At 40.0% G+C, this 288358-nt stretch overlaps 6 protein-coding genes across 11 annotated transcripts in view; 1 reads left to right on the top strand and 5 right to left on the bottom strand.

Annotated features, from left to right (window-relative positions):
- Window positions 1-146831: 146831 nt before the first annotated feature.
- On the top strand, window positions 146832-161163 carry LOC108411886 (cartilage intermediate layer protein, nucleotide pyrophosphohydrolase). Its single transcript, XM_017683667.2, has 9 exons — window positions 146832-146877; window positions 148194-148343; window positions 149568-149630; window positions 149871-150140; window positions 155030-155203; window positions 155388-155702; window positions 155912-156020; window positions 156391-156548; window positions 157267-161163. The coding sequence occupies exons 2-9, from the start codon at window positions 148277-148279 to the stop codon at window positions 159624-159626; spliced, it is 3516 nt and encodes a 1171-aa protein (XP_017539156.1). The 5' UTR covers window positions 146832-146877; window positions 148194-148276; the 3' UTR covers window positions 159627-161163.
- Window positions 160272-167126, bottom strand: eif3jb (eukaryotic translation initiation factor 3, subunit Jb). Its single transcript, XM_017683665.2, has 8 exons — window positions 166972-167126; window positions 166788-166879; window positions 164987-165053; window positions 164575-164666; window positions 164132-164246; window positions 163366-163542; window positions 162916-162989; window positions 160272-161503 (listed from the first exon to the last, which is right to left on the bottom strand). The coding sequence occupies exons 1-8, from the start codon at window positions 166991-166993 to the stop codon at window positions 161375-161377; spliced, it is 768 nt and encodes a 255-aa protein (XP_017539154.1). The 5' UTR covers window positions 166994-167126; the 3' UTR covers window positions 160272-161374.
- A 3147-nt stretch (window positions 167127-170273) lies between these two features.
- On the bottom strand, window positions 170274-208950 carry strc1 (stereocilin 1). Its single transcript, XM_017683664.2, has 28 exons — window positions 208822-208950; window positions 207247-208020; window positions 206759-206783; window positions 203176-205951; window positions 202403-202468; window positions 202079-202189; window positions 201348-201502; window positions 200064-200250; window positions 199613-199728; window positions 198146-198275; window positions 196661-196843; window positions 196047-196085; window positions 193560-193733; window positions 189605-189745; window positions 187604-187665; window positions 184468-184603; window positions 184169-184257; window positions 183881-184016; window positions 182020-182216; window positions 180546-180636; window positions 179438-179597; window positions 177413-177588; window positions 176292-176447; window positions 175354-175496; window positions 174076-174224; window positions 173333-173430; window positions 172008-172158; window positions 170274-170830 (listed from the first exon to the last, which is right to left on the bottom strand). The coding sequence occupies exons 1-28, from the start codon at window positions 208868-208870 to the stop codon at window positions 170733-170735; spliced, it is 6768 nt and encodes a 2255-aa protein (XP_017539153.2). The 5' UTR covers window positions 208871-208950; the 3' UTR covers window positions 170274-170732.
- Window positions 208951-218012: 9062 nt separating this feature from the next.
- On the bottom strand, window positions 218013-249240 carry ctdspl2b (CTD (carboxy-terminal domain, RNA polymerase II, polypeptide A) small phosphatase like 2b). Of its 5 annotated transcripts, XM_037534688.1 has the most exons (14): window positions 248238-248395; window positions 247035-247404; window positions 236921-237105; window positions 234566-234692; window positions 234191-234340; window positions 233830-234054; window positions 230110-230203; window positions 227232-227343; window positions 227010-227096; window positions 226592-226654; window positions 226420-226499; window positions 222685-222811; window positions 222079-222174; window positions 218013-218921 (listed from the first exon to the last, which is right to left on the bottom strand). In XM_037534688.1, the coding sequence occupies exons 3-14, from the start codon at window positions 237080-237082 to the stop codon at window positions 218856-218858; spliced, it is 1389 nt and encodes a 462-aa protein (XP_037390585.1). In that variant the 5' UTR covers window positions 237083-237105; window positions 247035-247404; window positions 248238-248395; the 3' UTR covers window positions 218013-218855. The 5 variants fall into 5 exon arrangements, with proteins under 5 accessions (XP_037390585.1, XP_037390582.1, XP_037390586.1 ...); XM_037534685.1 differs by lacking the exons at window positions 247035-247404; window positions 248238-248395 and adding an exon at window positions 249008-249240; XM_037534689.1 differs by lacking the exons at window positions 247035-247404; window positions 248238-248395 and adding an exon at window positions 248422-248475.
- Window positions 249241-250737: 1497 nt separating this feature from the next.
- golm2 (golgi membrane protein 2) lies at window positions 250738-277954 on the bottom strand. Of its 2 annotated transcripts, XM_017702716.2 has the most exons (10): window positions 276518-277954; window positions 265539-265593; window positions 265233-265335; window positions 264860-264950; window positions 264605-264728; window positions 264201-264284; window positions 262372-262683; window positions 261309-261437; window positions 256195-256362; window positions 250738-252185 (listed from the first exon to the last, which is right to left on the bottom strand). In XM_017702716.2, exons 1-10 carry the CDS (start codon window positions 276842-276844, stop codon window positions 252109-252111), a joined length of 1470 nt encoding a protein of 489 aa, XP_017558205.1. In that variant the 5' UTR covers window positions 276845-277954; the 3' UTR covers window positions 250738-252108. The 2 variants fall into 2 exon arrangements, with proteins under 2 accessions (XP_017558205.1, XP_017558206.1); XM_017702717.2 differs by lacking the exon at window positions 256195-256362.
- A 2312-nt stretch (window positions 277955-280266) lies between these two features.
- Window positions 280267-288358, bottom strand: part of fam189a1 (family with sequence similarity 189 member A1) — a 264171-nt gene continuing 256079 nt past the window's right edge. The window contains exons 9-12 of the mRNA XM_017702715.2: window positions 287183-287782; window positions 283869-283940; window positions 282136-282452; window positions 280267-280818 (exon numbers count right to left, since the gene is read on the bottom strand). Of these exons, the coding sequence (XP_017558204.1) occupies window positions 280600-280818; window positions 282136-282452; window positions 283869-283940; window positions 287183-287782 (1208 nt within the window). The 3' untranslated portion in view covers window positions 280267-280599. The remainder of the gene's footprint in view (window positions 280819-282135; window positions 282453-283868; window positions 283941-287182; window positions 287783-288358) is intronic.

Genomic DNA, 288358 nt, shown 5'->3' with positions numbered 1-288358 from the left:
AGAAAGGCCCATTTGTCAGAGGTAGACCCCTGCCCCAGAATTCCCAACGGAGACTCAGGGATGACCCATTACCATGTAGCAGCCTCGGCCAGTGCCTGCACTATGGCAACGCAGACCCATTCCGCTCAGCAGAGACAAAATCAAACTCTGAATCTGTAAAACAAACATTGTTTTTGTGGGGGGACCACATGTCGCCATCTCGGCTCCCTAAGCCCCATTCAGGGTCAGGATTTAACGGAGGGTTGTGCCTGAGGGGTGTCCCATACAAGCCTGGTGCTAAACAGTTTATTGCCCTGTCTCACGCAGGTTTCTCCCCATGAGAATTGCCTCTTAGCATTCATCACAGTCCAGCGGTCACCCACCAGCACCAACAAACAGTATTTGTAGATGCTAATGTCCAACATGCTCTGCAACACCAGGGTGAAAGTTTGTTAACTGTTAACTTGCTAGTGAAACGCTTTCAAGATACAGGCTGTGATCCAATATGCATGCTTGTTCTAACTATGGTGGTCCAGAATGTTCCTATGCAAGTATTCAATTCATGCACTTGGAGAACAGCAGAATTTTAGTTTTATTTTCATGTGTCTAGAAATTAATGGTAATTGTGTTCACTTGACCCTATGAGACATTCAGAATACGGAATTTGGTGTTATTTATTTGAAAATAGCGCCAGCCTATGCTTGTGACCGAAATGGTTCCCTACTCCCTCATTAATATAGATGTGAACTGTTCAGTTGAATAAACACTGGTAAAAACATATGAATCAGTACATTCTCATCATAAAATATATCAGTTTGTACAAGTCGCAGAAACAAACCAATATTTGCTCAGTGTGGAAACTGAGACTTGAGCTTTGAACAATGTCTTTGTCTCCCAGCCTTTCTCCCTGTTCTACTTATGTTTTCAATTTAAATGCATGTGGAAATAATACATTTGAGGCAGAAAACTGCATGTCAGTTGTGATTTTGTATCGTCAGTTCATGCTAGCTATATAACACAAGCTTGCAAAATGAGAATTGCACAATGTCTCTCATTTAAAAACTAAACACAATATTATTGGTGTATAAACTTGAATTCGACTAGATAAATTAAACTTCATTAGCCTTCGTGGTCTAATATATGGTTTGCCAGGCTAAAAAGTAGTTTTGTCTAAACATAAACGTTAGCGTTAGTCAAGGTGCTCCATGCTTGCCTTGTTGTTAAATATAGATATACAAACACTGGTATATGCTGTTAAATACTTGCATGTGTCCATGTCCACCTACCACTAGCTCTGTATTGAGAGAAGTTGCCATACGGCCAGTCTATGGAAACTGAAAGCATTCCAAGGAAAGACGCTGGGACATTGCGGATAGTGTAGTGTCTGTACTGAATTCACAGGGCCATAATATTTGTGTCTTGTAGTTTGGACCAACAATCGAGTTTAAAACATGAAACTTTATAACTTATGTCTTTTTCCTGTGATTAGGGTATTTTGTATTTTGCATTTACCCCTCTCCATTCCTCACCCCTAGACCCAATTTGCTGGGGCATGTGCCCCATTAAAACATTCCTGTGCCCCACCAAATTGTGTCAAGTGGTGAGGACTAGGGGGAAAAATACAAAACTTGACTTCTTGGTCCATAATTGTCAAAGTGACTTGTAGTACAGACATTCACAATGCATTTCGGTATACAGTGTAGCTGATGCAGTGATCTACAGTGTTCAACAGACAATATAAGTGCATATTGGAAAATTCTGGTGCAGTCCAATTCTGGTCCAATCAGTCTGGAATTCAATTTTACAATTAAGTCACTGAAAGAAAAATGGTTGACGCATGTTATAGTGTCCTAAACACAGATAGGGAACCATTTTGGTCACAGCCCTTGTCTCCTGTGTAATGTAAATGACCAACAAGCTTACTGACTTGCTAGTCTTGTGCTTTAATGGAAAAAAAATGAAGACATGAAAGTGCATGTCACTTGTTCAGTTCCAGTTGACTACTAGCAGACTGGTAGACTGGTGGTGCTCTCACCACAATGTGCTAGTAATGTAGCTAGTGTTCTTACTAGACAGATGTGTACCACTATATAGAATTCAAGTATGCTAATTGGAACACAGCCATAATTAAGCGTTCTCTCTCAGTATTATAAATTTTCTCCATGTTTGTTTGTCGACCGCCACTCTCGCAACAGGAGTCACTGCCACAAATCTTGCACCTGAGATCAAGAAATGCAGCGCACAAGTACATTACCACTGTAGATATAGATCATAGACTTTTTAGCTCCACAACAAAGCACTGTGCATTAATATATCCGGGCCCGGTTTTTATCCTTGATGTCTTTTGTCCTTTTCAGGTAATCTGACACTCTAGGCATTAAATATGCAGTTTAATAATTGTACAGTATTCCAGTTAAAATGAGCACATCAGGCTGTCATAACGTGTACTATATCTCATGACTGAATGAAGCATGTGCCACTGAAGAATCATACTAAGAATCTCTGTATTCTCTGTAATATTATGGTACTGTAGTGTCAATCTTCATAGCAGCCTTCAGAGGGTAGCTAAGCTCTACATTTTCCACTTGGATAATTATCTGAGGTTATTGAACTCAGCCACTGATCCAGCTGATCCTTTACTTTGCATTATATTTAAAGGCAAAACGAATATTCCCAATGCCAGATACATAGAACACTCTCCCATCACTTAAGAGATTGATGCTCTGCTTAAGAATTGATTTGCTGTCGGAACAGGTGGTTGTTCATTAAGCGGAATAAAGAAAATGATACATTAATCTTTCAATGAAGGCATAGGATCCTGCATTCTACTTTTTGTGCCCTGAGTGAAGCCATGGCTTCATGGAAATGCACAGGCGCCCACACACTTCAATCAGAAAGTGAGTCAGTGAGTGCTGGCCAGACGGAACTCAGTCCACTCTTAAGTCCTATTTGAGATGGATTTGTTTTTTTACTTAAGGAGGTGATGTAATGCAAGTGATTACATTCTAAAAATAAAGGTTTCTTAATTTATCTTGGACCTGAACAAACTGGTATTTAACCTTTCTGTCATGTGGAGGTTCTTAAACCTCTAAGACCATCCATCCTGGGAACCAAGTGTTTCTTCTGTGGCATTGTGTCACTGTTTTTTGTGTCTGAGAGTGTACTAAGGCGATTTGTACATTTTAATATGGTACACTGTACTACAGTGTCCAATTTATTTGAAGCAAAGTACCAAAAGCTCCATCAATTAAAATAGTCCTGTTCCAGCCCACCTCATGTAATATCAAAGCCTGGTAATAGACACAGCCCTCCGTGTTGTTATTGTTAATGAGTGCCGTGCCTGCTGCCTGTCTTTGACGTACATCTGGGCTATGAAGTTTTAATTCAGTTTTATCTTTGTTAAATTGGGAGAAATTTACTTACTTTGTCCTGGAGAAATTGGCAAGTCCCTTACAAATGGCATAACCTCCTCTTTAAAAACAATCTATCACAAACAGTGCTTTAGTTAACCATTACAAATATCTCACCTCTCTAACTTCGATTCAGTCATGCTAGTCTCCCTGTGATAACGGTCGCCATGGTACCATCATAATGTGAAAGGCTGCACTAACCAAAACCAAATGCCAAATACACCACCTGCACCAGTCTGTGTAGCCTGACTATACTTCACTCTACAATATCTAGAACCATTATATGTACTACTGTAATGTTGGCCTGTGGTGAGATTACCGCAGCAAAGGGTTACAAATACAGATAGCAATGTGGAAATGTCTGTCTTCTCTGCTCTCCCCAGAATGACCCACAGTCTGAATGAGGATTTTCAGATCAAATGAAGTTGATTTGGATGTATTCGTTTGGGAACGTTACCTTTCTGCAGTTTTATCTGTGCTTCTCCATGTTTGATATCTGTAATTAATTCTGACCTCTGTCAGGTCGTGATTATCTCTGCTTATACAGATGTACATATGCATATGCGCTTTATGTGTATATGTATATGCGTATGGAAAACATAATAGACCGTTTTTAGTGGTTTGTATTGTTTTAGGGTTCCTTGTGCAACATTGATTAAAGAAAAAATACATCAATGATGATAATAAACTAGTTCTAGTAATAAAAGCAACAATGTGTGTTTCTTCATTATTGACTGTTTCTGCTTCTGCTTTTTGTCACTATGCCATGAATGTCCTGTGAAGCCATGGAGGGTCTGAAACAGTGTTAATCCTGTCACCAAAATTACTGATCATCAAGAACAAGAATGACATGAAAAATACAGTCATTTACAAAGTTAACAGCATTTTAATTTCAGCTTGTTGATGGACAAAATGAAATGAAAATAGCATTATCACTATGGCGATATATAATGCTTCTCACTGCAAGAGAGCGTTGAATCACTTTTTATTTTATAAATAAAAGTTTATTGAATCACTGACGGTTTAACAAGTACAAAAAAGTCATGTGTGTTTTATTAGTTTTGACTCTGCATCACTGAAAACAACCTGCAGTACTTTCTTGAACTCTTAGATTAGCATGGCTAATGTAATAGAGTAGCTAGATCAAGTACCCTTTAGCAATCCTAATATTTCAGAGTTAAAAAAATATCATGTGGCCTTGTAAGCCTTTATTTCAAATATTTCTTATATTCTAATTTGCCTTATAATGTAACTGCTGAAATGGTGACTACCGCTAAGATAAATGCTAATTTACCTTTAGCATCCTTATGCAGTTTTTGTGCAATTTATATTAGCATCAAGCTAGCAGTAGCACTATGCTTTAAATCTAGCTACATTAGGTCTATATTAAACATGTTTTGCTGTTTTACTGTTTTATAGTGACTCCTTTAGTAAAAAATGAAAGCCTATAAGATCAATTAAAAATTTGAACTTAATTTCTCTGCATATTATTGGAGGAATACTGTCAAAAAAGGTGCTTCTTAAAATGGTTCTTTAGCACAGAAAATAGTGCTATATAGAACCATGAACACCCAAAGAACCCTTTGTCTGATTAAAGTGTCCTTTGTATGGTGAAATGGTTAGGGGCTAGTCATGGGGTAGTCATGGTTCTATAAAGAACCATCTTGTTTACTAAAGAACCCTTGAAGAACAGCTCTTTTTAAGTGGGAATTTGTTAGCCTGTTAGTTGGCTGGCTCAACTTGTCCAAAGGTAAGTGCCAGCCTATAAATCATAGGTATAACTGCTTTATCGTTTTCCTATAAAACTTCAAAAACTTCAGCTGCATTACCTATTATGTCAGCTAGCATATAAACTAGATTTACTATTTCTACTTGTGTTGCCTTTTACCTTTAAACACAATTTACTACACACAGCGCTTCAGTTTTTTCCTTCAATATGAAGGTTTTTCTTTGATGAAAGGCAGCAATTTGAGGCTGTGTTGAACCTGACAGGTTTTCAGTGGTTTATCTTTGTACAATGCAAGGCCTTGGGCAAGTAATGAGACAAGCAACTCATAATCACTGGTCAGGACCCACATGAGGCCAGCATTGAGCAGGTATTATTTGTGTGGTGGATCATTCTCAGCACTGCAGTGACACTGTCATGGAGGTGGCATGGTAGAGTGTGTTGTGCTGGTACGAGTGGATTAGACACAGCAGTGCTGCTGCAGTTTTAAAACTCACCTGTCCACTCACTGTCCACTCTATGAGTCACTTTTACCTTGTGAGTCCACCTTACAGATGCAAAATCAAAAACAGTAGCTCATCTGTTGCTGCAGTTTATGTTAGTCATCCTCTAGTCCTTCATCATAGGTCAGTTTCTGATCACAGGATGCTGCTGGCTGGATATTTTTTGATATTTTTGAGGTGTTTAAAAGCTCCACCATCACTGCTGTGTCTGATCATACAAAAGCAACATACACTGGCACACCAATGCCAATTCAGTGTCACTGCAGTGCTGAGAATTATCCACCACCCAAATAATACTTGCTCTGTGGTGGTTGCTGACCATTGATGAATGGGGCCAAACAAAGTATGCAGAGAAACAAATGGACTACAGTCTGTAATTGTAGAACTACAAAGCACACCTGTATGGTAAGTGGAGCTGATAAATTAAGTATAGATTCATGGTAGATGAGGTCTACTAGTGAGGTCAGTTAGTGTGAAAATAAAAAATGAATAATCAACATAAACCAAACTACAAATAAACAAGTATTTAAAATGCATTTTTGTCAAAAATACTAAAACTGACTAAATTAAAAAGATTTTAAAAATTAACAGTGGTCTGCCAGTGAGCATGTGGGTGTGTTTATGCGTGTGCTGTGGTGGCGTGCTGATCTAAGTGTTATTTCTCTCTTGTCGACAGTGTGCAATCGCAGCTGTCACTCTGTACCCAGTAACTGCAGTGTGCAGTGTATTTCACATGGATTGATTACACTGTATGGGGAAAAAAAAAGCTCATGAATAATTTACTCACGTAGCCTAGCGCCAAGCATTTATCACCTAAAGCTCTTCACAGCACTTCATTTTTCATTTCCATTGTAAAACCTTCCATGTAGAGCGAGTCAACGGTACAGTAGTAGTTTGTCCACAAACCACTGTTTTAAATGCAGTGCCTGCATACATTCTGCTGATGCTAAAGTAAGAAAAATCGCTTTGATTTGAGAAAGCAAAGAGAAGAAAACAGTCTCTTCAGCAGAATGCATCTGTGTGTGTGGCAAAATGCTACAGTTAGCCAAATTTAGCTATTCTGTTGACTTCTGTTGGCCAATTTTGTTGACTTCGCGCTACAGGTCAGCTGAAGTGAGAATTCCAATCAAGAGCCAAAGCCATGCAGCAAGTGAATTATTCAGCCTGGAAATTTCATTGCAAGGCTTGAGCAGTCAATACATGATTCATCAACCTCCACTGTTCAATTTTTTACAGTAAATCTTAGTACTCGCCCCCTCTGCCATGAGCACACACACCTCCTTACAATCCTTTTTTTAGTTCTACTTGTGAATCAGAGTTAAACATCCTAGTCCAGTGACAGACTGGGGGAGGGATGGGGACGCAGAAAGAGTAGAAATCGTGGGTGAATATATTTTCATTTAAATAATTTATTTGGTTCCTTATCATAAACTTTTGTCATTATACTGTGTTTATTAAAAGTTATACAGTGGTGACATCATCGTGCCCTTACCTTGCATATGAGGAATAAACCCCTTCCTCAAGTGTAAAGGTGACCTTAAGCTGGCCATCAAGTGATGTGCCACCAAACGCGCCACACTTTTCTGCCCTTTCTTTTACTCTAGGTGGCTATGTGTCCTAAAAATGTGTCAATCTGTGCTTGCAGACTAGCCCAATTTGGTGTGATTTCTGCTAATCTAGCAACCCTGAGCCAGACAATGAAAGAAATGTGCATACGGAAAATAGTTTTTCTGGTTGCAGTAGCTCCTTGCATGCTGATTCACTACCATTTTTCTCATTTTCTCAACCTAGGCTTGGAGGGATGTTTTCCCCCCTTCTTTTGGTAGGATAAAAGACTTCTTTAATGTTAATGACACAGCATTGTATTTGGGTTTAATGGGATCTGATGGCTCACAGACACAGTTTATCAGTGTGTTCTCTTCTACTCTTTTGAACCCCATTATAGAAATGCTCATTCTTTGTACAGTGCACTGTTTGTTACACAACAAAAGTATTGCAGATGTTTTGAACGGAGATACACTGTCACCTGTAAGGCTTTATAAGTTAAAAATGCATTGATGTCGCTGGTTTATTGAAGGCTTGTTTAAGGGTGGAGACTGACTGACATTTTTCAAATACAAATGTCTAAAGTGAAAAGTGCAAGTAGTTGCAGTTCTTCTTCACAGAAGGAAACTAAAACGATGAAGATCTCTGCAAGCTGTTTCCATAGATCTTTAGCTATATTGTAAAGCGCAAGAGGTAAGAGGAATGCATCGATTACTTTCTCCTCCATCTTTTTCAACATCGGCCTGGCTGACAGTAGCCTTGCCCCAGGTCATCTCCTATTGACTGACTGTGGTTTTGGTGTAGTATAATATGATAAAAGTCTGCCAGACATTGGCGATATTACTGTACATCACCATGTATGGGTGTCTTTTGGGCATCTGTGCAATATTCTATTTACAATTAATATCAAAAGGTTTGCTTTTGCTGGATGCAAATAGTTCAGAGGAGTAGTAAATTTTCAAAAATATAATACCATATAATTTCCCAAAGACACCTATAGCTGAATTCCATATAACTATATGTTATACTTCTATAACAATGGAAAATGCCTCATTTTGTAGACCTGGCTTTGGAACTTACTCATTTACTGTTGTATGTTTAGCAATATAAAGTTGCTCCACTAAGAGAAACTTGTACCCTTGTACCCACACCACCAACCCAAAACCGCACAAATTCACACTCAAAAAATGAAATCGCTCTGTTGTTTTTTTTTCATTGATATTACTTAACAAATGACATAAGTCAGTGAAACTGAAGTAGATGTGTTCAATGACATTAAATGAGTTGTTCGATTTGCAATGCCATCTTTTTGAGTAAAAAGGATTACCCATTGGCTGCTGGCATCATCTATTTGCATATTCTCTACACATATACTTGTTCACTCTATTCGTGCTGTCTTTCCTCCTGCCCTACGTTTTCTTTGGTGTTCATATTGCTTATTTAGGGCTGAACGATGAAACGATAATGATAATTATCGCCATATAACTTTTCCTCGATAGAGTGATAAGAAATGTTTCATACATTTTCGATTTAATACACCATTCTCACACCTCCCACTTTCTAGCGAAAGCCCTGGTGGCATTGTCTACTGCAAGGAAAGCAACACTACTCTGCTGTCGACAAGAGAGGGTGCACTTCTGACATTTTTGACATGATTAGAGAGTGACGGGGCGAAGTAACATGGGTCTTTAGCAATGGCTGAAACGTGGAGTTAAACATTCCCTGTTTGAGTGGAGCGACCAGCAATCTGTTCTCCTGTGACCAAGTGTGAGTGACAAGTGGCGTAACTGCACTGTCCTACAGTGAACTCACCTCTTTCCATCCATCCTAACAAGCTTTAGCAGTGCTAAATCATGTCTGATACTCACAGCTAAAGCGCTATTACAGTGCTCAGTCATATTTAAGTATTAGTGCATTCCCAAGCAACAAAAGTGAAAGAAGGAAGTGGCTTCATGCAAGTTACAGCCCTGATTTAAAAGAAAGTAAACTGAGAAAGCTGCAAGGCGTTGGAGAGCGCAGAGCGCCATCTTCCCAGCCTAGCTGTTTTTAGCAGCTGGCTAACTTGAGCAGCTGGCTAAACTGAAGTCACTGTACATCAAACAAGAAACAAAAGCACCGATTTCAGTTTAAACATGGCTAAAAGGACAACTCTGTCACACTGCAGTTTATGGTTTTACACAGCGAGCGTTAGATATATTGCGGTTCATCCCTCAAATGCTATGACCGAGAAATCCAGTCATCTGCTAGTTGGTGTCTGAATACTGTAATGTGCTTTGATATGGATGTGGTAGAAGTGATAGTAGTAAGGCGGGTGATCCATTACTGACCTACCGAGCCAGCTAATGTTTGCTGTTTGTATGAAGCTATCATTGTTGAGAAAGTATAGCACTGTTGTTAGCTACTTATTTAGCATTTGTAACAGGATAGCCGAGCACTCATCACCAGACAACTTTCTCCCACTCTCCCATGACAGAGTTGTGAAATGTTCCACTCTTTGGTGAGTTTTTGTCATGTTCCAACCATAAAGGATAATTTAAAACAGCAATTAACCACCCAGGAGCAAAAATCAGCCTTCAAACTTGAAAGAAGTAATGATTTGACATTTATCGCAATATGTATCGATATCAAACAATGTGAATTCTGTTTATCGTGATAACATTTTTGGCCATATCGCCCTGCTCTACTTATACTCTACAGTAGTAGTTAAGACCACTAAACTCGAGTCTGCGTAAAGACAGAGATCAGGACGCGTCAAGTCCAAGTCAAGACTTTTAGTAGCCAAATGTAGTTGGGTCAGGATTGAGACCAGGTGTGCCCGAGACAAAGTCTGAGATGAGATTTGTTCATATTTCTTATATATTTTGTAAAATATAACATTAAATAATATATAGTAGGGGTGGGAATCTTTAGGCACCTCACGATTTGATTCGATTATGATTCAGAGAGCCGCGATGGGATTATAAAATGATTATCGATGCATCTTGATGCATCTTTGTTTTTATACAAGATTTCTATTTTGTCACTGTGTGAAGACTTGGTAGTTTTAAGGCGAAGTATTTGCAATGATATATAATGAAATTACTTCCAGTATCTCTTATTCATAAATCAAATGGAAGGGATGTGGTAAGTGAACTGGAAGACTCTCATTCACTGCTTTTGTCTGGAGCACATTAAACGCTGCTGCCACTCATCTGCGATAAAATGCACTGTAACAGTGAAAAAAGATCCAGGGATAATGTCCATGTTACAGCTGTCTTGCCCGTTTTCTTTGGTGATTTTATAACTTCAGTTTTGGTCTCGTTGTAGAGGGGGGGGGTCGCTGTGTCAGTAAAATATTTTCAAGACTGGACGCTGAATCTCCAAAGTGTGCACCTAAGCACTAAAGCCCTGGTTCTCAACAACTGAGAACTACCATGAAGCCTACACATGCAACAAGAGACTGTCTTTCTCTAAAATGTTGCGAAGATGAAGCCGCTCATCTGTCAAATTTTTCCATTCCACCTTAAATGGTGCAGCAGCGCCTCATGTGGAATTTAAGGTGGAATGGGAAAATTCGAACGAGAAGCTGGAGAATGAGAAGCGACTTCAGCCTCGTAAATCAGTCAAACGTTGAGAGACATTTTACAAGAAACTGCTCTAGTTTTGAGAAAAAGCTTCTTGCCGGAGACGGCAGGAAAGCGGTAGAGCAAAGTAAGTCTGCATTTTCATTTATATTTTTTAGCCTATGCTAGGACTTTATCGCACACTGAGACATACTGGACATTAAATGTCACCCAAGGTGATTTTTGTTGAAAGGACAAAATGGCTCTTCTTAACATTTGGGTTGCGACTCCTGACAACCGGGAGCCGGTTGGATTTCTCGCTCATCCAGTAGTGTTTCTGTTATGTGCCGCCACAGACTGTCCGGGCGCTGCACTTACCCCAAAAAAAAAAAATTTGCTCAGAAAAAGAAATTGCTCAATTACAAGACTTGATATGTTGTCTTTTTACTGTTTTCTATTAAATATAGAGTTTAAATGATTTGCATCAGTGGAGTGTTTTTATTCACATTTTGCACAACGTCCCAACTTTACTGGATATGTGGGTTATGCTTAAAACAGTTGCATAAAAGCACTTGACATAATATTTTTAAGTAAAGCCAAGATTTAATTTTTATGAATACATGTGTCATGTCAAATATATTAAATTACTTAGATTATTTTATTATTTAATTTTCATTAAATCATTTAATATCAAACAAGGTTTGAGGGGGATACAATTAGTAATCCCTAAATTCATAAAGAAAATACTGTGCTAATTATTTTTAGATCTCATCCAGGCCTACATACAAAAGCCATGACCTTGTGAATGTGGCCAAAGTCAAATGTTGCATTCATATGTGATCTATAGTATGTTCACCTTCTGTTGTCTCAATAGAAAGACACTTTTTGATTGACAGGCCATGCCAGTAAAAAAGTAAGAGAGATTGCCAGGTGTGACTGGTCTAAATGGATCAGTTTAATAGAATCCTGCCTGTGGGCTTTGTCCATGCTGTGCTGTAATAGATGTAATCTCTGGAAATAGTGGGTTTCTCCCATGAACCGCTTACCTGAAGCATTCTCAATAACATTTACCATTCTCTCTCTCTCTCTCTCTCTCTCTCTCTCAATGCCACTCTCTCCCAAAAAAGGATTAGCTGTGTTGTTTACCAGCATGGAAATGCATTTGAATGCAGCCATAATCAGACAAATCAGTGCAGACACACCTCTGGAGCAGAGTGAAGAGGAATAGGTCAGGAGAACAGTGAGGAGAGCTGTGGAGAGGGAAAATTCCCGGCTCTCTCTGAGGAGATCTGTGCAATCTGTGATAAATTTCGATCTTTTAATCTGTGTTGAACAGCTGTCATATTCTTAATTTGGCTGTTATTCCCCATTCAGGTGACTAAATACAGCAAAGCTGTTTCATTGTTGACTTAATTCATCACTGGCCCATTGTTTGTTTTTCTTGTCTTTTTTGCTAATGGTTAATTACAGTTAGTTTTAATTAGATTTGTGAAAGCTCATTTCTCCTCCCCCCGCTTTTGTTTCAGAGAGAAGCTAACCGTCCCACAGTCCTGCTCTTTTCATTATCTGTGGGTCTGCTGTAAATCATTGCAAACAGTGAGGGAGCTGTTTTCCCCAGCCTACACACACACACACAGGGGAGTGCAAGGCGCAAACTAACGTGGGGTACATTAACCCTTATGGTCAGACTGTAAAAAATTATGCAGCTTTTAAACTTAACTGTGTTAACTTGAAATGTTGTGTTCATTGAACTTCAACTTGAAATTTCAGTTTTGCTATTCATCAGTTTGATCTTTGGCACATCTGTATGATCAAACTGACATCTGGATTGTGTATAAATTTGAGTGTAATAGTTTAATCACCTGGAAAAAAGCTAGATTTTGGTTAACTAACCTGAAACTAGTGTTTTGTGTGTTGTTTGTATAAGTCACAGAATTCTTACCTGTTACTGTGTTCTTTTAATGGAGTTTCAAGTTAAGCACTGAATCATCTCTGGGTTATAAAGGGCACTTAGCCTAGCATAGGACCTTTAAGAACCTAGGACCTAAGTCATGGCTCCAGTTTTTTGGTATTCTGAGCACATGGGGAGTATTGAAATGAATTTATTGTAAACAGTAGATACTATACCCGGGATAAGGATGTAACTAAGCTATCCAAAGCTAAACAAAGGATGTGTTTCTAGTGGAGTGTCCTATGGAACCTTATATGCCCCCAGTGCTGCACAACAAAGAGCTGTAAGAAATAATAAAAACCTCAGATAGAATGGGATTCCTTGAATGCCTTGGTATGTAATTCATTTGTTTGAGGACATTAATATTGAAAATATCTATAAAAGTAAATATATTGGCCTTAGACCATGGCCAGGGTTTAACCCATGTTAATAGATGATTATTATGCCTTATTAGAGAGTTTCTATGGAATTAAAGCTTGAGCTTTTTATTAACCTGCATCCAAGTATCCAGTGAATTACTGTACCTACAGATGATATAGGCATTCAGTGGCATACATAGCTTGCATAATCTCCATAGAAAAGCATTGCCAAGAGAATTGGACGCATTGAAGCAGCCTCACATGAGCCTAAGATCACCATGGCCAATGCCAAGCTAGCTTAGAGGGGTATAAAGCCCCGCAGACACTGGACTGTGAAGCAAGGGAACTGAGGTCTCTGGAGTGATGGTCCATCCAATACCTTTGAGATGGGTTGAGGTGGAGTTTGAGATCCAGAACTAACCATCCAACATCAGTACCTGAACTCACTAATGCTCTTGTGGCTGAATGCTGTCAAATTCGTAAAGCAATGTCCCACCATCTAGTGTAAATCAGAGGAGTAGAGGCTGTTACTGCAGCAAAGGAGGACTCGTAAACCTCGTGATGCCTTAAGAATTGGATGAGCAGGTGTCTACAAACTTGAGGACATATTTGAGTATCTATAGCAGAATAACATTGACCTTAGTCAATGAGAATAATTAAGTGATATTATATAAATGACTTTCATTAAACGTTTCCTAAGCAGTTTAAAGTGATCACTTGTGCTATTTGGAATAATAGTTTTGCTCTTTACGGGAGAACGAGCTAAAACCACCTCCATTTCCTTTTCTATTTAACATCTTTGCCGTCTCCCTAGGGCAGGATGATAGAATTGCAACAATAATCAAAACTGACAGAATCCATAAGTTCTCACTCTATTCTGACTTCATATTATGCAGTATAACACAGACACTTGTAGTTAAAGAGATAGGGAATTTCTCATAGTGGGGAAAAATGATGCTTCTTCTGAATGTTCTCCACAGTCTGCCAGCCAGTGAGAAATCATGGCGACTGTGACCTATAAAAGCGCCCACTATAACGCAAAGGTTACGGCCCATCAGACAAATAGTAATAGATGTAGGCACTGCAACAGCACTCCCTACAGACCCTCTCCTCTTTCATCTGCTGAAATAGTTCATTTCCCACACAAGGACGGCCTTTTTTTCTTTTGGAGTCTGTCATTTAAAAACACTGTTATTTATAGAGAAAAATATTACCTAAAATAGTATTTCCTGTTTCTCAAAGTAAACATACGGGAATTATACTGAATTATCAACAGGTAAGCTGTAACAGGCCTGATCACGCTGACAGTTAACATTGCTATGCTACATTATTTCCCCCATTACTCCATCTCTCTCATTATTCCTCTCCTTTCTTTCTTTCTTTCTTTTTTAATCTTCTCATCAGCTCTTTTCTCTCTCCCTCTTGTCCTCTTTCTTTCTCTTTCCCTTCTTGACTTTCTGTGTTTCTCTCTTTTTCCTTCTCTCTATCCCTCCCCTTCTCTCTCTTGCTTTCATTCTATTAATCTTCTTGCTCACTTTCTCTGTCTCTCTCACACACACACACACACACACACACACACACACACACACACACACATATATGTATATATATATATATATATATATATATATATATATATATATATATATGTGTGTATGTATATATATTATTTTTCTCAATATACCTCTCTTTCACTCACTGTTCCCTCCCTTTTTCTTGTTCTTTTTCTTTTCTTTCTATCTTTCCCTCACTCTTTTTAACTATTCTTGACACTTTTTCTCTTTTATCTCCATCTTGTCCTCTCTCTCTCCCTCTCTCCCTTTCTGACTCTCACTTTCTCACTGTTTCTCTTTTTCTCTTGATGTTCCCTCTATCCCTACTTCTCTCTTTCTCTCCATCTCCCTGTCTCTCTCACTACCCCTTTCTTTCTCTTTCAAACTCCTTTTTTCTCTCTTCTGCTTGTTCTAGTTCTCTCTCTCTGTCTCTCTCTCTCTCACCTACTCATCTCTCTTGTCCCCACCCTCCCTCTCTCTCTGCATGTGAAGAAAGCTCTCTCTCAGGGGTGTGTAATTTGACCTTGACACAAAGCAGTGTGATTAGACTGGAGGAAATCAATAGCAAAAAATGTCACAGTCAATCAAATATAGAATGAATTATTCGGCCATGCTCCCGTTATTGCTCGGGCAATTTTAAATCCGCCGGTCACACTTAGATATGCTCAGATATGCATTTGTTTTTTAAACATGAATCCTTAAACACTCGCAGGCTTGCAGTGCACTGTGTGTTATGTGAGCGGCTGATGTGGGTGTGTAAATGCACAGGTGAGTGTGTAAGATTGAGGTGCGTGAGCGCGTTTTGGTGAGCGTTTCTCTTCTCCACACCACATCCTCCTCTCCTCTTTCTGCTTTGTCCTGCTTCACACATCACTAGTGTTAGCAGCCTGAGGGAACAGCTCAACCCCTCCCTCTCTCTCACCCCCCCCCCAGCAGGCACTGAGGAAGTGTGTGTATGTGTGAGTGTGTAAGATATGTGCGTGTGTAAGATATGTGCATGCATGTTAATGTGTCGTTGTAGCGGGATTTGAGATTTGACCATATGAGGGGAGACTGTGAATTGAATGATATTGTGTGTGTGTGAGTGTGTGTGTGTAATTAATTACCTCTTTGCAGGGATATATATATATATAGATAGATAGATAGATAGATAGATAGATAGAGATATAGATCTATATATCTTCATATGTTAGCACATGAGACGCAGTCTGCCATTGTGATGTTATTTCGCGATAACACACTCCCTCTCATGTTCTATTGATTAAATAACATATACTTTAAATTCGAAATTCGAAAACTGAACTTTGAAGGTGGTGAAAAACATCCCTGCATATTTCTCTGAAAAACTGAAAGTAAGTCTCCTGATAAGTAAGTCTCCACAGAGATAGGTAAATGTATGTATGTGTGACTGCGTGTAAGTGTGCATGTAGTGTGTGCTTGTGACTGGCCAAGTTTTCTGTATCTCCTCATGTGAAACACACTCACTCAATGCCACTGTAAAAGGTCACTGGATTTATTTCAGGCAAATACCTATCAGTGCATCTGTAGAGCAGCTCTGGGCAAATCCCTCCACACAGTCTTCTCACCCTCCACCATGTACACTTACACACACACACACAAAACACACATGTAGACACACGACCCACAAGAAGCTGCAGGAGCTGACAAGGTGGTTTTGATTATTTGTGCATTTTCTTTCCGTCTCTCAGTCACCTGGGAAGAGTGTTACGCCTCAGAAATCTGGAAGCCGTAAAACAGAGAGAGACAGAGAGAGAGAGAGAGAGAGAGAGAGAGAGAGAGAGAGAGAGAAGAAAGGCAGAGAACTTCAGAGGCGGGAGGGCAAGAAAAAAGGCCTCTGACCTGCCCTACTCTTTCATTTTCTCTCTTTGGTCTGCTCTGTTTCAAAACCCCCATCCTTTCAGGGGTCCCTTCCCACCATTAGGCCAAAATTACCCAGAGGTCAATGGGGCTGAGAGAAACCCAACAGAGGTGGGCAGGTTGAGGATTGGATTTCAGCCATTTATATGGGCATCTGAGCTACTCTGTGTATGTGTGTGTGTGTGTGTGTGTGTGTGTGTGTGTGTGTGTGTGTGTGTGTGTATGTGTGTGTGCGCATGTGTGTGTGCGCACGTGTTTTGTACATAAAAGAAATACAAAAGGTAAAAAAATGCCAAATTTGTCAGAAAACCAAAGAAAAACAGCTGACCTACAATGTTGTGTGCTGCTTTTTTTCTTCAACAACTTCTAAGCTTTAAAATTAGCCACTAGCATGGTGGTGTTTATACTGTGTATCTAGGATCTTATTGTCCCCCAGTGCATTAAAAGACACAGAGAAAATGGGACTAATGACAACCGTGCAAGACCTGGTGCACACCAGAATGGTCTCCTTCAGATAAACAGCACTTAAAGCTTTCATCTTTCCACTGAGAGAAGACACTCAGCTCATTTACACAACCTTCATCCAGAGCGAGAGAGCAGAGTGAGGATGAGCGTGATGTCTGATGTGTCAGTTATACACATATATTAGCGTCTGTCACCACATTATGACATGTTCCATTTGATATGAAAAACTGAAAAAGAGTCTGAAAGGATGTGTAGCTGTCAACAAGCTGTTACTGAGGAAAGAAATACAAAAATAAGGAGTAAAATTTGAAAATCAAACAAAGAGGCTGCTGGGGCTCTAATAACTGGACTGACCACCCCAGAGTCCAGACCTCAACATCCGAAGCAGAAAATGCAACCAGCTTCCAAGAATGAACTTTGGATGTGTGGAAAAATATCCCTGAATATTTCTCTGAAAAACTGACCACTGTGAGTGTGTGTGTGTGTGTGTGTGTCTTGCTATCCTTGTGAGAACATGACATTTTTGCTCAAATGACATTTTGCTGGTCATCACTCAAGCATTTGTTATTTTTACCACTATTTATTTATTTATTTTATATTTTTGAAAACTCAAAGTAGCAGAAAAATTGTTTTTCGACACTGAGGTTATGGGTAGGGGTAGGTTTAGGTGCAGTATTACTTGGCTACAGTAATATAAAAACCAACAGAAATGGAAGCCTTCACAAGGAATTCAAGACAAGAATGTGTGTGTGTGTGTGTGTGTGTGTGTGTGTGTGTGTAATAGAGAGAGAGAGAGAGAGAGAGAGAGAGAGAGAGAGAGAGACAGGAGTGAGGGGAAATAAATGACAGTCACCATGTTTTATAGCAAGGGTCTCAGAAAAATAAGCAGTTAAAAGGCATGAGAAAAGTCATTAAGCCTGAAATGACTTTTTTGTACATTTTTGTAATTACATAAACAAACGTTAGCTTGAATAAAGTTATGTATTGGCAACTGGTGGTAATATTTCATTTCAAACCCTCACCAGACGCTCAGTTTAAACAAGCAGGAAATCTATCAGTGCAGATTCTACACTTTCAACTGATATAGCACATTTGCAAGTGGAGGAGGAGATATTCCTGTATGAAATAAATGAAATAAATAAACATGTTACATAACTATGTAATTACAGTATTACAAAGACATTATTACACACACATTACAAACAATAATATTCTAGATAATTGACTATACAGTACTTTTTATGTGCTTATTAGTAAACTATTATCCTAATGTTATTTATATGTTGCTTCCAGCCTGAAGAAAATTAAATGAATGAATAAACATATTAATTAATTCCCCAACTGAAAAGAAAGAGACAAAAAAATGCAAATATAATGTGAAACTAGAGCAAAGAATAAAAGAAAACAATAATAAAGCAGCTTGGCTTTACATCTAATCACATATTACTCAGTTTTACATGTAATCACATAAGGCCATATGGGTGCACAGTGTGCTGCATTAATTAAACCCCAGGGCACCGGCTGCCTGGCTCCTCTCCCTCTCTCACTCTCTCTCTCTCTCGCTTTCTCCCCTTGTCTGTCTCTCTCACACACCCACACAAACACACACACCCACACACGCACAATAGGATGTGGGAGTAGACAGATATATTACATATATTACATATGACTCGTAAATACAGATCTGTAATGAAGACATCACTAATGTATTTGAAACATATACAGTGACACAGGAAGTGGGAGAACTGAGGGTGCTGCATTGCCCCCCAGATTTTAGAATCATTTAACTGTGACTGCTAAAAAACAAAATCTGCACTTTAAAGTGAATGGATGCTCATTTTAGAGTTTGTTTTCTTGTTTTATTCAGTGTACTGTTGAAGTTAACGCTGCACTTACAGTGAGTTAAATCGCTTCCCTCACAAATGGCTGGACTGTGTCAGGGTGCATCATTAAAACACAGGCAGGTTAATAATGTCCTGAGCTTTGAATTCATTTTTCATCAACTATTATTTCTCCCACTCTGTTTGAGTGTTGAGTCTCATGTCTTGTGCCTGTGGGCATGACACAATCTGCACCAAATATCAGCAATATGATTGGCTGACACTCAACTCATTTACATAAAGTTTGTCCAGAATGAGATGAGCTTCAGTGATCTGAAGTGCCAGTTTTATGTGTGCATTGTCAACTCTTGCCACTGTACAGCATGTATTGACACATATATCACGTGACTATATGTATATATATATATATATATATATATATATATATATATATATATATATATATATATATATATATATATATACACACACACACACACACACACACACATTATTTTATGTAATAATATGTGCACACTTCCCATACTTATACACTATATTGCCAAATTCACTCACCCATCCAAATAATTGAATTCAGGTGTTCCAATCACTTCCATGGCATCAGGTGTATAAAACGCACCTAGGCATGCAGACTGTTTCTATAAACATTTGTGAAAGAATTACTTGCTCTCAAGAGCTCAGTGAATTCCAGCGTCAAACACTACAGACCGCCAAACTTCATGTGGCCTTCAGATTAGCTCAAGAGCAGCATAGAGAGCTTCATGGAATGGGTTTCCATGGCCGAGCAGCTGCATCCAAGCTGTACATCACCAAGCACAATGCAAAGCGTCAAAGCGGTGCAGTGGTATAAAGTGCTACCACTGGACCCTAGAGACGTGCTCTCTGGAGTGACGAATCATGCTTCTTCATTTGTCAACCCGATGAACGAGTCTGGGTTTGGTGGTTGGCAGGAGAATGGTACTTATCTGACTGCATTGTGCCAAGTGTAAAGTTTGGTGGAGGGGGGATTATGGTGTGGGGTTGACGGTCCTAATTTTACAGGAAATAACCCTTCAATTTTTATGTTAATTTTCTGGTTTTTTTGTTTTGTTTTTTTTAATCAAATACAAAATTATTTAAAATTACAGACAACATATGTAAATTAACAGCCCAACTGTTATTTTAAAGATTCTGCAAATAATGATAAATTACAAATTTTTTCTTATTTATTTATTTTTTTATTAATCTTTAAAATTTTTTACAGAGAAATTACTGTATTATTTATACAGCATTTTTCTGTTTTTCTACACTACATGCACATTTCTGGAAAAAGACAACAATTAATTGGAATAAAATTTAGGTCTATACTAACAATTTGTTTTTTCTTATCTGCTTAGTTTTTTGTATGATTATATATTCAAACTCTGTAATAGATAATAGATAAATTTGACGTTTCATTACATCATAGTCATACAGTACAAAGCTACACTGCTCTGAAGTTTGCAACTTTCAGGTATGTTGTGGCTCTGGCCACACCCAGCCAGTGATGTCATGGTGAGTTTGAGCACATATATGCCAATTCATCTGAACAAAAGTAAAATTAATGCTAAAGTCAGGAAAAACAAGGCACTGCAGTAGTCCAGGCAGGAAGTAGTAGAAGCAGGAATGATGAGCTCTAAGTCCTTTAGAACATTTACAGTTTACAGCGTTTAGCAGACGCTCTTATCCAGAGCGACTTACAAGAATTGCTTTGTCCAGCTAGAGAAAGTATCTTTGCTAGTTACCAATAGGTTAGAGAAAAAGACAGTCCTGAGCTCAGATACTGCTAGAAACAAGTCACTGTAGATACCCAGAAAAAAGGAACAGAGTTGAGCACAGAACTCTGTGCCGTACAATGCAATACAACACAATACAATACAATACCAGTAAACTACAATACACAGTGCTTTCAACAATACCAGTAAACTACAATACACAGTGCAATACAATAAAATATGAAATATGAACTGCAACATGCTAGAAAGTTTCAACCTCTAGGCATCAGTGAACTTTGACATGTGATTTAGTTTGAACTTGTTATCAGTTCCTGCTTGTTGATGGTAAAACTTGATTACACATTGCTGAAAAAACAATGATCACTGCACAACAAAGGGCTAAGAGAGGGTTAATATTTATAAATTCTAATATATCTTAAAAATAATTTCTATTAATTGTCTTACATTAAAACTAGAAAAAAATGAAAATGATATGATTTCCACACTCCGGAACTTGTGAGTAAAAAATATTATTAATACTTTTGCTCTTTTGCCTTCGTGAAGTCATCAACTTTACTTATGTAGCACTTTAAACACAACAAAGTTGATCCACAGTGCTCTACAGAGGAAATAGTGAACAGAAATGAGAAAAACACACATCTAACTATATTTATATACATATATACACACATACATACACACCTATAGGTATTAACAAAACTTTATCACACATTACTATTTTTTATTCATACACAGCAATAAAAGCCTTATTTCAACAATTAAATATAAACGAAATGCACATTTAATTTCTTTATTTTTTATTCATTTCAAAGTCATATTTTCCTACTGTTGCTATGCTACCATGCTGTAACAATTCCTATTGGCTGTCTCACTGCGTTCCTTTGAGCATGATTGGCTAATCTGACCGTCATCTAGGAAACTGGCCAATCACAGCTGAGTGCGCCCTTTACCGGTCAAATTTGAAAATCCATTAGAGCGGCTGAGTTTCTACAGCTTCCACCACTCGGATATTTTGCTTTAATTTCCGTTTTTTGTTTGGCAGCCGCTGCTACCAGTCATTTGACCATTTTTTTACAATATTTACTGTACACTGTTGTTTTTCAGGAGTTGGGCTCGGCCTCTTAGTTCTGCTGAAAGGAACTCTTAATGCTTCAGCAGACCAAGAGATTTTGGACAACTTCATGCAACTTCGTGGGAACAGTTTGGGGACAGCCCCTTTCTGTTCCAACATGACTGTGCACCACTGCACAAATGAAGATCCATGAAGACATGGGTGAGCGAGTTTGGTGTGGAAGAACTTGACTGAGTCTTGACCTCAACCCGATAGAACACCTTTGGGATGAATTAGAGCGGAGACTGTGAGCCAGGCCTTCTCGTCCAACATCAGTGTCTGACCTCACAAATGCGCTTTTGGAAGAATGGTCAAAAATTCCCATAATAAAACTCCTAAACCTTGTGGAAAGCCTTCACAGAAGAGTTGAAGCTGTGTATCTATATATACTTATAACATTGCAAATATTATACATATCATTACAGAACAATGCAATAAATTGTATATGGTTTAAATGAGCTTAAAGGTTATTATGTAATTTTACAAGTGCTTAATATGAACCTCCTCCATCCGTACGAACAACATTAACACCATAGTCAAATTCATCCCATACTCAATTGAGCATGTTGGGTGTCACTGCACTCACGGCTCTTTCAGTGCGATTTCAGAGATCATCAGAGTTGATGAACCAACGATGAACGCTCTGAGTTGTTGGAGGTTCACTGCCGACAAAAATCACATTGCACAGTTATGACGGATTCACTCTTATTAAGTGGAGAATGCAAAACGCTTTCTGCTCAGGGGTCTCCATCACCTCGCAGACTGAAGGGAGTTATGTTCCAGTGATAGTCAGATATTCTATAACCTCCTCTTTCAGTTAATATGTGATTGGTTCCTAAATCCCTCACGGTTGTAAAAATATTGCACTCTGAAATCGGATGAATCTTTTTGAATCACTATGTGCATATATGAGTGTGTGCGTATTTATATATTTCAGTGACCAGTATGAGAGAGTGAGAGAGCTGTCCTACAAATTTGAACACACCTGCTCCCTATGCACACCTGAGACCTAGTAACACTAACGAGTCACATGACATTTTGGAGGGAAAATGACAAGCAGTGCTCAATTTAGACATTTAGGGGTGTAGTCTCTTAGGGGTGTACTCAATTTTGTTGCCGGTGGTTTAGACATTAATGGCTGTATATTGAGTTATTTTGAGGGAAGAATAAATTTACACTGTTATATAAGCTGCACACAGACTACTTTTCATTGTCAGTGTCATTTTGTCAGTGTTGTCCCATGAAAAGATATACTTAAATATCTGCAGAAATGTGAGGGGTGTACTCACTTTTGTGATACACTGTATGTAAGTACCTGTATATACACCCCATTTCCAAAAAAGTTGGGATGTTGTGGAGAATGTAAATAAAACTAGGATGCAATGATGTGCAAATCATATACATCATATTTTTAAAGGGAAATACAACAAAGACAACATATCAAATGTTTAAACTGACAAATTTTATTGTTTTTTGAAAAATATTTGCCCATTACCACTGTGTTTCATCACTTCTTTTAATAACACTCTGTAAGTGTTCGGGAACTGGGGAGACGCTGCTGTAGTTTTGAAAGTTTAATGTTTTCCTGTTCTTGTTTGATACAGGATTTCAGCTGCTCATCAGTTCAGGAGCTCATTTGTCATATTTTTCATTTCATATTGCACTAAATGTTATCAGTAGTGACCGGTCTGGACTGCAGACAGGTCAGTTTAGCACCCGGACTCTTTTAATACGGAGCAATGCTGCTGTAATACATGCAGAATGTGGTTTGACATCGTCTGAAATAATCAAGGCCTTCCCTGAAAAAGACATTGTCTGGGTGGCAGCATACGTTGATAAAACATGTATATATCGTTTAGCATTAATGATGCATTCACAGATGAGCATGTCACCCATGCCATGTGCACTAATGCCCCCCTAAACCATCATGAATACTGGCTTTTGAACTGTGCACTGATAACAAGCTCTTTAGCCCGGAGGACAAATTGTCCATGATTTCCAAAAAATTTCAAATGTTGATTCGTTGGACCACAGGACACTTTTCCACTTCCCCTTAGTCCATTTTAAATGAGCTCAGGCCCAGAGAAGGCGGCAGCATTTCTGGATCTTGTTTATATTTGGTTTCTTCTTTAGTTTTAGAGTTTTAACTTGCCTTTATGGATGCAGAGATGAACTGTTTTCACAGACAGTGGTTTTCAGAAGTATTTCTGAGCCCATGCAGTGATTTCCACTACAGAATCATGTCTGTTTTTAATGCAGTACTGCCTGAGGGCTCAAAGATCACAGCCAGCAAATACTGGTTTTTGGTCTTGTCCCTTACATACAGAGATTTTTCCAGATTCTCTGAATCTTTTAATGATATTATGTACTGGAGACGATGAAAAGCAGAAGTTCTTTGCTATTTTATGTTGAGAAATGTTTTTCTTGAATTGTTGCCCTATATGATGGTGCAGTCTTTCACAGTGTGAACCCCTCTACATCATCATACTTCTGAAAGACTCCGCCTCTCTGAGATGCTCTTTTATACCCAGTCATGTTACTGACTTACTGCCAGTCAACCACCAGGGTTTTTTTTTAGCAGTACACAATTTTACTAGCCTTTTGTTGCCCCTGTCCCAACTTTTTCAGAGTGTTGTTGGCATCAAATTCAAAATAGACATATATTTTTCAAAAAAAGAATACAATTTCTCCATTTCAACATTTGATGTGTTGCCTTTGTACTGTTTTCAATAAAATAGTGTTTAAATGATTTGCACATCATTGCAATTTGTTTTTATTTACATTCTGCACAGTGTCCCAACTTTTTTGGAAATGGGGTTGTAATATACACACATACATACACACATATATATATATATATATATATATATATATATATATATATATATATATATATACACACATATATACACACACACACACACACACACACATATTATATATATATATATATATATATATATATATATATATATATAATCTACACCTAAACCTCTAAACGTCATCTTAACCCCAGCACATGGAGCATAAAATTCTATTCTCTGACACGTCACTCACTACAAAGTTCCAAACTGCCTCTGGAAGCCTCATCAGCACAAGAACTGTGCATCAGCAACTTGAAATGGGTTTCCATGGTCATTTACACAAGCCTGGCAGTCTGCTGAGGGAATCTGGGTTTGATGGATGCCAGGAGAACACTATTTACAGGAACACATAGTGCCAACTGTAAATTTTGGTGGAGGAGGGATAATGATCTGGGGCTGTTTTCTGTTTTGGGCTCTGCACTTTAGTTCTAGTGAAGAGTAATGTTGATGCTACAATATATAAAGATGTTTTACACAATTACATGCTTCCAACTTTGTGGTAACTGTTTGGGGAAGGGCCTTCCCTGTTCCAGCATGACTGTGCCCCTGTGCGCCATGCTGAGCTTCATGGTTTGATAATTTTGTTGTGGCCTGCACAGAGCTCTGACCTCAACCTCACTGAATTGGAACATTGATGGTTAGCCAGGCCTTCTCATCCTACATCAGTGCCTAACCTCACAAATGCTCTTTTAACTAAATGGAAACGAATTCCCACACTCCAATCTGTATCTGCTAACAATGCAGCTCCGTAGAGTACATGTCTATCTTTTGATGAATCTACTTACATATCTGTTCATCCTTGTGTCAAAACGTCTGAACACATTTAACATATTTGTTATTCATCTTTATCAGCTGAGCCTGTGTTTCTGTAATGAGGCTGAATAAATGATCACTCTCAGAATGATTGCTGTGAACAGAGTGTCAGAAGTGCATGAAACAATTAGAATCCTTAGATATGGCTGTTTATTCTTATACATGCACCATCTGTTCATTACTACAGTGTATTCTGTTCTCACTGCTTATAATTACAGAAAGAAACTAGTTGAAAGAACTTAATCCCCTCAAGGAACTTTGGGTTCTGCATACATTAGGAATACTCAGAAGGTTTTGGCGATTCACCTTTAACATAGTTTAAGACTATGAGTCTGAACAATTGAGTAAACTTTACAAATGGGCTTTTATAGTGTGGGAGGCTTAGAAAGAATACATTTACTTACATGCAGCATCAGGAAAGGAAGGCAGTAAAATGCATGAGACCGTATACAGTTCATTATCTGAGTTACGCCAAGTCATTAGCGCAGTTCTGGAGGGATGCAGCACAGTGGTTAAATGAGTTCCTCTGCTTTAACACCTGATCTCACCAAGCCTTGATAAGTAGCTTATGAGCTGTAGCAGGTTGTTGGAAGGGTATAAATTGTTTCTTGTTAGCTTTGGTAGCAATAAAACACTATAGAATATATTGTCTTTGAAGTTTCAGTTTAGGAAAAGCTTCTTTTTGGGTGCTCATGGTGCAGCATAAATAAATGAATCAACAAACAAATAAATAAAACCTTATCTGTAACAGGGAGCGAGGTGGTGGACGCAAATGGTCAAGACGGTCCAGGTTCAAAAAGCCAACACAGAGAGATTGGGGTTCAGACATGACAAACAGCAGAATGCAACAGAACCAACAACACAGCAGATAACAAACAAAGCAAACAACAGAGACCAATACAATCAAACAAAGACCAGCAAAGACAAGGGGCAAACACAGGGCTTAAATACACATGGAAAATGAGGGACAGGTGGAAAACAGGTGGAGACAATCAGGGGCGGAGTCATGAAAGAGGGGGCTAAACCAAAACAAACGCACATGGACAGGACTGGGAGGGGCCAATCGTGACACTGTCCTCCAAATTTGTTTTCTTTACTTCCGAAACCAATTTTAAAAAAGCAATTCTTCATCTAATTTCAAATTGTCTATTAATTTACACAATAAGCTACATCACAGCAACACAATTACTGCCAAAATGAAACTAAATGTTTATTTACTTGCTCTGTTTATGTGGAAATGATATGTACAATTGAATGAAGCTAATTCAATGCATTTTGTTTGTCAGAGTTCGTGTGCGCTTGTAATCCATGGCTTGATCTCAAGGGGATCTAAAATGGGTTAGAGTGACCTTGTGTGCCGCTGGTCACACATGAATGTGAATAGTGTCAGATGTTGGCTGATGAAGTGGAAAACAGTAATGGTCAAACCTAAACACCAGCAAAGGCTCTTTAATGTACAGGTCAGTGTTGCTAATGAAGCAACAAGACAAGAGGTTTATGTTGCTAATGAAGCTATATTCTCTTGGCTTTCAACGTAACCAAAGAGCTAAAAATTTTGACTTGTCCATGTCAGTTTTACAGCCTATAAGCAAAAAAATTCTATTTAATCTGATGAAAAACTGTTTTTGTCAATATATCCATGTTTTATCAGTTTTAAATATGACATTTTGTATGGTTATGAAATGTCAGGTTAGATTGGGTATGGCTTTTTAGGCAGCATCACACTGCCTTAGAACTGCAGCAAGCATCTGTGACTGAACCATCTCCAAACTTTATACTGTGCGGGACTTCTCAGTTTTTCACTGAGGTCTGAAGATTTCAGCTTCTGCCTCTCTTCACCATTAATGAATAGCTTAGCTTTTTTGGGTATAGCTTGAGGCAGCTTTCTGTTTGAGCTGTGATATACACTAAGCGAAGTGTGATGGGGATATGATTTTGGTGAAGCCATTAAAGCCATGTTACCCAACATGTTCCTCACTGTCTCACAGACAGTTCCTCACTGTGTTGTGAGTTAGTTTGGAGAAAAAATGTGGACAGTCTTGGGGGCTGGGTTGTCACCACAAGCTGTCCAGACTATAGAACTTTATAACTGGCTGGTTGTGCATTGCTGATGATTGGAAGCTCATTTCAGATTCTAATAATCAGCATTCTGGGTCCAGGGCTTTGTCTCACAATGCAAGGTTTAGCGTTTACCCAGATAACTTTAAGATTAGTTCAAGTTAATCCTGGTGGTAGAGTAGACAGTGTTGCATTTGTACTGTTATAAATGCTTTGCTTTCTACATGTTTAAGTAGCATGATTTCTTTTTTCCTTCTTTAGTGTCTCTTCCTCATGTATCATGTGATTGGCTGTTCGTTATAAATGTCAATTTTAAAGGACAGCCTGAGTAACTAAAGCTGAATTAACTGAGAAAGTTGTTAACTGGTGTTTTAAAATGAGTTAAAAGCATCTGTGTCTTTTAGGTCATGTAAAACTGAAAGTCAGAAAGCCTGTCCGGCTTAATGTTAATACAGGACAAAAAAAACATACTTTTCTCTTTTGTCCTTCATTTTTATTTTTGGCTCCAGACATGTACTTTTTTTGAGCTATGATTAAGCCATTGCTCTTTTCCCCTCACTCAAGCACAGTATAATGGTAGAGTTAATATAATAACCCAGAAGTTGTTGGGGGCACCTTGGCAGTCATGGGGCCCTAAGCAACTGCTAATTTCGCTTATTAGGTAGAGCTAGGACTGATGAGGGGGGAGAGAGAGGAATCTTAATCTTGTGTTAATATTCTGTAAATTCTGTTCAACCTCACAAATACAAAGGAATACATTTTGTGACCAGAGCATGGACAGATCACTTAGATGTCAGATTATTTATACACTGGCATACATTTGTTCAACCTGCCTGTCTTATTCTCTCCTTCTCTGTCCCTTGCTCTCTTTCTCTCCCTTTTCCTTGTAATCAACAGAGCCAGGGAGGCTTGAGAGTGAAATTCTCTGTATAATGCATTCACATATGTGCTACACATATATAAGTGCTCCGTGGGGGGTAAATACCACAATCACAATGTCTGTCTACATGTGTAGGCACTAACTATGCAAGCACAAAAGCGCCACTCTACATGCAGAAGCCTGTAACCATGCAGGGCAAGGTCAACAGAGCACTCTAAACGTATACGACCCTCAGCTGAGTGTGTTCCCTCTTATTGTTAACATCATTGCTTTTTACCTGAACATCTGAGCATAATGTGGAACAGGCTGTGAAAGAGTCAGTGCTTCTTGAATAATATAGTGTATAACTGGCATTGGGTCACCTGGACATGGTCATTAATATGGTTTTCACCTTTGCTGCTATAACAGCCCGAAGTCAAGTGAAAATCTATTTCTGTAGCTTTTTTCTTACAACAGGCATTTTCACAAAGCAGCTTTACAGAAAAACCAGTTCCAAGCATCACAGTAGCAAGCCAAGGGCAACAGTGGCAAGAAAACTGCTAAGGAAGAAACATTGAGAGGACCTGACTCAAAAGAGGAACGCTTCCTCCTCTGGTCAACACCAGATAGCAAAACAATCACGACAAAAGCAATATAAAAAGAAAATGGTTTAATTATGTAACAGGTAAAATTAATATATAATAGTGAATATAGAGAAAAATAAATAAAAAACCTGGAGGGAAAGGCTTTTGTAACATAACTGTGGGGAACCACGACAACATTCATGAGATGTTGGCCAATCAAGCCTGGCAGAAGGTCGGCTTGATTTGTGCAAGGGGGCATAGTCTAAAACAGGAAAGGACCTTCCTTAAATTGTTGCTACAAAGTTGTAAGCACACAGTTCTTTCAAATTTAACTGTATGCTGTTGTATTAAGGTTTCCCCTCACTGGAACTAAGGCTCAGACTGATTTATGTCTCAAATCAGATCTTTTGAGATGACTGTCTATACTGTTAATTGCAAGTGATCAGATTGGATTTCTGTGTTCAGACATCACCAGTTTATCTGCATGGGTTGTTGTGTTAACGGCATCATCATCAGTAGCTACATAGCTATGCTGGTGACGTGGATTATACACAGCACAAAAAACACTCAGCTTTTCAGCCCACAGACAAGTTTAGCTCAGCTCAGCTCAGGTCTCCGTCCGTCCCCTTCTCTCTCTGGGCTCTGCTCCCTACTGAGGAAAGAGATGGCTATACGTAGGCTGACAGAAACAAGACACAGGTGAATATCATCAGCTACTTAGCCCGCTGGTTCAGCTTGACCAGCTTGACCAGCTCTCCAAGGGGCAGTCGTGGGCTGGAGGTTAGGGATCTGGCCCTGTGTCCTTGAGCAAGACACCTAACCCCCAATTGCTCCCCGGGCGCCGTGGATAGGGCTGCCCACCGCTCCGGGCAAGTGTGTTCACTGCCCCCTAGTGTGTGTGTGGTGATTCACTTGCATGGATGGGTTAAATGTGGAGATGGAATTTCCCCGGTTGTGGGATCAAAACAGTATCACTTAATCACTTAACTTAATCCTGCATTTGACGCTTGGCCACGCCCCCTTCTCCACACCCTCCAAACTCTTCAAAATGATCTGGCATAAGCGTAAATCTTTGGTGCTTTTCTTGAATCCCAGCACTTGTGTCACTCTGGATTTGATATTGATGTTGTTTGCCGCATTACGAATGACACAAAAGACACTTTGAAATCTGATATGGGCAGCCAGAGCATCCAGACTGAGATCCATCCATCCATCCATTTTCCAAGCCGCTTCTCCGTCAGGGTCGCGGGGGGTGGGGTGCTGGAGCCTATCCCAGCAGTCATCGGGCGGAAGGCAGGATAAACCCTGAACAGGTCGCCAAATCTGCCTGCAAACGCATTTCAAACCACCTCCAAATGTGATTCGAATCTGATTTGCAAAAATCGGATTTCACATGGTGTCTGCTAAATCCAGATGTGTTTGGACTGCCAGATGTTGAAGGAGTCCAAAGGTGGCATGCTTTACACCACTCTGGGCAACTCATTGTGAAGGGTGATCTTAATTTTATGTGCAGCTGCTCAGCCAAGAAAGCTTAATCCATGAAGTTCCAAACAAACAGTCCTTGTGATGAAATTGCTACCAGAAGGTTGAAACTCAGCAGTGAGTGATACAACCAACGACAGACATTGTACATGCTATGGGCTTTAACACATCCTGTTCTGTAATTTGTGGAGCCTACTACTTGGCTAAGTTTCCACCTCACCATAATAATACATACAGTTGACAAGGGCAGCTCGAGCAGGCAGAATGTTGATGAACTGACTTGGTGGCATCCTATGACAGTGCCACATTCAAAGTCACTGAGCTCTTTAGTTCAGCTCATTCCACTGCCACTGTTTGTATAGGGAGATTTCACAGTTGTATGCTTGATTTTATGCCTGCATTAGCAATGGGCATGGCCAAAATTGTAAAACCCACTGATGAGAGATGTTTTCTATAATGAAGGATAACTTTATGATTAGGTATTTAGTTTGTGCAATACTTATTGGGGGGATAAAAACTTCCATTACTTGTTAGTTACATTAGTCTTACTAGAGAGAGGCATGGCAGCCAGTCAGAACAGAGAGTCATTTATATATATCAGGCACAAACTATTTAAATCTACAAGACAATGTTCATATAAAATGAATGACAGTTTTTGGTACATAAAACCACTACATAAGGGACCTCAGGGATAAAAGTAAAATACTACAAAAACGTAGGATATGGACTTTTTCACAGACAAAGGCTTGAATGTTTTCTCTTAGCTGTGGGGCGGTCCCTTTCATGTCTAGGCTGGAGGTCTATCAGTTCTGAGACATCAAACACACACACACACAGCCAAAGGGCACAGTGTGGGAAATCTGCCGTAAGCCGCCTGTAGGGGATGTCTGAGTGTTGGGCATATGTAAGAGTTAGTGTTAGGAAAATCAGTTACTCTATAACACTATGAGGACATGAAGACACAGACAGACAGACAGACAGACAGACAGAGAGAGAGAGAGAGGGAGAGAGATGGTAAACATGTTCAGATGCTAAACCTGACCTTCATGCAGTTCTTAAACTCTGGGTGAAGCAAGATGTTGAGAACAAAAAGCTGTATATCAAGACAGTTAATTTAAAAGATTACAGATTTTAAAAACATGTCTCTATACTCATTAAAGCTGCACTACTACATAAGATTTGGAGACCTCTCTGGTGACAATGTGCAATTGCAACCAACATGCTGAAAAATATATTGTAACGCCGGGTTGTGCTTTGAAGCCTTTCACCAAGCAGATAAATCTGATGATTATGAGCTGCTGAAAAAGCATTCAAAGAGAACTCAAGTCAAAACATGTGAGGAATGTGAGTAAATAGTCTACTATTATCATTGTATCGTCATCAGTATAATGATTATTTTGCATTTGAGACCTAAACATTGAGTGTGTGATGGTAATATCAGGCATCAGAATGAATATGTTATTAAAATAATACAGATGATTTCCAATAACTATATAGCATTTAAACTCCAATCACTTTATCAAAGTTTCACCTGTTTTGAGTATATGTCAGTACATGTGAGTATATACAGTGCCCTCCATAATTATTGGCACCCCTGGTTAAGATGTGTTCTTTAGCTTCTAATAAATTGAGGGTTTCTTTAAATAATATAGGACCACGATGGAAAAAAGAGCAAAATCCAACCTTTATCTCAAGTGCATTTATTCAGTAGGAAAAAAATCCCACATTAAGAAATAATTGTTTAACATCAAATAATGTGTGCCACAATTATTAGCACCCCTGATGTTAATACTTTGTACAACCCCCCTTTGCCAACAAAACAGCACCTAATCTTCTCCTATAATGTTTCACAAGATGGGAGAACACAGAAAGAGGTATCTTCGACCATTCCTCTTTGCACAATCTCTCTAAATCATCCAGCGACCTGGGTCCTCTCCTCTGCACTCTCCTCTTCAGCTCACCCCACAGGTTTTCAATGGGGTTAAGGTCTGGGGACTGAGATGGCCATGGGAGGAGCTTGATTCTGTGTGTGGTCAACCATTTCTGTGTAGATCTTGCCATATGTTTAGGGTCATTATCTTGCTGAAAGACCCAGTGACGACCCATCTTCAGCTTTCGGGCAGAAGCCACCAGATTTTGTTTTAAAATGTCCTGGTATTTCAAAGCATTCATGATGCCATGCACCCTAACAAGGTTCCCTGGGCCTTTGGAAGAAAAGCAGGCCCACAGCATCACTGATCCTCCCCCGTATTTCACAGTGGGCATGAGGTGCTTTTCTGCATACTCAGCTCTTGTGTTACGCCAGACCCACTTACAGCATTTGTTGCCAAAAAGCTCTATCTTTGTTTCATCTGACCAAAGCACACGGTCCCAGTTGAAGTCCCAGTACTGCTTAGCAAACTCCAAACGTTTACGTTTATGATTGTGAGTGAGAAAAGGTTTTTTCCGTGCATGCCTCCCAAACAGCTTGTTGGCGTGTAGATAGCGTCTGATGGTTGTTTTGGAGACTTCGTGACCCCAAGATGCTACCATTTGTTGCAGTTCCGTAACAGTGAGCTTTGGAGAACTTTTTATTTCTCTTATCATCCTCCTCACTGTGCGTGGTGGCAAAATAAACTTGCGTCCTCGTCCAGACTTGTTTACCACTGTTCCAGTTGTTTTAAACTTCTTAATAATTCCTCTGACAGTAGATACGGACAGGTGTAGGTGAGTGGCTATTTTCTTGTAGCCATTGCCTGACCTGTGAAGGTCAACACACATCTGCCTTACTTGAATGCTATGTTCCTTTGTCTTTCCCATGTTGAAGAGAAATGGCCTCTGTGTCACGTCATAATTATACCCCAGGGAAACAGGAAGTTGTGAATTGCTAATTAAATGTTCCTACATACTTTGATTAACTTCGTAAACTACTGTAGAAGTGACAGAAATTCTTTAATTACATTTATTTCCTAAGAATTGTTAGGGGTGCCAATAATTGTGGAACAGGTGATTTTATGAAGAAAAATTATTTCTTAGTCAGGGATTTTATCTTCCCCCTAAAACTCTACTTGAGTTAAAGGTTACATTTTTCTACAATTTTCAGTATGACAGTATGTTTCCACAATAAAAACTGAATTTATTTTAAGGCTTTTGACACATCTTAACCAGGGGTGCCAATAATTATGGAGGGCACTGTATTTGTGTCAAATATTTTGTGATTGATTGGTCAGCTTTCCTGGAGTGCACTGTGGCTATGAATAACACAAGATAATGTGATAACATAAGATAATGTAATAAGTAATTATCCCTTTGCTCACCAGTACAGTGCCAACAATAAATTCATAATTAATTGTAAAAAGTCTTAATTGTCTTTTTGTCTAACATGTAAACAACATAAATAACTTGTCTTCAACACAAGAGAGTAGTGAGACAGTTAATTAGTGTCACCTATCTATCATGCTACACATGGGCATGTAATTAATTTATTAGCTTAGAAAGAGCATGACACTGGACTAGTGAGCTGAAATTATTATTATTATTCTTCTTGTTGGTTTAGCTGTTGAAAGGTTGTTTGATGGTGAGAGAAAGTTGACTTTTTTGAAGGATAATGACACATTGATCTGAACCTATAGTGTAAACCACCACCTATTAATGGCTAAAATCAGGGTTGAAGTCATGTACTGTAACTCGCTTTGGTGTAAGCTGCGCGTGGTAGTAGCTCAGACACTGTAATACACACAATAACACACCACCACCTTGTCTGCATCACTGCAGTGCTGCAAATGACCCAACACCAAAATAATATGACATCTGTGGTCTATAGCTCTTGTTAGCTGTGCTACATATTATATTCTCTCTGCCCTCTCTGGAAAAGGCTAATAGCTCACAAGATGACTACGCTAACAAGATACTAGGCTAACCAGCTCCAACAGTAAAACATAACAGGTTTTAAATTAAATTCTGAACTATAAAATCACAAAACATAAAAACTGTTAAGTGGCTGTTACCAGCTTGAAATGTCTATGTTTAGCTAAATTATCCATCAAACACCCACTGGCTAGCTTGGGGCTAATACAGCAAACCTTATAGAGAAAATAGCCTTGTTGTAGCCAAAGTGTTATTTATGTGACCAATCTGGCTCTCAGAGTAAGCAAAATTATAAAATTATTGTTAAAATAAATGGAACATCCTACACTTTTTACATAAATACAGCTGTTTTGGTCCATAAACACACAAAAGCAAGCTGGGTTTAGCAGGTTGTTATGTTCTGTAATGTGTCATGGCACAATTTATAATGCAAGCTTCTGAACATTGCAGCAAGGGGCACTATAGCACCAGCCAAGCCTGGCCAAGCTGTCTCATTCCTTCAGTGTGTTTTCATCCAGTCAGCTGTCAGGACAGACAGTCATTTAATCTGAATCTCTAATCTTACTCTCTTGAAGAACTTGCTCACTCCTATGATACAACATTGTGTCTTCATATAGAACAAATAACGCAGCACATTTGTGGCTATGGCAATAACAGTAGAGTACTGAGTGTTTTAACTGCCATATAATAACATAAGAACACGTCTGCTCAGAAGGTCTGTGTGTTTGCAAAGCACTGGACAGGCATTGTCATTTGAATTTGCCTTTTGGCACTGGCCTAAGTTTGCTATCAGCATCTTTCAGTAAAGGTTGCAGATTATGTGTTAGTTCACAACATCTGATCTGTTTACAGGAACATAACTGTATAACTGTCTAACAAACTATGCACAATTAATGAGAGGGAATGGGAAAGGTGACAAGAAGTGCTATTACAGAACTGGAGGCAATTCCAATATGTTATTTTTCCCAGACTACTGTTCTGTATGGGATTAGGATTAAGGAAAGCTTGTGTTTTGAGCTCTTTTTATTTCAAAATCACAGTTTGAAACAGTGTAATTTTCAAATCACAAGAGCTGCAATCTTAATTATATCCTAATTGTCTTGACAAGCATTGTTGGTGCATTGTGGATCGGGTGGTGGCCGAAGGCAGGGGCTTTGGCGTTCCGATCCTCGGCTACTGAAACTGGCTCTTGGAACATGGAACGTTACCTCTCTGGCAAGGAAAGAGAACAAGCTAGTGTATGAGGCTGAGAGATACCAACTAGTTATAGTTGGGCTCACCTCAACACATGGCAGGGGCTCTGGAACAGACTCTCTCAAGAGGGGTTGGACTTTATTCCATTCTGGGGTTGTCCAGGGTGAGAGGCATCGGGCAGGAGTGGGCTTACTCATGTCTCCCCGGCTCAGCCCTTTTGTTGATCAACTTCGTAGGGTGTGTTCCAAATATGGGGGGATCACACTTCTCAGGCTACCTGGTAAGGTCTATGCAGGGGAACTGGAGAAGAGAATCCGACCGATAGTTGAATCTCAGATACAAAAGGAACAATGTTGGTCTCGCCCAGGTCGTGGAACACTGGACCAGCTTTTTACCCTCACCAGGGTCCTGAAGGGTGTGTGGGAGTTTGCCCAACCAGTCTACATGTATTTTGTGGATTTGGAGAAGGCATTCGACTGCGTCCCTCGGGGGATCCTGTGGGGAGTGCTCCGGGAGTACAGGGTGAGGGGCTCGTTGTTACGGGCCATTCAGTCCCTGTACAAACAGAGCAGGAGATTGGTTTGTATAGCCAGCAGTAAGTCAGACTGGTTTCCAGTCAGGGTTGGACTCCACCAGGACTGTCCGTTGTCACCGATTCTGTTCACAACTTTTATGGACAGTATTTCTTGGAACAGTCAAGTGGCAGAGGGTGTCCAATATGGTGACCTCAGGATTTCATGTCTGCTTTTTGCAGATGATGTGGTCCTGTTGGCATCATCAGGCCGGGACCTCCAGCTCTCTCTGGACCAGTTTGCAGCCGAGTGTGAAGCGGCTGGGACGAAATCAGCACCTCTAAATCTGAGACCATGGTCGTCACTTGGATAAGGGTGGAATGCTCTGTCCAGGTAGGGAGCGAATTCTTGCCCCTAGTGGAGGAGTTTAAATATCTTGGGATTTTGTTCATGAGTGAAAGAAGAATGGAGTGAGAGGTTGACAGGTGGATTGGCGTGGCGTCTGCAGTAATGTGGACCCTAAACCGGTCCGTCATGGTGAAGAGAGAGCTGAGCCAGAAGGTGAAGCTTTCAATTTACTGATCAATCTACGTTCCGACTCTCACCTATGGTCACGAGCTTTGGGTAGTGGCCGAAATGAACCTTCTCGGGCATCTGGTAAGGATGGCCTCTGGACGCCTCTCTAGGGAGGTGTTCCAGACATGTCCGATTGGGAGGAGACCCCAGGGAAGACCCAGGACACGTTGGAGGGATTATATCTCTCGACTGTCTTGGGAACGCCTCGGTATCCCTCCGGAAGAGCTGGAGGAGGTGGCAGGGGAGAGGGAGGCCTGGGCCTCTTAGCTTAGGCTGCTGCCCCCGCGACCCGGACTCAGATAAGCGGTGGAGGATGGATGGATGGATGTCTTGACAAGCGTTTGTTTGGGAAATTTAACCGAATAATGCAGAGCTTACAAGCAGGCAGTCTAGTACATTACATTCAGTGTTAAAGCCTCAAGACCAAAAAAATTAATGTGTTTGTCTTCTTGGTGAAAAAAGATGTGGAGATTAATTAATAGAAAATAATGGCATTTAAATCATAACAACAACACTGATCAAAATCACAACTAGATATTTTCCCCAAATCATTTAGTTTGCTGGAATGACTATTTCAACGTCAATAATTAAGTTGACTCATGTTTTGCTGAGCCTAGATTCCACTAATATTGTGAGACTTCTATTTTGAAAGATTTTAAAAATCTAAACCTGTGTATCTGATTAACCAATCTAGGGATGGATCAATTACCAGGACTGCCAGGGCCTGGACTGCCAGGGCTCAGACCACAAGGCCCATGGGGGCTCAAATACTACAATCCACTGCAGATGAATGACTAGCTCTTCACTGCAAAAACGATATATTATGGACATTTCTTTAGGTTTTTCATATGATAAATTATTCAAATACCTCGTTCCACTGGCAGATCATTTTGTTTGCTTCAAGCATTATTTATTAAAATAAGCAAAATTATTGGTATTATTTCTTTAAGCAACTGAAATAATCTGGCAATGGAATGAATGAACTCCATGATCTCCCTAAATCAACTCACTTAAAAGATATAATAAAATCTACATTATTGGGTTGAATAATCATGCAATTTTCTCACAACAAACAATAATGAGAAACATTAGATTGAATAGATGTTTTCCCTTGGCCGGATATCATTCTTTGTCATGCTGAATATGTACAAAAGACTAAATGAAAGAGATTTCAGAAAAGCTCAGGGACTTTTATGCTCAATGTTTTCCTCTCTTTATCTTCAGCTCCTCCCTCTCCTCACATTCTCACCTGCTTGAGTTTTACTATTCAAGTCTCTCTTTCGTTTGCCTTTCTGTTCATTCTCATTCTCTTATTCATTCTCTTTCTCTGCCCTTCTCATCACATCTCCTCTGTTTTGCATGACATTTTCTACCCAGAATTATTCACACACCAAATCCCTGACCCTGCTGCAGCGTCTATGTTTGACCCCTCCTGTTTGCTGTAAGTCTTAAGCGTCTGGGATTCATGCAGCTCACCAGCAGACACATTGGGACCAGTGTGGCAGCAACTGGGTCACAGGCAAGAGGGCTGAAAGACGGGTCACTGTTTGTCCAGCTGTGTCACCCACGATGGCTAGAAGAAGAGGTTGTAGAGGGAGAAGTTCCACAACGCTGTTTGAATCAAACAGGACAAAGCCAAAAGATGGGGCCAATTCAATAACTGTGGACGATAGCAGCTGGAAGAAGTGCACAAGATTGTGTGAGATGGGAAAAAAAGAAGAGGTTTAACTTGGCTGGAATGATCAACGGCATTCTGGACTTACAGAAAAAAAAACAAGAAAAAATAAGAACAGAAAAAAAAATCTTCTCCAAAAGTCTTTGGGTTTACTCTGTAGGCCACGGCATCACAGAGAAAATCACATTTCAGCTTTATAAATTTATGAGGTGCATGACTGAATAAAACCACTTAAAATAATTTATTTTAACCATCCTGGGCTGGGTTGAAAACATGAATCTAAGGGTTAGATTTGGACATTTTAGGAAGCAGAGGCTCAAGGAATTTAATGAATTCTCAGCATATAGCAGAGACTCGTCACATTTCAGAGAAAATCAAATGTAGTTAAGATTAAGACTGTCCCAAGACAGCCTGAAATACTAGCTTTACTGCCATTAAACTAGGATTTGAAACTTCATCCCCAGCATACAGTACTGTGCAAAAGTCAGAGAGCACTTTTAATTTATTTCATTTCCAGTGAAAATAGCCATTAAGTATACGTTGTTTTATTTCAGGATATATTTCTGAGGGGATTAAATAAATAAGGACTCCAACAATATATACAGAAAACATGCTGGTGAGAAGTGGAAAATGATGGAACTTTAGAGGTGTTGAAAGCAAGTCTCCTGAAAAGATTTGAAGCTGTGATACATACAGTTTCTGTGAAGTACATGTTTTCATCTTTTTTGCAGACACTCAAAACTGAATAACTTGTACTTGGCTGTTTTGTTTGGAAATGAAATAAATGAATGGTGTTCTGACTTTTGCACAGTAATCTATTGTGTTAATGTTACAAACTATGCTAACTATACAAAAACCAGCAAACAAGAATCAGCAAGAGCTCCACAGAGTTGGCATAAATTCAATATTGAACATTTAATTTAGCAAGTTTGCCAACATTATACTTGTTTCTTCTGTAGATTATTGGTGCAGCACTGTGGTGACTGGTGCAACAGGGTCAGGTCAGAGTTAACAGTGTTAAGTGAACTCCTCATGTTGTCAGTACTGCACCAGCAACCCTTGTAGAACATGAGCTGACCTACTGCATCTATTCACATGGCGAGACTGAGCACTGCCATCCAAAATGGATCTGGAAGATATGCCATATGTAACACACTTATTATACACCTTAACCAAGATGGTCAGGGGGCAGATGGGCAGGGGCTCAAGCCCAGAGACATGTCTAACTAAGATGTCTAACTAAGATCCATCCATCCATTTTCTAAGCCGCTTCGCCGTCAGGGTCGCGGGGTGGAAGGCAGCATACGCCCTGGACATGCAAACTCCACACAGAGAGGACCCTGATCACCCGGCCAGGGAATCGAACCCAGGCCCTCCTTGCTGGGTGGCGACAGCGCTACCCACCACGCCACCGTGCCACCCAGCCCTGATAAACTGAGTTTACTGTCTAAGGCTACATATACACCGCAGGTAAAAGTGGCCCAAATCTGATCTTATGTGCCACAGACAGCAATAAAAACAAGAACCTGACATTTAAGTTCAGATTTGGGACACTTCCATAAGTGGTACTGATTATCTGATACATATCCGGTATGCGGTAACGCGACTCTGAACAGCCAGATCAGAATTCAAACAATTCATCATAAACATTCATCATAATTTACACATGGCCACAGAAAAACATGTCTCAGCGTCAAAGAAAAGTTGAAAGACTAAAAGCAAAAATTAAAACAGAAAGAATGAAAAAGCAAAAGCAGCTGGTCGCCACTGCACGTTCACATGAGCATTAACTTTAGGCTAGTTCAGGGGTCAGCAACATGCAACTCTTATAGTGTCCTGTTGCGGCTTGAACAATAAATGGTCTTACATGCTGTAATTTATAACTGCTAATTTACCCTGAAATTTGGCGAACAGACGGCTGGTCACATAGCAATGCAGACAACAGTCTCACATGGCTAGTAGCTAACAAAAAAAGGCAAAGATAAAGACTTCAGACAAACATGGACAATTTGGAGATAAATTGACTTATTTGCTTTTATTATTTGACTTTAAGTTATTTATTATTTAACACTCCAGCTGTTGACTTGTTTCATCTGCAACGAGAAACTGTCAAACACCGTTTCCATTCCACCTAAATGGTCCAGCAATAACATTCTGGCACCTCAGACACCGTTTAAGGGGGAACAGTAAACTTCGAACAAGAAGTTGGTGAATGAGAAGCTCACTTCTGCCTCATAAAAAGTCAAATATTGAGAGAAACTATTCTGCTTTTGAGGAAAAGCAGAGCAAAGTAAGTCTGCATTTTCGTTTATATTTTTTAGCCTATACTGGTACATTACCATATACTGATACATATTTACAGCCAACATGGCCAAACGGACATATAATGTTATGGTTGCTGAGGGTGGTTTAATTTTTGTTGAAAGGACAAAACGAGTTGCCGACCTCTGAGCTAGTGGCTGTTATTGCTGACTCTATTTTAATTGTTTACCTCTGGATGAGATGGCAAAAGAAACATTGCTCTTTTGTGCATGCAGGTCAGTCCAGGGATGTTCAGAGTAAAGTCAGTTGTAGGTCACATTAAAAAGATTGTAATCAGCCTAACAACAAAAAAGTTTAGATTTGGTGAGAAAATCAGATTTGGGCCAGTTTTACCTGCTGTGTGAACATAGGCTTAAGTTTGCTTAACTAAACTTTGTCAATCTATGCTGTGATCAAATCTGTTAACATGTATGGTGACTTTACTGTAGCTCTGTTCTCAGAATATTTACATTTGTTCACTGGATTATGTGTAAATGAAGCTCTCTAGAAAGCTTGATGGCTTGGTATGTATTTGTTGTACGTGTAACTACATGTGGCTCGATTATTAATTAAAGTCAGTAATAGCTGAAACAGTAATAGCTATGTAAACTGAACAGTTTCAATAGTGTCCAGTATAATGCTTGAAGAGTAGAAGAAGGAAAAGAGTGCGTGAGTGATGTGGTAGACAGGTAAGAGTGTGTGCAGAGGAAAGAGTGGGTGGTTGTAGTTGGCTGAGGAAATCGATTGATTCTGAAGTCAATAATTTCAGAGACACCCCCAACCTTCCCCTCACCTTTTTTTCTTCCCTCTTTCTCTCCTCTTCTTCTCTCCGTCATTCTTTGCCTTCCATGAACTTTGTCTCTCCACTTCTGGAGCCCTCTTCATCCTTAGACACACTAATCCTCTCAGCACCCCTCTCCTGCTAGAGCTCCATCCTTTGCTGTCTATCTTCATCCTACAATCCCTTCTGTGTCTTTATCACCCACATCTCAAGAAAAACCCACCAGAGACTTTGGAGTTAGCTCTGTCATCTTGCTGGACCTTGCAGTGTCTGACCTGGACCTGTGAATTACCCTCCATTTGTTGTGCATTTTGACTGCATGCTAAAATTACATAGAGTGACTTTAAACTTTCCCTTAGCCTAGATGTACTTGATCAGTCAAGCCATGTCTACTTCTTTAGTTTAATACTGTAGCTGCAAGTCTAACACTGTAAACAAACACTAGAAGTCAATTGTCACCCAAATCCTTTCTATATATACACATCCCAAAAATGTCTCTCAACCTGCTCAAACCACATCCAGCTCTTCATAAAGGATTGGTTTGTGGTTTTGGACATAGTTTGACCTTATGTGAACTATAAGCCTGACAAAAACTTCACTTCTATGGTCTGACTGTGTCAAACAGATTGTGTAAAACAGAATTTGGACACCAAACATGTCTTAGATGATTGACTAAATCTGGGTTAAGTAGAAATTGTGCAAATTAGAATTTTTACCAAACTTTTCTCTTAAGTACTTTTCTAATAGGATAGGTTTGCCAGACACACTGTATGTCCTTGATGTAATGCTAACCCAGCATGTCTGTAATATTTATGGCCAATTAGAGGGAAAAGTACAAAGACTGAAGTTCATGCAACAATGAAATAGTTCCATGCACCACAGCTTCTGCTGTTCTAACTTCTCAAACATAGAAAATATTAAACATGACATTCATCATAATTTCTTTTATCCTAACTGTCTGCCTATCTTTAGGGAATGCAATGCATTGTTAACATCTTCATTAGCTAGGGAGCCAACTGTCAAAATCAACATGTAAATAAACAACGGGGCGGGGGGGGCATTATGTATAAGTTACTCATTTTTGGGGGTATTTCTAAAGAGATTAGATATGAGATAACCCACTGACATAAACAAGGGTAAAGTTCAAGGAGTTCAAGGTTTTGTTCCAACAGCAGTGATATATATATATATATATAGAGTTCTACAATTACAGACTGCAGTCCATCTGTTTCTCTGCATACTTAGCCCCCCATGGACCCTCACAGAGCAGGTACTATTTGGTTGGAGGATCATTCTCAGCACTGCAGTAACACTGATGTGGTGGTGGTGTGTTAGTGTGTTGTGCTGGTCTGACTGGATCAGACACAGCAGTGCTTTTAAACACTGTGTCCACTGACTGTCCACTCTATTAGACACTCCTTCCTGGTCAGTCCACCTTTTAGACCTTAAAGTCATAGATGACAGCTCATCTGCTGCTGCAGAGTTTATGTTGGACATCCTGTAGTCCTTCATCGGTGGCCACAGGATGCTGCCCACAGGACGCTGTTGGCTGGATATTTTTGGTTGATAAACTATTCTCAGCCCAGCAGTGACACTGACGTGTTTAAAAACTCCAGCAGCACTGCTGTGTCTGGTATCAACACACACCAACACACCATATATATATATATATATATATATATATATATATATATATATATATATATACACACACACACACACACACATATACACTGCTCAAAAAAATAAAGGGAACACTTAAACAACACAATATAACAAGTAAATCAAACTTCTGTGAAATCAAACTGTCCACTTAGGAAGCAACACTGATTGACAATCAATTTCACAGCTGTTGTGCAAATGGAATAGACAACAAGTGGAAATTATTGGCAATTAGCAAGACACACTCAATAAAGGAGTGGTTCTGCAGGTGGGGACCACAGACCACTTCTCAGTACCTATGCTTTCTGGCTGATGTTTTGGTCACTTTTGAATGTTGGTGGTGCTTTCACACTCGTGGTAGCATGAGACGGACTCTACAACCCACACAAGTGGCTCAGGTAGTGCAGCTCATCCAGGATGGCACATCAATACGAGTTGTGGCAAGAAGGTTTGCTGTGTCTGTCAGCGTAGTGTCCAGAGGCTGGAGGCGCTACCAGGAGACAGGCCAGTACACCAGGAGACGTGGTAGAGGCCGTAGGAGGGCAACAACCCAGCAGCAGGACCGCTACCTCCGCCTTTGTGCAAGGAGGAACAGGAGGAGCACTGCCAGAGCCCTGCAAAATGACCTCCAGCAGGCCACAAATGTGCATGTGTCTGCACAAATGGTTAGAAACCGACTCCATGAGGATGGTATGAGGGCCTGACGTCCACAGATGGGGGTTGTGCTCACAGCCCAACACCGTGCAGGACGCTTGGCATTTGCCAGAGAACACCAGGATTGGCAAATTCGCCACTGGCGCCCTGTGCTCTTCACAGATGAAAGCAGGTTCACACTGAGCATGTGTGACAGACGTGACAGAGTCTGGAGACGCCGTGGAGAGCAATCTGCTGCCTGAAACATCCTTCAGCATGACCAGTTTGGCAGTGGGTCAGTAATGGTGTGGGGTGGCATTTCTTTGGAGGGCCGCACAGCCCTCCATGTGCTCGCCAGAGGTAGCCTGACTGCCATTAGGTACCGAGATGTGGTTGGCCCTGGCTTCCTCCTAATGCAGGACAATGCTAGACCTCATGTGGCTGGAGTGTGTCAGCAGTTCCTGCAAGATGAAGGCATTGAAGCTATGGACTGGCCCGCCCGTTTCCCAGACCTGAATCTGATTGAGCACATCTGGGACATCATGTCTCGCTCCATCCACCAACGCCACGTTGCACCACAGACTGTCCAGGAGTTGGTGGATGCTTAATCCAGATCTGGGAGGAGATCCCTCAGGAGACCATCCGCCACCTCATTAGGAGCATGCCCAGGCATTGTAGGGAGGTCATACAGGCATGTGGAGGCCACACACAATACTGAGCCTCATTTTGACTTGTTTTAAGGACATTACATCAAAGTTGGATCAGCCTGTAGTGTGTTTTTCCACTTTAATTTTGTGTATGACTCCAAATCCAGGACTCCATTGGTTAATAAATTTGATTTCCATTGATGATTTTTGTGTGATTGTTGTCAGCACATTCAACTTTGTACAGAACAAAATATTCAATGAGAATATTTCATTCATTCAGATCTAGGATGTGTTATTTGAGTGTTCCCTTTATTTTTTTGAGCAGTGTATATATATATATATATATTAGTAACTTGTATATACTGCCTGTATTAATTCATTATCATCATCATCGTTGACCGCTAGTCCAGACAGGGTCGCGGTAGCAGTTGGGAGAGCAGAGAATCCCAGATGACCCTGTCCCCTGCAACTTCCTCCAGCTCATTCGCGGGACCCCAAGCCGCTCCCAGACCAACTTGGAGACATAATCCCTCCAGCGGGTCCTAGGACGACCCCAGGGTCTTGTCCTGGTAGGCCAGGCCTGGAACACCCCCACCAGGAGGCGTCCAGGGGGCATCCAGATCTACTCTGAGCTCCTCCTGGATGACCGAGCTCATTTCTGCCGCTTGTATTCGCGATCTTGTTCTTTCGGTCATTGCCCACAGCTCATGACCATAGGTGAGGGTTGGGTAGATCAACCGGTAAAAAGAGAGCTTCGCCTTTTGGCTCAACTCCCTCTTCACCACTACAGTCCTGTACAGTGACCGCATTACTGCTGCCACCTGTCCCAGCCTACGGCCAATCTCACGATCCCTCTTCCCAGTACTCGTAAACAAGAGCCCAAGATACTTAAACTCCTCCACCTGGGGCAGGTCCTTTCCCCTTACCTGGAGTGGGCATGCCATCCTTTTCTGGGACTCAGGGACTCAGACTTGGAGGTGCTGATCCGCATACCAACCGCTTCACACTCAGCTGCAAACCGCTCCAGCGAGCGCTGGAGGCATCCATGTGATTCCGCCAAAAGAACAACATCATCTGCAAATAGAGACGCCACCCTCCGGCCTCCACACATAATGCCCTCCTGACCCCGGCTACGCCCTGACACTCTGTCCATGAATATCACGAACAAGACTGGAGACAGAGCACAACCCTGGCAGAGTCCAACACTAACACTGAATGAGTCTGACCTAATGCCGAGTATACGGACACAGCTCTCACTCCAGGAGTACAGAGATTGGATAGCCCGGAGAAGTAGCCCCGGCACTCCATACTCCCAGAGGACCTCCCACAAAATATCTTGAGGAACACAGTCATAAGCCTTCTCCAAGTCCACAAAACACATGTAGACTGGGTTGGCAAACTCCCTTGCCCCCTCAACAATCTGTAAGAGGGTGAAAAGCTGATCCATTGTTCCACGGCCGGGACGGAATCCACATTGTTCCTCCTCAATCTGAGGTTCAACTATCGGTCGGAGTCTCCTTTCCAGCGCCTTTGCATAGACTTTCCCAGAGAGGCTGAGCAGTGTGATACCCCGATAATTGGCACACACCCTCTGGTCCCCCTTTTTAAAAAATAGGGACCATCACCCCAGTCTGCCATTCCAAGGGTACTGTTCTCAAGGTCCATGCAATATTGCAGAGGCGTGTTAGCCATGACAGCCCCACAATATCCAGAGCCTTAAACATTTCTGGACGAATCTCATCCACCCCCGGTGCCTTGCCACTGAGGAGCTTACCAACTACCTCAGTGACCTCCACCAGGGAAATGGAACTTGACACCCCAGAAGCCTCTGGCCCTGACTCCCATGAGGGAGGCATGTCTCCCAGATTAAGAAGTTCCTCAAAGTGCTCCTTCCACCGACCGACAATATCCTTATTTGAAGTCAGACTTTCTCCACCCTTGCCGAATACAGCTTGGACGCAGCCACCCCAACCCCTCCTGAGTCGCCGGCCAGTTGTCCAGAACCTCTTTGAGGCCAAACGTAAGTCTTTTTCCAAGGCCTCACCAAACTCCTCCCATGCCGTGGATTTTGCTTCTGCCACCGTTGCAGCTGCCACCTTTTTAGCCTGTCGATACCTATCTGCTGAATCGGGAGTCCTTCGGACCAACCAGTCCCTAAAGGCCTCTTTCTTCAGCTTGATGGCCTCCCTCACCACCGATGTCCACCAGGAGGTTCTTGGGTTACCACCCCGACAGGCGACAGACCCTTCCTCGATCGGGGCCTTGTTGTGGCGGAAGGGCTTGTGTGGTCTAGGGATCTTCAGAGCTAAGTCGTTGGGAGCAATATGCTCCTGGTAGGGTCTCCCAGGGCGAACAGGTCTGGAGTGAAGACCCAGACTAACACGATCCAAAGTTCCCCCTCCATATTGTGCACATAAAATCGGGTACCCTGCCTGGGAAAGGGTCACTGGGACCTACCTCTGGAGCCAGGCCTGGGGTAGTGTTCCACGGCGAGCGCCTGGTGGCCGGGCTCACGTAACCCGTCCGAGCTGAGCCCAAAGAGGCAATGTGGGGAGGCCACGTGGGCCCACCACCCACAAGGTCCAGCATGGGGGAGCGGTGCAGTGCCATATTGGCAGTGGGAGATTGCGGGGAGACCCTAGGTGGCCTAGGCCCCTGCAGCAGAAACTGTATTAATTGGAAATTACATATATAACGGGTGGTCTCTGACTTACAGTACATTTGTAACTTGGGGTCATTTCTCTGGTTCATTTTATGGTGATAAAAAAGACTGCAATATATTTACAGATGCAAGAACGCATCTTTTGTAAAGAGCTACTGACATAATAGATTTGGAAGGGAATAAAATAGATATATAGAGATATTCTGTTAATAATTACTTTACCACACCTGAGTCCCAGCCAAATAATACTTTTATATTTAGTCCTTTTCAGCTCCCCTGGGTTGAAGCTATAACCTTCCATCCACACCTAAGGGACAACCTTTGGAAATATCTTCTTTTCATCTATGAAGATAACAGACTGTAGATATTGATTTCATTTCATTGTGCTCTCTCTTTCTGTTTGAGGGAAGGAGGTCAGAAGGGAGGATGATGCAGGGAGAAAAAGGGAGATGGAGAAAGTCAGAGGAAGAAAGACAGGAGGGGGGGGTGTAGCGTTGCAGGCTGCTGGCAGAGCTGAGGTAAGCTGAAAGTAGGCTGGGGTCAGACTCAAATCCCTGGATCAGCTAAGGATGTGTTGCCCAGCGTTGCATCATCTACATTGCAAGCTCTTTGTCTAATGCTGGATATAGCAGCACATTCATTTCAAACTATAGAAGTCCATCCATACGGCTTAAGGGGAATGTTTCGTGGGCCTTTTAAAGCTAAATATCCAGTAATTACACTGTTTACATACTGTCTGTCATCCGGAACACTGTCATGTTATAAATATTGTCACAGTTGAAAATCTCAACTTATTTTTTGCATGTTTTTTTTTCCACCATTGAAATCACCAGCTTACACTGTGTGAACATTTAATGTAAATGAGCTGAGAGAAATGATCAAAAATGGCTTTGAATTCATTTACTTTCATTTAAGTATGTTAAAGGAGAATTCCACTGATTTTTCAAAATTTCTGCATAATTACATCATGATGTGAACAAAGTCTTTCAGAGTGGTTTGACGTGAAATACTCCATTCTCAAAAAACATGCTGAGTCAGAACTGTTTACAGTGGTGGAGATAGGAACCAGACACCTGTGGTATGCCTCTAAAAGCCACCTCACAGAAAGCTATCAAATTAAGTGTTTACAAATACGTCACCTGATGCCTGAGACATTGTTTTATGATGGTTCCAAGATAATATTTTGGCTTTAAATGTATTTTTTAAAGCCTGTTCATGGTGGAAAGGGAACATGCAAAACAACGCAAATAGTACCCAAAGAAAGATTTTCCCAGTGTCAACATGACATATAAAACTCAAAATGGCTAGACTGGTATTTTAGACACTGAGACCCCTAGTTTCTATCACCAACACTGTAAAGAAATCAGACTGTAAGTTTTGCTATAATGAACCATTTCACTTCAAACTATTCTGAATTACTTTGTTTACATCACAACAGTTGATGGAATTCTCCTATCAATTTGGAGATACGAAATTCTGTTTTGACGGTGATTTCTAAAAACAAGATCTGTTGGAGTCACTTCTGCCTTTTAAAACATATTCAGCATTCTTCAACCAAAAAAGACTTAAGAAGTTCAGAAGTTCAAGGTTGCCAAACCCAGTGACCCCAGTGTTCTAAGTGACAGCTCGCTCAATAATCAAATCTCTCCGGAGATCTCGACACATGGTGGAGGATTGGGTTTGGCTGTTAACCATTAGATCAATAGGGAACCTTTAAATACTTACCCTAACTCTCCAGGGATGCACACAGACTCATTGACTCTTGCTCTGATCAATATTGAGGCTGCAATGTATTTCAGACCAGCAGAGTAAGTGAACGGGATGCAAGGAGGGTGTCATTTGCAAAGTCTATGCCTCAGAGGCTAGCACTGGCCTTTATTTGAATGCTAGCCCCTGTCCCTCTAGGTTCTCCAGCCTTGGGGCTTCTCTGGGTTTAACCTTTCAGCCATGTGGAAGCAATGAGTTGTAGAGTGTAGAGCTGGTGTAGAACAGAAAGTCACATCTGACTCGTGCTCAAGCACCAGATATGTCAAAGCAAGCAGTATCCAGAACAAAGAGCAGCTAAGAGGGGTATACTGCCATCTGCTGTTTCTTATGGTAGTGGAAGAGATCTGGGCTACTTGCACTGTATTGAGCATAACTGGTTTATTTACTGGACAGTACATAAGATTACATAAGAGTACATAAGCCAATTACACAACTACATGCAAACAATGAATGTACTGAAGTCAAAAGTTTCAACTTACATATTGTAGTACTGCACCTTAGTTGGTTAAACAATATAGATTTTTTTATACCAGCTGCTAACTGAGACTATCACACAGTGCCACCAGGCTCAGGAAAGAAGAGCTGACACGTTTCCTCCTTTTAGACCCCTCAATTACAGGCAGCTGTGGCATTGCCAGGGTTTGAGCCAGGGTTATCACAATCTTGTGATATTACAGCAACTACGCCACTCAAAAATGTTCAAAAAGGCCCCATATCAAGGAAGAAGTAATGTTTTTTGGAGAGTTTGATGTAGCATGTAAACACTGTTTACAGTTTTAAATTGACCTCTTTACTTTCAGTCCATATAGTCCATATACAGAAACTAAGTTGCAAAAACAGCCCAATTTGAAGTCACGTTTTTTGCGATTGTCATATATCTGCCTATCCAACATACAGTGCCTGAGCTCCACCCATTTACACTGAAGTTATAAGAAGCGTTTCATCCTGGGCTGCTTTTTGAATGAGGCACAATAAAGGGCAGGGCTTAGCAATGGCTGTAGCTTCTAGCTAATTTACACTACATCACAAAGTCATGAGGATTTATATCATTACACAGCAATGTACAATGCAGAATCCATGTAAATCACTTTGTTAGTATCTTTTGTGTGCCTGTTTTGCCACCACTAACAATGCTGATTTCCACAAGCCTGGTAAAGTGATTTCAGTGTTAACTATGTTAGCATCAAGCTAGTCGTGTTTGCATTTCATAGGCTTTAGACACTTGAAAGGCAGACATTTTGAAGCTTATAGATATTCATGTTATTCTTCAGATATTCAGATATTCATTCACAGTTTGGATCTTGACTCGTTCAAAGCCTATCTCCGATAATGGAGCCTGTTAGCTTAGCTAAAGTTATATGCCCAACATCCTCTAGTGAACATGGTCATTTACCCACAGAAACCATTTATATTGCTCTGTATTACAAAGTTTGTAAGCAGCTTATGTATGCCCGTTTTGCCTCCGTGATCATACTGATTTCCATATACCTGGTAAAGGGATTTCAATATTAACTACGTTGCATCAAGCTAGCTGTATTTGCATTTCGTAGACTCTAGACACTTGAAATGCAGACACATGGAATTGAAGCAGTCGAGTTAGATATTCTTTACTTTACTACAGTTTGGATGTCGACTCCTTCAGAAAAGACCATTTGGATGTTGACTCTGTTAGAGCCTGTCTCTGAATATTAATGGAGCCTGTTAGCTTAGCTAAAGTTATATACCATATAGAATATGGTCTAATTTACCTACAAAAACTTGTAGATAGTTTTGCAAATAGCTTTGTGTGCCTATTTTGCCACCACTAAAATAATGTTGATTTCCACTAGCATGGTAAATGGATTTCAATGTTAACTATGTTAGCATTATGCTAGTAATATTTGCATTTCATAGGCTCTAGACAAGCACATCTGAAACCGGAATATTTGAAGCTTGTAACAAACAATCAAGTAAATTCAAGTCATATTCTTTACTTTGGATGTTACAGTTTGGATGTTGAGTCCTTCAGTAAAGACAATTTGGATTTTGACTCCTTCAACGCCTGTCTCTGAATATTAATGGAGCCTGTTAGCTTAGCTTAGCTTGGATCATATTCTTTATGACCATAGTCGCTAGAGGAAGTTGCGCACAGAGGATGCTGAATCAGTCACTAACACCAAAATGTAATACTTTCCATATTTGATATTACATATATTCTATATATGAACAGTGTCACTTGAAATGACCGGTATGCTTCAAAACTTCTTAATACCCATATTACGGACACTTCTTGCAAAAATGTAAAAATGAATTCTTACTGTTTTTCCTACATAAAACCTCACCATTGAGAAGCGTCACGCTATTTTGTCCCAACTCTCAAGTGATGAACTGGTGTGATAGCACTGTGAGAGAGAGATAAAAAGAAAGAAAGAGAGTGACCTTGCACCACTTCACGGTTTCTGAAGAGAGGACAGTATCACACTTACCTTTTCCCACCTTCACAGACTGAATGAAGGTTGTCCAGGACTCGGTGGTTATTCACATAACTCCCTGTTCCTTGTACACACTGTATGGAGATGCTTAGATCAATCAAATGCACTTATTCTACATGGATTTCACAGCATAGTCATGCATGCACACAGCTCTCTTTATCTCATTTTTTGAGTGAAGCTTCAGGCAGCGCTGAGGAACTGTCACCATCATACAGCCCAGCAGTCACTCACCAGCCTGAACTTCAGCTGCCCTCTCTTCTCTTATCTTCTTTCTCTGCAGGTTTATAAAATATTTGAGAATTCCATCTTCTGCATTCCTAATAGATGAATGTGTGCATACGGCTAATGCATGTAGGGGTGCATGTGTTCAGGCCTGGTGTCCTGGCTGTGAGCAGCATATTTATCTCATGAGACAGTAAATGACGTGAATTTGAATGCTTCCTATACAATTGCTGCTCTTCATTCAATTACCATTCCAAGCATGATGTAACCTACACTCAGTCATCACAAATAGCCTTGAATTCCATATACATTCTGAAATCATGACCTTCTAAAAGGACATCAGTCTTGTTGTTTGCTTTTTTTTTTTTGGCAAATCAGGACGGAAAAGCAAGCTGGCAGTGCAAATAGGGATTCCATGTGCATTGATAATGGCTCCCTAGTGCACAATTAGTAGACTAGGGGCAGCTGTTAGCTCAGTGGTAAAGGAGCAGGTCCAGAAACCAGAAGCTTGTCAGTTTGAATCCCAAGACTGACTGAGTATTCTAGTTGGATGTGACCAGTCTGCTGTTGTGCCTTTGGGCAAGGTATTTAACCCATACGCACCCAGGTGGTGCTATTTGTACACTCTCAGCATAAAGGTATTAAGCTGTCACTGGCATGGCACCATAAAGACTACATCTTTAGTACGTACTGACTTTAGCACAAGAATCCTCAGACAAACTATAAAAACCAAGGTGGCACAGGGAAGACAGGAATGAAAAAGCTAACTGCTTAAGTAGGGTGAGGACATAACCAAGCAGGTGGGCAAAGAGAAATACAGATAAAAATTAGGGCAATGCTGTGTGTGTAACAGTATAAATACAGTTTATTGTTGTAGTCTTCTGCTTCATGCATGTCCTGGTCTGAAAACAAGTCCCACTCCTGCCTTGCCATTTCCCACAGGGAAGCAAATTTAGTGTGTATTTAAAACTTATTTAAGCTACATAATTGGCCCTAAAACCATTATTGTACTTTTGAGGGATCATTTACATTGATTAAAAAACAGTACCTGTACAGGAGTGTCAAAGGTAGAAATATATTTTTACATAGGCCTGTGAAAAAGTAGGTAGATACAATTTCCAACATGCTAATGTCCTGCAATGTCATTACTTCATTCAACAGCCTAATCCTGACAGACTTGCAGCCATCACCCTACCTATTCCAACCTTTCCACCCTATGTTTGATACAAAACAATAGCAAGACTCTGTAGATACTAGAAAGAGGGATTCACAAAAACTCAACCAACACTGCAGCAGCCCTCACTGTAAAGCATGTGCCTGCTCATCACAGACACGTTTTCCCAAGGAAGACAACATAATTAAGTTAAAATCAGACTGAAATGTTCAAAGACAAAGGAAAAAAAACAGCTAATTTAAAAACTTCATTGTAGGCAAAAGCTTGCTGCCATAGCATACATAAAAATGTTTCCACTCCATTTATGTCTTACTTGTGAAGACTTGTACCGAAGTAATGTTAGACGAATGCTTTGACATTTTCACAAAGACTGTTTCAGCTTTTGTGATAAAAGAGCACCAAATTCACAGAAAATTGATAACATCAGCGTTTATTTGTTTTTAGCTTTGTATGGGTAGAAAATATATGATATACTGTAGGGATCTCATTCATTATCAACACAGTTACTACTTTTTAACACTGTTAGCAAACTGGCTGGAGGCAATGTCGGATAGAAACAGTTACTAAACAATGACTGGAGGGCTGAGAAAAGAAGGCAGATCTTGGCAGCGAATGTAATGATTTGATGGGCTGTAACAGTACCCACAGAAACAAATCAAATTTGATTATCTAATAAAATGCAGCTTCATAAATTTTCTCTCATTTTGTTGGGTCATCATGGCTACAAAGCATGCCTGCTTTCCAGTACCCTTTTTTTCTGACAATGTGCAGTGGCCTTGATAGGTAGCAGAGGGATAAATACGTGTTGAAATAACATTCAATAAAGTATTATTTAGTACAACTAGCCTTTAATTCTGAGATTTCTCAATTGTCATTTGTCTCCTCATTTGTGTCAATTGTCAAATAGGCTGATATCTTAGAGGCTGAAGTTAAATCTTACTGTTTTTTTAAGTGAAGTTTTATTGTTATTAAGATCAAAAAAATGCTGTCTCCTGTTTTCATGTCATTAACAAAACACAGTTTTAGTCTATGAGCCAAGTCTATTTTAGCCACACCACCAACTTTTTGAACATGTGTCCCAACTCTGGAAATCAGCATGTAACATTAATAAATCTGTCATACTATCAAATGAACTTTGTTTTAATAAAAATATTTTTATTGAATGTATACACAACTGTTCAAAAACCATGAGACGTGTACTGGCTATCACTTTTTGTTAAGATCAAAACTAGCTAAAATTGTCCCTACCAAAACATTCCCATTGAAAATTTGGTAAAGTTTCAATGTTTTATTGGTAGTGACAAAATGAAATGTTCAAACATTTATTTTAACAACAACAACAAAAAAACATCTGCATAATATATGGCTAGCAGTGGTTTGTAGTGATTGGAGGGCTACAAAAATGAGGCGGGTCTTGGGATTAGTCCAATTGACTTAGCCCTTGATGTCAGCAGTGAGTATAGTCATGCCCCTTCCCTGTAGTACAGCACATGGTGCATTGTGGTAATTGTGATATCCTGGATATTATATGAGGAGTAGGGTGCAATATACAGTATATACTGGTGCAGTATAAAGTACACAGTATGCAATTTCAAACAGAACTACAGTATAAGCATGAATATACTTCATAACATCTCATGAAACAATTATTAGTATGACATTAGAAAGCTGTAAAATTCAGGAATGAAGGACAAAGTCATAGAAGATTCTAAAATGACTCAAAGCAGGTACCATGACAAGAATTCATGTTAACAAATATTTACTGTATCTGTGGGTGACACCTGAGTGAAGGCAGAAGGCTTTATTGAACACATTAACTCCGGATCCCACTACATCAAGTTCACATGGGAGGTCAGGCAGCTCTGAAAACGTGTCTTTTCAGATTGTGCAGTATCTACAAAAAGGGAATTAATCTTGGATGCTGATGTCTACAGGAATTCCACTCACACATTAACAACACTGGGCTGGAAGATAAGCCAAACAGCCTACAGTACAGCAGAGCTCAACAGCAAGGAGTCCAAATATAGTATATATATATATATATAATTTCGAGATATATTACATGATAAAAATTGTAATACATCTCGGGAATAAAGTTGCAATATTTCGATACTGAACCTCGGTTGCTGTGGTGGTCACATGAGGAGTTCCACTCTTTCAGGATCAGTCATTTTAATCTGCATTCTCATTGCCCCCTGTGAAACTACATGTCCTCTTCAAATCACTTTAAATTCCTTCAAAAAAAAAAAAAAAAGACAATTTCCTCCAAGTTTGTCTGGTACTTTCAAAATGCCAATGTTTTTGATATTGTGATATTTTTAAAAAATTTAAATAAAAGGCCTATATCTTTGTAGGAACTTAACTTACTTATACTCTGGATGTCACCGTGTAATGTGTCTCATTGAACATAATAGAATAACTGCATTTCAGGTTAAAGCAACATTTCTTTTTTTTTTTGGTCACTCCATTCCATTCCATTTCACTTTACACAGTTGATCTGTAAAAATAAAATACACTCAACTGGTCTTGAGGAAAAATGACAGTCCTGCTTATTGCAAGAGATCGAGTCAAAACAATGCAAAATAATCATTAATTAGCAGCCTCAAGACAAATACCAACCTCGAGAACTACAATCACATTTCCAAAAAGGTTGAGATGCTGTGCAAAATGTAAATAACAAAAGGCAATGATGTGCAAATCATTTAAACCCTATATTTGTTTGAAAATAGTACAAAGACCACACATCAAACGTTGAAACAGAGAAATTTTATATATATATTTTTTTTTAAATATATGCCCATTTTGAATGCCAGCAGCATGTTTCAAAAAAGATGGGACAGGGCAACAAAAGCCTGGTAAAGTTGTGAAATGCTAAAAAAAACACCTGTTGGTTGATTGATAACAGGTCAGTAATATGGGAAAGCATCCCAGAGAGGCTCAGTCTTTCAGAAGTAAAGATGGTGAGGGGATCACCACCCTGTGAAAGACTACACGGTCAAAGAGTGCAGCAATTCAAGAATAACAATGTTTCTCGACATAAAATAGCAAAGAATATTTGCTCATTTAAAATGGACTGAGGGGAAGTGGAAAAGTGTCCTGTGGTCCTATGGGCATGTCCTCTTCAACCTTTGGAGGGGAATTAAATATCCCCTCTATAACTCTCTCTCGTCATGTAAGGTAAACTGAGCAGGTTATATGTGATTAAGACAGCTTGTACAGGCTTTAGCTTTCGTCTGGATTAAAAACCTAGCTTGTTTGTTTGCGGTAGTTTGCTAGCTGGTTAAGTAGGTCTAGTAGATTTACTTTGTTAAACCTTGTGAAAGAAGCTTATGCATATAGAGATGTATTTCTGTGTCTGCATGACACCTACGCACGCCTGACTAGGGTTGCCTTGCGGCTGGTTGTTACTGCTGAATAGCTGCTAAAATGTCCAGTTGAGTCACCCTCTAAAGACATTAGCCTTGCTGATGTACTGTAGATAAAGTCTTGTTCTAGACTTTCATTGTGTCATCCCTCAGCCCTCTGTCTAGCAGCTACACTCATCAGTGTTACAGATATCAGACCTCAGATCTGTGTACGTAAACAGCAACAAAGATAAGAAAGCCTAATATTACAAGTGCTTTGACTGTCAAAGACAGTAAAAAGTGTAAGTATGATGTTTTAAATGGTTTGACCAGAGTTGCAATGAAACCTATGCCACTAGTCCTAGTGCTCGTTATCACATAGAGTCTTATTCATTTGATAATCATCGTCTGTATATGTAGTCTCTCTGTTTTTTTTTTTTTTTGTCTTTGCAAAGTCTTGGTGTGCTAATGACAGTACTCAGCTTTGTGTCCTTGGTCTGTATTTTCTGATTTTCCTTTGTGGAAGTATTAGGAGTTATTCCCTTCATTCCGGGCTTTGATTGAGGATTTCTCTGTGATTACTCCACCAGCATGTGTTTTCAACATTGCTGCATGATCCATTAAAAGTACTCTGCACTCACATCCTACCACCTCTGGCTCCTCACAGATGCCTTTGCCAAACATGATTGAGCTATAAGATCAGGTCAGCATTAAGTTGGAAAAGCAACCATGTGAATTTGCATAACTAAGTGCATCCATAAAGAAAGCATCAGTTAGATAAGATCATAACACCACCTGCAGATGATCCCCTGCTGGACACAAGTAAGACTCACTGTCCTTTCAACATCTTTCGCTCTTGTTCAGAGATAGCAGGAGCAACTCAAAGTGAGAGTAGAAGTGAAAGTAGTCTTGTGAAAACAGCTGAGTAAAAAGTATCATGTCAAAAAATACTCTGGAAGGATGGTATCACATAGGATTCCACAGCCACTGCTCTGGACCCTCAGTTGTCTTCATCGCCTGGGTTCCAACATTGTTCTAGTCTAGAGGCTCTGGGACCCAATTTGAGAACAAAAAATGAACTAATAATCTATGTCTGTAATTGCGAATAAGTTCAGGTTGGGTTCAGGTATCAAGATAGAAGTATCACTTGGATTACCATATTGGGCCTGGTTGCATAGGTTGTCAGAGCTGTCTGTACACGTCGGGTTCGGGCTTCAGTTTCATGCCTGTGAAGATGTTTACCTGGTGCCAACCTGAGAGAGGCCTGACTTGGAGGTTGAGGATCTGGCAGCATTTCCTCCTTTCTTCCCTAATCACACAGTAATAGACTGTAATTCTAGTCTCTTCTCCTGCTGTTATAGTGCTCCACAGATGCTCCACAGTCCTTGCTGCCTCGCCAGTCCTTTCAGGCAATGAACACTCAAACCGCTCTTTTTGTAACTGGTCAGAACCTTCCAACTCTGGTTTCTCTCTCTTTTCTTCTGCTCTTCAATAACTACGTTTCCATCCACTGACTGCACAAATTACAAACGATAACATTGTGTCCAGTGCGAAAATTGTTTCCATCAAACTCTCTTTTTTGTGCATTTGGATCAAACCCAATACTAACCCTGAGATGTTTAGGCAAGAGTTCTGGGTGGCTTTGCTGACACTGAGGATGCCGGTAGTTTGGGGAGATTTGTGGTTTTGGGATGCAAATGTTTTGTCATGAAACTGATCTTAATTAATTTCATAACTCAATTTTGCAATAAAACTTTACATAAGTTGTGTAATGACATGAACTACTGCAAGAAACTGTTGCATCGGTTATATTTGCTAGTAGTATTTGACATCTGTAATTTCATTTATGTCCCAATATGAGTATCTCTCACTTCCCTGATGTCTTTGTAACTTCCTGATATGGACGTTATGGTTTTTTATATATCATTTTATTCTTAGATTATTATTTTTCCATCTTAGCTTTTGTGTGAGAGATTCTCTGTTTCTCTGTTTGAGCACTTGCCCTTTATAAAGGCAGCCGTTCCTGTCTTCTCCTCAACCCAAACCTCTTTTTGTCATACTGGTCCTAGAGGGCTGGAGTCCTGCACTGTTTGGTAATTTTCCTGTTCTAATACACCACCTAAGCTTAATTAACCATTGAGTTGAATCAGGTGTGAGCAGGAATATCATCAAACTGGCATACTTCAGAAAGGACCCCATTCTTTATTATCCATAAGAAATGTTTTAAAGTTCACTTCACTGTGACTGTGAAAGCTAACACAGATTGCCACTGGGAGTTATTTATGGGACCATGGAGCTTCAGAATTATAACATCAATGCCCTCCCAGCGGTGTGCCTAGCACGAAATCTCAAATATCATGTCTCCCCATGGAGGTGCTCTGATGTATTCACAGCCACAAACTATGCAAACTTATAACTCAGAATGAGGTAGTTGTTTAACTGTTCAGAGAAGCCTTTCTCTCTCTTTTCACCCAATAAAGCCCTATATAAACTCAAAGTACTTTCTTTAGTTGTTCTTTAATATTACACTGAAAGACAATTTCAGTGCAACCACACATGTGCAAGTTTCATTGTATTAAAGGTGGCTAATTCTGGTCGTGGGGACTGGACTCCAGCAGAGTTTGGGGATTTTCCTGCTACTCATCAATGTAACTGCAGAGTTCAACCAGGTGTGTTTTAGTAGGACCAGAGCTGGACACTCTGGTTTAGAGCAACACAGGCTGACTGGGATAAACTGCAAGCCAGTTTTATCTGCCAGCAACTTACACATATCATGGCTAGCCAATGCTCTATGGTGCTCTGTTATGTAAGCTTTATTTATTAGCATCAAATACAAGGTCAGCAAGCTAATGTAGGTCAGGTAGGTATAAATGACAAGTTACAGTAAAATTACACCAACCATCACAAATTAGGAGCTGTTGCTGGTTAACTTCATAGCTTCATTAACTCAGATCCAAGCATCTCACCAGAGATACTCTGAGACTTTGGCGATGGCCCCTTTAACTCATTTAAATCTGCCACCAGAGGAGTTGGGCACATGCATGGTCAGAGTAAAACATATATGTGAGTTGATTTAGAGTCTGTGTGCTACCATGGTTTCTATCACTCCATAAAAGATGCATGAGGATTCATTCGGAGTGCAGTTCAGATCAGTAAGCTATTATTATCGGATTGTTTAATCAAGGTAACAATAAGACATGATTGATATGTGGCATATTCCTGGTTTACTTGTTCATAAAGGCATCTTATGACACTAAATTGACTTATGACATCTTATGAAACTAAATTAAAACCTGTGAGTTTCAACTTTGTACTTTATATATATTCTTATTTTTACCCCTACCTCTTGTTTTTCGAGGGTGAAGTTCAGCTCATCACTGCTTAAATACATTAAGGGCATCATATGCCTTCAAAGAGGGGGATGACAATTATTTATTATTGCCACCAAGAACTCTTCGGTGATATGAAGCTGAACTTTATGATCAAATTTTCCCGTTCCACCTTTAATGGTGCAGCAAGAACGTAACTGCTACACCATTTAAAAAAAAACAGAACGTAGCTGCTACACCATTTAAGGTGCTACGGGAAATTTCACCAGGTAGTGAGTGAGACATCAGTGTATTACTAGAGATTTTTATGCGTGTTATGAAGGAAATAAAACACAATTTCAATGGTTCTTACAATATAACGGCTTTTTAACAGAGAAATACTTACATTTATGTGTCTCTTGGCCACTTGTGCAGCCATCTTGCTGAGGATTCGCAGGGCATTCACATAACACTCCATTTGTAGCGCGCCTCTGAAAACTCTCTACCCCTCCATCTCAACAACAATCGGGACAACCCCACCCCTAGACGTGAACGCGCAAAATGGAGGGGTAGGGCTAAGTGTTAGGGGCAAGGGGTGAAATGGGATTGGGCCTAAAAGTCGTCACAGAGTCTGGTGCGTTTATAGGCCCATGTGTTGAAGACAAGGTCTGCGGGCCAGTTCAGGACACTTATCCGGCCCACAAGAGAATTTTAATTTTCTATTAATATTAGCCTGTTTCACAATGCGCTACAGTCCCCAGCATGCATTGCAATGTAATGTTTTTTTTTTTTCCAATCCAGCAACTATATCTCATTCTGAAAGACCCAGTAACAGGGCACAGTAACTGTTCACAAAATCGTGACAGTTGGAACTGGATGAAGCGTCTGAGGCTGAGATTAGTTTTGATATGACAGCAATTATATGATCAGTTGACTCCTTACTTAACTTCTAGGCTCCAGGCCAGTGATTTCAGCCTGTGGGCTGTGGCTCCCTAAGTTAAGTGATACTTTATTAATCCCACAAATGGAGAAATTCCACATCCGTGAAGTGAAATACCACATACACACTAGTGAATAGACGCATACACTAGGGGCAGTGAGCACACTTGCCCGGAGTGGTGGGCAGCCCTATCCACGGCGCCCGGGGAGCAACTGGGGGTTAGGTGTCTTGCTCAAGGACACCTCAGTCGTGCTGTTGGCCCTGGGGTTTGAACCGGCAACCTTCCGGTCACAGTGCCAGTTCCCTGACCTCCAGTCCACGACTGCCCACCAAAAATGAGGAACGCGTCATGATTTTGCGTGGGCTATGTTGGAAATACGGCTAGTCTTTTTTTCTTTTTTTTTTGAAACCACAAAACTTTATTACAATACTTACATACCTTATTATGGCAGTTCTTTATTTTATGGGCATGGATGGATGAAGCAATGCCACATTCAGTGTCATTTGAATCACTGCACTTTCTTACTTGGAAGATTCCTGTTCTTGTCATACTTTGTTTTCCTCAGCTGTACCAACAGCCAAAAAGTGCATGTTGTCTCAGAAATGCCTCAGAGACATGTAGGACGTTTTCACACTTGTCTCAAACCAATTCAGGACTGATTTTGGGCTTGTTTGGGGAGACGCTCATTATCACTGGTTTGCTTTTACACACAAAAATTCCATCTGAACCATGGACGCAATTCCATATTTCACTTTTCTGCATGCAGGTTTGCAAAACTGCAGGCACTACTTGCTTCATCCATTTTCTACTGTTTATTATCTTCCTTGGACACAAACACTCCAGTGAAACAGTTAAGAGTTTCTATGAGTTGTGGCCATTTGCGCTTGAATGCTCTCTTTGCTCCATATATGTATGAGGGAATTCCATCTCCACTGTCCACAACAATCCTTTCTCCACCATCATGAAACTTCAGAAGTGACTTGATAAGTCAAACAGTCACGATACAAAATGAACCAATCTTGCAATTCCACACATGGTGCCAGGAGTGGATAGCGTCCACATGTGCAAGAGACCACACCACAGTTCGCTGAATGTGAACCCCAGACCACTGATTACAGGAGGACCACAGAGTGGTTTTCTAGATCTGCTCCCGGGCTCGAAAAACAGCTTTCACACTTGACTCTACATACTACATAGCAACCAGTCGCAAAGCAAGGGATCTTGAGTTGGGAATAAAACTAGTGTCGCCAAAACAATCATCAACATTTGAGAAATGAATTTTAATATATACAATGGGTTTAAACTTAGGAAGTTGTATAAAACGGATTCATGTTTACATTTTATGTCATTAACATTATACTACATTAAAAATGTATGTTTTATTTTAAAAATACATCTGTCACAGAGATTTTGGTCACTGGTATTATCAGCTCTATTAAACTGCTTCTTTGGGTTGAGGCTCATCAGAGAGGAAGGATCTCAAGGCATGAGAACACAAGTTCATACTTGCACAGTATATTTCATTAATTAATTAATAATTTTGCTTATTAGGCAGCACATAACTTCCATGTGTCCCCGGTGCTTTAATGGCTGGGTAATTAAAATTTTGTCAAATTAATGCTGTGTATCATTTTTATTACTGATTTCAATTGCAAAAGGTCATCTGACCACCAGTGAGTCACAAAATCTTCCGTTTTAACCAGAATATCACTGGTGTTGCACCATATTCATATAACACCAATGACTGTAAAATATGTTTAGAATTAAGCTCTTCTTTTTGAACATATGATTATAGGAGATGGTAATGGACATGTTAAGATTATTTAGTTTTGGGATGAAAGAAAAATGCACCCACCTGAATTCCCACTCCAAATGGAGAACAGCCTGTTTCCAGTGCAATTCGAAGCACAACATTCAACTGCTTTACATTTGCTCACATTTGAAAAGAACTTGCTGTTTAAATCTTTTTGTGTGCCACATAAGTATCAGGTCGGTTGTGTGGGCTGCAAGTCGTAAAAGGTTGAGAACTCCAGCTCCAGGCGCTAATTTCTCCGCTTGGACTATCTGGGAGGATGTAAAAGTTAAACAGGACAGATACGAGTCATCATAACCAAACAGATATCGCTATATTCCAATTCCACAGTACAAATTTCCTTGGGGAACTCAAGACTAAAGCAAGGAGGCTACAATCCACCACAAATTTGCACTCCTAGATCCTGAATTATTCATCGTGCATATCTCGAACATCACTACAGGAGACAGCAAACAGGACAGAATTAGATTTCACTGAATATGTTTGCTGGCCTCTTTTGCCCAAAAATTACTTATCATGATTCTTGCCTTTTTTTTTCCCCCCAGAATCTATTCATGTACTAGGAATGTAACTACACATCCATCAGCCGGGCTCCTGTTGGGCCACTTGGCGTTTTTAATATGACTCTGAAATTGTGGGATATTTTCTTTGCCCCTGGGTGCCAAACATTGCCATTGTAGTTCCACAGTTTGATTGATGGTCATTGCAAAACATGATTGTGTTCACTTCAGGACTGGATCAAATTGCATACTCCTTACTCGCTACTCTCTCTCTCCTTTCATCTCCCTCTCCCTGTAAACAGAGCATGTGTTGCTTGCTTCACACAGCACATGAGACTCCGAGCGGTCCCTTGGGAGGATACACAGGCAACTTGAGCGCCTCAGCATGCCTTCAGCTAAGCATATTTGACAAGACCGCACATACACACGGTTAGCTTTTGCTGGGGCTGCCTGGCGATGAGCTGCTCTTCATTGATTTAAATCACTGCTTTATATCTTTCATCTTCAGCACAGGGAGAGGAGTGCATCATGCAGTTATTAGACGATGCACGCATATACAATGCACATGCGTACGTGCACATGCACACCTAGCTCCTGCTATATGACTGACAAACCGCTGATGCCACCTTTATTACCTTCTCATTTGCATTCCAGCAAGTCCTTTTTCTTGTGTTGTCAGGGGAGAGATAATGCCTGTCAAACGCAGTGCAATAACAGACAACAAAGAATGTCATTCTGCTAGCTTCCCCTCTCTCTCTCTCTCTCTGTGAACACCTTCATTAAAGGAACCTGAACTGGGACTATCAGCCGCTCTGCATTCCGTGTGTGGATGAGTGCATGTGTGTGGGCGTGTCAATGTGTATGAACCAGTATTTGTTGTTGTGTCGGAGCATATATACTTAAAAGCAGGCATACGTTTACTGCCATACTGCTGACATACTATAGGTGCATGTTCTATTTCTGTTATATTTAGTTTCTTTGCTATAAAATATCTTGCGAGATACTACTGCCATGCTTACGCCACATCTGACCGAACTCCTGACATATTATCCATCACCCCTGCTTTGAGTGCAGTGTGCAGGATCTCTTACAGTGTCTACAGTCTCAGAAATAAAGACACTAAGCTGTCACTGGGGTGGTACCCTCAAGGATATATCTTAGTTCCCTTAGTCAGGGAAAATAATTGTACCATAATCCATTGAAATGACATTTTCTAAGTTGTACTCTCAATTTTATTTTATTTTGTGTAAAATCGTGCCTGGGTCATTTTACCTTCACAGTGGCAAACAGGGTAAGAACTGCAACACCACTGACTGTGACGGTAATGACAACTAAAATCCGAGCTTTTCTAAAACTTCAGAAAGATGTTTTTTCAAGAGTTCTTTAGTAAAGGTAATTCTATACATAACCTTTTCCTGCTTAAATGGTTCTGTGCATGGTGAAATGGTTCTACAGACTTATGGAGAATGTGTTATATGTGGTTGAATGTAGAATGTTGGGTTTTTTTTTTCTTTAAATGTTTGTTCTGTTGTTACAAGCTTGACAACACAACAGTAGCAGAACCCTTTTTTGGTGCATCATAGAACCATTTTCAAAGAATTTGTACAAAGAACCAAAAGCAACACATTATTTATCAATTTGAAGAATAATTTCACCATACAAAGAACCTTTTAAGCATAAAATGGCTCTTTATAGAGTCATGGTTCTAAATAGAACCATTGTCTTTTCTAAAGAACCTTTGAAGAACCATCTTTTTCAATTGTGTATAGTCCCACTGCCAATTTTTTTATGTCACATTGTACGTAAAAAATTACAAATGTTTCATTGATTTGAATTTGATTTTTAAATAACTAAATATTTCGGAAGTTACACCACTGACATGCGTCATGGAGCAGTCAGTATTTTAGCCAAACTGATCAGACACACAAAGTTTTTCTTGTTTTGCGTTGTGCACACCACTGATGGAAAAATACTGGGGCAAATTTATATATAAATAAAATGGCACTGTATATGTAGGATAAATTGATCATAAGATAAACCATTTTCATGCATTTTTATCATTTAAATGGTAAAACAGGCATAAATAATAATACTTTAGCTATGAAGTCACTGCTATGACGTTCATTTTCATGCACAACATGATTAAAATCTAAAAATCTAAAAAGAATCTGAGTTTTGTTAATTTAGTAATAGCAGAAAACATACACAGACATCAACTTTAAGCAGTTTATTCTTATTTTTAACATAAAATATGGATGCCATTAGCCATCTTAGGTAAAATGACTTTAAAATGTGTTTTCTTAACATATTTTTGCATTTATTTGATATGTGTTGAACAAATGTAGATTTTCTTTTGTTGGGGTTACAAACATCTTTTTTAAACATGACATGTTTTATCACTATTTAACACACAACTCTGATTAAACAAAACAAAAATATGTTTTTTACCCAAATGACCTGCATCGTAAATGTTCTTGCACACTCACTTGGAATAAAGAGTACATCCACCAATAAAGAAAACCCTGTGCATTTACTATTCAGCGACAAAAACACAGTAGAACATGCACATGCTGTAACTCCTCCATCACCACATTTACGGAATGGATTACTGCCGTGTTGCTCAAGTGGCCAGTGCAGGCAGGCTTCAGTGTAGCATCACAAGAAGCCTTTGAACTATGAGGAAAGTCTTGCTGCTATCATAATGGATACGATGGAAAACTCCTCGGCCAGTGGGCCAACATCAAAACATACACATAAAGAATACAAAGCAAACAAAATGAATGTAAAGCAACAGCCATACTGCACCATTAGATTGCTCTCAAACAAATATATGCCAACCAATGGCAACATTGGCCACAACACAAAAGGCTCCAGCATACTAAACTAAAAATGGTTTGCAGAGCTAAAGTTTGAGAATGAACCTGACCAGACCTGATGTGAGCAGTCAGGGTGTGGATGAGAATTTCAAGCTCTAGTAAGTTTTATATTCTTGCTACTGGGTGTCAGAAGCCAAGAATATGCACTAGATGAGGCAATCAAATGAGAATGACATTTCAGCCACAATCATGCAGACTGGTTTTTGTCTTTGCAGTGTATCTTCCTCAAAGCACTGAACTGGCTGCTGTCTTGCACAGCACTGTGATACTCCTGGTGGCTGATGGAGATGTCTTGTCAGTTTAAAGCATTCAGGCTCTCACAGAACAGTGATTGATATGCAGTCAGTACTGATTTACTCTCCACTCTGTGTCTTTGATCTTATGCTTTAACCCCTCTTTCCATAACCACCAGCCCAGGCTTCTACAGCTGTGTCCACTAAGGAGGTTTATGCGAGTAGGACATAGGGTTAACACATCGCCCCCGATTAAGTCTTGCTCATGAGCCCAGCTAATCAGAATTGATAGCTCCGTGTGTGTGTGTGTGTGTGTGTGTGTGTGTGTGTGTGTGTGTGTGTGTGTGTGTGTGTGTGTGTGTGTGTGTGTGTGTGAGATGTTTGAGAAACACGGAGAAGGAGAAGGAGAGGAGGAAAAATAAAGGGAGTCAGAGGAAATTTCTGAGGCACAAGGAGGCGTGACAAAAACAGAATTTTCTCTCTCAAGGTCAAATACGAGCGGAGAAGGCTTAGCAGAAGATTCCTGTGGTCATTACTGTTTTCTTGTATGTTAGTGATGGATCAGTGTCGTTCAGTACACCAGCATTTCCCATGTGCACACACAATAACACATTGTCTCACCTTCATTCCTGACCCATGAGTCACATGCATAATCTATATGCATCATCAATGTCACATCAAAACCTCATAACTTTTTAAAATAGCAACTGTCCTTTACACATGCGAACATTTCTTTAAAAACGGGCCACAAGAAATTTGCCAAAATTATCTGAAAATTTCTTTGTTACATTGAAAATACCAACTGTAACATTGCGTTAAAATTTCACAATAAATGGACCAACAGAAAAGGTCCACGTATTTGTGTGGTTTTACGTACCATAATTCACTTTATGGTACATCAAATCTGGCTTCAAACCATAATAAAGACAGTGTGAACACACTACATGCTAAAAACGTTGATATTATATTTAGTTTTTGAGGTTTTTCAAAGTCAGGAGATTTCGGTCACTACAATATACAGAAACAAGTACACTCACTCTCTCTCTCTCTCTCTCTCTCTCTCTCCTGTAAGTCTTTCATCAAGAACCTTCTTGACAAACAAGGTATCCTGCCAATCAATTCACCTTCTGCCCTTGCTTTGAATGAACAAAAACACACACACACTCATGCACTGAGGTGCTTTTGAGATATTTTGAAATTTGTTTTCACTCAGCTCTTCATCATAGTATTCTCCTTCCAGCTCAAATCAATACTGCAACATAATGTGAAATTGTTTTCATCTGATAAAAAAGCAGTAGGAAAAATACAGCAGTCTGCTTGAAGTTTAATTCTTGAAAGATTAATTCACTTCTAAAAAACGTCTATTTTGTTTTCAGCAGGCTGCATATTTCTCAATTTTTCCTATCCATCACTAAATCTCCCTTGTGACAAGATTTAGAACACCCTACACTATACCAATAAGAGTCCTTGGGCAAGACTCCTAATACTACCTTCACCTACCTGTGTAAAAAAATCTAATTGTAAGTCGCTCTGCATAATCCTGTAAATGAGTAGTTTATTATGTTGCAAAATCTTTGACCAAACCATTTCTAACATTTCCGTGCCTGTTCAGTGGTTGGTGGCTTTGCACATTGTCTGAGGGTGCAGAGGTCAAACCATTAGTGTTTATAGCATCTATAGAGACAGAGAAAGAGAGAGTGAGAGAGAGAGAGAGAGATAGAGCAGTGAGGAGGGCCTCTGTCTTCATCGGACATTCATCATGATTAATTGATTGTTGCTGCCTGATCCATAATCGTCCAGAGGATATAAGCTCGCCAGTGAATCAATCGGCCTGCGCTCTGGATTGACCTAATTCTGGCGCCTGAACCTGCTGACTTGCGAAAATGGCGCTGAGATCAATTAGAAAAACAGAAAAAAATGAAGGTAATGAAAGCGGCAGGTATTAATAATGTTCTTTAGCGATGAGTGCTAATGACAGGTCAGTCACCGGGGGTCATTAATGAATCACAGGCCACTGCGCTACAGATGCTTCTGAAATAGAACAAGCAGACTTACACTTGAGGGGATCGGAGAGAAAAGAAAAGATAATTTAACCCAAACAATGGCCTAAAAGAGACTGAAAGAATGAATAAACTGGAAAAAGGGTATTTGGGCTGCAGCCCTAATACTAACAGCATTATTATAGAAAGCATTCATTATTCATACATGGATGGCATGTATTACTCATATATGCCAGCTTATATACACTCACCGGCCACTTTATTAGGTACACCTGTTCAATTGCTTGTTAACACAAGGTCTGAGTATTTCAGAAACTGCTGATCTACTGGGATTATCACACACAAACATCTCTAGGATTTACAGAGAATGGTCCGAAAAAGAGAAAGTATCCAGTGAGCGGTCAGTTGTGTGGACGAAAATGCCTTGTTGATGTGAGAGGTCAGAGGAGAATGGGCAGACTGGTTCGACATGACAGAAAGGCAACAGTAACTCAAATAACCAACCAACATCTCTGAGGAATGTTTCCAACACCTTGTTGAAAATATGTCACAAAGAATTAAGGCAGTTCTGAAGGCATCTAGCAATGTGTACCTAATAAAGTGGCCGGGGAGTGTATATATAAAAGGTTTTTTATGCATCTATGTATTAATGAAGTGAACATTTGTATACTAGCTACAAAACTAAACTCTAAATACATGCACACTCTAATCTATAAAGTAAAAGCATTAAAACATGAAATGAATGAAAATGTTATTCCTTGACACAATTAAATAATTAAATATTTTAAAGCAAACAGATAGCATAGTAAAGACGTAAACTGTTATGTATCAGAAATATTTCACTGCTGTCAGATCAAAATCTCCAAAATGGTAACTTGACAGGAACATACTTTACAAAAAACATACTTTACTTTTAGTGTAAGTCAACGGAACCAGACTTCTTTCCAAATCATTTGGACCGTTTCTTTCAGTCTGTTCATCATCACATTTATACACAATGTTTCAAATTATGTCAAAAACCTAAAAATGACAGAAATGGAGAAACGAGGTTTTGTTCCAACAGCAACGATATATATGATCTATGTATGATGCATGCATATTCAATATTTGACACATAACACAACATATATGCCTGATCCTTTATGATATCTGTGCTTATATTTCTACTTATCAGATTTCCATATGGGATCATTTGTGCTCTTAACACTGGTCCATTAGGCTTCATTTGGTGTGTGATGTTTGGATTTTAGCAATCATCATTTACAGTGTGATATAAATCCTCTCTTGGCTCTCAGCATTTTCAGCAGACCACAGAAATCAATGTAACCTATGAAAAAAAGGCATAAAGTTCCCAGGAAAACTTACAGGGAGTTAAGAAAAGCGTTTACTTCCAGATCAGTTTGCTGCTGTAGAACCAAGCGGAATGGGAAACTAGTGTAATCACCTGATTCAAATATCTTTAGGAAAACGCTACTGATCTTAATTGCCAATAAAGACTTTCTAATAACAATGTTGGACCTTAGAACTAAGCCTTCAATTCGGGCTATTAATGCCAAAAATCCACCTCTACCACAATCCTAACTCTGCTCGCATCCCTATGGGCTAACAGCAATTTGCATGAAAACTGTTCTAGATTCTTTCTGACATTTGAAGCTTGTAAACTGCATGCCATGTTTTATATGAAGCTTGTAATAGACATATATATTAGCATGTTTTACCTTGCAGCAGTTTCACAGTGACTCTTTCAGTAGAGAGGCCTGGAGTAGAGCTGCTGCAACGTTCCCATTTCTAACAACTCATTAATTGGCTGCCATTCATTTTCACAGTCAATGACATATCTAGGACTTCCAGTCTAGAGTGACATTTTTTTTCATCAAATTGGTCCTATCTACTGGAAATCAAAACATAATAGGCTGATTCCCTGGTGACTGATTATGCTGATGGTTAATCTAACATGCTAGGACTTTTCTTCAGCTTTAAAGTCGTAACCAATAGTGGAGCTCACTAAATTGTTTTTGTTGCTTGCTTTACCTTGTTTATTTTTTTGTTTGTTCTTGGTAGACGTAGCGAAGTGAACTCTACTACCATGATTTTTTTTTTTGGTCAACAAAAGGTGCTTGTCTAATCTAAGGAGGGAGTTGAAGGTCAAGTCGAACTTTTTCAGCTTATGTATGTCTCCAGTAACTGTCCAGCAAACATTTGATAAGATCAGATCTGATCAAGAATAGTCTGGCAGACACTCTGTGGTGTGAAGGTGTCAAACCATTTATAGCTTTACAAACTAATAGATGTACTTATAGAAGAATCAATTTTAGAATAAACAGGTGGCCTCATAAAAACCTACAGAATATGTTACAGCAAATGCTTTAGTTTATTAAGCCTTTCATAGAAAGAAAGCTTCCGGCGACACACACACACACACACACACACACACACACACACACACACACACACACACACACACACACACACACACACAGCGTAAGGCTCCTGCATGGTGGCAGGAAAGTCCTGCTGTGAGCTGTAATGGTGCTCTTTCATGTGTGACCTCTGATCCATGCTGTGAACGGCTGAGGCACAGAGAGACCCTCCAAATCAGACACACACACACTGTTACATTCTGCCCTGTATACGTAAGTGGGATTGACCTGGAACTGGCAACCTGCTGTACTGTAACAGGGTGCTCATATAAAATAATTCAATCCATCTAGGAGAGAGTACAGTAGAAGGTTAACTCGTATTCGGTCATGTCTATGGAGCAACACAATGTGATGGTGCAATGCAAAACTGTGAAAATGTGTCATGATGGTGCATCAAAATCTGCAATGAGCCCCAATCAACAGCTCAGCTGTTAGTAAGTTGGACAACAAATGATTACAGTCATCATTTTTCTTCATTTGAGTTTTGTTCAAAATATAACTAGAATATGAATCTTGAACACAGTATCAAAAATTGAATTAAATCCACATGTACTGAACTGAATCAATACATCATTACACCCCTAAAGACAGATTTTATCACTTGGGGAGAAAATAAACCACTTTCAAAGCCTTAATAATGAGAACATTTCTCATTATTATAAAATGCTATTTCATTATTACGACACTGTCTCATAACTGAATCTCTCAAAATAACGAGTTAGTAACCTCAGAAATAAGTTAATGTCTTGTAATTTTGACCAAATTGTTCACAATACTGAGAAATTTCCTCATAATAATGATGTATTATTGATGTATTGATGATATATTATTATGATAACTACAACCCCAATTCCAATGAAGTTGGGATGTTGTGTAAAACATAAATAAAAACAGAATACGATGACTTGCAACAATTAGTGTCCTCAGTTCCCGAACGCTTATTGAGTGTTGTTAAAAGGAAAGGTGATGTAACACAGTGGTAAACACACCCCTGTCCCAACTTCTTTGGAACGTGTTGCAGACATCAAATTCAAAATGAGTGAATATTTGCAAAAAACAATAAAGTTTATCCGTTTGAACATTAAATATCTTGTGTTTGTAGTGTATTCAATTGAATATAGGTTGAAAAGGATTTGCAAATCATCGTATTCTGATTTTATTTATGTTTTACACAACATCCCAACCTCAATGGAATTGTACTATAAGAGCTATTATGACTTACTCATAATACATATCTCATAATGACTCACAGCTATGACTCACTATCTGATTTATGACTTTGTATTTCATAGTAAGGAATTGAAAGGCCTACATCATGGACAATCAAATGTTCCTTACTTTTATTAAATGAAGAATCTGAAGAAGTATATACATATTTCAAAACAAAGTTCACTACCCAGCCATATACTCCACACATGGAAATTTATTGTTTCAGTGATGTCATACGAACCGACTCATTTATATCTATTCACTTGTTCAGCGTACAGCAGTTTAGCTCCGCCCATTCATATTGAGGTTCTAAGGAGTGTTTCATCTCTGAGTGGTTTTGATGAGGCACAATACAGGGCAGCCAATCAGATCACAGCTCATTTACACGTATCAGTTTTAAAGGCAAAATAACAAAGACAGCCTGTTTAATTCTAAGGCATGTTAGAAAATGGTCACATAAAAAGGAATCATGACAATTTTTGGTACATAAAGTCACCCAAGTGTTATAAGTGGATCACAGGGGAAAATATAAAACACAAGAAATTATCCCTTATGTCATTATATATATATATATATATATATATATATATATATATATATATATATATATATATATATATATATATACTGCTCAAAAAAATAAAGGGAACACTCAAATAACACATCCTAGATCTGAATGAATGAAATATTCTCATTGAATACTTTGTTCTGTTCAAAGTTGAATGTGCTGACCAAATCACACAAAAATCATCAATGGAAGTCAAATTTATTAACCAATGGAGGCCTGGATTTGGAGTCACACACAAAATTAAAGTGGAAAAACACACTACAGGCTGATCTCTTCCCAGACCTGGACTAAAGCATCCACCAACTCCTGGACAGTCTGTGGTGCAACGTGACGTTGGTGGATGGAGCGAGACATGATGTCCCAGACATGCTCAATCGGATTCAGGTCTGGGGAACGGGCCTGTAATGGAGGCCCTCTGGACACTACGCTGACAGACAGCAAACCTTCTTGCCACAGCTCGCATTGATGTGCCATCCTGGATGAGCTGCACTACCTGAGCCACTTGTGTGGGTTGTAGAGTCCGTCTCATGCTACCACGAGTGTGAAAGCACCATAGCTTCAATGCCTTCATCTTGCAGGAACTGCTGACACACTCCATTACTGCCAACTGCCACCTCACACCATTACTGACCCACTGCTAAACCGGTCATGCTGAAGGATGTTGCAGGCAGCAGATTGCTCTCCACAGCGTCTCCAGACTCTGTCACGTCTGTCACATGTGCTCAGTGTGAACCTGCTTTCATCTGTGAAGAGCACAGGGCGCCGGTGGCGAATTTGCCAATCCTGGTGTTCTCTGGCAAATGCCAAGCGTCCTGCACGGTGTTGGGCTGTGAGCACAACCCCCATCTGTGGACGTCGGGCCCTCATACCATCCTCATGGAGTCGGTTTCTGACCGTTTGTGCAGACACATGCACATTTGTGGCCTGCTGGAGGTCATTTTGCAGGGCTCTGGCAGTGTTCCTCCTGTTTCTCCTTGCACAAAGGCAGAGGTAGCGGTCCTGCTGCTGGGTTGTTGCCCTCCTACGGCCTCCTCCACGTCTCCCAGTGTACTGGCCTGTCTCCTGGTAGTGCCTCCAGCCTCTGGACACTACGCTGACAGACAGCAAACCTTCTTGCCACAGCTTGCATTGATGTGTCATCCTGGATTATCTGCACTACCTGAGCCACTTGTGTGGGTTGTAGAGTCCGTCTCATGCTACCACGAGTGTGAAAGTACCACCAACATTCAAAAGTGACCAAAACATCAGCCAGAAAGCAGAAAGGTACTGAGAAGTGGTCTGTGGTCCCCACCTGCAGAACCACTCCTTTATTGAGTGTGTCTTGCTAATTGCCAATAATTTCCACCTGTTGTCTGTTCCATTTACACAACAGCTGTGAAATTGATTGTCAATCAGTGCTTCCTAAGTGGACAGTTTGATTTCACAGAAGTTTGATTTACTTGGAGTTATATTGTGTTGTTTAAGTGTTCCCTTCATTTTTTTCAGCAGTATATATATATATATATATATATATATATATATATATATAAAATGGGTCCTTAATATGATATTTTAGATCTGCATACAGATATCACACCAATGTAAAAAGTGTAAGCTACATCAGCCTTGTAGTTCCAGTACAAAACACAAGAAATGCAGACATTCAATTTCAAACATCTCTCAGCTGATGGACCACATTTGGTGTAGAGGAACACTGTAAAAATTTCTGCTATAAAGGAGTATATGTGGGAGAGACAGAGACAGAGCAAGGAGTGTATGTGTGCGAGGGCTGAGTCTATGCTGTGTGACAGGTGATAGTGAAGAGGCTGGAGGATGATGCAGTAGCTCTGGGAGTGGGCAGCAGCCGGTCATTGACAGTGCAGAGCCACAGGACAAACTCAATCACCCCTCTGCAGCCGGGTGAGTCCAGCATGCCTGGACCTAGTAAAGGCCTGGCAGGACTAATCTCCCAGATAATAGACTTCTGCTGGCTCTAAGCTGGCAGGGATCAATGCTGGCTCAGAACCAGCCAAATGAAAAAGGAGACATTTTCCTTCTTCAGCCCCCGCAGCCCGGGCACCTCTCCATCCTCAGGGTGGACAGCAGAACCATCCATCACAGCTACTGCTCACAGTACAGCAGAGGAGCTAGTAGTAGAGTCAGTGCAACACCGAGAGACATCCCAGGGCTGCCAGCAGTGCATTATAAAAAATGTAATGGATATGCTGGACACTGAACACACAGTTTGCATAAGAAAGCGGAAATTCAAAAGGAAAATCAGTGACAAAATAGGAATTTCCAAAACTGCACTTATAATAATTATTACAAGTTATAGAGAAAATGGAGCTCCTAACAGCTGTACGAGACCTGACAGACCACCAAAACAGTCAGTATCAAATAAACAGCACCTAAAGCTTTGACAGAGAGTCGGAAATCAATCTGAAAAGATCTGAAAAAATCCACAGGTGATTCTGTCCATGCTTCCACTGTGAGACGACAACCCAGCACTATAAGTCTGAAGGGATGTGTAGCTGTCAAGAAGCTGTTACTGAGAAAAGGAAATAGACAAAAAAGAAGAAACTCAAACAAAGAAGCTGCTGGCGTTCTCAGAACAATGGACTGACCACCCCAGAGTCCAGACTTTAACTTCATTGAATGTGTTTGGTTTACCTGAATCTTGAGAAGCAGAAAACACAAACAACTCCTAAGAGTGAACTTTGGAGGCATGGAAAAGCATCCCTGCAGAGTTCTGCAGAGTTCCAAAAAAGGATGTGTGACAGAATGTGAAAACGTGTATTTTTCTTATTGTTTTGTGTATTTTTCAGTTAAGTAAATGTTCATTTCTGTCTTATACTTCATTGTCATTTTGACTGGGAATGAAACAAATATAGGAAGGTCTCGGACTTTTGCACAGTTTTTCATTTTTCAACCCTGTTAAAATTGGATTTTAAAAAGTCCAAATCCATCAGTCAGTCATAACAATGATTTAAGGCTGACGAACATGACTTGCTCAAATTCTTCATCATTTATTTTAGCCATCCACATCACGCAGGTTGCAGCATTTTTAACACGTTTATTCTGAGAGTGCCATTCACACATATTAAAAATCCATCACATAGTTAATCAAAACAGCCAAAGTGCACATAAAACACACGCTGTAGGTGGGTCTGTGTTTGTTAGCTGAGAGAGTGTGCACAGTGTATTTATTCGAAGGTTATTCACAGGTTAGTCACATGTGGGAGTGAGCGGTGGCAGTGAAGTGCGAATCATAACTGTTTCACACTGAACTCCTGCAGCTGCAGCTGGAACGACAGATGGTGTAACAGTCAGCTGCTTTTTTTGCCTGGCCTGCTTTGGGAATATGAATAATGTGAACGTGTGAATCCTGAACACATTTAAAAACTGCTAGTAATGGAATGGGAGATTATTAAATGCGTTCTGCTTAACGTGCGGCCTTGCTCTTCCAAGCGTTAACCTATGATGAAAATCAGACCAATGTGTTGGTCTATTGGCACTTTTGGCCTGCTAACTATGGTATCAGTAGCTTAGCCAAAACACTACAACTACAAACACCACAGAAGAGGTCACTTGACTTTTGCTCCCTCAGACATTAGTTATCATCTACACTTGTTTCAGGGCAGAACGCCAGGTCTTCGGTTTCACGTGAACGTGTACTGTGGTGTGTGGCACTGCTGGAGTCTGTAGCCTGCTCACTAAAGCCTTTGGTACCCTATGGCTACGTTCACATTACAAGTCTCGTTGCTCAAATTTGATTTTTTGCTCAAACCCGATCTTTCAGACTAAGATGGTTCACACTTGTTTAGGCATGTGATTCAAATCTGTCATTAATGTGAACGAACCAGTGTTCAGAAATGACCCCGCATGCGCACATCCTACTCAACAACGTCACATGAATGAATCACGTGCGTTACATACATCAACAGCAAACAAACTAGGGAGCAGAATAAGCCTTTACTGCAAAGATAAAGTCTGATCAGCTCTCAGCTGTTCATTATTAGACCGAGATGAAGGCGAAAAGGGTCTGATGGGCCTTTGTCCACCGTTTACATGCTGAACGATGGCGCACGCGCAGCGCAAAAAAGGCATGTGAATTCTGTCGCACAGCCATGAATCGGATACTTCTACGATGTACCTCATATGAAACTGGCTCAGGTCCTGAAAACAGATGTGAGTCGCTTTAGGGCAAAAAAAATCAAATTTGTTCCACTTCAACCTGGTAATGTGAATGTAGCCTATACCACTTTTAAAATCTTAACAGATTATAAAAAGACTGAACATCTCACACTATACTATACTGGTGATCACACGCTAAACTTTTAAGCTGTTGCTGAACCAAAAAGAACTCACAGCACTCGCGCTAACTCTCGCGCTCACTCTCGCGCTATCCGGTTGCTAGGAGACCCAAATAAACTAGGTTAGCATGGAGCTGCTCACTGCTGTTTGCGCTGACGCAGTAAACATGTTTAAGTGAGGCTCATGGGTTTAAAAATGGGAGCAGTTTTGTCATTTTTAGAGTTTTAAATGTACATAAATTCAGTTGTTACCAGTTTACACTACTAAATTACGCTCCGAGTTGAGTCGAGAAAATAAAGCGTCAGATGAAGCGCGATCAAGAGGCCGAAAATCTGAGTCAGCCCTCCTCGCACACTACTTGATTCTCTCTACCACTCTGACTAACCAAAAACAGACAAAGCCAGACTGAAAATCAGGGTAAAAGTTGTGTTGTGTAACCAACCACGTCAAGTTAGCCTGTCAGGCCATGGATCCGAACACTACAGAACAGGCTTAATGTGTCCCTCCAGAGGTAGTTGCTCGACTTCATTCTTTCAGAACTTAAGTCAGGGCTTCAGTTAGGCAGAATAAAGCATGTTCTAAAAAGTAGTTTATTTGTAAACCTTCTGTAACCTACTTAATTTTTTTTCTATGTAGAGCTAGAACACTTCCTAAGAAGAGTCTGGAACATGGAACAAAATGTGTCTCCTTGAATCTTTATTTAGGTTTTACTGATCATCACTAACAAAATTTTATTAATAATGACAAATTTTGTATTGAGTTACACTCAAACAAAGATAGAGCTTTAAGGACTTTTGTTAAAGACAGTGGTTCCATATAGAACTATGAGCACTCAAAGAACCATTAGGCAGGTTGTTCTCAACCATTTTCACCCCAAGGCCCACCTCTTTATTACTGTAAAGCACAGCAGCCCACAGACAAACTAAAATCAACTTAAAAAAAAGCTTTCTACACTGACAGTATATATAGCTCTGATGAGCTGCGAGAAGAACAAGACGTCGCCAGGCTCAACTGACAAATTCCTCGTTTTATCATAAAATGGGGGGCAGTCGTGGGCTGGAGGTTAGGGAACCAGCCCTGTGACCAGAAGGTTGCTGGTTCAATCTGAAATGACTAAAATTCCCTTGAGCAAGGCACCTAACCCTCAATTGCTCCCCGGTCACCATAGATAGGGCTGCCCAATGTTCTGGGCAAGTGTGCTCACTGCCCCCTAGTGTGTTCACTAGTGTGTATGTATGTGGGTGTTTCACTGGACGGATGGGTCAAATGCGGAGGTCTAATTCCACAGCGTGCAAAACACAGTTGGCTGATAATTCTGAATTCAACTCGAATTCAATTCAAAATGCATTCCACCAGCCGTTGACTGAACCAGGTTTTGTTGGAAGCAGCACAACAACATTTTTCACCATGCAAGTATGCAAATGGATCTATATAGAACCATTGTTAACCATGAATCTGCCTACTATTTACTACCGGCTATTTTTTTTCTTCAAAGTCTAAAAACCTGCCTTGATTTCCTCTTATTACATGACTGAAATGGAGGAAATACCACTTGAAAACCATTAGAGGACACATAATTACCTATCTGAAGTCTGTGTAGGTATTCAGGCTCCAACATCATGTTCAAAATGCATGAGGCAGACATCAATCGTGGATTGGAGTGAATGATATGCGCTCCCTTGAAATATTTTAATGCAGATTCAGTTGAGGAATGATGCCTCTGCTGATAAAGAGCCTCACTGCCTGGCATCTGTGGTTCACGTTCACACACTGATGAGTTTGGCTCATCATACACAGTTTGAAGGTCGAAGCTCTAAAGACGTGGATACTCTGAAGTGACAAGTAAATCCATTTTATGGCTCTTGTGAAGTCTTGTTCAAAACTACAGGTCGCAGCAGTTCAAGTTCACCAGCTCAAGCAATGATGGGGAAAAATGTGGGGGAAGAGTTTTTCCTGAATTCCAAGTAAAATTTATACCATTTACTTTGTTTATTGTTGCATTAATTGTTCCAGTTGCTGCAATTGAGACAAAAGTAGAAAAAAAAAGATTATTAATATAGCACTTATTACAAAAGGCATTGTTGCAGAATAGCTTTACCTTTTTGTCCGGTCCAAGCCCCAACAAGCAAGGTAATGGTTCTAGGAAAAACTCCCTAAGAGCAAAAGGAAGAAACCTTTAGAGGAACCCATCCTGCTCTGGTTGACACTGGATAGCAAACAATAACACAAGAGTAATATAAACAGAGCTTTTAACATCAGATTAAAAAATTAAAATACAGAACGGGAAAAACAGGTAAAACAATGGCTATTATTCAATTTTAAATCTGTTACTAAAGTTTAAGTCTGTACACCAGCAGCATCAGGAGGGTCAGTTCAGTTAGCTTGTATGGACAGTTTAGACTGGGGAGTGAACTGTACAGTATACATACTACATAAAACTAGTAAAATTTGGCTCTCCATTATATGAGCCCATTTCTAGCAGTCATCATATCTTTGAAGGTACGACATACAAATGCTGGTTCCACCTGTCTGTAGCACCATGTCATAACTAGGTACGCATATGTACCAGTACTGGTACCGCGTATTTACTCGTACTCATAAAAATGCCAACATCTGATACCCACTGATGCCATGTGACAAAAACTTAGTGCACACTACTGTGAAATGACTGAAGCTGGCAGCGAAGGAGGCTCTCTTCAGCTTCACTTCTCGGCTCTTCACACAGTGAAGTGTTGCTGATGCTGTGACAGTTGGCCTTAAATTCACTGGCCACTTTTAAATATCTGGCCTTGGCATTTTACCACAATACACACACTGTGGGATTTGGACTGTTTTTATACATACACAATCTCAACTTGAGGAACCACTTCCTCAATACACGTCCATGCGTGTGCTAGCAAACCGGAGGCAAAAACATTTACAACAGTAAGATCTGCCGACTTTACTCTGAATACAAATTGCCTTTGTAAAATAGGCACGTTGTTCTGAATGAAAACTGTCCAACACAGATCTGTCGTAGAGAATGTGTTTCACGTGAAGTCAGTCAGATTGAGATTTTTGTGGCTTTGGCCGTCCGTGATGTACTATTGATATACAGTACGAGTCACCAAAAAACAAGATTGCTAAATTCACACAGTGCATGTCTGGCTTTAGAGGACATTCAGCTACAGGCCAAACAGCCAAACAAAAACTACAAGACGTAAACTCCACAGATGACTTCTTTAGCTGCATCAGCCTAAACTGTGATTCCTGTTGTCACTGAGCTACACAGACTGTTGTTGAAAGCGACAAATGAGGATCATAAGATCAAAACTATGAAACGTACTTTACTAACAGCTGTACAGAAGCACTTTTCTGATGTGGATCAAAATCTGCTCTTCTCAACTGTACCACTGCTTGATCCAAGGAAATGAATGTAACGTCAATGAGGTTTATTTGAAATGAGCTAGATCAGCTTAAATGAGTTAACTGTTGAGGTTCATTGCTCTAATTTACAGTAACAACTACTTAATTCTAAGTAGGTTACTCATTATAGTATTGGTATCGGCAACTGCAGAAAAACAGTAGTATGACTCCAGACCTAATCTGAGCTGATATTCATTCTATTTTGCTCCTTTTCAGGCAGACCTGTGTGAGCTGTATATATATACACACACACACACACACACACACAACAGCCTTCAGCTCGTTTTGAAGACCATAGCCTGCCTTTTAATAAACTATATGAACTGGTATTGCTTACTTAAGCCAGAGTTAGACAGGTCAGTGTTCAGTCATGCTTGACACACAGTAAGAACTTGATTAAAAAAAGAACCGTAAGTGGTTCATTACTACTTTAGACCACTTAAGCTGTCGAGTATTTCACGAGAAGTCAACATTAGACTTCTTAAAAGGTTCCATACTTTCATGTTCATATCACAAATATAGAATATGAAAAGGAAAACAGTGCAGATTGTGTCAGAGGTTGTAATACTGTTATCTTAAACTCTTCAACTCTTTAAACATTTATGGTAAATGTAGACGTCTCTGTGTGAGCTGTGCACATATGACTAATCCTGCATTAAAAGCTGGTGCTCGCCTTTGTAACGGCGCGGCTAAACATTTCTTATTTAGGCCAGAGACAATACTACACTATAAAAAGAATTTAGCTAGCTGACATGGAACCATAAAAGGCCACTTGATTAATTCCTTTATGTATTGTAATTCTGTACAACAACCACTGGGAATTATTTTTTAGTCTGAGAATTGTTGTAACATTCCTTTGTCAATTATCTAACAGTGCAAGGTAAACTATCTTCTGCTCAGAATGAAATGGAAGCATGTTGGCTTGTCAAGATAACACTGGGAACAGAGACGTATCTAATTTCAGCCACCGTAGTTCGTCTAGTTGCACTACTATTCAGCCATATCTGTGACACATGAAGGCACTTGTGTTAGTAGAATAGCAAAATGATATACAGCAGATGCAACAGATACCAGATACACTCAGCTACCAGTTTATTAGGTACATCTACTTTGTATCTCCACTCATTGGACATTTTATCTGGTACACATTTTATGTTACTGAATGGCTAAAAAAAGCAAGTAGGTACTTGTATACAATGTCAACTTTTACAGTTGTGAGAAGTTGACCCTGTGAGAGTCTCACGTCAGGTTTTGACAGTGTCATATTTTCTTTACATCACCTCTACCTAATAAGTGACATAAACAGCAGCTTGGGGCTTTGCAGCCACCAGGAGGCTCCCTAACAACTTCTGGGTTGTGCTGTCGCTACTTGAGTGAAGAAAAAACCTGGTTGATCACGTCTCTAAAAAGAACATACATGTCTCGAGTCAAGAAACAAAAAACTAAAAGAGAAGATGAGAAGAAACGGCTAAATAAAGGCAAGATAAAGTTATTTTTGTTTTTTTGTGGTGGTAACGTTATGTCATTTGTTTTGGCTGGCCTTTTTCTGAATGGGTAGGATGGGCCTTCTACCCACCTACCCCCCCCACCCCCCATTTCACTTAGCCCAATACTTGTCACTACAAGTGTTTGTTAACTAGCGTAACAGAATGGGCAGTTAGTGTTCTCCTCCAAGCGTGTTGAGCTTTCAGCAATGCTGTGTTGCAAAGATGCAGTGGTGCTTCATGTGTCTTAGAGGAAGTACATGCTAGCCTTCACTCTCTCTACCCTATGTGCAATTAAAGCTGTCATAACAGATTATGTCCAGTAATATGACAGTGTCATTTTACCATCATCAGTAATTGTCATGGCAGATAACAGGAGTGCACAGCAAAAAGTAGCATGTGACATAAGCGGTCGAACATTATGTCATCTGCCATGACATGCAGAGGGAAATAAAAGCAACCTAAAAAATATTTTATTTTACTGCTGTTACACGAACACTTCCACATCACATCAGTGACCTTAGCATGTGTTTATTGGTTGCCTAGTAATATTTCATACAACAATGCAAACTGCTTCCATTTGCTTCCACAGTGTGTGTATTTATCTTGTCTTGTATGAGGCAATAATTGGTTTCTCTCAAAGCCAGCACTGTATCACAGCATCAGAGCAAAACTGGCCTAGAGTCCAGTTTCTCCTGGCAATGTGTGAAACAGACAAATCTGCCATTTTTTTTCACAGCAAGTACCTCAAAAGTACCCTTCAACCTAATGCACTGATCATATAACTGTCCTCTAACTGAGAGAACACACACCCACACTGACAACTCAGACACACACGACTGCCGAACAAAGATTACATTTCATATAAAGCCAAGATGCAGAGCCATACATACACTATACTGTGGCATTGGCATTGAAGAAGATGCTCTTTTATTGAAACCAAGCAGAAAAGGCACATTGTCAACCAGATAGAACAGCGGGAAGGTCATCTCCAACTATACACCTACTTCCACATAACACACAACCATAACTAACCCCACTCGGCACTTATCACACAGTAAAATGCATCGTGTTTTTTAATATGTCAGTTTGAGATACATTAACAATAGCAACAAACAATAGTGAGGATGAAGCAAAGCAACTTTGCATACAACACCACTAAAGTCCATTCTGAAAAGGGGAGCATGTGGTGGATGCCGCAATATGTTCAAAAGTATTTAGACGTTCCACCTAATCAGGGAATACAGCAAGTTCAGGGTGCTGACACTGGAATTCAACTGCTCACTCAGAAAGCAAACATTTTTCTTAGGGTGTAACTAACCTTGAATCACTATATATCCAGAAGTTTACAGACACCTGCTCATTCAGCATTTCTCCTGGAATCAAGGGTTTTAAAAGCGAGTCTGTCGCACATTTGCGGCAGTCTTTACTCTTTGGGAAGGGTTTACACTAGAGGTTGAAACATTGCTGTGAGGATTTGCTTGCATTCAGCTAAAAGAGCATAACTGAGGTCAGTTACTGATGTTGAAGGATTAGTTCTGGATCACAAACTCCTGCATTAGGACATTAGACTCAGGCTGCTTCAGAGTCTCTCCGTGTCAGTAACGGGTTAACCTTAAAGTAGCTGAATTCGATGATTAGAAGAAGTGTCTAGATACTTTATAGCAGTAGCGAACTGCAACCTCTTCCCACATCTAAAAAAACAGCCTAGTTTACTGTGTCCCCTCCTAAAGTACTGCAAAAGTTAAGAAACAAAAATTAAGACGACAGGTCAGCTTTAAAATGCAAGGAGCAAACAGCACAGAGAGGATTATCACCTGAATAAAACAACTCATTTCCTCAACACACAGCCTGACAGCCAGGAGCGTCAGACACACCAGCTTCAGAAGAATGACCGGCGACTCCTCATAACGGCCGTCTTCCCCAATAAACCTTCACATTACACAAACAGTGTCAGCGGCGGACAGAATAAAATCAGCGGGCATATGAACTAAATACCCTACCGTCTGATCCGGGACCCGAGAACGAAGTCCATCCGTCTGTCCGTCTGGGTGCAGTGGTAGATGGAGGGGTCATGCAGGTGATTTGCTTTTAAATTAACCAAGAATTGTTTCTCGGGCGCTGTAATGGTGATGGGCTGACTTGGATTTTGTGATTTAGGAAGTTTATCCCTCTCCGGCCCGAGACCCCCTCCCTCCCGGACCAACAGTACCCAGTCCCAGCAGCAGAGCTTCTGCCCCTCGGCCGATCCCGTCATCCGGGTAACATATCGTGGTGTAATTGAGCTGAAAGGCCTCGCAAAAGACTTTTTTGCACCAAATTAAGTTCTGGTGTAACTTAGCTCGTCATTTGCCGGTTAACTCCAACTTTTCACTGGAAGTTGGAGTTAAAGTCTAGAAAACGGTGCGGATAATAAACTCACAGCGACGTCCTCCTCAACAGCGGTAACGCTACTCTCGCCTTCCGTCATGCACCAGCAAGCTAGCTAGGTTAGCTTTACTCGCTAGCGTCGTCAGAGAGCTGTGGCTCGGGCTTCGCCTTCAGAGTCGACGTGAGGAACCTGTGATGGTCAGCGATAACAAAGCCCACCCTTCAAAGGGAAGATATGATTGGTTCATTTTACTGTTCTTTCAGTTAATTACTGTTGCTTGTCCCTCTGTAAATGTATAGCAGGACCACCGATCACTGACATTATTACTGACAACAGCAGATACGGCAGCATTCTGATAGGGAGACAGAGGGGCTTCAATAATGTCACCCCTCGCATTACTGTACTAACTGAAAAGGCACATTTGGGATTTATTTACTTAGTTTTGTATTGGCTTACATGATAATTGTCAAAATATGATCAGATAAACCTACAACTGCTCAGTTTTAAATTATGATTTTTAGAATATCTTAGGCCCTCTCTGGAGGCGTAGAGGCCATAACAGGTCCCCTCATTTTTGTTGTTTTTACTTTTTTCTCCAGTTACCCTTTGAACTGTGTTAAAGTTTTATGATAAATGGACCCAGAGAAATGGTCAAAATGTGCGTTAACGTCCTTTACAAGTCATAACATTTTTTCCTTTCCTCTGTAAAGGTACCATTTTGGAGATAAAATGTTTTTTATCAATATTATTGACTTAACATCTCTAAATGTGTTTGGGATCACTTGTATTGTGAGAAGCAGAAAATGTGACCAATACCGAATACCTAAATACAGACATTTTTGATATTATATTTTTATATTACTTTTAGGCTTCTGTGTAATTTTCTGTTAAATATTGTTTAACAGAATGTTTTCTGCCTTTCTCCTGACACTGAAAGAAATAATAGCTTGTACTTAATGGCTGTTTTGATTGGAAATTAGTTGAACAAAAGGGTGGTCTCTGACTATTGCACAGAACTATATGTACTTATGTATAATAAAAATGTTCTAAACCTAAACATAACCTTAGTAACCAAAAATAAATGTTTTTGTTCTTTTAGTTAAAAAACCTGAACATGGATGTTGTGTTTTCAGAACTCTTATATACCCCCAACTCACTTGTTGCCTGAGAGAAATCTTGCTGAGAGTGTGTGTCTGTACACATGTGTGTTTGGATAAAGGGGCATGGTGCTGAGCATTCAAAGGTCAAAAGGCTCTGTCTGTCCATGAGGCATAAACAACAAGTGACCGGCCTGATCTTGCATGCTATCACTGTGGACTGAATGAGTCCAAAATAAGCAGCCTTTTTGTGTGGGACCTTCCAGCTTTACTGGTGTGGGCCACTGACAGATGGACAAGTTTTTGGGTCAAGGCCTGGCCAGCTCTCCAGGAAGCGATTACAGGCAAACCTGAGGTGGACGCCTCAGAGAGTAGAGTGTGATCTGACAGACGGAAGAACATCTGGCCATGAGGAGCAGTGCTCATGAAGCAAGCAAGTGTTGACTTTTTAAACACCCAGAAAATTGGGAAAAATGATCATCCTTGTTCCAAGCCTTCTTAAACTGCTACTGTGTTCTGTTCCAGAGCCCCTCATCCCTGCTGACTGTTATATTATCTACACACAGCATCTTGGAGAATCACTGTTTTTATACAGACCTCCTTGGACTTCCAGAAGGCCTAAAGTTTCACTCACGAAATTGGTCCCGGCTATAGTAAATTGAAACATGATTGGGTACCTCCACCAGTTCTTAAATTTGTTTGCAGGGAATATAATGTATAAGGCCTTCAGTGTAGTTCCTGAACCAATGAGAGAGATAGTTTGGCTGTATTTGTCTAGCTACCCATTCATTTAAATTTCCCATTCATTGGTACATGATCTTAAATATTTTGTTTCCAACCAAGCCTTAGTAATAAAATAAGAGTTTAAATACAAGTGTGATGATTCTATTAAATTAAATTATAGACACTTCCAGAAATCATCAGGTCTTCTCTTAAAGCTTAGAATGCCCTAAGGGATTCCCTGCTGAATTTTATGAAGAGCAATTCTGCTAATTTTTTAAAATCTCTGCAGAATTCAGTGATTGAGATATAAACAAATTCATTCAGAGTGGTTTTATGTGAAATGGGAAGAGAAACTTTCCAACATGGATTTCTTTACAGTGGTGGTGATAGGAACCAGGGATCATAATGTCTACAGTCAGGCCTGGGTCATCCAGTGGGTTATGTGGGTGTGCCTGGAGTGCATGAGTCCACATGAGCAACTACAAGCAAACCTAAACAGCTGTTTTTATCTAGCAACCTTATTAGTTGAACAGTGGATAAACTAACAAATAAATCATGTCCTGAAGTCAAACAACAGCAACAAAACCTAAACACTTCCATCATAGTCATAGTCTTTATAGTGAAGCTGTCTACATTAGCTGAGAGCGGCAGAGCTCAGTGCGATGCGCTCTTTTGATGGACATCCTATTTCTGTTCTTGACGCATCGCATCTCTCTGCCATTCCATTGTGAAATGGTCGAGAATAAAGTCTTCCATAAGTGGAAAACAGAGATCTCTCTGAATCTTCTTGTAAGCAGTGTAAAGAGAAACTGACACTGTGCTAGAAGTTAGAGGTAAATACTGTTTGTTTTGTGTTAGCTAGCTACTTATGCTAAGTAGGCTTAGGTAGGGTTAGTTACAAGTTAATATAATCAACTTGCCCACCACAAGGGCAGTATAACTTTTTAAAACTGTGTTATTATGACTGTTGATGTTAAATGTTGTTAAATAAATCTAAAAAAGTTTTCCTTGGGGAATATTTTGCCTTACAATGCTTTACATGCACCTCTAATTGCTTTAAAAATGTGTTTTAGGCCAAAACCTTATCTCAAAACTATCAGGCAGAGTACTTGTAACCAGGGATCAGGCAGTATACTTTTAACCATTTGTTCTAATAATTTTCCATGAGGGAGCTTTAAGAGGCATCTGACTCTTCTGACATTTGGTTCCTGTCACCAATTCTGACTTAAGTTTCTCTGGAACAGGGGTGCACAAGTCTGGCCTTGAAGGGCCAGTGTCCAGCATAGTTTTCCTGCTCCAGCACAGCTGATTCTACACATTTGGTATTTGCCAGGTTTAGTGGGTGTGTTTGAGCAAGAGAACTACCAAATTGGGCTGGATTCTGGCCCTTCAGGATCAGAGTTGTGAACGATTTTAATCCAACATGAATGACATTTAATTGTGCAGAAATAAAAAAAAAAGGCCAGAATATACTTATTCTGCTCCGACATGACCATTTACTGCTAACATGGTGAGAAACTGATGTTGATATTTCATGACTGACATGACATACAAGTTCTCTAAACCTGTCTCTGGTTCTCCAAAGAAAACCCTGCACGTTGCCTTATCTTAATAAACTGCTGTCTTCATTGTGCTCCTTATCTACGGATATAGAGAAAGTGTATCATGAGACGTCAAACTCTAGAGCCGTCTCATCATTGTTTAGTGGTGATTTTTCTTTGTAGTCGCTGTTGTTGTTGAGTAGCATTCATGAAAACAAGTCTTTGGTCTTTGAGGCTAACCAATAAATAAATGAATAAAGCAATGGCATTATAGATTGACTCCTGTAGGTGGGTGGATGTGTAGCCAACTAAGTGATTCAGTACCCATTCATGTAGGTAGCCGTTGCGATCTGACAACCTCGACCCTGAGAATGACCTCTGTTCCATTAGCACATAAAGCAAACCTGCAGGCAGACTCTGAGAGGGTGGACGGACCCATGTGCGGTTACAGAGACAATGAGCCATAATGGAGGTCATTGACCACCAAGCTATTCTCAAGCTTGTTACTCTACATGCCCATGAAAACTCTTTTATTGAGCCACCCTGTGAATCAAGCGAACTGCACTCCATGTCCTTAGCTAATGCCTAGCTCTGGAGCCAATCAGAGGCTGGCTATAGAAATACCAGGCCCAGATGGATGTTTAAGTGATGGAAACAGGGTACATTGAGTTTGAGAGGGCCAACAGGCCAGTAAGTATATGGATGCTCTGCCAGGTGTTTGGGGTCAAGAGCATGTTACACAGCACTGGCATTCACCCCTCAGAGACTGTGTCTTTGACTATGCAGAATGGCTGTGGAGGAGTTAGGGCAAGAAGTGTCTTTGTGCCTGCAACTGTTCCAGTGTTATGGAAATGAATGCAGCAAGAAGGTGGGCTGGCTAGACATGTGTGTGGGATCTTGTTGAGCTTTATCACTACAAATATTTCTGTGCTTGGCAACATTTCAAATCTTAGATCTGGAAATATGAGATAAATTGTTGTTGTTCTTCTTGTTTTAACAGTTATTTACTAGTTTCAAGATTCAGTGACACAAACGCAAGCAATGGCCCAACATGCTTCACCCACCAGGAAATGAAAGGACACTGATTTTCACTGTTCAAACTTAGGTGACCCCAGCTTCTTAGAAATTTTAATTGACTTTATCTTTCTGTTTGAACTGTCTTTCAGTCCTTTTGTTGTCGTGCACCTGTACCTGACTTGGCTACCTAGGACATCTAGTTTTTTTAGTTTCGTCTACTGAGGCTTTTTCATTCCCTGTTATTGTTGTAGTTTTATTTCTTTCAGAAATATTTTTCTCTCTGATGTTTAAACAGTATGACCTTTTTTGTTCTCCAGTGATTTAATGCCATCTCCCTTTGTTGAGGGAAATTATTATATGTTATTTCGGTGACACTTTATTTGGAGGGGTCCTTTTTAGGTGAAACAAACACTTAACAGACTCTCAGTAACATGTCAAAAACACACGAGGGTTAGGTTTAGGTTTTAGGTTGCGGTTAAGGTTAGGGTTAGGATTAGGGCCATGGTTAGGGTCAGGTTTTGGGTTAAGGTTAAGGTTAGTGTTAGGATCAGGGTTAAGGTTAGGGTTAGGCTCTGGTTAAGGTTGGGTAAGGTCAGGTTTTGCGTAACGGAAGTAACATATTAACAATAATTAAATAATAATCTGTTAATCTGTTAAGATTTTATTAATTATCTACAAAGGACCACTCCAAATAAAGAGTTACTGTTATTTCAGTAAAATCTGTGTCCTGTTGTATAAAGTATGCTGTGAGATTAAGGACTAGTTTTAAATTAAAAATGGCTTTACCTGTTTATAGATTAATCAATTTGTTTCAACTAACAGCATAATCATCCTCCACGTCAAGTCATTTCCACTTAAATTAGTGATTTATTTTCTTCTGACTCTGCCTTCATTTTTTTGGTGTGCTTAAACTGAGAATGAAAAAAATTCTAATCTCAAATAAATTGATCTAAAAAACAGCATTTTCTACTTACAGTATTTCAAACCTTCAAACATCTATCAGAGCCTACTTATTTCTACACTGTAACAGACTAATTTTAAGACTTATTGTCAAGTTAAACTATCCTGCTGCATGAACCGATAATTTCACAAGTAATAAGTCATTTTCTTCTCAAACTCAATGTTTATTTCCTGTATTTTATTTTGTATTCCTTCTTTGCAGTGTAGAGATCGGCCTTGGGCTTTCAGATGGGCTCTCCTGGTGTTTCTCTCTGTTCCTCTTCCACAAATTTTCCATCAATATTTGACTCCAACCACAGCGTTACATTTTAACTTTGAACCTGACAGTAGTCCACCAAATTTTTAATCTGGCTGAAGTCACTGAGGTTTACTGATTTCCAACAGGGGTCAATGTGTGTGAGACTGGGTGTGGCCTTCTGTGGAAATCTGGGAACCTAACTGACTTCAGCATATCAGATTAAAAATGACCACCAGGGCCCGGAACCCAACACCACTGAATGTTTGTGATTATAATGTAATAAAAGCAGGTGGGTAGAATAAAGTAAGGGAAACAACAATTGCAGGCCACAACCCATTAAAGACAAGAGACGGGCTGGAGAAACTCCAATGTCCAACAAAGCTCTACTTTTCAAGATGAAAATATGATCAACAATTTGATGTCAACATAATTTACAGCACAAAAGTTAGAGATAACTCCTTATTTAATTTAATAAAGTACAAGATATTAATTTTTTAGATATTCCGTAGATATTTCTGAGGTGATTAGATATAAGATAATCCACTTGCATAAGGAAGGGACCTTTCAATATAGAGACAAAAAGAAAACATGACTGTGCAAGACCTGCTAGACCACCAAAACTACCATCATCAGGTAATCACCACTTAAAGTTTTCGCCTTTGAGAGAGAGGAGAAAGCAAGTTCCACAGGTGTTTCTGTCCATCTTTCTACTATTAGAACTCAATGCTATGAGTGTGAAAAGACGTGCAGCTGTGAAGAAGTCCTTAATGAAAAAAGAAACTAGATAAAAAAAGAAAACAAAGAAGCTGCTGCTGTTCTCAGAACAGTGGACTGACCATCCAGAGTCCAGACTTCACATCACCGAATATGTTTGTGATTACTTGTAATGGAAGAAGCAGAAAATAAAACCAACAAGACTGAATTTTGGAGGTGTGGAAAAATGCCCTTGCAGATTTCCTAGGAAAACCGAAGGACAGTCCCCTTAAAAAACTAGAAAGTGGTAATGAAGTCAACATGTAGCCACAATAAATACAGAAAATCTATTCATTTTGAATTATTGGTTAAATATATTTTTTCTGCTTTTTTCTTGACACTATATTAAATAGAGAGTCTCACACTTGCACATTACTGTATATGATGAATAATCTATGTAAAATTGTAGGCCAACAAACTTTTTTCCTCTGTGAAACCCATAATGCAAAGAGAAGTGTTCAACCAAAGCCGCTGAAGGTGTCCAGTGTCTAGAAGTACTAGATGATAAACAGTGGCAGGTGGCATAAACTATAAACAGATAAATCTAGTAATGTGAACAGTGAACGTGATAATATATTGAATTAATCCATGTCAAGAAAAATTAGTTTTAAAGTGAAAAAAGATGATCCTCTCTTCATCACCATCCTCCAGGACCACCTAAGACAGACAGAGCTTTGTTTCTGGAAAAATACATGAGTATCACTTTACTGACTATCTTATCTAGTTTTACAACTTAAAATACATATTTTCTTATTTTATCATTGCTGTAAACTGGGCAAACACATGATGTTAAGCTTCATAACCTTCACAAGCACAACTGCTACCTTTTCGACTGACATTGCTCTATAAGCTGTTCATTTCTGAAGATGTTAATATCCATTGTTCAAGAAATGTTTTAGCATGTTAGTTTTAGGTTGTTATTCTTCAGCATTTATTCGCAGGGATTATTGAGCTAAGGACTCTTATTGTAGAGGACAGGGATAGGAAACATCCCAGGCTGTGTGTGTGGGTCGACAGAGAGAGAGAGAGCGCCGAGGGAGACGTTTGCTGGGTGGTGAATGAGCTGTTAGAGGAAGAAAACTCTACTTATGTACGGCGTGGCTGTGGTCAACAACAGCTGGTTAATAAAGCACCACAACTTATGTAAGAGCTGTGTCTCTACTAATAGCAGTGAATGCTACATTTGAAAACTCATCTATTTAGAATGGCAAGAGCCAAGAGTGATTACGATTTTCAGAAAAACTCAAAAAATTTGAAAAATAAGTATTTTTTCTTTTGCTGTGTTCAACTTCACTCGGAAGTACATCAATTTTAGTCCCCAAAGACGTGGACGCCTCCATGAAAGCAAATAAGCTACCCACTGATATTAGCAATGAGTGATAACTTTAATGTTTTTAATGTATTTAAATTTTTATAACAGTGAACTTTATAGCCAATAGATTTAACACTACTGCTTCTATGTATTGATTGATTTAAAGCAAATACAACTAAAATCAGTTTTAAACTTGTACATCATTACTGTGACTATGTGAACAGCCAGGCTGATATGACTATATATGCTCAGAGCTAATTCCAGTCTTTAGGAGTAGGGGTTCCTAGATGATGGGATGTTTTTTTTCTAATTCAGAGGTTGGAAATTCAAAGCTTTAGTCAAATATAGCACATGCAACAGAAGATAAGAAACGGTAGCACTACTACTTTCAGTATTACATTTTTCAGGACAATCCCTCACTTTCCCATCACACTTCCTACCAGGAATTCAAAGGCTGTGTGTTCCATTTCAAAAATTACAGTGAGCTCTGTGTGACGGTATCATTCTGGTTTCAGTATTGAATTAAAAGTACCAGTATTAGTGCTGGCGTTGAACATTTCAAATCATATCCAGCTCTGTGTTTGGGTATTACCAGTACATTCTGCCTCTCTCTATCAGCAAACTGTCATTTGTTCCAAGACAGAGCTGTTCTTTCAAACAAACAACAAAAGCCCTCTATCCCTCTCCTCCAATTCTGCTGCAGGCCCTCCACTTCGCTTTTGAATCCGGCGCAGCCTGCAGCTCCAGAAGCAAAACAAAAAAGAAATAAATGAAGCCATGTTCAAAAAAATAGACAGAGAGAAAGATTTCTAAACTCTCTCGAGCAGAGTGGTCCCAGGGGTAAGGGGAAGAGAAAGAGAAGATGAGGAGGAAACACTCACAAGGGGGTAGAAAACCCAATAAAAGAGTACTCGCTGCCCATTGTCAATGCCTATTGTGTCCGAATCAGTTATTTCTCTGTATCTGTCTGAGAGTCGGTGTGGTGGCGTGAGTGCTTGATGGAGAGCGGGAGTGAAAGAGTGAATCCCCTGCGGCAGGCTCCAGGCTGAGCTGCAGATGGTACTCCCCACCCCCCACCCCAACGAACAGTATTCACTGCTCTGCTGGAGCTCTATATGCTATATGAGAGAACCTCAGGGAGCCGCTAGGACCCCCAGCAGTCATCCATATAATTCTTCGCATATCCAACTCCTGTGGGTGCTGCAGCTATACGGCATATACACACACACACACACACACACACACACACACACACACACACACACACAGGATTGTCATGGGGTGGAGTCAAATTCCCACATGCATTTTATAAATCACAAAAGTCATCACTCAATTTATGGCATTTTTGTCATTTTTTATTATAAATCTTATTTTGTTAGTAACAACGTAAAGCTAGGCTAATTTTGTGTAACATCATTAGGCTACTCAGATATGTCCTCATTTGAGATGATGAATTTTGCCATTTTTGAGCAAAAAATGGTACACTATAGTGTTGCTGGACTGCTTTTCTCTTCTTTTGGATCTATGCTGATTGTTAAAACTCATAACTATCAGAACAGGCCTTGTACTATTTTCCTCAGAGATAAAAGACAGTTATTTCATTAAACCTGGAAATAAAGAGCTGAATGTTTTAGAATCTTGAAAATTTTCATTATTGGCCATTTGTAGGCCAGTATTCACGATTCAAACTGCTGTTGCTATTGTGCCTTTAAGGCTGAGTATATGAAAATGATCTCTGTTCTGACTGGTTGTCACGCATTGTGCATTATGGAAAACTGAAACACTGCTGGCATGCTGCAGGGTGAATGGGCAGAGTTAAACGGCTGTAAGCTGAGTAGATGGATATGTATAAATATGAATTAAACCAATGAATTAAAAACAGTCAGTTTTCCCCTTAGTCTCTCTATATAGTCTGTATCATTTATGATGAAAATTTGTATATTAAATTAGAGTAGAATGCAAAATAGAAGCAATATTGCTAGTAGTTTTCAAACTTTTGGACCCCACTGTAAGTACACGGTCTGTCATGCTTGTCTAGTGGTGGGGAACTCTACCAGTGAGTTTGTATGCTCTGTCTCATTGCTCAGATGAAGTGCACAAGTATATGCTAGTTATTTCTCACATACACTTTTATCTCACATATAGTGCCCCCTCAGACACACATGCACACATGTAAACATTCTCCCTACGTGTGTTCGTGTTTACTTCATTAAGATGTACACTCAATTATTTCTAATTCACAGCCTACACACTTCACAGCAGCACAGTAATGGAGTCCCACACTTCAAATCATCAGGGCCAAATCCTCCCTCATCAATCCCAACCACCGCCACAACCTCAAAGTAACTAGCTGCAGTCCAGAATCACACACAGTTCCTTTCATTCAACACATGAAAGGAAACCCAGCACGAAGTGTATCAGTGAGGTGTTGGGCCACTGCGAGCCACCAGAAGCTTTGGTGCACATTTGCACAGATTCTTAAAAAGTCAAAAAGTCTTTGGAGCTGAAATGGAACATCATTCTTTCAAGATGTATACCCCCTATGAGAGTGTTGATGATGAGCGTCCTGTCTAATATATCAGTTCAAAATTTCCCATAGTTGTTCATTTAGGTTGACATCTTGTTGACTGGCCATAGCAGATAACTTACATCATTTTCAAACTCATCAGACCATTCAGTGACCCCTTGTGCCCTGTGGATAAGGATATTGTCATCCTGGAAGAGATTACTTCCATCAGAAACAAAACATTTCATCGTAGGATTAAAGGTAATTGGACAGAATAACTTTGTATTGATTTTCTCTGACCTTTCTCTGCAAAGGAGTAAGTGGACCCTACTGGGTCGGTCAGGCCTGTACTGTTCTCTTAGCATATGCCACACAAGCACTCGACGACAAGAATATAGAGATTATAGTGAATTATGACTCAGCCTCTGACTTTTTTCTCTCATCTGTGTGGACCGGTATCTATGGTTTATACACCACTGAACTCTCAAATGTCCGTTTGTTAACAAGTGTAAATAAGCAGATAGCCATGCAATCTTCGAAGACAAACACTGGCAGTAGAACAGGTCATACTGAAAAGCTCAGTAACATTATACAGGGCGCAGTCATAAGATGCCACCTTTGCCACAAGTCAGTTTGGGAGATCTGGAGAACTGGTCAACTGTAAGTGTTATTAATGTGAAATGGAAGCTTCTAGGAGCATCAAGAGCTCAGCCACAAAGCTGCAACGTACTGAGGAAAGTAGCATATAAAAATCACCTTTTCTTTACTTGAATTCTTCTCATTTTAGAGTTCTGTGCAAGGGGTGCTTCAAAAAATGGATTTCCATGGCCAAGCAGCTGCACATAAGCCTAAAATCGCTATGCGCAATATAAAGTGTTGGCTTCAGTGGTGATCTCCACCACTGGAGCAGTAGAAACATTCTCTGGAGTGATAATCATACTTTACTATCTGACAGTCTGATAGATAAATCTGGGTTTGGCAGATGCCAGGAGAACACTACCTACCAGAAGGCATAATGCCAAAAGTAAAGTTTGGTGGGAGAGGGATAATGGTCTCAGGCTGTTTTTCAGGGTGTGTGTCTCTTAGTGCAAGTAAATCATTTTGATGCTTCAGTATACAAAGACATTTTAGACAGTAATATGCTTCCAGACTGAGGCCCAGTGCCAATGCGAGGGCCATATAGACATCACAAGTTTGGCGTGGAGAAACTCCAGTGGTCTGCACAGAGCCCTGACCTCAACCCTAACCTTTGGGATGAACTGGGATGAATCAATTGCAAGCCTGGCATTCTCGTCCAACATGACCTCTTTTGAATGAATGGTCAAAAATTCCCAGAGACACACTCCAAAATCTTGTGGAAAGCCGCCCCAGAAGAGTGGAGAGTGTTACAGCTGCAAAGGGGGGGTGGGGGGGACTGGACTGGCGACCTGTCCAGGGTGTATCCTGCCTTCCGCCCGAAGACTGCTGGGATAGGCTCCAGCATCCCACCGCGACCCTGATGGAGAAGCGGCTTAGAAAATGGATGGATGGTTGGATGGATGGGTTTTGGAATGGCATGTTCAACAAGCTAATGTAGATGAGATGGTCAGGTGTCCACATAGTGCACAATATGGGGTAAATTTGAGCATTGTGATTACATGGCTACATATTCCAACTGCAATATACTTTATACTATGCAGCCTTACAACACTGTGGACTGACATGAGGTCTTAAACACAGATACTATTCTTTCTTTAATAAGCAAGTAAAGAAAGTTAGTCCTATATGCCCTCTTGGCACTTTTGGCACATTTGTCTCCTGCTTGTGTTCAATACTCTTGGGGACAATATGTTAAAGTTCATAACATTCATGTGGGTTGAATTACAAAGGTCTAGAGTGTTCATTTCCTCATAATGCCACTCAGCATGCTCTCGCAACTGCGCACACACACACACACACACACACACACACTTCTGTTTCTATTATCTGTTCACCTCCCCCACACACCTGTCCATTACACTCTGACACTGTAATTACAATAATACAGTGGAAATCTCACGCTGTTCTAAAACATACGGTACTGTCACATAGAGCGCACTTCAATGTGGATACACTCATAAATCACAGCCTCTTATATGGCTTCTTAAAATCAAAGTAGAACAACTTGAATTACAGCCCACACAGTATGTGCCTGAAAGCAGGATCTGAGATCATTTTTACACAATGCTGCAACACATTCCAGACACAGAAGACAATAAACACTAAGGGTGTGAGGGTGTATATGTGCAAGCCAGTCCGACCTGGTTTGCTGTTTAAGTGTTTATTTTATGATGGTCGTTATCTCTCCTTGCATTAATGTTTTTCCTTACTATAATCATGACCCCATGCGTTAGAATTCAGTGTTATAATCACGCCCATGCACATTTCGGAGGATCACGGAAAAACAGACAACATGAATGCAAATTAAAGGTTAAGATATACAATGGTTAAGTCATTCAAAGTGGTTTGATGTGAAGTGCTTTCTGGCAAATGCTCTTTCTGGTGAAAGTCTGGTTCCTGTCACCATCACAGTGAAAAATTCTGATTCAGTAAGTTGACTGCAAAGGTCTTGTTCACTGTGGTAGTGATAGTCCACATCCTCAGTCCAGGTCTTATAACGTCAAGACCCTCACTGTTCCTGGACATACAGGTTTGTTCTCTACAACATCCGGAGGATTTGATCTTTTCTCTGTTGGGTGCTTGTTCAGTCTCTTGTCATCTCCAGGCTTGACTGCTCTAACTGCTCCTGGCTGATCTTTCTACAGCCATTGCAACTGATCCGGAATGCAGCAAGTTTTCAGTCTTCCTAAATTCAGTCATGTCACTTCTCTGCTGCATTTCCTTCACTGGCTTCTTGTAGCTGGCCACATCAGATTTAAACCCCTGATGCTTGCCTACAAAGTCAAAAATGGACCAGCCCCTCCATACCTTTGAAGCTTCAAGTACAGCTCGGCTTGACCCATCATCCTTCAAGGTGGACAAGCATCAAGACTCTTCTCTGTCCTGGCACCCAGGTGATGGAACGAACTTTCACTAGCAGTCACCAGCAGATCTTCAGATGCAAACTGAAGACCCATCTCTTTGTGAAGCACTTAAGTGAGCACTAATTTAAATGGCTCTTGTTTTTGGCAATGTCTGAGCTACATGGTAGTTTGCACTTATCTATTTGTATTAGCTAGAACAGATTTTCTGAGTGGATAAAAAAAGCACTTTTATAAGTCGCTCTGGATAAGAGTGTCTACTAAATTCTGTAAATGTAACTGTAAACATGATCCACTATGATATGTGATTGCAATATATAACTCCATTTAAGAGCTTCATAGAGCTTGGCATAAATGCTGTTTTTTTTTAGTCTTAGTAGTGTATTTTTGCAGTGTGGATGTAAAGAGGGGTTAAATTGGGAGGAAGCCCACTGAAGCAGACCTTCGTTTCATTTGAATGGCAAACAGAGCTGAGCTCCAGTGCTGTAATTTGATGGGAATGCTAATTGTTCCAATACAGTCTTCATTTTTATGAATTCTATTAACTGTTTAATATGGTAACCTGCACTCACAGTTAGTCTCTGAACAGTAACACATTCTTGCCCCCTTATCAATTCTGCTTGTTGCAAATTTAGATTGGCTTCACGCTGAACACGTCACTTACTGGATTGGGGCCTTGCTGTAGCGGGAAAGACTGGTGTGGTCTGGGGATCTTCAGAGCCAAGTCGTCTGGAGCAGTATGCTCCTGGTAGGGTCTTGCAAGGTGAGCAGGTCTGGAGTGAAGACTTGATCCAAAATCTTCCATGACTAAGGAACACAAGAGGTTGTATTCCCTGCCTGGGAGAGGGATACTGGGACATACCCCTGGGGCCAGGCCTGTGGATAGCATTCCTTGGGGAGTGCATCGTTGCTGGGCAGCCCATGTAACCCGGCCAGTCTCAGTCCGAGGGACTGGTGCAGTGCTGCATAGGTGATGGGAGATGGCAGGGAAGTCCTTGGCAGTGTAGACCCCTGTGGCAGAAACTGGCTCTTGGTACGTGGAATGTAACATCACTGTGGGGAGGAGCCAGAGCTTGTGCAGGAGGTTGAGATGATGATGAACACATCTTTTGCAGGCTGAGTAGACTGAGCAGACTAAGATGCTCTTTTTATACCTAGTCATGTTACTGACCTGTTGTCAATTAACCACCAAGTGTTTTTTAGCATTACACAACTTTAACAGCCTTTTGTATGACCCCGTCCCAACTTTTATGGAATGTGTTGTTGGCATCAAATTCAAAATGGGCATATATTTTTCAAAATAGAATAAAATTTCTCTGTTTCAGCATTTGATATGCTGTCTTTGTACTACTATTAATGAAATATAGGGGTTAAAATATTTGCACATCATTTTTTTAGATTTACATTTTGCACAGCATGCCGATGTTTTTGGTAATGGAGTTGTACACAAAGGTTTAATGATGATTGAGGTTTGATGTGAAAAGCTTGTTGCAGAGAAACTTACAGAGTCAGAATTGTTCAAAGTGGTGATTGGCCCCTCCCAGTCTTGTCCATGTGCGTTTTTGTTTTGGTTTTTCTAGTCCGGCTCCCTCGTTTCGTGACTCCTCCCCTGATTGTTTTCACCTGTCCCTAGTTGTCCCTTTGTTACTTAAGCCCTGTGTTTGCACTTTGTCTTTGCTGGTCTTTGTATCGGTCTTTGTCCTCACTCTGTTTGTTGTTTGATCGTGCTATCTGTTTGAACCATTTATTGTTTGTCTTCATGTCTGTAAATCGTTCTCTCCGTATTGGCTCTGTGACCCTGGAGTGTCTTGACCCTGATTTTGGATTTGCCCTCAATAAAAGCCGCTTACCTCCGCACATGCGTCCACTACCTCGCTCCGCGTTACACTCTAAAAGCTCCCTCACATGGTTATTACATGAAATGGTTATGAATATGTTGCCTGATTCCTGAGACATTGCTTTAAGATAGTTCTGTAATATGTTTTTGGCCTAAAACATATTTTCATAAATCCATGCCAAAGCGGTAAATACAAGCACTGTAAGGCCTCAAGAAAGCGTTTTTTTTTAACCAGTAGAATTTTCTTTTAAATTAACATGTAGCTTCAGAACAGCAGATTGAACCGTGGTGTCACTCAAGTAATACAAAAAAGCCTAGAAATCAACAAGACTGTTACCAGACTGTCACCACTCAATTGTTGGCTGTGATGAAGTGAGTTTTTTATTCTAATTAAATGTTCATCTAAAAACAGCCTGGTGCTCATGTGGGCTTATGTTTTTTCAGTGACAGCACCAAGTGCATATCTGTTAGATTTAGTTGGGGGCAGGGGGGCGAGAGACAAAGGGAAAAAGAGGGAGAGAGACAGAGACAAATCTGCAGAATAAGCTTTAATTGGGTAATTACACAAAGTGGGAATGAGGCTTTTACAGCCCCAAATGGGAAGTGAATTAGCCATTATTCTGTGCGTGTCTTCAGCGAGGCTATTACTTATGCAGTGCTCTGGGACTCCCGCGTCTCCTCGGAGCCATCATAAAGCAGGACTCAGGCCAGCAAATTAGCCTCATCGCGCCAAGGGAGCAAGAGAGGAGCAAACAAGCACGCGATGGAGCGAATCCCTGGAATAACACTCAAAATCAATGACACTGCCACCGCCATCCTTTAGCCATCCATGTCTTGGATGAGCAAGCTTTGCTCGAGGCCATTTTGCTTATGACCTGGCCCTGATATTGAGGGCTGATGTTACAAGCTGTAATGATCTCATGTGTTTAAAGAGGCCACTACTTTTTCTTCCCTGCTATGAAAAGCCATTGCCTTCCTGACCTTTAAATGACAACCAGCTCAACCTTTAAAACCTATTAGGCCTTAACGTGAAGCTGTTCCTGCTGATGGTCCCATTCATTTTAAATGGATGCTGTGTGCGGCTTAGTGTTCTTTCCTCTGTTTCTATGCTTTGTTTCACTGAAAGCGTTGGCATCGGAGCCGAGCTGTGGGGGGAAATGGCTTTTTGTTTGACTGATGGATATCGTCTGACAATTCATTTGTCACACGCCACTGCCAGTGCAGAGAACATGCTTCTGCATGGATGTTGAGCAAGAAGCTCAACATTGACATCTAGTGGTTAACACCATGACCTGGAGCTTCACTACAGATAAAACAAAGGCATGTCAGCGGCCTGTTAAGCAAACACTGTGGACATTTTGAAAGTTCCCTCAAGAATGTAAATAGATAGTTTGCTGTGAAAGTGTGCATTGTAATTAAAATGTAATAAAGACACTTCTCCAAAATATTACACTGGCTTGAGGGGATACAATTTTAATGTTGTAACATATTATATGAGTAAAGCCTTCATGGCCTTTGCTGATCTAGTAACAGCCCCTTACACTGACCTGTTTTTACTTATGTAATACATGAACTCCTGGATTCAAGTCTTTAGCAGAGTCTGAATGGCAGAATTAGGTGGGTATGTGGACAATCACCAGGAGCAAAGCTCATTCTTATTATTTTTTTAAAAAACAATTTCATAATGAATGGCTCAATAGAAATGCTCCAAAACTGCTTGGATTAAAATCAATTTACATTCATTTACATTGGAAGTAAAGACCATTTTGGCTTCTCCTGTAAACTTACCATTTGGAAATAGTACACATATACACATTACACATATATACATATACATTATAAGCAACTCTGATTGACAATCAATTTCACATGCTGTTGTGCAAATGGAATAGACAACAGGTGGAAATCATTGGCAAGTCAGAGCACTGCCAGAGCCCTTCAAAATGACCTCCTGCAGGTCACAAATGTGGATGTGTCTGCACAAACGGTTAGAAACCGACTCCATGAGGATGGTATGAGGGCCCGACGTCCACAGATGGGGGTTGTGCTCACAGCCCAACACCGTGCAGGACGCTTGGCATTTGCCAGAGAACACCAGGATTGGCAAGTTCGCCACTGGCGCCCTGTGCTCTTCACAGATGAAAGCAGGTTCACACTGAGCACATGTGACAGACGTGACAGAGTCTGGAGATGCCGTGGAGAGCGATCTGCTGCCTGCGACATCTTTCAGCATGACCGGTTTGGCAGTGGGTCAGTAATGGTGTGGGGTGGCATTTCCTTGGAGGGCCGCACAGTCCTCCATGTGCTCGCCAGAGGTAGCCTGACTGCCATTAGGTACCGAGATGAGATCCTCAGACCCCTTGTGAGACCATATGCTGGTGCGGTTGGCCCTGGGTTCCTCCTAATGCAGGACAGTGCTAGACCTCATGTGGCTGGAGTGTGTCAGCAGTTCCTGCAAGATGAAGGCATTGAAGCTATGGACTGGCCCGCCCGTTTCCCAGACCTGAATCTGATTGAGCACATCTGGGACATCATGTCTCGCTCCATCCACCAACGTCACGTTGCACCACAGACTGTCCAGGAGTTGGCTGATGCTTTAGTCCAGGTCTGGGAGGAGATCCCTCAGGAGACCATCCGCCACCTCATCAGGAGCATGCCCAGGCATTGTAGGAGGTCATACAGGCACATAGAGGCCACACACAATACAGAGCCTCATTTTGACTTGTTTTAAGGACATTACATCAAAGTTGGATCAGCCTGTAGTGTGTTTTTCCACTTTAATTTTGTGTGTGACTCCAAATCCAGGCCTCCATTGGTTAATAAATTTGATTTCCATTGATGATTTTTGTGTGATTTTGTTGTCAGCACATTCAACTTTGTACAGAACAAAGTATTCAATGAGAATATTTCATTCATTCAGATCTAGGATGTGTTATTTGAGTGTTCTCTTTATTTTTTTGAGCAGTGTATATACACACACACACACACACCGGCATAACATTAAGGCGACCTTGTTGTTTCTAGGCTTATTGTCCATTTTATCAGCTCCTCTTACTATATAGGTGCACTTTGTAGTTCTACAGTTACAGACTGTAGTCCATCTGTTTCTCTGCATACTGTCTTAGCCCCCTTTCACCCTGTTCCTCAGTGGTCAGGACCCCCATGGACCCTCACAGAGCAGGTACTACTTGGGAGATGGATCATTCTCATCACTGCAGTAACAGTGATGTGGTGGTGGTGTGTTAGTGTTTGTTGTGCTGGTATGAGTCAATTAGATGCAACAGTGATGCTGGACTTTTTAAACACTCACTGTCGACTCTATTAGATGCTCCTACTGTGTCAGTCCACCTTGTATATACACTATATTGCCAAGTAATCGCTCGTCTGCCTTCACATGCATATGAAATTGAGTGACATCCCATTCTTAATCCATAGGGTTTAATATGATGTCGGCCCACCCTTTGCAGCTATAACAGCTTCAACTCTTCTGTGAAGGCTTTCCACAAGGATTAGGAGTATGTTTTGGGGAATTTTTGACCATTCTTCCAGAAGTGCATTTGTGAGGTCAGACACTGCTGTATGACGAGAAGGCCTGGCTCACAGTCTTCGTTCTAATTCATCACAAAGGTGTTCTATACGGTTGAGGTCAGGACTCTGTACAGGCCAGTCAAGTTCTTCCACACCAAACTCGCTCATCCATGTCTTTATGGACCACGCTTTAGCACTGGTGCGCAGTCATGTTGGAACAGGAAGGGGTCGTCTGCATTCAGCACACAGGCCTGCTTCAGGATTCGCTGACCCCACTCTGTCATTTTACGTGGCCTACCACTTTGTGGCCGAGTTGCTGCCGTTCCCAATTGCTTCCACTTTGTTATAAAACCACTGACAGTTGACAGTGGAATATTTGGTAGCAAGGAAATTTCATGACTGGACCTGTTGCACACGTGGCATCCTATCATCCTACCACGCTGGAATTCACTGAGCTTTTGAGAGCAAGTTATTCTTTCACAAATGTTTGTAGAAGCAGTCTGCATGCCTAGGTGCTTGGCTTTATAGGCCTGTGGCCATGAAAGTGATTGGAACACCTGAATTCAATGATTTGGATGGGTAAGAATACTTTTGGAAATATAGTGTATATGCACATCCTTCACATTTCTGTAAATATTTTATAATATCTTTTTATGGGACAACACTATAGAAATGAAACTTGGATATAACTTAAAGTAGTCAGTGTACAGCTTGTATAGCAGTCTGTCCTCTGAAAATAACTCAACACACAGCCATTAATGTCTAAATAGCTGGTAACACAAGTGAGTACACCTCACAGTGAACATGTCCAAATTGTGCTCAGTGTCAATATTTTGTGTGACCATCATCATTATCTAGCACTACCTTAACTCTCTTGGTAATGAAATTCACCAGAGCTGCACAGGTTGCTACTGGAATCCTCTTTCACTCCTTCATGATGACATCACAGAGCTGGTGGATGTTGGACACCTTACGCTCCTCCTCCTTCCGCACCACAGGTGCTCAATTGGGTTTAGGTCTGGAGACATACTTGGCCAGTCCATCACCTTTACCTTCACCAAGGCAGTTGTCATCTTGGAGGTGTATTTGGGGTCGTTATCGAGTTGGAAAACTGCATGCACTCATGCAGCTCCAGACCATGACGCTACCACCACCATGCTTAACTGTAGGCAAGACAGTTGTCTTGGTACTGATGCTGGACATCATCTCAGCCAAACAAGTTTATCTTGGATTTAATTTCTTTGGTCGACCCTGGTGAGGCCTGTTCCGGGTGGAACCTGTCCTGGAAAACCACTGTATGACCTTGGTCACCGTGCTATAACTCAGTTTCAGAGTGTTAGCAATCTTCTTATAGCTTAGGCCATCTTTGTGGAGAGCAACAATTCTGTTTCTCACATCCTCAGAGAGTTAGTTCTTTGCCATGAGGTGCCATGTTGAATATCCAGTGGTCAGTATGAGCAAACTGTACTCAGAACACCAAATTTAACAGCCCTACTCCCCATTCAGACCTGGAACCTTGTAATTCTAAAGAGTCCCATGACAACAGGGAGGGACAACGACACAATTGGGCACAATTTGGACATGTTCACTGTGAGGTTTACTCACTTGTGTTGCCAGCTATTTAGACATTAATGGCTGTGTGTTGAGATATTCTCAGAGGACAGTAAATCTATACAGCTATACAAGCTGTACACTGACTACCTTAAGTTATATCCAAGTTTCATTTCTATAGTGTTGTCCCATGAAAAGATATAATAAAAATATTAGCAAAAATGTGAGGGGTGTACTGACTTTTGTGAGATACTGTATATATATATATATATATATATATATATATATATATATATATATATATATATATATATATAAGAAACAGAAACAGAGAAACAGCCAGCCCTCAGCCCTACACACTATGATGCTTCCACCTCTGAACTTCACTGTAAGGGTAACACTTTACATTAAGGGTACATGACCTGCCAGTAATGAAGGCATTTATTTATGAATAGCTAATCAGAAAGTAATGAATCATTAATCAGGGACAAATGAATGTCATATATTAACAACCACAAGACTTAATTACTAAACACATGTACTAATGAATGAAGATGAAGGTAATAAAGGCTTTCTTCAGTGCTAGAATTTATTAGGAATTCATGTGTTAATTAATGTTGATGTCAGATTCCCCTCAGACACAGCGCTCTGGAATATTATGCCTATCAAAGTCAGCTGTGTTTTTCTCTGTAGCTTCATCCTCTCGTCAACCTGTCCTTCTGCTTCACCATGCTGTGTAAGCAGCACTTGTTTTTGCCTGTTTCTACCTGTCAGGCTTGAGTTTATTATTTTTTATTTCTTATGCTACCTCGTCTGTGTCTACCCACCTAGTGACTGTTTAATAAAATTAAAAACACTGACATTGTTTTGCAACTAGGACTCATTTGTGACAGTTGCCATAGTTTTAATTCATCTTTCATGTTAATAATATGACGTTTTAACTCCTGTATTGATATACAGAGCCTCATGAGGGAATGGTTTATCCTACAGTTACCACTGACCTCAGAAATCAGTTAATTATTGAGAGGGAAAGTGTAGAGCCTTTCTCCTGGGGTCATAAGAATCCTTAATTGTATGCACATTTTTGTGCTTTCCCACATCTAGCACCCCTGATTGAACTCAACTGCTAATTTACAAGGTTGTGGCGTGTCAGAGTGAGAAAAATACAACACTGTGCCATGTCAATTCTCAATTCACTATAAAGAAAGCAATGATTACTGAAAACACATGATAAATTCATGATATTTGTGTCCCCTAAAGTAAAGTGATGAACCAGTAACACTTTATTACTCATTAAATACCGATTCTTCATGATGAATTTATAATGTTTGTGCCCCTAAAGTGATGAACCACATGTGCCATTATGAAATTTCATAATGGTACACTTCACTACTGATTAAAGGCTAACAAAATAGCAGGAGTGAATCATTACATACCAAACTGACAGTCATTCTTTTGCCCTCTCAAGAACGGTGATGAAAGATAAGTACAAACATGTACAAACAGTACATGATACGTACAAACATGACACCAACAAAATTCACAAGAATAAAAAAGCACATTTTATTATCATCTTATGATTTCTACACAATACAGCATGTGGATATGTCACTGTAGTAACGTTACAGGGAAAATGAAGAGGAACCAGTACATAACGCTACCGGCTCTGTTGATCCTCACACATCTGTAAAACGGACAGAACTGCTAACAGCTAATTAAAGTCACAAAGATATTCATATTGCAGTGAGCGGTGTTTCCAAATAACTCACACAAGCTGAAGATCGAGTCTGTGACTCAGCTTTACTGAAAAGTTCAGACTTGAGAACAGAAGAAAGGGGAGAATATCGCGCCAGGTTAGCACTCGGCTAAGCGCAGTTAGCGCCCTCTTGCTGTCTCGGCTCAGTCTGTTTACCACCAGGCCCTGTGAAGCTCTGCCAGCGCGCACACACAGCCCTTCAGAATAAGAGTCCCTGTCGAAGGACGAATAAATGAACCAAGCAGCATAAAATCAACATGTGAGTTTAACCAGACAGAACAGATGTACCTGATGCCACATATTACTACTAGAATCACACGACGCTCGAGAGAAACACAAACACCTTACTACTCTTAAAACCAGAAAGGTTTACTGCAAATAAGTGAGCACCAAACCAAATATTGAAACTAATTTACAACTTCTTCTTTTTTCGGCTGCTCCCTTTAGGGGTCACCACAGCGGATCATCTGCCTCCATCTTGCCCTATCCACTGCCTCCTCTACTTTTACACCAACCATCTCCATCTCCACCTTCACTACATCCATAAACCTTCTCTGAGGTCTACCTCTTCTCCTTCTACCCGGCAGCTCCATCTCCAACATTTTGACCAATATATCCACTATTCCTCCTCAACACATGTCCAAACCATCTCAACCTGGCCTCTCTTGCTTTATCTTCAAACTGCTCCACCTTCACTGTCCCTCTGATCTACTCACTTCTAATCTTGTCTAGCCTTGTCACTCCAAACGAAAATCTCAGCATCTTCATCTCCACCACCTCCAGCTCAGCCTCCTGTCTTTTAGACAGAGCCACAGTCTCCAAACCATACATCATAGCAGGATGTACTACTCTCTTGTAAACCTTCCCTTTCACTCTTGCTGCTATTCTTCTGTCACACATCAGCCCTGACATCCGTCTCCACCCACTCCATCCTGCCTGCACCCTCTTCTTCACCTCTTTTCTACACTGTCCATTGCTCTGGATGGTTGACCCAAGATATTTGAAGTCATCCACCTTTACGACCTCTACTCCTTGCATCTTCACCTTTCCACCTGCCTCCCTCTCATTCACACACATGTATTTCGTCTTATCTCTACTGACCTTCATTCCTCTCCTCTCCAGTGCAAACCTCCACCTCTCCAGATTCTCTTCCACCTGCTCTCTACTCTCACCACAGATTACAATGTCATCTGCAAACATCATGGTCCATGGAGCCTCCTGCCTGACCTCATCTGTCAACCTGTCCATCACCATTGCAAACAAGAAGGGGCTCAAAGCTGATCCCTGATGTAACCCTACCTTCACCTTGAAACCATTTGTCACTCCAACTGCACACCTCACCACTGTCTCACTATCCTCATACATGTCCTGCACCACCCTAACATACCTTTCAGCTACACCTGACTTCCTCATACAGTACCACAGTTCCTCTCTTGGCACCCTATCATATGCCTTCTCTAGATCCACAAAGACACAATGTAGCTCCTTCTGACCTTCTCTGTACTTCTCTACCAACACTCTCAATGCAAAAATTGCATCTGTGGTACTCTTTCTGGGCATGAAACCAAACTGCTGCTCACTGATCTGAACCTCTCGCCTTAGCATTGCTTCAACAACTCTTTCCCATACCTTCATGGTGTGGCTCATCAACTTTATACCTCTGTAATTACTGCAGCTCTGCACATCACCCTTGTTCTTAAAAATGGGGACCAGTACACTGCTTCTCCACTCATCAGGCATCCTCTCACTCTCCAGGATTTTGTTAAACAACCTGGTTAAAAAGTCCACTGCCTTCTCTTCTAAACATCTCCATACCTCCACAGGTATGTCATCTGGACCAACTGCCTTTCCATTCTTCATCCTTTTTAAAGCTGCCCTCACTTCCACCTTACTAATTCTCTGCACTTCCTGATCCACCATCTCTCCCCCTGTTGTCCTCCTCTCTCTCTCGTTTTCCTCATTCATTAGTTCTTCAAAGTACTCCTTCCATCTACTCATCACTCTCTGTTCACTCACTAGTACATTTCCCTCTCTATCCTTTATCAGTCTAACCTGCTGTACATCCTTTCCAGCTCTATCTCTCTGTTTAGCCAAATGATACAAGTCCTTTACTCCTTCTTTACTGTCCAGCCTCTCATACAGCTCATCATAGGCTTGAGCCTTTGCCTTTGCCACCATTCTTTTTGCTAGGCAACTAGCCTCACAGTACTCCTGCCTACTTCCTTCATCTCTCTGGTTATCCCACTTTTTCTTAGCTGCCTTCTTCTTTTGAATACTCTCCTGGACTTCCTCATTCCACCACCCTTCTTTCCTCTGACCAGACAAAACACCCAACACATTCTTGCCAGTTTCTCTCACCACATTAGCTGTAGTTTCCCAGTCCACAGGTAGCTCCTCACTGCCCCCAAGGGGCTGTTGCAATTTTTCCCTGAACTGCCTGCAACCGTCCTCCTCCTTCAGCTTCCACCATCTAATCTTTGGCTCTGTCTTCACTCTCTTCCTCTTCTTTGTTTCTAATCTTATTCTACAGACAACCACCATATGATTGCCTTGCTACACTTTCCCCTGGTACCACTTTACAATCTCCAATCTCCTTTAGGTGGCATCTCCTGCTAAGGATATAATCCACCTGTGTGCACCTCCCTACACTCTTGTATGTCACCCCGTTTTCTTCCCTCTTCTGAAAATACGTGTTCACCACAGCCATTTCCATTCTCTTTGCAAAATCTACAACCATCTGACCTTCCGCATTTCTGTCTTTCACACCATACAAACCCAGCACCTCTTCATCCCCACTGTTCCCTTCACCAACATGTCCAGTGAAGTCTGCACCAATCACTAATCTCTCCTCTCTAGGGACACCATCTACCACTTCAACCATCTTAATCCAAAATTCCTCTTTCTCCTCTGACAACCAACCTGTGGTGCATATGAACTGACCACATTCAAAATTACACCAGCAACCTCCAACTTCAGGCTCATGATCCTGTCTGACACTCTCTTTACATCCAGAACACTTTTCCCAAGCTGTTCCTTTAGGATTATCCCTACTTAATTTCTCTTCCTCTCTACACCATGATAGAACAGTTTGAATCCACCTCCAATGTTCCTGGCCTTGCTTCCTTTCCATCTGGTCTCCTGGACACACAGAATATCTACCTTCCTTCTCTCCATCATGTCTGCAAGCTCTCTGCCTTTACCAGTCATTGTCCCTATGTTCAGAGCCCCTACTCTAACCTCCACACTCCTGCCTTTCCTTCTCTCTCGCTGCCTTCTAACCTGCCTTCCTCCTCTCCTCTTTGATGATCTTCCACCTACAGTAGTCCAATTTCCACCGGCACCCTGCTGGTCAACAGCACAGGAGGCGGTTGTTGTTAACCCGGGTTAACTCGACTGGTATGGCAATCATATTTGTGATCCACATGATAGTTTTGGCACAGGTTTTACGCCGGATGCCCTTCCTGACCCAACCCTCATCATTTATCCGGGCTTGGGACCGGCACCAGAAGTACACAAAGTACACCCCTAATGGCTGGCTTATTTAAACTACTTTACAACAAATTTAGAAATAACAGCATCTACAAATCCATTCTGTTTTACCACAGATAACAGCTGCAAGTTTTACACCTCAGTCTAAAAAGAGGTGAGGCATGAAAATACATACTAGCACTCACAACACATTAACTATATCTGCGATGTAAATTACATATATAATACAGTATGCATAACTCACCTTTAAAAGTAAGAAAAATGCGAAATATTGCAAAAAAAATGAAAAGAGAAACAAAGATTTTTTTAAATTATTTAAATTATATGCATTGACTTCTCTTAAACGTTTTATGAGAGATATTCACTCAAGACTCTATGGCTGCTTGGTATATAGCATTTATCACTATTACTGCCATTTACTGGCGAAGAAAAATAGCAGTATTTTCCAGCTGTGAAAACAGTTGAAGTGTTACATTTCAAACTGCTGTCCTAAAACATTTAGATATAGCAATTTCTTAAAAAGAATAAGACATTTTCATTTTTCTGAAGGTGGTATGTTTCAGAATAACTGTGGCATATATTAAGATATTTCAGTTTTAATGAATTCAAATGCCTATTTTCAGTAAATAAAAACAGCTTATTACACATCCAACAGTTGTAACAGTTTGACATTGCAGTATGACAGGTAATCATAAATAGCATGAATACAGAAAAACTAACAGAGCTTCTAGCAGTTCGCCAGAGTATACTAACATTTTTTGTATGCTTAATTAACACAAGAATTCCTAATACATTCAGGCACTGAAGAAAGCCTTTATTACCTGCATCTTCATTCATTAGCACATGTGTTAGTAATTTAGTGTTAATATATGACTTATTCATTTGTTCCTGACTAATGACGCATTACTTTCTGATTAATTATTCATTAGTAAATGCCTTAATTACTGACAGATCATGCACCCTTAATGTAAAGTGTTACCGCTGTAAGTATAATATTATTAGGATCACATGGAGAGACATTTCCCAATCGAAACATGACGTGTTGTATTGTTGATAAAAGTTTGATCTGAACGCATTACATTCTTCCAGTAACTTAAAGTCTTCTCCACATGTTTTATAGCAAACTTTAAATGAGCTTTAACATGCCATTTCTATAGTAATGGAGTCTTCTGGGGTGACTGCGAATAGTGGAGGGCATTCTCTGTTGCTTTGTCTGTAACGACCATACACGCTACTTCCAGGTCTTTCTGGAGTCGTCCTTGGCTCTAGGGCTAATCTTCTGACTAACTTTCTGATTGCCTGGTCGGATATCTTGCAAGGACCTCCTGTGCATGGCCGGTTGATGGTTGAGTGATGTTTCTTCCACTTGTGGATAATTGCCCTGATGGTGCTTATAGGAATATTCTGGAGTTGAGAAATCTGTCAGCACTCAGTGCCATTGCTGTGCTGCTCAGCTATATTGTTGCAAAGAGCTCCTGGGAGAGTTCTTTGCCTCTACCCATCACAAGATCATCATAATTTCTTGCATGAAAACTTGGTGGCAAATGATTTGTTTACTTGCGTTGAGAAGTGGATGCCCCTTTTTCAAAGAGCGGAAGCACTAACCCATTAACATGCATTAACCCGGCCTAAGAGAACGTTTTAGATTGAATTCCAATACAAGTTAAGAATGATTTTTGTTTTTTCCATTTCCTGTAAAGTTAATGATTTGGAGATATGAGGTTTTACTATTACAGTGAGTGCGTGTGCTGTACACCAAGAGAACAGGACTGATTGCTTGGCTCCGACAGTGAGGGGGTCCAGTGGCTCTGTTAAACTTTAGGGGTTATTTGGCCATCATGGAATGGATCCATTTGTCCGCTTAGGGCAGTGTTTCCTGATCCTGCTCATGACAACCCAAAACGCTGTACAGTTTGAAGTTTTCCTTGATTGAACACACTTGATGTCTCACATCAGCTGATTATGAAGCCCCTAATGAGCTGAATCAGGTGTGTTGGGGAAGGGAAGAGTTAAAACAGTGCAGTCTTATGAGTCACCAGATGCGGGAATAAGAAACACCGCTTTACTGCAAACCAATATTAAAGTTATTCTTACTGATCGCCCTTATTTTATGATAGAACATTTCTATGCTTGGAGAAATGGTCTCTTTCAGGCAGGGCTGGAGTGGCATGTGCTATCAAACCTTTGACTCTAACTATTTCTGCACACACACAAACAGAATTGCTTTAGTGTAACATAAATTCCACAGATTTTAGAGACAGTTATTATTTATTTTGTCACAACAATCAAAACAGCCAGTACACTACGAAGGATGCTAATTCTAGCTAAGCAACTTAATGGCCTGTCATCATTTCTCACTGTCCACCTGCTCGGATATTTCCTCATCCTTCCTAATTAACAAGTATTTTAGTACCTTGCATTTCTGCAGTTGTTGCTTCTGCTGTCTGTCTTTGCATAATTCATGTATGAAAATAAAAAAAAGAAAACACAGTGGAGCACTGTCTGTTATCATGCTTCATTTAACCTCTCGAGGCTGATGTTAGTGTCCTATTGGAATTCCCATTCCACCTTAAGTAGTGCAGTAGTTACTCCAAACAGGCTGTATCACAGAATGTAAGTGCTACATCATTTAAAGTGAAAAAGGAAATGAGAATAAGAAGCTGACTTCACTTCCTCTAATCTAAATCCATTTTTCAGTTACAATCAGCAAACCGGGGCTGCACCACTTCAGGTGGCTCACCAGCTGGCCCCAAGTTTTATTACACACTTCTATAACCTGAGAACAGCTCAGCCGGTTTGAGTTGGATCCCTATAATTACTGAGTAATAAGCCTTAGTATGTAATATGCCTGAGATTTTAGATGGTTAAATTACGACATACATACACTTGAATGTAACATTCATAGTTTGTCTGAGCGTTCTTGTAGTTTTATGTGTCAATTTATTCATTAGCTCAGAGTAAGCGGCTGGAATGCTGCCAGTCCACAACTTTCCCAATTGCCCACGCCAACAACGCTCCTGTCCACAAGGCACAAGAGGTCTCTGAATAGCCAGATGAGTTTGAAAATTATGTAAATAATTTCTGTGGCCTTCAGAGGCATCAGATCTCAGCCCAACTAAACACATATGAGGGATATTAGACTGACATGTTAGACTGTGATCATCAAGACACTAACTCAGTGAATATTTACAATATCAGACAGAGGTCAGTCCAAATATTTTGCTGTCAATGCTTGCCTTCATAGCCAGCTGTCATTACTTGCCTTCATGGAATTTTACATTATTATAACATTTGAACGTAGGTTCTTGGATGGAAACCGAGTGCAGCATTCACAATATGCTTAAAGAATCCCATTGATTTGAATCATCTTGTCTTCTTTTGCTTGAGGTTTCTCAAAGGATCACAGCATGTTTTACTCTAGACAAGTCTGGAGTGAGTACAAAGATCCAAAGAGGAGCAGACCTGACTCAATTAATCAAGCAGTGATCGTCACAAACCGATTACACTGAAGAGAATCAGCCATATTATTGATCATTTGGAACAGTTCTGTAGACCCACCCTGGTGGATGAAATTCAGGACCACTGATCTAATGTTCTCTCTCACACACTCTCTCTCAGAGACTACTTCTTCATTTCCAACCAAAACATCCATTCAGTACGTTATTGTTTACAGCAGCAGAAAAAAATAAAAACAAATGATTGTATTCCTACTCTGATGTATTATGTGTAAAATATACACAGTCTTTGTTAATAAAGGTCCTTTATATTGAGTTACATTATATATATATATATTGTTGCTGTTGGAATAAAACCATGCATCTCCAAAATGGTAGCTTTACAGGAGAAGGAAAAAACCTACTCTACTTTTAATGTAAGTAGATGGAACCAGAATTATTTATAAGTAATTTTTAGCCTTTGCTGTTTGTCCATTCATCATAAAATTTACACACAATGTAAAGGGCAGCAGGTATTTTCAAACTATATCAAAAACTGAAAAACGTCAAAAATTAAGATGTGAGGTTTTGTCCCAACAGCAGTGATTATATATATATATATATATATATATACACACACACACACACACACACACACACACACACATACACACACTTATATTTAGATTTAATTAATTATTTATTATTAAATTATTATACATATGAATATATTTCATAATCTAAACATAATACAGACATATTACTGATTGTCGAAAAAATCATGAGTTTGTCAAATTTATTTAGAAAGTCAATTCCGTTTAAACAAACAAATATTGTTGCCCTTATGTAAAACATAGCTTTTTAGCTTTTTATATCATTTAAAATACTGTTCTTTACCTGGTATGAACATTTCTTGATTCTTGATGGACAAATAAAAATGGTCTAAAATTACTTGAAATAAAATCAGATATAAACATATATAAGTATAAGTATAAAAATCACTCTACCAAATTGCTTCAAAGTCAGAGTTTTGCACTTGGACTTTAGGTTAAGATCATTTTGCTTTGAGTGACCATATGCCTTAATTACATTTATTAAAATACATTATTGAACATTCCATTTTCTCGCTAACAAAACTATTATAATATTATCAAAACTTTACCAAAAGTTTCCATAGATCTCATTGCGCACCATGTGGTCACGAGCAACAGGGTTGCAGCCTCACTTCCGGTTCTAAAATATAGAGGTGAGGCTAAAATAAGGCTCCGCCCATAGACTAAAACTCTATTTTGGTACTGACATGAAAATGAGAGACAGTTTTTCATGTATGCCTTTGATTTAGATATATAACCCTTGTAAATATATCTGAATACATTTTTTTGTATCCAATTATCTCCCTAATTTATTTGCGTCCAATTCTACCCATTAGTTCAGACTCCCCCAATCACACAATGACCAACACCAACACTAGGAGGGTGAAGGCTAGCAGCGGCATCCCCCGAGACCTGTGAAGTGCCACCGCATCTTTCTGAACTGCCGCTCACGCGATGTCATTGGACAGCCGAAGGCGCTCGGAGGAAAGCGCCAACCGCCAGATCTGTGACGTCAGCTAACAGAAGTCTGTGCTGACTAGCATCGCATTGGGTGATGGGTGAGGTGGGGGGCCATCCTACCCACTCAGAGAGAGCGAGGCCAATTGTGCTCTCTTGGACTCCCAGCTACAGATGGATGTAGCATCACCAAGGATTGAACTTGTGATCTCCTGAAAATATGAATCCGTTTTTAAATGTTTTTTTACTGACTGTGATTTGAACTTTAACAGAATGATTGAGATCGAAGACTTTGCTTATAAAATTAGGACAAGTTCTTCTTACAGGACTGATGAACTGCATGCAACAGATTTGCAAAAGCAAGATAAAAGTAAATGTACCTTTACTACTTGGACCACTGGAGTGTTAATAAAGATCTTCATGGAAATTCATTACGACAAAAAATTAGGGTGAAAATTGACGGTTGACAAATAGGCTTCAGCTCAACCCTCCGCAGGTAGATGTTGTCATGTGACATCAAAACATTATGTGACATTTAATATTTACCTTTCACACATTTATCCCTCTGGCAGCAAAACGAGTAGGACCTCACCTCTAATAGGTCAAGATGTGACATTTTATAGACGGGACATACTTTACGTTCATTTCATGTCATTATAAGCATGGAAAACGCGCTGAAGAGATGACTAAAGGTCACTGGAAGATGAGGTGCAATTAAATTTTCCCAGAGGGTCGTCATTTAATTATGCCGTTTGCCACAAGGGGGCTTATGGAATAGATAACGATTAAAGGGAAGGGGTTGAGGAATGGACTCGAAACCTTTGTGCGCATATTTTTATGCTCAGTTACGTCAGTTCCAGGCCAGGCATAATCATCAGTTGACCAGCTGGGAGTCCGGTACTTCTGAGAGCATGAAAGCTTTGGGTTTTATAATAGGCTTGCCGCAGGTCAAAGGCAGAGGTCTCGTTGTGTTAAGGCATGATATGCTCTTGTTTCTTTGATATTATAAACAGACAACGGATCATATTTTATGTGTCATTTTGAATTTGGAGTGACTTTACCCTTTCAAATCATTATTCATCAATTTAACTCCTAGTGTTTGATATAAGAACACAGCTGGAATATAATCACCTGGATCGTATTTAAAATATACATCTCAGCTTTGTTTCTCAATTTTCTGTCTCGCATTTTGAAATTTGGTACAAAAAGCTGGCCCAGTATTTCCCAGGACCCCACTATAACAGCACATTAAATACAACAGCCCAGTGAAAAGGATCATGAGCAGACCCTGTCACGAAGGGGCTGTGTATAAAAGCTGAGACAGGCTGCTGGCTAGGTGTTTGCACTCTTGTGGTTTTCTTTGTTCTCGGACATGTTGTGCTGTTGTGCGGGAGATGTAATGTGTGTGTCTAGGATCAGTGCACGCACAGGGAGCTGGAGAAGAAGGAGAGGAGATTACAGAGCCCTAATGGCTTTACCAGACCCTGTGTATAAGAGCTTATGTAGGGGACGTTATAAGGACCTGCTTCCTGCTCACTCTGAATGACATGTTTTCATGGCACACGCCGATTCCCCTCTTATTCAACCAGTCAGTGGAGATCTCTGAGATTGTGTGTCATTTTATAGTCGACAATATGCCCAAATAAGGACTCTGGGCAGTGCTGGCTCTACGTAATAAGCACCATAAACAGCTGCTTAGTATGGTGGCTGAGAAGGCCCAACAAACTGCAAAATAAAAAATGAGATGCGAGCGCAGAAAACACTAACACAACAGCACTGGGAATATGTAGAAACCCTGAAAACTCACAAAGCACTTTGATCAAAATGATGACACCGATGTTACATTTCATGAACGTGCTGCAAATACAGAAACACAGGCAACTTCAGAAAGGCTCATAAGCCTGACACAACACAACAGATGTGTTTCTGGAGGACCCTCGGATGACGGAGCCATTCAGACTTTTAAATTCTATGCAGCACAAACATTCACTGGTAAAAGTAAGTTAACTATTATTTGAGCAGATTACTGACATCATTGTAATGGGTATTAACTGTATTAGTGTAGCTTTAAAATTTTAACTAGTAATTCCAGATTAACTATAACAGTACAAGAATGACGTTACATAGCAAACTAGCCAGCCAGGTTAACCATGAACTGGGGATGGGAGTGTCCGAGTGTCTGTGGCCTTACCTACCTTACCTCTCTCAGTGATTTTTCACCATAGATATTTCATCATCCATTGTGTTGTGGATCACGTCCATTGCGTTGGGACTGGCCTTGCAGCGTTTCTGAATTGCCTGAATTGCTTTTGTAAAATGAAGCTCCTATGTAGTCATTTTGATGAAAGTGTTTGTGTTTGCAGAGCATTTATGAGTTTGCAAAGTGTTTTCAATTGTACTATGAATAGGGTCTTGCTTAGTGGCCCTCTAACCACTTCTGAGTTATTACTCTACTAAGATGCCTGAGTAAGTTGGAAAAGGGTGACTAGTCAATCACGTCTCAAAACAAATAAATAATCCATTTATAGCAGAGGCTAACAACTTTCTCTGTTAATCCAGGTTTTAGACTCTCAGGCTGTGATTCAGGAAAGTGGCGTGGTGGAGTCGACACCAATGAAGCAAAAAGTAATATGTAGAAATATGTATACAACCTAAATATGTAGAAAGTAAATCATTAAAAAACAAAGCTGTACCACTGCCTCCAGGGTTAGATTCTATATAGAGCATTTTTGAAAACGGTTCTATAGAGCACGAATAGGCAATGTAACCATGCCAAGCTTGTACCAATAGCAGAACCCTTTTGGTGCTATATAGAACCATATACAACACATTCTCCATTAATCTGAAGAACCATTTCACCATGCAAAGAACCATTTAACGTAATTGTTCCAAATAGATCCATTGCCTTTACTAAAGAACCATCTTCTTTGAGTGTGCATGAGATGTAAACAGTGTTATGCAGATTCCTTTCCTCAGAAAGTCCTCTGGATTCTTTTGTGGTAGCTTGTATAAACTGACCTCCTCAAGTGCCTTGAAAATCAGATGAAGCTGGTTAAATGTGCTGTATGTGCAGCTCCTGATTTAAGACAGAAAGATGAATATGAGGAGAAAGTGTGTTACCTTTCATGTCTGGGTATTTACGGGATCTGAAACTTCTAAAGATGCCTTCAAAAGCGCTGTGGTCTTTGAAGCTAGCTAGCTCCATCCCTGCACTGAAAGTACGTAAAGAGTATAGAGACTGAATTATTGTGTATTAGACTATTTGAAGTATGGAACATGTTGAATTATGCATGAGATATGATTTATCTCACATGCTTTGTCCTCAAAGCATTTTAAACACCATTATTTATGCATGAAAACTGTTGTACAGTTTGTGCTGAACAGTTGGTTTGATGTGAAAAAAGTCCACCTTAGTTTTGGGTCATTAATTCCCAGTCCAGGGGCTGCGTGTGAGAGCAGGAGTACTGATCTATGACCAGCTCTCTCCTTTCATATCTTCAAGAATATGATTACACGGCGCGGAGGGAGCTGATCTAAGATTAGCACTTCCACTCAGAGGCTGATACCAGCTCACAAGCCTGAGCACAGAGTGAAAATGAGGAACAGATGTTTCTCCAGGATGCTGAGCTAATGCTCTCTCTCTCATTCTCTCTCTCATTCTCTCTCTGTCCTACCTTTTCTCTCCTTCTCATGCTGTTTTCTCTCTCGTCTCTCCTATTTTCTTTCTTCTTATATATATTTCTACCATCTTTTTCTTTTCCCTTCTGTTTCTCTCCCTTTTTCTTAAATGTCTTTCCTACTTTGCTTTCTTTCTCTCTCTTCCTTTTTCTTTGCCTCTCCTACTCTTACACTCTTCTTTCCTTTCTTTTTGTTGCTTTCTCTCCATGTTTCTCTCCATTCTCTTTCTCTGTCTGACTCTCCTTCTTTCTCATCTTTTCTCTTCTTCACTCTCTCATAGATCTCTCTCTCCTCCTTTTCTTCCTATTTCCCTCCCTTTCTGTCTTTTTTCTCTCCTCTTTCTCAGTCATACTCTTCTTTGTTTTCTCTTTTTCTGTCTCTTAGATCTTTCTTTCCTTCTTTCTCGTTTCTCTCCCTACCTTTTCTCATCTTCTCACACTTCTTTCTCTCTCCCCTCTTCTTATTGTTTTCTCTCTCATCTTTTCTTTCTTTCTTCTTTAAAGTTTACCCTACCTCTGTATTGTCTCTCCTACTCTTACTCTTTTTCTTTCTTCCTTTCTCTCCCTCCCACTTTCCTTTAATGTATATGCTTCTTTCTTTCTTTCTTTCTTACTCTCACTTATATTTTCTCTTCTTATCTCTCAGATCTTTCCTTCATTTTTCTCCCTCTCTCTCTTGCTTTCTGTCTACTTTGTCTCTTTCTTTCCCTCATATTTTTACTTCCTCTCCTTTTCTACCACTTCTCTTTCTTGCTTTCTTTTTCTTGCTGTCTCTCTCCTTCCTTGTTGCTATTTCTCACTGTCTCTTTATATCTGTGACATGTCTCTGTCTGTGTTAAACAACAATGTGTTTGGTGTGTGTGCGCGTGTGAGAGAGACGAGACCACAGTGTTCCTGGTGTGGAATATCAGTTTTCCCCCTCTAAACATGTTTGATAAGGTGGTGGGCTGGGAGACTGAGAGACAGGGGGCTGAGGGAAAGAAAGTCCGGAAGTCTGGAAGTCTGACTAGCCAGGAGAGCCTAGACAGTGATGTAATGTGTTTATGAAAAACACTAACAAAGCGACTGAGGCGTCCACATCACAACATACAGTCAGCTGGAGGTGGACCGGCTGACTGTTCACCATTTTACCTGTTTTACAAAGACATGACAGACATCAAAGTTCTACCAAAGCCAAAATACCTGTTAGGTGTAGATGTTTATGGATGGAACTCAGCAGCTGTCTAGTGGTGTGTCTACAGGTCTTCTGTATTGTTCTAAAAGCAGGAAAACACGTTTAAAAGATGTTGGAATATTCCTTTAAGTAAGACCACTGTTTTAGATGATAAACAGCAAAACAGCTTTGCACCGACGCTGCTGCCTCAAGCTACCTCGAGTTCGCTGCTTTGCTAGCCATTTGCTGATTCAGCAGTGCAACTGCAAAGTTCAAACCAATTAAACTTTCCACTTTCGTTTCTGTTTGATCTTCTTCTTCTCAACATAAGGACCAAAACCAGAGCATATCACTGCTGTTGGAACAAAAACCTCATACCTCCAAAATTGTAACTTTATAGGAGAAGGAAAAAACCTAATTTACTTTTAATGTAAATTAATGGAACCAGGCATTTTTCCCCAAGTCATCTCAGGCGATTTCTTTCAGTCCATTCATCATGAAATTTACACACAATGTAAAAAGAAACAGATCTTTGGAAATTATGACAAAAACTGAAAAATGACAAAAACTGAGACATGAGGTTTTGTTCTGACAGCAGCGATTTACAGATATAACAGGGTCCAAAAGTCTGAGAACACTTTAAAAATTTAGAATTGCTTTCTCTAATCCTGCACATAGACAACAGAAAGTATTAGAACTTATAACAAGTAAAAGGAACATTTTGCAGTATTTCTAGGTCACAATAACTCAAATTTAATGTACCATGTAATTGAAGCAAGAAATTCTGAAATTCATGTAAATATTTACATGACTCTACTTTTCACTCGGACGGTTATACTGATAACATGATTGCTAATGAAAATCTTTGTACTAAAATTAGAAAAGAATGCAAAATAAAAGTCCTGCATTACCAGGAATGATAGCATTTTGGAGATAAGCTTATTTACACATATCTTTATGATACCAGCAGCTCTGAGAATCACATTACTAACAGAGAAGAGCAGATTAACAGCAGAAATAGTGTCGGGCCATAAAGGGTTAATGATGATTCACTTGAGTGGACGAATAAGGTCCAGTGCTCAAAGTTTCACTGGGTATATTATATAATGATTTATTTTTTAAATTATTATCTCACATTACACAGTCTAGCTTACATTACAGGGAAAATGTATTACGATACTGTAAAGACAATAGTTGTAATTCATTCATTTTCACCTCAGCTCATGTATGTGCACATGTATGGGCTGAGGATCTCTGGCTGACTGGGGGGATGAAGCTGTCTGGCTTAGCTCAGCTTTGTGAGTCATATCCAGCTGTTTTTTTTCCTCAGGAGAGAACTGAGAGTTCTGGATGATCACATCAGAACAGGCACACAGACGGAGAGCACATTTTCCAGCACTGATACAAGTGTGTGAGCTGGGACATGCAGAGTCACATGTAAGTCATATATGGAATGCACGCACATTCCATGTCGGTGAGGACGAAACTTGGTCAGGTGAAATTTAGTTTATGAATTATGTTACATTAACAATTCGCTCAAAGAAGACATGGTCTTGGCTTCAATAGCACAATTTTCAATGAATGCCAGGCCCACACTACAGGACAATGGGGCCTGTTTTGAGGCTGATTCACTCCTCCCTGCACTACAAAAGGTGGCCTACAGGTTGGTCTACAGTGTGGAGTATGCATAATCAAATTTGAACCCCTCTGATCTATTCAGTGACCAGCCATGGCCTCTTTATTTTCAATCGTAAAGACTAAACACGTTCATTAGTTACAACCACGTAAAATCCTTAAAATCCCATCATGGCAGCAGCTCTCAAACTTTTTTAGTTGTGAAAAGTAAATCCTACAGTGCCCCCTCTTCAACTCTCTTCAACTCCCTTCACCATTTATTAAAACCTTTCATTGTAATAACTGTTATTAAAATGAAACAATCCAAGTTTAATTTTAATAGCATTTAATAACATCTACTCTTTTTAAACAAATTCAACTTTGTAAGCTGCCAAAGCAGATTTTAAAACCTAAAAAAATAAGAAGTTACTAAGTAGAGATGCAACTTCTGAGATTTTTCTGTAGCCACCTTAACTCGCAGCCCCCCAGTTTGAGAACTGCTGCTGTGAAGAACATACTGGAGGGAACACTAATTCTCATGTATGAAATGCATTGTTCACTTCAATGCATGAATGACCAGTGATCAACGGCGCAGAGCTGGATGGAAAGCTGAAATAAAGCACTTTATCCTAATCCACATTTCTAACATATATTTTCTTTTACTTTACACACACACACACACACACACACACACACACACACACACACACACAGTATCTCTCGAAAGTGAGTACACCCCTCACATTTCTGCAAATATTTTATTATATCTTTACTATTACAGTGGTAAACATGCCTGTCCCCACTTTTGTTGGAACATGTTGTGTCCATCAAATTCAAGGCATATATTTTTCAAAAAACAATATTTCTCAGTTTCAACATTTGTTATGTTGTCTTTGTAGCATTTTCCTTTGGTTTATATGAGGTGCATATTATTACATTCTATTTTTATTTACATTCTGCACAGCGTCTGCACAACTTTCTTGGAAATGGGGTTGTACACAGAATTATGTTAGCAGTGGCTTTTCTTGTAAAATCATGAATTTAAAAAGCCCTTCTCTTCATAATTCCCACATCATTTTCATGAAATGATGCTGGAATGTATCCTGGAGTGAGATCATTGTTATAAACTGCTGGCACTGCCATTTTACAAAACCACAATATATCCACAGAGTGTCGTTCCTCTCTAGCCACAAATCGGAGCTTGACCAGCTCGGTTTCCTTCCAGGCTCAGTTATTGCTCCACATTTAACACTCTGGCACTTGTCCTTTGTAATTATTCACCTCCATTATATTCAGAGTGGCCACTGCATACTGGTCTGCCTGCGAAGTCGAAAAACATCAGACTGTATTTTATCAGAAGATTATTATCTGGTGTAGGATTTTTTCCTTGGAAACATTTTTATCTGCATCTTTCAGGACAGCTGTTAAAATTCTGCTACTAGTTTTCAAGGCTCTAAATGATCCAGCACCTGCTTACAACACAGAATGTCTGTCTGTTTGTTTTCCGACACGTGATCTTAGATCTGCAGATATGGACCTCCTACAAATACGTTCTGTAAATACAGAAAACATGGAGAGGCCTCTTTCAGCTACTATGCTTCTAAAGTGTGATTGTTACTTGTCTGTAAAGCACTTTGAGTTACTGCCAGTACAAAACAAGCTCTATAAATAAAGATAATATTTGGTCATTACACCATTTTTCTTGTAGCACTTATGCTTGGTCTAATAGACATCCAGATATAGAACAATAACATGTCAGTGTGGCATCAAACGATTTCAGATTAACACCATGTTTTTTGCACAAAAAAAATCTTGCATTTTTTTATTGCAGTTTCTTGCATTTTACTTTCATCTAGCATTGCTACTTGAGAGTTACTTAAAAGATTCCCTGAGAATTGCCACTCTCAGTTTGGTATGCAATTTAACTACAATTCTATTTAATTACAAAGTAATTACATATTATTGTAATTAATTACATACTAATTACACTTTACATTTCATGTAAATTCTATTAGAGTTTGCACTTAACATTTTTGATTGATTAGATGTTAAACTATCCATGCACATTTCAGCATCTTATTTGAAGTGCATTGTGACGATAGAGATGTTTGCGAGCTGTCGAGATGCTGTCGGCCAGGCTTGACAAGGCCTTAGTTGCGCAGTTATCTCTGGTTCAGTTTCGAGCTTCATCAAAACCATTCAAATACCTATTTAGCAAAAGTGGATTCACAGGAATCTGCTGCCTCTACTGCCAAAGGGCATCAAAGGATCTTAATCTGGGCCTGTTGGTCTAATCTTTGAATCATCAGTGTAATCCGAGGTTCATCTCATTTCCAAGTTGGTCCTTTAATAGGATTTCTCAACCATAGCTTGATAGGCTCATATTTCCATATGCCCTTGAAGGCCTTCATTACCTGAACAGGTCAGGTGTGTTAGAATGGCACTGAAGCTTATCGCTGCAGGGTGGTAAGATCACCAGGACTTTACCCTCATCTAACATTGCTACCTGAGAGTTACTGTTCCCACCAGATGATGAAAGATGCCCTGAGAATTGCCACTGATGAATCAAATTACAATTTAATGTAATTACAATGTAATTACATATTCTAATTTATTACATACTAATTACATCTGTATTAAACATTTTCACTTTTGATTTGATGTCAAACAATGACAAACAAGATAAAGGATTGGTGTATAAGACTGTCCAGGCACAATATCATTCCATCAAATTCAAATCAATATGAAATATCTCCTCTTCTGCCCACAAACACAAAGGAGTTATTGATTGCAAGTTAAAATCTGCACTTCCAACATAATTTCTCTGCTTTTCTCAATGAGCTATGAGGGAGAAATAATTTGTATCTTACTACAGCATGTTTTTGCTGCCTCTGATGAAACTATTGATTTTCTGCAAGTAAAACTGACAGACAGGAGAATCTGTTTATGCCATCCTCCTGAGAACTGAGTAGGACCTTTGTGAGTCGGTCAATGGATTATGCATTGACAGGACAGAGACACTTCAACCACAGGAACATCTCTGCCTCTCTCACTCTTATTCCTTCCATGAAAGAGCTCTCATTCCCTTCCCTCCCTCTGATGCATCTTCACACTGCCCAGAAGCGGCTGTCCTTTAAGTGGACTGGAATGAGGACGGAGAAGAAAAGGATTATCCATGCATACTGCCTTCCCTTCATGCACATGACTCACCACTGACCCGTGAAACACTTACACAAGGACCAGCTCCATCATCACTGCCAAGATAAATTAATGGCTTTCTTAAGATCGTTTGAATCACAACTGTTGCTTCCAATCCAATTCCAGCCAAATGTAACAGCTGTTGGGTGTTGAGAGTCTTGTCATGTTGTGAAGAAAGGAATGGATGGTCAAAGAGAGGCTTTGTTGTCCTGAAACTTTACTTGGTCTGCAGTTAATGCGATACTCCAGACTCATGCACAGACATTTTGCGGGGCAATAATAATGTGAATTCAACTTAATTCCATTTACAGCATATTGCAAATGAGAAATAGTGTAATCATGTGTCAGAAGTAAGCAAATGTCGGCGTAAGAGTTTTTCGCTGCCAAGGGTGGGCCAAGACTGTAACACCCGAGACTCATCTCAGAACAAGATACTACCTTCTGAAATCCGTTGGAAAATCAGAGCAGTGAATCAATGTGAAGTTGGTTTTATCTCATTCACACTTCAGACTTATTATATACTAAGGCTTATTATTAACTACAGGGACTTCAATGCAAACTAATGGAGCTTTTCTCAGGTTATAGACGTGTGTAATAAAACTTATTTTTCCAGAAGTGCCCAGAATTAATTGCTTTCTTTGTTCTAAGATAAGCTTACCAGTTGTTTTATGGTCTGAACATAATTACAACAGAGACTGTGATTATAAAAGCTTTACAGAGTTTGTGAGAGCATTCATGAATGCAATATTTTTAACCTGGAAAGCACATATATAAATAAAAGGCTAAATAAAGGATAAAATAATAAAAGACATGTCTTAGAGATGTGGTGGCAAGACATGTTAACCTAACTTTTCAACAGGAAAATGTTTGTTTAATGTTATATCTGCACTGTTCAGGAAAAAAATATGCGCTGAAATATGATGCCCATGTGCTGCTGCGAGTCTGAACCGCCTGAAATAACAGTTTAAAAGTCAGAGGTGTCGGGTGGGATTACAGGGACAAATTTTTGGACCATGTTGTGCATCATTACATATTTATGTCACATGTACAGGCTCAAAAAGAAGGTCCAGCTTGATGTTTAGGTCTCAACTGCAAAATCAGCATCATACAGATGAAGATATGATGACAACAGTAGATCGTTCTTGCATCCTTGGAAGACACACCCTTCACCCAGAGTTCTCCTTGAATACTCTTCTCTTTGAATGCGCTCGCTATCATCAGATTCATCCGAAACACAACCCATGGTACAAAGTGTTCTTCTATGTGTTGTGTGCAAGTACACATTTCCACCAGAGAGGTCTCCAAATCTCACCTAGAGCAGCTCTGAATGGCCAGCTTGCTGTATTATGATCTATGTAGCTAGCGTAGAATTTTTTTCCCTAACATAAAAATGATTTAGTTGTAGCTGAAATAACACGTTGCAGAGGAGTCTATATTTAAGCAACAGAACACGAGAGGGAATGTGTTATCACAAAATAACATCACGGAGGCGAGAGTCATAGACCACAGCCGTGATGTTACAGTGATAACATATGACCTTGAGTGTTCTATTGCTTTTATACAAGTTATATAAATAAAGTAAGAAATAAATGAATTGAGCCGGGAACATCAATTAATATGTTTTAATGTTCGCAGTTCCTTCCGACAAATTATAGTTCCTCAACAAGCAGCTTGTTGCTACGTCAGAGTAATGGACTCCGCTCACTCGCTGAACAGCTGGCACTTTGTCTCCAGGTCCTTACACTAAATTCCAAACCGGTCATCACCACTGAGCAAACCTTTTTTTGGATTTTGCAGTTTTATGGCTCAGTCTGATTTGATCACTCTGAAGATGAGACTACAGGTTTCACCAATTTGGTTCATTTCTGGCTGATTCCAGGTTGTTTAGCTGCTCCTCTGTCACAGCTGCTGACTGAAAATCTTGTTTAGTGGTGATGACAGTTTGGGAGTTTAGTGTAGTCTCATCTTCAGAGTCTGACCAAATCAGCTGTCAGTCAAATGTGATCTTAAAAGTATAAATTTTTTGTAAAAAATTAAAGTAAAAATGTTCAAATGGCTTGAGCGCCTCCTACAGCTGTCAAACTTGTTGCCTAGTAATGGCGTCTAAGCGGAGTGACGCAGTGTTTGTGAAAAAAACGTGATGTTATGGCGAAATAACAGCCCGGCTAGAACGCCTCTCAACCAATCAGCTTGTGTAAAAAGCCAGAATAATATGACAATATGACAAACACATTATGGTAAATGCACTAATATTGCTAAATACTGGAATAATAAAAAATGTTGGAAACCACATGGGCTAATAACCAAATTATATTAATGAATTATACATATTAAAATGTGCATAATATTAAAATAATTTATTATTTTTTAACTGAATCAAGTAATTATGGCAATGGAGATAATGTTTCATGAGGCTGGCTCAGAGCTCATATTCAGCCTCTCTGGCCCTCATAGAGAGCGACAGAGGGGAGAGGGAAGACCTCGTCTCCTCAGAAGTGGCTAAGCACGCCTTATCCATCATGCAGGTCACCCACATGTTTTCAATCTCATGGGTCATTCTGAACATTTGTGTACCTTTATAGCCCAGTGCTGCACTGAGCTGCTCCCCTACAGCTCTCATATGTCTATGTGTGTACAAGCTGAACAAGCCCTGTAAAGCACTAAGCTTTTCATGTGCATGTGTGTGCATCTGAGCAGGTGTGTAATTGCTTGTGTATGTGTGGACTCTTCTTCTGATTGTTCCGGCTGACCTTTTCTTCCTACCGATATGTTCTTCAGCAGGATTAGCCTGTTTACATTGCAAGGGATGCAGGAAAAAACACAATATCTGCACTGCAGAACTTTTGGTCCTACTCTGTTTGGATAATCTTCTACAGATGCTCTAATTATCTAGTGAAGGTTAGATTCTCAGCAGAATGTGGATTAGAACCAGGTTTAGTGTCCATATATTTTTCAAAATATCTGCATAATTATTTGTTGAGATGCAAACAAAGTCATTGAGAATGGTTGATGTGAAATGTCTTAACGTATACAGACAGACTTCCTTACAGTGGTGGTCATAGAAACCTGGGGGCACAACCACTTCATTTACTATCCAGTCCAACCACTGAAATTATAATTGCATACAATGCTGCAGTGCTGATAATGGTAATATGATGGTAATGAATATTATAGCATGAATATTATATACATCACTGCTGTCAGCAGAAAACCTCTTATCTCCATTTTTAATGTTTTCCAGTTTGACATAATATGTCAGTGTCTGTTGCCCTTTATATTGTGTGTAAATTTCACAAAGAATGGACACAAAAAAATGACCCAAAATGATTTGGAAAAAATGTCTGGTTCCAAGGTTTTCTTCTGACAACAGTGATAAAATGTATATCATAATTACAATAAGACAATGTTTTGGGCATCAGACAACATATTAATAACCATTTTGTGGAAAAAACATGCGATATTATAGCTTTTAGAGAAAAACACTTCTGCACTTCTGGTTCCTATCACCATCACTGTGAACAAGTCTGTATTGTTTCTATGGAGCAATGCTTTTTACATCAAACCACCCTGAATTATGTTGTTTGTTAAATGATATATGAATGCTGACACTTTGAAAAATCAGTGGAAATATGCTTTAACACATTGTTTTAGGGGTTTTGTCATTTACAATGACAATCGCAAACTATTCACATGAGACACATATCACATTTGATCATTTCAGGAGACCCTGGGCTCAGATATGCCATTATCTGACCTGTCAGTGCTAACAGACCTGTGATGTATTTCTAAATTTGACCAATTTTTTAATAAAAATGTATGAGCTGGAACGGAAAGACAGCAAGACAAAAAAATATTTTATATTTTATAATTATAAAATTTGTTTTTTTTTTATTTATTCAATACCTACATCAACATAGATGTGATGAATATTATTATTTAAATCAATGTCTAGTTATTTATCTGTTGAATATTTATTAGTTCTTGATTTCTTTCATTTTGAGTAAAATATGTTGTAATGGTAAAAACAGTTTGTCCTGTAACCCCTTGTTTCCAGTTTCCAATTGTCTTTACCACACAGGAGAAGACAGGCTTCAGTGTCAGACTCACAGTTGGTTTCCAAGAAATCCAAAAACAGTGTTTGATGCAGAATGTCGCCAGAAACTTATTATAAATAAATAAAAATACAAAATTAAATATGCAGTGGTAACATAAAGTCTGTAAATATCGCATTTATAACTGTTAGGCGATCCCAGGGTAGAGCAAGGTTGTTTTGGCTAACAGGCCCCAATGGCAGCAGCCTTACAACAAGCAGAAACGGGGTACCTACTGAGTACCAACTGAGGTCAATGACGGCATTGCCGCTCTGCCTTCCTCCCAGTCACGCATCTCATTCACAGGTTTATAGGGTAGCACCCATCACCTATAGAGGGTGCACACTCACAAAGCCAACAAAAAAATATGACCAAAATATCAAAACACTTAAATGTGGCTCATACATATGTTGAATTGGAATGGACACAGTCTTACTTATTGGAGCACAGCCCTGTGTTTCCTCACAAAACGTGCAGTGAGGCTTTAAATGGAGGATTTCAGAGTAAAGAGGTTGAGAGGGCTTATATTTAGAGCACAGGAATACATGGAGTGCCGTCAGTAGATGTTTATTTGAATGCAACTAAATGACTAATTAACCATCTAAACAAAGTGTTGCTGAACTTTCTCCCTTAAGAAGTCACGATGTGATGGCAGCAGGCGTGGTTTTTAGCCTACCGTCAGACGACACCCATACGCTTCACCTGCCCTGCTGCAGCGTGTGACCTTTAGCAGCGTGACATACTGGAAAAACTGGCTCTAATGAAGTGACAGACCTTTTATGGTAGTTTTATTATGGTTTGCAATAATAACAACACTATTACATAATAACGTTATTATATACGTTAACAACTTAGAAATTTGTTTTCCTGTGCGGTATACATTTCTCAACTCTGCGTCTGCTCTTTATTACGTCTCACCTTTTTACGGCTTGCACTCCGCGTGGCTTTGCTGCAGTCAAGTCCTCGTTAAATGCTCAATGCCGAATGACATCTTTGGGTCGTTATTTGTGTAATGTGTCTTGCTTGCATACAGCTGAGTTTGTTATGTTGAACTTTGGTTGAAAACCTGCTTGCTGTTCCATGCTGGAGAAACTTTGAATCATTCCCTGGAGAAATGACAAAAAAACAGGGAAAGTCAGAGAGTCAGAGAGTGAGAGAGTGAGAGTGAGAGAGAGAGAGAGAGAGAGAGAGAGAGAGAGAGAGAGAGAGAGAGAGAGAGAGAGAGAGAGAGAGCTTTCCTCAACATGTGTTAATCTCTCGGTAAGCCAGGTGAAGCAACTGACTTAATGTCAGTGGCCATGCAAAACTTTCCAAGGCTACGTGCAGACAAGTCTATGGTCTACTTATTCTTCATAATGTACCTGGCCTCATATTTATAGAGCTCTTTAGAAGAGGAGCGTTGAGCTGGGATCTGGTCCTGTCAGTAAGGTCACTGCACATGAAGAGGTTTTTGATCATAGGTCTGCTTTATAAACACAGGCTCTGGTCTCATTCATAGGAAAGCGCATGGGGGATTTTAGTGGATTTGGTGTGAAACCTGCCCCCAAGTCTCATCTCCATCCATTAGTAACCTTCAGGTGAATTTGTACAGATCTACAGTTAAAAGACACAGAAGAAAATGAGAAGGGAGAGACATACAGGTTAATGGTGACTTTAAACCTCAACATCACAGGGTGCTCAAATGTTTAAGCTTGACTATCTGACAGAAATATTGGCAAAGCGTAGGAATTCAGTTTGGGCCATGAATGTTACAATGTAAAAAATGAGTCGGCTTAACTTAAAATAATCTAGTAACTTATTACATGGCCTGTAAATCTTCACCCAACTCAAACTTCTTAGTTGAGTCAAAAATTCTCCCAGCTACTGTTTCTGGCTCTGCATCTCAGTTAGATAAACTAAACTGAAGGTGTTTTTTACTCAAGCACCCCACTAGCTGGCAATTCCTCCATCACACAGTCCCATCTGACATTTCCCTCGTGGGCTTCTGGATATGGACAACTGTGGTACTGTTGGGATTCGAACTCACAATCTCCTGATGTGGAGAGGAATTATTAGACAGCTGCACCACATGACACTGTGCCACACTTTAAAGTTAAACTGACAAATACTTTCTCCAGTGTATTAAACATTTGATGACACAAAATCTGAGTTACTTTAACATGTTCCCAAGTGGTGAAGTGGACTAAGCAGTCATCCCCACACAAGGTCATGGCCATTCCTATGTGTGTACCCAAGAAGAAAAACATATAAAGTATTAAAAACAAGGTCATTTTATTTATCTAACTGAGATGCTGAACTAAAAAATTAAGAGAACTTTTGGCTCAACTAAGAACTCGGAGTTGTGTGAAATCTTGTGTCTTCAAGTGGAGTCAGCTCCTGAAAAGCAATGTAATCAGTTACTATATCATTTTGAATTGAGCTGACCTCTCATTTCTAACAGTGTATGCAGCAGGACAATAACCTAAACACACAAGTCCACCTCTGAATGACTCAAAAGAAACAAAGTAAAGGTTTTAGACTGGCTGAGTCAGAGTCCCGACTTGAATCCCCTTGAGAGGCTGTGGCAAGACCTCAAATAGACAGTTTATGCTCAAAAATCCTCCAATGTAGCTGAATTAAAACAATTCTGCAGAATTTCTCCACAGCAATGAAAAAGACTGATTGCCAGTTATAGCAAACATTTGATTGTAGTTGTTACTGCCAAGGGTGGCACAACCAGCTATTAGCTTTAGGTGCGCAGCTACTTTTTCACATAGGGGATGTAGGTTTAGAACAGATCTTTATCTTTAAGAAATGGAGTAATCACTTAAGAACTGCATTTTGTGTTTACTTGTGTTGTCTTTATTATAAAAATTAGTTGGATGATCTGGAACATGAGGGGCAAATTTCATACAATTCCCCAACTATGACGGCAGCGAGAGCCAGCAGGAAGATGGAGCCTGAACACCCAGTGGTGACAAACCTCATCAAGGACGCCGGGGAGAGAGCCGCGAGGGTGGAGGGGGAGGAGTGCAAAGCCAGAGCTCCCCCGATGGACGAGAATGGCATGAGTGATGAAAGGAGGAGGAGGACAATGACGACGGAGCCAGCAAGGAGCGAGTCCTGAGCTCCGCTGCCTGGGCCCCAGTTATGCAGCAAGGTCACTTCACTACACCTCACGTTCAACCCAGGCGGCCGAGCTGCCAGCTGGGGGTGGTAATGGGGAGGCAGAGTGGCGAGCTCTCGTTCCTTCTCGGTTCGTGAGCACCTTTAAAAAGAGCTGAGAAGGAACAGAGCGAGAGATGGACAAGCAGCTGCAGTAGACCGAAGATCTGAAACGCTCCTGTGAAGGAAGGACTGAAAAGTCTCAGTAGAAGCCACTGAAAAGTGGGTAGTGTTGGTTTTGTTTGTTGTGTTTATTTTGGATGAAATTAAAGAAATGGCTGCTGCAGCTCTGAATCCTGCCTCCAGTGTCCTCCTTGAGCCTTGGGTAGCACATGCGGTGCTACAGTGTCCAATTAGCATGTGGAAAACGGAATATCATAGTTTCGAAATATGAACCATGTTATTCACTCTTAAAAACAGCTTTGTTAGATTTTTTTTCTTCATCCAATCTCAATGATTTTGAGGCCTGTTCTGTTGCTAAAGTCTGGCTTTAAGTTGACTTGATTGACCACCAAACCTTCCTTGAGTTAATACAGCAATAAAACAGCCTTCAAGATGATATCAGGAATTCCCCCAAGTGGAAAAGTGAAAGAATTCACAAGGACATTATTGACAGTATTGAAACACAGAACCAGTTCCTTGATCCACAGAGTGTAGTCTTTGTATAAAGCCATGATAGACGCTTTTCTCCATGATGCACTGCAGTTTTCAGTAAGTGACCAGGCTTACAGTATTTACTGTTTAGGATTCCAATGGAAACTTTCCATGCCTAAATGAGATTTACAGGCCTGCCTCACTGAAACACACACACAAAAAAAACACATACTGGTGTCAACATGCTTGATACAGTTTCCTTACACCATCCACACATATAAAAAGGCCTCTTGCTTTCATACAGACAAAAAAAAGGCTTTTCTCTGTTTTCGGGAATGCAGGTCTCTCTGGGCGGATGAGCGGAAGAGAGAAACGTCTCCCTGTGCCGTTCCTTAGGTTGCAGGCCCCCTAATGACAGTAGCAGAAGCACCTTTGCATACTTTCACTGCTGAAGGCATTAAGCTGAGGCTCTCCATGAATCCCCAGAGCTGAACCACTAACCACCCTGGCCTCCTACCCCTTACAGAATGGGCTCCACTCCACAGACAGGCATGAGGTGTCTCTGTTCTGATGGGATTAGTGATAAAGTAGAAATAACGATTCAGATATTCAGATATGCTACATTAACACGAGTACACTGCCAATAACGTGTTTTTAAGTACACATTGTTAAGTGTGTAACTAAGAAAGCAGAGACAGTGTGGCTGTAACTAGGCTAACTGCTCTAGCTAGCGTAAGCTAGGACCAAAAACAAAGGGAAGACATTTCCCTGTTCTCAATGTTACTTTTACAAACACATGGCTAGTCACCCACTTAAGGAAAAAAGACTTCATGTAGAAAACAACAAGTCATCACCATCTAACTCACTGCTGCACTGGTTAGCTTTGGTGTTAGCATTAGTTTATGAACTCAATCATGGCAGTCTCTGTTACTCAAGCAAAGTTTTCCCTTGGCTATTTCTGAATAAGACATGGACATTTTGAAACGTACATGACTGACTGTTGCTTTATTTTGGTTTCGTTTACCCTCCTAGCACCAGATTACCTTGTTTGTGTAGCTCGCACTCATAAAAAGGAATTAAATTGTTACTGGGATTGTGCCCTCAAGTCACTGAGCAGTACTGTTAGGAGTACATTAAATGGACTCCCTACACTGCTAGAAATAAAGGTTCTGTGCAGGTACAAAAACAAGGTGAATGTGTCCTCAAAAGTACAACAGTGGTTGTTCAACTGTGTACCTTAAAGTTTTTCCAGGTGAAAAGTACATATTTTGTTCCTTTTCATAAGCTAATGTTTTAAAGCAGAATAATAAAATAAAAGCCTGGAGATGAGACAGGCTGTGTGGAGTCAATACAACTTAATACAACTTAACAAAATATAATTTCATGGATTTTGGCACAATTATGTTCCCTGACTGAGGTACTGAGACCCTTGAGGACACCACCCCAGTGAGAGGTGTCAGTTTACACCCTGTCCTGACTCTAGGCTTTTTATTTTACTTTTCTATTTTTTAAACATTTCCTGAAGGTAAATATATGTGCTTTTCCACAGGGGAAAGTGGCTGCATTGTACTTTTAAAACTTATTTAAGGTACACAAATGTACTTTATGGACCATTTTATACCATGGAAATTTTCTTCCTCCATTAATAAATATCCAAATAACCTGTGATGGAAACTCAAATAGGAAATTAGTCAGAATCAACATTCGTAATAGCTACGTGAATGATGTAAAACTGGGCATCACAGAGATAATCATGAAATTTCCTGTATATATAAATTTGTTTCTGATAATTAAACTAACAACACTGTTAAATACAAATCATGTTTGTAGTAGAGATGAACCAACATTTCAGTCACTAAAAGAGGGGAAAAAAAAGGCTAAAAACTTTGGCCAAAAAGCAAAAGTTTAAATATGTCTACCATAAAATGTAGAATCTAATGCTTAACATATAATCTAAATGTTAATGAAAATTAGAAATATTGATTAAAAACACTGTTGAAAGTTACTGCAAACTCTTGGATTTGCTGGATCCTACTGACTGAGGTTTATGGCTGTTTCTTCCCTAAACAGACCATTTTTTAAACTTCTGTATTCACCACAGTGGAAGTCATCATAGTAGGGAAAACATTACAGCAGCGGCGACATTTCCAAATGAGAATGTAGAGAAAGACCTCCTTTAGAAGGTCTCTAATGTGGAGCATTTGCTCATTTTAACATCCTTATTAAGGAATTTTCCTCATTTTTTCACCAAAGACTCCATTCATTTGGATGAGCAGTTTTCAGTTTCAGAGATGAGTGGGCTTGACAAGGTCCTCAAGCCTTTCTTTGAGAATTACCTGCATGAATACAAAGGTAAGTGAAGTATCTCATGACTAAACGAGGTTAGCTAAAGTAGGCTGCCTGATGCTCACTAGAATATAATCAGTGTTGTACAGTTAGTTATACCTCATTGTCTGCTGGTTGTATTGTGTAATATAACTTTAATTTTCCACAGTTTAATGGTACTGTCTTTTTACACAGTCTCCAATGCTGTACACAACCTGCTCAGTGTTCCTACGTAAGCTAACCGACATGACAATGTTTGATTATGTCAATGTTTACACAGTAATAGCACTAACGTTACAAGGCTGAAGTTAGCATTTTATTCGATTAGCCAGGCCACACACAGCTTCACAACACTGATGCCATCCACAGAGAAAAAAAAGAATGTGTTGATTTTCCAGTTGATTTTCCTTCATTTTTAAGCATCATTTACCAAAACTACTGATGGGATATGACAACTTTATTAAGTACCAACCAAGGGGTGGGGTTAACTTTCATAATTCAAACATTATGTCAGCTTACTGACCCTAACAAACAAAAAAGCCTACTGAATGTAACTGTGGTCTATGCCGTCTTCATCCCTAAATGCCCCATGCCCTGGCCTGTTGCTAGGAGATGGGCAAACTGTATGTGTGTTTGTCTACCTTCACCCCCCCCACCTCTGTTCCCTCCTGTCCTGTTCATTTAGCAGGAAATTACCCGCTTTGAAGAGCACCAGAATGCCATAAAACTGCCTGGTCTTGACTGCCCTATAAACGGATGCAGTTTAGAGGATTACACTGTTGCTCGGCTGTTAAGCTGCTGTTGATGTGGGATCGGAAGCATGCAAAGCGTGTGTGTGTGTGTGTGTGCACGTGTGTGTGTGTGCGCGCATGTGCATGCGTGTAGAATGTGAGGTGCATGTGTGTGTGCGCATGTACAAAGCTGCATGCTGTGCAATGAGTGGGAGAAGAGTGTGTAAAGTGGGTGAGGAGTGTTGCTAAGCGTACAGGCATGCATGTCTGCATGCCACACATTAAGAATGTCATGGCTCCTGTTTAAGATCAGACCACCGACACACACACAACATGCTTTGTTGGGCCACTTGGTTCACATTGTGCTAAGTCAGTCTCCCTTTAGTCCAAACAGCACAATTAGGCCACGGTTTCTTCTTATTTTAGGCAGACAACTCGTTTGAACATATATGACTCAATAAAGGACACTAAATAAGTTCATCCGCATCATGATCAATGTAGGACAGCAGAATTATGATGAATTATGAATTTAGGCTGAATCACTCGGGTCAGACACAGGCTATGAGGCATGTGATTCCTAGAGGGGGTCTTGGAGGGCTTCAGCGCCTGTGCTTGGTTGCATAAATCATGTTAAGTTTTTCCTTTAAGTATGAAGAGAGTTTTTCTTGACCAAAGGGAATTTGTTAAGCGTTGCAAAAAAACCACTCCGATATTTCTCTTAGCCCTTTTACTCTTACTACAGTGACTGAGGCTTTGCTGTAGTAAAACTCCACCATGCCTATGACAGCATTCTCTCATTAAAGGAATTTATGATTAGCAGCTAACGTAGCTAAATACTGAAACTAACTGAGTCTCTTAACGAACTGCTCCCACCAAGATGAAAAATGAACTGTTAGTTTAACCATTACTAAACAGCTTCTTCCACTTGGTGAACAACCCTACACCCAAAAGGACGTGAACATGACAAATATCTCCCACTGTAGGCCGGAAACTCCACTGCAAATACTTAAATGTGCAATGTAAATCAATGTAGTGATTTATGCATGTATTTTTAATGTTTTGATTGGCTTTTCATTTGCTTACCTCTGTATGTCATGCAAAAACACTGTTCCTAGCCGTTCTGTAGGTGAGGTTTAGCCAAATTTAACAACAGAGCTTATAATTTTCTACAACTGAAGCTGAGCTCAGTAAAGCTTGTTGCATAGTCGCCCAGCCAAAATATGTCTTTAAGCAAAGATAGACACCAACAGGCCACTTCATTAAGTACACCTCCTTGTTTTTGCAGTCTTGGTCCATTTTGTCAGCTACATTTAACGTAGAGGTGCCCTTTGTAGTTCTGTAGTCTATCTGTTTCTCTGCATACTTTGTTAGTCCCCTTTCAACGTGTTCTTCAACGGTCTGGACCCCTACCACAGAACAGGTACTGTTTGGGTAGTGGATCATTCTCAGCACCACAGTGACACTGACATGGTGGTGGTGTGGGTATTTGACTAAGCAACACAATTTTGCTTTATGGTGTTAATCACTGTCACAGTGACCTGCATCACAATGAGGTCGGAAATTCCCCTGATAACAGTGGCGGTGTCTTTTTAAGCAAACCAAACATAACGTTGGTGATAAGGGTTCTAACAAGGCTGTAACTAGAAGTCCATTTTGCAGGAAAGTGACCTACATCACTAAACTAAAAAATAAACTAACCACAGAATGTGTAATAAATCAACCGCCAATTTGTTCTTTTGGGTTTGGGGTTTACCACTTCATGCTCCCTTTTTTTAACCCATAATTATGTACCTTTTACTTTGTCATGGCTGATACCAGCAATGTTCCACTCAATGAGATTGGACTTCCCTGATTTCAGGTTAACTTTAAATACAAAATATAAAGGAGGATAAGTAAAGACAGACTGTGATTAAAATCTCTGGGCTATCCAAGTGAGATTTTCCAACCCAGCAGGATGGTGAATGGCCCATGTGAGAATTCTAAGGAATTATACAGTCTTTAGCCCTAAAGAGTTTTCATTAAAGGCTTTTTGTCATTATGTAAGCTACTGTGTTGTCTGCCATCTGTCTGAAGCAGTAAACTGACTGTTTCCAGTGTAATTCCCTCTTATTATCACCTACCTGTTAAGTTTGCTCCCTGTAGAAACACCTTCCACAGACTGCATCTCAGCCCAAGCCACTAAGTGCTTCCTGATCTTTCTTTATATTGATGATCTCACACTCTACTAGGTCACCACTAAGCAGGAAATGCAATAATTGGCATCTGGTAAACATGAGGTAAGATTTTATTTGATGCTGTTAGCTTTTCCATTCAGGCTTAAATCGCTTAATGGCTGCAGCAGAAAAATTGGTTCCCCTCTGCCTACAAGGCACATCTGTCATTGGTGTCCAAACCCATCAGTGTATCTTAGTAACAAGTGGCTGCAGCAAAACATCAGTAAGTAGGGATCACATGGTCTTCATCACAGTCACATCTGGAGCCACAAAGTACACCAATTCAAAGCTGATAATAATCCAACAGTTTAGACTCAGACAACCATGACACAACCACTTTAAAGTAGTAGTCATTTGGCAGAGGATCCACAGACAAATGTCCTGTCCACTGGCTCAAAGCAAAACCCCCAAAATCACATCTGGTCTGGAGCAGATGCAGTCTGATAGTGTTCAGTGGCAAGTTGTGCCATTTGTCTATCTCCTGCTGTGCAAACTCTGCCTTCTAATTCACATGATGAGGCGAGCTGAAGAATGTGGTTTGGAAGGCCTTTAGACACAGCCGGATACTTTAATACCATGATGGACATTTTTAGGAAGAGCCCTTGGCCCTCAAACATCTGGCAGTCCAATGGACCAAGTCAACAAGCTGCCAGTGATATCACTATTGCAACAACCTGTGACTGATGGAAAGAGTGGTAGGTGTGAAGATACTGTATTTCAAAATAGATTTCTATTCTGCTCCTAAAAACCTAAACATTTCAAAACCACAGCAAAGGCTAGACATGAAACCACCACCAACACACTAGATGGCTGTACTTTATCTACATACAAAAGTGCCAAAATGTTCTTTGGGCCAGTGCCACACAGCCAACACTTGATTTCTTAAGGAATCTCTCAGCTGAGTTTGTTAAAGAACCACCTATTCAACTGAAAGGCTGTTTTGGAAACCAAAGGTAATTTGTCTATGGCATGGGGGCAAGAAATGTGTGCCAAAGTCCAGCACAATTTGTTTTTTTCCTGCTCTAACATTAAGTAAATAACTCATGACTTGAATCAGTTGTGTTAGGGCAGGAACAACATTAAATTGTTGCACAATCATTCTTGTTGCACTTCATAATGTTCCCACCATTCTATTGAAATATGCAGAATGTGGCTTGGCGTTGTCATGTTTAAACAAACATGAATTTCCCTGAAAATGTCTTTGTCTAGAAGGCAGGATATGTTACTCGAAAAAATGTGTATATAACTTGATACCATTACAGACCCTGGCTGTTTAACTTTATGCTGGTAACAATTTGGATGGTTATTTTCATCTTTGACCTAGAGAACATGACATCCATTATTTACATAAACAATCTGAAAGGTTGACCCATCTGACCACAACACACATTTCCATTGAGCTTCAGTCCATTTCAGTCCAGTCCATGAGCTGGAGTACAGATACATCGTCAGTGTTTCAGGACTTTGGGTCTTTGTCACCAACTGCTTTTTGGAAGAAATTTCTTCTTAAAACCCACATATGCAGGTTTCAAAAAGATTCTGACATTCACCAGTGTTTTGGGGTTTGTTCTTAGATAAGAACATAAATCTACACACACTTAAAAGGGCAAAGGTTTGAACAATTCTGCACTTCAAGAACACGTCACAAAGCTGACTTTTTTTTTCCTTTCTCAAGAACAAATTTAAGAGAAAACTTAGATATTGTTGAATGATGCCCATTGTTAATATATGAGTTCCATTGTGAAAAGCATAGTCTTAAACTACATTTGTGGATTTGTGGATGAACAGTGTTCATTGACTGTTTGTTAAAATATTCCCAATCCCATATGGTGTATTCATCACACAAAACACAGCTGGTGTAAATTTACATCATGTCTTTGTACCATGTCCCTTTAAATACAGGTCAAAGTGGAATTAGAAATCACTGCTATCTGTTATTAACATTTCACATGCCATCCCAACTTTTTGGGATTGAGGTTTGCATAAGGAATTAACAGTAATTAATTCCAGCATTTAAGACCATTTATTGTTAAACCTGTGTTTGAATGATCAGCAGAGCTTCATTTTACTGCATAGAAGGATGATTTTATTTTTATCTAAACTCATTTTGTGTGAATTTGCATCTCAGTATCTGTAACAAATCAACCTTTTTTATGACTCTGTGTGATAATGTGCCAAAAATAAAGTCATCAAGAAATAACACTTGTGTCTTTTAACCAACAGACCAGTTTGTCTCTAATTGGTCTCAGCTGTTACCATGAGAACATGTCCTGTTTTATACAACGTCATGAAATGACTATCCATTTGTTTTGCCCATAAATGATAAAGTCAACGTTGTTGTTGTAGCTATGGCCATTATTTTATATGATTTTAATTCAAAGTCATGTGTGTGACGATGTATTAGTGTAGCATTACTTAGTAGAAGAAATGGGTTGGTCACAAATGAAGACCAGTCTTTCATAACATGCTAAAAAATAACTGTCCTCTCATGAACAAAGTACACGTGGTAGGATTTTTTTCTTTCTCTCTTTCTATTGCAAGACAAATACATGCACTGATATCAATTTGTCAAAATCCCCTCGTCATATTGACTTCATCGAGTTAAACCTCCCGTGGGCCATGAATCAAACTGATGATTATGCACATAATGATTAAGTGAGGGTTCAATTTGCAGATTGCATTCAGGATTTCTCAAGGGTCACTTGCTTAGTGTTTTCTTTTTCGCCTTCTTTTCTATGTCTGTGTGGTACTTCCTACACATTTGATCTTTATAATCTAGATTTACATTCAGTATACAGTACTGTGCAAAAGTCAAAGACCTTCATTTATTTAATTTCCAGTTAAAACGGCCATTAAGAGCAAGCTATTTATTTTTTTGTATCAGGAAATAAGCAGAAAAAACATACTGAGCAGACAATGACCTCAGTGGCCTCAACAACTGAATATAATATAATCAGTACTCAGTATCTGTAAAAAGTCCACACTTTGCCTTTATTACAGCTTTCCTTCCTTCCTGAAGGCTTGTGATCATTTTTTCAGTCTTAGAAGTTGGTTGCATTTTCTGCTTCACAATCCAAGTAATTCTAAACATTCAACAATGTTGAGGTTTGGACTCTGGGGTGGCCAGTCCATTTGTCAAAGATTAAAGCTTTAAGTACTACTTATGGTCTAACACATACAGTTGTCATTAATACCTTAATAATACCTAATACCTTTCTCAATATATTTCAACAATTTTTTGAACTTCAACTTTGGAACCTCTTATTTAATTTATTTTCCTTTGACTTTCCCTATGAAAGTCGATGATCTTATATCTAGTTTCCTTAGAAATATCTCCTTAAAAGAAACAACTTGTATTTAAAGGCTGTTTTTACTAGAAATTAAATAAATGAAGGGTGGTCTCTGACAATTGCACAGTACTGTATATTCTGTATTAACACTGCATTTTGTGACTTTTTCTTGACCACACTTTATGATGATAGTCCCTTAAAGATTATCTGCGGTAGATTTAAACATTCAAAACTATCTGTGTCAAAGTTCGGTTTAGGACAGGCTTGACGATAAGGAATAAGGATAGGTTTGGGTAAAGGAATAAAATCTGTTACAAAAAAACTTAGTTGCATATCAAACCAGACCAGAAGCAAGTGAGAACCTGGCCGACAGGAGCTCTCTTTGCTCTTCAAGACTGTTTTGAGCACACTGACTGGGAGATGTTCAGAGAAACAGCAACCTCTGGTGACTCCATCAACCTGGAAGAGTATACAGAATCAGTGACTGGCTACATCAGCAAGTGCACTGATGATGTTAGTGTCTCCAAACTTATCACTACACACCCCAACCAGAAACCATGGATGACTGCAAAGGTGAGCATGCTGCTAAGAACCCACGACAAGGGTTTCAAGTCAAGGCACAAAGCAAGCCTCAGGATGGCAAGAGCCAAGCATTCCCTGGCCATCAGAGTGGCAAAGCGTGCCTACTCAAAGAAAATCCACAATAATTTTCAAAAACACTGCTGACACATGGCGCATGTGGCAAGGCATCCAGGCCATCACCAACTACAAGTCACCTCCACCTGCTTGTGACAATGATGCCTCCCTTCCAGACGCACTTAGTAACGTCTATTCACGGTTTGAAGCAAAGAACGGCATGACGGCGAAGAAAACCACACTTCCTCCAAGTGAACAGGTACTGTGCCTGTCCACAGCTGATGTGCGGAGAACTCTACACAGAGTCAACCCACGAAAAGCACCAGGATCCGACAGCATACCAGGCAGAGTGCTCAGAGAATGCGCTGAACAGCTGGCTGATGTTCTCACAGACATATTCAAGATCTCTCTGAGCACTGCAGTCGTTCCAATGTGCTCCAAGTCCACCACTATCATCCCTGTGCAGAAGAAGTCTCCAGTGTCCTGCCTCAATGACTACCGTCCCGTTGCACTCACTCCCTTCATCATGAAGTGCTTCGAGAGGCATGTCATGAGGCACATTAAAGACCAGCTTCCTCCTATACTGGACCCACTGTAATTTGCATATCGCCCCAACTGCTCAACAGACGTCGTCCTCTCCACCACACTCCACCTGGCTATCACCCATCTGGACAATAAAGACATCCAAGTCAGAATGCTGGTCATAGACTTCAGTTCAGCATTGAACACCATCAACCCTGGATTTCCTGACTGAGAGACATCAATTAGTCAGTATAGGTATTAACATCTCCAGCACCACCACACCGAGCACCAGCGCCCCTCAGAGCTGTGTGCTTAGTCCGCTGCTGTTTACTCTGCTGACTCATGACTGTACTGCAAAGTACAGCTCAAACCACATCAAGTTCGCTGATGATGCATCTGTGGTGGGTCTGATCAGCAAGAATGATGAGTCAGCGTACAGACAGAAGGTGCAGCAGCTAACGGACTGGTGGAGAACCAACAACCTGTCTCTGAATGTGGACAAAACTAAGGAGATGGTTGTTGACTTCAGAAGAGTGCGGGGTGACCACCCCCCACTGAACATCACTGGCTCTGCTGTGGAAAACATCAAGTTCCTCAGTGTCTACATCAGAGAGAACCTCTACCTGGTCCGTCAACACCAACTCCATAACCAAGGGAGCCCAGCAGCGCCTATACTTCCTGCAGAGACAGAAGAAGGCTCATCTACTCCCTCCTATACTCACCATGTTGCCTCCGACCGCAAGACCCTACAGTGTATAGTGAGGACAGCTGAGAAGATCACTGGGGTCTCTCTCCCCTCCATCATGGACATCTACACCACATGCTGTATCCAGAAAGCCACTAGCATTGTGGATGACCCCATCCATCCCTCACACAGACCTTTATCACTGCTTCCGTCTGGCAGAAGGTACCAGCATCCATGCCATCACTGCCAGACTCTGCAACAGCTTTGTTACGCAAACAATCAGGTTTTTAAACTCACAAGGACTAATCTGAAAGCCCCCCTCACACGCATACTCTATACTCTACACACACACACACACACACACACACACACACACCTGTTTTGGAAAACTGAACCTGCTGGGCCTGAACGCCTCCCTCTGTAACTGGGTCCTGGATTTCCTGACTGAGACACCTCAGTTACCTCTACTTGCACTATCTGGAACACTGCTGCTAACACTGTGTTTACACTGTTTTACTCAGGTTTTACTACCTCAGTAACTGTTGTGTTTAAGTCTGTTATCTGACTGTGTGACTCACAGATCACAGCATGTTAATATCTCTGCACCTTATTCTCACTACCTCATGTCCAGAAATGTGTCCTGTGTCAGTGCTGAACTGTCCTGTCTGTTTACTGTGTTTAATTTATCATATTTATTGTACTGTTTCTAGTTTTTTTTTGTTTGAACAGTATGTCTGCACATTCATACTTTGTACTTTTTGTTCCTTGTTGCAACGAGTTCTTCTTGGAGGAACGTAATTTCACTCCACTGTGCACTTGTGCATGGATGGAATGACAATAAAAGCCTCTTGACTCTTGACTTGATATTTAGTTTAAAGGTGAGCGAAGCATCTACAGGAGACTCTCAAAATGAAGTACTGCGCTTTTTCGTTTTTGTGTCAAGCACTGACCAAACTCGTTTATTTCTGAGCACAAACATGGCATTGATCAAAGTTTTCCAAGGAAGAGAAATTCATATCAAATCACACAGTGTTTTTGTTATCACTCATGAAAAACGTCTAGCAACATCTAAACATATTTAGAAGAAAAGTTCTTGTTTGCCAACTGAATGTGTCATTCAGATGCCAATGATGGTCATTCTGGTCAGTGATGGCACTAAAATGGGAAAATAATATTTTTTAAGCCGCATGTTTGACATGTGATTTGTTTTCTACACTGTGTTATGGTCAATCAATTCATTCTGTTCTAAGCCACACTGTTGCTCAGCCTTTCAATCACTGCTTAGCCATCATTGCTAGCCACAATTGCCTCAGGCCTTCGGTTCATTGTAAGTGCCCGTTATGTCCATAGCTAGCATGAGGACACGGAGGTTCTCAGAAGTTTCTAAAGCGTTTTATAATGAGACTATACAACCAGCAGTGACTGGATTTCAGCTGACCTCAAAACAGTTGTGGTTCAGCCACAGATTGAACCTCCTGCTGTGTTAATCGCTGTACACTACTCTAATGCTATCCAGAGAAATGCTGACTTATTGAGATGTGATGTTACAACACACATATTATATGCCGACATACAATATAGCTACGATAAAGTGGGAGTTTATTAGGGTAATTATCAGATTATAATTGTAAAATGCAATCCCCGAACTGATTGTTTAGTTGGACCACTTACAATAGTTGGTTCACTCAGTGATGGCTAAATCAGCATGGCTTAACTAGCTCCAGTAACTGCTCAGCTTAGGCTACAGGCTCTGTAGTTGGCTGTATTGGCGATTATCTGAGAAATTAATGGTAGTTGAACGTTGTACTGTGTTACCTACTCATACTACAGCCAGCATGATATGGTTCACTGTTAACTACCAAACTGATGGCACAGCATCCTGTAATATAACTGAGAAATCAGCAGGTACATTTGGCTGTGTTGTCTGGTTAACTGTATTAGTATCTTCTTTCCTGCTTGCTGTGGTTTGGCAGAGACAGACTTTCATGAAGTATATTTAATGTATGCTTTTTCAGTAATCCCTGAGGACAGGCTGTCAATTGGATGACATTTTTTGCTGCTAGCAAGAGTGTTATGTAGCCGATGAGTTCATGGTTGGAAAACACACAATGGCTGTTTATAGTAATCTGTGAGGACAGAGAAGTTGGAGGGCAGAGACAGGCACAGAAACGGAGACTGAGACAATGATAATAAATAAAATCAAATGTGACTATTTACTGATTCAGTGTATATAGATTTCAGCTGAAATGGATAAATAAATAGTTAAGTGTTTAATTAAATACAGTTATATAGGAATTTATGGAACAGAAACTGCTGTTTATGTAAGAGTGAAGAAAAGGGTGTATAGCAGTAAAAAAGGAGAAATTATTTGATTAAAATATAGGAGAAACTGACAGCTGATGTAATACATATATTCGGCAGGTTGTTTAGTCACTGTGTGATGTAGGTCACACACACACACATGTATATAATGTTGTATAGGTGTATAAGGTGTATAATAAAGGTGTATAAAATCATGCACACAGTCTTTGTAGACAAACAGTGGCAGTAGAATGGGTCATATTGAAGAGCTCAGCTAGATCTGCCCTGGTCAACTATAAGTGCTATGATTGTGAAATCTAGGAGCAACAATGGATTGGCAAGTGGTAGATCATTTAAACTTAGTGTGGGACTGCTGAGTGCTGAAACACATAGCACATAAAAATCACCTATCCTATGTTGCATCACTCACTGCAGAGTTTCAAAACTGTGAGACAGGAGCTTTGCAAAACAGGTTTCTATGGTTTAGCACAGTTTTGCATACAAGCCCAACAGCTCTATGTGAAATGCCAAGTGTTGACTGGAGTGGTGTAAAGCATGCAGCCACTGGACTCTGGAGCAGTGGAAACACCTTCTCTGAAGTGATGAATCTCACTGCACTATCTGGCAGTCTGATGCCAGAAGAACAGTACCTACCAGAATGTGTAATGCCAGTAGTAAAGTTTGGTGGAGAAGAGATAAAGGTCTGTGGCTGTTTTTGGAATTTGATCCCCTTAGTTCCAGTGAAGGGTAATGTTAAATCTACAGCATACAAAGATATTTTGGATAATTATACTTCAAACTTTGTGGTAACAGGTTGGGGAAGGCCCTTTACTGTTCCAGCATAACTGTGCACAGTTCATAAAGACATGATTTGACAGAGCCTTGAGCTTAACTCCACTTTTGACCAAATGGGCACAAATACCCACAAACACACTCAAAAATGTTCTGGAAAGCCTTTACAGAAGAGTGTAGGCTGTTATAGCTGTAAAGGTGGGGTCCAGTTGAAGATTAATGCCCATCATTTTTAAATAGGATGTCCAATGGAAATTGTCCAGTAAATTGTTCACATGCTTTTGGCCACATAGCATATATGTGCTGAGTAATTTTACTCAAGGAACTATTCTTAAAATGGGAACAAATTTTTGTCTAATAAACAAGAAAATACATAAATAAATATTCATAAAAGTTTTGACAATTTGATGCATTTTTCCATTTCCTGTTGCTAGCAGGAGTGTGTTATGTAGCCCATGAGTTCATGGCTGGAAAACAATAGCCATTGTTGGAACACCATGGCCGTTTACAGTTTGCACTGCAGTCATATGGCACTGTGTTGGTTTTGGCTTTCTGCTGTAGCAATTCATGGACACACTGATTATCAACAAATCCAAAAGACAAGATGAATGAGACATGATAAAGGGCACCGTCAACAAATGTTAACCACCATCATGTGGAGTTTCAAATCAATTACTGTTCTCCTGACTGGTAATCTAAATTGTACATGGGAGTGGCCTCAGAGAAATGTTTGTTGACGTTGCATAACACATCATCCTGACAGCACATGGACAAACACCAACAAATTTCTTGCAGTACAGTTGAAACAACTGTGAATCATTAAGATAATTACCTGTGTGTGTGTGTGTGTGTGTGTGTGTGTGTGTGTGTGTGGCTGCTCATTGCTTACCTAACATGCGCAAGAGAATGGACAACTAACATCAGTGGCATACTGTGACTATTAGAGCTAGGCCTTGAAGTTTGAGCCATAAATGTCAAAACTCAGTCAAATATAAAAACTATAGAATAATGCCAATTATTGCCAGTGAGTACCTGTAAGTACCTGTGTCCATATGTTTCCAAACATACTGTAAATGTAGGTGGGGTCCTCTGGAGGTTGTCTGGCCACATGATTTCACACATGACACTAGCAATAGTAGCAACAATGGAGCTTCAAGTTCTGATTTTCCTTTTACTCACTGTTTTAATTTTTGTTATCTGGAGCTTTTTAGAAATGGCAGTCATCTGACTGTTCTTTAGTAAAGGCAATAGTTCTATTTAGAACCATGAGTTCTATATAAAACCATTTCATGCTTAAATGGCTCTTTGCATTGCATCAGCTTGATTGTATAAAGCACAAAAAAGGTTCTTCTATTGTTATGATGTTAAGTTTGTAACAATAGAAGCACTATTTTTCATGCTATAGAGAACCATGTTCAAAAACATTCTATATGCAATACAAAATCAATGATCTAAACACTTAAAAAAGGTGGTTGGTCAAGGATTCCAATCTAAATATAAGAACCATGAGTTCTTTATAAAACCATTTCATGCTTAATGGTTCTTTGCATGTTGGAATGGTTCTTCAGACTGATGCAGAAGATGTTGTAAAAGGTTCTACATAGAACTTTTTTGAACATGGTTCACTGTAGAACCAAAAAGGGTTTGCCTCCTGTTACAAATTTGACATCATAACAACAAAAGAACCCTTTTTGGTGCTTTACACAATGTATTCTCCATCAAGCTGAACAATGATTTCACCATACAAAGAACCATTTAAACATAAAATGGTTTAATACAGAAGTCATGGTTCTAAATACAACAAATTGCACTATTTGTAGCTCCACCAAATTGTCCAGATTCAGCTCTCTTAATTCCTCAGATAGAATGGTAATTAAATTCAGAAGCACAACCAATGTTACAAAAATGTTCTTCTGTAATTACACATTTCCACCAGAGGGTGGAAATCACCAAATCTTACATAGTGCAGCTTTTCACAGTGTACTGTAAAAAAGTTTATTTACCTGATTCAAACATATCATCCCCATGAATAAAATATTTTCAATACAGTCTTCAAGTTTACTTCCTCTCAACAATAACAGTGTTGATTCAAGATGAAAATATTTTAATCAAGTAAATTCAGTGCGTCATGATTCAGTGTGCTCAAACAAAACTCAAGAACATGCAACCTCACAGTGAAACTCAACCCTGCTGGAGAAGATGTAACCCCGTACTCCTACTGAAGTTCTGCTCAAGAACATGCATTATTCTAAAACAGTCCAGTCTTAAAACAGAGAGGTGGGCTCATTTCTGTGGTTTCCTAATGCTGTCATCTGGTTTCCTGACAGTGGCATGGAGCCGACCCCACGACAGAGCTAAGCTATATAAGAGCACACACACACTCTCACACACTCTGCATGCTTCCTGCAGAGCACACATAAAGCCCTTCTCACCTCTCTAGAAGACTCTGACTTGGGTAAGATTGAGAACTTCACATTCACTAATCATCATCATTAACAATACAAATCAGTGATATTTGCCTTATTTTTCTCTTTATATGTCTATATACTGTCTTTGTCAAAATTAAAGTTTGTGTCTCCAAAATTGTAACTATACAGAAGAAGAACATTCTTTTACTGAAAGTTAATGTATGTAAGTTTTTTTCCAAAACAATTTTAGACAAATTTCTATTGACTGACTTATCATGACAAATAACACAATGCAAAGTTAAAAATGAAACAGCGACTTTACAGACATAAAGCTTCCTTAATTTTAATATACATTAATGTACTGTAATGTATTGTTTTGAATTCAAGACCATTTCTATTAATCAATTCATCACGAACTGATTATAGAGTGTAGAGGTTTGTTATTAAGTTCTGATATGTAAATTGAATATCATACAATTTTTACAATGTATGAAATTGACCAACAATGTTTTTGATCAGCATTGTCTATTTTGAAATGAATGTTTTTAAAACATATTGTAAATATACTTCACATACAAAAAACACATGTATTGTTATTGTGCATGTATTGTTGTGTAACTCTGAGTCCTGAAATACCATATGTTGTTGCTCTCATAGCAAAACTATGTATATCCATTTTTTTGGCTTTTATTTTTCTACATCATTTGAGATTAGCAGCTAGCCTTTCATACATCAACAGAAATGGTCCAAAATTATATAAAACAATTACATAATTTTCTCTACACATTTACTTGCACTAAAATGTTTTTGACTTCTTCTGTAAAGTTTACATTTTGCAGAATCACTGATAGTGATATGCTTTAGTTTTTCAATGCAGAGTTAACTAGACTTCTATTAACTGAATGAAAATTCTGTGAAAATGAAATGGTGGTCAATCGGTGTGTGTCTGCTCCAACTGGTACATATGGAATATGCGTAAGTCAGTCTGTGGGGTTTTTTTTGTTGGATGTAGAAACATTTTTACGCTCCCCTGACTCACACTGATGACTATCACAGATGTGATATCTGAGAGAAAATCTAAATCGTGCTTCAGTTCTACAGCTGATTTTGCCCTGTCTGAACTCTACTTACAAAACCTTTTCCTAAATCCAACCTAGAAACCAACCAGATCCTGAAAGGCTGAAGAACCACTTTGGTTCCCTTAAATAATCTTTCAATAGAAAACCATTTTTGTGAACTAAAACCTATCCTTCCACATAACATAAAGGTTCTATACCAATCAAAGGCTTTTTTCTAGAACAGTAACTAAGACAGTATCTATTTTCCAGCTCACAAGTGCTTTTGGCTTCTCTCTGACCTACAGGAGTTCTGTGGCTGGACTATAATTAGCGTGAAAAGAGCAAAGGGTCATTACCAGGGGCCAAAGGTTGCTAGTACACAGCCAGGATGGGCTACCCATTAATGTGGGCCTTTCTTCTTGTTCTCTGTGGAATTATTGGCACCTTCTCTCAAGGTTTGTTTCCCTTGCCCTTTCTTTTGCACTACATTTGGAAAAACACCTTCTGCCGAGTTCTCTGCCTCTCATCCAGTGGTCAAAATGCAGTCTGGCATGAACCAAGAATGTAGCCATGCTTGGACCTTCTAGCTCAGTCTCTGATTTATTATTAAAGGAGTGTAAATCTCTGAGCACTCGGTTATGAGAATGGAAGAACTATTTATACAGTGGTGGAATACATACAATTAAAAATCCATTAGGCCTCTTTTACATTATATAGAGCTATAGCTATTCTTCACTGATGCATTTTACACCCCTATTATTGAATAATCAACCATTTCAAGGACTTCATGAGAAAACCACTCTGGGTGGAAAGTGTGTTGCTATAAAGCATTAAATTTTGGCAAGCTTGTAGGTTTTTAATGTGAAGTTCTCTGTGCTGAAAGCAGCCATCCTAATAGGACATTAACAGCTGCCTTATGGTCATATGAGCCCATGAAATTCCACTCATCCCAGTTAAGTAAAGCCACTAGTGGACAAATAGCCTTATTGTTGTATTTCCCCACTTATATCCAGAGGTTGATTGGAAGTTATGCATGTAAGCCAGAGGCTGTGGAGCCACCTGTCAGCAATTGGCCACACTTCTGTGTTTGTGCCAGGTCCAGTAGCATCGGTTACCTCTGACAAACCCCAGGGCTAAGCGAGGTAGTCTGGGGAAGCATAAGAAACTTGAGAACGGTTTGTTGTAGATCTAGCTTAACAGCTTGCATTACCATATACTGTGATATAATGCTATTAAACGAATAACTGTCAACCTCCAATGGTGAGAACAGCACAGAGTTTAATGGCTAACAGATGAGGAGGAACTATCGCAATATTTACGTCATTTATTGGTACACAGCATATCCCACACCACAGTATAAGTTAATTTCAACATAAACATTAGCATGATTGCTTTATAATCAACGGATAAAAACAGCATAATGGTTATTGTTTGCTGAAAATGCTTTTCAGCTGCTAAATTAGATGTAAATGGGCCAGCGGTGCCTTGAAACAAAATGAGGTACATTTTCAAAGTCATTTTCTGGGTAAATAATGACTGTTCCAAAACGTAATGGGAGTCAACAAAGTGTAGATGATTTTATTTCAGTCCACACATTATAAAAACTCTGTGACCTAAAAATGTACAAAGAAATGGTCAACTTCTTGACTGTTTCTCTAAAAAGCCTCATTTCTCCATAGGACCACAGAGAGCACACAATGGAAGATCTGTGAGCCGTGATCCAGCTGCGTTCTATAATGAAGGTGACCTTGTGTTCATGCACAACAGGGCATAATCAAAACAACATTCACTCATGATCATTAAGGCGCACTCACACAGACAACTGCCTGAGGTTATACCTGATATGCTTAACTGCAATTGTGCTCCACAATTTAACAACAAAAAATATTGCATAGGTTTTAAAAGACCAACTGCAATTCATCCAAAAAGGCCTTACATTCAACGGCCTGTCTAAGCAAGGACGTTTCTATCCCTCTTTTCAGATGACTATGAGTGGACAACGTGGTTTAACATCGATCATCCGGGAGGAAGGGGTGACTATGAGCAGCTGGATGCCATTCGTTTCTATTATCGAACACGTGTGTGCAGCTCTCCACAGGCCCTGGATGCTCGTACTACAGACTGGATCCCAGCACGCAGGACTGGAGAGAGGGTGCACGCTGACCCTGCCGTGGGATTCTGGTGCGTCAATGCAGAGCAGCCTCCAGGAAAGAATTGCTCCAATTACGCAGTTCGGTTCCTCTGCTCAAGAGGTACTGTATGATATGTTGATTTATGTATATTTATGTTTTGGCATGTTTTGCACAGATATCACCATCATCATGGTTTTAGTTATTGGTCCATTATAAGGGTAACTAAAAAGTATCAGTCTGTACTATATCTAGACTAATGCAATGGCGTTAAACAGGATTCTTCTCAGGCAACAGCTCTACAGAGCCGTCATAAAAAGCACTTGAAGTCCTGCAGTCCTCCTTAAAGTCCGCACTTTAGTGTAGAGCTTTACTTGGGCCTAAAATTGTGGTCTGAACCCAAACACAGCCGAAGAACTTAATTTCAAGACCTGACACATGGCAAAACACATCAAGTTGAGTCCTAAACTGGCCTGAGCTCAACAAAGTTTTATCCGAACCCAACCCGAGCTGCATCAGCGATGATCAGATTACTGAGTGCAAATCCGATCAATGCATTTTATATGCTCGAGTAATCAGATAATGGGGAGACTTCCAGTCTACATGAGTCAGACAATAATCTGATTTCTGCTTTGCAACCAGCCAATAAACTCACAGAAGAAGACCTGATGTAAACACAACGTAAAACGCAAACCGAGAAACCCAATAGAATTAGAGTACGAGTTTATACGCGTCGAGAAATCCGATAGAATTAGAGTACGAGTTTATACGCGTCGAGAAATTCAATAGAATTAGAGTACGGGTTTATACGCACTTAGAAATCCAATAGAATTAGAGGACGAGTTTATACGCGTCGAGAAATCCAATAGAATTAGATTACGAGTTTATACGCGTCGAGAAATCCAATAGAATTAGAGGACGAGTTTATACGCACTTAGAAATCCGATAGAATTAGAGTACGGGTTTATACGCACTTAGAAATCTTATAGAATTAGAGGACGAGTTTATACGCACTTAGAAATCCGATAGAATTAGAGTACGGGTTTATACGCACTTAGAAATCCAATAGAATTAGAGTACAGGTTTATACGCACCTAGAAATCCGATAGAATTAGAGTACGGGTTTATACGCACTTAGAAATCCGATAGAATTAGAGTACGGGTTTATACGCACTTAGAAATCCGATAGAATTAGAGTACGGGTTTATACGCACTTAGAAATCCGATAGAATTAGAGTACGGGTTTATACGCACTTAGAAATCCGACAGAATTAGAGTACGGGTTTATACGCACTTAGAAATCCAATAGAATTAGAGTACAGGTTTATACGCACCTAGAAATCCAATAGAATTAGAGTACGGGTTTATACGCACTTAGAAATCCGATAGAATTAGAGTACGGGTTTATACGCACTTAGAAATCCGATAGAATTAGAGTACGGGTTTATACGCACTTAGAAATCCGACAGAATTAGAGTACGGGTTTATACGCACTTAGAAATCCAATAGAATTAGAGTACAGGTTTATACGCACCTAGAAATCCAATAGAATTAGAGTACGGGTTTATACGCACTTAGAAATCCGATAGAATTAGAGTACGGGTTTATACGCACTTAGAAATCCGATAGAATTAGAGTACGGGTTTATACGCACTTAGAAATCCGACAGAATTAGAGTACGGGTTTATACGCACTTAGAAATCCGATAGAATTACAGTACGAGTTTATAAGAGATATATACTATTATAAGCACTGACAAATCACATTACTGAGCTAAAATCCAGCTCTCCTTATCAGATTTCTTAACCCTCCTATCGTCCTTGGGGTCAATCTGACCCCATTCAATGTTTATCATTCAAAAAATTTGATGGGGACAACTGATAAAGCATAAAATTGTCATGATGATATTTTTTCAATGTGCTGAACACATATTGCACGCATTGGTCATCCTCAGGGGTGACCCCAAGCTGTTTTAGCTGTTAAAACTTGTCTGTCAGTGTGTGTGACCTAACATGACCACACCTGCAGGTGCAGTTGATACATTTGAGTTGATATATTTCATATATATATGAATATATATGAAATATATTGATATACATCATGAAACGTGGCAGGTGTCGGGTCTGTCCGACCCAAAACGATTGTAAGACCAGCATAACCTGTTCAAAGTGCAAAAAATATGTCTGCGTGCGCATAAAGAGCTGTTTCATGTTTTGACTACTATCATGTTCACAATGTTACGCAAATGGGTGGATTTTCATGTTGTTTTCATGTTGTGTGTCTCTAAAGACTAAAAGTTTACTGTGGGCATAAAAACCTATTCCATGTTTTCACTAGTATCTGACATGTTCTCATTATCCATTTTCTGTCTCACAAATTGTGGTCATTAATCTTGAGAAGTAAATTTGAGAAGATTTGTATGAAAGATTTAAGATAAATTCATTCTATGATGTTTCGCCTCCTAAAGCACTGTAAAGGCTGAGAAACAGACATTCAGACGACAGGTCAGCTTTAAAATGCAAGGAGCAAACAGCACAGAGAGGATTATCACCTGAATAAAACAACTCATTTCCTCAACACACAGCCTGACAGCCAGGAGCGTCAGACACACCAGCTTCAGAAGAATGACCGGCGACTCCTCATAACGGCCGTCTTCCCCAATAAACCTTCACATTACACAAACAGTGTCAGCGGCGGACAGAATAAAATCAGCGGGCATATGAACTAAATACCCTACCGTCTGATCCGGGACCCGAGAACGAAGTCCATCCGCCTGTCCGTCTGGGTGCAGTGGTAGATGGAGGGGTCATGTAGGTGATTTGCTTTTAAATTAACCAAGAATCGTTTCTCGGGCGCTGTAATGGTGATGGGCTGACTTGGATTTTGTGATTTAGGAAGTTTATCCCTCTCCGGCCCGAGACCCCCTCCCTCCCGGACCAACAGTACCCAGTCCCAGCAGCAGAGCTTCTGCCCCTCGGCCGATCCCGTCATCCGGGTAACATATCGTGGTGTAATTGAGCTGAAAGGCCTCGCAAAAGACTTTTTTGCACTAAATTAAGTTCTGGTGTAACTTAGCTCGTCATTTGCCGGTTAACTCCAACTTTTCAGTGGAAGTTGGAGTTAAAGTCTAGAAAACGGTGCGGATAATAAACTCACAGCGACGTCCTCCTCAACAGCGGTAACGCTACTCTCGCCTTCCGTCATGCACCAGCAAGCTAGCTAGGTTAGCTTTACTCGCTAGTTTTGGGTCCCTAGAGTCTGTGCGCCCCCACGGTGGGTGCAAAGCCCACCTCTGTAGAGGATATGATTGGTCTGTTTTTCTGTCATTAAAATTGTTCTTTCAGTTAATTACTGTTGCTTGTCCCTCTGTAAATTTATAGCAGGACCACCAAAAACAGCAGATACGGCAGCATTCTGATAGGGAGACAGAGGGGCTTCAATGTCACCCCTCGCATTACTGTACTAATTCAACAGGGAGGTTTGACAGATTTATTAGCTTACATTTGTATTTGTTTAGATGTTAATTGTCAAAATATGATCAGATAAAACAACTGCTCGATTAAATATATTATTTTTAGAATATATTAGGCCCTCTCTGAGGGTGTAGAGGGCCCTGATGGTTCTCCTCTGGTGCGAGAAAGCTAAAATTCAATTGATTAAAATCAGTTAATCATCACACAAAGTGATAACAGATCACTGACAAATAAGGGTTTTGTAATGTATAATATGATGTAATAAAATAATCAGCTGTTCTAAGTTAAGACACATCAATACCGACCCAATACCTGACACCATGCTCATTTACTCATTTATTCCAATACCAGCTGACACCATGTGGTATAAGCCAAATATTCACTGCCTCGCTAATGAACAAATGACTCAAGCCGGCAGTAAAAGAGGCTGTGCTTGTACAGAGAAGTGTGACTGACTTTGTGGCAGCTGGACACAAAGCTGTCAATCACTTTAAATATTCTGCTTTGGCATATTCACTGCAATTTACTGTGTGATTTTAGCTCATTTTTAATCGCCATTGCTTTCCCAGTATGGGTGGAGACCCGGAGGCCAGTCAAACAGAGACGACAAAAAGTCGACACTGGAAATTATGTTCGAACTTAACGCTGGGTCATTATCAGGCATTCTTCTTGTTGTTTTGTTTTTTTCAAATGACCTAATTTGTCCTAAAATTTCCTAAAGTTGCACAGTATTGATTATAAACATAATGCAGATCAATGACTATTAGACTACTAAAATGATATTTCAAAAATGATTACAGCCTACACTTAAATATCTTCTTGTCGGTCAGGCCTAGCCTGAATCAAGGTTACACAGAGAGTGCTTGTGACTTCTTTTTCGTATCCAGCTTTGTCTTTGCTAATTATGCCCACTAGGTAGGTCTCCCCTTGTCACATAATGCTACCAAGCTAGGAGGGTGAAGGTTAGCATGTTTCCTCCAAGACCTGTGAAGTGCCACCACATCTTTTCAAACTGCCACTAATGCAACATCATTGAACATCTCAACACATTTCACTTAAGTGGAGAGCACTTAATGCCAATTCTGTTAGAATTCTGCGCTGGCTAGCAGGACACTGGGTGATCGGTTGAGATTGAGGGCCATCTTATACTTTCTTGAACACCTAGCCACAGATGGCTGTGGCATCGCCAGGGACTGAAGTTGCAATCTCCAGATGATAAGACCAATGTTTTAACAGCCCTTGATTGCCTACTTGATTGAGAAATGGGACACCCTTTGGCCCTTGCAGGTACATCAAGCGCGGACTGCAAGTGAGGGATTAGCATTTTGCATCATAAACTTTTTAGAGCATTGACCAAAAAGGAACCCAGTTTGATGCCCCTGATCTGACGAAAGAGCTGTAATTCCAGTTTCAATCAAATGCACCAAAAAATGAAGGTTCTTGACAAAGGTCTAGATTTCTTTAAACAGGTTTGGCTGAGAACGTGAGTGTCATGAAAACCAGAAAAAACAATTTAATTAGAACCCTTTTGGTTTTCAGACAAGCAGCCAGAAATCCATGGAGTGTGGGGTCAATGGTCAGAATGGAGCACCTGCCCAGCACAGTGTGGTCAGGTAGCAGTTCACGTGCGGACCAGAACCTGCAAGACACAATCCAGGCCATGCAACGGTCCAACCGTAGAGGGCAGGCAGTGCAAAGGACCCACATGTCCAGGTAATACACGTCTTTAAATGCAATTGGTTATTAGACAGGCTAATCAAACTGCAGGGTCTGCTTGGTGCACAGCTTTCTGGCCTATTGGACTAACCAAACAGTAAAAAACAGGCTTGATATATTTAAAGCCTAGTAAAACACATTATGATGTTAATAAGAGAAACTCTCTCTGCTGTTGCTGTAGGTTGTGATCTGAAGTGTGCTATGGGGAAAGTGAATGCAGAGTGTAACGCCTGCACATGTCAGGAACACACCATTCTTGGGTCGGTTCGCAGTGCTGGGGGTCTCCCAGCTCCTGGGGCAACCATCCTCCTCTCTGAAAAAAGCCCCAAGCTTCTTACACTAACTGACCATAATGGACACTTCCGTGTGCCAGGAATCTGCCCCGATGGCAACACCACACTGCTGATTAAGATGCAGAACCACACTCCTCAAAGAGTCATCGTGCCACTGAGCTCTGAACACACCACTGTGCTTAATGTGAACCTGGACAGAGCAAGTAATAACCTGATTAATTCTTATTCATTTAAATAAAAGTCATGTTTATTTTTATCTATTAAAGAAAATCACCTGGACACAAAACTGTGAATAGCCTGGTAGGTCAATAGTCACAGAAAAAAACAATTAACCCTCTTTTCATTAAAAATGCAAAATATGCTTGCATGCTTGCTTGATGGAGAAAAAACTCTTGCCAATTATCTCCCCCAGAAAAACTGTATGTACAAAAGAACCCAGAATCCAAAGCCAGGAGAAAGGGTCAAACAGCTGCATTTTGCTGCAAGATTGCGGGATCGACTGAACCTGAAGCGTACCAATGGTAAGATGCAAGGCTAGAAACATCTCAGAGAGCTAATCTTCAATCAGATACCACATTCAAACAACCATCATGTACCATATTCACAACAAATTCCCAAAGCTGTGTTTTGTCCCAATTTGTATCTTATGACTTTTAAGAGTTTGTCCAATTGGTCTCTGAATTGCATCTTAAATATATTTTGTTCATTTACTGGAGGACATATTTTTGTCAGATTGTGATGTATTTCATGTATAAAATTAAGTCAATTATAAGACAGCCATAACAATCAGTACTTTTTATAGTACCAATAACAGTTCTTATTCAGGAAAAAGAGTGTGAAACAGATAGAATTACTGATCTCAATTTTACCACAATGATATTTTTCCCCCAGGTTTCACAATGGAAGTCTGCTTCAGAAAAGTAGATATCGTTATGATGAGACTTTGGTTTTGAGGAACTTGCAGATGGACCAGGCTGGAGAGTACTACTGCAGAGCCAGTAATGAGAATGGAGCTATTAAATCAAAGCCAGCTACCCTCACAGTCATTGGTAATCAAATGCAAATACTATACTGCATATACACAGACTGGCCACTTTATTGAGTACATCTACTTAAAGCTATACTCTTTGTCCTTTTTATTAGGTTACCTTACCTTACAGATGCACCTTATAGTTCTACAATTATAGCAGTCCATCTGGTTTTTTGCAAATTTGTTAGCTCTCTTTTACCCTGTTCCTCAATGATCAACACCCAATGAGACCAGATATTATTTGGGTAGAGGATCATTCTTAGCACTGCAGCAGTGAAACTGACATGGTAGTGACATGTGTGTTGCACTTGTATGAGTGGATGAGACACAGCAGTGTAGCTGGAGTTTGTTGTTTTTTTTTTTTTAACACAGATACATCTATCTTCTTATTCACATTGTAGACATAAAGTCAGGGACAACGACTTATCTGTTGCTGCACAGCTTGTGTGAGTCATCCCCTAGACCTTCATCAGTGGTCACAGGACGCTGCCCACAGGACCAGTGAATTTAGCTGGTAACAGGGTAAAAAGGGGGCCTTACAATGTGCAGATACATTCTATAATTGTAGAACTAAAAAGTGCACCTCTATGGCAAATCGACCTCATAAAATGGACAGTGAGTCTAGATATAAGGTAGAAGCACTTAGTGATTTGGCTGGTCAGTGTATATACAACAGTGTACTTTGTGTACCTTTTCAGCTTTTTGCTTTTTAAATTTTAACCTCTTTCTATCTAAAGGCCAAGATGAACCATCGTGCAACCCGAAGCCTGAAGCACACTTGATCCGCCTACCTCATGACTGCTTCCAGAACCAGACAAACTCATTGTATTATGACATAGGAAGATGCCCTATAGGAACGTGTACTGGCCAGCTAGACAATGGTATTCGATGCAAAGATTCCATATCTTTCTGCTGTGGAGTGTCCAAGATGGAAGAAAGACAAATAACATGTCAAGGCTACCAGTTGCCCACAATGGTGGTCACACAATGTGGCTGTAAAAAATGTGTTGATACAAAAGCTATAGTTCATGGACGTGCTATCGCTGCAGATACTGGAGAGCCCATGAGATTTGGACACATCTACATGGATGGTGTGAGGGTTAGTCGGACAGGTTACAGGGGCACATTCTCCATCCAGGTACCCACTGGCACTGAAAGGCTAGTTCTTACTTTCATAGACAATATGCAGAAGTTTGTGAACACTACCAAAGTACTTTTGTTCAATTCTAAAGGTGGGGCTGTATACCATGAGATCAAATTGCTAAGGAAGAAGCCTCCTGTTACCATTCACTCAACAGAAACCAACAAACTAGAGCTTGGAGAGGTAGAAGGAGAGGAACCCATGGCTGAGATAGAAATTCCACCCAATGCTTTCTACAAAGAGAATGGAGAGGTGTTTGTAGGGGACGTCCAGGCCAGCGTTACCTTCCTGGACCCAAGAGATGTATCCACAGCAGCAGCTGCTCAGAGTGATCTCAACTTTGTTGATGCTGAAGGTGACACACTACCTTTGAGAACCTATGGCATGTTCTCAGTTGACTTCCGGGATAAGGAGAGCAGTGAACCGCTGAATGCTGGAGAAGTTAAAGTTCGTCTTGATGCAGCCCAAGTGAAGATGTCTGAACACTTGAAGACAATGAAGCTGTGGTCCCTCAACCCTGAGACTGGTCTTTGGGAAGAAGAGGGACAATTCCAGATGGAGAAGAAGCAACGAGGAAAACGAGAGGAGAGGACATTCCTTATTGGCAACATGGAAATCAGAGAAAGAAGGCTGTTTAATTTAGACGTGCCTGAAAATAGGAGATGTTACGTTAAGGTCCGTGCGTTCCGCAGCGAACGCTTTATGTCAAGTGAGCAAGTTGAGGGTGTCGTGATGACCTTGATTAATATGGAGCCTACAGCTGGCTACTCAAGTAATCCACGTGCCTGGGGAAGGTTCGACAGTGTAATCACTGGCCCTAATGGTGCTTGTCTACCTGCCTTCTGTGATGAACAGAGAGCAGATGCATATTCTGCTTACATCATGGCCAACCTTGGAGGCGAAGAACTGGAGGCAGTGTCTTCAGCTCCAAAATTAAATCCAAATATCATTGGTGTCCCCCAGCCATATCTGAATAAACTGAACTACAGACGAACAGACCACGATGATGCCAGAATCAAGAAGACAGCTTTCAGCATCAATGTAGCAAAGCCCAGTCCGAACACAGCTGAGGAAGCAAATGGCCCGATTTATCCATTTGAAAAGCTGAAGGAATGTGAGGAGGCTCCATTCAGTGCACCTCACTTCCGCTTTTCGAGAGTTGAGGGAGATCGCTACGACTACAACACGGTTCCTTTCAATGAGGACGATCCAATGAGTTGGACAGAAGACTACCTGAGCTGGTGGCCAAAGCCAATGGAATACAGAGCTTGCTATATCAAAGTCAAAATCAACAGCCCTCATGAACTCAATGTTCGTTCTCGCAACATGGGAGGCACCCATCCAAGGACTGTTGGCCAGTTGTATGGCATTCGTGACATCCGCAGCATTCGCGACATGGACCAGTCATCTGTCTCAGCCGTCTGCTTAGAGTTCAAATGCAGCGGCATGCTCTATGACCAGGACCGAGTGGATCGTACCCTTGTAAGGGTGATTCCTCAGGGCAGCTGCAAGCGAGACAGTGTTAACGGTATGCTACAAGAATACTTGGTCAACCACCTTCCATTGGCTGTCAACAATGACACAAATGAGTTCACAATGCTTGCACCTTTAGACCCTCTTGGCCATAACTATGGCATCTACACAGTCACCGACCAAGATCCTCGCACAGCTAAGGAGATAGCACTTGGTCGTTGCTTTGATGGGACATCAGATGGCACCTCACGAGTTATGAAGAGTAATGAAGGTGTAGCTCTAACCTTCACCTGTGGTGACAAAGAAGTCACCAGACAGAGTGTGTTCCAGCAGCTCCAAAATTCTCCCGGCCGAGCCATAGCAGGAAGCACTCGGCCAGGACGAGGCAACAGAAGACAGAGAGGAGACTCCTCAGCAGCACTCCGCAATAGCCGGAGAAGGAGCACTCGCAATCCCAACAAACAGTCCCAAACCACAGGCTGAAGGTCAGAACAGTCAATGAGCATGGCGAAAGGAGATGAGCTGGCATCACCAACTGCCAAAGAGCTATGCCAAATTCACTGATGGTCCATTATCTTTGAAGCAGATAAAGTAGGTTTATAATAGCTGATGTAACATTCTTAAAAACTACATGATGCACTGTAAAACTTGATTGATGGGTTAGACCATATCATAAAATATACCCAGTGCTGAACCCACAGTAATGCTCAGCTCATTTTAGTGAAAACAAAATTAGCTTTCTAACCCATAAATCCAGCTTCATGGAATATTTCTGGAGCACTCCACAATGGTCGACTTCTCCAAGCACACTTATGACTTAAGATGGGAGTTGATAGTTTTTCAGCAGTGAAAAGCAATGTTTAGGAAAGTTATTTTGTCAAAATGTAGCACACCTTACTTTCAGAACCATCCGGGAATATTTTTAATTACTTTAACTGTTATTTTTGATCATATACATTATATTTACTGGTACTGTGATACATATTTACTACTTGAAACTGTAAATAATGGGATATTTATTTCATAGATAATACAGGACGTCAATCACCCAAAAACCAAATAACACAAATGTCAAGTGTATTTGATTCACTTACTTGAAATAAAACTACAAAACACACAATCGAGAAATTCCTTTTGACCAATGATTTTATTAAATTAGATCCTTAAAAAACAATGCTGGAGTTCTGCCACCAATCTTATCATTTACCAGTTTTTTTTTTCTATCTAGTAAAGCAATTTTTTTCAAATGGTTAAGAACAAACAAAAAAACCCTCAGATGTCAAATATTATTGAAGGTGAGCAGACATTTAGTCTGTTCAGCCAGAGCTTGCTCCTTCTCTTACTTGATACAAGCTTGCAGAAGCTATAACAAAAGACTGAGCCCGACATTCCTGCATTAGTAGTAATTTAAATCTACCAGCATGAGAGCAAAGTAAACTTTAAAATGACCCCCCTAATAAACCCATGGCATACTCTAAAACCTTCCACATGTTAAGGTTATTTTTAAAAATTGACTACTGATATTTGAATAGCATTTCCAACACGATGCTAAATTTTCAAATGTATTTGTACTTTGTTTTTTGCCTTTCCATCCCTTTTCAGTAAGTCAGTGTGCCATCACTGCTCCTCGTGTAGTGTCCTATTGTAAAAGCGCTGACTTTTATAGGCCGATTTTTATAGAAAAAAGAATTTCATTATTTGCATCTGATGTTGCTGATGACTGGCCATCAAAGATACCATATACTGTTCTGCAGATACATCCATAAGAAGAGCAACATATCCAAACTTCCCATCTAGACATTCTCTAGAACTATTTTGCATAGAATATTGTTTCTTTCTATGTAAATAAAACTGCTCATAAGTAACACCACCAGCCATTTCAGTTCATTTTTAGGTGTTCTATAAGGCATTGCAATTCTTATTTAGGCCAATAAGAGAAGACACTTGTGCAAAGGATGTCTCATGTCCTCAAGTCTTTGTTGGAGGCAGAGTTGTAAATACAAGGCGATTTGATATATTTTCCTTTTGTCACCAAAGGGCAATGTTGGTGATAGCAGCTTCACTAAGAGTTGTTTTGACCACTGAAGCAAAAGGGTTGACACAGTGTTCAGTTTAGTTCAAGATGGCACTGATAAATATGAGGGGGGTGCTGCTGCATGTCTGAGGGGTGATTTGGGTACAGAGGCAAACAGGAGAGTTGGGACAGGGCAGGGGGTTGGGTTTAGCCTTTGTCACATGAAGTCCTCATAATCATTGTAGCCGCCAAACTCTCCATAATCATTAAAGTCATCTTTCAGTGTTGCTTTCAATCCACCTCCACCAAGAGTCTTCTTTTTCTTCTTTTGGCTTTTGGCTTTTTCCTATGGAAAACATCAAATGACAACATATAAGCAAAGACAGACTTATCCCATACTTTAGGACAACACAAATACATGTGGATCACAGAAAAAGCCTTTTTAAACCAAGGTTTACATGGCAAAACATGGTTGTTCAATATTATAAACAAAGGGACTATGTGACTACAGGTTCTTATTCCAAACAAGCAACAGTGCACCTGACTGCGCCCCTTTAAACAACTGGTTTCAATCTTTAAACTACTGATCAAGCTGATAGACAGCACTGGTGGTGTTTTCTACTGCTAAGAAAGTGACTACTCTAATGTTGCCAGGAGAGGGCCCACTTCTGAGATTTTTGACATTATTAGAGACGGAAGGTGCAAACGAGTAAAATGAGTCACCAGATATACTTTAACAACATCTGAAAAGGTGGAGTTATATACTACCTGTTTTGAGTGGAGCGACAGGTGATTTGTTCTCCTGTGACCAAGTGTGAGTGACGAGATAAGTGGTGTAACCGTACTGTCCTACAGTAAACTCACCTATTTCCATACATCTTAAGCTTTAGCAGTGCTAAATCACGTCTGCTCCACACAACTACAGCGATGCTACAGCACTTTACATTCATATTTTAATATTAGTGCATTCCCAAGCAACAAAAGAAAGAAGTGGGTTCATGTTAGTTACAGCCCTGATTTAAAAGAAAGTAAACTGAGAAAGCTATGAGGCACAGAAGAGTGGGAGAGCACTAGCTGCCTACTGTCACTCACACAGCACGGCGAATTGATGTTACTGCAGATCGAATGACTAAAATAAATAAATAAATAAAAATAAACGACCCTAAAAGGAGGACTCCATTTGTCTGGTGTGAGAGAATCACCACTGCAGTTAAAGCTTTTACTTAGCGAGCATTAGATATATTGTGTCAGACAGCTAAAAATTATCTGTTCTCTTTCTTAAATTATGACTATTACAAAAATTGTGGCCGTGCTTTTGCAGCTGGTAAAAACAGCCAACCAGAAACTTTCTCCCACTGTGTCATGACAGATTTGCGAATTGTTCCATTGTTTGTCGAGTGTCATGTTCTGACCACAAACAATAGTTTAAAACACCAATTAACCACCCAGGAGCAAAAACTAGCCTACAAACTTAAGAGAAATAATGATTTGACATTTATCATATGTATCGATATTGACCCGTATGAATTTTGTTTATCATAACATTTCTGGCCATATCAGCCAGCTCTATCTGGAATGAAAACCTTCAGTCATCCTATCCTTCTATGGATAAGGCTTAAAAACCCTGGCTAAGAGTAACTAAAAGACAAAAGGGCCCCCCCCCCTACTGCAGGGATGTGGGATTACACCTTTGCATTGAAGTCATCAGCCCCTTAAAATCTGCTTACTGTGTTTACTGAAGGAATATACTCAACTCACCTTTTCCTGCTTTTGTTTTTCACTCAGAAGGACTGACAAGGAATTGCTGATTTTCCTTAGGTCATCTACTTCCACTGTGAAAAATACAGCAATAAATGCACATCAATGAAAAGGAACACTCCTCTCTGCATGACACAGTATGACCTATTCCCTTAATAATTCACTGCAAGAAAAAACATTTTAGCAACACAGAAACAAAAGCTAGTCTGCAGAAACTGTGGACTAAAGTGGTTATTTGAGCAGAGTGCAACTACATTTTGTTGTCTACAAGTGATTCAACAGGCCTCAATTCACTTAAACATTTCTTTGTTAGGTTTAATACAGCTAGCAACATGCAGCATAGATAAGTACTAACTACAGTTGCTCAGAGCAGTCCAGTAGAGGGCACAAGAACTCATAACCTACCATGAACAACTTAAGCATAAGAACTGAAGGATGAAAAGCACTCACATGAAATACAAAGCTCCCGAAACAGCGACTCCAAAAAGCTGGAATAATGCACTGACTTTTCAAACTGTGATATCTTGTCTTTCAACAACTTTGCAAAAACTACAAAGTCGTCCTTAGTTGAGGGACACATGGCTTCAATTCCAGAGGCACTATTTGTAGTAACAGTTGTCTCAACACCTGTAATTAAAGGTTAAAAATAGATGAGCTTGTCAATTAATTACAATTGATAATGTGAAAGAGCCCAATACACAAAAACTGACCAGGAGTGTGCTGTGAGGTGCAGCAGGCTTTAATCTCAATGTTTTTGGTCCATAAACAAATAGGTTTTACAGCAAATTAGATTAGTTGAGGGCTGTTAACATGAAAATGGTGGTCAATGAGCGGTAATAAAAGACATGAGACAAAAGTTTTTGTTTTTCTTTTTCCTTTTATCGGCAAGTAAACTGTCAGCGCTCAAATTTTTTCAACAGGATTTATTTATATAAAAAACTAATATACAGTTATGTGCAAAGGTTTGTGCACCCCTGGCCAATTTAAGTGTTTTGGCGGATTTTGAAAATAATACATCCTCTAAATCCCGTATCTCCAGATGCTGAGAGTTGGGTTGGAGTGGAAGTGTTTAAAGAACCATTTCTATAAATGAAGTGTGAGTGTAAAGAAAGATTAAAGAACCTCCACATAATGTGAAGGCATAATGTGAAGTACACCGATCACGTGTTCTGTATAAATTTACTCTTGCCATTACCGTTCATGAGAAAGGTCTTACCAAAAGCTTCACATGCTAGCGCCATGTCTGACTCCTCCTGCAGCTTCTGCAAACGCAGCTTCTCTGCTGCCTGCTCCTCAGGGGTGAGCTGCACATCGTCTCGGGACTCCTCTAACTATTCAAACATTTTAAATGAGAACATTACATATGTTTCAAGAACTGTACTAGAGGGCTATATTATATAACCTTTTAGAGAATTAAAATAAGTCTGCAAGTTTGTCTTTAAAAGATGATGGGATGGTGTATAGTTCTAAGACAAGTCAGAGTCAGGAACCTTAATGCAGAAGAACAGTTCTTGATCAGTACTCAGAAACTGTCTAAACATTGACTGTGCACAGTTTAGTCCTGCCATAGAAAGACTTGGAATAATAGAAAACTCAAGAGACCCAACAGAGGGAATTTAATCCAGAAGGCCAACCACCTATCAGTTTGTTATAACTCACCCTGTTCTTGAGCTCCTCTTGTTTCCTCTGTTTCTCATTTTCTTTCTCTTTGAGTTTAGCATTCAGCTTTTTCTTCTCTGGAGCTTTCTCCTCTGATAGATACAGAAAGACACCCGTGTCAGATGTAATGGGACAATCCGGCTGCCATACAAAATTAATATTCAAAACATTTTAACAGATATACACACACACACACGTATCAGTAGTCAACCTGAAGATGAAAATAAGCCTCCACATGATTTCATGGTTTCTAAGATTTTGTTTAGGCCCAAATCAGTAAATACTGCAAGAACACTACATAACTCTACATTAGGTTTACATAATATATTATACCAGGTTTTGTCCACCACACTTAATTTCTACATTTACTTTGTTTGCTCCCCTTACACTATAATTCAGTGAAAAGCAGCACCTATTTTTTTCTCCTCCATCTTCTGCTCTTTCGGCTCTTCCTCCTCTTCATCATCGTCCCAATTGTCCTGCACCAAAAAAAAGAGCACTCAAGATACTGCAACTAAGTTTCACTAAAAGACTGGAACATAAAATGATCATTCAAGTACAAAGTGGACACAATATTCAGGCTTTCGGAATCCATCAAACTGCAAAATGCCTGTTTTTTTAACGATGGCTGGTAGAACACGGAATATCATAACACACATAAAGGTGAGCTGCTGATATGAAATTAAAAATGTTAACATATGTCCTATGAGGCATTATGTGGTATCTGGTGTACATTCATGAAAAATGCCTCAACTCATTATCTGCCAATTCCAATTTAGCACTGATATTTGTAGTACAACACTTCACTGCTTGACCAAATGCAAGTCAAGCAGTGGTTTTCTGTGAAGATGCTTCGTTCCCCACTAAAATTTCTGATGTAACCAATTTCATCACAAAACTTTCAAAAGTGTTCATGTGGAGCTCACTGTGGGGAAACTGTCTCGATAAAATACATCAAGACTACTTGACAGCAGAACACGTACTGAACTATGAATATACAAGTGGCAGTTACCAGATATAAAGAACATGTAAATCAGGTCATGACAGTCACCAAAAAACCCCAAACACTAGAAAGCTCTGCTGGGAATCAACGCTCATGACCCCTCTACAGAGTACATTTGTACCTCGCTGGCTACTGAAAAGCTCCAGCCAGTCCTTTCCAGAAACGCGTTCCAAAAAGTAGAAATACTGTTCATTCATAACGCAGACGAGGCGACCGGGGGGTGAACGCGTCATTTGAGAGGGTTCTAGATCACTCTGAAGAACCAGCGAGTGTCAAAAGTTGCAAGACGCAGCATGACTCAGTTCAGTCATACGATACCGCCACGGTACCGGCCAATAAAGCGCCACCAGCTGCTGTCAGCCGGATTCAGCTTTGGGAGACAATAACACGCGTTATTTGTATTAGACGCACTAAACCTGAATGACTTGTCGCCGGTGAATCAGCGAGACGGAGCACACGGTACAATCTGTGGGGGAAAAGCTCCACCTGGCGCTCCAGGGCCTGTCAGCATGTTCATACTAGCGGGCTAAGCTAGCGTGTCTGCTAGAAACTGTTAGCGGTCCTGTTAACTGCGTTAAATTAATAAGCAAAGCAACTACGACGACGTTTTTGAGTACCTTTACACGGACCATGGGGTCAAGAGAACGAAGACGAGCACAAACCGACATTAAAGTAGTGAAACTGCGGTAATACGAGGACCTGCGGATAACCCAGTTAGCCAGCGTGCTAACACGCGTTCCTCCGCGGCCCGTCACACAACGCCGTCTCAGCTCGGCCGAATGCGAAGGCACTGACGGCCAGTTTGACCGATACTCATCAGCCCTGAGTGTCGACCGAGTGTGTTACTCGAGTTGATCCAAACCCGTCTTCTCCTCTGAAAAACGGCTCAGCTCTCAGAGTACACTTGTAGCTAGTTGACCAACTTCAGACTCTGCCATCAGGCTGGCCAACGCCGCGCTAATGTCACACCGCCATCTCATTAGCCAGAAGCTAACTTTCACAGCTCCAGAGCTGCAGCAGACCGCTATTTCAGCCCAACGCCGACCAAGCCCGTACTGGCTAACGTTGTAGGCTAGCTGAAGGGCTAAAAACACAAGGAGCCAGCGGGCACACGACTTTTTCACAGACAGTCACCGCGGCTCAATCAACGGCACAAGTTAGGAAATCCTCCGACCAGCCCTGTGGGGTGAAAGTCGGCTCACTAACCCACCTTCACGTCGTCTTCCTCGTCCTCGCCTTCCCATTTGTCCTGGAGCCCTGGCGTCTTCTGGATCAGCTCAGTCGGCTCGAAGCTTTCCGCGTCTACCGTTACAACAACAATACACATTGGCGCCGGGCGTTTAATCAACACCACCTTCGGAGGAAGGTAAAAGCTCAGCACGTGTGGTTCTTACCCCATGAGTCGGAGTCCGCCATCTTGTGCGTGTGCGGGTTCGTCAGACTCCTCGCCGCTGTCCGAGTCCGCGATCACAGCGTGTGCGCCGAGCTGCGCGGCGCTCTCAGGGAACTGAAGCCGACGGGATCCGGGAGGACCCGAGCGCGTTCACGACGACAACGGGTGGTGCGCCCCCGTGTGGAGCGTAGAGTATAGGCTCAGCTGTTCTCTCTGCTCCTGTCGGTCGTGTGCCAACATTTTCAGTTATTTTCTCAAAACTCTGGCTGATTATGTCGTTATAATGACTCGTGTTCTTTATAAATAATTGATTATTTTCTCAAAATAAAGTTTTATTCCAAAACGCTGTACATAATACATAACTTCATAACTTTTAAATAGTAATATCTGCAGTAAGTTGGAAAACACATTTTAAATTCTGTAATAATGGTGATATAAATCATAATATAGTATTGATATTTCTTCTATGTGTAAAGCCCACTCTCTTACATGAACATTTAAAATCATTTTTAATTATTTAATTATGAAATAATTCTGTATTATTCAAAAATAATTCCACGCTTTGCAGGCAACACTCATACAGACCACGTTCAAGAATCACGCTGGAGTGGGCTACACACACACACACACACACACACACACACACACACACACACACACACGCTGATGTACAAAAGGATATACAGCCCTTTGTAACAAAACGTTTCATTTTCTTTTCTGACATTCAATAACTCACTGTTGAAAAAATATCTGTTTTAAGTAAAAATCTCAAAAAGATGTAATTATTAAGAGATACTAAGTCAATATTTTAAGAGAATAAGTGATATTAAGTCAGTGTTTTGAGAAATGCAGTGTATTTGCATACCTACCAACCTATTCAGCCTAAAGCAGTTTAACTCTGTCCACTCATGCTAAAGCTGTAGGTGTTTCAGCCCAGATCTTTTACATATCAGTCACCAGTGCTACTTTTACTTATGCTTGAATCTTTTTTACATTGAAGGGACAATATTTTTACTTGAGGGTTTAGGGTCTTTATCTGCCTGTTTTTGAGTGTAGAAGGCAGCCATCATTTCACAAACTATTTAGGTCGTTCCACAGGGATCAGAGAGCTGTATGACATTCACTCTATGCACTCACATTGTTAAGAGGTTGTAAAGCAGTGCTTCTCAACCCTGGTCCTGGAAGCCCAGTGCCCTGCACGTTTTAGTGTTTTTCCTGCTCCCAACATACCTGATCCAACCAATCAGCTCATTAACAGCCCATTATTGGGCTGCTTTAAAGCAGGAAAAGCACTAAAAAGTACACAGCAGTGGGCCTCCAGGACCAAGGCTGAGAAACACTGAGGAAACACACTACATCCTTTTGTAAGCACAGTTGACTCATAAATTCATAAATAGTAAATTCACAACAGTACAAATTCAAAAGGACAAAATGCTGACATTAATTCATTAATGTGAAAAGTACAAACCCAATTCTAAAAATGTTGTGACACTAAGTGAAAAGCTAATAAAAACATAAACCTGAGATTTTAAATTCTGTTTTATCTTATTAAATTAAAAATTGCACACAATATTTGATATTTTATCATATAAACTGCTTTTGTTTTGTTTTGTAAACATACTGCATGTTCATCCCAAATATGGGACCTGCAACACGTTTCTTAAAGTTGAGACAGGAGCCTGTTTACCACTATGTAACATCACCTTTCCATGTACCACTTAAAAATCGCTTAGGGACTGAAAATAAGAAGATAATTGATCTAGTTTTGAAAGTGCAATTTTTTGCCATTATTCTGCTAAGCAACCTTTGCAACCATACAGAGTTTCAGTGTCATATTCTGTGCTTCGTAATGCACCTGGAATGGTCTGGACTAGTGTAGCACCCGCACTATTCGATTACACAGCTATGCTGTTGTAACACATGCAGAATGTGGTTTGCTGTCATCATCGACATCCTTGAAAAAGACATAGTCTTGAAGGCGGCATATGTTGCTCCAAAATGTGTCTATGCCTTTCAGCATTATTGGTCTTCAAAGATGTGCAAGCTATTTACTAATACCCCTTGACCATGACAAACCTTGCCTAAACATTATGCAGTATGGATGGTCCCTTTGTTTTTTGGTCCAGAGAACACATTGAATGCTCTTTCCATAAACAATCTGAAAGGTGAACTCATCAGACAACAGTTCATGTTTTCATTGTGCATTAGTCCTTTTCAGATAAGCTCAAGCCCAGAGAACTAGGCGGTGTTCCTAGACTTTAGGCTTTCACTGTGCATAGATTGAGTTATCTAAAATCCTTGCAATTGCACATCAAGGAGTGTTGTTAGATTATTAATTGTTAGATTATTCGCTGACATAAGTGGAGAGCCTTGACCCATGCTTGCTTATTAAAGGACTAGGCCTTTCCCTGGACGCTCCTTTCATACACAGTCATGAGTGCATCTGTTTAAGATCTTTCTTGAACAATTCACAATGTTCGTAGTCTTAAACTGCCTCATCCTAACCCTTTTGAAACTTGCTGCAGGCATCAATTTCCATGTTAATGTATATTTGCAAAACAATGAAGGTAAAAAATGAAGAAAATAAATATTTTGTCTTTTTACTGCTTTTGTTTAAATACAAGTGAAAGTAGATTCACAAATCACTGCTTTCTGTTTTTCTAAGCATTTCACATGTCCAGCATTTCTGAGTTTGATCTTGTACATTATCACAGTGTATCCCATTCCCTGTTGCTGCAGTACTGGACATTATAAAGTTTTGTTTGCTTCCATCACACTTGATTTAATTCATCAGCTAAATGACAAGCCCTTAAAGCAGAGGTACCGGGACGGATTTGGCAGGAGTTTTCCGGACCACGTTATACTTCTTTATAAATTAACATCACATGCACAGGCTCAGAAAGAAGGTCCAACTCAATGTTTAAGTCTCAAATGTAAAATGATCATTATACTGATGAAGATATAAAGACAGCAGCAGTATTCACTCATCATCAGGACAGTCATGTGTTGCATGCAATTGCATATTTCCACCAGAGAGGTCTCAACTTCTCCAAATCCTCCAGAGTGACGCTTTAATGAGGTTATATTTGTGTTCGAGTAGAAAAAAACACTTCAAGACTTCAAGAGACACCTAGATCAGAACTCAGCAGCTTCAGACAATTTTAACATCCTTAAGCTTTTATGCTGTTGTTGATGGTAACATGTTAAAGAGCTTCTATACTTTAACTGTCAGGACTTAAATATTCGTTACATTGTTTACATTCAGGCTTAAGACTCGAGGCTTTAAATATAGAGATGAATAGATAAGGTTAGGAATGAAGCACTATATTGTTTTATAGCACTGTGGTCAACAAAATTCAGCTTTATAGTAAGTCAGAGTAGATAATTTGCCGTTGGACAATCAGCATCACACATTCAAATAGCTGCTACAATCCTTGTACTGTAATTAACAAAGTGTAAATATAATGAAATGAAATGTCATCTTATATTTACATGACATTGACCAAATCTTGGGATGCGAACACACTATGATACACCTGAATAAATGTCATACAATTTGAGTTAAATAAATAAATAAATAAATAAATAAGCTAATCAAGCATTGATAGAATTGCATTTCATGCCTAAACCCCATGAGGCAATCCATTTCAGTGGTCAGCTTAAAGTGCCATTCAGAAAACAGATACAGAATATTAGGAAGGTCAACAGCACAAAAGTCCAAGTCTCATATAACTATTCACAAAAAATGAGAGAGATAGCTGGTCATAGAGAGTCACTGAAGAGAAACGTCAACAGCAGCACCAGCAAACTACAGAGATGGCAGATGGGACAGATGCTTGTTGCTACTCCAAATGACCTGCCTGTGGACACACAGAATACACATGGATTTAATTAGAAAAGGCTTTATCTATAGTACTGTAGGAGTAAACAAGCATTCATGTTGCAAATCATCATTGCTATGGCCAGTTATAACAATAATAACATCAATCAAAAATCACACTGAAATACATGTAGTACTGTGCAAATGATAGAGACCACCCCTTGTTTATTCAACTTCCAGTCCAGTTAAAATGGACATCAAATACAGGTTTTTACCCATTTTCAATATTAGATAAAAAGCAGAAAAGTACACAAACGCCCCCAACTCTAAAAATAATAATGTTTTCATTATTTATTGTGTCCACCACTTGCCTTTATAGCATCCATTTTTTTCAGGACACTTGCTTTTAGTTTTTCTAAAGAAATCTACCGGGATATTCTTCGATGCTTCTTATAAACATCTCCAAAGTTCAGTCTTAGTTGGTTGCATTTCTCACAATTCAGCTACAAATTCTTAACTGGAACATGAAATAAATAAAAAGATGGTTTTTGTACATTCCTGGTTGTATGGATCATTCTATCGAATTTCAGAGTTTTCAAACTTTTAACTAACTTGGACCTCAGACTAAAATCTTTTTGCATTGAATGACCCTCCAGCTTTATTATGTTTATTTTATTAAAACAAATGTCATTCAAACATTTTGTCTACCACCTAAACAATCATCAACACTACCAAAACTTTACAAAATGTTTCAGTAGTGACGGTTTTGGTAGAGGCAATTTTAGCTAATCTTCGAACAGTTGTACAGACACAAAATTGAATTTTTATTAAAACAAAAAAAGTTCACTTAGCTGTAGAAAATACATGTTTAGAATAACAATTCTAAAGCATATAATTTGGAACACATTTACTTCAAAACAATGAGATCTAACAGCTCATCATGTCCCCAAGAGCATTTTCTGAATAAATATTTTGAAAAAAAGTTGAGTTTCACTTTAGAAAATAAAAAAGGTCTTTTAAAAAACACAGTACTATTTCCAACTAAGTTGAAATTTAGGGGTTAGGGTTTGGTACAGCCACTTCACAATAATGAAGGTGAAATGTAAAAGCAGTTAGGATTTCAAATGATGTCAAAAATATAAACAAAACAAAAAAAATGTTTAGAGCTTTCTCAAGTGATTTTATATGACTGGTTGATATGTGTCACATATATGCACCTCTGAAATCCACCGGTTTGTCTTCCAAAGGGTTGAGCACCATGGACAATGCTGTCTCCTGTACTGAGCTCAGCACTGAGCGTTGGGCCACAGTGACAGCTGCAGCCTGATCGTAGGAAAACATACTGATCTGGGCCTGGTTGAAGATGACCTGAAGACACGGAAAGCAAGACAAAGAGGAAAATTCAACCAAATAGCTGAGGTGAGTTTCAGCAGCACTCAATATTTTCTGTCAAACCAGGGAACAACAGAAGAATTGTTTTCAGTGTGGCTGTGTCCAAATCTACGCCCAGTTCATTATATATCAAACAGCCATAACACTGAAACTCACTGTTCATTTTATCAGGTCCACTTACCATATAGGTGCACTTTGTAGTTCTACAGTTACAGACTGTACTCAATCTGTTCCTCTGTACACTCTTAACTTGCTTTCACCTTTTTCTTCAATCCACAGGACCCCCACAGGACCACCACAGAGCAGGTATTATTTGCGTTGTTCTCAGCACTGCAGTAACACTGACACGTTGGTGGTGTGTTAGTGTTAGTGTGTGTTGTGCTGGTCTGAGTGGATCAGATACAGCAGTCCTGCTGGAGTTTTTAAGCACTGTCTACTCACTGTCCACCCTATTAGACGCATCTACCCTGTCGGTCCAGCCTGTAGATGTAAATGTCTGAGACGTTAGTTCATCTAATGCGGCACAGTTTGTGTTGGTCATCCTCTAGTCCTTCATCAGTGGTCACAGGACGCTGTTGGCTGAATATTTTTCACTGGTGGACTATTCTCTGTCCAGCAGTGTCACTGAGGTGTTTAAACACTCCCCTCCAGCAGCACTGCTGTGTCTGATCCACTCAGACCAGCGCAACACGCACTAACACACCACCACCACGTCACTGCACTGCCAAGAATGATCCATCACCTAAATAATACCTGCTTTGTGGTGGTCCTGTGGGGGCCCTGATCATTGAAGAACTGGGTAAAAAGGGGCTAACAAAGTATGCAGAGAAACAGATGGACTACAGTCTGTAATAGTAGAACTAGAAAGTGAACCTAAATGGTAAGTGGAGCTGATAAAATGGACAATGAGCATAGAAATGAAGAGGTGGTTAACGTTATGGCTGTTTGGTGTACTTTGCACTATTTTGTGAGAACATTTTGTGGTGGTGTCTGAAAACACAGTGGAGAATATCCAGAGTGATGAGCATTAGTGTATAATATTGCTTACTTCACTTTACTTCACCTCCCTTGTTCTTTAGTGCTGCTGATTTTCCAGTGTTGGTAAAAGTGATTAGTGGATCATTTCACACAAAGCATTTGAGTCACTCACCACAAATTTTTTGGCTGGAATGAGAGATATGGCGAGGGGGGTGATTCCTTCAATCTGCTCCTTCACCAGAGCAGACATGGCCATATCTGGAATGCCAGCTATGGAGGAGAGATGGACACAAACAAAGAAAAGAAATATACACAATTGACAACAGATTAGAAATGAAAAAAGCACAGCCAAGCCAGTCAACAACAGTGTTAAAAACGTGGGTAGGGGCAAAGTAGTTGCCTTAAATAGGCTGATAAATGATAATAATGAATTTTGCTACACTTTAAATAGGATTCTTTTTACTTTCTCTTTCACATACCACCTGATTTTTTGTTGCTTCACCTTTATTCAACATTTCCTTTCTTACTGTCAGTCTAGTAATTCATCATCCACAATCTATGGTTAGTTCAAGAATGTATACAGTAGAACAGACTGGACTTATTATTAGGTAGAGACCACCCTTCATTTATTTAATTTTCAGTCGAAATGGCCATTAAGTTATTCATTGTTCAGCATCAGGGAAAAAAAGAAATAGAAAATTACAAAGAAGCCTCAACAGCTAATTATATCATCAAACTATTCAATGTTTAGTTTGTCTACACTTTGCCTTTATTACAGCTTCCACTCTTTTTGGGAGACTTAGTGTCAGTTTTTAAAAAAAATCTACAGGGATATTTTTTAATAAAGCACATTCTAGTTTTTGAGAGCTTTTCTGGAAACTACAGGTTCGCTATTTAAGGAAAGAAGGCAGATACCAGCAAACGCTCCAATCTCAATGAAGACCTCTGGGCCCCACGAGCTGATTGGCCCAAACGCCAGACTGTGGCTGAGCAGTGTGATCATGGCTTGCAGCTGGTCCTCAGAGCAGGATACGTTCAGACGCCCCAGCCACAGCACTGCCTTACTGCCAGAACACAAAGCACCATCGTTCATACAGAGTCTCCACTCTACAGTGCTTGCTGAAGTTGCTAGTAATAAATGATGTATGTATTATGTATGTATGTATATATAGTCATTCATTCATAGCCATCCTGATCATGTTTTGGCAACCTTTCTTTAGGCCCATTTTTCTGCAAGTTGTTTGAGGAATCAAGTGTGTGAATGGAGCAGAATCAGAACCAGAGCCAGAGCCAAAACTTACACAGCAGGACATTAAGAAAAAGACAGAGAATTAAGCAATATACACAAAATTAAAACACAGATGGGCCCAATTTCTCATTTCACCCCTTGCCCCTACCACTTAGCCCTTACCCCGGAGTTTTGCACGTTCATGCCTAGGGGTAGGGTGTCTAGATTTTTGTTGAGATAGAGGGGTAGGGCAAAGTGTTAGTGTTACATGCCCCTCCAAATGGAGGTTTTTCAAAGGCACACAAAAAAACAGCAATATATCGCCCGAAGAAAGCCATGAATGTATTTCCACTGTTAGAAAAATGATAACCGTTGTATTAACATTGATTCAATGTGTTATGGTCATAACAAGCATAAAATTGCTAGTAGTATGTTGATGTCTTGGTAGCTAGCTAAATTTCCCATTCTACCTTAAATGGTGCAATAGTTGCTTTCTGATGCCTGAGGCCCATTTAAGGTGGAATGGGACAATTCAAACAAGAAGCTAAAGAATAGTCGACTTCAGCTTCATATCACCTAAGAATTGGGGTGGGCGATAACTGTTGCACTACCCCTCTTTGAAGGCATTTGATGCCCTAAATGTAACTAAAGCCCAGCAGTGAGGTTGCTGAAATATACCGCTCCTCTGCTATCACTGCAGACTGGCAGGGTCGCCTACAGAGCAGCGCTACTAGCCTCTTAATACTATTTGTTATACTATAATGTTCTTTTTTATTGAGGGTTGTCCCATTTTCTAGGTGACTTAATGCCAAGGGGGCGAGGTGACAATCCAGAACGAAGGTTAGGGGTTATAAATAAGAAATGGGAGTGGGCAAAGGACTGAAAATGACAGTAAACAAGGTGAAGTGCACTTTTATAGTTTGACATTTCAGTGGTAGTCGTTTCCCCTAAAAAGACAATCTCACCTAAACTCAACTGGATTGAGACTGCGGACAACAGCAGCATCAATCCCACAAATGATGTATCCCAGGGCGACAAAAGAGCTGGAATCCAGTTGACTGGGGGTTTGTTTGGTGGAGTTCAGCACAGCAGAGAACAACACATTCATCTGTGACACAGAACAAATTTTAGGGTTCATCAATAAATCAGCATTTGTTGAACAAATAATACAAATCGTTGCTGATGGAAGAAAACCTTGTATCTCCATTTTTGGCATTTTTCAGTTTTTGACATCATTTGAAAATATCTGTTACTCTTTACTTTGTTTGAAATTTTATGATGAAAGGACTGAAAAAAATTACCCAAAATGACATGGGAAAAATTCTGGTTCCATTGACTTACATTGAAAGTAAAGTAGGTTTTTTTCCTTCTCCTGTAAAGTTTTCATTTTGGAGATACCAGGTTTTCTTCCGACAGCAGCGAAATATACCTTTTATACAGAACTGTGCAAAATCCAGAGACCATCCTTCATTTATTTAATTGCCTGCCAAAATGGCAATTAAGTCATTCATGCAACCAACTTCTGAGACCGAACTTTAGAGGTGTGAATGTATCTAGAAATCTCTGCAAATTTCTTTGGAAAACTGAAAGCAGGTCTCATGAAATAAATGGAAGCTGTAATAAAGGCAAAAGGTGGACAAACTGAATACTGAAAAATATGATATTATATTTAGCTGCCAGGGCTTCTATGTCATGTACTGCTAAATATGTCCTCTGCTTTTTTTCTTTACACTGAAAAATGAATGACCTATACTAAATAGCCTTTTTGACAAAAAAAAAAAGTCAGGGGCTCTCTGACTTTTGCACTCTTCAGTCAAGCAAGTTACCCCTTATAAACCAATAATCACTTATCAGCTATAACCTGTATACAGCTATCTGCTAGCTTAGTTAACATGTTAGTTACCTGTTTTTTTGTCCAGCTATTAACAGCTCCCAGAGGTGACAGAGCACGAATATCAGAGAGTTTGAGTGAGGCCAGTTCATCAGCTGTAAGCTGTGTGGCAATGTAACCCAGCTCAGCCGTAACATATGGATTGAAGGAGGAGACCGCACCATACACCTGCATTAAAGCAGACAATAAATACAAATAAGTGTATTCTGATAATTAGATTTCAGAGAGAGGCAGGTGTAAAAGGCAACGGCAGACAAAGTGTTAACTTGGTTGATGCTGATGTGTTTACAGAAGTATTCATTATTGTGAATAAACAAATATATTCAAGTAAATTACACTTGATTATAGATAATAAAATAAAAAGTGACTGTTCATATTGAATCACTAAATTCATATGCTGCATGTCTACCATCACCAACTACAAAAACTGGCCTTTAATTAAAGGGGAAAATTTCATCATGATTTAATTATTAAAAAGTCAATCATTTGATGTGAAATGCTCAATCCTAGAGAATCAGGATCATGAATCAGATCAGGATCAGGATCAGAATCATGATTCAGAACTTAACCAGAATTTTTCAGAGTGATGGCAATGGTGGAACCAGATTCCCAAAGTGTTTCATGCCTCTAAAGGCTACATTACAGATTTAGGTTTTGGTCTGTAACACACACACACACACACACACACACACGCACGCAGGCGTGGGGGACAGGAATTCTCTTTATACTGCACTGATTTACATGAAACAACTCTGAATGACTTTGCTTGCATCTCAATGATTGAATTATACAGCAATTTTGAAAATCTGGTGAAATTCCCTTTAATGTTGGCCTTCCAAAGTACAACTAGTCATTCAGTCATTCATAAATCTACGTAAATAGCTCTCCTTCAACTTTTTATGTTAATAGCATCTTTCATGAGGTATAAAATGCACTGCTATCATCTTCTGTTTTGATCATTTGACTATATCCAACCCAAATGTCTTCCAGGAACGCAAGGAAAAGTCTTGTTGGTGTTGAATCTCTACATTCAACATACGTGTGAAAATATTATTATTGTGTCCTTGCCCTTTAAGAATGCAAACTGAGCAAACAATTATGTTGATGCATATTCAAATAAATGAACCAGGTACTTCTTTGGTTTTGCGAAGCAGCACTGATAGCTGGAAGGAGCTGAACAAAGGATCCTGGCCGATGAGCTCCAGGCACCTCCTGAAAGATGATGAGGGCATTTCTGTGAGGCTGGTTATAGGCCAGGCAGACGGCTGAGTCTGATGCAGGCTCTCACAGGTCGGAACTGGGCTGACAGCTAAAACAGACATGACAGGAGAATCAAATATTGCTGTATTAAATGTAGGTATAGTTCATAGTGTTAAGTTATTCAACCTGAATTGAAAATCATTATATATTTTCCATCAGTACCATGATGAACACTATATGGCCAGAATTATATGAACACACCTCCTAATCATTGACTTCAGGTGTTTCAGTGCACTCATTGTTAACAGATGTTTAAAATCAATCTCATAGCCAGGCGTTCTCCATTGTCAAACACTTGCAGCACAATGGGTTAGACTTTAACCTTGACTTCTTTAAACATGTCATAGGATGCCACCTCTGCCATAAGTCTGTTTCTGTGAAACGCATGTGTCTAGGAGCAACAACAGCTCAACCACGAAGTGGTAGACGACGCAAACTCACAGAGCGGAGCCATTGAGTGCTAAGTGTATCACTCATTACAGAGCTCCAAACTACCTCTGGAAGCAACAGCATCACAAGAACTGTATGTTGAGAGCTTCAGGAAATGGTTTTCTATTGCTAAACAGTTGCACTCGAACCTAGGATTAAAAGGCATAATGCAGTGGTGTAAAACACATTACTCCTTGGCTGCAGTGGAAACATGTTCTCTGGAGTGATAAATTACACTTCATTATCTGACATTTCATATCTGATGGGTGAATCTGGGTTTGGCAGATGTCATGAGAATGCTACCTACCAGAATGCACAGTGCCATCAGTAAAGTTTGGTGGAGGAGGGATAATGACCTGGGTTTAATTTTCAGGGTTTGGGTTCAGCCCCTTAGTTCTGGTGAGGAGTAATATTAATTCTATACAAGGACATTTTAGACTATTTACAGTCCAAATTTTCACACAATTTAGCAGGTATTTTCAAATTATGTCAAAAAAAAATAAAGAACTACAAAAACATAAATACGAAGTTTTATTATGCTGCAGCTGTGTAGTGCTACTGGCTACCTTTTTGTAATTCGCTGTTTAATGATTGGTAATGTAATGTAGTTCAATTCAACACAAATAAATGGTTTTTAAATAAATAAAATAAACTTAAGTGAAAAACAAATAAATTACTTTAAATTAAAATGGTACTACGTGTACTCTCTACCGTGTATCTACACTTTTGGTCCAATCAGGTCCACTAACCATATAGGCGCGCTTTGTAGTTTTACAATTACAGATTGTAATCCATCTGTTTTTCTAAATAATTTGTCACACCCCTTTACTACTATGTAGTAACTACTTGCTCAGTGGTCCTGTCAGGGTCCCTTGGGGGTCCTGACCACTGATGGATGGAGTAAAGGTGTTGGGGGTGTAACACATTATGTGCAGAAATAGATGAAATACAACCTGTAATTGCAGAACTACAGTGCACCATTATGGTCAGTAGATTTGATAAAATAGACAGCAAGTGGAGATATAAAATGGGATATAAATATATATATATATATATATATATATATATATATATATATATATATATATAAATATTCTCAATATAGTGGGCTGTGAGTGTTAACATGTTTTTGCAGTGAGTGTTAATGGCATTCCCTGATTTTCAGTTCACAGGAGTAGTACGTGAAGACGGTTATAGCTGTAGGAAATGCTGTTTTCATTAGTTATATGAATTGCTGATATGTCTCCTAGCAGACGCAGTGATGGGGACTGTGGGATGTGACAGTTCAACAGAAGGTTAATTGAGTAATGACTTGTTACTAATTATGTTTAATAGGCGTAAACGCCATATGGCATATATGTCTAATGGGTATTTCTAAAAGAACATTAAATATTTAATAGTAAGATATTGATTCTGAATATGCTCAGAAGGTCAATGACAAAATACATCACAAAAAAGATGGCACTCACTGCGTCCTGGCTTGAGGAAGCCGAAGAAGTACTGAAGCACAAACTGCTGCTTGGTGAAGAGCACAGAGCGCTCCTGTACACACAAAGAGCCCACATCTCCGCTCTCCCACTGCTGCTGACTGACAAACAGTCGCTCGATCTGCTCCTGACTCATCAGGTCCTGTGTATGCGTGCAGACCAGGGCATGTAAGTGTTGATGTCAATGGATAATCGACAGCAATGGATAATCAGCGTGACAGCAGAGTATTGTTTCCTTCATCTTCTCCACTTGCTCCTGACCCCAGGAGTCATGTTGTGGATAGGACAGGGTGGAGGCCACTAAATGAATCATGACCACTATCTGATTAATCCTGAAGGCAAAGGCCAAATAAATGCGAACTGTCCCAATTAGGGGTGCAGCAATACAAGGTGACACAAAAATAATTAGGTGTGTAACAATACATGGTGACATGGTTACATGGTTACAAAGAAAAAAATTTAAAGTTAAAGTCAACTTCATTTCTTTTTCACCACAGACGTGGATGAATGAGGGATGAAATACAGTTTGCTGTATTTAACAGAGCAGCAGAAGACAACAGTGCCAAACACAATGAGTACAATAAAAATAGACGATAAACTACACAAACTGGTTCATCATACTCGCATCCTTGATCACGCACACAAGCACCTTTACTATCATACTCCCAGCTTTAGTCTCATGCAACAGGGTGGATGAAGAAAATAACACTTAATACATTATAAGATATAAGATAATACACATGTACATATGTGTGGTGTCCTGAATGTCATTTAACAGCAACAATGTGTTGGTGATTTTGAGGATTTCTGTATTAAAAACTGTTCTCTGATGGCTCTTTTGCATAAAGGCCCATTGATTTCTGGAACCATACTCTTCTGACTGTCTTAATGGGCATCATGTCTTTGGTTTCTTCTATTATGTTTTTGGGCCAGGTGACTGACCCATGGTACTCTAGATAGCACATTGAGTATAAAAGTACAGCACGGCAACAAACAAAAACTACTGGTCAAACTGCAACTCGTTTGACTAACAGGCACTGGTGCAACAGATGGTGGTAATGGTGCTGACAGGGCTGATAAAATTGTTTACCGGAGGAATCAGCTGGATGGCCTCTTTCGACAGGTAAAACAGGAACCTGTCCACTTGATTGAGGGTCACTGTAGTCCAGTTTTGCACTGGGCTTTAAGAGGGGAAAAAGAAGCAACTGATAAAATGTGAAGTTCTTCATCAGAGGCAGAGACATTATCACACTGCCACAAAGACTTATGTACTGATATATTGCTGCACCTACAGTGCTCTACAAAAATATTGGCACCCCGGTAATCATTTCAATTTTCTATCAATGAACCTTGGAATCTGAAGGTGCTGGAGAGGTTCTGTGTGGAGGAATGGTCTCAGATCCCTTGCCATGTGTATTCCTTTCTCATTAAGCATTATAGGAAAAATACCTAGAGGTCTTTGCAAAGGGAGGCTGCACAAAGTATGAAATTAAGGGGTGCTAATAATTGCACCACATACATTTTTCAAAAAAATAATGATTAATTTCCTGATAAGATTTAGAGTGCTTTAATCATTGTTCTCCAAATAAGGGTTAGATTTTTGCTGAAGGATGAGCGGTAAAGTATATTTTTACAGCTGCTTTACTCATGTTTACCAGGGATGCCAATACTTATATGTAACAATATATTGTAAGTGGATCTGATAAAATGGACAGTGTAGATATAAGGTAACTGTATTTAAGAAAGTAGCCGGTGATAGTATAAGGTCAATAAGCTTATTATATTTCATTATAATATGAAAATATTTTTTATACAACCTTTTTAGCTGCGGTGATATGATATGAACAATTATTGCCATCATTTGTTTGACATAACCAAGAGAGTTTTGTATGATTTATTTAAAGCAAAATAAAAAATACCAGAATAGGTGTAAAGTCTAGACTGGATTTCTATGAATGCCCACTCATGTTCCCAAAAAGCCCTGTCAGTGTTTTATTACAGAAAAATGATTAATTAAATCATTTACAAGCTTGTGAACCTCAGTATGGCAATGATTTAAACTGGAGGCTGTAACTAATGAAAAATGTCATCATGTATTTAAGCTCCCTCAACTAAACGATTAATCATAGCATTTAGTCGACTAAGATTCTTTCTACTATTTGTATTTATTTTGATATTTATGTAATCATTTGTTTACAAAGCTGTAGATATTTCTATGCAAAAGAAATACCATAGGAATGGGTTGATGGGAATACTGGGGCCTGCAATCTCAGGTGCAAATTTAAGTAATTTCTTTAATTCTTCACTTAACATCGATAAATAAAATCTATTTGTCATTGTTCACCAATTTTAGAAAGGAAATTACACAGATGAGCATTGATAATGTCTATAATTAACCTTTTACCCCACAGTAAAATAAACATGTAGCAACGGATGTACATTTTAAGCCCATTATTGAGTTTATTCTATCTTTAAAAAACGAACACGAATTATATAGCAATTCCATTAATGTTGTGTGTACGATATGGTACAAAAAAATGGCAAGTTAACCATCATATTCTTACCCAAATGTGCTGGGCTCCTGTAGCATTGAGGCCACAATATCTCTTTTGCTGCTATCATAACAGAAGCCTCGCAGAAACTCCACACTGTCCACAAAGAAGCTCCTGTCCAGCTGCATGAACACTTCGTCCACTATGAACGTTGCCATAATACCCAGAGAACGAAACTCCTCCTCGGTGTATTTGCCAGTGTGCATGCCCTGAAGAACAATACAGCATTGTGGGGGATAAACAATAAAATACAAACAAAACATTGCTTTATGTATTGTCATTAATATTCTATTACAATACTTGAAGGCACCCGCATTACAAAAGATGTTTCATTATATTTAGCTTCTTTATGATGATAATATGGCAAAAACACAATGTTCACTTACTGCACTGCACTACATGCAATTTAGCAGGACTAATTATGCTCATAATACAACAAACAAAGACCGGCAAACACTAAGGGCAAACACAGGGCTTAAATAACAAAGGGTAACGAGGGACAGGTGAAAACAACGATGGGCGGAGACTTGAAATGAGGGGGCTGGACTAGAAAAACCAAAACAAAAACACACATGGGCTAAACCAAAACACTAACACATGGACAGGACTGGGAGGGGCCAATCGTGACACTCACTTTAATGAAACATGCAGTTGGACAGTTTTCATTAACTGCTAACGTTATCTACCTGTGCTCAGGAAAGCTTATTGCTTTATGATTCTTCACAATATTGATAAAATATAACTGCATAATGTTTATGTTGAAAAAAAATTTTCAATTCTACAATGAAACTTACAAAGCCTAGTCCAAAAAGTGAAAAATAAAATTCAGTCTTTCAATTTGCAATTGTATGTACAACATGGACAGCAAAAGTTTGAGCACCCCTGGTTAAATGACGTTTTGTTGAAGGGCAAACACGGGGCAAACACGGGGCTTATAAAACTCAGGGATAACGAGGGACAGGCAGAAAACAGGTGGCGACAAAAGGGGCAGAGTCACAAAACAAGGGGCCGGACTAGGAAACCAAAAAAAGAAAACACGTGGAAGATCGAAACAAAGGGGCATGAGGACGATCAGAAAGTAAACAGAAAAAGCACATGGAGTAGTGGGAGGAGCCAACCATGACAAGTGCACTTCAATGATGAATGATTTATTTACTGATCTATGGCAAAAATAAAGTGATAATGCAATGTCCTGTTTTACATCATTTTCCAGAATTTACAGAGAATTAAAGTCTCTGACAAAAAGGAAAGGCAAATGTAAATTAGATAAATTAATAGCAACTTTACAATTTGTCATTTCACTTCCACTGTGCTTGGTGCCATTCAGAGGTGGATAGTAATAAGATACATTTACAGTTACAGAAACTTCCGTAACATTCCCAGTCATTTGTACACATTGTAGTATTTTCTAATGATAATATTTTTTACTTAAGTCCATTAGTGAGAAATCTGTTTTACTCGGTTACATTTCAGGCATGTAATATGTAATTATTTATGTTTCTACATATGCATTCAATTTTCGCGTGTCATTTCATTATGTTGTCTTGGTGACAGCATCTGTACTGCTTTGCTACTGGTCACTCATTTGACTTCTGAGGTTTATTATCTTATTTCATCGAAAAAATGCTCAGTTCCTCTGCTGATAAATGCTTCGTGCCAGCCATGTTATAATGTAAAGGTAAATGAAAAGGTTGAAAATTGCTGAAATTCAATTTTGAGACTAATGTTTGTAATAAAATAAAATAAATAAATAACCACAATGGGCAGAAATGGAATTTTACTGTATTCTGTTTATACTGTAAGGATTTTACATGATCTATGGCAGAGCAGAGCTAGTGGTGAAGGTTATGGCAAAAATAAAAGGTAGACTGACCAGTCGCTGAACTATCTTGTCCACTAGGATGGTCTGTTTAGTGGTGGGCATCAGCAGAAAGTGCTGTGGATCCTGCACAATCATACTCCTCAGGATGTCAGTCATCAGCACAGAGAACTTTTTAATAGTGCTCATCCTACAAAGCATTGATATTTCAATTAGTACATAAACCTATACAATAACCGATTCAGGCGTCTGATCTGCAGACAATGAGATTAATGGTCATTAATAAACACTATATATAATATAGTGTTTATTATATAATAACAGCTCACATAAAAGACTTACGGGATTGAGAGAGCAATCTGAGCACCCATGGCCCCAAGTAGGTCGGAGAAGAAGGCGAGTTTGTACAGTTCCTCAATCAGACACTTCTTCTACATTAGACAGAATAAAGGGTTTTAGAATTATTAAAAGTGCTTTGAACTCACCAGTTTATGACCAAATGTCATTTTCAGTGTCTATTTCAGGAGAACTACAATACGGTTTGTTTTCCTTGGTTTCATACTTAATAAGTGATCATAAAACCACAGATCTGAATGGACAGCAGTAAATGATGATATGATATTGCTATTTAATATAAGTACTAGTGATGGGTGGAGTGGAACGGGCTGTTTTCTCAGAACCCCCAGAACGTCACTCATGGATGATACTGATGGATTGTTCTGAATCAGCTTCGACAAAACTTTGCAACTCACGCCCTGAGCAACTGTCCCCAGAGACCTGCCCAAAACACAAGTGAAAGAGAAAACACAAGTAAGAGTGGGAATCACTACAAGCCCACTATATCATATTATCACGATCCTCGAGCCATGATTCAATTCTACTGTGATATTTGAAGATGTGATATTTGAAGATGTGATATTCAAAGTAATAAAGCAATAGGATATAATGTGACATATAATAATGTTTAATAACTTTGAATGTTTGACAAATTATTCCCCTAAAAGAAAACTTATAGAGTGAAGTTTTTGTCATCTCATTCCAACTTTTTCATTGGAATAGGCTATTAGTCTAACAACAGACTTAATATATCAATAAATATCCATTATTAAATAAACATCCACAGTTATTTTTTGCTAAAATAGTAGAGGCCTCCATTTATCAATACTACTTTTAAGCAAAATATTACACTGCACTGTAGTGATTGTATTTCCCATCCCTAAAACATAACACATAAAGAGTCACCACACTTAGGCACACTTACCTTGTATGTACCTGCACTGGTAGTGGCATGGTAGCAGGTGCTGCACTGCACAATGTGCATATACAAATAGTTTGGGCCCTTAATCAATGGTCACCACCTCTACCACTGTACTGGCTGTATTTGTTTGGTCTATTGAGGACTATTCTGAACACACATAGGAGTCAAGTCATATGATTTAGCTGTATAAAACATTAGCCTGCCACAATTCTGTTATTGTTCAGCCTGGTAAGGCTGAGATATGGGAAATCTATTCCAAAACAAGTCCCCCAATAAAATTAGATTTACTACACTCTCAAAAAAAAGGTACATAATTATCACTGGGGTAGTGCTCCTTTTTTCACTTGTTCTGTTTTAAAACATTAGGTTAGGAAAAGGTACAAATATTTACTTTTCACCTGGAAAATCTTATTTAGGGTAAAGAATTAGACCTTAAATCAACCAATGTACTTTTGAGGGTAAATTATTTTTACCTAAATAAATGAAAAATGTACCTTTATTTCAATCAGTGTAACTTATAATCTGAACAGTCTGTGGGTGGTGGGATGGAAGATATTGGCTAGTGCCAGAAATGAGCCAAAACATTAGAGCCAAAACATAAAAAAAAATTTAATGTTTTTTATTTAAATATTTTATGCACTAATAATGAGATGTTCTCTCTGCAGAAAAATACATAAAGATTGTCACAATTGTCAGAGGAATATTTCACTGTAAAGAAAATCTGGACAAACTACTCCTATTAATGGTAGAATGGTAAATATGTTCTATATGGGTGTCAGTGAATTTATACAGTTTGGAGGCTTTGAATATTATGCTTGCTCTCTCTAGAAGTTGACATGCATAAACATAAGAAACCTCAACAGAGCTGCTGGGCCTAATATACTCATACCAGCACCATGCCATCACCATGCTAATATCACTGCTGGCCAGAGAATGATCCACCAGCCAGACCATATCTGGTTAGCAGTGGTCCTATAGTGGTCCCTTTCCACTGACAGACAGGATAGAGAGTGGATGATAAATTGTGAAGCCAAAGATTGGCTACAGTCAGTAACTGTAGAACTGCAGTATGCCTACATGATAGATGCTTCTGATGGTGTGAAGGTGTACCTAACAAACTGAAAAGTAAAGATGAGCGTCTGTGCACTGTTTTAATAAAGCATCCTTACAATCTTGGAAAAAACAGGATTTGCCACATTGAAAACGTAATTGCTTTCAAACCCTCACATTTAAACAGGCATACATTTTGCCATTTTGCTACCTGTTGCAGAAACCTTCAGTATTTATTTATACATTTTGGAAATGTATAAACAACTGATGTGATAGTGGAACTAACCTTGAGAAACTAATATACAGTTTTGTCGAATTCAATATTTTAATAATTGAGCAAAAGCCTAGAATGTACTTCCTCTTTCAACCTCTGAGTAGGGTCAGCAGATAATTAATGATAAAAAACAAACAAACAAATAACCAAACAAAAAAAACCTGAATCATTAAGTTTTCTAGGAATTTGATTCATAATCTATTATAATTTGGAGAACTACTGCACTACACTTATCAGCTGGGTGCACCACAATGGTTTAATCCTTATTTAGATCCCCTACAACCTCCATCTCTGCTCTTGATAAAGGCTTTAGAACAAGGCTTTAGAACAGCCTACCAGCTGATGTCAGATAGACATCCTCAGTGACTGTTTTAAAAGCCAAGCTGAAGATTGATTTTTATTGATTGGCCATAATGAACTGTTGAATGGCTAACATGAATTACTGAAAAAAGTCTCAAATTTCCAAAAAAAAATGTGAAAGTCCACATATGTTTTAAAACCACTTGTGTTGGTTGTTGGAACAAAATCAGTTATTTACTAAGACTCTTTTAAACAAACACTGTAATAAACAAAGGAGCTTTGGTAAAACAGTGCACACATTCATATTTATTGTCCAACACTCCTTTTGTGTCTTGCACCTGTGCCAAATTCTAGAGGGATGTGCACACATTTACTGAGGATTTTACACAGTATCTAATAAACTGGCCACTTTATTAGACACACTTATACTGTATCTATAATAATTGTCCATTTTATCAGGTTCTTTTATCATATAGGTTCACTTTGCAATGCTACAATTGAAAATTGCAGTCGATCTGTTTCTCTCCTTAATTGAAATGGTCACAGGACCACCACTGGCAGATAATACCTTCTCAGTGGACGTCTTGTGGGGGACAGTTGATAACCAGGGTAAAAAGGGTCTAAAAATTGAGAAGGAGTCTGTAATTGCAGAACTATAAAGCGCACCAATCTGGTAAGTGGAGCTGATATAATGCACAATAAGTATAGAAACAAGGTAAGTGTCCCTTAAAGTAGCCAGTGTGTGTGTGTGCGCATATTGAGGTAAGTGGAAACATTAACAAAGGTGGGGTCATCGAATCCTAGTACAGTTAGTGGATAAAATCAGAAACATCTGAACAGTACTGATATGAATTGTGAATGGAATTAACATAAATGGCAGTTTAAAGATACTCACGTGAACTGCAGTGTTGACAGGCTTTGTATGGATGTCATAGCCTCATTGAATAAGGTTTTGGCCTAGAGAAGATCAAACAATCAAGCAAATGAATATCATGCACTTAAGAAGTAGACTCTAAATTAGCATCTGAATGCCACAGTGTATTTCTAACTGCATATCCAAAAAGAAACATAATAAAGAAGTTTGTGTATTTGTCACAATGTCTTCTCCCTCTGGGAAGACTCCTTTGGGATCTGCCCTTTCTGGATTGGTTCATACCAACTCCTACTCCTCCCTGGCTCCCTTCATCATTACATACACCTATAGCTATTTGATAGACTCACTTACACTCTTATATATATTCTCTGTTTGTCTTGGCTCTTTGTGAAGTCTTCATTTTTCTGACAGAGTTCTGAACTGTGGTTTGACCTGTGCTGTTTTACCTAGGTTTTGACAATGAATCTATCTCCAACGTGCCTGTCTACTGATGTTTTGACCCTGCCTACCTTGTTGGATTTGTGCCAATAAAGCTATTCTGCACATGCAGCCAGCCACACCTTATAAGTATTTGTGAGTGTTAAGTAGTTTAAGCAGGGAAATTAGTAAACAATTACTCGAATCAAGAGTTTAATTATTTAGTTGTTCCTTAATTAAGTGTTTTGAAAGTTTTGAAAATGTTAATAGTGCCTTCACAGATGTGCAGGTTACCCACTAAGACTCCCACATACAATGACAGACGCTGGCTTTTGAACTGTATGCTAGTAACAATCTGGATGGTTCTTTTCCGGAGCAGAGAACACAGTGTCCATTACTTACATAAACAATCTTGATGTGTGAGACCACAATACACATTTCCACTGTGCATCAGACCATTTTAGATGAGCTTTAGCCCAGAGAAGTTGGCAGCATTTCTGGACACTGTTGACATATGACTTCCACTGTGCATAAGAGAGCATTAATTTGAATTTGTGGATGCAGCAATGGGCGGTACTTATTGACAACAGTTTTTTAAAGTATTTCTGAACCAATTTTTAATGCTGTGCCGTCTGAAGGGTCGAATGTCACGGTCATTCATTTGTGGTTTTCGTCCTTTTACACACAAAGATTTCTCCAGATTTTCTAAAGTCTTTGGTGTTAATGTGCACTATAGAGGGTGAGAAACATTGTTTTTAAACTCTCAGATTTTTGCTGATGTATTTGTTGATAAGTGGTGAGCCCTGACTCATCCTTGCTCATAAAAGACTAGGCCTGTCTGGATGTTCCTTTTATGTCCAAGAAGCCTGACTTCATCACCTGCTTAAGAGATTTTCTAAACATTTCACAATGTTCTTACTCTTATATGGCCTCTGTCTCAACCTTTTTGTTTTTGTAGAGTGTGTGTGCATTTCCAAAAAAAAGAGGTTAATAAGATGAATTAGTTAGTTAATTAGTTAAATAATATCTCTGAACCTACTAACAAGCAGCATGATAAACACCGCAATGCAGTTTCTGGTGATTCTTTACTTAAAGTTGGCCTATCAAGTGTAGAGATCTGTTGCTACATGTGAAAGGGGATTACTGCTAGTTGTCATGCTCAGTGTCCCAGAACACAGGACTTTCAGCTCTTGGATGGAGACAAAATATCAGAGATGATGTAGTGACCTTTTTATTTGTCATTTGCACAACAAAGGAAGCTCCAGTCCTACATCAATAATTTAATTCTTAATTAGCACAGCTACAACACCTTTATGGCATCGTGGCGCTGTGGGAGAGACATCATGAAAAATACACTGTGTGCGCGTTGCTTACATCTGCAGGATAAATGTTAATTTCAGCAAATAAACAGTAACAGCGCATTCAAATGTGCAGGAGTGTGTTGTGAGTATGTGGCCTTATTTTTATTGTTGATAGAAAACCAACAAAACATCATTTGACCAGGGGCGCCCAACCTTTTGCATACTTTCTACAGTAGAATACACTGAGTTGTGAAAGGACTCTTGTGTATGTCTATTCAGTGATTCTCCAGGTGTATGTGTGTACCTGTTGTGTATTCCAGCTGCATGTGTATGGACCAGAGCTGTTGGTCAGCAAGAGATGAGCACGGGGTATCACAGAGAGCAGTGGTGTGCTGGACAGCAGAGGATCCACCTCCTTCAACCATGTGACCACTGTTGAAACACCCTGAGTACACACAATCACCAACACAGACTCAGACCGCATTCACAGGCAAGTAACAGTGTTCCAGCTCATATCTCGAAAACGTAAACAACTATTTTTTATAGGCAACATGCATATAGCTGTATTACTACCGTTCTAAAGTGGGTGTTTGAAGCGAAGTGTCTGTAGAACCCACAAGTTCAGCCAACAGCCCATTCAGGCAACAAGAAAGTCTTGGTGCTGCAGCAGGGTCTGCCCTCAAGTCTCCACGGTAACAATTGAGAAACTCCACAATGTGTCACTCAGTGTCATTAATACTATTAATGATTTGTGTACTTTTTTCAGTCAGTGGGATTAAAATGTTCACTAAAATTTTACATTTCACTAATTTAATATATACAAAATATGATGTCTAAATATTTATTGGTTGTTTATAAAAATGGCCATTTTTGCTCTTACAGGAAAGTCACAGGGATTTCACATGTAAATATATACATGTGATTGTGCAGATTTCACTTGTTAAACATGTTACCACATCGTGGATCTGCAATGTGGGCGACCCGGATGACTACCCTTTGGCACCCACTGCCCAGGTGCACCAAAACTGTTGATCAAACAAGTACATAATTTAAAATGACTTTAGTCTGTTTACACCGCACTCTTGGAAGTTTACATAAAATCTTTTCACACACCAGAACAGTCAGCCTGATAATGTAATATCCAAAACACACGTTCATTGTGTAACTTGAGCAATTACTCAAATATGAAGGGACCAACTGAAATTAGTCAGTTATGCTTGTGTGGGTAAAATTGCACAGGATCATATGGACATCTTATGTAAATGTTCTCATCCTCTTATTGGCATATCTGGTCTACTCAACAATTTTGTAGCTGAAGAAAAACTCTGGTTTAGATATTTTGTGAAAAGTCAATAAAATGGGTTTTCAGTACAACCAAGACCTTTTTAGCAACTGGTTATTATCAGAGGGTTCGTGTGGACAGGGCACTATAGCTCTAATGCCCAGGAACACCACAAGATCTTAATTAGGTCCTGTATTACATGTGAAAAAGTGTTTCCATGTGAAAAAATGTGTGATTACGTATAAATGTTTTTTGCCCAGATTTTGCATGTAAAATGTAAGGGTAAGGTGTATTTCAATGAGGAAATGCACAGAAACAGACATTTTAGGCCATCACTGATGCAAGGCTAGAGGATCGCTAACACAATTTGTGCATCAACAGATGGGTTAGCTCTAACCGTACACCAGCTACAAGCTAGGTTTTTCTATTAAAATGGTCAGGGAGTTGTACAAATAGGTGCAACACTGAATACCTTGTTTGCAACCTCAACTTTATGACCAACACTAACTAAAATTGATGAAGGTCCAAATTGCACACATGTACATGTCACAGGTCAGTGTGTAAACTGGACCACATGGATAAATGTAAACATATTTCACACTTGAACGTGTCGTGCCCTGTGAAACAGACAGCTGTGAGGTGCACTATCAGGTTCAGGTGTCCCAGCCTCATGCTGGCTTGCTTCCACACTCCTCCACCTGCCAGGGTGTAAAGGGAGGGTCAGTGTGTTGGCAACCTGAGCTTGCCAGCTGTTGCTGTTGCTGTTCTTTGGCTGTAGTCGCTACACAGGCCACACACAATGGGTCATTGTGATAGACCTCAGACTTATTACTGCTCTTTAATGCCACTTGCGGCCTGCAATCACAAAATCAGTAGACTGTTACCATAAACACACACATTCATACATTTTTAAAAGGTTCACTAGTTTTTCAAAATCAAATGAACGTTAATGAGCAGCACTGTGTAGGAATGTTCCTGGGAATGTGTGAGCTAACTTTAACCTCATTACATAATGCAGGTGTATTCACAAAACTGTAGCCTTACATTAATGATGCAAGAATTGCCATGTGTTAAAACTCCAGAGTCAAAGCTTCTTAATAAAAACATTTATTTGTTTTTTAAGACAAGTTTTCAGCATTTCAATATAAGCCATTGCTCTTGTGTCTTGTCTGTATTGTCTCTAGCACACTGTCATTGCCACTAAAACACTTGTATGTCTACTCACATCAAATTTTACACATTTAAATGTCAGTATTTAAACATGAATATTCATATTCAATCATTTTAAGACTGAATTCATGTACAGCCATGGCACGGTCATGTGAAGAATGAATCATACCCTATTAAATGTTTCTCTTTTTTATATATGTGGACATAATAGTAACTCATCTTCTGCTGAACAGTATGTATAAATAAACCTTAAGTAACAGAACAAAAAACAAATGGAAATTTGAAAACTAAGTACAGTCCTGGCTTCAGTAACTGGTATTGCCCATCTAAGCCAGTGCATAACCCTTCATATCTTTCTTGAACTTCTCTTTGGTGGACTTACTTGTATGGAATCATTAATTTGTGGGAGGTTCATTTCTTCAACTTTTTGACAGAGGGTCTCACAATCTGTTAGCCAGGCCCTGAGGCAGCAACACAGCCCCATACATTAACATTTCCACCATCATTCTTTACAGTTTTTATGAGGTTCTTTTGACCAAATGGTTTTCGCCAAACATGGCTTCTGGTACTGTGACCAGTTAACTCTATCTTCGTCTTGTCTGTCCATAGCTTCTTTTTCCAGAAGTCCTGGCCCTTGCTTAGATATTAATTTACAAACAAAAAATCTCCAAGATATTCTCTAATGGAGATGGAGTGGCACTTGATTTCAATTTAATATGTTTGAAATTGTGATATATGTAAGGGACTACCTACTTTTTCACATGAGAAAAGTTTTGTTTCCATTATACAAAAGATGACAAAACTGTCAGCTGTTAAATTATATCACCTTTATCTATCAACATTGTTACAAATGAAGACCAGGTATCTGTAGGTCCAAACATGTTGAGAAAAAAAAAAAAAAAACTAAACTTTTTATGGGGTGTACTTACTTCTTCACAAGACAATATTCGTTTTATAAATGAGATACCAGATCACCACCAGTCACGTATGTTAAGGGAAGAACATACTTGTTAACAATCGAGAAATGGAAGAACATTTCTTTTATCTTGTGAGCTTATCCTTCCCATTATGACAAAAAGGTATACATTATTATGACTTTTTTAAATTATGATTTTTTTAATGGCCAGTGCAACTTCAGTTTACGTGTTACGTGTGTATCATTACTATCAGAACAAAACTCCATATGTCCAAAATGGTAATTTTATATATATATATATATATATATATATATATATATATATATAATATTTTCAAATTCTGCCAAAAAAAACAACACATAGAAGGCTTTTACATGATAGCGTGATATGATGCTAGGATAAGACATGCACTTTGACCAAAAATGTAGAGGTCAGTGGTGATTTTTAAAGTTTTGTGTTCAGTTTTGTGTTACATTTTGCACTTTGGCTCTGTCTTTTGGGAATTTGTTCATGTTTAAAGTTCACATGGCTGACAGTTTCACTGTTTATCTGCTGCGGCTCAGATTGTTTGAATGCGTCTGCAGCGACCGGCGCAGGAAAGTGAACAAGCAGTATGTATCTCATTTTCATCACTGCTAACATTATATGTAGAGTCCCCCATATTGTTTGTAGGTCTATATAATAGTTGTGTTTTTTTTGGTCAAATTTTCTACCTGTTTCTCTTTTGGCCAAAAAACTGAGTGCCAAAAAAAAAAATCTGTTAAATTCCAGTTATTTCACATCTGTTGGTTCAACCTTGTGTACTTATATAAGAAACACTTACAAAGATAGTGAGACAAGTGTGCGTATGTGAATGTGTGTGTTGGGGCGGGCAGGTATTTGTTGCTCACCCAGAGTTTAGTAGAAATGGCACTGGCCTGTGGAGGAGTCAGTTGGGGGGGATATTGGCTAAAGTTAGACAGTGCAGTCAGCAGGGCATCAGATGACAAACCCCGCAGAGTCTCCATACTCAGCCCACTCGCCAGAAACTTCAGCTTAGACACTCCAGAACCCGACTCAGACAGCTGCCACAACACACAACACATGAGTGATGAGACAGAAGATGAGAAGGCAAAAAAGAAAAAAGGAGTGGGACATTTCTGGTCTCCCCACTAAATCATTGAGTGTCTTCTTTATATCAATACAACAGTCCATCAGACAAGGACTAAACACAGAAGATACTTTTACACTGGTGTCATCTCACAACTTCAGATACAGCCAGGAAAAAAAATTGCTGGAATGCTGCTTTAGAATTGAAGAAGGGGGAGATGTAAATAATAAGAGTATAGACAGTAGAGCAATAGAGCACCTGCAGTTTAAATAAGGGCAAAATATAAATTCTTTTACTTTAGAACGTTTTAATCCTTCTCTGTTTCTGGCACCAGTGCATACAAATTTGACTTACGTCTAAAATTTTCATCTCAAAATAATACATTAAGACTTATTTTCTTGGACTTTTAGTAAAAATAATGGTTAGTTAAAACAATGGCTTTTCTCTCAACTGTCAAATCTCAATGTCAAATCACAAATTGTTAAATTTCAAGAAAGTAATTATTCATGACAAATCTTTATTTTTAGATAATAATTCACTAATTTGATAAAAATAAGTAATTATTTTGACATTAGTCATAGTTCTGAGAAATGCATCCTTAAGACACTTTACTGTAGGATACTGTTGATAAGGTTACATGACACCTACATAAACTTGTCATGACAAGTGACATAACGCTATATAAATATTTATTAATGCTTATTCCAGTATGTGTCATTTAATTAAAAGGTTACATTTGCCAATTTTAATAACAGTTAGCTAAAGTAGACTTTATGAGACATGGTGCCTGTTGTAATAAGCATTTGTGTAGGGTTATGTCAGTCATGACAAGCACATGTAGGTGTCATGTAGCCTTATGAAGTGTAACCTAAAGTAAAGTGTTGCTGAGTCTTTTGACATAAGTTGGAAAAAATTACATTCTGGTGGCAGAAACAAGGGAGAAAAAAACATGTACAATTTGTTTCTCCTCTAAACAATCATTTAAAATGTGTGATTCCGTGATTGAGTGGCCATTTAAAATTAAACTTTATTTTGTATATCTTTCAATATTGAATCTAGGAAAACATAGTTAACCATTTAAACGTGGAACAACAGGAACATCGGTAACACTTTATTTGAAGGCTACTTACATAAGGGCTTTATGACGCATTCATAAGCACTGAATAATGTGTTTATGAAGCACTACTTGAACATTTATTAAGTGCTTATGTCGGTTCTCGCAACCTGACATAAGATGTTTTATGAAATAAATGACATTGTACTGACATAATAAGAATAAACGTTGATCATATTTACAGCACTAAACATATTTAAACCCTATACATAATTGCATCAATCATCTTATCTATGCCATGGTGCGAAGAGGGGGTGGTTTCCAGGCATATGTAACCTGATATCAATGTCATCTTAAGAATGCTGACATAAATAGTCATGTATAGTGTTTTAAATATGTTTAGTGTTGTAAATATGTTCAATGTTTATTCTTATTATGTCAGTACAATGTCATTTATTTCATAAAACATCTTATGTCAGGTTGCGAGAACCGACATAAGCACTTAATAAATGTTCAAGTAATGTTCAAGAATTTGCAAATACGCAAAATTCTAGCATCCATTAGACATTAAGAACATTCTAATTATTTACTTAAAATGTATTTGCTACAAGGTTGAAGTGAGTGCTCTTATCACTCAATACCACAATATCACCAAAAACAAAGAACAATAATAAGAGAACTTCTTTTTTTGTACCCATGATCTTCAGGAAATTCTTTTGGACTTGTGACTTAGGGATGAATATGTTCAGGTAACAGGACTGAGTGAACATAACTTATAATAGATGACTTGTGCAAAAGGATCAGAAGTTAAATGGATTCACACATTAATGCAAATATAATGGCTATTTCATTTTTATGCATTTTTATTGTATCTTAAGGTTAAGTCAAGTCAGGCTTTATAGTATAGTTATAATGGGCCGGGGCAGCCAAAAAGTACTTTAGACAAATGTTTATTAATGTTTTAAGTTGTTTATCTGAAACATGAACAAAGGATGTGGTGAAAAACATACATTACATACATGGTGTTAATTATATACATACTTTTAATATCAATACATCTGAAATCACTCAGCTCATGATAAATTACCTGAGCAGCCTTCAGCTCCACTCTGAAAACAATCCTCTCCCCACTTACACACAAAATCAGGGGCCCATATCTGTACATTAAGACATCGTTCTCTCCCTCTCTCTCTCTCTCTCTCTGTATTTTCACTACTACAAAACTCAACTTACTCTCAAGCTCGGCGACACCTTGTCTATGATCACAGCAGCCTGCAAAAGCAAAGTGATGAAAAACAAGGTATAACATCAAAATACCAAAAACAGTTCACGTTTATTTGTGTGTATAATTTAGAAACTTAGCAACTTCCAAACAGGTCCTGCTTCATACAAGACAATTAACACATACACTGCAATTTCTGTCTGATGTGGTTTCTGAGGTGAGAAGCCAGCTAAGACATTTGGGGTTTAGGGCATCTCTTGTATCTCCATGCTGCTCACCTTCTGGCTATGGGAAGCACATGTTTAGCTTGCTGGCCAGAGTCGTAATTGGTCATGCAATTCTAACCACAGGGTCCAAGAGGAGCCCACCCTCCTTTTCTCTCCAGTCTGTATGTATCAGTTCCCTAGAGGTTGACTGAGGGCAATCTCCCACCTGTTCAGGCTGACACCCTGCAGCCCCCACATGACCTCTGACCTCAGTGAAAGCTCTGAACATATACATTACAACTGAAGATTGTCCACAGTTAGATGTTTCCATGTTGAATTCCATGTGTTTATATATAGCTAATTATGGTATGAGATGCCACATCTGTATGTGTTTGATATTTGGCAGATACGCTGCATACCTGCAAAGGTGTGAAGGGCACAGAGGTCAGTACACTGAGGACAGGCATGAGCTGGGTTTGGCTAAGCTGCTGCAGGACATCCACGCCCATCAGAGGCAGGAACTGGGCGAGCTGGGAGATTTTCTGAGGACTGAGGGAGGCGGGGGACTGCACATCAGACATGTTCAAAAACAGACTGGAAATCTAATGAGAGAAACAAAAAAGCATAAAGTGTAGATGACATGAAAGACAGAGTCAGAGAAAACTTTTCTTCATTTCCAGAGTAGAACGTAGTAAGACATCAAAAGTCCTGCTGGTACATTGCATGTCCAAAAGAGTCCAGATATCCATTCTAATTAGACAAATTGTAATTATTAAATACTGTAAAGAGCACTTATTGTGGACACAGGTATTCAGTTGCACATAACCACTTGAAAAATATCCATAGAAAAGCTTTGGCAATAGAAGGGACTGCTAAATATGGACCATTCTAAAGCATTGGATCAAACTCAGAGTTCAAAATCCCACCTTTAACTGATTTGGACATGACACTAAAATCCTTAAGCTTTGTGTGACCCTATATCATAATTATGTGAGTTTTATTGAAACAAATGATTGAACTTTCCATTTTATCACCAACAAAACATTCATTACATGACCAAAACTTTACCAAATGTCTCTGTAGTGACTGTTTCGTTAGTGACCATTTTAAGGGATTTTGAGCATAAGTCAAAAACACTAGCCAGTACATGACAAGCAAACACAGTTTTGAACAGTTGTACACACATAAGATCAAAATATTTCTATTATAACACAAAAAAGTTTAGTTAACTGCACAACATGTATTTTGCTTGTGACAATTCTTAATGTTACACACTGATTTATTTCAAAACAATGAGATCTAAACTGCTGTTTAGTTCAAAACAATGACATACAGTCTCATTTTATGCTCTAAAATGCTGGTAAAGCCCCACCCATGGACTAAAACTTTGTTGGGTTGTGAAGAAAATGATGGACATCATTTTTTGAGTAAAGTTTTTTTTTAAACTCAAAATCAATGATCAATCTAAATCTTTCAACTTCACCTCCCAAAAGAAAGTACCCTATAAATGGTGAATTTGTATATATTTAGCTTATTACTAATAAAATGTAATGCCTTGTGTTTAAATAGAACACAAGATAATCCTTGTAAATATTTAAGGTCCAAATTACAAACAAATCAAACCAATACATTGTTTTTTATTTTTTTTTTACTATGAGACTGCAGTTTAAACTGATTCAGCAGATTCCTCCACACACACACACACACACACACACACACACACACACACACACACACACACACACACATATATATATATATTTTTTTTAAAAGTTATTTTAATTATACAGAAAAAGTCTGTAAAAATCACAGGTGCATTTTAGATGTAATGCTTGATGAGCAGTTGTCTACAGCTGTTTGAAGATGTTCTGGTTGAAAGTGAATGAAAGTTTAAAGACCCTCACCACAGAGCTAGGTACGCTGATCCCCTGTGTTACACATGTTCTGATGTTTTCTTGGATTACCGGGGACACATCACTGCCCATGTATGCTAGCAGGTCATTCTGGTTAGCCCAACATGTCAATGTGGCTAATCTGTGAGACAGCAAAAAAAACCCCAAAAAAACAGCATATTGTTACTATTTCTGCCACAAAATGATGGTAAAGGATTCAACAAGGTATACTTGAAAAATATGGTAGCTACTAGCAAGATTTATTTTGCATGCTTGAGGCATTCTCACTTTCACGCAATATTAAACAGGGCAGCATAACTTTGTAGTTGTTTTGCTTAGTTTTTTGAACAAAGTAACACTCATTTTTTATGTAATACAAATAACAATGACGTGATGTGGATGTCCAAGTCCATTATTTTTTTAATATAATATATAGTAAATACAGGACACTTTAAGCGGATACATTTTCAGTGCATTAAGAAATTGAATCCAGAGTCCAGCCCTACAAACACTAAAATAATTCTCATTTTTGAGTCATGGTTAGGCTGGCTCAGTTTATCAAAGCAAGTATGAGCCCAGAAAAATCATGAAAATGTGTTATTAGGAACAAATGTTTATACAGGTGTCAAAATACAAAGGCTAGTTTATACATGTTTGGGTAGTTATAAACAACTTTAAGATATACCATTTTTAGCTTTTTGTAGCTGCAGCAACATGGGTGGTAAAATGGTGCTCTAATGCACTGAAAAGCATTATTTCAAATAATTGATCTTGGCAACAAGTGTGTTTTTGCTTCTAAAATCACCGTAAGTCATTAGAATAAATGCAAATAAATATAGTGAAAATCAAAACAAGAAGACAAACTAATATCTTGTGTGCTATTTTAAATAACAAAGTTTGGTTCCGGGTGTCTCCTCAATGCCCCCATCCATCACAAAGATTTGTTAAATTTCATCACAAGCATGTGATGTAATAAAGTAAACTAGGCTACACTGACAGACATCAAATCACTACTTATTGCATTATTATTTGTATTTATTCATATATTAGCGACCACTAGCGACCACTTAGCGACCAGATAAATAAGATTTTTTAAATCTAATTTTCTAAGGTGCTTAAAACTTTTGCATAGAAAAAGAGTACTCTGTCCTCACTGGTCTCTCTTATATATCTAAGAGAGAGTAAGGACAATCCAACACTTTTTTCTTTAAAAACAACTAACCTTTTAAATGAAGCATTTTTAACTGAAGCATTTAAAGTGATCATCTAAAAGCAGACTATCATTCTCAAACTACTCAGACACTCCACTACACCAAAGGAATAAATGCACAGCTAACATCACATTGTGTGAATGTGTGCATTTCACGACACATTCGTTACAGCATCAGTGCAATCTCTAATAAAGCATGGTGAACGTTTTGAAGAACAACATGTCTTTTACTTGAAAATGCCATTGCTGTATTGTCAGCATATGCTAACCTTCTGAACTGGTCTGCTGTGAGGTTCTTGTACCCTCCAATGATTCTCTGAGCTATGAACTGCTGCTTCAGGGGTCCCAAATCATTCCTCAACAGGACATCCAGACCATCCAAGAGCTTTAAAAGAAAGAGGACGCATATACAGAGACAGTAAAGCACACAAATTACAAGCAATGAGAACACTGTATACAGAATATTGTATTGTTTAGGATGTCTACTGTATTCAGACCACACAGTGTGACTGACTTTGTGTTTAATCTTTGAACCCTGTGAGTTTACTCAATGCCCCATATTTACTTGTTGAAGATGGTTTTCAGGCATGTCCATCACAAAAGGCACTTCTGACCAGTGACAAACACTTCCCATCAACCCCCACCACTCCCCGTGAAGCTGCCTCAGGACAAATCAGCCAGGATGGCTCAGGTGTCTCAGTGAGGAGCCGTGGCTGTTACCTGAGCAGGTGTGAGGTACTGGAAGCTCTGGAACGGTAGATACGCTATCAAGTTACCATGGTCTCGGATGAAGGACAAGCCGCCAGCCGTCATGTTGGCCTTACCGACAGACTGGCTGAACCACCAGCCGAAAGCCTGACGCTGCTCGAGGGACAGGCTGTTGATGATGCTGTTGATTACATTTAATCTGAGGGAGAGTGAAGAAGGACAGATTTAATTAATGAAATATGCAACATCTCTTCCATATACAGAACCCTGCACAAATTGGAAACCTACAACATCCTCCACTGTGTAAAATTAGTTAGGTCAACGTGAAATTTGAAGCCAACCTATTGTATATCTATATTTTCTGAACTTTGTTTAGTTAAAAGTTTTTTTTCTTAATTAAAACAAGGATATTAGTATTGCATTTCATATAAGTCACCAAAATAGTTTGTTTTAAAATGAAATAAAAAAGTCACCTCCTTAAAAGCTGAAATTGCTTATGATGATTGCTTATTCATTGCTAGGTCCTACATACAGAGTATTTGTCCCCCTATCAGACAGTGTCCCTATCTTGGGGGTCGGAAAGAGCTTGTGTTCAATTGCGCACAGAGTTTATAGAATCTTCACAGAAAAGCACAGCTAGTAAAATGGGACGCTGCAGCATAGGAGCTTAAACTCACCACACTGCAAAAAGGATATCTTGGCAAATGTAAACATCTAAAAGTTAGTGGCTATATCTAATATTTCTTATTATGAGACTGCTGTCAAAGTATTATTCAGATTATATTGCTTGTAGAGCTCCATCCAACACCTTTGGGATGAGCTGAAGTGATGTTTGTGATTCAGAAGTAACCACCAGTAACTGACCTCACTTAATGCACTTGTGGCGGAATGAAATCAAATCTTCACAGCAATGTTCAAACATCTAGTATAAAGCATCTAGTGTAAAACCTTCCCAGAAGAGTAGAGGCTGTTACTGTTACTGAACAAATTCCCTATTAATACCCTAGATTCAAGAAAAAAAGTTGGATAAGCAGGTTTCTACAGGATATATATATATATATATATATATATATATATATATATATATATATCAACAATTGTGCCTACTGCCCTATTGCATTTTTATTCCAGTTGCCAGCTGTCCAACAGCACATTTTACGCCATGCTATTTTACACACCCTGATCGTTTTAACACTTTACGGCTCAGTTTTCCGGATACAGATTAAGCCAAGTCACAGACTAGATTACACAGCTCAATCTGTGTTTTAGGAAATGAGTCCCCGGTGTGTTACTTACACATTGACATTGTTCTGCATTGAAGGTAGAGAGCTGATGTCCTCTGGTGTTGCCAAGCTCAGGAGAGGGCTCAGGTCAATGAACAGGGTCTCATCTCGCCTCAGGTGGACTTGGATCAGTACGTTCACCATTGTATGTAAATACTCATCAGTCAGCTATGAGAGAGAAATGTTTCAGAACACATTTTTCATTTTAAGAAATATATACATGAAGAAATCTGTGAGACAGTAAGATATAAAATTTAAAATTATACAGTCATATTTAAAGTTTGAACACACCTGGTCAAATAACAAATAAATGAGAATAAGTTAACACTAAATATGGCAATTTTCTACAAAGTTTAGTGCACAATATCTATTTATTTCCCAAGGTTAACATATTGGGGAAAAAACACAGGCCATCTAGGTTTATTTTCCTTTTTTTCAATATTGTATGTTCAGCAAATAAACAGTAACTGTGCAATAAAAGGAGTAGAAGTGTGTTCTCTGTAGAGGATGTGTTCACTTTTTTTTATCTTAGAAAACACATCATTTGATTGTGGCATCGAATTTTGCAAACAATTGTGTTCACATAAGTGAATAATTATCTGATAGGTACAGTGCTCACATGCAGGATTGGAGACCAAGCCCTTTGGACAGGGGTTTGAAGACATGCTGACAATGATTTGGCAGTAACAGTATAGAATACATATGCTTCCTTCCTCTTCTTAAACAGTGTAGAAGGCAGTTTACCTGCAGATTGGTCAGGTCCCGGCTGAGGTACTGTAAAATTTGTCTTATGGTGCTGACATCCAGTGAACTAAATACTGCCCTTAAATTGGCCAGAGGAATACGGAAATACTCCTGCAAAATAATGTTTAAAAGAGTTAGAGCTACAGTACTGTGCAAAAGTTGGAAACCTTTCTTCATTTATTCAATTTCTAGTCAAAACAGTCATTGAGATCATTACGTTTATAATTGCTATTACTATTAAATATTAAAAATAGCATAATGTGGTTTAGAATATATGTATTATTTACAGTTTGAGAGTGGTTTCGTTAGAACTTGGGTCCTAACCTTGATGAGGAAAGATCCATTGCTGTACACATCTCTTCCTGTCTGCATCAGGCTGGTCAGCACTTTCTGAAAACCAAATACAAACATATGCTCGAATCAAGCTGTGGTAATTAGAGACCTACTCAGAGTAGCCATGGATAAATCATCAATGTATCACATGCTAATGACTACAGTGCCAACATCAGTGTATAAACAGCTATGACAACCACAATAAACACAGGATCTTGGGTTAGAGAGCGACTGTAAACAGCAAATCAAATGTCATTTTGTTAATATTACATGCAGGAGAAGAGACGTAAAATGTCCAAGATCAGTGACAGGTTGGACACCGTACACCAGCTAGTGACTAACTATACCACGTGTCGATTTCACAGATCTAGGTAACGGATATAACTGATTAATTACCCTAAAGTTAAGCCTGTTCTGAAATGCTAAATCACAAGGAATCCATGAATTGATGACCCAAAGTCAACCTTACATTATTAATTTAATAATTTAGTCAGACTGGAAACACTGGACACTCTGGCTGAAATGAAAAATGTAACCTTTACTACTATTTGTAAACATGCCTATTCGCATCTTACAGTGGCACTTCCTAGAGTGATATTTTCCTTTTTAAAACATTTAAAACCCTCAGAATATCATGTCTATATTCAATAGCCTCTGCATTAAGCACAATCCAAGACTAAATAGGACCACTGGCATTGCAATTTAGTCCAAGAACAGTTTTAGGCTCAAGAGAGAAGCTAAAAGTATAATGTAAAAAGACCTACCCCAAAACACTGTAGCAGCACTTGCTTGTTGTCAAATTTTGTTTCCCTCTCCAGGAAGGCAGACACGGAATCCACCACATTTTGCCGAATGTAATCAGTCACCCTCAGAGTTGTCATTTCGTTCTCTTCTAGGACTAGCAGTAGAACCACCCATACACTGGTCGCCTGCCTGACTATAGAAGCCACCTGCGGGTTCAGCGTCTTCTGCAAACGGGGCAGGAGAACCTCCACCCCACAGTGAATGAATACCTGCAAACCCTGGAACTGGCTTATTTCTGCCTGGCAAGCTGCACTCACATCTATACTGCATGACCAGTTCAGCCTGTCAATCAGCTCTTTCACCAGGCAGGGGTGGGCACCATTGGTATAATTGTAGGTTCCACTGTTGGTGTTGTTGGACTGGGTGGTAATCTTTGTAGAGTTCGAGTAGGTGGTGCACAGAGTTCTCACCCAGAGACTGGAAGGCTCCTGGATTATGTGAGAGAGCATGGTAGGGTTGTTGCAGATTGAGGAGATGAAGTTTGCCTGGTCATAGTCCCAGCAAAGGGCAAGAAGGGCGGCATCTGGTAGTCTGACTGCCCAACTGGCATACTGGCATTCCACAGAGGGTATGAAGCCCATTAGACTCCCCTTGCTTCCTCCTGAACCTCCTGAGCTAGACCCTGTAAGATTGGAGCACTGCTCCAGTAACCAGGTGTTGTCTAAATTGGCCAAAAGGTTCTGCAGAACAGTAGTATTGTTGCATACCTTCTTGGTGAAGTTTACAGTGTCAAGATCAGCACAAAGAGCGAGGTCTGTCATGTCTACAATGGTGGGTTGGCTCCAGTCAGAGTACAGACAAACGTGAGGCAACAAGCCGGTCATGTCATTATCAGAACAAACAGACTTCAGCCACTGGTTCTTAGCATCAAGGGTCAGATGTTCAAATAATGATGTGTTACAACACACATTCAAATAGAATGCTGCTGTGTCAAGCTGCCAACATAGACCAACTACCGATGGGTCCAAGGGCAAAACTCCCCACGATGCATATTTACATAAATTGGAGACGCTGGGAACTGCAGGTAGGACAGTTGGAAGGGTTTTTGAGGGGGGAGTACTGCTGGAAATTGTTGGTAAGATGGTTGAAAATGCAGTACTAGAGATAGTAGGCAACACTGTCTGGGAATTTACAGAAGCAAGTGTAAGATTGGAGACTGTTGTAGAAGTCTTGGCAGAGACAGTCATGCTGGAAGTATAAAAGAATGAAGAAAGAGTAATGTTGGAAGATGTCGATGGAACGGTTGGTTGAGTTGAGAGGGAGGGTGTGCCACTGGAGACTGTTGGCAGACTGGTCGAGGGAGATGTGTTAGATAGGCTTAAGATGGAGTTTGTTGGTGATGCTTGAGTAAGGCTTGAAGCCATTGACATAACTGTGAAGACTTTTGTGGGAGAGATACTAATGGTGGAGGCTGTTAATGAGAAGGTCAGAGGGGTTGTGGGAGAAAGAGTAATAGTGGAAATTGTTGGCAGAACTGTTGGGAGACTTGAGGAAGAAACAGTTGTGCTGGAAAGAGGGATAGTAGAGGTCCCTGGCAAGACTGTTGGAGTTGTAGTAGGAAAAAGTGTGTAGTTGGAGAGTGATGACGGAAAGGTTGGGGGAGTTGTGTTAGGAGCAGCAGTACTAGACACTGAGAGTGAGCTTATCAGGGGAGTTGTTGGAGAGACAGTGATGCCAGAGACTGCTGGTGGACTTGTTGGAGGATTGCTGAGAGAGATAAAGCAGTAGTCTCTCACCCAGGAATTCCCCTCATTAATGACAAGTGCAGCAAGTAATGTACTATTGGCACATACCTCACTCACAAATTGAATCTCGTCATTTTGCATACACAGTGATATTTGGTCTATGGTGACTGTCTTTATATTGCGCCATTCTGAGTACCTGCATGATTCTGCTACAAGCATGGCAATGTTGACTGGCTGGGAAGTAGGCAACTCAGCACAGTTAGGTGTTAACCAACCGTTTTCTGGGTTGGAAAATACAACCATGAAAAAGTCCAAACTCTGACACAAAAGGGTCTCCATTCTCACTTGGTCATTGCTCCAGCAAAGTGCCACAATGGAGGGGTCAAGTGTTTGAGGAGTCCATGTTTCATAAACGCAGTACTGCCTAATCATGTATCGATCTGAAGCATTTGCGCAGTATTCCCAAACCCAGGCGTTGCTGGGGTTCACAATAAGGGTTTGCATCACAGCAACATTATTACAGACACCTTGGAGGAATGCGTCAGGGTCATTGTCGCTACACATTGTTACCAGACCTGGGTCAATGGCTTCCACTGTGGTCCAGTTCTCATAGTTGCAGAACAGCTGGCTGAGGCTAAGGGTGGATCGTGCCACCCGCTGGCTTGATTCAGAGGGTAGAGGAGGGCAAGGTTCCAAGAGTGGTGTGAGGACAAGCTGGACCATTTGACAAGTGTTTTTCCACATCAGGATTAGCTCTGAGTGGGAGAGAGTGCTCAAAGCTTTACAGACACTGTAGAGAGCATCAGGAACCTGAGATGCATTGGCTAAAATATCTGCACAGAAGGTGTCATTGAGTTGGCTTACATCCTGCTGATCGCAGCTCAGTCGTGTTGTGGGATTGTCCATTTGGGATGTGCTGGAGCGACCAAGCTGGAGAGTCGGCGTATTCTGGCATTCTGTGTCAGTGTAGCCACATGGAGTTGCATCAAGAGCCAAAAACATATTCAGGATGGATTCTCCAAAGGACCAGGTCAAATTGTGGTTCATTCCCCTATATAAAACAGATTTACATTAATATGTTTCTATTTCCAGTTTTTCTCCAGCATTAAACATAAAAGTACAGTACTTGAAACAAAGCTGTGCTTTATAATGTCCGTATCTAACACTCTAGACACATCAGTACAATATAACATGATACACTGCGGTACAGTACGATATGATGTGGTGATGTTACATCCCTACTTTTGGACGCTCAAAACAGAAGCAGTTTAGAGATAGACCCACAAAACTATTACAATATCAGGATCAGCTAAGCTTTTTGATAAATTGGTGAAATCAGAGATAAATCTGAATGGGAAACTATATTCTGTTAATTATTGTCTAATTCTAGTTTGTTCATTGGTTTTGCTGTCACAACTGCCACCAAATAGCTAGCTTAGAACAGATTGGACCAATTAAAGTTTCAGAATTTGAATGCCACTGTAGAAGTTATAGAAGTTATCTAGCTCTATAGTTAGACAGTTATGGATAGTTACCTACGCTTTTTAGTGTTATTATGTGTTAAGTAGAAACGTAGTACTGGTTAAATGCAGCATAAAGCGAGTTGTTACTTAAGAGCTTGTGGTCAGGGGAATTATCCAGTTATTGTGGAAAAAAACACTTGAACTGATCAAACTGTGCTGTTCTAACTGTTATATATTTAAGCATAACTCATTTTAAAGCTTTGTAAGATTCAATACTGGTAGCGGTGTTGGAATAAAAAAAGTGGTGTTGTGTAACATCTAATTCAAAGTGCCAAATATGGAACAGTACACTTTGCTTTGCCAAGACAGAAAAGCTTTTACACACTGACACTCACCACATCAGAAGCTGCTTTAGGTCACCTGCGTTCCGAGAAGAAGATGAGAAAGAAAAGGAATGGGAAAAATAAACCAACAACAAAGTAAACTGAAAATTCAGTCATTCAGGTCATTAAATGATCTAGTAAGAGAAAGTCAACAGTCTTTTAGTTACTTTACATTTATAACACTATGCCAACCCCTGAAAAACAACCCCACAACATTATCCCTCCTCTACCAAACCATTTTTAGTACTATATAGATCTCCTTTCAAAAAAGATTTGTATAGAACCATATACAACAAATTCTACATCAATCTACAGAACCATTTATGCATGCAAATGGTTCTGTTTAGAACTCATGGTTCTAAACAGAACCATTGCCTTTACTTACAAACTCTTGAAGAACCATCTTTTAAAGAGTGTAGCTGAAGCACATTTAACATAAGGAATATTTAGTTTTTCATTATAAAACAAACAAACAAAAAAAAAAACAACAAATGGCAAACCTTGCTGACACTGCTGAGTCTGGTCCAGTGAAGGGATGTCAACCCCAATCTGTAGTCCAACTGTTAGGAATTCCACAAACATTTGAAGAAAGTTCACCATGAATTCAGAAATGAAGGAGACCACTGGCGGCAAAGTCAAGTCAATAAAACTATTCCATGCCAACAGGAAGTTATCAGAGAGGTAGATGGGCAGATTTGAGGACAAAGCAGCCGTCACCAGTTCCTGAAATGCGCTTAACTGAGCCAACGTGGAGTCGATCGTTCTTGGAGAGCTACTCGACGTGGATGGGCACGTCTGAGATTTAAGGGATGACAGCAGGGAAAGAACCGGCCCACTCAACCTGGTGGACAGTGTCGTTGTTAAGTCTGCTTGCCATCCACACTGTCTTCTGTCTGCCAACACACAAACGAGAGTCTGAGGAAGGTTCTGGAGGAAACTTTCCACCAGCACTGGCTCATAGATGGAATATAAACTGCTGAGTGTGTTTAAGTAATTGTTGAGGTTCACGTTTGTTGCAGCACGGCTGGAAGGCCCCGTTCTACTGGTCTGTTTACTCTGCGATGGATGGAGATTTGAGTGGAGCCCAGTCTTCACACTCATCTCCTCCTGCTCTCGAGGTTCAGCATTTTTCAAAGACTGTATTTTTTCTATCAGTATGTCAATGCTCTCTTCAAATTCTCTGGTGCTGGAGGTGGCCCCGTTGCGTCTGGTGATGGTGGTGGGTGCTGAACGAGCTGAGCGATTTGGGACTCTGGGCTCACTGCTAGCATGACCTGAAAGGGAAAAAAGATTGAATATGGCATAAACACATTCAGAAATGCTTCAAAATGAATTAACATCAGCACCAACAATTACAATTACAACAACCACAGAAAAAAATACAAATCACAACCAGAAAGTTATTTACACTCTTAAAGTCGGTGATTCAAGAGTTCTTTAATAAAGCTGGTGGTTAAACAGTCATATGCAAAAATTTAAACACCCTTGGTTTTGTATATATATGTTGTCAGAACAAAACCTTGTATCTCCAAAATGATAACTTTACAGGAGACGAGAGAAAACATACTTTGCTTTTAATGTAAATCATTTTGGGTCGTTTCTTTTGGTCCAATCATCATGAAAATTACACACAATGTAAAGGTCAACAGACATGTTCAAATTATGATACAAATTGAAAAATGACAAAAAATGGACATATGAGGTTTTGTTCTGACAACAGTGATGTGTGTGTGTGTGTGTGTGTGTGTGTGTGTGTGTGTCTGTATTTCTTTTTGGGTTTTATGTAGCACTGAAAGGGTTTTGTACTACTGTTACAAGTCATAGAGTTTTTGCAACTATACTGAACCTATTAGACTAAAAATAAGCTAATTTTTAAAGTGATTACATTAACTTACAACAAAAGAGTGACATGCAACACTTCAGCACTAAAAATACATTTTCATACTTAAACACAGAATAAAAATACAATGAAACACTTTTCTATAAAAATGACAATAAAAAACGTAACAATATTAATAAACTTTAAACCAAGTGAAAAGACCTGTAGACTGTAAAGGCTGCTCTGAACTGCTTACCGAGGACAGTGCACGCTGTAAAGATGAATAAATATCCTCTGCGCTGCATTTTCTCAGAGAAAAAGGTTCGTGTTAGTCCACTTCAGTCATATAACATTGCCGAGCACGAACAGGTCATTCAGACGCGTTTCAGAGACAGACGTGCTGCGGAGAACACGTGGGATGAAGCACAGAGAAGCGCTCTGCTGAGGAGCCATAGCCGCTCTGCTCCGCTCTGCTGGGCGATCCACTCAAACAGCGCTGTGTTTCCCACCCGTATTCCGACAAGCCCCGCCCCCTGCGCTCTGATCGGGCAGTTCACAATCAAACAATCGAGTCACTCTGTAAGGGACATACCAAATGCTCAGCCCGCTGTGAGGTTGGTGGAGATTAAAACCATGGAGGTCACTGCTTTACTGATTCAAACGTCACAAATAATGCGAGAATGTAAAGGGTTCAAGATATTTAGAGACAAGAATGACCGTTGACCCTTCAGCTGGACAACACTGACTGCTCTGTATTACGCAATGTCTTTAAGGAGTTTTTTGAGAGGTAATTACGGAGCCCTGCTGGTGACATCCTGTATAAATAAAAATAATGCGTGGCCACGCCTTATTAACACGTGGGAACGAGATCCTAAGCCATGGCCACAATTTAGTAAGGTGTGGGAATGAGATGATTAAGCCGTGGCCATGACTTAGTAAAGCGTGAGAACGAGATCACGGCTTAAGTTGCAGCCGCGCATTAGGATCTTTCCCATTCTTTACTAAGTCGTGGCCATGACTTAATTATCTCATTCCCACGCCTTACTAAGTCGTGTCCACGCATTATTTTTATTTATACAGGATGTCACCAGCAGGGCTCTGTGGGTAACCCTGCTTACAGCAAGTATTTTTCTAATTCAGTGACATTGTGCTAAACTGTAGACCCCTGTAGTCGTCATCAATCTGTAGTCGGCGCCGTGTTCTTGTGCCCTTATTAGGAACTCCGGGTCTAAACTCAGGCCAGAATGAATAGGGTTTTTGAAAACTCACCGCTATCACACCCTGTGTTAAATATAAATGTTCAGAACCCGATACGTTTTGTTCTCTGAACATTTTTCTCCCGAATACCACTGGATCCTTCAGATTATGAGACCGTTAAAGAGAAATATGAATATTGCTATATGTGGATGAAGCTACTGCGCACTCAATTCACGTCGTTAGACTGGCAGCCTCCTTACGCAGGTTTTGGCAGTAGACATTTCCATGTTCAGACTGAGGGCAGATGAAGAGGAGTCCGAACAATATCACCAGGTTTCCCTGCAGTTCTCTGTACTTCATCTGATGCTCATTGAAACACAATAGATCTCTTCTTCTAGCATGATTTGAAGTGATCTACAAACATAGCTGCACTCAGGCTAATCCAGTACAGACCCAGCTTAATAATCACTGCTCACCGCCGATAAACTGGTTTAGGCTCTCAGAATATCCTGATTATTATTACAATGACAGTAACATTTTACTGAGGACATTTTCTCAGGACATTCGCAAGCTTTTTGTTTAACTTTTCCCATGCCACCTTAAATGGCGCAGCAGTTCAGAACGTGACTGCATTTACTATATTTAAGGAGGAATGGGAAAATTCGAACAAGCAGCCGGCGAAAAAGAAGCTGACTTCAGCTTCACGGAGGGTTGAGAGGCATGATATGAGGAGTTTCTATTTATTTTTAGGAGTTTTTCTATTTAACAGCTGAGTAACATGAACTAATTGTTACTGTTGAACAGAACCGACAAGTCAGTATTTTGTCTAGTTTGCTAATGCTTGTGATAGCTAGTCACAACTGCTGCACCATTTAAGGTGGAACGGGACCATTTAAACAAAAAGCTGAATAACAAACAAAGCTTAATTCATAATTAATAGTTTTAACATGGGTTTTTGATAAGGAGTTTTAGCCTAACAAAATATCCTACCTAGAGGTTTTATTTACGAGTATGCAGTAGCTTTAGCTCGCATGTAGCAATATTAGTATTATAGCTTTTTAACAACCTCGTAAGGATCCAGTTGTATTTGGGAGAAAAATGTTCACAGGACAAACTGTATCGGTTTCTGAACATTTGTATTTAACACAGGGTGCAATAGAGGCAATTTTTCGAAAACCCTATTCATTCTTGCCATGAGTTTAGACCCGGAGTTCCTAATATGGGCATAAGAACATTGCAAGGTCTATAAAATGATGCACGACTACAGTGGACTTTTAAGCCCCTAAACAGGGCTGGTCTTTACAGTAGGCAAAAGTAGGCAGCGGCCTAGTTACTCACTATATGGACAAAGGTATTGGAACACAGCCCCCAATCATTGAATTCTCTGCTTCATTCAGTTCCGCTGCCCCAGGTTTATAAAATGAAGCACCTAGCCATGCAGACTGCCTTCCCAAACATTTGTGAAAAAATAGGTAGTTTTTTATGCGTGGTACTGTAACAGGATGCCACCACTGTAACAACATGATCAGCTGAGAGTGGTATTATTGAAAAGTGGAAGTGTTTAGGAACCACAGCAACTTAGCCACAAAGTGTCAGACCACATAAAGTTACAGAGCGGGTTGCTGAGTGCTGAGGCACAACGCTCTGCTGACTCAATAACTGCAGAGCTCCAAAGCTCCTCTGACATCAAAATAAAACAGTGACGCTCTAAGATCATGCGTTGGAATTATAGTGGTTTAAGGACATTTACAGCTACTGCATTACTGCATTAACAGGCAGAATAAAACAGCTCAGAATTACATCCAGTTTTTGTATTTAAGGTTTGGTAAACAATGCAAAAGAGCCTATTTCCTCAGAATGTTAGTACAAAGAATCGGTATGGGTTTTTTTTAGCTGCAGAAAATGTGACATTCACTAAGAAATATCTGACACACATCTGAAACTGATAAGCCTGCCAGTGTTTATATTCAGAAGAAATGGATCAGTACAAATGCATGTCATTAGAATAGCTATAAGAATTGTTGTTTCCTGATGACATTACTTAGAAATAACACATACAAAGAGAAAAGGCCCCAAAACTGAACCTTGTGGGACTCCACAAGAAAATGAATTTAGCAGTTAATTTTATCTGTTCTCAGGTGCCTCAAGTTTTATACTATTATTAACTCATTAGATTTTATTGTTGCCACTCAGATAGGATGTTTTAGATGGCGTCACAAGTGGCGTTAGTGTTTACCCTTCCACGGCTTGAAAGAAGAAAAAAGACAAGAAATCATTTTTTAAATCTGAACAAAAATGTGCCCAGTCTCGCAAGACCTTGATCCCTCTCCCTTGAACACAGGACAGCAAGTTTCATTCTACTACTCAGATGCAGTTAAATTGCAGAGTTCCTATGTCTGCCTACGTCATCTCCTGCAACTTGACCCCACGACAGAAACCTAATTAAAGGCAGTTAGTAGAAAAGAGGTGTGAATGGCTTTGGATTGCTGAAACGCGGCCCATAGGGCTCTGAAAAATTCATTCAGTGTGTTGACTATTGCCACTGTGTGTAATTCACACCGTAACTCATGTAAAAGGTGACATACAATGCAGCAGCAGGTTGGTGGACATGCCTGAAGAAAATACACAGATCAAAAGCATCCGAAGCAACTGAATGTGTGAAATGTAATACGACTATGTTTCACTCACTTTTACAATTAAAACTAAAAACTCTGCTTTCAAATCTGCAACATTTATAGCAATTGATGCAGGGCTTCTGTCCCAGTCCTAGCCTAATGCTCTTCACATTTAGGTGTTCCCTACTCTACACAGCTGACTTGTTCAGTAGCTAAGGAGTTCAATCAGGTCTGCTCGACAAGACAAAGCACAAAGTGTGGGGTTGCCATGACTGGGATGTAATGGGACATTTCCCTTACTGCAAAATTTCGGTTTTCCTAAGTATAATAATAAACAAAGTATTATTTCCATCTTGGCAATATTTCTTGCGTCCGGCCATTTCTCAGCCAAGCTGCTGTAGAAACACTTATGCATGCATTAGTGAAACATGGCTTTACTACTGCAATGTTCCTTTTTTCTGGCCTCCCTGTCGAAACCCTCACTAGGTTGCAGAATGTTCAAAATGCCGCTGCCAGGATCGTCACCTTTTCAAAAAAGAATGACCACATCACCCCTGTTCTTCAGTCTTCACTGGGTGCCGATCACATTCCGTCTTCAGTACAAGGTTCTCATTATAACATATAAAGCTTTGCTCAGTCTGGCTCCTCAAAACTTGGCTGAGCTCCTTCATCTATATGCCACATTCTGTACTTTGAGATCACAAAATCTAGGCCTTCATGTTCCAAGAATTAAATTGACTTCTAAGGGTGGTCGATCATTTAATGCAATTCTGGAATACTCTTCCCCAGTCTATTTGGGATGCAACTTCACATAAATCTGTTAAAGACTTACTTGCTTTCATGGTGTTATCGTTACTCCGTTTGTACTTGAATGTTTACCTGTACTGTCCTTTTGTTTAATGAGTTGATGCTCTTTGATTGTGAAGCTTCCTTGAGCATGGGAAAGGTACTATATAAATTAAAGTGATGATGATGATGATGAGTCGTTTCAGACGACCATACAGTGCTTCTCCAGAACAGCCTGTATTCTGTTTGGGTCTTCAGGACTCCTAACGGCTTGTTTATGATTCCTCTGATTGAACCATCCATCTTGTTGGTGGCTCATCTTTTCCCTTCACCTCTTCCGAGCAGAACGGTTTTCCATTGAATTGGTTCTTCTCAGAATGCATCCCAAATAAGACGGCTTGCATTGGATCATATTGAATGTTGAGTGAGAGGTGAGTCATGATTTGTTTGAGGCTCCATTTGTTTGTTTACTTTGCTGCCCAAGGAATGCTCAAAATCTTCAACACCTAATTCAATGCCATCTATATTTTTCTTCTCGTTTTTTTGTCCAGCTTTCACATACATAAAGAATCACAGCGAAGTGTGATGTCGTATGGTGCACTGTTGTTAGTAACTGATCAGATTAGGCAAAAATTGTGTCATTTCCACATCTCCATAATGATTTAAGACTCTTAAATTCTGAATAGCCTTCTCTAAAGTATCGTAAAACAATGTCTCAGGTGTCTGTAAACGTATTTTTAACCTTTTCATGTAATAACCTTCAGCGAATGAGCGTTTAGAGGCATAAAACTCTGGATGTCTGGTTCACATCACCGCTGTTATGAAACGATTTGGCAAGTTTCTCTAGGATTGGAATATTTCACATCAAACCACTTTGAATGACTGTTTACATCACAAGCATTTAATTAAGCAAAGATGTTGAAAAAAATCGGCAGAATTCCCCTTGTGTCTCATGTATTATTCAATGCAATGTGATAAAAGCAAGACACCTAACTACTGAATGTAGCAATAAAAAGCTCTGAAACGGTTTTCATTTCTGCAGAAAAAGTGCCATGGTTAAAATTTAATTAAGGACTTTCCCACAAAACAAGCTTTTTTGTTTCTACATGCTATGAATTCTTTTTCTAACAGTTTAGTGACATTGTGCTAACTAAACGTACGTACATACACAGAATATAGTAAGAAGAAAAAAAAAACACTCCATTTGATGTAAAGTTAAATCTTCATTAATACATTTAAAAAGTAGATATGACATGCCTTTCGAAATTAAAAAATACAAAAAGGAGTTTCCTTTAAGGATCTTACATGAAGCTGCATGTATATTCAGTACAATACCCATTGTACAATAAAAATGGTCATGTACATTTGAATGAACTCGCACATATGAAATGTCTAAACCACCCTTTTTTTTTTGTGCATAAAATGCTACAGCTCTGACAATCGTAGAAAATAAGTCTCTGTTCATGAGGAAGTGCATGCGCTGGTACATCACTGCAACTCCCTCAAATATTTGGAGCCATCGTTTCGGACACTAGTTGAACTTTGCATAAGTCAAAATCGTACACTACAGCATGACTGCGTTCTGGGAAATCTGTAGTAACTGCTACTTTATGTGCGATGCAATAATACAATATACGTCTAAGCATTTCCATACTATGTGTAACCGATTTACTCCTTTGCTTGTAAAGGTAATTGTGCTTGTGAACCCTTTCAATTAGAAAGAATAGTACAAGCTTGTGTCAAAAAAGCAGGATCCTTGGGATCACTTTTTTCCCCCTCATCTTCAGCATTGGTTTCTACATTCCTCCTCATCTCTCCATTGCTTTACAATTATAGGTACGACTTTAAACGATAAAAACTGTGAAGGGTACACTTTTTTTCTACTACATATTAAGGAGATTTGCTAAAGAGTAAAAGAATGTTACAGAAGCATTTTCATACAGAAGGTCACTCAGAAGGCCTTATATTTCACAGAAGAGCAGTAACTATAGCTTTACACCTTGGATGGTCATCCAGGTGGTTCTTGCTCGGTCATAAGGGTCTCAACATAAATGGTCTTACAAAGCAAATGACACCAAAGCCCCGGTCAGGATGTCATTAGAGCTAATTTACAAATAAACTGATCAGGGTCAACTTACTCAAACCACAGCACTGTGCAAACGTCAAAGAACACCATTCATTTAAGGAAAAGTCATTCATTTTTCAGGAGATATTTTAGGGAGATTAGATGTACAATAATGCACTCGCACAGCAAATGGGGAAAGTCAACGGAAAAAGGAAAATAAGAGAAAAACAATCAGTGAATTTGTTTGGGAATAGAGGTTGGTTTCAAGCAAATGAAACCAACTCCTAAAGACTGGACATGTGGAAAAATATCCCTCCAGATCAGAGAAACTGAAAGCAAGTCTACTGATAAGAATGGACGCTGTAACAAAGACAAAGGGTGGAAAATGAATCCTGAGGAAAATATTTGTTGAGGCTTGTGTAATTTTCTGTTAAACACAGTTCCTTGCTGAAGTGTTCAACTCCCCTAAAGGTCATCAGACATGTCTGGATTACAAATGAAAGATTGTTCCAGAATGTATTTTTATATAAAAAAAAAAAAAAGGAAAAAAAAGTTTGAGTACACCAAAAAACATTATTTGTCAGCAGATCTAATTTTTAAAAAAATGTTGCTTTTGTTGCTTTTTTGGAAGACATTTTTCTCAATGTTTCTGGTAGATTTGCTCCCCGTTCTTCGGGTGACACTTGTGAAAAATTTTCAAATAATGATACAGATTCTCAATTGGATTGAGCTTCGCAGTAGATTAAATCTCTCTGTATCTTGCACCATTAATCTGTCCTTCAATTTTAAAAACAAACCAATGAGGAAAGGCATCCCCACAACATGATGCTGCCACCCCCATACTTCACTGCTGGGATGGTGTTTGTTGAAGACTGGACAGTTTGTGCCCCACAGCATTTTGAATTTTGGCCAACTGATACAGAGTGGTGACTGGTGCACCTTCACTCCAGCCTCAGCCACTGAACTCTGTAGCTCCTCCGGAATGATTGTTGGCCTCTATGCAACTTCCCTCAGAGTCCCCTTCATGCTCTAATGCAGAGTTTTGCCGGAGGCCTTGCCTGGGCACTGGAGTGGTATGATGCAGCTTCCATTTCCTCACAACTGATCCAACATGCTCAGTGGAATATCCAAACACTTGGAAGTTAGTTTGTAGGCTTTTCCGTTGTTTGTGCATCTCCGTATCTCCGATTCCTTTAGAATTTTTGGTCTTAATTTCCAGTTTTCCTTCAGATTCACTGACCAACCAATGGTACTTAAATTAAAGTAGTCCTTTACCTAAAAAAGATGACCTAGAGACCAATTGTAAGCCAAATGTATCCTTGTTTGGTCAGTGTCTTTCACTGCTGTAAACTAGGAGCTTTCAGAGTGCAGGGGTTGAATACTTCTACAAACCACATTTTTCAGTTAGTGAATTGTGTCAGAAATATTTTCTTCATAAAACCATTTATTTTTGAGGACCAGTTTGTTAAAATAACATTGACCACAAAAAAAGTGTCATTTGTAACCCAGACAAATCTCATTTCTTATGGGGGTTGAATACTTTTGCAAGGCTCTGTATGCCCCCCCCCCCCAAACACTGAAAAATGAATACCTGGTACTTAATGAGATCAGTTTCACTCCTAGATAAATAGTGAGCATGCCGAGATCTGTTTGGACTGAACACGTCCAAAACAACCCCGCTTCTGTTCATCTATGAGAAATGTGAAGCAAGATATCCTGGCTGGGGCTTGAAAGGAACAGTTCAGCTCAAAATGCTAATACTGCTACCAGTGGATAAACCTGCATAAACTTACATCACCATAAGCAATGTTAGCATGTTTGGCAGAGCTATTCCTTTATTTAAAAAAAAAAAAAAAAAAAAAAAAAAAAAAAAAAAAGAAAAAAGTGGCACACACACTTGGGAAGGCAGTAATGGCACCATAAGCAAAACCATAGAACCCTCATGCCTTTTTTTTCCTTTTTCTCAGCGCACAAAAAATAAACAAAGAATAGAAAAAATGACAATGTCCACAAAAAACGCTGAACCAAAAATGCAAGGACATGAGAGCAGGGAATACATCCAACAACTAACATGAGGACAGGTGCACTGACATATTCTTACTTACTATAATTTGTTATACACATACTAAGGTCTATAACCTAAAACCGACACAAAGTTTTAGGAAAGGAGAAAAAGAACCGTACTATCAATATGCAAATAATTCCTTTCCAAGTCTTTCCATGACACACATTCATGTTAAAGAACCCTTACTGCATTTAAACCATGAACACCAGAAAATGAGAAGAAACAAGAACTACAGACAAAAGAAATGTAAACCACAGGGTTGTGCTGCTCAAACGCTAGTGCTATAAACCAATCAATCAATCTCAGGCTTCCAGCTGCCCCCCATAAGCTTTGCAATGTAGGTGAGAAGATTTGCACGTCATGAATCATGCTACATTGGCACCCACCTCTACAATAAAACACTTTGCCATTTCATACTAAAAACACAATGGGCAATGAACACAGAGTTTAAAAAAATATATATCTATTAAAAAAAAGGCTTGATATGAAAACTTGCGACAGAGACCACCCAGAGTAGAAAATTATAAAAGGATAACAGTGAAAGATATTTTGGATGGAGTTCTTTGAAATCCTAACTTACATTTTAATTTGAGACATCTTGAAAGTGCAGATGTATAAATCTAATTAGACAAAGCCAGACCACCAGATTTTGATACTAAAAACAAAGTGAATTTTTCACTATTTTGGAAATTTGCACTGCAATCCCATTTTTTTTGCAAAAAAAAAAAAAAAAAAAAAAAAAAAAATACATTTCCCCCAAGATGACAAGAGTAATTCCATCATACTTTGCAAGGGAACAACCCAATTACACTGAATAGCCTTTTAAAACAAAAACAAAAAAACCCAGAAAAATGGACATTACGCTCTTTGAGAATGAAACAATTACTCTAGCAGACAGAGACAAGCGAACCTGCAAAAGAGTAGCATTAAAACCAAAAGCCACTGATCGAATTAAAAACAACTACAGAAAAGCCCCACTAATGTCGAGGAATGCATAATGAGTTCCGGCAGAGGGAGACATTTAAAACAAACCCACAGACATAATCTCGATCATCACCCACAAGCATTTTTCTTTTTACTGGCCATTCCTGTTGAAGTTGGTCTAATAGCCAAAGAATGTTAAAAAAGTTCAGTTGAAGCACCAAAGAAAACAAAAATGGTTCCTCCTCTTCTCAGCTACGTTTTCCACATTCACTTCATGAGGGCTCAAATGACTGAAAAAACATGATAATCAATCCATTCGCACAAAAAGAAGAAACAATTCTTCTAGTGGTGAGTCCCAGAGGAAGGAGAGTTCTTGGTCTTACACATATAAAGCAGTTACATTTATACATCTATTCATACGAGTTCATAAATTCTATTTTCAAATGTTGCTTCAAAAATCTCTTCTTTTTTTCTTTTTATGACTGAAGGGATGGAGGAAATATGGAAAATACAAGAAAAAAAAACAAAAAAAAAACAAAAAACAAAAGTAATGGCAATGATGTTAAAAAGGGTTTGTCTGTTTTGCCTTTTCCGTCTTTATTACTTCATGTCCAAGTGCAGAAGTCCACACTTGTGTCTCAGTCAGGAGGCAGCAGGTCATGCAGACGAAAGCGGTCACGGACATGTGGTCGCACATCCTCATTCTAGAGGTGAAGAACATAAAGCACTCAATATAACAGTACAACCAAGTTAGGGTTAATGGCTGTTTTCCAACCTTTTGCATTATCATCAAGCGCTTATTGGAAAATACCAAATCTTCAAACATTCGAAGAATAATGACATCTAAAATACATGATTTACTTTACATGAAAAACCATTTATAATAGCAGAGAAAGTGTCTTGGTCTTTATGACCAGGTTTTGTAAGCTGCTTAAAAACTGCTTTTGTACACAAGCACATGCTAAACTCAGACGTAGTCTTAATGCTCGCTCCAATTTTGATAAGTTTTTTGTTAGCCAGAACACTCTTGCTTATTCTTGGTTATTATTTCATTAATATAGCTGAGAGCATGACAGCAGTAGGAAAACTATTGGGACAGCTCTGGGAGATTAAAACAGACATCACGTGAAGCAGTAGACAAGCTTCTTATTTACATTTTGTTTACATAGTGTATGAGCCAGAACATAAGGTGGAACCAAAAAAATTGAAAAAGATGCAGGCTAATAGAAAAACCAAGATCAACTTTGCCACTATAACCTCAAATTAGAAAACGGGAAATAAGGAACATGGTTTCAAACAAGATGCCGGTCAGACCAGGCAAGCCCAAACGTATAGTGAGGGTTTGCTGGGAACGTCTGGCAGAAGAACCTGTCAGAGTGATCTTCAACTCACACCTCCGTCAGAACTTTGAGCAGATATCGGGGGAGGTGGGGGACATTGACTCAGAATCTGCCATGTTCCGCTCCTCCATTGTTGAAGCAGCTGACTGTAGCTGTGGCCGTAAGGTAGTTGGTGCCTGTCGGGGTGGTAATCCTCGAACCCGGTGGTGGACACCCCAGGTGAGAGATGCCGTCAAGCTGAAGGAGAAGTCCTACCGGGTATGGTTGGCCTGTGGGACATGAGAGGCAGCTGGCAGGTATCGACATGCCAAGCGATCTGTGGCTTCAGTCGTCACCAAGGCAAAAACCCGTGTATGGGAGGAGTTTGGTGAGGCCTTGGAAAGTGACTAAGTCGGCTCCGAAAAGATTCTGGCAAACCGTCAGGCGACTCAGAAGGGGAAAGCAGTGTGCTACTAGCACTGTATATAGTGGAGATGGTGTGCTGCTGACTGACTGAAGACGTCATTGGGCGGTGGAAGGAATACTTTGAGGACCTTCTCAATCCCACCGACACATTCTCCAGTGAGGAGGCAGAGTCTGGGGACATGGGAACAGGCTTGTCTATTACTGATGCTGAAGTCGCTAAGGTAGTTAAGAAGCTCCTTGGTGGCAAGGCTCCAGGGGTGGATGAGATCCGCCCGGAGTTCCTCAAGGCTCTGGATGTTGTGGGGCTGTCTTGGCTGACACGCCTTTTCAACATTGTGTGGACATCGGATTGGCAGACTGGGGTGGTGGTGCCTCTTTTTAAAAAAAGGGGACTGGAGGGTGTGTTCCAACTACAGGGGAATCACACTCCTCAGCCTCCCTAGTAAGGTCTATGCAGGGGTACTGGAGAAGAGAGTCCGGCTTATAGTCAAACCTCTGATCCAGGAGGAGCAGTGCGGGTTCCGCCCTGGTCATGGAACACTGGACCAACTCTTTACCCTCTCCAGGATTCTGGAGGGTTCATGGGAGTTTGCCCAACCAGTCCACATGTGCTTTGTGGATCTGGAGAAGGTTATTCTGGGTATTCTGGGTTATTCCAGGGTATTCTGTGGGAGGTGCTTCGGGAGTATGTGGTAGATGGCTCTTTGCTACGAGCCATCCAGGCCATGTACAAACAAAGCTGGAGTTTGGTTTGCATAGCTGTCAGTAAGTCAGACTCGTTCCCAGTGAGAGTTGGACTCCGTCAGGGCTGCCCTTTGTCACCGATTCTATTCCTAATTTTTATGGATAGAATTTCTAGGTGCAGTCAGGGGATGGAGGGTGTCCGGTTTGGTGACCTCAGGGTCACATCGCTGCTGTTTGCAGATGATGTGGTCCTATTGGGGACATCAGGCCGCCAACTTCAGCTTTCGCTGGATCGGTTTGCAGCCGAGTGTGAAGCGGCCGGGATGCGAATCAGTACCTCTAAATCCGAGACCATGGTTCTCAGGTGGAAAAGGGTGGAGAGCCCTCTATGGGTCAGGGATAGGCTCTTGCCTCAAGTGGAGGAGTTCAAGTATCTCGGGGTCTTGTTCACGAGTGATGGAACAAGGGAGCGGGAGATTGACAGGCGGATTGGTGCTGGGACAGCAGTGATGCGGGCTCTTTACCGGTCTGTTGTGGTAAAGAAAGAGCTGAGCCATAAGGCAATGCTCTCGATTTACTGGTCGATCTACGTTCCCACCCTCACCTATGGTCATGAGCTTTGGGTAATGACCAAAAGAATAAGATCGCGAATGCAAACAGCCGAAATTAGTTTCCTCTGCAGGGTGTCTGGACTCTCCCTTAGAGATAGGGTGAAAAGTTCGGTCATCCGGGAGGGACTCTGAGTAGAGCTGCTGCTTCTTCATGTTGAGAGGAGCCAGCTGAGGTGGTTCGGGCATCTGGTTAGGATGCCTCCTGGACGCTTCCCTCGGGAGGTGTCACAGGCAAGTCCACCTGGGAGGAGACCCCGGGGAAGACCCAGGATACGCTGGCATGACTATATCGCCCAGGTGGCCTGGGAGCACCTCAGAATCCCCCTTGGAGAGCTAGTGAAGTGGCTGGGGAAAGGGAGGTCTGGGCCTCATTGCTTAGGATGCTGCCCCCGCGACCCGAACCCAGGAGAAGCGGAAGATAATGGATGGATGGATGGAGTTTCAAAACAACCCTACCTCAAACTACTACTGGGATATTACCACAGCTTTAATGGGAATGGAAGACATGACAGATATGAAGAAGGCCAACAATGAATCACTGTTTTACATGACTTTATCTCTCTCTTTAGATGCATTGCTACTGCGCACTACTGGTGACTCCCCTGTTTCCTGTAAGCCTGATAAAAACTGATGCACTGAACTTGGAGCTTTCATAAAAACAGCTTCTAGTTGAAATTTGTTTCTATTTTTAGATATTTTAAATCTATTTTATTGAATATTTGCTGCAGATTGTGTTACACACTCTATTCTCTATAGAGACAAATGTGTGTGACAAACATGTGACAAACATGAGTCAATAAGAACTGCAGGAACTGACATACCAACTCAACCAGCTTCTCCAGGAAAGGAACCAGCTTGAGAAGCTCATTGTCGTTCTTGTCCACAAACCAGCTCTCGATTGGTATGCCATTGGACAGCTGAGATTAACAGACATGGTGATAATGTGGTTATTTTGACAAAACAATGTAGCCCACTAAGCACACTGAAAAGTAATAAGCAAAAACCTTCTGCAGTTTTCTGCCTCACGGAAAAGTGTCTCTTTTTTTTGGTTGGAAACATAGTGATGTTCAAAAAAAGGGGAAAAAAGTGCATATCTTATAAAACATTATTGAGTTAGAATGGAAGATAATCAGTTCTAACATTCTAACACTGACGCAACTGAATCTTCACCTTTAGGTCATTTTTACATCCCCACTGATTGTTGTTGTTACACCTGGATTTTGTTTCGGAAAAATTAGACAACATGTTCTCTTGTTGAATGATTTCTAAAGATGGATAAAAACAATAGAAAAAGTTAAGCAGGGCCGTTATATGTAAAATGATGGACCAATGTATTTCTTGCATAGGGCCAAAAACAGGCTTTGACTTAGAATATAATGAGCCGAGCTGTTGAGTGAGTGTAAAGTTTTCCCTCCAATAACTCTCACCTGATAAGCAAAGGCTTGCGGTGAGTTGTCAATAATGATGGTCTTTGACAGGTCTCTCCCAAGAATATTCAGATCCTTGATGTAGTTCCCCTGTACACAGACACAATGTTCCCGAAATAACCTATGCCTAAAATCAAGTTGGACACACACACAGACAAAAAGAGAGGGGAAAGAAATGATTCAGTTGCAACAATGACACCAGGACGAGAATAAATAATGCAGACAAACCAAAGAGTTGACACCTGAAGATCACCTGGATTCTCTATGCGGTGGCGCCCAACACCTCCTCTAACCCAAACCCAACCCTACAATGTAATCAAAGCCGCTAGAGCAACCCAGCAACTAGCACGGAAACCCAAAGGCTGGATTCCATTACAGGCTAAAGAAGTCCAAAGTCTGATCACAAGAGATAGCATGTTAGTGTTTATTTGAGTATAAAGAATATAAGCTGCACTTGGGCCAGCACTGCAAAACAGTATTGTTTGTACCTGAATACAACCAGCAGTCACCTAACAGTAAGAAACAGCTAACAGCAATAAGTGTTTTCTAGAATATGGATGTTCAGTACTAGGATTAAAATGAGAATAATTGGTTTTTTTTTCAATTACATGAAAAATTCATTCTGTAGTTTTGATCATTTTCAAGTGACACTGGTTGAAAACTAACTTAGATAGTCAAACTATTAATGTCTTTAGGTTACGAACGTAACCCCGGTTCTCTGATAGCATGAGTGAGCTCTCTCACTATGGGTACGCCCCTCTGTGTAGTCCTCAGAAGCACTTGTATCAATACGCCAGCCCCTATTGGCTGGCAGCCGGGACGTGTGCGTCAGGGAGGGGCCGCCTCTCCTCCATATTTAAGGGCTGATGCCACGTCACTTGGTCATTCAAAACAAGCACACCTCTTCCTCGCTTCACGCAAGGGGGGGTGGTCTAGTGAGATAGCCCACTCATGCTATCAGAGAACCAGGGTTACGTTCGTAACCTAAAGTTCTCTTTCAAACATTCGTTTCGGTATCTCACTATGGGATATGCCGACTCCCGTATTGCCAGACAAGCTTACTTCGTAAAATCGGACATATTACGCTTCTGTGTAGCTGTCGTTCCCCGTAGCAAGGATTGCCCCTCGACAGCAAATCCACCCCCGATTCAAAAAGCTGGGTATGTGAGTGGCTTTTAAAGACAGAAAGTGTACTCCACTCCACTCCATCCGTCTGTGTGCCAACGTGTGCAACCGCCGAGACTGCAGGCCCTGTCGGTTTATGTACACCACCACCGTGGTATTGTCCGTTCGAACAAGGACATGATGGCCGGCCAGATAAGGGAGAAATAGTTTCAGAGCCAGGAAAACTGCCAACAGTTCCAGGTAATTTATGTGGGCCAACCGTAAGTGTGGGTCCCACACTCCATTCACTGATCTGCCCTCGTGGGTGGCTCCCCAACCCGAGAGGGACGCATCCAATGTGACCACTTTCCTGGCCAGGATGGTGCCCATCGAAATGCCCCTTGTCAGAAAAGCCAGCTTTCTAAAAACCGATGCCATTAATCCCAGAAGTCTGAGAGACAGCCTGAAAGTGACATTATGCCTCCTCTGAAAGTGGGCTAGACACGTCCGAAAAACTCTTACCCTCTCCAAAGATAGCTGTGCCCTGAATGAAACTGAGTCCAGGGTATGTGGCCAGATGAATGCCCTTCCTCCTGAGAGGTGCAATGGCTGCTTCCGTACATTTCACAAACACCCGTGGGCTTAGAGAAAGTCCGAACGTAAGAACAAGATGTTCGTAGGTCACGCCCTGAAAAGTGAACCTCAGGAATTTTCAGTCACCCCGTCTTACAAAACGCAATAGGGCTGTGTGTGTCAGCATTCTGAACTTGAACTTTGAGGTGCCTGTTTAGAGCACGCAGATCCAGAATCGGTCCAGAAACCCCCTCCCTTCTTTGGGACCAGAAAGTACCTCGAGTAGAAACCGCACATGCTCTCTTCAGGAGGCACAATTCTTATTGCTCCTTTCTTCATCAATGAGGATATTTCCTCTTGAACACAAGCTGATTCGCCCAGGGCTTTTGAGAACAATATTCCCCTGAATTGCGGTGGAGTGACAGCAAATTGGAGTCTGTACCCCTTGTTTATCGTTCTCCACACCTATTTTGAGGTTACGCATGCGCGCCATGCGTCCCTCCTTACAATGAGTGGCGTTGACGGGAGCTCCAGTGACACCAGTGGCGCATGTGTGCCATCTGCTGGTGTAAGCGGGTGCTGCATGGGGCACCTGACAGGTCTGCACCATCCAGGTGCTTCTGCGAACCTTTTGGATGGAGAAACCAGCGTCTGGCCATCCTGGTTGCTCCCTTCTCACAGCTGTGCACTAGGCAGCATGGCGCTTTTTCTTTCCATCCAGAGTGGAGGCCTGGGTCGGCTGGCTCCTCTGCGTTGAGGTGGAAGGAGGGGTGTTCTTGGACCAAGCAGCTCTTGTATCGAGGGACTTGGGCTTTGCTGGAGGTCCTGTTTGCGTCATGGGGCGCTTAGGGATCCTGATGGCCGGGGGTGGGCGGCCCACTGCCTGTGCAAAGGTCTGGCAATGAGCAGCAGATGCGGTCATGTGTGTCTTCCTTTGGCAACATATCTGCAAAGCTTCGCCTTTTCTTTTCTTCACAGCGTTGTTGCATGGCAGCAACAGCAGGACCAAACAGGCCATTGGGGTCTACTGGAACATCCAGAAGTTGAACCTTCTCCTTGTGAGAAAGGCTAGAAAGGTTGAGCCCCGGGCCCTCTCCTGTGCCACCATGATACCCATTGCTCTGCCAGAGGCTTGGACAGCACATCTGTGTAGTCAAAGGCGGAGGTCAGTCACAACACAGATCTCATTCCCAGCTGCTTGGGTCTGGTTTGGACATCATCTCCTCCTGCAGCTCAGCCTGGTATGCCTTGAGCATGTATGAGGAATTAAGGGCTCTGATGGTTGTAGCAACCAAACGATATGACTTCAGTCATGGAGGACTGGAAGCCGTCAGATTTGGATGGGAAAGTAGGGCTGGCCCCTAGGTGCAGGTGGAAGGCCACTACAGACTCAACTGGAGGCAGGTGACAGAGGCCACTTCCTTCCCTATCTACACAGTCTAGCACTGACCCTCCCTGAATGGGTTTTTTTGGCAGAAAATGGTTTATTCCAGGTCAGTTAGCAATCTGATTCGTTCGCTACTTGTTTGGAGAAAACGTAGTGAGAAAGTTCGCTGTTTGGAGACAGCCGAACCGTGTTAGCTTCGGGCCTCTTCCTATGGTGAAGAAATTAGGTTAACACCACTGCTCAAGCAGGAAAGTTAGCGTCCAGCGACCGAGTTGTTAGCTCAGGCTGTGGACAGTTAAGCTAAGCACCCAAGTGCAGTCGCGTTGAAGCTGAGCTTCTGAGTGAAGCGAGAAGAGGTTTTTGAATGACCAAGTGATGTGGCGTCAGTCCTTAAATACGGAGGAGAGGCGGCCCCTCCCTGACGCGCACTTCCCGGCTGGCGTATTGATACAAGTGCTTCTGAGGACTACACAGAGGGGTGTACCCATAGTGAGATACAGAAACAAATGCTTGAAAGAGAACTAGATTTCTTATGCTTTAGCTAGACAATGAATGCAGTTGAGATAATTCCAGAATGAAGCTAACATTGGTTAACCCCATCAAACGCAGATAGGTAGCTATTGCTTACTTTTGTGGTCAAACAGATAAGAGACAAGAAGAACTACACCAACCTGACCAACTGTTTCTTCGGATCGAGAATGTTCAGCAACTTATCTGCGTAAACTTTCTTTGAGGCAGTAAAAAGAATGATCTAAAAGGGAAAAAGAAGAAAAACCCTATGAGCACCTTTAACAATTTATTAATATGCACTGAATAAGGGAGAGAAGCAAGACTGACAGTTACCTCATAAATTTGAGACATACGTTCGAGAAATTCTCTGAAGAATGGCCTCAACCGTACATAAACCTGAGGGGTTGGATTGCAGAAAAAGAGAACCATATAATTAGCTTTTATACATTTGTGCAACAATTTCCACTAGGTAAAGAAAAAAAAAAAATCTGACTCAGACTGGCTGTCTAAACTAGCCATTAACAAAGAGGAGCAGACAATATAAAAGTGTTATGAATCCTAGCCAGATCCCACTCTTACCACTAGATTTTACAGTGATGCTTTGGCTCCCTCCTGTGGAGTCAAACTGTAATCACTGCATTCACATACAAACAGATGACCCTACAGCTACAGTCCCTGTAACTCAAACTTCTTCCAACTCTGGAAATTCTTATCAGCTAAGCAATCTCCCCAACACCTCTGCTACACCCACCTGGTATATGACATCTTGGAAAAGGACAGGAAAAGTCAGTGCTGCATCTTCCAGCTCGTTCAAGCTACAATGTACTAGAGTTTCATCCTTGAGAGAAACATAAGAGTCATAATTATAGTGTAAAACAAATAAATAAGATATGGCTCTGCTATTCTGTTTAGGGCTTGGAATATGGAATGTAATGGATGTTTATTCATAATTAACTTGTATACGAGCACTCACCAGGTCCAGGACTAGGGAGAACTCTGGTGTGCTGCGCGTCTTTAAAGGGAGAGCAGGTTTTCGGGTTAGCTGCTCTTCAGTCAGTGGAGGAACATGCTTGATGAAGAAATACCTACAGAGCAAACACCAAAACACTAAATATACTCCAAAATAACATACTCCAGCCAGGGGTTTCTTGGTTTATCTGCTTCACAGAACCACAAAGAGCAAGTCATAGTGGGTTACATTTAGCCTATGGTTGAGAATTCATTTTACCCAACACTGTAATAATTTAAATAAGTGCCAAAATTATATCATAAAAATTACTTTTTTTAATTGATTTGCCTTTATTTAACTATATATTTAGCTATTCCCTTTGTACAATCATTACTATCTATATTTAGTTCTAAAAAAGAAAAGACTGCACTTAATTATAAACTATACAAACTGAACATCACCTAGTAATAAACTACACCCACACATACATACAACATAGATTAAAACGAAGAATGCAGGGTCATATTGATATTAAACAAAGAAATTTCTGGTACTTGAGAACTCTCCAATAGAGTGTGAAAAGGAACAACCCTGTCCAGACAAAGGGTGCCAGTTGGCACACAAACAAATGCCAACATTGCAAGCTAAGTCTTATATATTCTCCATCAGCAGTATAATTATCATTGCAAAAAATAAGCAATAAGATAATTTACAATAAATCATCCCATACTCAGCTACACCTAAAGAAAAGATGGGATGAGAGTTCATTTTGAAAAATTGTGCCAAATTAAATAATATTGTATGAAAGACAATATCTAGATGGTGATCACTCAATGATTACACTCAGTCCAGGTTAAATAAATATATACATAAACAAAAAAATAAAAACCACACTCATGATTTGAGGCTGACCACACATTGTGTACTCAGTATTTTTGTTGAGTTCTGGAGATTTGGAGATCTCTCTGATACAAGTGTAAATGAGCACAACACATGAAAGAACATTTTGTAGCGTTGCTTGCGTTTCAGCCCCCTTTTCAAGCAGATGAATCAGATGATAGCAAGCGTGTTGAAAGAGTATTCAAAAACATCTCAGTCCAAACTTGGTGAAGGACGTGTCCTCCAATGACGTAAGTGAATGGCCTAGTATGGTCATCAAATCATCAGTATGAAGTTTATTTTGCTTTTGAGACCTAAACATCAAACTGGACTCACCACCTCTAACTTTTAGATTACCTCAGGCTTTACAGGCTCACTTGCATCATTGCAAACACACCATGCAGACACAGGCAGGGTCAAATTAAGAACTAATTAACTACATCAAGTCACAATGTAGATTAATTCAGCATTAATCATGCAGCTCTGCTAAGCTATTGGCTGTTAGTCATGTGGGTGAAATCTAGGACTGGACTTGAACATTCAACTGGTCGATTTTTCATTTTGGGATTTGGATTTCCTTATTTTCTACCCATGTAAATGTAGGCAAAATACTGTAGTTATCTGGAGAAATTTTGATGACTCGACGTTCAGTCCATAATGCAGCTTTACATTTAAGTTGCTGAAAACAGTGGCAAACATGTCAAGACGAGACAGAGCCTCTTCAGTGCTAACAGTTAGCAACACAGCCCTCTGCTCTACTACACACACCAGTATTCAAATCCACCACTATTCAGGTGCTTCAATATAAAGGTCCTTGTACAAATAAATCTAAAGCAGTCCAACAAACCTTTCTGCTCTTTAAAAAAAAAAAAAACAAAAAAACAAACAAAACAAAAACAACTACTTGCAATGCAGTGTGCCAGCGCCACAACACATTTTGGTCAGCATGTTCTTGTACGGTATTTATATTTTTAATTGCACTGTTAAAATGTGGAAATAAATATAATCTCAAGCTCGAGTGCCTGTCTTCCCACTCACTCACAGTAGTGAACTAATGCAGTGTTAGACGGCACGTATTCCCAGGGTGGCTACAAACAGTGCACAGCCATAAGGGTCCCATTCTGGATGTATGCTCTTCTTACCTTGAGGTTGACCATCGCTTTTACTCCCTAGTCACTAAGGCTATGTGCAGAGTCAGACCAAATATGATTTGGCATATCCATACTGTACCCAGATTGATTTTTTGATAGTCTGGACAAGTAAAAAAAAAAAAAAAAACATGAAATTTGATTTTTGCTAATGAAATATTTGCAGATTTTTTGATCCAAACCACATTTAAATGAGCTTTAATTTTTTAAAAGATGTGTCCCATTCTGGACGCTCTGGCTGCTCAAAACGGATTTCAATGCCAATGTGAAGTCTAGAGTGATGGAGGTGCTGGAATTCGAGAAGAACACCAAAGATTCATGCTCATGTCAGTGAATTCTGAAGAGTTTATAGGGTGAGATGATGCACCTCCATCTCTACTGCATCTATGTTTGAAATCCGCTTCACCAGCACAGCTATGTAGTTCCTGACACCTACGTCATTACCACAGTAACCCATGCAGATGATTATGGTGATGTCTGAACATACAAATTTGATCTATGTGGACAGTTGCATCAAAAAATCTGATTTGAGAAACAAATCCACTTTGCAATTCCTGCAGTCTGATCATAGCCTAAGAGAGGCTAGCGGGCCTCAAAGACTGAGTAAAGCCATGCTGTACGTTCCGCATCTCTCTGCAAGGAAAGCAGCTAGTATTTTACAGTGGTTGAACCTGAGGATGTGCTTTTAGCACAGGTGTAACCAGGCTTTCTGAAACTCTGGACAGTCCTAGCAAAGTCAAAGATACTGCGCTTCGGGATTTTGATATACTACAATAGCAGTGACTAACTTGACAACAATTGCTTAAACTCAAGACAGACAGCAAAACAAATACTAACACAAAAGCACAGGCAGTGTTTAGTGCAGTTGTACTCACGGGTCAAACACCTCCCAATCCTCTTCACATGAGGCATCAATAGGAACACTGGCAGGGACCTCCACATACCCAGCAGCTGGTGGTGATCCAGGGGCTAAGACAGAAAAATGGAGAGAAAATGTGTGATTAACATCTACTAGACAGTAAATATGACTAAACAAGGCCAGACTATGGGAATGCAATATGACTGTTACCCTTAACTTCACAAATTACACCCAGCTTTGTTTTCTCTGAGGATATCACAGGTATTGATAGTACGTCTAGAGCACTGAACAACAGCATATCAGACCTGAACCAATTATAGAGAGAATAGAAATAACATTTAAATGTCCCTTATATCAGGCATGCATGCAGGATTTGGAAAAGAAACAGGAATAAAAGAGATCATCTTTATAAGATACAAGTTGGATAACTGAAAAAGCAAAATAATTCAAGAAAGAACAAGTGAACTGTTTGTAGAATTTTTTGCTTGGTTTACTTCGTATTTTCTTTATTCTGCATTTCTAAGTTTTCTGTATTTTATGCTGAAGACTATGTTTATGCCAAATGCGGTGCATTCTTCTAAGTTCAGAACAGACCATCAGTTTCCATGGCATGTCAGAAAATTAACAACCTTGGCAAAGAGTAAGACAAAACTGTAATCACCTACTTGTTCCCTTGTATGCTGAACATACAATGAAACACTGGAGGAAGATGACCAAGGAAGGGAAGAAGCATTAATTACACTGCTCAAAAAAAAAAAAAGGGAACACTTAAACAACTCCATATAACTCCAAGTAAATCAAACTTCTTTGAAATCAAACTGTCCACTTAGGAAGCAACACTGATTCACAATCAATTTCACATGCTGTTGTGTAAATGGAATAGACAACAGGTGGAAATTATTGGCAATTAGCAAGACACACTCAATAAAGGAGTGGTTTCTGGCTGATGTTTTGGTCACTTTTGAATGTTGGTGGTGCTTTCACACTCGTGAAATGAGACGGACTCTACAACATTAATGTGAGCTGTGGCAAGAAGGTTTGCTGTGTCTGTCAGCGTAGTGTCCAGAGGCTGGAGGCACTACCAGAAGACAGGCCAGTACACCAGGAGATGCAGAGGAGGCTGTAGGAGGGCAACAACCCAGCAGCAGGACCGCTACCTCTGCCTTTGTGCAAGGAGGAACAGGAGGAGCTCTGCCAGAGCCCTGCAAAATGACCTCCAGCAGGCCACAAATGTGCATGTGTCTGCACAAATGGTTAGAAACCGGCTCCATAAGGATGGTATGAGGGCCCGACGTCCACAGATGGGGGTTGTGCTCACAGCCCAACACCGTGCAGGACACTTGGCATTTGCCAGAGAACACCAGGATTGGCAAATTCGCCACTGGCGCCCTGTGCTCTTCACAGATGAAAGCAGGTTCACGCTGAGCACGTGACAGAGTCTGGAGATGCCGTGGAGAGCGATCTGCTGCCTGCAACATCCTTCAGCATGACCGGTTTGGCAGTGGGTCAGTAATGGTGTGGAGTGGCATTTCTTTGGAGGGCCGCACAGTCCTCCATGTGCTCGTCAGAGGTAGCCTGACTGCCATTAGGTACCGAGATGAGATCCTCAGACCCCTTGTGAGACCATATGCTGGTGCGGTTGGCTCTGGGTTCCTCCTAATGCAGGACAATGCTAGACCTCATGTGGCTGGAGTGTGTCAGCAGTTCCTGCAAGATGAAGGCACTGAAGCTATGGACTGGCCCGCTCGTTCCCCAGACCTGAATCCGATTGAGCACATCTGGGACATCATGTCTCTCTCCATCCACCAACGCCACGTTGCACCACAGACTGTACAGGAGTTGGCAGATGCTTTAGTCCAGGTCTGGGAGGAGATCCCTCAGGAGACCGTCCGACACCTCATCAGGAGCATGCCCAGGCGTTGTAGGGAGGTCATACAGGCATGTGGAGGCCACACACACACACACACACACACACACACACACACACAATACTGAGCCTCATTTTGACTTGTTTTAAGGACATCACATCAAAGTTGGATCAGCCTGTAGCGTGTTTTTCCACTTTAATTTTGTGTGTGATTCCAAATCCAGGCCTCCATTGGTTAATAAATTTGACTTCCATTGATTATTTTTGTGTGATTTTGTTGTCAACACATTCAACTTTGTACAGAACAAAGTATTCAATGAGAATATTTCATTCATTCAGATCTAGGAAGTGTTATTTGAGTGAATTTATTTGAGCAGTGTACTATCAATACGTGGATGACAACACAGACAGCGAAAAGTCAGCAAGATCTGATGGCCTTCATAAGGAAAGCCAAATAACAGAGTGAAAAGGTTGGTATCCAGCTCAATGCAACAAAAACAAAGGTTATGGCATTGGGAAAAATTGCTAAGTTAACCACTGACTATGCAGAAGTAGCAGACAGCTTTTTCTTACTTGGATCAATTATAAACAAAAAAAAAAACAAAAAAAAAAAAAACCTAGCAGTCAAAAAATACAACACAGATTGGCACATAATAAGGATGACAGAGCTTCAAAAGATCTTCAAATGTAATGATGTGTATACAAAGATCAGAATTGTCCAAGCTATGATCTTTTCTGTGGATCTTTATGAATGTCAAACCTGGACAATAAAAATGTCAGGACAGGAGAACAAACAGGAGAACATTTCCCGTCCAATATACGCTTAAAACCAAACAAATGGACCATTGACCAGATCAAGCCTCACCTCTCACTCAAAGCCCGGATAATCAAACTAAAGCAAATGTTATTTTGGACATATTATGAAAAGAACTAATTCTGTGGAAAAGAATTTTACTTGGAACAGTTGAAGGCGAGATAAGAAGAGTATGGAGAGCAACAAGATGGATGGATACAATCAGAGGAATCATAAACAAGTCATTAGGAAGCCTGAAGACCCAACCAGAAAACAAGCTATTCTGGAAAAACAACATCTCTATGGTTGCCAGATCCTACTTGACAGCACTCAACACAACTACCAGCGAACTGCATAAACTGCATGGTTATATGCAGGATATTATGCTACTCTTATTTTACTAATTAATTTTATTACTTAAGATGTTTTTGCCATATCACCCAACCTTAGTCCAGTGCTGTTCCAGCAGACAAGAGGTGTGTCTCAATAAGCTCTCTAGTTCAGTAGTTAGGATTCTGCCCAGGGAACCAGCCATTTCCTGGGGTGTTCCGTTGTCAAAATTTAATTCCCTGCACCATAAAAACAAGTGAGCATCGATTGTTCACTATACTCCCTGACTGGAAACAGTGTCACACCTGCAGCTCAACTTTCAAAAAAGTTTTCAAATGGAGGACAAATACTGTAGGTTACCTTAGTTGCCTCTTCACCTGGACAAAAAAGTGTGAATCTTTCACAATCATGAATAAAAAAAAAATCCTGCCAACAATGAGTTTTGGTCTAGCAAGACACTATCACAGTTTATCAGTTTTCTACTAACTGAAACAGTCATCTGAAGAGTGGCTTTTTTTTAAATTAAACACTTGTAAGCAAATGGCACATGGTTGTACCTAGTATCAGTGTAAACAAAATGATAAGATAATTACTTCATAAAATAACAATATTCAGTCTTAAATCAAAAGTATGGCTAAAGCACAGCACTGGTAGTGTCACAAGCAACTGAGCCATCTGTGTCCCAGTGATCCCATCTCAGGGACAAAGCCAATGCCCAAAAACAGCATCAAGGCATTCTTCTTTACCTGTGAGGGGAGGTAGATCAGCATGAGTCACTTCCTCCTCTTCCTCTTCTGTCTGTGTGTAGCTGGGGGGCGGGAGTCTCATGGCTGCAGAGGGCATTGCACTGGGGCACAGCGGAACACACGTGGCAGTACTGGTAGGGGTCTCCTCCACCTGTTCCATATCTAGCTGTTTTACTATCTCCTCTGCTTCCACAGCCTGGCCCGGTGAGTCTGAACCAGACACAACTAACAGAGAGACAGACAGAGAGAGTTTGTTTCCCACACTAAAAGACAAGACACTGAAAGCTAGTCTATACTGCGAGTATAGCTAAATACAACCATCTGTTCTTTGTTTAGAATACATGCAGGCTTGAAGGCTCACCATTTTTGTTTGCTGGTGAGAAATAGTTGAAGACAGGAGAAAAGATAGTCCCCAGCAAAGTGGTGCGGGGAGGACTGCTCATTGCATCCCCAGCCTCTTCAAACTTCCCATTAGGCTTTGCCGGCTTACTCGTGTCATGGTTCCTGGCATCTGTGGGTCAGCGTTTTACTTGTTAGCTGCATTAGACTGTAACTCAAGTGCAAAAGTAAAAAAAGCTAATTTTGGACACCAAACATGGCTGATCCAGTGTGTTTGGTGTAAACTTGATTTTATGCTAAACTATCACTTTTAATGGCAGTACCAGCCTGTGTTTGTGCTCTGAACAGAACCAGTTAAAACTATCTAATTCTCAAGCAGTGTGCGCTCACAACTCACCGCCATCTATGGAACACCTCCTGCGGACCCGGCTGACGCTCTTTCTTGATGGGATGGCACTGGATGGGGTGGAGGTGATGAGGTCACAGGTCAGACGACTTCTCTTGGTTGGGTTCTCCTGCTCCACCTGAGCAACACAGGTGGACAAGGACTTCAAAACTGCAGTCAAGTACAAGAACTAAAACTCTGCTTGCTTTAGTGGTGTCACAGGACAGCATTGTACATTTCAGTCTACAAGTTAACATAATGGCTATTGGAGTGGCCATAGCATAATGGTATTACTTACACTTGTACTTCTATTAAGGGTAAAATTACAGGTGGCTCATTAGTCAAGTGTTCAATATGAGCTTCTAGGTAAGTGCCAAGAAACGCTGATTAAACATAACGTGCTTCTACAACATTCTACATATTTCAGGGGGTTGGATGAGGAACCTCATACATGTTTCACACCGATTTTCCTGAAGTGATATTATTTACTGTTGAAAACAATCACAGTATGGCCTTGAAAGTGGAAACACTACCTAAGAGTTACAATCTCTTGCTGGGACAGGGGTCTGAATCCTGACGATACAGCTATCCATGGCCAAGATTGCATACAGCCAAACACACTCTTACAAAACACACTGTTGCCCACACACTGCCTATGCTGATGCCTTTCTAATTACAAGTGAAGTTCAATCCACAGCCTTTTCTCTCTGCTCAGTCACCCCAGAGTAAACCACACCTATAAAAGATCCAAATCCAAAATTTTCAGTAGTGTTTTTTTAATCAATAAGGTAAACATTAGTATAAAAAAATTTCACAAAACCTAATTTATTTATCCATTATTATAATTATTATTACTATTAAAAAAATATGGCAAACACGGACAGTGTCTGCTGTTCATCTGGTGTGTTTTGTAGTATGCATATTATACACCAAAATAACAACATACTATCATTCCACTCTGGTTTGAGAAGTGTCAGTTTTATATTTATTACTGATGTTTGCACAAAATTTTTTTTACCACAGGTACTAACCCAGAGTTACCTAGACATATGACACATGATCTCTAATTGAATGCTAGCTCTTACTTGGGTAGGCTACTTTCTTCCAAATACACTTCACATTAAAACTGATTACATTATGGACAGCATGTGAAATATTTCTACAGGCTTTCAAAGCCTGTTTTCCACTCAATATAAACAGATGGAACTAAAACAATTCCCACAGAACCCTACACCCCTGCAAAAGCCCTAGTACATGCACAGCCAGCTGCAAGCTTGTTTAAACCAACCATACCTAGTGTGATTATGCAAGCAGTGTGGAACCACAGCTAAAATTAGACCACTACTGCACTCCTCAGACAAGCAACAGCATTCCTCCATGCGTTTCTGGGTGAATACACCACCAGGTCCTGACAAACCCTGAATTTAAATCTCAAATCCAGACATGTGCTAAATCAAGACTGATACCAAGGAGGAGGAAGAGGAGGGCGTAGGGTGGAAGAGAGAGACACTGGTGTAATAGTGTTCTGGAACAAAACCAGCACTGGACTAACACTGCACCACATTAAGTTTTATTACCAAGTTCTATTTTAGGACTGCAATGAATATTTGACAAATTTTGATAAATTACATAAAATGTATGATCCATTTGATAAATACCAGACTCTTACAGTGAAAGGAGGTCTTCACCCACACGGAGTGATGAAGCACACTAGTTACTGCTGTTAAGACTCCATTCCTGTTTTAGAGTTCTAACATGAGCAATAATATTGGTCTAATTCTCTCAGCGCAGTCCGAGTAAATTTAACACTCTGGATTACTAACCAGCTAGCATGCTCTCCATTGCATTTAATTCAGGCAATAAATGACAGTGAACTGGTGTCTGGATACTTTTGGACATACAGTTTAAGAGAAGATTCTTGTGAGTTACATTTAACCAGTTCAGTTGAATCTACCACAATTAAAATAAGCACAGAAATGAAGCTTTTTAGTCCTTCTGTAAATTCTGTCAAACTGTAATTTAAGTGCCTTTTGTTTGTCCTCCACATTTAAAGAAGCGGTTTACTGAGATTATGAGTGACCTGTGCAGGCTGATGCCAGATATCAGGCGTGTTACAAAAGCTAAAGTATATCAAAATTAAGCACTTATGCTAGTTGCGTGAAAGGGAAATTTCACACACCGTCACAATGACTGAATTATGCAAAATTTCAGGAAAAAAAAAAACGAAATTCCCCTTGAACACAGTCTAATAAACTGTCTACCTCTAAACATAAAACATTTAAACAACAACAACAACAACAAACAACATTTAGCCATTTCCTGGAATCTTCCTTCTATAGAGCAATAAACAAAGCTGCTGGGTTTTACCTTTAAGGCATCGTTATGGATGAAGTTCTTGAGGGTGGACAGAAGGCCCTTTCCTTGGACTGTGCACTCTTCCTCGTTTGGGTGTCTACGTTTGGTCCGGGCCGGTTGAGGGGCGTGGGCGGTGTTCGGCCGCTGAGATGCCTTGCGCATTCTCAGCCTCATATTGTTAACAGTCACATGTAAGACTGAGAAAAGACAGAACAAAGGCAGTCAACTCTACACCCTATAGACAGTCAATCTGACCCCACCCCCCCAAAAACACAAGTTCATTACAATTAAAAACATAAGAAGTGCTTTCACTGGGAATTTGATTAGTTTTTGGTTGAGTGATCTAACATTAAAAAAAAAAGTATACCTGATTGCTCAAAAACTTAAACTGAACAGTCTGACATAAGGATTCTTTTTTGCATGCATTTTCAGGAATGCATGACTTTAATTTTTGCTCCTAATGTGACGCTGGGGTAATTTTTGAGATTTTCCATTGTATGTTGAACCTGTGTTTGGTGAAAGTATATGCGCTCTTGATTTATGACGCCATCTACTGATGCTTTGGCTTGTAAAAGTCGCTGAAATTGGTCATTCAAGAAATTTATGGTGGTAACCAAGCACTGCTGTCACTCTCAAAGCACTCTAGTATTATCAAAGTGGTCTTTTACACCAGCCATTCTCAGCTTAATGCCTTGAAGTTCTGCATTGTTAAGTTAAATTTACCCACATGAATCTTAAGGTAATGTCCAATAACAAAATAAAATGGAACTTCTGCATAGAACCATAAACCTTTTTGCTGAAGTTCAGAAACCAGCCCCCCATAAGTATTTCTGGCAGAATAATTACCAGCAGAAAACTGTAGTGATTTCATGCACTCTTGACACTTCAAACACAGAGTTATCTGTTGTGGAATTAGTTTTTGAGTTCAAAAAGTATGCAAATTAGTCATGATCTAAAATGGTCTAGGAATTTTAGCTGCTAACAAATCCATTTCCTTTGACGTTCCATACATACACGTATTATAAATAGGAGTGATTCTAAAAACTGCTCTGTGGGATCCACAGGGTGCTTGGACCCTGACAAATGCCATTTGTGATGCAATGTGCACTTTTCAAATAAAAGTTTTTTTGTAAAAGTGCACATGAACTTTTTCACCCATCCTTTGAAAGCAACTAAAAAAAATAAATCCAAATACGTGAAAATGAAACCAACTTCACTATTCAAGAAATATGGTCACATTTTAGTTCTAATTTTCTTACAAAGTTGAATACTATATCTGTGAGTACAGTAAATAATGACCACAAGTCACTGCAGTTCTGTGAAGAAGGAATCTCCCTTAGGATTCTATGCTGGTAAAAGACTAACTTTTTAAAATGAAACGATTCACATAATTGGCATATTCATCACTGAAAACTGAATTTCACCCAAAGATGAAGAGTTTGCAGGTATGCAAAGTAACTGCATTGTTTGAACATCAGTTTGCAAACAATCAGCACTAATCAAAACTCATTCCAGCAGTTCTGCTGCCTCTCAGCTCTAATTAGAATTAGAACACTGTGCAACAACATGACTACAGTCATCAAGTCCAAAAATACTGTGAGAATACCACATTGTGAACCCAGCATGATGAATCAAATCATGAGCTGAGTGCAATGTAATACTCCTAATGACAACTATTACTAATGATCATGTTATTAGTCCACACCAGCATTAATTCCTAGTACTGCAAGTGTGATCTAGAGAATGCATCAATGCAAGCTGACTACAAAAGACATTCACAGTGCTCTTGAACATGGCATTTCTATCTAGGTTGTTCTTTCCCTCTTTTCCCTTTCTCTCTCTCTCTAAGTAAATGACTCATACTTCTTTGAAGTATTTAAAGGAGTCACAGTGTTTAGAGCTTGAGAGGACATCACTTCAGCCAAGATGTGTGGCTACAGACATCTGGATGTATTCAAGACACTATTTCCTCCAGCACAATTGCGAAAGGACAGCAACATTAGTTATAGCCTAGCACTCACTCTATCAACAACACACTCACAACTTCAAGTACCAGCTCAAAATGAACATTTAGAAGCACACCAACACAGCAACCTGGCACTCAAGCACTTTAAGGCAATAATGTCAATACTGTGATACTGATGTAGTCGTACATAACTTTGTGATGTTTATGACATTAGCTTATTGGTGAAGGTTGTATAAATCTGGAAAGCACGATTTTCTAACCATAATTCTTTCAGGTTCAACAACTAATCACTATGTCTTTCGGACTGACTTGTGCCCGGTTAAAATAACAGTTGCTATGGCCAAAAAAATTTTTTTTTATTTATTTCCAGCAAGACAATACAATTCCTACATGTAAATATAAATGAACTTTTAAATATGTTTGATATTTTAATTAATAATGCGTGATGGGGGAGAAAGAACGAAAGGGAAAAACACTGAAAAGCTTTCTGCTTATGCTCCTGACTCCTGCGCTGTTACATAAAATGTCCAAGACCTGTCCAGGGGCCTGCAAAAGTCAGCCTTGACCGTACCTCTATCCACAGCTACCACCACAAACGAAATACAATCATAAAAGTTTCTGAACAGTGTGTGAAGCACTCATAAAAGCACGACACACAGCTATAGGTGCTTTTATTCACTAAACAGAGAGTCAAAGAGTCTCAAAGAGCAAAGAGTCCTGACCTCAACCCGAGAGAACACCTTTGGGATGAAGTAGAGTGGAGACTGCGAGCCAGGCCTTCTCGTCCAACATCAATGTCTGACCTCACAAATGCGCTACTGGAAGAATGGTCAAAAATTCCCATAAACACACTCCTAAACCTTGTGGAAAGCCTTCCCAGAAGAGTTCAAGGTGTTATAGCTGCAAAGGGCGGGCCCAAAATCATATTAAACCCTATGGATTAAGAATGGGATCTCACTCAATTTCATATGCTCGTGAAGGCAGAGGAACAAATATTTTGGCAATAGTGTACTTATGCTTTCTTGTTAGACAAACAGCTTAGATTTACTTTCTCTGCTAGCTTTAACCGACATGAAAATCTTGAATTAAAGATGCAAGATGAGTTTCCTGTCTTTAACAAAGACTTTGAGTTGCTTTATGATATACACTGCTCAAAAAAATAAAGGGAACACAAACAACACAATATAACTCCAAGTAAATCAAACTTCTGTGAAATCAAACTGTCCACTTAGGAAGCAACACTGATTGACAATCAATTTCACAGCTGTTGTGTAAATGGAATAGACAACAGGTGGAAATTATTGGCAATTAGCAAGACACACTCAATAAAGGAGTGGTTCTGCAGGTGGGGACCACAGACCACTGCTCAGTACCTTTCTGCTTTCTGGCTGATGTTTTGGTCAGTTTTGAATGTTGGTGGTGCTTTCACACTCATGGTAGCATGAGACGGACTCTACAACCCACACAAGTGGCTCAGGTAGTGCAGCTCATCCAGGATGGCACATCAATGCGAGCTGTGGCAAGAAGGTTTCCTGTGCCTGTCAGCGTAGTGTCCAGAGGCTGGAGGCGCTACCAGGAGACAGGCCAGTACACCAGGAGACGTGGAGGAGGCTGTAGGAGGGCAACAACCCAGCAGCAGGACCGCTACCTCCGCCTTTGTGCAAGGAGGAACAGGAGGAGCACTGCCAGAGCCCTGCAAAATGACCTCCAGCAGGCCACAAATGTGCATGTATCTGCACAAATGGTTAGAAACTGACTCCATGAGGATGGTATGAGGGCCCGACATCCACAGATGGGGGTTGTGCTCACAGCCCAACACCGTGCAGGATGCTTGGCATTTGCCAGAGAACACCAGGATTGGCAAATTCGCCACTGGCGCCCTGTGCTCTTCACAGATGAAAGCAGGTTCACACTGAGCACATGTGACAGATGTGACAGACGCCGTGGAGAGCGATCTGCTGCCTGCAACGTCCTCCAGCATGACTGGTTTGGCAGTGGGTCAGTAACGGTGTGGGGTGGCATTTCTTTGGAGGGCCGCACAGCCCTCCATGTGCTCACCAGAGGTAGCCTGACTGCCATTAGGTACTGAGATGAGATCCTCAGACCCCTTGTGAGACCATATGCTGTTGCGGTTGGCCCTGGCTTCCTCCTAATGCAGGACAATGCTAGACCTCATTTGGCTGGAGTGTGTCAGCAGTTCTTGCAAGATGAAGGCATTGAAGCTATGGACTGGCCCGCCCGTTCCCCAGACCTGAATCTGATTGAGCACATCTGGGACATCATGTCTCGCTCCATCCACCAACGTCACGTTGTACCACAGACTGTCCAGGAGTTGGCTGATGCTTTAGTCCAGGTCTGGGAGGAGATCCCTCAGGAGACCATCCACCACCTCATCAGGAGCATGCCCAGGTGTTGTAGGGAGGTCATACAGGCACGTGGAGGCCACACACAATACTGAGCCTCATTTTGACTTGTTTTAAGGACATCACATCAAAGTTGGATCAGCCTGTCGTGTGTTTTTCCACTTTAATTTTGTGTGTGACTCCAAATCCAGGCCTCCATTGGTTAATAAATTTGATTTCCATTGATTTTTGTGTGATTTTGTTGTCAGCACATTCAAATTTGTACAGAACAAAGTATTCAATGAGAATATTTCATTCATTCAGATCTAGGATGTGTTATTTGAGTGTTCCCTTTTTTTTGAGCAGTGTATAAAAGTAACAAAACGATTAAATTAGGACTATGGGTTTAATCATCAAGTAAGTCAACATGCGACTGAGTTCACCTAGTAATTTAAAGTTTTAATCAATACTTTCTTTTCAAACCAACACCAGATCATTTTAGTATTAAACCATGCTTATTATTTGTACATACAATTAGAGATGGAAAGTTCGACTGGTTAATTATTGATATCAACTAATATTTCTATAATTTAAATCAATCCTGAGAACTGATTATTGACGTAAACCATGTGAGAAATATTTCACTTGGGGTCCCAGAATATAACTGCTGCACCATTCAGGTGGGAACAGGAAAGTTCAAACAAGAACCTGGTGAATAGGACAAAAACCTTCAGCTTCGTTATGTTTATTTCACTAATAAAAAAAAAATTTTTTTTAAAACATTTTCTTTTAGTACATTAGGCTATGACATATTTGGCTACTATTCTGCTGTAACAGAACATGTAGAGCTGTATTTAACATGGATGGTTGTCAAAAGTTTGAGGATTCATTTGTCAGCATGTTAGCACCCAAGCACTAATCTAAGCTTAGCTTATGCTGCAGCAGCTTCAGGACCCATGGCTTTGGCAGGGAATGGGGGGGGGGGGGAAGAAGAAAAAAAAGCATAATTAAAAAAAACGTATTTCAGCGCTCTTAGCCTTTGCAGTACACTTAGAAACCCGTTCATGAAGCAGGAGGACTTGTGTTTTTTTCAGCTGTGCCTGTTGTGTAGGCTCTGGTTATTTCATTGGTTACACCAGCATGAGGTAAACTTCGTAAAATTAGTAAAATTTCAACAAGAAGCTAGCAATAAAGAAATTGACTTCAGCTGCTGAAAGAGATGAAGGCACAAAAACACAATCAAAAATGAGCTGCTGCCCTGATTCTGCTTGACAGGTGGGTAAAATTAACTTATTTTTGCTGTTTCACAGCAGCAAGTGTGGCGACAGTTTGGCAACCCACAACCTAACTGATGTTGGTTAGTTACACTACTTGCTGTGTTGTTGGCTTTAGTGTTATATCATGTTATATGCCCATACAGCGTTTGTGATGGGTTTTATGGCCATGCAGATCTTAGCAGCAAAAATATCCAACAATAACAGGCTAATTTTCTTTCTACTGGTTCAGGAGGTCTACAAAAGTTGAATCCTGTAAAGTACACATTTCAGAGTTAAATATATCTGGTCTTTTTAAAGATGAATTATGCCCATGACTAAACCAATGGGCATCACGTTCCAATTACTGACTCCCTTTACTTGTCCATAAACCAACATAATTTTCAGTCCCTTAAATGAGAAAGCAGGAGACTTCAGGAAAAATACACTACAAAACATGAAGATTCATAAAAATATACTGTTGAGTAATCAAGTGAAGCATTAAACAAGAACTTATTTCTCTCTACAGTGATCATTAGGCCTCTTTGACTCATGATCGCAGTTAAAAAGTTATTTAAACAAACAAACAAAAACAAAAATCCCCAAACAGACCCACTCACCCGCCCACACTATATTCAGAAAGTCATTACATCCTGTTTCCACAAAACTGTGACTTAAATAGCACTAGTTATTGGCAGGTACTGTATGATACCGAACACATTACAGCCTTTGAAATATGATGCGCATATGCTTCTGAAAACACATTAATTAGATCAAAAAATTGTGTGTTTGTGTGTGTTTGTTGTGATTGAGGGGTGGGGTAATGGGCTTTCACCCTACACCATAACCCAGGCAGAAATCTGAGGACAGCTGTTTAGGAAGACACAAAACAGTTCACACCCGAGAACTACTTCCATGCTGAGAATCATCACTATTTATGGCTATAAATAAGTAAGTTATGGTTTTAAATAAAAGATGAACAAAATATCAACCTATCAATTACAATTACATAATAAATTCCTCAGAGCCCTTATATTTGTGAGTCTAGTGTCCTGAAATACCCTACAAAAGGGCTCGCCAACAGTATTTTACAGCCTTCGAAAACTCATTGATATTTCTACTTGAATACGTGTCCTCAAAATCACAATCACAAAAAAATCTGAATTGTTAGGGGTTTTTTTTTTTTTAAATAAAAAAAGTCATCAGTCTGAGAAAACAAATATTCTTCCACTTAGTTTCAGCTCCACATACATCTTCAGTCTCAAAACAAGAGATAAGCCATTTTTAAACACTTTGTTTAAAAGTAACCTTTTATACAAACCTAGTCAAATTTCACATTTCCACTTTCTAAACTAAACTTAATAATACACACACATACATATATACATACACATACACACACACACACACACATACACATATATATATATATATATATATATATATATATATATATATATATATATATATATATACATACATATATATCCATCCATTATATATATATATATATATATATATATATCCATTATATATATATATATATATATATATATATATATATATATATATATATAAAAAATGTATGTATGTGTATATATATATATATACACACACATATTATATATATATATATATATATATATATATATATATATATATATATATATATATATATATACACACACACACACACACACACACACACACACATACATACACACACACCTATATACACACACACATTATATATATATATATATATATATATATATATATAAAAACTTTATTTATATTCACACACCAGGCAACAACTATAAGGAACAATAAGTACACATAACGTGCATTTATTGAGAGGATAAAGACAGTTCACCCAATGCAATATATATACTTTTGGCAATATACCGTATTTGCTCGTCTGCCTTCACACACATATAAAATTGAGTGACAGCCCATTCTTAATCCATAGGGTTTAATATGATGTTGGCCCACCCTTTGCAGCTATAACAGCTTCAATTCTTCTAGGAAGGCTCTTCACAAGGGTTAGGAGCGTGTATGGAAATTTTTGACCATTCTTCCTGAAGCGCATTTGTGAGGTCAGACACTGATGTTGGGCGAGAAGGCCTGGCTTGCAGTCTCTGCTCCAATTCAGCCCAAAGGTGTTCTCTATTGGATTGAGGTCAGGACTCTGTGCCAGCAAGTCAAGTTCTTCCACACCAAACTCATCCATGTCTTTATGGACCACGCTTTGTGCACTGGTGCGCAGTCGTGTTGCGAAGGGGCCGTCCTCAAACTGTTCCCACAAAGTTGGGAGCATGAAATTGTACAAAATCTCTTGGTCTGCTGACCATTAAGAGTTCCTTAAGTTGGTACAATGTTGGCACAATGCAGTCAGACAAGTACCGTTCTCCTGGCAACCGCCAAACCCAGACTTATCCATCAGATTGCCAGACGGAGAAGCGCAATTCGACACTCCAGAGAACACTTCTCCACTGCTCTAGAGTCCAGTGGTGGTGCTCTACACCATACATTTGACGCTTTGCATTGTGCTTGGCGATGTAAGGATTGGAAGCAGCTGCTCGGCCACGGAAACCCATTCCATGAATCTCTCTACGCTGTCCTTGAGCTAATCTGAAGGCCGCATGAAGTTCAGGGGTCTGTAGTGACTGACTCTGCAGAAAGTCGGTGACCTGTGCGCACTAGGCACCTCAGCATTCGCTGACCCCACTCTATCATTTTACGTGGCCGACCACTTCGTGGCAAGTTGCTGTCGTTCCCAATCACTTCCACTTTATTATAATACCACCGACAGTTGACTGTGGAATATTTAGTAGTGAGGAAATTTCGAGTGGACTTGTTGCGCAGGCCGCATCCTATCACGGTACCATGGTGGAATTCTCTGAGCTCCTGAGAGCGACCCATTCGTTCACAGATGTTTGTAGAAGAAGTCTGCAGGCCTAGGTTCGTGGTTTTATACACCTGTGGCCATGAACCTGAATTGAATGATTTCGATGTGAGTGAATACTTTTGGCAACATACATACACACACACACACACACACACACACACACACACACACACACACACATACATACATATATATATATATATATATGTGGTTTTGTTGTGTCGTCTAGTATTTGTATTTATTGACAACAGTAAAAACCTGTGATAGTAATTCTGTTGCAATAAACAATTCTGCTGTTTATACTGTTAAGTTTATAAAAATCTGCTATGAAACTACTTAATTTGAAAATAATAGGAATGTCTGAAGCAGTTACATGCTGGAGTTGAGTCTGAGACTGTGTGATCGTATGATAAGGATCACTTACAGATTTGGGAGAAAGTTGTTTATCCTCCACCGGCCTTTTATAAAAATTTTGCACTGAGCATTTCTTTGTCATCTGATAATTTAAGCTCCCACAGTGATTTCGTTCTGAGGCATATGTGCTTTTTGCTTTAGTAGTCAGATTCAATTTAGTTTCTTTTGCTGAGGCAAGTTCATGCCAGAGATGATTTTCATCATGCAGATAATTTATGATGATTGTATGATGTGATCTTAAGTAAGCAAGTTACCCTCTACTTATCTAAAGGCCTTTGCTAATGAAATGTATTACATAAATATTGAGTAGTGACTTAAAAAGACAACAGTAAGAATACTAAATACACAAAGATTGTAACAATAAACAGACAAATATAACAAACAAATACTAGTTTTCAAACATCAGACTGTACTAAATATACTGTACTTTACTTTTTTCCTCTGCTTTTTTAATAATTCTGACACCACTGATAAATAACTGACAACATGAATCAAGTATGTGAGATGAGAGGGGAAAGCACTAAACCGTGACGTGCAAACTGGGACTGGAAACACTAACATATACACACATACACAGATCAGGCATAACATTATGACCACTTCCTTGTTTCCACACTCATTGTCCATTTTCTCCAGCAGCACTGCTGTGTCTGATTCACTCCGACCAGCACAACACACACTAACACACCACCACCATGTCAGTGTTACTGCAGTACTGAGAATGATCCACCACCTAAATAGTACCTGCTCTGTGAGGGTCCATGGGGGTCCTGACCACTGAAGAACAGGGTAAAAGGAGGCTAAGACAGTAGAAACAAGGAGGTGATCATAATGTTACGTCTGAGCAGTGTGTGTGTGTGTGTGTGTATGTGTGTAATGAGTGAAAAAGGGTGTCAATGCATTCAATAGAGAAACACCATGTCTAAAGCTTTACAGACACTTGTGCATCCAACATTTTCCAAAATCAAAGTTCATTAGTCAGGGATGGACCAATACAAGAACTGTGTACTGATGCAGACATCCAGTCTTTTCTGTCGATGTCAATATAAAGAGTGACTAAACTGTACCAGGAACATCATTACAAAGAAAAAAAAAAAAAACATGTAGGGTTACAAATACAGTAAAAATGAATAAAATTCAGACATTTGAGCACAGTGCTGCTCTTATGGAGTAAAATAAATACATATGCATTCGAAATCTGTCAAATCTAAATGTCTGTCCAACTCTGATACTTTTATCATACCGATATGAAGATTTGACTGCAGTCGGCCACAATATCATTAGTGAGGTCGGACACTGCTGTTGAAGATCACGAACGCCACTCCAACTCATCCCAGAAGTACTGGATGGAACTTCATCACTCCAGAGAACACAGCTCCACAGCCCAGTGCTGGGGGCTTCGTTCCCCTCTAGCTGATGCATGACATTGAGCATGGTGACCTTTGCCTGATGTGTGGCAGTTCCAGAGTGTCCTATTCCACTGGCAGTGCCTTACAACGGATATTATACAAACTGAACGCCTGTATCAGCAGCGTGTGCGCCGAATACAAGGGCTGTCTGGAAACTCTGGACATCGAGCTGAGCGTTACCCCTGCATCACACGGCCTTTCTGCCTGCGTAAAAAGCCACGGGATGAGGGCAAACGTGAGAGTAATATCAACTTCTGAACGTTCGTTTGTGGGTGAATTAACGTTATGCCTCTAAGTGTTAGACCGGCATATCAAGAAGAGAATCCCTCGGACAGCTAGCGCTGGCTAACCGCTGGCTAGCAGAGTACATTCAAGTCCAAGGTGGGCGGGAAATACCTGAAGAGAAAGATAGCTAGCTAGCAACTTTATCACGGCTAGCTCGCATTCTGCCTTAAAATAAACGTGAACATGATAATCAAGGCTAAAAACGTTTAATTAATACCTGCACAGACCAACCAACTAGTGACATTAACGTTATGTCAACAGAATGTGGCTCTACAGCTATGTGACCGGTTAGCGAGATACCATTTGCCTTCATCTCTACATTAGTTAGCGGACGAGCAAAAACACAGTGGAACCTACAGGTTCAGGGGAGCCTAACACGACTTAATTAGCTACACTTACATTAGTTACGAACTACGTTACATTTAACCAATTCTCTACGGACCTGGTCCTTTCATTTCTGATACAACACTTGTTGACTAGCTCGCTACAAATGCAACTTTAAGGCTCGTGAACGTACTTCAGCCAGCGAAGACACTGAGCAGACCGAATCTGCTCGCTCCTAAAATATGTAATTTGTCCGCAATCTGTTTCATAGCTGTTTACTGGCTTACAAACTACTTGCTAAGGCGACTACTGGTCCGACAGACAGCTCTGGCGAACAGCTAGAATCCCATGCGTTGCATTTAACATCAACGTAAAAGAAGACTAACGTTACAAGTAGAGCCAACAAATACGGTAACAGTCCCTCTTACCATTTCTCACTAGCGGGGCTGGCTGGCGATGTCCTGTTCCTCTGGGCGGGCGCAAAGATTTTGAGAGGGCCGCACCGGGTAGCAACAGTCGTTAGTTTGCTATCTAGCGTTAGCTAACGTGTAGACAGAGAAGGTGAAGTGTAATCTACGCAGCTACAGCTACACGATCCAGAACTTACCCTACCTGAGCAGCGCAGCCCGGTTACCGTTACAGCCTTCAGTAAAGCAATGTCCTACTCGTGAACGAACTGTTCTTTTGAACTGGTTCATTTTCAACGAATCGGTCGAAATGATTCACATTCAATTGATTCGAACTTTTTTTTTTGTAGGATGTGCACAATGTTAACGCCAGCGGACACTTCTGACAAACTGAATAACATTTTAAGCTCTTAAAACAGCATACGATAATATTAAAACAACCAAGACCTCAGAAATAGTTAACTTTTATGTGCTAGGCTGCATCTGACCGCCTTTCTCTTATGTTCCATGGTTTTTGTATGCCTGATTTCATAGTCGCAACGTTAGCGACGTCACTCAGTCACTGCCGTGGCATACGTAGAAGAAAATGATGTTAAAGTTGAATTATTGGATTATATACGGAGAACACTTAAATGTCGACTTGAGCTGTGAATCAGAGAATCGCTGAATAGGGCTGTCGGTTCACCGAGACGGACTGCTCCAGCGAACCGACTCGATAAACTGCATCGAACTTCATCACTACACGAGCCACATGCCAACAACACACACAAGGAACACAGCAACAAACTCACCAAACACCGCCGTCGGGTACACGAAAGCGAGCCGCTTTGCCTACGACCGGGTCTCGGTGGCTGTTGCGGGGGAGCCGCTGTCCCTGGCCTCCCGTGTTTTTTTGTTATCGTTTTCAAATCAGTTTGATGCCACTCGGCTCTGCGCCTCTGGTCGCCATTTCCCGCCTCCTTAACCCACACACTCAGCCACAGAATACCCGGATGAAACAGCGAACGGCGCATGCGCTCCTCCGCTCGGACTCCCACACCCCCTTCATGTTTTTATCAGCGGTATTAGCTCAGCGACGGAGCCCACGGCTTCAAATGAAAACACTTACAAATGTCACATGTGAACACACGCAGCTCACTTGTAACTACAAAACATGTGCATTTAGCTAATGTATATCTGTAAATACACGAATCTGCTAACGCGATTTATATGAACAGTTGCTGATGTCTTTGTACGTTTCAGAACATCTGCACGTCTCTTAAATATGAACGTCTGAAAGGGCAGTCCATGCAAAATATGATTTAAAGCTTTTACACAGCGGTTTCAGAAAATGCTCTCCTTCACCGTGAGACATACACAACAAAAATAGAAATGACACGGCGGAGCTGCAGTGAGGGGGGGGGGCACGTCTCGGTCGTCATGGCAATGCTGGGTTTAGGAAAGCTTGGCTGTGCACTGGAAGTGAATGAAGGAGAATTTCAATTGTTCCTGTTTACTACAGAAAATCACGGTGTGTGTGTGAGTGTGTGAGAGAGTGAGTGTGGTTACTAATGGTAATAATCTTATTACGTAACTATGCTATGGGTGGCGGGGGAACGAAATTACATTCACAATAGGGCATCCTTTTTTTCCTTGGATGGTTGATCCTATTTAAAAGGGCAATTTCTCAGCATCTGGGGGGCTCCAAGCAATATAGAACTAATAATCATATGTTGCACGCAACAGTGGAATATACTTGATTCATTTTAACCAGGGAAAAAGTGTAATGAATGACTTGGGACTTAAGCAAACACCTTACAGCAGCTGGGGAAATGGAGAGTATTATAATAATAATAATAATAATAATAATAATAATAATACAAATGGTAAAAATAATAACCAAATAAAAATACCTGTTTAAAATAATATTTGTCTTTTAATTTATTTTTTCTAAATAAAAGTCATAAGTGATTTTTTTAGATGTATATCTACCAATATCATTAACAAACTCTAAATAACAAGGACCCTTTATTTGGGGCCCCTTAGTGACAGCTTATACCACAACCCTGCTTATTAATCTTAAAAAAAATAAAATAAATAAAAATTAAAGGGGAAAATGCAAATACCATGCAAATGCCTGGCTCCTGCATACTTACTCGACCTTCTAATACCCTACAAGCCCACTCGTAACCTCAGGTCTTCGGAAGCAGGCCTTCTAGTGGTCCCTAGGTTCAGGCTCAGCTCTATGGGTGGTCGTTCCTTCAGTGTTGCGGCCCCCTTGCTCTGGAACTCTCTTCCTCTCTCTCTTCGCTCTACCTCTTCTCTTTCTCATTTCAAATCTTTATTGAAATCTCATCTTTTTCTCCTTCATTTTTCTCCTGCATCTTCCTCGGGCCTTGTGTAAGGTGATATGCATTTTGTAAAGCGACCTTGGGTTTTGTGTAAAGGCGCTATATAAGTTCAACTTATTATTATTATTATTATTATTATTAAATACCATCTGGAAAATGGAAAACCCCCACAAAGCAAGTAGTGACCAGAATCGTATACAGAAACAATTTATTGTAGATTACGTTTGTAGAGAAGTTTGAGAAGATGAATCTGGGCAATTTCTGGACCATATTGTACTTCATCCTGATGCAACTATGTACAGTACTACTGAGTCACAGTGATAGCAAGAAATTTATCCTCTAATACAGCTCCGTTCTTTGGATATATGGAACTATCTGTTTGGCAAACCTTTAAGTTTGAACAGAACTGCGCATTTACACAATTCATTACAGTTTAGAAGATCCAGATCCACCTGGGACACTTGAAACAATCATTGTTATTAAAGTACATTCAGTATGCTAATCTCCAATCAAGTGTTGCTCACTTATGAAAAAGTTCATCTACATGGCCGTCTACAGGCCACTTCAATATTTCTACAGCAGTCAGACAGTAGTACTGGCGCCATAAGTATGTACACCGATGCCTGTTGGGCGGTCAGGAAATAGTTCACTATGTGAACTCCGCCCTGGTCTGCTGCGGTATAGTGTATTGCTATTTTTTAATCCCGGTGATACTGTAGTTCTGTAGGCTGATGTAACAGAAACCGCCAACTACTTGCATGCAACAATGCCCTCACAAGGCCGGGCTCTGTACTCTGTAGAGATCCTTCAGAAACAGGAATACAGTGTAAAAATGGCTTGTGTGAAACTGAGTCTGTGGGACTGTCTGGGTACTGTAGAAATCATAAAGAAGGATTGTTTGTTATTTAAAAAAAAATCCCCTTCCCTTTGTAATTGCTATTCAACAGCAGCCCACCCAAAAAGAGAAAAATTAAATAATCTTTTAACGTTCTTCATCATGACATTGCTCTGGGCTGAACCTTCTTTAGTGCTACCAACATGGTAGCAGTCCAGGAATCAGTCTTGTTCATGTGCCTGGTCTGGCAAAAGTCACACCAAAGGCCATCTTCCATTCAAAAGTCCATTCTATAGTCCAAGCACAGGCTACTTCATTAAGAAAACAAATAACCCAACACATCCCATGTTTCATATAGCAGAAAAAAGGACTTTCCAATGTACATATTAGATGTTTACACATTTACACATTATGAATAGTCACTTATCAGTTCGTTCGGTTTATTCCTAAATGGTTTAGAGGAAGAACCAAACAAGACTGGATTGAATCACGTCAAATCCTTACTTTAAAGTTGACCGACACCATCATCCATCCAGCAAGACTTAAACCCTGCAGGCTTTACTTTTTCAAAAGTCATTCAGGTCAAGAAAAAATCTTCAAGTAGTTTTGAAAGAATGGTTCCAATCGCACCCATCAGACTCTAGTTCAAGTAACTTTTCTTCCTCTCTTGGCCGCGTGAATATTGAACGCATTATTAAGCACAATTTCATTTGTCCTGATGGCCAGGCTACAGGATGCCGATGGCTTGGCGCCTTTTTCCATAGTCCACAGCACGATCTCCTGGAACTTCTCGGTCTTCATCATCTGAAAGACAAAGTAAACAAGAATCAATGTAACAAAGAAGCTTGTGAAATCTGTAGCATAAAACTGGTCACACTGAACTGCTGCCATGCTGGTGAGCTGCTGAGCTGGGGTAAAGTTTGTGATATGGTTTTGGACATATCATTATTACTATTCTTCTTTTTTTTTTCGGCTGCTCCCTTTAGGGGTCGCCACAGCGGATCATCTACCTCCATCTTGCCCTATCCATTGCCTCCTCTACTTTCACACCAACCATCTCCATATGCACCTTCACTACATCCATAAACCTTCTCTGAGGTCTACCTCTTCTCCTTCTACCTGGCAGCTCCATCTCCAACATTCTTTGCCCAATATATCCACTATTCCTCCTCAACACATGTCCAAACCATCTCAACCTGGCCGCTGGCTTTATCTCCAAACTGCTCCACCTTCACTGTCCCTCTGATCTGCTCACTTCTGATCTTGTCCAGCCTTGTCACTCCCAACGAAAATCTCAGCATCTTCATCTCCGCCACCTCCAGCTCAGCCTCCTGTCTTTTAGACAGAGCCCCAGTCTCCAAACCATACATCATAGCAGGACGCACTACTGTCTTGTAAACCTTCCCTTTCACTCTTGCTGCTATCCTTCTGTCACACATTAGCCCTGACATCCGTCTCCACCCACTCCATCCTGCCTGCACCCTCTTCTTCACCACTTTTCTACACTGTCCATTGCTCTGGATGGTTGACCCAAGATATTTAAAGTCATCCACCGTTACGACCTCTACTCCTTGCATCTTCACCTTTCCATCTGCCTCCCTCTCATTCACACACATGTATTCCGTCTTGTCTCTACTGACCTTCATTCCTCTCCTCTCCAGTGCAAACCTCCACCTCTCCAGATTCTCTTCCACCTGCTCTCTACTCTCACCACAGATTACAATGTCATCTGCAAACATCATGGTCCATGGAGCCTCCTGCCTGACCTCATCTGTCAACCTGTCCATCACCATTGCAAACAAGAAGGGGCTCAAAGCTGATCCCTGATGTAACCCTACCTTCACCTTGAAACCATTTGTCACTCCAACTGCACACCTCACCACTGTCTCACTATCCTCACACATGTCCTGCACCACCCTAACATACTTTTCAGCTACACCTGACTTCCTCATACAGTACCACAGTTCCTGTCTTGGCACCCTATCATATGCCTTCTCTAGATCCACAAAGACACAATGCAGCTCCTTCTGACCTTCTCTGTACTTCTCTAACAACACTCTCAGCGCAAAAATTGCGTCTGTGGTACTCTTTCTGGGCATGAAACCAAACTGCTGCTCACTGATCTGAACCTCTCGCCTTAGCCTTGCTTCAACAACTCTTTCCCATACCCTCATGGTGTGGCTCATCAACTTTATACATATTATTACAATTATTTTTGGTTATTTGCTACTAAGAGTAATAAATGGCATAATGATGACAAAAGAACAGTTCTTCCATTTGGTTACATCTCCAAAAAAAAGAAGACGACACCACAGATTACTTTCTTGTTTTGCTCATGCTTTCAGGGTTTGTAAATTCGCATGGTTAATCTTGGATAATGTTCACCTTGATGAATCCTAGATAATGTTCACCTGGATGAATGTTCACTACTGATGGACTTAATTTCTATGTCTTTCACTGATCATCAGGTATTAAACCGGCTTTATGATCAGGTAATATTTCAGGGCTGTTTTGAATCATTTTAATATTCAAGTATTTGTTTGTATTGTTTCCCCCCCCCCCCCAATTTCCTTATTTAGTATTCTTCATTTACCTCTTTAGACCCCACTTGAATTTTACAAAAGGAATACCTGACATTTCACAGTTAGAGGATTCAAAGTTAAAGGCTTATTTATAGGTTCTTTGATATGTCACCCAGTTTCTTTGAAGACTGAGATCATAAAACAGCTAAACTAAAATCTTAAAAAGATTCATGTCTTAAACTTGAATCAATACAATAAATTCAGGCATCTGTTAAATGTATAAACGTGTACCCATTTGCTACTAATTGAAAACTGGAATATTTTGATTAAAAAAAGAACAAGCATGTTTAGAAGAATGGTTAATTATGAAATTATGTAGTACTGTTTGTAACAGTAGTATTGGGAATGAAGTGGTGTTCCTGAAGAAGTATTTCAAGCCTATAAAATGCTGTTCAGGTAAGCCCTACAATTTTTTTACATGCGTTCTGTGAGACCATGGCTTAAGACTGCAGTAGATCACTGAGAAAGGACTGAAGATGAGCACTGTAGCTTTCCAGCAAGGTAGAGGCCAGAGACACTTAACAAAACACAGAAACACACAGTTAATGGAAAATGGCCAAGGTGAAAGAAGTCCAGACAAGTCCAGACCTCTGAATCCCCATTTTACACACCAGCCCTGCAGAAATGGACATCACTCGCACTCACTCGCACTCACTCGCACTCGAAAAAAGATGTTAACACATACAGACATATATGTTGTTATAAGGCTGTTTTCACACATGGTTTGTTGGCCAGGGGTGATTAAGCTCTGTTGATTGTATACATTCATAGATACATGTAGAAATAAACAAACAAACAAACAAACAAATAAACAATTTTTGTCCTGCAAGGCTTCACACAGCTTCATTACACTGTAGGCAAGATGCTTGAGGAAACTGCACTCAAAGTGCAATTATATTTTTTAACTGAAACACAAAGGAAAGCTCTGTTGATCATGCACTTACAGATACTGTAATAATGCAAAAACTGGGTTTCTGCTGAGTGATCTGAGACCAATGTTACAAATGCTTCACGGAGGCAATTATAGTCAGAGACAAGAGCAAAAATATTTTGTGTTATGTGAGCAAAATTGCTCTTTTCAGGAATCTTATTCCAATTTTTAAATAGCAAATGTCTGGGTGGGGTGGTTAATACTTTTTGATGAGTAACGGAGGCTGCCTCTTCAGATGGGTGCTTAACCACACAGTTAACTGGTACAACACCTGCTGCTGATGAGGACTCGTCATTCTACACAAGGTGTATTCACCTCTACAAAATACATTTTCAATGTTTCTGGACCTAGCCTACATCAGCTAGAATAGTTAGCAAAAAAGCTGCACAATCTCTGCCTTCTCCATCACATCCTTGGAATACTGACACCTGGAATGGTTAATCGAATACTCAGTACATATGCACAGCCCTATTCCAAACAACATGGAATGATCTCACTTGTTCATCCCCATTACAATGAATTATCTCCCGAGAATACTTATTCAAAACAGGCACGTTCGGGGGCACACAGGTATGTGTCCGGATTCACTACTGCTAACTCACACGTGTGAAAATGCCCTATAGGTGTGACAGATGATGCTGCAAACAAAATGACTTGTTAAAAAAAGCAAAGCAGAAGCTAGGACAGCACACAGGACAGGCAAAACAGTTAAATGAAGCATGCTTGAAAGAGCACTCACTCAAACCGAACACACACACACACACACACACACACACACACGCTCCCAGCACAGTATCACAGTATATACCGACCTAGACACTCAACCCTTCCCATCAAATCTTTTACTCAAATGGAAGTGCGGTGAGTTAGGGATGTAAATCTCTGACCTCATAATGATTACATTTTTATGAAAGAATTTCAATTCAGAACTATTTTTCCTAAACACACAAATGTGCTAGATTAACTATTAACAATTGCACAGCACTGGAATACAGACGATAAAAGCAAAACACCTATTTTGAGATTTTACACTAGAAAAATAGCTCAAAGTCTGACACATTTTACTGAACATTATTACAATAATTTAAATTCAATTCTAACATTCCACCTTTAGATGGATGCATCACAGAGCATCAATGCATCTTTACACCCCTACTGTAATCTTGCACAAGCAAGGGGGTAGAAGCAGCAGCGGCGGCAGATAGGAGAGGGGAGCAGGAGGAGGAGGAGGAGGAGGAGGAGGAGGAGGAGGAGGAGAGAGGATGGAAGAGCGACGCGGGGTGATGTCCCCCGGGCTCACCTTGGGCGTCTTCCTCACCGCCGTCGCCGTCCTCCTCCTCGTTGTAGGCCAGTTCGGCCTGCTTGTCAGCCTCGTACTCGCCTACATTGCCGTCATCCCCGTTGTAGTCCGCCAGCTTGGAGCCGTGCTGCGGATCTACAGGGGATTCGTTCTCATCAAAGAAGCGGTCTGCAGAGGCATAGCAGGGCCCCGTCAGGAAGAAGGGACAGTAGAAGCAGAAGAGAAAGGGAGAGAGACAGACACAAGGACAGAAAAAGAAAAAGCAAAAGAGGTCAGTTAAGATTAAGAGGGGAAAAGTGTTGGGAACAGAGGCCAGTAAAGGACATGGGTGTGGAAACAGGAAAGGTGAAGTGGGACATCCGTCCAAAGTACTACATTTCTTTCTCCAAATGTAGTCAATTCGCCAAATGTAATTTGACGTGATTTTTATTTTTCTACATCATTTGCAGCAGTCCCTTATATTATGTGAACACGATTATGAATGGACCATGAACTCTTCAAAATTACCTGGGATATTAAAAAACTTGACTTCTTATGTCAAGTTATCATTTTTTATTTTTTATATATATATATATTTTGGACAGCAACAATACTTTTAAATCATCTACTGGTGATTATTAGGTCACCAGTTCAGTTGCTTGTTAACACAAATGGCTAATTAGCCAATCATATGGCCGCAGCTGATCTACTGGGATTTTTCACGCACAACCATGGGAGTTTACAGAGAACGGTCCGAAAAAGGGGAAATATCCAGTGAGCGGTGGTTGTGTGGATGAAAATGCCTTGTTGATGTGAGAGGTCAGAGGAGAACGGGCAGACTGGTTCGAGATGATAGGAAGGCAACAGTAACTCAAATAACCAACCAAAACCTCTGAGGAATGTTTCCAACACCTTGTTGAAAGTGTGCCATGAAGAATTAAGGCAGTTCTGAAGGCAAAAGCGGGTCCAACCTTTTACTAGCAATAAAAATACCTAATAATGTGGCCGTTGAGTTTGTGTGTGTGATGTATATCTATACCTCTAATATATATATATATATATATATATATATATATATATATATATATATATATATATATATATATATATATATATATTAAAGATATAGATATACATCATGCACACACACGTATTCCAACTTTTCAGATATTTGCAACGATGATGATTATTATTAATTATACTGAAGGCATTCATTGAGACTGTAATAAGCTGAATATATACAAAATCATATTTAATAGGTCTGTTGGGAGGTGTCTGTCCCAAACACTAAACCCCACATTCCAGCTTGTAAAAATAACACTTACATACTTTATTTATTTTGTGTCCCTTTCTGATTTCTTTTAAAGTAGAAAGATTTTGATTTACCAGAAGTTTATTTTTTTAAAATTAAAAATATATTAAAAAAACATTCTAGCCAATGTTTATATGTCACTACTGAAGCACAAAGTGTTTTAGTTCATAGGTGGATCTTTATTTTAGCATATTTTAGAACAGAAAGTGAGACTGCATCCCTGTCCATCATGGCCATAAGGTGAGAAGCTGGATCCCACAGTTTGGAAGTAAATGTGTCCCAAAGTCTGAAAATCAATGTGTAACGTTATGAATTGATACTACTGCAAAATATTTTTTGCAATTAAGCAAACTATGATTTAATGAAAAATATTATGATTTAACATGTGTGCAATGGTTCAAAGAAACTAAAAGTCACTACAGCAACACTTACATTTGTTCTTTTGTTTTAAGACCATACACATGATCAAGATACTTAAGCAAAAGAACGAGAGGCAGTGTGTTATCCCGAAAATAACATCTTATACGTGATAACACACAACCTTGAGTGTTCTATTGCTTTTATGCAACAATTAAACAAATAAAGTAAGTAACTGATAAATTGGGTCATAAACATGGCATTTAATATATTTTAATGTTAGCGATTACTTCTGTTACAATTCCTTAACAAGCAGCTTTTTGCTGGGTCACAGTAACGAGTTGCGCTCCCTCGGTGAACAGTCAGCAGTTCATTCTCCAGGTCCTTACACTCGATTCTGAAACGGTCATCACCACTGAGCAAACTTTTCTGGATTTTGCGGCAGTTTTATGGCTCAGACTCTTTTTTTGGTCAGACTCTGAAGTTTAAACTACATCTTTGGTGAATGGTATTTGGTTCATTTCTGGTTAATTCCAGGCTGTTTAGGTTTTCTTCTGTCACAGCTGCCGACTGAAAAGCTGCTCAGTGGTGATGACAGTTTGAGAATTTAGTGTATTCTCATGTGAGTCTGTAGTGAGTCTGACCCAATTGGCTGTTGGTCAAATGTGATCTTAAAAGAATCCTATTCTGTTTGTGGCAAAGAAAGAAGTACAAATGTTCAAATGGCTTGTGCGTCTCCTACAGCTGTCAAACCTGTTGCTTAGCAATAGCGTCTTAGTGGAGTGACGCAATGTTTGTGAAAAAATCGTGATGTTATGGTGAAATAACAGCACGGCTAGAACGTCTCTCAACCAATCAGCTTGCGTGGCGAGAACTGCTGTGTACAGCTTAATTCAAAGTAAGACAATTAGGTCTGTTAAAAGTCCACAGTGAGCTCTGAACTCTAACTTTGAACCAATTTGATAAAATATTTATATGATCCTTGTGTGCCACACTATGTGTCAGTTTTTTAAAGGCTTCCTAGTTTATGGTTTTTCCTTATGAAGTATTTAGAAACCTCTGAAAGACTTTGCGTAGTTTACTGGTGTTCAGTTAAATGTATTTTTATTGTTTGCTTCTTTTTAAGTCTTCAATTATTAATATGATTGATAGCCCTGGGTCTCCCAATTGTTGAGATGGAGGTGTAGGGTGAAGTATAATGGCTATTTGGCCCTTCGAACAGAGATTTTTCAGAGGCTCACTACAAACGAAGTGTTATGAGAAAATTCCCAGAATGCTGTGCGAATCATCGGCAAGATGGCTGCACAAGCGACCAAAGAGACACATAAATGTAAGTATTTCTCTGTTAAAAAGCCGTTGTATTGTAAGATCCATTGTAATACCGTTTACGGTCATTTCCTTCATAACACACTTAAAAATCACAAGTAATACGCTGATGTCTCGGTCACTACCTGGAGATTAAAAAAGCTAAGTTCAGCTTCACATCACCAAAGAATTCTTGGTGGCGATAATAAATAATTGCCCCTCTCTTTGAAGGCGTATGATGCCCTAAATGTATTTAAGCAGTGAGGAGCTGAACTTTACCCTCCTCTGCTGTCACTACAGACTGGCAGGGTCGCCTACAGAGCAACACTAGTAGCTGTTAATGAAGCAATGTAGTTTTTTTGTTTGTGCACTTTTTTTATTCAGTGACTTGTTTGATTGATTGATGCGGGAAACTGAAGTTATGAAGGAATCACGAGCGCCCTGCTTTTCAGTCTCCTTTGGATAAATGACAAATGTCAGTGCGATATACCATTACTGCTATAGTATGGAGACACAGCAGGAAAACATGTCCTGATTATTTTTTCCAGGCTATTTTACATATGATCCACCTGTCCTGTCATGTGACACAAGTGAGCTCACCACAGCTGGAGGCTGCATATTGTAAATGGCCGGAAAACCTTGTATCGTCTGTTTACATAAAAGTCACTGACGACAACTGATGACTTATCCGGTTCTTGAATGGTTCTCCCATTTCATAGGGGCAAGATTTCAACCACTACCCCTTGTAACTCAGTTTCAAGGGAGAAGATTATATTTGAAAACAAGGTGTAGGGGTAAAAATAAGAAATGGGATTGGGCCTGAATGCATTTAAAAGCAATAATGTCTCTTTGCTCTTCACAGAACGAGCAAAGGGTGGGCGTGAGGTTGTCCATTTTGGCAAAGTGAAAGTGCTTAAGCTCCTGAATGAACTGATTAAGATTTTCACGCTACTTCCACACTGGCTATAATTTGATTTGTAGCCCAGTTTGTGCTTTCTGAGATTCTGATCCTTTTAGCATGTGTGGAAAAAGGTCTATTTGCCAAAACTCAGCTGCTCTGTAATCATGGTTGTCGTCACTCCAACAGCAGAGATGACTGTGATTCGTCAGTGAGTTTCTGTCACCTGTAAAGTTCCAAAAATGGTTCAGAGGGTGAAGAAAATAATGTCACCTATCATGATTTGAATGTTTAATTTAATTTAATGTCATCTGAATAAATCACAATCAGTGAAGAAAAGGCCTTGAAGCACCTGAATGTAACTGCTGCACCATTTAAGGTGGAACAGGAAAATTCAAACAAGAAGCTGGCAAAAAAGAAGCCACTTGTTTGAAATCTGAAAGGTAATAAAAGCTTTGTCCCGCTTGCTAATGTTTGTGATAGCAACTGGTTAACTTCGCAAAAGTAGCAATAGCTTGCTAACTTGCTGTTTTTGCTTGAACATTACGTCATGGTATTTGTCTACACAACATTTGTGAAAGGTTTTGTGATCGTGAAAATCTAAAAACAACTAAAAAACAAAACACAGAAGTTTTCTAGCCCAGTGTCATTCGCCTTGGCAATGCATGTCCACAAATTTGAGGAGTGAAGCTTCTGAAGGAGCACTGAAGCAATTAATGTAACAACCTTACTCCAGAATCGTATAGATTTTTCCACTGTCACTTTAAGATGAAGACGCTGTTGCTTTAAGATGAAGAATAACTTAGAAAGGTAAGGGAGAATTAATGGTGAGGTTGGCAAAGGAAGAGTGGAGACAAAGAAAAGACATGGAATGGCAAATGAGAGGAGTAAGTAGAAATGAAGTGAGGGTGGGTGGGGTGGAGGGGGGAAGCAGTGAGGCGGGCAGAGCTGAAGCCAGGCAATACAACTACCAACCCATCAACCTTGTCACACATGCGCACATGAGGGGAGTCGGTGCAGTACTGCTTTAAAATCAGCTTCTGCCACTTATTTGCTTAGGATCATTACTGCTTGGATTAGATGGGGCTGATTCTAGACCAGCACTCACAGACAACACCTGATAAATAAGGGATCAGCAGTGCATGACATGACTGCATATGTTTATAGTTTGGCCTGGACAAACGGAGACATACGCCTGCACACAGATATACACACACACACACACACGCAAACGCACACCCACCCCCTCTGATCTGTACTCACTCTGTCGGTGTCGAATGGGTACAGCGGGTGCAGGGTCTCGGCTGAGATGGGGTTCAATGGGGTTAGGCAGGACCTGTGCAGGGTTTGGTGGAGGAGGCAGCGCTCCCTGGCCCCGCTGGTTATCAGGACCTGGACAGGAACAGATTTACAGGACAAAAATCAGCACAATGGTCGTTCTGAAGTTTTGCAGTCCCAGGGACCTAAAGCACTACACATATTTCTGTATTCCCTGTTCCAACACACCTTCAAGACCGGAATCAGGTATTTTAAAGGGCAATGCCACAGAACGTCACCAACATTTCTGCACACTTAAATGATTAAGTAGTGAACAAAGTCATTCAGAGTGATATGAAATGCTGAGTTCTAGAATAACTAACAGAATTGGAATTGTACACAGTGGTGGTGATAGCAAACAGAGGTTTGAAGAAAGTTATTAGATAAAACTGTTACAAATATGCTGCCTGATACCCGAGACAATATTTTTTACATCTAAAATGCTGGTATAAAATGTAGTCTCAAAATCAATTCATGGCAGAGGCACAGAGACTTTTTTTTAATCATATCAATCAGCATCAATCATTAAGATGTATGTAAACACACAAATTGGTGCACTTCCCCCTTTAACAGCATGGAAATTGCAAACATGAGTTTAGAACATCAGGGACTGGAGTGATATTAGGAAACTCTGGGTTACATGGGAAGAGATGTTGCACATTATACAAAAGGTACACTTTATTGATCTTAAGGAATCAAGTAAAACTCAATGTCCTTCACTAGACAAAGAGACAAGAAATGTTCTCATATCTTTTCACAGTTTTTCCATACTTTCAGCTAAAAAAAACTAAACAAAAAAAAAAACAAAACAAAAAACACTGAAAATCATGCTCCTTTGCATGGAAATTATTTTCTTTCTTTTTTTTAACATCAGCAAAGGAAAGGTAAATTAAGTTAGCAGAATTTCTTAGTAGCAGTCAGAGAAAAACAAAGACGAAAAGGATCACTGCTCAAGACAAATACTTTGATACATTCTTATTTGTTGTGGGATAGAGTCCCAACTCCTCACCCCTTAGTTGTCGACGGTGTTCCCCAAACTCATCTGCTTGGACGGCTGCCTTGTTATCCTCGTCAAACAGTATGGGTTTGTCCACCACTGGCTGGGGCACCTGCTGCTGGACAGGGGCCACGTTGTTCCCCATGCCTTGGCCTGCACCTCCATCCTGGGGAAGGTCTGGGCGGTCCAGTGGAAGATTGTGAGCTACATTGTCCCCAGCTAATGCTCCTGCTCCTGCTCCAGCTCCAGCTCGATCCTCCTTCAGTAAAACGGCTGCCTCCACTGGCTCCATGTGCTTCTGTGTGATTGCTGGCTTCTTCACGGCTGCAGGAAAATTAAAATATATTGAGCCAATAATCTCAAATATGTAATTAGGCATTTGTTAAATGTTTCCATAGAATAGAAAACTAGATTTTCATCGGCACAGTTGAAGAAGGAGAGATTGGTACATGTAACTGACCTACCATAAAACTCAATGTTGTCTAATCCTTTAAATACAAATTCTGCATTTGCAAAAGAGGGCAGTAAAATACTCACCATACCAGCTCCAAAATCCTAAATTGTTACATAACAGACTTAATACATTTATTAGAGAGGGGTAATGCCGACTTTATTAGCACAACCCCAACTTTTTTTTGCCATGCTGAATGATCTACTTTTTTGACAGATGAATCCAGATCATCTTAAACTGAAAGTTTCATAGTGAGCTAACAACCTTAATTTACTTTGTACTGTTGTAGATATCAAAACCAAGCAGCTAGTACAGGTCATGTTACCTACTAGCAAGTTCCAAGTAACTAGCATAGCTATTTTAGGAGTAGGATGACGTAGTGTTTTTACACAGAGGCTCATTTTATTTCCCTTCCTTTGTCTCTACACAGTGCCTGAAGGTAAACTGGCAAATCAGAGCAGAGCTCATGCAATTAGCCCCCCCAAAAAAGGAAAAATAGCATGTTTTATTGTAGGGCCAAATTAGGAGATTGTCAATGGTAGTGTAAAACCGCATCTGGACAATTTTCGCCCTTACCAAAGTCACATACCTTCTGTGCAGATATCAGAAAACAATTTAAAAAGCTGAATAAATGCACTCTATTGCATCTTTAACAGCACAAATACTAGAACGGAAACAGTGTTCCCCATATTTTCACCATTTTCCAGAAAAATATCACCTTAGCATATTTATTAGACTCTTACAGAGAGAAATAAATGGTAATTGTCCTGCTCACAGACTTTCTAGGTGGGGAAAATAACCCATCTCCCCCATGTACACGGGAAGAGTGTTGTATGTGAGCCAATTGATCTGGCATTCATTGGTTCATTTTTTGCATATCCAGGTCTACTACACTGAACTGTCTCCTTGTTAAAGAAAAAAAGCCATCTTGTCATGATCTACCTGTCGTTCCCTAAGCAAGTGTTTCAGGTAACTGTGACAGAGCAACTACACAAACTGGAATTATTCAAAAAACAGAATACAATTCAGCTAACAAAACAGATGGTGAAATGCTTTACAGACTGACTAGAACAAAATGTCATTCAGATTGATCTGGCAAATATTGAAAAAGCTAAGCTGAAACTAATATTGGCTCTGCCTGTAACACAAAAAGCTACCTTTTTTTGGCAGAAGAAACTGCTAATAATAGAGCACTGATTTTGATACAATATTAAGCGCTTCTTTACTTCTCTTTTTATTGCAGAACTGCTGTATAGTACAATAGCATGAAAATATTCATGATTGTAATCGCAAATAATTTCACGGCTGTGTTTTGACCACAGGAATGTCTCGATCATCACAGCTGTTATAACACATTCCCTTTGCGTTCTACTGTCTTAAAAGTACTTACCAAAGCGTATATCATCGTTCTTTCCCACTTCACTGTCCTCAATGCCAGGCATGCCAGCATCACTCCCTGGTTTGACCATTTCCTCTGTGATTGACAAGAGAGAGATAGAGTGATTAAGATTCACACTGTTCACCAGGAAGAATATAACTTGTTTATTTTAATATTCACTGCCTTTTATAAACTACTGCAAAAGATACTGAAGAAAACATTAATGATGATCTGTAATTCTGTGTTACGTCAAAGGGAACAGTGGAAGTAAGTACAGACAGGGCACAGACACTGGAAGGAGTATGCCTTGGGTACAGCCTCAAACTGGCAACCTCCAGGCCCAAGAGTAGAGACCAGTTCCCAGCACTGGTAATGAACCAAATTTAGTATGCATCTGCACTATAACTATGCAATACCTTTCAGGTCTGGGTTGTCATGCTGGTGTGTGGCCTCTGTGTGGCGCTCTCCTCCAGCTTCTACCTCTGTACCTCCCTCTGCTTGACCAGCCACTGCACCAGCTTTACGAGAGTCCAATACGCTCTGGAGAGCAAGATGTATGAACAAACAAGAAAAAGGAAGGGAAGAGAGAGAGAGGGACAGTCAATAAGACATGCATCCACAAGGAATGAAATGTGAAAGCAGCCTATTAAAAATGAAGCAGACACTTATACCTGTCTGAGTTTGGCAGCCTCCTTCTCCATCGTCTTCTTGCTTTCGTCATACTCATCTTTAAGCTGTGCTATCTGTCGTCCGCACTGCAGGCTACAACACAAACACACAAAGACAAGCAGATAAAACCAATACAGGTAAACATGAGGAAAAAATAGACTTGAAACAGTCGTTCCTACAGAAATATGTTAAATCAGTTTGATTGTGTTGAACTATCTGAAACCAACAATGGCTTGGTGAGCCATCTTTTAAAGGAACAAATGTAAGCTCTCGATTTTAAATCTCAAATTCAAAACAGAACAAGGTGTTATATTTCATGAGAAATGATGAATCTTACTGTCTCTCCAACAGTCTGTAATGAGTGCTCAGCCTCACCTCTCATACTCCAGCTTCCTCTCCAGATTTGTGCTGTTCTTCTTTACCTCCCTCAGCTGGTCCTCTTGCCTGATAATTTCCTGCCTCAACTCTTTCACTTGCTCTGTATATACAAACACAAACCCTGTGAGCAAGACTTACAACTTGCCTTATAATTAGGGTTATGCTTGGTTATAAAATATCAGAATTAGCTGGCAGTTTTTTGTATTTATACAAGAAATATAAGCATGACACTGAAAAGCAGTTATGGTGGTGCAAGTAAGCAGCACAGATAGCAAACAGCACCCTCTTGTGCTCCACTCTTACCTTTCAGCCTGTGAATTTCAGACATTTGGGCTGTGACATCACTCTGCAGTTTCATCTGTGAAACAGAAGAGGAAGGTGATAGAAGTTAAACGTGTGGTCTCGGATCATTACAGACCATAAATTCATGCTTAAATCTACTAAAGTCCTGTCATTTACCAAGTATTATACAGTATTTGTATCTGGGAAAATTTCAAGTAACATGGTAATTTGACAGAATCGGTCAATGCTCTTTATCATGGTTTACTGAAGCCTTTATCTACTCCAACACTTTGTTTCCATTTGCGGCTTTTGAATGACCGGCAGTCTGATGTGGTATGTATTGATCTGTGGAAAGCCTGAAACAAAACACTGTAAAGTATGTCTATGTGTGCAATTATAACTGCAGCGGACTGCCTCTTTAAAAGGATGGAAGGCTGAAGTAGTTATTCTTATGAACAGAATAATCTGATTTAAACTGGATCTTCTTAAATGTTATGGACTATGGGCTATGGTCTATGTAGTTATTTGCACCATGAATTTAGGCACACAAACTCAAAATAAAAACCGTAATAAAGCTGCTGCACAGCCCTGTTCACAGGACGCAAAGACCAGACACAAAGCCCATAAGCAACCACAGCATTTAGGTAGTTTGCTTTCCTTTGTCTGAGCTCCCCTTCCCACATTGTTACATGCTGTAGATGTTTTCTCTCTCTCTCTCTCTCTCTCTCTCTCTCTCTGTCTGAGTGTTTTCAGGTGGACGTTGTTGCTGCGTGACTGATGTCTCGATTTTCCCAGCGTATGATTGGCTGTTCCAGTTGGTGCCAGTTATAAAAAACCTTCGATGTCGGAGCAACATGGAGCAGTTTTTTCTTGCCAGTCGACAGACCAGTTATTGCTGATTTACTGTCCTACAGGTACCTGTGGGCCAGTGAAGACATTATTGTAGTTTTGTTTCTTTTTTTTTTTTTTTTTAGAAAGGAAACGTAGGGGTAGCTTGCCCTTTTGTTTGATATGTTGGACTTTGTTTATTGGTAGTGTAGTAAGGGTAGTGTTTTTGTAATTTCTTTTCCTTTTCTTTTGTTAGTTTACCTAGTTATGTTTTGTTATAAAGCTGTTTTTGTTTGTTATTTTGAGCCTTGGGCCTCCCTGAAATTGTTTCCTTCATATTTTGTTTTTCTTATTTCAGTGGATTGCTGAGAATAATTTTAATGACTGAATGAAAGTGCAAAGCATTGAATAAATTGTCAGATCTGTATGTAATGTGTTTACTATCATTATTATTTGTTAATTGGATTTTTTTTTTTTTGTTCGGGTCTGGCGTCTGGGTGGGCAGTCCTGCTTCCTTTTTGTGCGTCTTACCCCTAGGACACGTAACACACATACACACATGAGGGAAGAAGAGGCCACAGCTGGCAGACGAGAGACGAGGGATCAGGGCAGCTTGAGATTTGACTCTGCCCTCAGTTATCTCCATAATGTTACTGTATCCTGAAATTTCTTGCCAAGCACAGCAAAACTACCACACAGCTATACCCAGGGGAAACTGGACAGAAAAGTGAAGGAGACTACTGAAAACAGCTGAGCTGAAGAGGGTGAATTAAACCACACTCAGACAGTAGGGAGTGTATGGAAAGAATAAGGCACTAGTTTAATGAGTTAGCTGCTTCCTGAAAGTATCATCTGCTCTCACCAATCTGCTGCAGTGTAGGAGGTGGACCCTCCTATTCAAATTAAAGGTCTGAAATGAGTCAGTTACGAGACAAATCACACATACCATTTTAAATAAGGAGTACTCAAACCTGCTCATGGTGATCCATCATTCTGGAGAATTTAGTTCTAACCCACCTAACTCTAATGTTCAGATGCTCCTGAAAGGCTTTCTTGAACTAAATCAAGAGTGTGACATTAGGGTTGACATCCCAGGTTTTGACACCCCTGTTATAGGCTAACCAGCTTTACCTAATTCAGCTCAATACCTCAATACCTCAGGCTCTGTATTTTATTAATCTAAGTTGTACTTGTGCAGTAAATGCTGTAAACTAGTAGTTGCCAAGTTAGGAAATACATAAAATCTGAAGAAACATTTGATTTATCTTCATCAAGAGCACTGCATGAAGAGCAGTACTAACATCGCTCTGTAATTGCTGGAGAAACATATCCCAACTAACCACAGATATAAATGCTTTCAGCCAGTTTTCTGGGCAGATTTCGGACTTTTACAGGAGATAGTTTAGTACTGGAGCATTTTTCTGTGTAGTGAATATATTTAGATTCAGCTAACACAAAAACTAGCACTGATCTGTTAGCCAGTTGACTGCTGTTCCGTGCTAGATAACTATACATACATACGAAATCATTCTCTGAGGATTTCATAAGTGATTTACATCTTAACTTCAACATTCGTTTTGAAGTTGCAGGTGAGAGCTTTGACAGTGTTAGGGCCAGTTCTTCTACACCGTATTCCAAGTTATTATGCAAATGATATTTTTCCCTGATTTTCCTAAATGGTCGATGCAAATGAGTCACTATAATTAAAAGTCATCACCCGTTAGAGTATAAATAGAATTTTATGAAACAAACCTCCCAATGATAACAGTATATTCTTCAAAAATAAAAAAAAAACTCAAAATGCACTGCTCCAAATTATTATGCACAGCCGAGTTTCAAAACATTTGATAGGTTGTAAAGAACTGAAAATGGTAATTTGTTGAATTTGCAGCATTAGGAGGTCACATTCACTGAAATCAAAAGCTATTTCAATCAAAAACATCCTAACAGGTCAAGTTACATGTTAACATAGGAACCTTTCTTTGATATCACCTTCACAATTCTTGCATCCATTGAACTTGAGTTTTTGGAGAGTTTCTGCTTGAATTTCTTTGCATGATGTCTGAATAGCCTCCCAGAGCTGCTGTTTTGATGTGAACTGCCTCCCACTCTCATAGATCTTTTGCTTGATGATACTCCAAAGGTTCTCTATAGGGTTGAGGTCAGGGGAAGATGGTGGCCACACCATGAGTTTCTCTCCTTTTATGCCCATAGCAGCCAATGACACAGAGGTATTCTTCGCAGCATGAGATGGTGCATTGTCATGCATGAAGATGATTTTGCTCCGGAAGGCACGGTTCTTCTTTTTGTACCATGGAAGAAAGTGGTCAGTCAGAAACTCTATATACTTTGCTGAGGTCATTCTCACACCTTCAGGGACCCTAAAAGGGCCTACCAGCTCTCTCCCCATGATTCCGGCCCAAAACATGACTCCACTACTTCCTTGCTGATGTCGCAGCCTTGTTGGGACATGGTGGCCATCCACCAACCATCCACTACTCTATCCATCTGGACCATCCAGGGTTGCACGACACTCATCAGTAAACAAGACTGTTTGGAAATTAGTCTTCATGTATGCCTGGGCCCACTGCAACCGTTTCTGCTTGTGAGCACTGGTTAGGGGTGGCCGAATACTAGGTTTATGCACCACAGCAAGCCTTTGAAGGATCCTACACCTCCAGAGGCACCAGCAGCTTCAAATACCTGTTTGCTGGTTTGTAATGGCATTTCAGCAGCTGCTCTCTTAATCCGATGAACTTGCCTGGCAGAAACCTTCCTCATTCTGCCTTTATCTGCACAAACCCGTCTGTGCTCTGAATCAGCCACAAATCTCTTCACAGTGCGATGATCACGCTTAAGTTTTCGTGAAATATCTAATGTTTTCATACCTTGTCCAAGGCATTGCACTATTTGACGCTTTTCGGCAGCAGAGAGATCCTTTTCCTTTCCCATGTTGCTTGAAACCTGTGGCCTGCTTAATAATGTGGAACATCCTTCTTAAGTATTTTTCCTTTAATTGGGCTCACCTGGCAAACTAATTATCACAGTTGTCTGAGATTGATTTCAGTGATCCAAAGAGCCCTGAGACACAATACCATCCATGAGTTTGAGAAACAAAAAAATTAATCTTTATGACACTTCAATCCAATTTGCATAATAATTTGGAACGTGGTGTACATCTAATGTCAACAAGGAAACCACATCTTTCACTATGGCAAAAAAGTCAAGGATGTCAGTCAATATTGTGGGATGAATGTCAAAGCAGTAATCATATTTAGCGTTAACAATGATTACAGTCTTTAACAGTTTTTCCTCCATTTCAGGACTACATGTAGTGGTGAAGTGTCTATCAGATTCTGCAATCAAATGATCAATTAAGTTTTAAGGATCAACACTATACCTCACCACTGAAGATCTGAGATGTATTCTTCCCCTCAGTTTTTTTCATTTCATTGCTTTTTCCTAACTACAGTACCCAGATGAAGAGATTCATGTGGAGAGCCAAAAAGAGGGGAAGATGAATAAAAAACAATTATTTATTTCTTTGTCACAATGAGAAAAAAAAAAAATCATTTCAGGGTCAAATTTTACTATCCGAGAAATGGGATCAATAACAAAAAAATTAAAACGATACACAGCCCTACTTATGGCTATGTTTAAAATATTGACATGGCAATATATTGTGAATAAGCCTGTATCAACACGCATATGGACACAGTGACAGCTGTATCGATATTACTACAAATACTGTCCAGTTCTGTCTTTTTCTCTAGATATCAACGTTTTCTTATTTCTAGTAATATCTGAGCTCAATAGCCATTACTCTAACTTATTTGTATTAGCAAAAATACATTCTCTAAGCAGACAACAAAGCACTTCTGCTAAATGCTGTAAATGTATAATTTTACTTTTACATGACAAGAGAAACAGATACTACACTCTAGTGTGACGGCACAATATTTTACAGCATCCAGCACACAGTGAGAATGTTTGAATAGTTCAGATATGGCTCTTTATTTATTATTATTTGTATAAAAAGTGTGGTACCGTGGACCGGGTAGTCTGGAGGTACCTCATAAAATAGCAGCTGTTTACCCGAAAAAGCACATCCACAAAGAGGTACGAGTTCAACCCCCAGTTGTTACAACTGTCTCTGCACTGAGCCTTTAGAAGGCTGGTGATAGGTAAGGGTGACTTACCTTATCACAAAAAGCTTTTGGTGAAAAAAATAAAAAAGCACCGTTCCAGTCTTGCCTGGTTTCACACTTGTTCCTTTAGCATGTCAGGTGTTCAGTATACATGGAGCACAAAGTAAAGCTCACTCATTGGTTTATCATTTGTTGTTGTGTATGAATGCATCCTTCACTAACTGTTAGATTAGTCGATTACTGTCGTTAAGGCCTGTATGATCCTTGTTTGTTGTGTTTTCTAGTTAGTTTACATTTCACAGATGTGATTTGGTTTTCAGCTTTACTGAGTTATTTTTTTTTTTTAGCTTTTTACTGTGGTTAGCGTTAAGCCACTTTGCATTTTGATTACATGTCTGTACAGTTACTTTGTGCAGTAACACTGACACACTTATAAAAATTACATTGATACCAACATTCTGATACCGACTTAAACCATGTGATGTAGGCCAGGTGTACATTGTAGCGCTAATGAAAAACACATTGAAAAAGAGTCTACTCACACAGTGTCACTAACCATGTGACAGTCAGACACAAAGCCACTGGTCACTATAAACATCCTGCATTCATATATTCCCACCAGACCTGCACTGTGTATTTCCAGACCGTTTTAAACACAGTCACAGCCACGTCCCCAATACAAGTGGCGACACAGGCTAGTGAGATGGAAACAAATTAGCTTGTACTCAGTACTTGGTGCTCAGTGTTTTTTTATTAGCTTGCTGTGCTTAGTATATAGCCACTTAGCATTTTGATTACACGTTTGTAGATCTGCTTCAAAGAAGCGCTGTTAAATTATTAGACAAACGGCTTTCCTGATAATCATCTGTAGACAGAGCTGTTCGCATAGGCTGCGTTTCACATAGCAGGGATGGAGCATTTTCGTACGGTATATAAATCATAGTCCGTACACAATGTTCTGCTCAAACATATAGCATGACTCCGTGTATGAACACTGTATGTATGGCTTCAGAGGACAATCAGCTACAGCTCAACCAGTCAAGACAACACTTCACACGCAAACTTCTCGGCTGTGTTAGCTGTAGATGTGATTCCAGCTGTCACAGAGCTACAGAGACTGTTGTTGAAACTACAGCTGTACAGAAGTGCTTTTCTGACAAAAACAAAACCCACTCATTCTAGGTATGTTACTCAGTATTGTACTAGAGATAAAATTGCAAAGTACTAAAAATAAGCACTTATTTGGTCTGAAGAAAAAAAATGTTATTGATGCATCCATAACATGCATCCTCTCTGTGACCATTTCCATGACCTTAATCTCCAGATGCTTCATCTAAAAACTAAAAACGCGGTTTAATATTCAATCGTGTGAGGTCCTATTTGAATACCCAAGAAAGCAGATGCTATGATGAGCTTGGACATCAATGTATACCAATTACCCTCCCCAGGTTTGTTTCAGACCTGTGGGAAACACACACACACACACAAAAAAAAAAAAAAAAAAAAAAAAAAAAAAAACCTATAATGAGCACTAACAACACAATCAGTACGGTCTTTGTAACAAATGCCCAATTTGGTCACTGATGATATCTGACAGTATGATGATATCTGACCACATGACATTGAAGAACACACGACAACCCCTAATACCTTACTGATTAACTAACATACTGATGGACACTCATACAAATCATTCCTCAATCATTTGATCATAAGTTCTACTAAAATATTAGAAGTGAACGTTACACGCTGCAAGAAGCTGGTGTGTGTTTAATGTAGTCTTGCTCCCCCAAGTGTTGCAACAGAGCATTCAGGTGTCTGTCCACATGCAACACTAGCAATATAAACAATACAATGTATGGTCAGAGACATGAATCAAACTGGGGTTAGCAGCTATAACAAGCTAATATAACGCAGCTGGAACAAAACCTTGCACCTTCAAAATGGCAACTTGACAGGAGAAGGAAAAAGCTACCTTACTTTTGATCCAAATCAAAGGAATCAGACAAGTAATTTTGAGCCATATCTTTTGGTCCATTCATTGTGAAATTAAAAAAAATGTAAAGGGCAAACAGCATTTTTAAACTGTGTCAAAAAGTAAAAAATAAAATAAAATAAAAAAAAAAAAAAAAAAAAAAAACACACATCAAAAACACAGAATTTGTTTTGAGGTTTTGTTCCAACTGCAGATCTCTGGTTTACTTTCCCATCTTTTCACAATTCAAAAGCACAAAGTTTGCAGGATATTATCAGTTCTCATATTTTTCAGGTGGTTTCCATGACTGGGCAGTGAATGGATACACTAAAGGAAACACAAAAAAGCCCACATATGGGAGATGTTCCTGAGATGAAGTGCAGGCAGGAGAGCAGGTGTTGTAATTTCAGCATTAGTGAGTAGGATGAGAGGTGTGACCCCACAGAAATTACAACAAGTATGCAAACACTCTCAAAAGGGCCACTGAGCTCTTCCTTGTCACATGCTTCACTGCACAGCAGACCAGACAACGAGACGTTTCCAAACAGGCTGGTTGACATGTTTTCACCCCAAGAATGTATGTTTGATAGGAACAAAAGTGCACGTCTTCAAAAAGCCACCTTATTATTCTGATTCCTGCCCACTGCAAAAACCCCAAGCCTGCATTTTCCATTAAACAACCTGAACTGCAGAATCGCAATCTCCAAGGCTTTTATTTCTGTTAACGTATCAGTGAACAAGCAAACCTAAAGCACAAAGGTCCTTGTACAACACATAAAAATGTATCATTGAATAAGACGAATAACCCTTTGTTGATTTCTGCAGTTTACTGTAACACACAACGTGACCATAAAAACGGCCTCCCAATAAACTTTCACTCTTAAAGATTAGCTATCTGAATAGCACAACAGACTTTGACAATGAAGAGAACCATTTACAGATAATACAAAGTAATTCAGGGCAAACAGTCATACATGCTACAGCTGGAAAGTAAGTAGTGAAATAGGCTTTTTGTTGACAACAGCTCTTTACTGTAAAAAAAAAAAGGGGGATCTTAATATAGAGACGTAAATCCTCAGCCAATGAGTGAAATAAATGAAGATAGCACTGACACAATTCTGTCCTGTGCACACAATGTCTTTGTACTATAAACTTTGTCTATATGCACTGCAGTTTCGAATCCAACATATCCTGTTTAGGTTTGGCAGCGAATCACATGAACTACCTTTATATCCTTGTGTAAATGCAAATATCTTGTATAAATTACATGTCAGGCATTTTTTTCACCAGGTAGACCAGCATAATCCTTATTTTTGGGCTTAAGCGCTAAATGCAGTGTGCCAGATCACCAGTGCGCAAGATCAGTGTTATTTAGTTAAATCAAAACTTACGGAGACACCCACAAGTAATGTAGGGTAACCTAGTGAAATCTGAAACTCCAAATTGCAAACTGAAAACTGCACTCACGATATGTGTACGATAAATACTGGGACAGTGTTACAGCCATCGTCTTTGTGTGTGTGTACACATATATAAACCACAGACAGGAATGAAAACTAGTCGTTTACCTATAATAATACAGTCTGGGCTACATAACCTTTTGGTGGATTCCTTCCTTCACAATAAACGGTACTTGAAATCGCCTGACGTGGCACAGATGACTAGCACTGCACAGATCGTCTGGAATACAGACGAGATTACAGAGGATTCGCTGACATGGAGCAAGACCCTGTCTTCTTTAACAAGAGTGCAACAACTCCAGCCATCAGCTATAATACTGAAACGTTTGCAAAAACTCCACATTTCCAAATTCTTAGGTTAAAAAACAAACTGTGTTCATCTGAGAGTGGAATCTGAGAGGGTCTCCATTTAAAACAGAAGGCTATGCTTAAAACTCAGCCAAGCCAATATGCCACAGTGGAGCTTGCTAATGACACAGCACACACAATCCCTTGTGCAAACATCCGTGGACCGAAAGCATACAATTCCTATGAAAGGACACTCCCCCTCGGCTGTTGTCCCCCAACTCTCTGAGGCAGTCCAAGACGCATATCAATACACCCCGAGAACAAAGGAGGGAGAGCAGGCTGTACCAGAGGGCTTGAGCGGTCAGGAAACCGTTGGGGGCTTTTGTGGCTTCCCCAGCCCTGGCTACACAGATGGGTCTCAGCCAGGTCACACAACCACAGGGAAGCCTGGGGCTTATGGCCACAAAGCATGACGAAGTAGGAGAACTTCCTCAGTGCTGCTTTTCAGCATAGCAACTATAAGTGACGCGGTGAGTATATTTGCCCTGAGCATTCCTCAAAAAAGCTGAGCAGACTGCCTGGCAGTGTGGCTATGACGACCATACTCATTCCTACAATACATTTACCTTTTGAGGGGATGCCTAACCACACAGGAACCACAAGAAGAATGAAGCATCATGAAAAAGGTGTTGTAGCAGTGAAGTGCAAACTCAGAGGAAGGGCAATGTGAGGGAGACAAGCCGCCTGCATGGTTCCCATAGTCAGAATGCAAGAAATGCAAGCAAATTTGAGAAACTGCACAAAATTGCTCAGTTAAAAATGATTAAGACTAAAAAATTAGATTAAAATGATCTTTTTTTGTTTTAATGCCTTGAATGTTTTTTATGCTTTACAAGTCAGTGAACAGTGAACACATGGGGCCTGTGTTATAGACACAGCTGCCGGTAAACGCATCATAAATCACTGTCACTATCAATGGGACATTAGTTTACATAAATTAAACTGCCCTGTATAGACAAACAAAGAAAATAAGGGTTCTCTTCACAAGCAGTTTAAGGCTTTAAAATACACAGCAACACCTGAAAAAGAAGTGGGAACTGAACTGTTAATATCTAAATAACATGGATATAAATTCTAATGAATTCAACTGAAGGTGAACTGATTTAGTAAAAATTTAAGGAATTTTAAATTTTGTAACATGTGACCCTTATGTTGTGTAAAATGTCACAGCCCCAAAACTCAAAAATATTACTTCAAGTTCCCCTATTAAAATCACCAAAATTTGAATCCTAAAATGAAGGTGAAGAGTTCAACATTCAAAATATCAACATTTTGGACGCAATCAGACGCTGTTCTAGCTAATCTCAAAGTCCCTCTGAAAAACTGGCAGCAACAGGACAGATAGAACCCAAAATTCAAACTGCACAAAATTCATAGCTATTCTGTTCAAAAAATACCAATTAATAGTCAGACCTTTCCGTCCCTCCTGTGAATTGCTTTCACAGTAATTCAAATGGTGGTGCTGATAAGATGGTTCTGACCAGGAAGAGGCAATACTTCTCCCGTGATCATAAAATAAACAATCAGACCATGCACCCTGAACCTCCAGGTGAAGTTTGACTGGTGAACCAAGTCAATGGACCTGCCCATTGTGCAAATACACCAAGGCTGAAACAAAGTAAAAGGTGAAGAATAAAACTCTCGGTGCACTTTCAGTGGACAATATGATCCTCATTTCTTATTATTTTGATGTTTTACCTCACAATATGCTTTTCAAGCCTATGGATAGTCTCAGAATCATAACCAACTGCAATTTCTGTTAAAATAGAGTGCAGTACATAAAAAGCTCTCTCCTAAAACTGATAGCAGTTTTTCACTGTGCCAATACAGGTGCACTGTGTCTGTTCCAGCTCATCAAATCTAGAGCTGGGCAATATGACAATAAATTCATCATTACCGTGATAACTTACATCGCAATATCTTACAACATGATTTTCTAAATGCGTCATGGATATCGTCAATACGTAGAAACAAATTATCAACTGCATGTTTGTCTAAAAAGAGCATTATTAGTCCTGTTTAACTTGTTTGAATACAAATAACCAAATTCACAGCCTTTGATAGCATTTTTAAAATGTGGTGCTACCTCTTAAAAAACACTGCGACATATTTGTATCATAAAAAAACTTCCTGAAGTATCTATATTTGCCTGGAGACTGAAAAGTAGGAAACTTGAATGCAAGCTGTTAACCAAAATACACAGACTGGCTTGTGAGCAAACCACACTCTCCCAGTGCCCACCTTTTCATCGGTGCACTTCTTGAACAGCGCGTCCCTGGCCTGCAGTTTGCCCTCCAGCACGCTGTAATCTCCGTCCTTCTGGTCGATCTGCTTCCTGTGCGTGTCCACCTGCAGCATTAGCTCGGAGTTGCGCTTCTCCAGGCGGCTCCGCGCCGCGTCCGTACGCTTCACTTGTGTCTGCGCCTCGGCCAGCTCGTCTAACAGCCGTCCGTGCTTGGTCGACACCGTCCAGTAGTTATAAGCCAGCACGACGATCACCACCATCAGCGCGATGGGGACGATGGAGGGCAGACGCGCGCCGCGCCGGTTCGCGCCGAACCCGACCATGGCGAAGAGTGGAGGAGGGAAAAAACAGAGATTTGCTCCCGGATCGCTTTACTTTATACACGCCGCCTCGTCAGCTTTTTACTGCCACTCTTCAGTCTGGTAGCTGAATCAAATCAGCCGTTTAAATAACGCACATCTTCCTTAACGCGCTAAACGTGTCCCCTGATCCGTTTGGTCAACGTCAACATGTCTTGACAGCAGCAGTTATTTCCTCTCCTTCCGCACAGTTGGCGAGTGTCGTTTCTTTTTTTCCTCGTTTGCATTCATCCAACGCCTGTCAGTGGATGAACTGCACCACCACACAGCGACGTGGCCTAAACTCAAATGCTCTCAGTAGCCAGCAGCTCCAACAGCCCCGACGACTGTTACATATACACATACATGCGGTGTAATCTCCTCAGACCATCTCATAAACTTCATACAGCACTCTCACTCGCTTTTCACTAAACTATGTGTGCTGTGGCTTATATATCAGCAAGAGGATCTCTGCTTAGAGTCGAGCTGCGATTACAGGTTACCTTACCGATAAAAAGCACAGAAGTAACCAGAGTTGTCTTAAATTCACCGTCCAGACGAGAAACGGTTGCGTGGTGACAAGAAAATAAATAATCTGTGAGGCTATTCAGGCATCAGCTCACAGCATCCAGGCTAACTAGCTTACGCTAGCTTCGTCGCTATCCAGCTCTCAGTAGCTGCCAAAGAGAAAACTAGGACCAAATATCCAGTATAATTTCAAAAGGAAATTAATATGAGACATCGAGCATAACCGCAAACACTCACTTGCATGAACTAAAACGCCCGCCTTGCCCTAAAACATCTCCTCTCGCTGCTCCACATTAGCCAGCGTGCTAACTGCCCAGCACTGCGTTACTTAGCGCCCACAGTAAACCACGAATGAAGGAGCTCGGTTTTTGCCCTCTAACACCAAAACCGCAGCTGTGGCCAGGCTGCCTCCGGTATATAACAAAGCGTAGATATTTTAACGGAACTAGAACCGCGTATATTTATAGCAAAGGTTAATTTAAAAACCTCGAAAATGTGCTTTCCATGGAAGAGAATCTCAAGCTGCCTGAGTCGAGACGTCTCGAAAGCCCTGAGAGTCGAGCAGGTCGTCCAGCGTGTCAGGTTCGTTGGACGTGACTGACAAGCGCATAGCCCAATCGAATCAAGCGATGGTGGAAGTTGGACGTAGTTGATTGGTCTGTTGCCAAACTGCCACCTCAGCTCGCCTGTGATTGGACGTTACACAGAGGGAGTGGATCGGCCGTATTTAAAGGGGAAATTCACAATTTTTTTACATTTCTGAATAATTCAGTCATTTAGATGTAAATCGAGTCATCGAGTAGTTTGATTTGAAGCTGTTCGTTGTGGAAAAAAAACTACCGACATACATATGTATTTACTGTAGTGGTGACACGAACCAGGGGTCACAACACGAATATGTCCATTTCATTTACTATCCAAAACCACCAGCACACTTGCACGCGTCTTCTATATGTAACGTTGATGGTAAAATCGTGATAAATTTGGGGGAAAAAAGTTTTCTCTGGGGACTATTTTGCCTTACAAAACCCAGCACGTACCCCTCCGCAATTAGTATTCAAAAATACACGGACTAAAATACATTTTAAGTCAAAGCGTTATCAAAAAAATCAGGCAGTGTATTCATAACCATTTAATGTAATACCTTTCTGTGAGGGTGCTTTAGAGGCATTAAACTCTTCAGACATCTGGTTCCTCTCACAAACACTCCGACCAGACTCGTCAGATTTCCCTCCAGAAGAGAATGACTGTTTACATCTCAGCCCTTAGTTCTGTCGTTTCGTCGAAAAATCGATGGAGATCCACTTTAAGCTGGAGCGAACCAAAATGTGCCGCGCGAGTGGGCTGTGGTTGTGATGCACTCAGTGTAAAATGTAAAGGAAGAAGTGTTCATTCAGTCTTTCAGAAATAGTATTTAAATAGAAAAGTGTTGCAAAAACCATGAACTATTAAACGACAACGTGTTTGGTTTCAGATAGAAAGTCCTCTCTGCTGCCACCTGGTGGATAAAGGTCGACTTGCACGTCTTCTGATGTGAAGGACTTCTAAATTGATTAGTAGGTAACATGCGATGCTATTAGCACGCCTTAAAATATAGACAATACATATTGTTGTTTGGATCCTACATATTAATTTGTGATTTTGGTCATTTATTTGTTTTAATTAGAGACGCTCCACCCATAATATAAAATGTAGCCATCGCTACATGTGCCTGTCAACTCGTACACCGCTGCCAGCCAGGAAAAGCCCCTTCTGATGATATATTTTGAAGGTGGATGTAAATTTTGAAAGTGTATAAGTATTTTGGGGTTGACACTTTTGGGGGTGCTCTTTGAAATGTTCTACTAAAAATTCTACATGATTATCATTCAGAGTCTTTCAGAGTGGTGTGATGTGAGAAATGTTCGGTTCTAGAGAAACTTACAGAGAAACTTATAGATAATTGTCTGCAGTGGTGGTGATAGGAACTGGATGTCCACCTCTAAAAGCTCCCTCACAGAAAGTTATTGCATAGAATGGTTAGATACCTGCTGCTTGATCTCTGAGATATTGGCTTATGATAGTTTTGTGATGAAGTTTTGGCTTAAAGTGTACTTGAAACCATTTATATTAGTCCATTCGTGGCGGAGGGATACATGCAGCATGTTGTATGGCAAAGTACTCCCCACAGAAAACTTTTTTTTTCCAGATTTATCACTATTTTACCATTATGACCATTACGTATGAAACCTCAGAAGACTCATGTAGGTTCACGGGTGGTTTTGGATAGTAATTAAAATGGACATATTTGTGTTGTAGATATGGTGATCCCTGGTTCCTATTAACACCACTTAAAAAAAATCAAAGTCTGTAGGTTTCTCTACAAAGAACTAATTCCTGTCAAACCACTTTGAATGACTCTGGTTACATCTCAAGGACTGACTTTTTTGGAAACTTTGAAAAATTGGTGGAATTCCCCTTTAACACAGAAAAGCCTTTATTGACCAGCTGAGATTTGTGCTATATTACTGATGGTAGCTACCACAGATGTATTTATTAGCCTGGGTAGTGATCAGGATTTGCTCAGATGTGATTTGCAGTGCAACGTATGCGCAATGTATGCTGGGTACTATAGTCAAAGAACACAAAAAGTGAATTGTATTAAACCGAAGAGGCCACACACAGAATTACAAACTGATATTTTTTTATTTGTAACACTGAAAAGAATCATATCACACTGAGGTAAGTTAAATAATCCAGCGTTGTGAGGTTCTTTGTCCTGCAGTGGCACACAATGACAAAATCATGTCCTAAACATCACACAATGTCTGCAGGAGAAGCGAGTCCAAACTAAAGTCTCATCGGTGTCACAGTTTCACAAAGAGTCACGCCCGTATCTCCTCCTTCCGAAGCTTATTGTCTTTTTTTTCTTGATTTTTTTTTTCATTCATTTGTCTTCTTTTGCACAGATCCAAAATCTAAACTCACACAAATATTTCAGCTCTCTGTCAAGACAATAAAAAAATACACCCTGAAGGTGGACATTCCTTTATGTTTCTTTTTTTTCTTTTTTTATTTTGATACATGCCCCGAGAGGCACTCCCGAGATGACTTGCTGTGTGTTCTGAGTGCTACTGTTTCTGCTGATGAAAACTAGGACTTGGCCTTGGCACGAGATTGGCACAAGAAGTACAGGGACATGAGGGGTCTGGGTCGATGGAGAAAGACTGGGGTCAGAGGATTGTTTCTCTGCATACACTGACAAGGCTTTGGGGCCGGTAAGGGGCCTGATGACCTGGGCTCGCAGCTGGAGCTGACTGGCCGGTCCCTCGATGCTGCGGACGGCGCAGGGATGGGGACAGGGAGCTTAACGCCCCACAGCTCTGCAGGTGCAGGTCTTCGTGAGCATGCTTTCTGGGGCTGCTCAAGATTCGTCGTGACTGTGACATCACCTGTATGAAGATTAAAAAATCACTCATGAGACAGTGGATCTCAAACCAGATCTCAGGGTTTACTGGACAGTACATTCTGTTTTAGCTCTTAATCTCATCACCCAGCAACACTATCTGCAGGCCCAGAGGGCTAGCAGCACTTCTATACTTGCAGTGTTAGGACAAGACACGGCTCAAGGTTTGCTCTGCTGGAGTAAAAAGATCTAAAGGGATCTAAAGGGATCCAAAGTGATCCAAAGGTGTCCTACAGAAAACTAGTTGTCTGTAATGGTTACTACTGATTATCTGGTTTAGTGGTCTTTTTTAACAGGGTGCTAACTTTAGCAGCTATGGTTCAGGATACTTGGGCTAAGTAATTCTATCATTAACAGCTTGTGAATCAAAATGAACTGCTTTTAAATAAAAAGGAAAAGACTCATAAGTTAGAATGACTCAGATGATTCAAACAGTGAAGATTAACTAGACAGCTAAAGGTTGCACTAGCTAGCTTGGTAATGTGCTTGCTAGCTGCCAGTACCCTAAATATGATTTATTTTACATAGTATCATTATGCTGCATTTGACTAAAGCTCATATCTAGGAATTCCAAACCTCAGGCTAACAAAAAACAAATGCAGAACATTCCCATAACTGGACATTTCTGCTTGGAAAGCAGGTGTTCAGCATGAGATCATATCAACATGACTGCTCACATTTTCAACAGTAATCAACAGTCAGCAATTCTACTTCATAAAAATATCCACGTTTTACAAACTTTGTAGGTTGAACATGCAAAGGTCAAAAATCACGTAATTCCAAGCTCCAACTTTCCACTTCTGAGTTAAGTTGAACGCACCATTATACTAGCTAACTAGCCAACTAAGCAAATTAGGTCAGACTCTGTCTCTTAATATGAAAAGGACGCTGTTAGCTAGCCACTTATGTAATGCAAATCTATTACTCACAATTTATTTCATTTTTTGTTTTCTTCACTATAAAAAACAAACTATGATTATTAAGAAAATCCTAAATGAGTATAAGCTTTTATTCACTCTCATCTATTATTTCATTATTGTTTCCCTACAAGTGACAAGATTGTTATCAAATCAACTCTCCAGCTCTGCACTCTTAAACTTAATTATGGCAGAAGCTTAAAGTTGCTAAAAATGCTTTTCTGAGCTGTTTAATCATTCTTTAGATTCGAAATGAAAGATTCCACTATGTGAGGTTACATAGCAAAAATAAAACTTCACAGCCTCAATACGTTTTAGAAGGAACTGTATGTTATAACCTGCTTTAACATTCACTAACAATTCATATTCCCGTGCCCCTCTCTCACCTGATCTAGTATGCTAGCACTGAATATGGCCTCCTCCATGTGCTTCTCGTCCGATTTGATGACATATTTGATGCTGTTGACCACTTGCTGTACCTCTGGGGGGAGGCTGCAGCTGGAGTGCTCCAGAAATCTGGCCACTAGTATCTTGGTGTCTTTGTAGGTCTTGAGGTCCGCTAGCGAGTGAGGCCGCTCTGTGGAGGTCGGGTGCAGAGCTTTGAGACGCAGGTCCACCTTCCCACCATCCTTCTGTTTCTTAGCCCCGCGGCTGCTGGGTTTGACAGACTGGGACACTGTGCCGCCTGAAAGCTCCATGCAGGCTGATAAAAAAGACAAAACATAAATTAAATCATGAAGATATAACTTCTACTACACTTACATTATCTTTAATCGAAGGAAACATTTGGCAAGAAGTGTATTCAGTGTTTTGTGTTCAAAGTTTGCCTCTTTAGTTTTATACTGTTGCTCAAAGGCCAATGTAGCTAACAGGTAAGGCAAGCTTACATCCCCTCAACTAGCACTTTCAAAATACATACCTATAAACTCACATAGACCTGCTTATATGGTGTCTGACAATGAATAAAAGTGTAATGTTCACATGTAATGACACTAAACATATGGCATAGTTGGCTTAGAATTGAATTATTGTGACTGGGTGATTAGAGTTGACTGTGTGACCTACAACTATGTGAGAAAAAACTTTAAAAAAGTCATAACTTCTTGTATGCATGTTAATGTTGTAGCTGAATAATGTTTACCAGGTGATCCTCCTGCATTTCTTTGCACTAAAAGTATTTGTGTAAAAAGTCTGGACAGGTCAGGCTTCAGGATGGCTGCTGCTGTTTTTAATGATGCTTCCATGTTCCATGTTAATAAATAACTAAGTCATAAAGCTGATTGGGATGGTTTTAAATTTACATGAGGTCCTGGGATAATTTCCTCTTTTAACAGGTGAAAATCCATGTTTTTGTTTCACTGGAATGGCCATGTCTGTGATTTTGCTTCCTCTTTCCTGAGAAAACTTAAAACCGAATTACCTCCTGATTTTTACTGAACTTAGTGGTGGGCTGGTCATATCTGTCCCATCCAAATACATCTTTATGAATTTCCAGGTAGATGTTGTCTACTGTTGTATTTAATCTCCTAGTGCAGATGTTCTCAAACCAGCCCTCACCAGTGGGTTTGTCTGAACCCACTTCACAACACGTAGAGATAGGACTGTCTGGGGGTCCCTGAGAACTCATTGAGAACCACTGTCGTAGTGTGTATTCACAGAAAATATAACACACTTGAAACTCACTTGCCCTGTGATAATTTTACCATCCTGTTGTGAGAGTTTTATCTCCAACAACAAAAATGTATTACAGATGGACCCCTGACAAACTAATCTGATCTGTATAGGGCTACATGGAGTAAACCCTATGATTATTTGCTCAACTATTCCATGAATGTTCTTTGAAAAGTATTTCCCAATCCTATACCTGGATTAGCCTTGCACTACAACTGTAGTATTTTTCACTAAAACCCCTGATTCATCAGCCATGTAACAAGCTTTTCAGCTGTTTAAATTGGTTACAATAGTGAAAACACGTAGGTTGGGAATCACTGTTCTATTATATTGAGATGTATAACATCACATCCATGACAAGTATTAGGAATATTATCTTTCCTTGGTATGTACTAAATTCTGCGCACATACAGCCTTGATATAAGAGTGCAAAGAGTGAAGTCACTACCTTGATCTGAAGGGGTCTGTGGGGACTCCTGCTGTGGTTGGTTACCCACAGATGTACAGCCACAGCTCTCACCTGCAGACACAAGAGACAATGCTTTTATAAAAAAAACGTTGACGGAAACAAGTGCTTTAGCTTCAGTACTGAATTAATCCATGATGTTCTTTAATACACAAGTGTGCTTACTATAGAATATGGGAGTTTTAATAATAACGTAAGGTGAATAAAATGGAAAATGAGTCGACAGGTAAAACAATAACTTAAATTGTTGCCGTCCTAAGTAAGAGATGTAACTTGTGTTATGTAAGACGTATATTTGTCATGTACTGAATAATAGCACTTCTACATGGCATGAAATGAAATCAAAATGGTGTAAGGTTATAGTGTAGGCCTGCTTCCCAAAGGTTTTTGTTTTGAGAGATAAGCCCATGAACAGTAGTCAACATTAACACCAACTGCCTATAGAATTCTACCAAGTATAGCACAATAATATTAGAACCATATTTGTACCTGTCAGCAGAAAAAAGTTCAAATTTGACTGACAGTTCAAACTGAAATTTGGTGATGTTTTTATTGTCCTCTAGTAGAGCAGCATGTTTAGGTGATGCTGGGCTACTGTATTATTAATTTACTGCATTCTACTGGATTTGCAACAATTTTTAATACTAACGCAGGTGGACCTAGTCCCAAATATAAATGTCTTGAAAGGATATAGATTATCATCTGTAATCAACATTGAATCTTTTTAATATAGATTATTTAGCTGGAGAATTTCTTTCTGACACCTTGAAATAACAATTCTTGGGCTTGTCTCTGTGAGACCTGTGACACGTTCCTTGAGAAGGACACTGTGACATGAGATAAGGACTTGCTTATGCCCATCTCCAATCTATCCGACCAGACACGGTTATGTCTGGTACAGGAGTCAGAACTCGGTTTTTCCATCATTGTAAACTGGGTGAAAGGTGGCCAGTAGGGAACTGTCAAGGCCTTGGGCCTGACTGAGAGCGAATCTTGCTGACGTCATTAGAATGCGCACAAGGGATGCTTTGGCTATGTTTGAAACTGCATGCACTCCTAAAAAAGGGTTCCGTAGTAAAGAAGAAGAAAAAATGGTTCTATGTAGAACGTGAACACTCTTGCATGATTAAAGGGTTCTTTGCATCATGAAAGCGTTCTTCAGATTGATGGAGAATGTGCTATATATATATATAAAGTTCTTTATAGAACCTTTATGAATCGGGTTCTATATAGCACTAAAAAGTTCTTCTATAGTTTCTCTGTCAAGTGTAATGATAGGTAACACTTTCATTATGCAAAGAATACTTTAATCATGCATAGGGTTCTTTGAGTATTCGTGGTCCTATATAGAACCATTTACTTTAGAACCTATGAAAAACCATCTTTTTAAAGTGTGTACTCAGACAGTATTCTGAGATAGGATGGCATTAAATCATGTCCAAACTGAATGCCTGTATAAAACGGTGCCTGGTTACTCTTTTTGGCTGTTTTTTAAAAGGCAGGACAAATGTATCCTTCACTGCCTTACATATCCCATAATCCTTTGTGTCAGAAAACATCAGCATTGGCACTGTGGATAAGAGAGAGGTTTGTTTGTGTACAAACACAATACTTTTTATTTTGGTTAGTCTAGTCTAATGATAACAGCTAGCAGTGAACAGTCATGTCTGGGCAACGGCGTGATGTATCGCTGCCTTTGGGAAGCGTCTCAAACACATTTTGGTTGCAGGTACCTTCATCACAACGCTACCTTCTAGGGCACTGACTTATGAGACAGCACAGGTAGCAAGGATCAATACAGCTTCCTTCAGATTTGGACACAGCCAATCTTTGTTGACCAAATCTCACCAATTACACTGTACAGTTTTGTTTCTGAACCTGTACATGTCTGCATTACAATAGTTTTGATTTACAATGATGAAATAGCAAGTGTATATGTATATTCTGCATATACACTTGAAATTCTTTTGATATTCAATGTGTGGTCTTCCCATTTTAGTTTTTAAGGTATATTGCATGACAGAAATAATTTTTCATATATTTTTACATTTTTATCTTGATCATTCTGTATACATGTTCATATACTGGCAGTAGTATTGGTGTTAGCAGATATGTGCAAGAAAAATACTGAATGTGGACGTCATGCACACCCCTGAATTTGTAGCTACACCCCTAAATTTCACCAAGTTGTTTAGCAAATAAATGTCCTAGCAGAAAGTCTGTTAGTGTATCATAAACTACAAACATGTCTCAAAGCTTAGGATGTGCTAGTATAAGGCTGCATTTCTTGGCCGTTACGTCACTGAAGTATATCCCATTGATGGATCCTTTCAATACAGCTGAGAAATGCAGCCTTCACTTCTGAGAATTCAAAGGAGGCAGCTGGTGTATCATTCCAGACCTTCAGTCATCCACAATCCCTCAAGTGTAAATGTAAATTTAGTGAACATCAGTACAGTCTACTAAGACCTTCTCTAATGCACTAAACAAGGAGCCTTCATATTGCGCTAACATGGTTTCTCCAACGTTGGCTGCATACGACTTATAGTCATACACAGAAAGAACCCTGGTTGCCTGGCCAAGGAATCAAACAAAGGCCCTTCTTGCTGTTAGGAGTAACGTAACAATGCTACCTAAAATTCTGCATATTTTAATGCACAATTTCTATTTGTTTGCTGAGTTAAATGTACCATATCAAATGCAGCAGAACTTTTGTACAGGCCACATTTTATGTTTTATTTATTTATTTGCTATTAATTGACCAGGGTACCCAAATTTTGCATGTGACTGTATGTGTCCAAAGGTTAATAGACACCTCTTCATTCGATAATTCTGCCAGAATCAATGGTATTAAAGAGGAGTTTATCCCTCTTTAATATACCAACAGCCTCTACTCTACTGGAAGGGCTAACTAAAATGGCACTATAGCATTAGTGAGGTCAACTACTGATGTTGGTTGGTTAGTTTTGGATCACGAACACACAACCTCCAATTAATCCCAAAGGTATTGGAGGGTACTCTGTCACTGCAGTTCTACGTCATCTTAGTCTGATTCTGGAGAGCTTTACACCCCTCTTGCTGATGCTTGGCATTGCACATGATGACCATAGACTGATGTGCAGCTGATCCAGAGCATCCCATTTTATTGGAAATGCTTTTACATGTAAATTTACATGAGCTGTGTGTGCAGCTGAATGCCTCAGTAAGCAGCTGGGTGCCTCAAAGTAGCTGAATTTACTAAGCATCAACTACATTTGATTAGAAGAGATATGTACTTCTCTATATGGCTCACGTACTTCTAGTTATGGAGTTACAGGAGACAGGGTCACTGGTTGAGCGCACGATCCTGGCCAACTTGCGGTATCGTCTTGCTCGGAGCGTACGAGGACGCTCGGAGGTTGTGGAGCTGCTGTGAGCTGAGGTAGAAGAGGGCTGAGGGCTCCACACGCTGAAGCAAAGCCGAGTGCCTTTCGGACGGCCAGAGGGGGATGGGGAGGGGCAGGCAAGGGAGCTGGAGGCACATGGCTGGGGTTCAGTGGCTGGGGGGACAGGAAGAGTTAACTTGGTACTGGCCCGATCTCTGGAGTGTACAGAGGCTGGAGTGTCGTCTCTCTTCAGGGCATCCATGTTCTCTCGCGATCGAGTGGCAGAGTCCTGGGCAATGGAGGGCTCGCTGTGGTCAAGGCAGGCAGGAGAGCGGGCCTCCCGGCGCATGGAAGAGCGCACACTGTGCTCCAGGCTGGTGCAGCTGCCGTCAGTGGGAGCCGTATGGAGCGTCCCATATGGGGAGGAGTCCGAGCCCTGCACCTCCAGAGAACACAGGTCCTCTGAGGAACAGCTGCGGTCAGGAATATCTGCCAGCTCGGACACCATTAGAGAAGCACTGTCCACTGATGCTATGAGAATTAAAGAAAAAATAACGGAATGTTAAATGACAGAAGTGAAATTACAGTTCTTAAGTTCCTGTAATCTCACTACAGTTACTTTTATTTTTTTTTAGTTTATGTCTCAAAGACAGACATGCATTTATTTGATGAACCTCCTTTATATAGATTATAGTTTATGAGTAAATTCAGTGCTGTGTGAGTGTGGGAAATGCCATTAAACTCGCAGAGAAATCTGTCAAAGCATTGAATCCTGCTATTATGCAACTATCCAACCTCACCTAAGCATGCTAGACTTAATTTTCATGACAGCTTTATAAGCTTTACCGTTTTTCTTAAACTGCTGTGATTCAACTGTTTCTGTCTGGCTAGTTTCTCAATCATTATTTTAATCAGCAAAACTGGACGTGTCTCTTACAAAGACAGAGACAGGCCGTGACTGGCTATTTCTTTCTAAATAAAGTACTGAAAGTATTGAAAGTACTGACTATTTGATTTCCATTGGATTTTATAAACGTCAATGCAGAAGTAAAGTAATAAGTAATGAGACTTTTCCAGGACATAATAAGTAATTCCATTACAGTTTAA

This window comes from Pygocentrus nattereri, chromosome 25, assembly GCF_015220715.1.
Source record: "Pygocentrus nattereri isolate fPygNat1 chromosome 25, fPygNat1.pri, whole genome shotgun sequence".
NCBI classification, from domain to species: Eukaryota; Metazoa; Chordata; class Actinopteri; order Characiformes; family Serrasalmidae; genus Pygocentrus; species Pygocentrus nattereri.
This window is presented reverse-complemented; position numbering and strand designations above follow the sequence as displayed.

What these genes read in the sequence shown, in the direction of transcription:
- LOC108411886 (XM_017683667.2), top strand. Translation starts at nt 148,277, where the DNA reads ATGGGCTACCCATTAATGTGGGCCTTTCTTCTTGTTCTCTGTGGAATT. An exon ending in CAAAGGACCCACATGTCCAG is followed by an intron (nt 155,204 to 155,387) that starts GTAATACACGTC and finishes CTGTTGCTGTAG; the next exon opens with GTTGTGATCTGAAGTGTGCT. An exon ending in GAACCTGAAGCGTACCAATG is followed by an intron (nt 156,021 to 156,390) that starts GTAAGATGCAAG and finishes TTTTTCCCCCAG; the next exon opens with GTTTCACAATGGAAGTCTGC.
- strc1 (XM_017683664.2), bottom strand. Translation starts at nt 208,870, where the DNA reads ATGCAGCGCAGAGGATATTTATTCATCTTTACAGCGTGCACTGTCCTC. An exon ending in GACTCAGCAGTGTCAGCAAG is followed by an intron (nt 206,784 to 207,246) that starts GTTTGCCATTTG and finishes CTCGGAACGCAG; the next exon opens with GTGACCTAAAGCAGCTTCTG. An exon ending in CCATCCAGCTGATTCCTCCG is followed by an intron (nt 179,598 to 180,545) that starts GTAAACAATTTT and finishes ACGCATACACAG; the next exon opens with GACCTGATGAGTCAGGAGCA.
- eif3jb (XM_017683665.2), bottom strand. Translation starts at nt 166,993, where the DNA reads ATGGCGGACTCCGACTCATGGG. An exon ending in GCTAGCATGTGAAGCTTTTG is followed by an intron (nt 163,543 to 164,131) that starts GTAAGACCTTTC and finishes CTTTAATTACAG; the next exon opens with GTGTTGAGACAACTGTTACT. An exon ending in TCGGGAGCTTTGTATTTCAT is followed by an intron (nt 162,990 to 163,365) that starts GTGAGTGCTTTT and finishes TATTTTTCACAG; the next exon opens with TGGAAGTAGATGACCTAAGG.
- ctdspl2b (XM_037534685.1), bottom strand. Translation starts at nt 237,082, where the DNA reads ATGAGGCTGAGAATGCGCAAGGCATCTCAGCGGCCGAACACCGCCCAC. An exon ending in GATTGGGAGGTGTTTGACCC is followed by an intron (nt 227,344 to 230,109) that starts GTGAGTACAACT and finishes TTTGCTCTGTAG; the next exon opens with GTATTTCTTCATCAAGCATG. An exon ending in TGGAGAAGCTGGTTGAGTTG is followed by an intron (nt 218,922 to 222,078) that starts GTATGTCAGTTC and finishes CTTCACCTCTAG; the next exon opens with AATGAGGATGTGCGACCACA.
- golm2 (XM_017702716.2), bottom strand. Translation starts at nt 276,844, where the DNA reads ATGGTCGGGTTCGGCGCGAACCGGCGCGGCGCGCGTCTGCCCTCCATC. An exon ending in AGAAGTGCACCGATGAAAAG is followed by an intron (nt 265,594 to 276,517) that starts GTGGGCACTGGG and finishes TCTGTTTCACAG; the next exon opens with ATGAAACTGCAGAGTGATGT. An exon ending in ACACCGTCGACAACTAAGGG is followed by an intron (nt 261,438 to 262,371) that starts GTGAGGAGTTGG and finishes GTTCCTGTCCAG; the next exon opens with GTCCTGATAACCAGCGGGGC.